The sequence below is a fragment of the Squalius cephalus genome (genome assembly GCF_949319135.1).
Source record: "Squalius cephalus genome assembly, chromosome: 9".
NCBI lineage: Eukaryota > Metazoa > Chordata > Actinopteri > Cypriniformes > Leuciscidae > Squalius > Squalius cephalus.
The window spans coordinates 24,241,435-24,456,951 of NC_137130.1; the positions used below are offsets into that span (position 1 = coordinate 24,241,435).

The 215,517-nt window shown below is 38.0% G+C and overlaps 12 protein-coding genes and 1 long non-coding RNA gene across 23 annotated transcripts; 8 read left to right on the plus strand and 5 right to left on the minus strand.

The window, feature by feature from the left end:
* The first annotated feature begins 5,271 nt into the window (after window positions 1–5,271).
* Window positions 5,272–17,616, plus strand: LOC307164615 (uncharacterized protein). Of its 3 annotated transcripts, XM_079881623.1 has the most exons (7): window positions 5,298–5,976; window positions 7,841–8,284; window positions 13,294–13,341; window positions 13,444–13,658; window positions 13,739–13,898; window positions 14,163–14,280; window positions 15,625–17,561. In XM_079881623.1, the coding sequence occupies exons 1-6, from the start codon at window positions 5,466–5,468 to the stop codon at window positions 14,264–14,266; spliced, it is 1,482 nt and encodes a 493-aa protein (XP_079737749.1). In that variant the 5' UTR covers window positions 5,298–5,465; the 3' UTR covers window positions 14,267–14,280; window positions 15,625–17,561. The 3 variants fall into 3 exon arrangements, with proteins under 3 accessions (XP_079737748.1, XP_079737749.1, XP_079737750.1); XM_079881622.1 differs by lacking the exons at window positions 13,294–13,341; window positions 13,444–13,658; window positions 13,739–13,898; window positions 14,163–14,280 and having other exon boundaries at window positions 5,272–5,976; window positions 15,625–17,616; XM_079881624.1 differs by lacking the exons at window positions 13,294–13,341; window positions 13,444–13,658; window positions 13,739–13,898; window positions 14,163–14,280; window positions 15,625–17,561 and adding an exon at window positions 10,962–12,282.
* fer1l6 (fer-1 like family member 6) lies at window positions 17,268–36,070 on the minus strand. The gene is made up of 39 exons (XM_079881621.1): window positions 36,016–36,070; window positions 35,746–35,877; window positions 35,590–35,652; window positions 35,436–35,514; window positions 35,144–35,300; window positions 34,872–35,058; window positions 33,679–33,871; window positions 33,165–33,487; window positions 32,944–33,052; window positions 31,360–31,516; window positions 31,138–31,258; window positions 30,646–30,746; window positions 29,881–29,971; window positions 29,149–29,268; window positions 28,665–28,817; window positions 28,392–28,569; window positions 28,123–28,247; window positions 27,168–27,302; window positions 26,861–27,007; window positions 26,576–26,683; window positions 25,558–25,719; window positions 25,248–25,419; window positions 24,500–24,633; window positions 24,164–24,286; window positions 24,020–24,065; window positions 23,868–23,912; window positions 22,723–22,799; window positions 22,486–22,614; window positions 22,255–22,395; window positions 21,483–21,610; window positions 21,215–21,385; window positions 20,972–21,126; window positions 20,746–20,888; window positions 20,559–20,647; window positions 20,368–20,466; window positions 19,390–19,631; window positions 19,046–19,203; window positions 18,666–18,766; window positions 17,268–17,954 (listed from the first exon to the last, which is right to left on the minus strand). Exons 4-39 carry the CDS (start codon window positions 35,509–35,511, stop codon window positions 17,774–17,776), a joined length of 4,977 nt encoding a protein of 1,658 aa, XP_079737747.1. The 5' UTR covers window positions 35,512–35,514; window positions 35,590–35,652; window positions 35,746–35,877; window positions 36,016–36,070; the 3' UTR covers window positions 17,268–17,773.
* Window positions 35,704–37,773, minus strand: LOC307163946 (fer-1-like protein 6; the record flags this gene model as incomplete). The annotated part of the gene is made up of 5 exons (XM_079880293.1): window positions 37,665–37,773; window positions 36,476–36,555; window positions 36,161–36,278; window positions 36,016–36,070; window positions 35,704–35,877 (listed from the first exon to the last, which is right to left on the minus strand). The coding sequence occupies exons 1-5, from the start codon at window positions 37,697–37,699 to the stop codon at window positions 35,704–35,706; spliced, it is 462 nt and encodes a 153-aa protein (XP_079736419.1). The 5' UTR covers window positions 37,700–37,773.
* A 1,449-nt stretch (window positions 37,774–39,222) lies between these two features.
* On the minus strand, window positions 39,223–52,394 carry prkag3b (protein kinase, AMP-activated, gamma 3b non-catalytic subunit). Of its 4 annotated transcripts, none has more exons than XM_079880860.1 (13): window positions 52,197–52,332; window positions 51,339–51,381; window positions 50,011–50,151; window positions 49,792–49,873; window positions 48,348–48,406; window positions 47,625–47,670; window positions 47,478–47,532; window positions 47,271–47,397; window positions 46,065–46,230; window positions 45,932–45,969; window positions 45,663–45,809; window positions 42,474–42,647; window positions 39,223–40,364 (listed from the first exon to the last, which is right to left on the minus strand). In XM_079880860.1, exons 3-12 carry the CDS (start codon window positions 50,077–50,079, stop codon window positions 42,531–42,533), a joined length of 906 nt encoding a protein of 301 aa, XP_079736986.1. In that variant the 5' UTR covers window positions 50,080–50,151; window positions 51,339–51,381; window positions 52,197–52,332; the 3' UTR covers window positions 39,223–40,364; window positions 42,474–42,530. The 4 variants fall into 4 exon arrangements, with proteins under 4 accessions (XP_079736986.1, XP_079736985.1, XP_079736987.1 ...); XM_079880859.1 differs by having other exon boundaries at window positions 39,227–40,364; window positions 50,011–50,123; window positions 52,197–52,394; XM_079880861.1 differs by having other exon boundaries at window positions 39,227–40,364; window positions 50,011–50,478; window positions 52,197–52,302.
* A 4,068-nt stretch (window positions 52,395–56,462) lies between these two features.
* On the minus strand, window positions 56,463–69,457 carry ttll4 (tubulin tyrosine ligase-like family, member 4). Of its 2 annotated transcripts, XM_079881609.1 has the most exons (19): window positions 69,338–69,457; window positions 65,506–66,881; window positions 64,739–64,809; window positions 64,555–64,600; window positions 63,023–63,141; window positions 62,027–62,137; window positions 60,885–60,961; window positions 60,514–60,708; window positions 60,350–60,432; window positions 60,135–60,263; window positions 59,895–60,017; window positions 59,666–59,764; window positions 59,417–59,551; window positions 58,819–58,956; window positions 58,149–58,245; window positions 57,775–57,985; window positions 57,614–57,684; window positions 57,260–57,309; window positions 56,463–57,155 (listed from the first exon to the last, which is right to left on the minus strand). In XM_079881609.1, the coding sequence occupies exons 2-19, from the start codon at window positions 66,807–66,809 to the stop codon at window positions 56,978–56,980; spliced, it is 3,237 nt and encodes a 1,078-aa protein (XP_079737735.1). In that variant the 5' UTR covers window positions 66,810–66,881; window positions 69,338–69,457; the 3' UTR covers window positions 56,463–56,977. The 2 variants fall into 2 exon arrangements, with proteins under 2 accessions (XP_079737735.1, XP_079737736.1); XM_079881610.1 differs by lacking the exons at window positions 64,555–64,600; window positions 64,739–64,809; window positions 65,506–66,881; window positions 69,338–69,457 and adding an exon at window positions 63,638–63,663.
* A 2,437-nt stretch (window positions 69,458–71,894) lies between these two features.
* On the plus strand, window positions 71,895–87,677 carry LOC307164896 (uncharacterized protein). Its single transcript, XM_079882113.1, has 7 exons — window positions 71,895–72,553; window positions 76,117–76,338; window positions 80,589–80,759; window positions 80,914–81,045; window positions 81,128–81,297; window positions 83,800–84,036; window positions 84,711–87,677. Exons 1-7 carry the CDS (start codon window positions 72,088–72,090, stop codon window positions 84,894–84,896), a joined length of 1,584 nt encoding a protein of 527 aa, XP_079738239.1. The 5' UTR covers window positions 71,895–72,087; the 3' UTR covers window positions 84,897–87,677.
* Window positions 85,572–118,696, minus strand: abcb6b (ATP binding cassette subfamily B member 6 (LAN blood group) b). Of its 2 annotated transcripts, none has more exons than XM_079882111.1 (18): window positions 118,261–118,696; window positions 116,005–116,203; window positions 111,795–111,887; window positions 111,499–111,691; window positions 111,275–111,396; window positions 111,056–111,165; window positions 110,890–110,955; window positions 110,687–110,812; window positions 110,514–110,590; window positions 108,828–108,891; window positions 108,055–108,140; window positions 107,891–107,948; window positions 107,672–107,776; window positions 96,414–96,588; window positions 95,768–95,880; window positions 95,593–95,687; window positions 89,756–89,824; window positions 85,572–87,824 (listed from the first exon to the last, which is right to left on the minus strand). In XM_079882111.1, the coding sequence occupies exons 1-18, from the start codon at window positions 118,348–118,350 to the stop codon at window positions 87,716–87,718; spliced, it is 1,950 nt and encodes a 649-aa protein (XP_079738237.1). In that variant the 5' UTR covers window positions 118,351–118,696; the 3' UTR covers window positions 85,572–87,715. The 2 variants fall into 2 exon arrangements, with proteins under 2 accessions (XP_079738237.1, XP_079738238.1); XM_079882112.1 differs by lacking the exon at window positions 85,572–87,824 and adding an exon at window positions 88,808–88,915.
* A 4,777-nt stretch (window positions 118,697–123,473) lies between these two features.
* LOC307164897 (serine/threonine-protein kinase pim-2-like) lies at window positions 123,474–126,545 on the plus strand. 4 transcript variants are annotated; one of them, XM_079882117.1, is made up of 9 exons: window positions 123,474–123,753; window positions 123,873–123,940; window positions 124,694–124,786; window positions 124,862–124,956; window positions 125,106–125,156; window positions 125,247–125,625; window positions 125,801–125,977; window positions 126,221–126,309; window positions 126,437–126,545. In XM_079882117.1, the coding sequence occupies exons 4-9, from the start codon at window positions 124,885–124,887 to the stop codon at window positions 126,446–126,448; spliced, it is 780 nt and encodes a 259-aa protein (XP_079738243.1). In that variant the 5' UTR covers window positions 123,474–123,753; window positions 123,873–123,940; window positions 124,694–124,786; window positions 124,862–124,884; the 3' UTR covers window positions 126,449–126,545. The 4 variants fall into 4 exon arrangements, with proteins under 4 accessions (XP_079738243.1, XP_079738241.1, XP_079738240.1 ...); XM_079882115.1 differs by having other exon boundaries at window positions 123,858–123,940; window positions 124,694–124,956; XM_079882114.1 differs by having other exon boundaries at window positions 124,694–124,956.
* Window positions 126,546–136,572: 10,027 nt separating this feature from the next.
* On the plus strand, window positions 136,573–138,647 carry LOC307163947 (uncharacterized protein; the record flags this gene model as incomplete). The annotated part of the gene is made up of 6 exons (XM_079880294.1): window positions 136,573–136,753; window positions 136,873–136,940; window positions 137,100–137,280; window positions 137,689–137,951; window positions 138,102–138,152; window positions 138,243–138,647. 6 exons carry the CDS (start codon window positions 136,573–136,575, stop codon window positions 138,645–138,647), a joined length of 1,149 nt encoding a protein of 382 aa, XP_079736420.1.
* A 170-nt stretch (window positions 138,648–138,817) lies between these two features.
* Window positions 138,818–139,536, plus strand: LOC307164898. The gene is made up of 3 exons (XR_013822355.1): window positions 138,818–138,968; window positions 139,212–139,300; window positions 139,428–139,536. It is a non-coding gene; the product is annotated as an uncharacterized lncRNA (long non-coding RNA).
* An 8,910-nt stretch (window positions 139,537–148,446) lies between these two features.
* Window positions 148,447–151,412, plus strand: LOC307163948 (serine/threonine-protein kinase pim-2-like; the record flags this gene model as incomplete). The annotated part of the gene is made up of 9 exons (XM_079880295.1): window positions 148,447–148,627; window positions 148,747–148,814; window positions 148,974–149,154; window positions 149,562–149,824; window positions 149,972–150,022; window positions 150,113–150,491; window positions 150,667–150,843; window positions 151,087–151,175; window positions 151,303–151,412. The coding sequence occupies 9 exons, from the start codon at window positions 148,447–148,449 to the stop codon at window positions 151,312–151,314; spliced, it is 1,401 nt and encodes a 466-aa protein (XP_079736421.1). The 3' UTR covers window positions 151,315–151,412.
* A 5,532-nt stretch (window positions 151,413–156,944) lies between these two features.
* LOC307163949 (serine/threonine-protein kinase pim-1-like) lies at window positions 156,945–161,465 on the plus strand (the record flags this gene model as incomplete). The annotated part of the gene is made up of 8 exons (XM_079880296.1): window positions 156,945–156,981; window positions 159,008–159,157; window positions 159,277–159,344; window positions 159,504–159,684; window positions 160,101–160,363; window positions 160,514–160,564; window positions 160,655–161,033; window positions 161,209–161,465. 8 exons carry the CDS (start codon window positions 156,945–156,947, stop codon window positions 161,463–161,465), a joined length of 1,386 nt encoding a protein of 461 aa, XP_079736422.1.
* A 9,288-nt stretch (window positions 161,466–170,753) lies between these two features.
* On the plus strand, window positions 170,754–182,364 carry LOC307163951 (serine/threonine-protein kinase pim-2-like; the record flags this gene model as incomplete). Its single annotated transcript, XM_079880298.1, has 8 exons — window positions 170,754–170,761; window positions 170,837–170,931; window positions 171,080–171,130; window positions 171,221–171,599; window positions 171,775–171,951; window positions 172,609–172,697; window positions 174,121–174,630; window positions 182,164–182,364. Exons 2-8 carry the CDS (start codon window positions 170,860–170,862, stop codon window positions 182,362–182,364), a joined length of 1,479 nt encoding a protein of 492 aa, XP_079736424.1. The 5' UTR covers window positions 170,754–170,761; window positions 170,837–170,859.
* Window positions 182,365–215,517: the final 33,153 nt, after the last annotated feature.

Below are 215,517 nucleotides of genomic sequence, written 5' to 3' on the forward strand. Positions count from 1 at the left end.
TCAAGATTTTAAGTACAACATAATTCGAGATTTTATTCTGATTCAATGGGAATCAGAATGCCATCCTGACTGGATGAGAGGAAGAGCTGGGGATGGAGGAGGGTAATTAGCTCCTGAGAAACGCGATAGCGGCTGATAATACTGAAGGAGCTTATATATGTATACAGTGATAGGCGTCGTATTCCTATAGGTAGACGTGGATCAGCTGATGCGAGCTTGACTAACGTGACCTGCCAGAACTGACGCTACGCTTAATTTGTATTGTACTGGAAATAATTTGTGTTTACTCTTCAAATGACTAAATACAATTTGTTTCAAACTATAAATGGATAGTTCACCCAAAAATGAACATTTTGTCATCACTCACCCTCAAGTTGTTCCAAACCTGTATGAGTTTCTTTCTTCTGCAGAACACAAAAAATATATATTTTGAAGAATGTCGGTAATCAAACAGTTGATGACACCCATTGAAGTCAATGTCTACAGTCAACTGTCTGGTTACCAACAATATCTTCTTTTGTGTTCAACAGCAGAAAGAAACTCATACAGGTTTGGAACAACTTGAGGGTGAGTAAATGATGACAGCATTTTCCTTTTTGGGTGAACTATCCCTTTAAAAGACAGAAATGTCTCTTGAACTAACAACTACCCACAAATAGACACATGCAAAGTCATAATTTGAGCATGTCTAGTCATAACAGATAGCATGCCTCTGAAAAGAAAAACAGAAAGAAAAACAGATAGCATGCCTCTGAACATTCATGTTCCTCCTCATACACAACATGACTCTTCCATACATAAAATTTTTTATGTAACAACAGATAAAGTCTGTATTGACAATATTTCAAATTGAAGAATCTCGATGATGAACTAAATTTGGCAGTACCATCAAACATTTGACACTCTGGAACAAACCCGTTACCCGTAAAAAAAGACAACAACATGTATGACTACGCTTTCGCATCTCACTCTGCATAATTTCCACATCGTGCAGAAGCTATAACCTATAGACCAAGTAAGTTTGTTGACACAAATTAACAATTTCATTCAACCTCAAACCACATCCACTCTCTTCATGTAAACATGTATATCTTTCAATCTGCTCTTTCTATCCGTTTTTGAGGACTGAAGATGCATTAAATAAATAAGTAAAAATAAAAAAAATAAAAATAAAAAAAATAAAAAGTAAATCACCCACACACTGTAAAACAAATGTTTTAACACTTTTTAGTTGACTTAATTGTAAAAATATAGCATCTTCTTTTATTTTAGCCTTCAATAATTCTCTTCCCAGAGCAACAGTGTTACAAAGGGTTAAGAAATCACAACTATTTGTAAAGGAAGGGAAGTAATGTAAATGGTTTAAGTGATAACTTCAAAGTATATCAACTAATCCACATTTGAAATGGCTACGTCCAAGGTCACAGCACGAAAATACCAAACATAATTTCGGAAAAATACTTTGTATTAAAAATCTTTCTATTAACTGGCTTTCTATTAATGCAATACATTAAATGACAACTGTCTGTGGTCTCTCAGTGGCCACCATTATTGGCAGTTTAGTGTTAAGTGATTCATTTACACCAAAACAAAAGACAACATTCCTTCATCTCCGAAAACATTTTTTTTTTGCCTTACATTTCAAAATCAACTCAGACGAGCTCAGTGCCGACTTATTTTTGTCAGTACTTTTTCGCGAATTGGAAAGTGTGCAAAAGATTGTGGGTGGATAAACTTGATGAGCTGAATGAAGGAAGTGAAACAATATGGGCCTGTCTGAATACCCACACTTGCGGTCTTGACCACTTGAGAGCTTGTGCACGTAACAGGAAGTAAGTGCGCAAGATTGTCCCAGATCTTTAAAAAATGCCAACGCACATTTACAATAGTAATATTTTTGCTAGAAATGACTTCAGAAGTGGAAAACGTTGCTCAAAAACGTACATTTTCACACAAACTGACCACCAACGTTCAGATGGCATATTTTAAGCTCAACTGTCACAAAATGGAGCGCACAGGATTGTGGGATATCAAAGGCAGCGAAGGACACATATATGCTGCCTTCAAAAATAGATTAAAGGGTTAGTTCACCCAAAAATGAAAATTCTGTCAGTAATAATTCACCCTCATGTTGTTCCAACCCAGTAAGGCTTTCGTTTATCTTTGGAAAACAAATTAAGATCTTTTTGATGAAATCTGAGAGCTGGATCACTCCTCCATAGGCTTCTGTGGGATCGAAACTTGCCGGCCCAGAAAAGTTAGTAAAGACATTGTTAAAATAGTCCAAGTGACTCAAGTTTATCAAGCGACGAGAATACTTTTTGCGTGCAAAAATCAACAACTTTATTCAACTATTTATTTTCGTCTGTGTGGGCCTGGAATGAATTCACGTAGTGTAACAGCGCAGTGCGTCTGGGTTGTACGTCACCACGTAGGCTCGCTATTGGCCGACGCTGGTCATGTGTGTGATGCATGTGACGTACAACACAGAAGCGCTGCGCTGTTACACTACGTGAATTCATTCCAGGCCCACACAGACAAAAATAAATAGTTGAATAAAAGTTTTTTTGCCACCGTAGTCACTTGGACTATTTTAACAATGTCTTTACTATCTTTTCTGGGCGGCAAGTTTTGATCCCTTAGAAGCCTATGGAGTGACAGGCCGTGATCCAGCTCTCAGATTTCATCAAAAAGATCTTAATTTGTGTACCGAAGATGAACGAAAGTCTTACGGGGTTGGAACAACATGAGGGTGAGTAATTACTGACAGAATTTTCATTTTTGGGTGAACTAACCCTTTAAGGTATCTCAGGAGACAGAAAGTAAAGCTAACATCGGATTCGGACGTGTCTTCATGTCTTCCTACCTTGGAATGCATCTACGCAACCACCATTTCAGAGCGATATTCAAGGGGTATCCCATCATGCATCATGTTCAGGAACTCATGTACTGTAGGTGTCCTGAAATCATGAGATGTCAAGGAAAACATTCCACTGTAAGATAAATTAGATTTAACATAAAATGTTGCATATTTTATTGCAAATGCAAAGATGAGAATGTATTTACATTTACAACTGCTTTTTAGAATTAAAAGCACCACAACTAATTGTGTCGTCTGTTACAGGGACGTCACTGAACTAACATCTACAAGTTTATTTTAAAATGCAAAGTATTCAAAATCTAAATAAAGCTCTGTAAACACTTGCATTTTTGCAACATAAGTGTGAATTATCAGGTAATCAAAAGTTCTACTCGCACTTGCGGTCTTCTGAATACAGGAAATACATTATGTAATTAAGTGGTCAAGTGCAAGACCGCTAGTGTGGGTATTTACTAGGGCTGTGAATCTTTGGGTAGACAGCGAATTGACTCGATTCATGTTTCATAGGTTTTTCGATTCGATTCAAGAGCAATTTTTGCAAATTCAGAATGATTCCATTCGAGACGATTCACTTTAAAATTCGATGCGATTAATTCAATTCGATTCTGCATTTTTTATATGCATTCATATAGGATTATTTAAATGCTTCCCCAAATGTGTCTTTACACAGCGGCCTTCAGGGGGTCAGAGGGTGGGGGCAAAAAAAAAATTACTTTTGTCCTTTAATGTTAGTTCATGATAGTTCTTAATGTAGCTATTATTATTAACGTTTTTTTAATAGGCTATAAAAATTGGCATTTGTAGAAATTTACATAGGCTTAAAAAGTATTGTTAGTTCATGCTAAATATTGTGTGGGATAGTGTTTATGGACCTGTTCCAGGCAAGCCTACATTAAACACACAATGCTTCCTTGGAGAGACTATAATCCACTTTTCCTTTGATTACTGTCTGAAATCAACGATTCATGATTAATGTTTCAATCAAGATCGATGCATCGTCAGGATTTGTAATCGCTGCATCCAAAAAAAAAAGAAAAAAAAAAAAGGGAATCGTTACACCGGAGCTAGTTGTACCACTCGATTCATTTCGTCATTGATAGTGTTGCCAGAAAAATGCATAGTCTGGGGTTGCCATAAACGGACCAAAAGCAATGATTGGACAAAATGTTTTTGGTCCTGTGACTTCCACAGATGATGTACATGTTTTAATATTTTAGACCACTTCTATTATTGATTGCTATCATCAGAATGTCATGAGAAGAGAATTTCAACCAGTGTAACAAAAAGTGTTAATGAAAATGCCTAACTTTAAGTTAGTCCTGACTCCTGTCCAACATAAAAGAATGACCCCATTATTTTAATAGCCTGACTTTTAATAGTGTAACTCCGAAAAAAAATTTTCAATGGGCCTTGTTTATTTACTTTTCGCCCCTTAGTACTTGCAAACTAACTTTTCACTGTGCATTTTGTGATGGTATTTCTGCCATCTTACCCTGGTGATGTAGTCTACATGCATGTAAAAATGCCATCTCCATAAAGCATGACTGTTATGTACGCTTTTATTCAGCCAGCATCACTATTAGGTGCGTTCCATTCGACCGTAAGTGGACTGCGAAGTGGACTTCACAGGGTATTTCGCCATCTTAAGTGAGATTCCAATCCGAAGGGAGCGAACATGTTCAGTTCGAAGGGCACTGCAAACGGCAATAGGGAATAAGGGAACATCGATACATCACTTCAAGAATTGAATAGCGAAAATCACCCAACTGTCATTGTGCACCGCGTCACCAGTCTGAACTAACCATAGAGCAGAGCCGTTGGAAGAGATTTTAATTATTTTAAATTATTTAAGCGGCTCTGAGTTTATGCATTTGAGAATTCATAAATATTGTTATTATTATACAAACTAGTGTATTTATGAATGGTTAGGGTGATGAATGTTACATTTCCATAGTCTATTGTATGAATATCTAAATAAATGAAGTTTTGAGAATCAGCTGCTGTCATTTTTTTATTTTACTTTATTTACCTCAGGAATGTTTGCTATGCAGCTGCGCGTGGGAAAGAAAGCGCACGAGATGAGACCTCTACAGAACTTACTAAGACCATATTAAGAGCACATTTATATATAACCAAATCAAAATGTATTTTCATATTCAGTGACAGTTACAGTTATTTGTGTTGTATCATAATCCGCACGACCCCTTGGTTGCCTTTCTTTGAGGACGTTGCAGGGCATTCCAAATGAGCGATTATTGTCAGCGAAGTCCACTTCAACTGATATAACGGTATCCTGTTCAGGGAGTAGTGCACACTGCGTAGGGACCCTGTCGAATGGAACGCACCTTATATGCTTCCTACATACATAGGGTTCATGTAACGTTACTCCTGCTGAACCGGATGTGATTCCTGCTCCGTCTCAGTGTTGTCGTTGCGTGGCCAATCAATGGCGGACGGAGTCTGTGCGTTTGTCTGGTAAACGTAGACTACGTTTTGCACAAAATACAGGCCTACTCGTATACAAATCAGGCATTAAAATATTTTTGTCGCGTTTTCGACCCAGCTCAGATCTGCGCCCGTCAACATGGATGTGAATTTGACCATCTCTCTGATGCGGGGCCAAATGGGCGCTGTCATAGAGAAAGCCGTGAACGTCGCGGTGGAGACCGTGTTAGGAGAGATGATCCGGGTGGTCGGGCTCAAATTTGAGGAGATCAAACGGGAGATGACCGCAAAAGAGAAAGAGAACGAGAACATCCGGAGAATGTTGGAGACGTCTCGCTGTCAGATGAAAACAATGCGCAAGTACATTAGCGTCCTGGCTGCTAAAGACGCCAACCATAGACTGTATCATGGAGATGGAGACATGGCAACATCCACAGGGATGCACTGCAGAAGAGTCCCGACGAGCACTGTGTCACTGTGTGCCAAAGCCCCAAACCCCTGTCCCAGACCGAGAGTCAATGAACCTGCCCCTGTAGCTGGACCCTCATGGGTGAGACATCAGATGCACATGTCCAAAGAAACCTTAAGAAATGAGAATCACATTGCTGATTTCCACATTGAAGAGATCCATGGACCATCAGTTAATAAAGGTATGAAACATCAGCTGATAAACATGTATGGGTGATGGAGTACCTTTTCATATTCCAATCATATATTACATTAAAATAACAAAGATGAGATAGAAATCATGTTTGTTAGTTTTCTTTAATCAACAGTATCACAACATAAGGCTTAAATTGTTAGTTCACCCAAAAATGAAAAATATCCCATAATTTATTCACCTTAAGCCATCTAGTATATGACTTTATTCTTTCAGCCAAACACATTCAGAGTTATATATAAAAAAATACCCAGGCTCTTCCAACCTTTATAATGGGAGTGAATATTACCTTCAATTTTGAAGCCCAAAAAAGTAGGTCATCCAGGTACTTTTTTCCTACTCTTTTATGAATATTGTTGATTCGGACATACCACTTTTGTCACAATACAGTTTTTCACCTACTAGCCTTTAAAGTAGGGAAGTATGCGATTTCGGATTTTTTTCTCTAATTGAAATGTTTTCTTGGGAATATCACTTTTAATTTGTACATTTCCTTTTACTTTCCATCCCGCAATCATTCTGCAAGAAGTGACACAATTTTTGCTGGAGACATTTCTAGCTAGGTATTAGAATACTTTTGTGATGTTTTGTTGAATTATTTGGTTTTCCTTGCACTTTAAACATTCTATTATGTTTAAATAAATTACAGAAATGGGTGTGATTGTCCAAATTTCAGCTGTCAATCCCTCTCTGAGCAACTCTAGCTCTTTATTTCCATCCTGCAGGGTTTCATCTAGTTAATTTTTTTGCCATTGTGTAAATAATTTCTTAAACTACACTTTCATACACTACAAGTTTTATAGCAATACTTACTCAAATTATAACACAAGCATACTGTACTCATTTTAAAGAAGTTAAAGAGCTGCGTAACAGGAATGATCAATACTATTCCACAACAAACAAATGTCCACATGAATATGCAAGAAAAGCACTAAGGGACTGTTTACATGAAGGAAACACTTTCATAAACTACACTGTTATAGTAATACCTCCATAAAATATAGGCTAACCCAAACAGAATCCTTTTTAAGAAGTTACAGAGATCAAAAGGTGCTGCACAACAGGAATGAACAATACTATTCCATTATCCATATATATATCTCGATCGCAGCAATTGGTGGATACATGCAACGGTATCTTGTTGAAAATTGATGGATTGCAGCAGGACACTGTAAAGTACACTACTACTTCACAATAAATACAGTGCACTATATATATATATATAAGTATAATGCACTGTGTATTTTAATTGTATCATTTACTCAGAACTAGTGGTAGGCTTTTTTTTTTTTTAAAGGCCGATTTTGATATTTCGAACAGGGTGGTAGACTACATATACTATTCAACGATGGCACATATCATGACTATTTTTCTATAATCATTTATTTTATACAATATTTATTTACTATATAGCCACTGCAAGTGTGCTTACATAGTCAACTTGAGAATCATTTCAAGAATCATTAATGTAATATTAGCAAACGACGCTGCATAGTTTCAAAGTGGGACAAACTGACTATTACTAGAGTTAATCAAATCTTTTGCTAATACTTATTGAAGTTTGTTCTACACCCAAAATGATGCCACTTCTTCAATTGTAACAAAAGAAAACTAACAAATATTATGTCAATCCCCATAAATGTTAGTTTAATGTTTTATTAAATATATAAGGACAGTTATGATGGGGACATGAATTTCATTACTTAAATGACCCACTATCACTACTCAAAAGTTCAAGGAAAACAGTTTAGGAATTTTGTAATATGACTTATTTTCAATCAGGCATTGTGTATTATACTTTCCTAATGTTTTCTCTCAACTCAACAGAAAGTGATTTTTTGTTGTTTCCATAGTTGATAACTCAAGCCCTCACCTGGTGGACAGTCAGGCGCTTCTGTCTGAGACCAGTGATCCAATATGGGGTCAAACCCCTCTGGCCTCTGCAGAGACTGGGCACACAGACATGCCCGACAGCAGCGTCCTCTCGGCACCCATGATGGCAGATCCAAGCATGTCATCCCAGACCACAAGCACAACTACAGTGACCTTTGGAGCACCATCGCTGAAGATCAAACAGGAGGAGGCCGAGGTTGAAATTGTCTGTGTGAAGGATGAACCCGCTGAAGCTGGCAGCATGTCTAGGCTTGAATATTCCAACCCTGAACTTCATCATCAAGTGGGGGAACCAGAGCTTGGGCTCTCACTAGATCTACCTGCATCCTTCCAAGCTCTTCAGAGTCCAGGCACTTCAGCAGACCTTGCAATCCCAGCATTCATCAACATGGACCCAACTACCTGTAAGTATAAAATTAACATTTTTACACTGGTTTATTTGGGGTATTATGAACATGTAGATAGAAGAGCCTTTTCTCAGGCTTTTAAATCCCAGATATCACACATATGTCGCCAAGACATGTTTAAATATGGTTGACAAAATTTGTATTGTGTAAAAGCTTCAAAGTATAATTCAATTAAAAAAAGCTTTTTATTTTATATACTGGACAAGGGAATAATAATGACAGTATTAAGTTTTTATAAAGCTGATTTTAACAATCCTGTTTGATAAAGGGGCTATATGTAAGAATTTTAATATATGAATTGCTTTTTATATTGCCAATGTCTGAACAACTTGTAACGAAATGTAAAAAACGAGAAATTCCCAGACTTTAGGTATTCCATGAAAGCCTGATTTTTGTGTGAAGGACTCTGTTTCGCTGGGAAAATCCAAAGGATGTGACATTTACGCGCACTCCCAAGATCCTCTCTTCTGTTCAATGACACATGAAATGAATGCAAATACACTATTCAGGATCATGCTGAAAGAGCTATTGTGTACCGTGTCATTCAAAGAAAAGGGATTAATTCAAACTATTGTCTCACATAGCCTGATCTATAGTCTCAAATATACTTTAAAATTACACTGTTATGATAGTTTGATTATAATTACCTCATCTGTCAACATGATGCCGGTGAATCGCAGAGCTGGGATTGTCGGTCTCAGGAGCATGGATGATTCTAGATGATTGTTAACAGTATATTGCTGCAAAGGTATTTCCAACTTTTTACTTCTAAGTGAAGAACGAAAAAGAACTTCGCCATGAGTATTTCAGGGCTTTGAATCACGTTCGGTCTCCTGTATGTTACTTGTGCTCGAGTGACGAGCAATAAGTTGCTGGCTGCAGTTCACTTAACGGCCACCGGTGTTGCTAATAACAAGGGTTTCTGAATTCTACATATAGCCCCTTTAATACAGCAAGATAAATGCTAACCATCAGAGTATATTGTAGCAGTGTTTTTTTAATAAGGAATACAACGGTTTAGTTCACCCAGAAATGAGGATTCTGTCATTAATCACTCACTCTCATGCTGTTCCAAACCCATAAGATTTTTGTTCATCTTTAAAACACAAATGTAGATATTTTTTATAAAATCAGAGAAAATAAATCCATATGAATTGAGCAATTTAATCGCAAGTCATTTGAAGACGCAATTTATACGATGAACAGATCTAATTTAGGTTTTTTATATATACATAAACAGTGAACATACAAATAGAGCTCTGAAACATGGTAAACGGAAGCTCAACCGTACGTGCTTGACATTAAATTGCATCTATTCATTACATAAAGCGATTGTGACTCTTCAGAAGACTTTGGTTAACCCGCTTGATACATATGGATTTCTTTTATGATCCATTTATGAACGTTTTAAAGCGTCAGAGTTTTGGGTGAATAGTCTTTCAATGGAGGGACAGAAGTCAATCAGATTTAATTGAAAAAAAATCTTCATTTGTGTTCTGAAGATGAATGGAGGTCTTAAGGGTTTGGAATGGCATGCGGTTGAGTAAATGATGACAGAATTTTTAACAAGCCTTTTAAACTTGTTTTTCAAAATTCTAATTAAATTGCAAGAAATTTAAAGTACTGATCTGTGGTCAAACTGATTTTGCTGAAGTGGAAGTGCACCAAATTTTTTTTTGAAAATGACAGTGCTTCACTTTAAGGCAATCAAGACAAAGCTTTTATAATTACGTAAAAACTAGTGTAACCATGTAGAATTAACCAATAAAACCAATAAAATCCAAAAATTGACTTACTCTCATTTCATTTAAAAACTGTATGACTTTGTGACTGTATGACACAAATATCCTAAAACAACATCTAAGGGATATTCAACAATTTTTTCAGAGAAAATATTTCTGAGAAATTATCTGTCGTGTGGTTAGTGGTATATTTTTGTTTTGACTCTTGGTTTTGATTGTGTGGTCCAAACCCGTCGGCCACAGACCTCTTTTCGCATTGTTTGACTCTGAACTGAGGTCCGTGAGCACTAGCAGCAACCGCTGTTTACCATTGTATTAAGAAGAAAACTTAAAGGCACTAAAAATGGAAATCATGGTTATCTTCACCAGTACCAATGGTTTGTCACTTTGGTTTTACAATCAAAACTTACTAACACCTGCCATGGATATGTTGCGAAAGAGATGCAAAGAGTGAAAGTTGCTTTCTGAAGGCAATTTCTACAGAAGAGCAGCAGTGAGAAATTCATGAGCTGTTCATAATCACAACTTAGGCTGTATTGCTTTAATACCAGTTGCAAAAGTGTACTGCGATCCACATGAACTGTACCTTACCTGTTTTTTAATAGGTTCGGTCTGAGGAATTTGGTGTATGGCAGTGACGCCGATGCTGTTATAAGCCATTTTTAGTCTTACACTGAACTTAAACCCTGTAACACAGAATTAAGGTTTGAAAATTACAAGGTTGAAATGGTCATTTTTCAACCTATATGACCATCTCATAATGGTCATATACATTTTCTTTGAATAACAGAATCAATATTGACAGTACTCTCAAAAGGCTCATTGTACATATGATGAATTCATACATATCAAGTCATGCTGAGTTTAAAGAATCTATTCATTTGGAATAAGGAGAAGCTGAGCAAGTCTTCACATTGGATTCCTTTTTTCAGACTCTGTAATGGCAAAAACAGCTGCTGAAAAACAGAGAGCATACAGGGCGAGAAGGGATGCTGATCCTGACCGCAGGGAAAGGTACCTCCGAACTGAGCGAGAGAGGTGGAGAAGAGATGTTGAGACAGGGAAAAAGAAGAGAATTGGTGACTTGTGTGAGAAGGCTCAGAGATGGAGGCGCAAGCAGTGGAGAGAAGCCAAAGAACGACAGAAGAGGAAACCATTTTTCAAAATAATTGCCTCCCCTCCAGACAGCCCCGAACCTAGTCTGATGGTGTTACTGCAACCCCGAAGAGGACCGCAGACAGACTGACAAGTCAGGGTCAGGACGTCCCAGGTGCAACTCTTCATGGCCTTACCTAAACCAGCATAGCCTTAAAAGTGAGGTGATCATAAAAGCACTTGAGTCCATCAACATTGAGGCTCCATCGGGTGGTCATTCGGGCACCCAGTAAAATGACTTGTGACCAAGTCAATGAGCTGCACAATATTTCAGATGTAACTGAAAGAGAGAGAGGATGACTGAGATTCTGGGTAATCCATTGTTTATGATGGATCTTAACCTCCACTGACTGAACCTTGTGACATCTTGACATTTAAATTCACAAAGATGGGCCATGCTAAATTAATATGTTACTCTTTGTATTACATGTGTTCTGCTATGAGGTACTTTGTAATGAGTGGTCAAAATTTAAATAAATGAATTAATTAATGTATGATTGAATCGATTAATGTATATTTCATTAACAGTAGACACTTCAACCCTGTTATCATTTTCAACTCTGTTGAATTGGATTCAGCCCTGTTACGTTTTTCCCCCCATCATTGTGTTTTTGTAATATTCTGCATATTTAGAGAGTATCTGAAGTAACCAGTAAATTACAATATTTCATGCTTTGCAATAGCATTAATGAATATCTTTAGAATACTGAATCATGTGTTAAACTGTAACAGGAATATATATATATATATTCTTCTTTTTTTTTTTCAATGAACAAATAACTTGGTAATTTGGGCCTGAGGTGGAAAATATTTCTTCTTGAGACCAGCAATAATATTTTCATGCAATAATGATTGTTGATTATTTCATGAAAACGGCATTTAAATGTTTTATTTGAAAAGGCCAAGTACACAGGGCATCCATTTCTGAGAGTTTTTGTTTACTGTAAAACCTTGAAAGTTACATCATTAAATTTTTCATAGCACAGGCCAGATCATGGAATACTGTTCAAAACATTTTTTAAAGGAGCTTTCAGTGAATGAGACTGATTATCCTTTTCTAATGAATATTTATGTTAAAATTGTCAGAATTAAAAAATGTAAAAAAATTCGAGCTGCTCATGTTTTAATACACATCGCAAGTCATTCAGTGAAGGGGAATCACAAGAGAAATGCATCAACATGAACAGGTGAGTCTAACTGCTTTACTTGAACTTTAAAACTTTAAAGGTCACCGTGTTTATCATATATTGAGACTTCTAATTACTGAACCGACATTCAAGGTTTTAAGACCATTTGTTTTATTTCAGTCCATTTTTAAACATTTCAGAATAGTGTTTTTAAATTTATACCATTTCAAGGTACGTTAATATAGGTTTGGATAAGATAAATTATTGTAAAGGTAACAGGGCTGATGGTAACAGAGTTCAGCTAGACAAGGAAAGGTCATGGCACTATATGCTTATTGAGAGAATTGAATGTGAAAACTTTACAATCATTTTCAATAATCAGACCAGCGTTTACTGTACAAAATGGTAACAGGGTTGAAAGAAGGATAAAAAGGAAACATGTCCTTGCAGAGTTGATGTTGCCATATAGACCAAATCCTATAATCTATGACACAATCTAAATAAGACTTAGGAGAGCGTTATGATGGCAACAGGGTTGACATGTAACCTGAGGACACAACTTCAACCTAAATTGACAAATATATTAAGAATAAAGGCTTAATTCTAGCTTTTACTTGTTTATATTTGTATTAAATCTAATGTGTGTGTTCGCTAAGCAAAAAGAAGTTGAAAAGAAAGCTGGGGACCGACAGACAGACAAAGAAAATTCAAACTATTGTCTGTTCTTCTTTTACAAAAATACCTGTAATTATGCATAGTGAAAGTATTCCTCGTTAAAAATCATTTCTTAAAAACAAATAGGTAAATATTGGACCCAATTCATTTTGAAGAAGTTTGGGTCAGTTTTATTTTTTCTTTGATTAAATCGTTTAATTTCAGCTGCTTTTCAACATGAATCTAACAACAATTCAATTTCTTTGTTTTTCTGAAATGAATTAGTTAGAAAATTTGAAGTTTTAATGTTTGTAAATTTGTTTTACAGCCATGTCAGATGCGAGCCCAGAGAGTTTTGAAAATAATAAATGTACAGGTAAGTTTAATCCCTTCATTTACAATGTCGAGTTAAGCTCATACATTTATAAAGGTTTACTGTTCAGTGTCAGTCCCAGCTAAATCACCTGTGGTATTGCAGCTGACGAGAGGGCCATTCTTGAGTGGCAGGGAGAAATGGACTGGAAAATCAACCACCTGACTGCATTGGTTCAGTGTCTTGTGGGGAACAGGCACTTTGAACCCCCACTGCAGATGGAGGATGAAGACAAGGATTGTGTCTTGCCTCTGATGTCAATGGAGGATCTTGACCGGTTGGAGCAAACACTTCTAGACAAAGGGAAAATGCAAAAATTGGTAAGATTCTTTGGAATTATCTAAATAAAAGAGTTTGTGGTGAATTTCTGTCTACATGCTATATTCAATCTCTGTTTTAGGTGAACAGATTGTCTGTTAGTGGAGGTCAAACTATGAAAAAGACCGTGGGGAGAATTTGCAACAAGGTCTTTGCCTCAAACGTGGCCAAACAGCTCAATTGGTGCGGACGTGGAGACAAGCGAGGCTTGAGAAAAACAAATATTGGAGTACTAATAATAGGTATGTCCAAGTACTTTTAAGAATAAAAGTATTGTAGTGATATCATAGTTACAAATCTCAGTCAATTCACATATGAATACATTTTAATTTTAACATTTGCAATGAATTGCTCTCTAGAACTTGTTCCACTTTTGCTGACTAAAATTTTACAATTGCATACATAAACAGTCAGACTTGTCTGTTCAGGTAAAGTTCAGTAATAAATTAAATAAAAATGTTGTTTTGTTTCTTTGTAAACTAATAACCTATCTATTTAACATACAGCTGCAGCTATGAGGAACAGCGCTCTCCTGACTCCCACAGAAGCAGAGGCAGAGAAATGCATCAAAGACTACCTGCGTTTGGCCCCAGGAAGGACATCCTCCTAATCTATTGTAAAAATGTCAGTTTTGATTTATACATTGCTTGTACAAAGAATTACTGTATTGCAAACTGTTAAATAAATATTTTAATAACTACTTGATCTATTGTTTAGAAGTAGTAAATTAGGGTTATTAAAGTGTCCAGAGTCGGTGTTCATTTTTTTAAATCATTTTTAAAACATCAGGATTTTAGACGAGACTTAAGCCTAAAATGCATGTTTAAGCTGTTTTTACAGAAACAGACTTGCACTGGCATATCTTAAAATATGTCAGTGCCATTGTTTTGTCTCAAGACGCACACATTTATAAAAGCTTCTCACAGTTTAGTGGCAAATTAAAAGTGATTTTATATATATATATATATATATAAACATTTAAAAGTATATGGGGGGGGGGGTCATTTTGAACACAAATATTTAGTTGGATTTTTCTTTTCATTTCTTATCAACTCAACATTCTCAGAATCACACATACAAATATGTATTAGAAAACATCAATAATAGTTTACTGATGCCTCTGTTAAATTGATTTCATACAATTTTGTTCTTGGCAGCAAAATGTCTTGCAGGTCAAGGGGGTTTAATTATTTTGATTGCAACTGTAAATGTCCTAATTGAACTAAGGCCTAGTCCTGGCTCAATCTAAGCCTTGTCTGTGAAACCGGCCTAAGAAGTTTAAACTTTTCCCATGGTGTGAAAATTACAAATATTCCATGTAATCTTTCAAGTAATATCATATAAATAAAAAAAACCCTTTAAAACTAGGTCAGGCTATATTGTAAAACCAAATACATTCTAAAAACATAGATATCTTGGCTTTTGTGAATCTGAAACTTGCTCAGCAAACATTGATAAGAAGATACTTGAGGTTACAGTTATCAGGAAACTGACAGGATGTGATGTTGCAATAAGCAGCCAAAGCAGTTTTCAGGAGAGGAAAAAGCTGACGTGTAACCGCACATGTAGAAGCTGCGTATGCACGGAATCACAACAGATCTGCCGGTTCGTGAGTTTCATATGAATTGTGATTCATTTAAGTGATTATTTTGTGCCACCCTGTGACTCTAAACATGTGGAATTGTCTTAAAGTGAACACTGCCTGCTTAATAATGTGTTATAAGCTTCCAAAGGCTTCTGTATTATTTCACTGTGCATCTCTTTAGGTATCTATATTTTACCGTTTAGTTCTTACTCGATCATATAGTAGTTTTGAGATGGGCTTCAGTTGGCATAGGTCAATATGAGCGTTAATGTAAATTATATCAACATCATATAAAATAATAACATGCTGCCATTGTTTGAAATAGCGGCTCAAGAGGTTCAAATATTTGTATTAATATCTCTCACCTCTCTGCCCATATTTAGATGACGACTCTCAGCTGTGTGTGGCAGGGGTCCAAAAGCAGGTGCGTCCGAGACGTAAGGACCTGAACCTGTATGAAGAGTACAAACGCAGCAGAACTCTGAGTCTAAGAGGCCGGAACACAAACCGAGGGCTTGGTACAAACCGACGGCGTGAGCTGGATCAGACTCTACCACAGGCTCTACTTGCAGACCTGGTAAGGGAACGAAGAGAAAAGACTCGCCTTCGAGTGGCCCGCTGGCGTGCCAAACGCAAACTACAAGCCTGTTTGATGGCCTCGCAGGCTGCGCAGTTTAACGGCGCTCCAGTGCAGAGTTCACCTGCCCAGCGGGGCGGCCTGATCTCCTCCCGCAGGCGAGGCGGGTTGACTGCGCAGCGAGGTGGGCTTGGATTGAGAAGGGGATTGTCCGAGGCTGGGACATATAACCTGCTGCTGCAGTTCGGGCCCAGTCCTACCCAATCAGCACCAACACACGGCATCAATGAGGGTATGATGCCCTCAGCGCTATCACAGAACAGACCAACTTACCAATGATGCAGTGTTTACTTGCTGGCAGAAACTCGCACTAAGTAATGGTGGAACTTGGAAAAAAATGGTTAATAATGTTCCTAAAACTACAACTTGCAAACCGAAACCCCATACTGATTTGTGAAAACTTAAATTAAATTAATTCAACTTTTGGCTTTACAGACTCAACCAACAATTCTACCTAATTAGATTACATTAAGCATTTAACAACCGTGACTGTATAATAAAATACTTTCTACAATAAACTGTGCTGAATAAAATGTAAATGGGAAAAGTACAAAAGTCCAAGGATATTGTGATCATCAGTGAAGAAATTTCACTCTGCAATCATGTTAACATGAATGTTGGCCCACGTAGCTTGTTGAAATGTTTTTGACCGCAGTGTTCAGAGTGTTTTTAAATAATAATTTGGTCTATTCGTTAAAATATATCCATGTTCATCATTGTGGCCTAAATTTTTCTAGCAAATGACATTGTTGGCTATAACTATGACAGTTATTGATTAGATCATTTTGTATGACAGTGTTTTCTTAACGAGCACACAGTGCAAATTTGCTGTATAAGCAGATTAGTGGGTTTGATTTTGAGCAGACAAACGTGGTTTAACAGACACTTGTGTAAAAAGTGGTGAGTGCTGTTTATAGTGTCGGGAAATGAGTCTCTGTTTTGGTGGCTGATGTAATGGTATGTTTTGGTATGAAAAGGTTTTACTGATAAAATGCTCACACATATAGTTATCTAGGTAATGGGGAAAACTGTAAACCAAGAACTGGATCAGTTTTGGTATCGATTCATTTACAATGATCTTTACAGCGATCAGCGAAGTTTTTTTTTTTTTTTAACCACAGTGTCTTAATAGAAAACGTGCAATAAGGCATTGTGACAGTTGCTTCCATAATTCAGCAGCTCAGGACCAAAAGCCACAATACTACATTAACATTTCACACTTAGTCTTGTCTTTGAACGAGAACTTTATAAAGCTTGTTTTTTTTGTTAGTTTTTTTTTTATTGGAAAAGATTACATTTAATTCATAGTATTCTGAGAAGCGACTTTGAAATTCAGTCAGCTGAGAGAAAACACACTGATATCAATATAAGGCAATACACAATGTGTTTCACAAAGACTACAAAGAAATTTTATTGTAACCCTCACAACTTTACATGGACTCGTTGGGGCTATCCTCGCTTGTTTTATGTAATTGTATTTACACAAATGTTCATTTTTGAGTTATTAGTCATTTTTAATGTCACTACATAATCATTTCTCAAGTTTTGAAGCTCTACAGTAGGATAGTTCAACCGTTTACACTAGGATGTGATTAAAGATTAATAAACATGTTTTCTACAGTTTTCATGTGCTATGTTCAGTGTTATGCTGTTTAAAGATTATTAAATGTTTAATGTTGTGTATGTTACATTTGTTGGTGCATAATTAAATAAAATATAAGACCTTAAAATAATATAAGATTGTTCCTAAAATCAACCAAGTTATGCTCCTGAGTAATCATCTACCTGCAGAGCAAATGTTTAAATGTGTGCTTCAAGAGTTCAATGCATTAAATCAACAAGAAGTTACATTTGTGCTGCTCCATTGTGTCCAATGACTTTATATGGGTGTTTAATTACCCATTGACTATCTTACTACTGATCGCCCCTGGTAGGGTGTAAAAGATGAGAACCAGGAACAAGGTCACGATCAACAGCACCAGTCCAGCAATGATGTATTTCTTGTAGTTCCCCCAGATCAGGTGAAAGAAGCACTTGAAAGGATTCATAAACCAGGAGAAGGATGTGTCTGGGCGACTAGAGAAAAGAGAGATATTAAATAATTACAAATAATTTACATTTACAATAATTTACATATATACAGTACAACTACCCACACAACCCAAAAACAAACAATTTATTTTTTTATTATATAGGCCTATATATTGGCTACTGCCTATATACTAACTGATTAGTAACCCTAGTAATAATGGGAGTGAACCCTAGGTGTTAGAGGGATAGTTCACCCAGAAATGTAATTTCTGTCAATAATTACTTGCCCTCATGTCGTTCCAAACCCTTAAGACTTTTGTTCATCTTCGGAACACAAATGAAGATCTTTTTGATGAAATCTGAGATATTTCTGTTATTACTGAGATATTTCATAAAGAGATCGTAAAACTAATCCATATGAATTGAGTGGTTTAGTCAAAATTGTCTGAAGAGACTCGATCGCTTTATATGATGAACAGATTGAATTTAGGCTTTTATTCAGATTTAAACATTGATCAGCGAACATAGAAGCTCAACTGAACCAGCTTGACGCTTGAGAACAAACCTCTAGCAGAAGCGTTGCATAGCGGTCTATGAAGGGACAGAAAACTCTCACGTTTCATCAAAAAGATCATCATTTGTGTTCCTAAGATGAACGAAAGACTTACGGGTTTGGAACGATATGAGGGTGAGTAATTAATGACAGAAATTAAATTTTTGGGTGAACTATCCCTTTAAGTGTATTAGTCACATTACTTTGGTTTCTCTAAAGGCTCTGGCTCTTTGCGTGCACGGCCCACTGGATTTTTCTCTGCCTCTTCAGCTGTCACCAGGTGGAACTCCGCTTCTACCTTCCCCTATGGAGATAAAACAGTTTAAATACTATAACAGTTTTACTAGGTTACATCATATTTGTGTAAATGCACAGTACTACACATACTATTGTTTTGTACAGAACAAACGTAAATGGACAATTAAACATGCCTCAATTTATCTAATGTAATTGCATTAAAAATACATTAGTCAAAGTTTTGATTGTCCGTATGCTTGCAAACATGGAGCTATTTTTGAATTATAAAGTTTGGAGCTGTAAAGTTTAATTCACATTTTTCACTGAAATAATTCAATTCACACACTGTGACGTCGCCAGCTTTAATGAAGGGCCACCAGCCTTTGGAGCGTTTCTGCTGAAAGATAGAGATGTTCTCTGTGGTTTCTGTCAGCATTTCCATCTTACAAGCTTTAGCTGATTTGGCTCCACGTGGAAACCCATGCAGGTCCAACTCCACTGAGCCTGAGAAAAAGCCACACAAAAATGACCTTCATCAAGTATTATTAATATCAAATATTTTGAGCCAAGGTTTCTGCTATTGTAAGCTAGCAGTGCTCCTACAGCACATCAGGAATGACTACAGAGCACTTCTAGAGAGGATGCGATGCAATGCATATAAACAGATGTTAAGCGAGAGAGATTTCTTACCCAGGAAGTCATCAGAAGAAAGCCTCTCAAAGTCCCACACCTGCATTACAAGGACTGCAGGGATCTTCTGTTCAGTTTTGTCCAGAGAGTAGATGCTTTCTCGCTTTTGTACCACCACCACTTTCTCAGCTGGCAGGTAGTTAAAGGGGAACACAAAGCGCCAGTTGAAGTTGCCTTCTCCAGTCAAAGAATTGTAATGGACATCAGTTTCCTGGCCGTCATCTTCAAGACCCTTTAACCACCTGAAGAAAAACATGAAATTCCCCAGAATTTTGATGTTGAAGGAAAAATATTCTTTAATCATAATGTTATGTATAAGAAATATTAGAAAGCATTAATTTAAAAAAATTTTTTTTTTACAATTAATATAAATTTTAAAACATATAGTTAACCTGCAACAGTTCAGATTCTACACTAGAGTTGCACAAAAAATTGTGGTTGATAAATGTTTTAAAGTTTTGAAGTCTTTTATGCTCACCATGGCTGTGTTTATTTGATAAGAGATACAGTAAAACAGTAATATTGTGAAATACTATTACAATTTAAAAAATAAATCTAATTTTTAAAATGTAATTTATTCCTGTGATGTGATTACTCTGGTCTTCAGTGTCAAATGATCCTTCAATCATTCTAAAATGCTGATTTGCTGCACAAGAAACAGTTCTTCTTATACATATTGAAAGCAGTTGTGATGCTTAATATTTTTATGGCAATCCTGATATTTTTTAGGATTCTTTGATGAATAGAAAGTTCAAAAGAACGTTTATTTAAAATCTTTTGTAAATGTTGTAAATGGATTATAAATGTATTCACTGTCACTTTAGATCAATTTAATGAGTCACTGCTGAATAAAAGTATTAATTTCTTTAAAAAAAATCTTACTGACCCCACACTTTTGAACAGTAGTGTATATTGAGAGACTTTTTCAATAAATAAAAAACTAAACATTTTCTGTTTATTGTGATCTACTTATGTTACCCTTTGACGTATATGTCACTTGACTGCTGTCCTGTTATGAAGTTGGTGTCCTCTAGTATTACATCTTCAGTGTTCCAGATAATGATTCTCAGTTCATACCTTTATGAAAAAACAAAAACAAATGATTGGACAAACCACTACTAACTTTACTACACAACCCAGTGAGATGGTTTTGTGGATCTTCAGCTTACCCTTTGGGTTTGCGAGGGGAAATGTCCACAGGAGGGCCAGGATGAGGCATATCCATTGGAAAAATGTCCACCCACATCTGCAGATGGCCCTGAGGAATATGAAATGGACAACTATTACAATCACTTTCACCTTATGCATTCTATATAGTGCATTAAGGTTACATAAAGCTCTAACAACACACATTACCTGGTCTATTCCTGGTTTGTCTTTGAGGTAGAGTGCGCGAGTTTCAATATGCTCTGGGACAAGTTTACAGGCCCCACTGGTCATCTCAGACCACCTGTGCAGCACCTTTAGAGCCAAGTGCTCATACGACTCCACCATCTGATCTGTGAAGCAGCAGCGAACCCATTGCTCCTTTGGCTATTAATCAACAATCAACATCATGATGTAAACCAAAAGAGTGACATACCTTCATCAGCAAATACCGTTTTCCCTGTGAAGACTTTGTTTCCTATGGTAATGTGTCCTGGAGAAAACTGAGGGTTGTCCAGTCTGTTTTCTTTGCAAAGCTTCATCAACAGTTCCGTTGGCTTGATGCAGTCCCTCCATGCATTATAACCCTCACTAGGTGACATGAGATCATCAATTGACGCAGAGTGGGCATCAAACTAACTTGATGAGAAGAACTGGATGTTACAATATAAATACTCACATGGCATATTCAGAAGGCAGACCGCAGGTAGCTCGATGCCTGCTGTAAAAACGGTTCTCCAAATCGATCTGTGTTTCTCCAATTAAATCATCCCCACCGACAGTGTCATAGTCATAGATGAGAATATTTAGCAGGGATTCCTTGGGGAAAGTGGCTTGAAATTCAAAGGATCTGAGCAGGAGAGGTAGATCGAGAGATAATGAACCTCAATGAAATGAGCAGTTAAAAGAATTTCAAAGTGAATTTCTTAATCATTGTGCTTGTTCACCTTCCAAACACGGGGTTGAGCTGCTTTGGGATGTAATTGACTCTGTCTTTGATCTCAGTTTTCCCAAGTTTCAGCACTATGTAAGGGTCTGCTTTGCCATCTGGATCCGCAGGGTGCAGGTTGAAGGCCTTAACATGCAGAAGAATGACAATTGACTGTATAATCTGGTGGTCACCCCTGTTGAACACCCCAAAGACCAGCAAAGCTGCTCACAAATCAAACACAAATCAACAATTTGAACTAAAAGAACAAAACTAACTCTCTTGTGCTTGCAAAGGCTGCATTTATTTGATTAAAAATACAGTAAAAAGATTTTGAAATTCTGATGCATTCCTGTGATGGTAAAGTGGAATTTTCAGCAGTCAATACTCCAGTCTTTAGTGTCACACGATCATTCAGAAAAATCGTTCTAATATGCTGATTTGCTGCTCTAGAAGCATTTCTTATTATTATCAATGAATGAAAATTCAAACAAATAATAATATAAATATTTTGTAACATTATAAATGTCTTTAGTGTCACTTTTGGTCAATTTAATGCATCCTTCCAAAGTAAAAAAAATGGAATTACTTTCTCTGTTCTTGTTCTGGTCAACTAGCCAAACCAGAAACAGAACAGAAATAACTAATTTCCATGCTGTTACTGACACTAGATCCATTGAAATGCATAAACAAAACAGTAACAAATGAACAAAAGTAACAATTACCAAAAATCCACCAACAAGTATTGCAGTTTGCATAAATATTCCTGTATAATAAAAAAAGGCACTTACTGCAACTATGTACACGCGGATCAGGACCTCTACTGCGGTGTTTGGAGGAATACCCTGGTTTATTTTAAACTGCCCAGAATCCAAATATCCATCCTCCTCCTCGTCATCCATTTCTGGCAGTTTGCACAGACAAAACCTGCCCTAATGGTGCAAACAATAATGGGAATTCTGTGACCTGGATCTTAAAAAGCCTCCATGTATGTTATAGTCCTACATGCGAAACCAGTTTACCTTGAACTTCCCGACAAATCTCTCATAAGCAGAGCCGTCCTCCTCATTGGCCTTTCCTCGATAGAGTTCAAAGGTTTTTACCCAGTCGTCAAAAGGCCCAAACTCCGCCTCTAGCTCTTTGTCATACACCTGGAGTGATTAAAAAAGTGAGACTGCACGTCTGTTTGATGAATAAATACAAATGTAACGTATAGGCAGTATTTGCATGAAACCAAGCATTGTGTTGACACATTTTACCTGTAATGATGCAAGCCTGGGCTGTTCTATCACACTCTTGTAATTCACCTCCTTTTTTTTTTCCTTAAGACCTGATGCTAAAGATACCATAGAAAATAACATATCAAAATTACTTGCACACAGTCTGTTAATGGAAACAGTTTTTAAGAGATTAAAAGTAGATTAAAGCAGCAAATAAATATGCTATTATCACTTCCACCAAAGAGCAATTTAAGTGTCTAGCACAACCAAAACAAACCAACCGACTAACAACTTCCCAATGTACTGTCAAAACCATGAAACATTGATTTTTTTATATATATTATAACCCTCACCAGGCACAACACATTTAACACATTTACACTGCAAAATTATTAAGCTGTTATACACTACCGTTCAAACGATTGGGTTCAGCAAGATTTTTTTTTAAAAGATGAGAAATTAATACTTTTATTCAGCAAGGAAGCACTGAATTGATCAAAAGTGACAGTAAAGACATTTATAATGTTACAAAAAATATTCCTCAAATAAATGCTGTTCTTTTGAACTTTCTATTCATCAAAGAATCCTTAATTAAATGCATCATGGTTTCCACAAAATATTAAGCAGCGCAACTGTTTTTAACATTGATAATAATAATACAAAATCGGCATATGAGAATGATTTCTGAAGGATCATGTGACACTGAAGACTGGAGTAATGATGCTGAAAATTCTTTCTTTGCCATCATAGGAATAAATTACATTTTAAAATGTATTAAAATAGAAAACTGTTATTTTAAATGATAATATTTAACAATATTTACTGTGTTTGTTGCCTTGCGAGCAGAAGAGACTTCTTTCATATTCTTAAAAAAAAAAAAAAAAATAATAATAATAATAATAATAATTCGCAACGACCCGACCCCAAACTTTTGAATGGTAGTATATGTGCACAAAACCGCTTAAATAGAGGTGCAGATCTGGGCACACTGGGATTGCAAAATGTTGTGTGATCTCCTGTAAGCAGCATTTACTGAAATTTTAAATGACTATGTGGACTATTTAATTCCATTCACATTTTTATGCTTATGCACAGTTTGCATGGGGAACAAAACACTCTGCAATCCTGTTGACCGCAGCAAAGGAAGAGGGCCAAGCAATGGACATCCTCCCAATCATTCTTACCCAGATTGATCAATCCTTCGGAAATAATGTTCTCCAGAGGAGTTACTGAAATACATCATAATGTGGGCATGTTTGACTAAAGCTGGAACATGATGTGTCTACATGATCCAGAAGACAAGACTGATTCTGGAATAAACTCAGATTTCACTTACTATTTTCAAAGAGCAGTGGAAATGGGTTGTTTTCTTTTTGCTTTGCCTAAGAAAGAAGTTGCGGTACAAATCAACTAGTTAGCAAAAAACTAAAGCAAGACAAATAAAACCATCTGCTGCTTACAAACATGTTTAGAAGCTTACCTGTTGGATCTTCTGCATTGATGCATAGTATTTCGACCACCAATCAATGACGTTATCAGCAGACTCATCAGCCGTGGTGCGTTTCTTCCTTTTAGTGGATCTTCGTTTGCTCTTCTTCGACATCTGGCATTGACAAAATGTTTTATAGTACATTAGTGGTGTGTGCATGTGCTTATATGCTTCTACTTGGCACATATGTATTTTCAGAAATTAGGGGCATAGATTAAACTGGAGGGAAAAGCTGGACGTTTGAGTTACATATTTGACAATATAGGTGGTAATAATCATAATCTGAGGTTCTCTCAAAATGTTTAGTTTATCCAACTAAAAACAAACCTCCTTGTCCTTGAATTCCTGGATGTCTGGCTCAGTTTTGGTGGGAGGGCGGATTATCTCCTCCTGCTCTATTTCTATTGCGATCTCCACGTTTGGCGGTGGCACAACACTTTGCTGCAGAGACAGCTGAGCCACTACAGGCGAAAAACAAACCATACTTTTAATTAGATTTAGGCAATCGCTATTATTAAATGCTCAGATTCACTGAGGAATTTTCTCTTCAAGGTTTAGGGATTTAATAAAACTACATATACTACATACTAATATATGTTTGAGCAGAGATGGAACAAAATTCTGCGGGATTGAGCATCCCTGCCCGAGACCAATATATTATATTATCGCCCGGTTTCACAGACAAGGCTTAAGCCTAGTCCCAGACTAAAATGCATGTTTGAGCTGTTTTAACTGAAAGAAACTTGCACTGACACATCTTAAAATATGCCAGTGCCATTGTTTTGTCTCAAGATGCACACCAGTAATGTTGTTTTCTAAGGCATGTTTATAAAAGCTACTTAAATGTCCTAAGGCCTAACCCTGGGTTAATCTAAGCCCTGTCTGTGAAAACAGGCCTGTATGTTATTGTGGGCTCTGAATCATAATATTTTCCCAAGACCTTTGGTTGTTCTAGTTGTATTGGTTAGACAGTTAGATTTGTTTTTGTTGAAGAAATTTGATGTTCAGAAATTAATGTAGAGTAGTGGTCTCTTTCATTTATTAGGGCTGTTATTGTGACTGTAGCGCACATTACCTGCTATGTTTCTGGCCTCCTGTTGGGGCTGTTGGATCGGTAAAGGGATGTGTTTGAAAAAAGCCAAGTTGTTGATCATATGACTACCCACAAGTGTGCTCCGTCCAAAGGCCCTCCAGTCCACCACTGTGATGGTAAGAGGAGGGAGGAGGTGTTCGTCTTCAGGCAGCTCCTACAGACAGACAACAGCGGCCAGACATGCTGATATCAGCAGAAGATCAAGCGATGGATCACATGAGCAAAGCGATGGGGACGACACCATACGAGTCAACATTAAACACAGAATCTGTTGTTGTAGCAGTTGACTAACCACATCAAAGGCATCCACGAGTATGGTGAAGTTCGGGTTTTTCTTGTAACTCTGTATCACTGAGGAGTTGACGCCTGCTCCTGCACACTTGATAAAAACTTGGGGCCGATCAACAGATAAGAGCTGAACCTTTTTCAGTTCTCTGAGGCCCCAGAACAAAACCTGCAGTGCACATAAATACAAACTCAACAACATTTGTATTCAAAGTACTAATAGTGTACACTAAAAAAGCTACATTGATTTACTTGAAACGGTAGATCTATGTTACACTTGACAAAATACACACTACAAATTAAAATTTTAAAAACTAGTGTGACACCTAATAAGTAAGACCTGGTATAAAGAAAACAAGACTATTTCCAACTATTACAATGCAGTTTTGCCTATGGGTGAAAACACTGTTCAGATGAGAGGCTTTTAAAAGATGCCTATAAAGCTAAAACGAATTCACATCACTTTTGGGAAATGGTAGTTGAGTCGAGATATAGTGGTTTGACACCAGCAGAAAAAGCTCTGACTAAAAAAAAGTTTCAGAAGTAGATGTCACACATTGACGCATGAAAGATGATTAGACTTATACAGTGCAGTGTACTGGTGGAGTTCAAATTATTTCGGAATTATTTATAAATTATTTCAATCTTTCCGTAATTAAACTGTAATTTTCCGTTACAGTTAAAATAAATAAATATATACAATCAATAGTTTATTAATGATTTTTAAGAATAATGATGGGCTTAGAATTCAAATGACTAACAACCACCAATCTCTCTACAAAATAAATAAATATATAAAGCATTTATGATCAATGTATGAAATAAAATGGCTCCAAAAAAATACAAATCTCACTCTATGAAAAGATAAGTAATATGTTTAAAGTAATTCACTGCTTGAAATCTATGCATTTTTACAGCTGTCAGCTAAACTAAAGAACAATGCAATGTGCTTTCAGAAGAATGGTCATGAAGTGTTTTGCTTTTTTTGTACTTTACATATAGACTATAAGATATAGATTGTGCACCTCAATTCTGTATTTGCAGAGAACAGGCCGGATGTATGAAGGTACAGGGATGACCCCTCCATCTGGCTCATCTAAATCAGGGAGAGTGTGTTCTCCTGACTTTGAGATCTACAGCATCATGGGTAAGACAAATAGCAGACACCATATAAGTTTCTGCATTAGTAGAACACACATAACTCATTATTCATATTAGTAGCAGTAGTAGTAATAATTGTAATAAATAACTGATTCAACCACATCTGTAAATGCACATTACTGTCATGTATTGGGGTTTTAAGACTGGACCTGAATGAGTTCAAAGGCTCCCAGTATGTCTCCTCCTGACAGGCCGCCACAGAACAATGGACTGTACTGCAGCTGAGGAGGGACGTATCGCTCCTCTGACAGTTTGACTACAGGAACAGCCACTGTCGACCCCAGGTACTCTATACCCTGGAGAGAGCAAACCATTGTGCTTCAGGTCACAGCATTTAATAAGGATTGAGAAATAATGCAAAAAAAAAGCTGCATATCAAGCTTAATTCAATTACAGAACCATTAGAGAAGTGCTATATTTGTGGTCTGTATACTTAGGTGAATGTGCTTTCCTTACCACTGCATCATCATCATACACTTCAATCACAACTAGCGGTGGCTCCTGGACTATTTCGGGAAGACCTCCATACAGAGACACGTTATTTATCAGGATCAGCTGATTCCATGTGGGAGTCAATGTTTGCTTGATGATCTGAAAAATTACAATTTAAACAATAATGAATAACCTTTTCACATTATAAGGTTATTTTCTTTGTGGCAATTTTATCTTTTGTGACAAATTATCCAGAATCAAAAGGAGTATTTGTAAAATAGGTGCTCTCATGTTTCTATACATTTTCTAAAATGTACTCTGACAACCGATTCACAAACTTAACTGATCTTTACTTTCTGTACCTCAAAACCTTGCACTTTTTTATAGAACCAAAGTAATATTCTACTCATATATATGAAAAGTTTTATTTAAGTTCAGTAATTTCACTTAAATGCCAGTGAAAATTACCTATTAATTGTCATTTAAGTGAAATTACTGAACTTAAATATACGAGCTTGATAAAAATGATCATTCTAGAAGAAAATTTCAGATGGCACTTAGAGGCTATGTATATACATATACATGCATACACACACACACACACACACACACACACACACACACACACACAACTGGTCAAAAGCTTTTGAAACACTACTATTTTTAATGTTTTTGAAAGAAGTCTCTTATGCTCATCAAGCCTGCATTTGTTTGATCAAAAATACAGAAAAAAACTGTAATATTGTGAAATATTATTACATTTTAAAATAATGGTTTTCTATTTTACTATACTTTAAAATATAATTATTTTTTGTGACGTAAAGCTGAATTTTCATCAGCCATTACTGCAGTCTTCAGTGTCACATGATCCTTCAGAAATCATTCTAATATGCTGAATTGATACTATATTAGTGGTGCAGTCAACAGGTTCATCTATCAATTTTTTGCCAAGAATGTCATCACATAAACTCATGCTTACACCAGTGCTTTGACTATTGGACAGAAAAGACACCCAGGCGAAGGGGTCTGAGAGGCCAGTGTTGTCTGCTGCGATGAGACCACGAGCCTGGTACATATGAGCCCTCAGCTGGAACATGTGCTTCTCTGTATACCAACAACAAACAGGGCCAAACAGCAAGACAACATGTCAATCAGTGTCTTACAGAGAAAAAGAAACAGGGACAAAAAGAAACAGGGACAAAGAAAAATAACTCTTTGTAGCAACATTAGAGTTCTGAGCAATCTTGCCTGTGTACAATAAATGCTCAGGAGGAGGGCCAGTCCTCTCTTCAGAAGAGATGCCTTCCAGCTCAAAGCCTGATGGGAGATCCTTCAACATGTGGGATGAATCTCTGCACGGTCCCAGCCATAAGTACACATCAAGTTTAGCCTGGACGGTCCACCCCGGTCCACGCTTCCCCGGAGGCTGAACAACACATTTTTATGAATATGTAATGAATGTTTCCTTTTAAAAGTTAGAAGTTAAAGCCATAGCTTATCATATGATATCAGAGTTCAGACCTTGAGGAACAGGGTCTTGATCTTCCCACAGTCTCTGCCTCTCTGATCCGGGCTTTCAGAGAAGAGCAGGTGACGAGCAGGGATTCTGGCATACGCCAGACGCTTGTTATTACTGACCAGACACACAAACACGTCTGGTAAAGTGTGTTGAGGCTGAGACAGGCGTGAGATGAAGAGGAATATTAGTAATACAGTAGATGCAGACTTGCATTAGGTAACAATTTTAAGGTGACGAAGTTACATGTTTCTACATGTACTTACTATAGTAATAACAGTAAATTATGGATAATTACAAGTAATTAACTCAAAACCACACCCTAACTGTAACTCTACAGTAAGTAGTACATGAAGTTAATTAATATTACTCAGTGCTTATTTAAGAAAGTATAATGTAACTATGTCACCTTAAAATTAAGTGTAACCTTACATTATACATATGAGTGTTCAAGGATTTGTAAATAACATAATGAAACAAAATAACAACCTCTTCCACCAGAAATCTCAGTTTCTTTTTAATTTTCTGGACTTCAAGCAGCATCTCTTTTACAGTCAAAGATCTCCTCTTGGGCTCAAGGAGTCCTCCTGCTACTTCAGTCATACTCTCCTGAAGAGCAGCAAATAAAACCAAAGATTAGTCAAATATACATACACTACCAGTCAAACATTTCAATACACTTGATAGAATTTATGTTCTAATGATTTAAAAAAAATCTTTTTAATTTAAAGTAGGGCTGTGAAATATTAATCGTGATTAATCGCATCCAAAATAAAAGTTTGTGTTTACATAATATATGTGTGTACTGTGTATAATTATTTTGTATATATAAATACACACACTTGCATGTATATATTTCAGAAAAATGTGTTATTTATATATAAAACATTTAAATTTATATATAATATAAATTATATATAAATATATACAGTATATACATGCACATATTTCTTAAATAAATACATGCATGTGTGTGTATTTATATATACAAAATAATTATACACAGTACACACACATATATTATGTAAACACAAACTTTATTTTGGATGCGATTAATCGCGATTAATCTTTTCACAGCCCTAATTTAAAGGCATCTACCTAAATGCTTGATATTGGTTTTGTAGACGAATATAAATTGCAATGAATTCCATTACATTTTTTATAACATTTTGGTGTTGAAATAAATGAGTTATGAGGACTAAATGCCATAAAGAGACCCACCAGCTCCTGTTTGCACAGAGTGAGCCTCTTTTTGTCCAGTAAGGTCAAGTTGCTTCCCTTCACCTTCTTTTCAGCAAATGCAATAAACTCCCTGCAATAAATAAACTGTTACATCCAGAATAAACATACTTGGGATACAGCTCTAGAATTTCATTAATGAAGCGTTTATAAAGGGTTAGTTCACCCAAAAATTAATCTACTTAACCTCTGGTTTTTCAATCTGAATGACTTTCTTTCTTCTGTGGACCACAAAAGAAGAATGTTTCCAACTGTTTTTGTCCATGCAATTAATGTCAATGTGGTTTAATGTTGTTTTAGACCCCATTGACTTTCTTTTTCATTGTATTGACCAAAAAAAAAACAAAAAAAAAACTGGACCACAGACGAAAGTAAGTTATACAGGTTTGGAATGACATGAGGGTGAGTAAATGATAATGACAGAATTTACATTTTTGGGTGAACTATTATTTTAAAGGTCTCAAAAATTCTTTTTATTATCTTGTAAAATAAACCCTTTTGTTGTACTATGAAAACAGTGCAATTTTCTGAACGCAGAACTTCCTAAATTGATACAACAGTGACACCTATTGGGTGTTCAGAAACTTAGTTCACCCAGTCACGTTGTAAGGTACAAAACTAGAACAAAAAAACTTTAATAGGCCTATTTTAAGGGGATCTCATGGGAAAATATTTATAATAATAGCCTACTAAATTTAAACCTACTAATTGTAAAAAGTGGAATATGGGTTTTATCTTCAGACCTACCTGGCATCTCTTCTGAATTCCCGAAGAACATGGTGCATGAGAGTCCACGCCTCTGGAGACAACATTTTATCCAATTCTGTCACCTTAGCGATTCCTTCCTCCTAGGGGAAGGGATAGTTAACCCAAAAAATTACATTTTGTCATACTTACTCACCATCAAGTTGTTCTAAACCTGTAATAGTTTCCTTCTTCTGTTGAATGCGAAAGGAAAATACTTAAAGAATGTTGGTAATCAAACAGTTGACGGTAGCCAATGACTTCCATAGTAGGGGAAACAATACTATGGAAGACTATAGCTAACTGTCTGGTTACCAACATTCTTTAAAATATCTTCTTTCGTGTCCAACAGAGGAAAGAAATTCATAGGTTTGGAGAACATGAGGGTGAGTAAATGATGTCAATTTTTTATTTATCGCTGAACTATCCCTTTAATTGAAGATAGCCACATGAACTACAAACTAATAACACGGCAATGTAATAAGGCTCACATACAAACATCAGGGCAATAGTGTCCAGCATGTTGGCGTGATGGAGTCGGTAAGCTCGATCCTCCCAGCTGCTATAAACATGCACACAGGGCTTTTGCGCTGTGATGGGCAAGTGCATGTAGTGCCTGTACAAAACAAGATTATGTGTCCAGTTTGGCTCATAAATAAAGTACTTCCCATTATTTAATTAAGGTATAAATGTGTTAGTGTTGTTTGATCTGAGCACCTCTGTGCATCTCCGAATATAGGTCTCTCTGGTGTTGTAGTGGATTTGCACGTCATTGTTGCTGCGGTGTCCAGAAGAGGAGTGGTAACCGACACATCTTCAAGCCTTTTCTTTGAAGGAGGAGGTGCAGTGCCGTCAATGAAGTTCCCAAAGTTACCTGAATAAACAAGTACACATAAAGGGGTCATATTATACCACCATATTGTTGTTAGTTCTTCGGGTGTTATGTAATAATGACATCTATCATGCATTCTTAAAATATTAAATGTTTTGGTTGCACTTTATTTTACAGTATGTGTACTTACATGTACTTATCTAAGGAAATACTGGTAATATAAGGTAACTACACAGGTTAAGGTTAGGTTTAAGTGTAGGTTCAAGGTTAGTATCTAGTTATTCATACCCCACTCCTAAAATCATATAACATTATCATAATTCTGACAATCTATTCAAATGACAGTTAGTACATTCAGTGTTGGGTGTAATGTATTACTAAGTAAATAATTGCTGTAATTTAATTACTTTTCCCTTGAAAATTAAAGTAAGGGATTACTTTGAACTTTTCTGCAATTTAATGAGTTACTTCTAATGCAATTGCATGAAATATTGTATAGACTATTCTATATAAAGCAATTTTTAATTTTTGTATTTAACAACACAATTTAACATCTAATGTTAAAATGTGTTTTTAATAGGGCTGTCAAGCGATTAATCGCATCCAAAATAAAAGTTTGTTTTTACATAATATATGTGTGTGACTGTGTGTACGGTGTATAATTATTTTCTATATATAAATACACACACATGCATGTATATATTTAAGAAATATTTGCATGTATATACTGTGTATATATATATTTATATTATATAATTTATATTATATATAAATATTTTATATATAAATAACACATTTTTCTTAAATATATATGCATGTGTGTGTATTTATATATAGAAAATAATTATACTCCATACACACACATATATTATGTAAACACAAACTTTTATTTTGGATGCGATTAATCGCGATTAATCGCGATTAATGGTTTGACAGCCCTAGTTTTTAATGTAACCTTCTCCCTTTAAAAAGTTTGGTCAGTTCAAGAATTTTTTTTTGCAATTTAATATAATCTTTTTGAATGTCTATCATTGTATTGTTCAACTGGTCGAGGTTGATATGTGATTTAGAAAGTAATTAGTAATAAATAATGCAATACTTTTTAGAGAGAGTAATTAGTACAGTAATCTAATTACACAGTTGAGGTTGTAATTACTAGCTAGTAATTAATTACTTTTTTAGAGTAACTTTATTTTATTTATCTATCCAACATGTTGTGTGCAACTATGTTACCACATGATTTACAAATGACACTCAAAAAGAGATGTATCCAACAAGCTCAACTGTGTAACCCTGTTACCAAAGTTATTTAATGAAAAACTGAATGAATGAAAAAAAATCTGAAGATTAAGCAAACTACCATGACCAGAAAAAAATTTAACAGTTAAAGAGTTTCAGACCCTATTTTGAACCGATTTGTTGGAAGGTGCCATTTATGATGTTGAATGTATAAATCCTGTTATGTTTACCAATGCTGAACTCAAGGGTGATGGGTCTATCACCGATTCTTCTGTCAATCATGGAAGCCTCGAACACACAGCCAAAGAGCAGGAAGGTTTCCATGTCTTCATCATTTATCTAAATGCAAGTTAAACAATGTCTTGGGTAGCTTCAATATAATGGAAATATATGTACAAAGGGTGGAAAAAAACTGGCAGATTAAAGAATGGAGAGTGACTACTGCAAACACCTTCTCTATGGGCTCCACTGGCATCACTTCAGGTCCTATATTTTTGGACTTTTCCTCGTCACCTCCAGGTCCTGTCCCAGTTTTGGGATCTTTCGCCGCTGCCTTCCCTCCCTTGGTATCTTTCGGACTGATCTTTGAAAACAGGGATTTAGATTCAGCACCTCCAGACAGGATCTCCACACCGAGTTCTATGTAAACCCTGCCTCTGTAGGACACCCCCTCTCCAACACCCTCGTTCAGCTCCTGGCTGTCGTCCACCAGAGTGGAATTACGAAGTGAGCCGTAAAGGTTGATCCATGCCGGTCCGAATGTGGGCAGGAAACCTTGAGAAGAGCAATGAATGATGAAAGAATATGGTATTGGTAACTACCATCATTTGGGTTTGATATTTTGTATATTGTTTTTCTAATACAATAATATTCAGACATTTTTAAATATGACCACAGTGTCCAAATATTTCAATTCAAAATAATTTGAAACTACTACTTTTTAACAATGTAATGAAATGGCGAACCATTGTCTCCATCATTGTCGTTTGAGATGGTGTGCAGATCAATGTAATGCGTCCCAATAGCCACATCGTTCATGCTTCCCTCATCCAGAACCCGAAATTTCAGTCTTTGACACAGTGGAGGAAACATCTCCTTAAACACCACTTGCTCGTTCCATACTGGTTCTGCTGTGCTCTTCTGGGTAGACGTCCTGCCCTTTCAATCATGAAAGAAAAAAAAGTGTCAGAAAGACATCTGTATATGTCTGTATATGTAACTTTGCATATTTATGGCATTGCTGTCGAAGAGTAATTAGCTGATGAAGTGGATTAACTTATTGCAGAGTTAAAGAAAGGTATCATGAGATATTTGAAGCGGATATGTCATAAAAATGTCAGTAGACCGGGAATATTTTAAAACGAGCAGTTCATTCATTAATCCATAAGATTTTACCTTCATGTTGTGGAAGTACAAACCGGAAGACAGAACACAACAAGCGCCACGCTGAAAATTCGCGAGCGGCCATAGGTCTATAACCACACATAGTACTCAAGGGAAGTAATATTGAAAAAATAACCAACCAAAAAAAAAAAAAAAAAAAAAACGCCAAAAGCACAGGTCGTTCACACAGGGTCGCATGTATTCATAAGTGCGAAACGTTGCGAATCAAAGGGGAAAGAACGCAATAACGTTCGAGACGCGTGACTTTTTTTTTTTTTTACTTGACAGCGTTTGATGCCGATGAAAGAATCAGACTTTATCTTGACAACCCCTGCTCAAAACAACATGTTGTTGTTGTTGTTGTATGGAAGGAAATATACTATTCATGGTCTTCGATCTATGGGGAAAAAATAGGCCTGTAATTTAAATAGCGCAGTGTAATTAATTATTGTTAGCTAAAACTATTTTAAATGGTTTTCGATTATAAGGAAATAAAGCTGAAATAAAACTAAAATCCTATAAATATTAATGAAAAACTTAATAAAAAAAAAACTTAAACAAGAGTTAGAAATTTTGTCTTGGCAACTAACTAATTTAAACATGTTTAAATCGAAGGACTAAAATAAAATAAAGCTACATAGAAATATTTAAAAATGAATAAAACTAATAAAAATGACAACACCACATAACATCACTAAAATCATAAAAACTTCAAATCAAAATGAAAACATTTAAGTGTGTGTGTATTGTAGTAAGCACTGGATTGTGAGCTTACAACTTGACCGAAGAATGACACCTCTACGTAAGGATCTATGAGGGCTGTCGTGTCTCCAACAAAGGCTTTGGTCACGTTGGCCATAATGCTGGAGTTTATTCTGGGAAGACCTTCTGCTCGGTACACTATCACGTAAAACCGAGCCCATGGCCGTTCAGGGCTTAAGCCTTCAGGAATCAGGAGGTGCCTGGGAGAAAACAAACAATTTCAACATCATGAGATACATTCAACATCCAGTCTTTATTATGCCATAAAGAAAGCTGAGATCTTACTTGTCTATCTGTTCCTCTGCATCACTGAACTTCTGGGACGGTAGTGCAACATCTCCCTTTCCTGACACGCTGATATCACACTTCAAGTGCCCTTTCACCCCTGTGCGGATATCAGCAGGGTCTGTGAGCATGGCCCACTTATTGATGAACTGATGGCCTGGCAGAGCAAGGAGAAGATTTATAGTTTTACAAGCAGAATAACCAATATTCCAAATCTGAGACCAGATTCACAATCTACTTCACTATCTCTAGTTAAAGAAAAGGTGCGACAGACTGCAAACCAAGCATTTACCAGGTTGGGAGTAAACCGTCCCGACATCAATCTTGAAAATTCCCACACAGTAGCTCTTCATGATCTTTGAGTGCATAACCTTTGGGAGAAGTACATTAATGTGAGCTCTGCCAGGTCATGTCAAGAAAGCCATTTTCTTCACATGCGTACTTACTGATAGTTTGATGACTTTGTCAAAAAAGATGTTTTGATTGCAAAAGAAGTCAAACACAAAATACTGTTGGGCATGAGATGAACATTGTTGTTAAAATTCTTGCCATTAATACCATTAATTCAGAGAGTGTCCAGCAGTTGAAGACAGTATGATCACCTCATTGTAAAAGGGAGCATTGGTTCCTTCTTTCACAGACGTTTGCTTTTTCTCATCTCCAATTTCAATCACGACACTAGGATCTATATTATCCCCGACCAGCTGCCTAGCCTCTGTTATATTGATGGAGATCTTAGGAAGAACACAACAGCATTTTGACAGTCTGCCAATCTTTCAATACTAAGAGTAACAGTTTTAGCATCTCAAAACAAATCAAGAAAGGTTGTGTTCAAAAAAGGCAACTTTAACTCAAGTTATATTGAACTCTACCTGGAAATTTTGTGGTTTGCTTTCAGCTTCCAAGATCCTGGCCACAGGTTTACACCTTTTACGTACAAAAAACAAGTGAAATGATGAAGATGTGGTACAGAAACTACAAGAAAGAACACATTACGCTGAGGAAAACAAGTATTGCCTCTTAGTATTAGCAATCTGTCTGAAGGAAGCGTGTGTCGAGGTGGACGCTTCAGCGAGTTCAGGCTGTGGTACGTCTATCACGTCTGGATCGCCAGGAATGGTTTCAGGCTCTGCCTCTAAAATATAAAGATTAAACCAGCTCAGTCAGAATTGGTTTACAAGCATTTTAAACCTTCTGTAGCGCTCATGATCAGCTGTCATATGTCTGAATTAATGGATTTAAATTCTGTGTCAACAAAACCATGCAGTTAATCCTCGTGAAATGTTCTACATCTTTACTCGTGTAAAGTCGTGTTTGCTTTCATGGTCTTACCTAGAGCATTTTTGTTTGCAATTACAACACCCTTGTGTCCTTTCCTGTGTTTCTTCTTCCCTTTTCCTCCAAACATTTTGCTGCAAAAACACATAGGAATATCAGATCGTTGTAAATAACTCCTCCCAGTCTATTCATACTGTATATCCCTTTTTTGCCTATATTTTGCCTCTCTTCCACACATTTTCCTTAATAATGAGCCCTAATAGTTAAGAATTGGGACTAGGAATAGAAAGTTTGTAGTTGAAACTGGAACTGTCACCATTGGCCCTAATTCTAAACTTGTAAGTATTTTATATGTTGTTTTGGATAGAAGTACTAAATTATTAGACATCAAGGTTTTTTTTTCATATGCAGCAATATTACGGATTTAACTGCACTCACACTAATGGATGAGAATAAAACCTCAACCAAATTGAGCTGAATAATGACACTATTGTCTTTTGCTTAATATAGATGAATCCTTTTTTTTTTGCCATTCTTTAGTTTAGGGTCCAGTTTTCACTATATTAACTAACTATTAACTATGACTTTTGCCTCAATAAACACATACTTACTGCTTATTAATAGTTAATAAGGTAGTTGTTCAGTTTAGGTATTGGGTAGGATTAAGGGATTTAGAATATAGTCATGCAGAATAAGGCATTGATGTGCTTTATAAGTATTAATAAACACCCAATATCCTAGTAATATGCATGATAATAAGCAACTAGTTAATAGTGAGAATTGGACCCTAAAGTGTTACCCATTTCCCCCCCCAAAACTGATAAATTTTTCAACATTGACACTATTATTGAACTAATCTGAATCAACATTGAACTGACACAAGCTGAATAACAGCACTTTTGTCTTCAGTAGAGCTGTATTATATTTATTTCATAATGAATGAACTTGTTATTGAACTTAATGGAATCATCACTGAACCAAATTGAGCTGAATAATTACACAATTATCTTGCTATTTTACAGCAGAATTTGGATTTGTCTCATATTTGATGAAGTTTGCATCATTAATTCTATTACTGTCCTGTTTATTATTGTGAAGCTACTTTGAAAATTTCTATGAAATAAAAATAAAGGTGACTTGACATTAAACTACTTTTTCATTTGTAATGCAATCTATGCTATTCAGAGAACCAATAAACAAGTGAAACACCTTTTTGAAGAAAAGTGCTCCCAGGAGAGCTTACCCATGAGGCGTAGCGCTGTCTTTATCTCGGTCCATTCTTTCAGCTGGAATTAATTCATTCAAAGAAAAATATCCAGCTCAGAAACTGTGACTGTAACCCACTCCATCCAGTGAGACAGTGAGTGCACTTCCTCCTCAAACGTCTGTTTGACTTTCTGTTGCTGAACTACTGCATTACAAACAAGGGTGGAAGACTGTGGCATGTGTGTTTTTACGAAACTCAATAGAGGCCATATACAGCATTTTATATTTTAGAATTAAATGACTGTCAATACACCAAACACTTCGCAAATAAAGATAGAACTGTTGTGTTGCAGTGTTTTACATTTTAATTCTATAGTATTACAGTAAAAAAAAAAACATTGCACACAAACATTCTCCCTTATCAGAATGAAAATATCACTGAAGCCATAAAACAACATTTGGCACACGGCAGTCGAGCTTCTGCTTCTGTACTTTGGTGGTGCCATTTTACAGTAAGCTTCTATGCATCAGTTAATGCATATCATGAGCTAATGGAATTCATACAATTTTACAGCATGTATCAATCTTTGGTTAGTGTTAAATATATTAACATAAAATTGTGCATTGTTAGTACTTGAAAAGGATAGTTCATCCAAAAATCTGTCATCATTTACTCACCCTCAAGTTGCTCCAAACATGTATGAGTTTCTTTCTTCTGCTGAAGAATAAATATTTTGAAGAATGTCGGTAACCAGACAGTTGACTTCCATTACATACACACACACACACACACACACACACACATATATGTACACACATATATATACACACACACACACACACACACACACACACACACACACACACACACACACACACATATATATATATATACATACACACACACATATACATACATACATATATATACACACATATATATATACACACACACACACACACACACACACACACACACACATATATATATATATACATACACATACATACATATTATATATATATATATATATATATATATATATATATATATATATACACACACACACACACACACACACACACACACATAAATATAGATATTTTGTGTTCAGCAGAAGAAATAAACTCATACAGGTTTGAACAACTTCAGGGTTAGGGTTAGGAAATGATGACAGAATTTTCATTTTTTTGGGTGATCCTAATGTTATACATGTATAACTAACAAGTAGAAATTAATAAAGATGGAGTGAGCCTACATTGTTACTGTCAGTTAATGTTAAATATTTATTTAGTTAAATTTTGTTTGAAGAGCATTCACTTTAAGTGGCAATGCCTTAAGTCAGTTTCATTGGAGTATTCAATAGTTCAAATAATTCAAGTGATTAAAAATATTAGTAGCAATTAAAATATTTAATTTCAAGGGTGTTAGCTATATACTGAAATAAATGTAAGTATTCAACCTGAAACACAATTGATGCAAATTAGGTTGAAGTGGTAAGTGAGTCATAAGTGCGTGACACTGTTTGCTGACAGTGAAAAGCAGGATGTACAAGGATCCACCTCTGGTAAATATATGGACCAACAACTCAAACATTTGTCATCACAAGGTCGAATTATTTATTTTCATGTATCAAAATATTACGAAAATAAAATATTACAAATGGCATTTTAAAAATATATAAATTATGCAGCTTATATGTATATATTATAAGCCTTTGATCAGAACCACTGTTGTAGTATAAAGAATATCATTTTTAAATAGGCTAGTTATATTCTGTAAGTCTGACTTGTTTCCATGCTGTAGAGCAGTGGTTTTCTAAAAGCGTGAAGCCTGAACTTGCCTCAAGTTAAAATGTGTTCTTATTGATTAGTGGGTCACACTTTATAGTAAGTGTCTTTATGTGCTAAGATTTAAATGAATAATTTCATACAATGCCCTTATTGTGTACATGCATGTTTTACACTGTACTTGAATTTTAAAAATACATGTATAAAATTACAGCTGTACTTAATTTTTGTAATTACATCTATAATTATACTGTTTACCTTTCCTTTACACCTTAACCCATCCTTAAACCTAATCATACCACCAAAAACCTTACCCATATCCCATCTCAATAGCTGGAATATTATTACATATTATTAAACTTTAAATATATTATCACAAAAATATCTATATTCAGAGGATTAAAGATCTTTAGCCATCTTGGTGCATCTGGAATCATAGATTCAAAGCAGTCAAAAGCCATTTTGAGGAAATCTTTTACCAGGACAACTTTGCCTTTTTGACAAAATAATATCACAGTATAATCACTGCATTAAACAGTGGATTTACAGTGTTATTTTGCACAATTGCACAAGTAAGTCTGCACAAACACCACAGTGAAATTTATGACTAAATTACATAATCTGTTTATTTACAAAGTGAGGATCAGGGGTCAAGAAGTTTTATAACAAAAATGTTATAAAAATAGATTTTTGCCAGAAGGTTCTCATTATTACATGCTTAATGTCTGTAGTTTTATCTGACATAGAACTAGCACAAATCAGATGAGTGTGTGATTCTAATTCTTTAATAAATTATACAAATATAAAAGTAAAATTGCAAAATAAGATTAGACATGTTTAAAAGTGAAACATCAAATCCCAAAGTGCTCGCAACATTAAAAATATTTACACTTTCTGTCTTCGAGCATTCATCTTCAAGGCTCATGGTTTGCTTTGTGACAAAATTCTGGAAAACAAAATCATGTAAGAACAAGCATTATTCCTTATTCTTCATTAACAAATGTTCCTGCAATCACAGTAACACGTGATCTATGCTAATGTCCATGCATTTTTGGTCACAGTAATAGGAATATTCTTTCTCTTTGGAAACAAATACTTGCAGGTTATATGAAAGATGTCTCCAAAGAGCTATATAGTCCATGCACTTCAGAGCAAACATAAATAACACAACAGATACACTCTCAGAAAAATATGGCACTTTATTGGCATCTATACCTTTCCATTGCACAAAAGGTTATAATGGAAAAAGTTTCTTCAGATTATTAAAATGTTCTTTACACTAGGCTTTGGAGCACAGACTTTAGTCTCATTTTAAAGAAGACCCTTGGCAGATTATTGTTAAATTGAAAATTAACTTGAAAAAAATTGAAAGTTGAAAAAATTAAGTTGAAAATGATTTTTTTTTCTATTTTTTTTTTAATATGAAATGAGTATTTTTTAAAACATGTTGAACTCATAAACTGCTAGCTGCTAGAACTAAAATTACACACTCAACATACAAATTACTCTCAAATATTACAAGCACACGCACACACAAACACATACAAACCACATTCTGACATCCCACACAAATATTGCAAAGTATTTGCTTTATAGGCCAAACCTGAGAAAATGGAACCATCTGGTAGAAAATAGTAAGAAATGTGAAGCCTTGCCAACAGAATGAAAGCCTATTAATAAAGACTGCATCATTATATAGTTAAATGACCCTGGGATTAAAAATGGCCATTTTAATGGGTTTTAATGGGGGACATTTTTGTCCTTAAGGACCTTAGTGTAACTAGCCTGGGAAAACCCAGACAACTTCCGGCAAATTTAGATTTGCTCTGCAAGTAGTCTGGCAAAGAGCTCATTCAAGCCCATTTCCATGCCATCGAAATCGCGGCACCAATCAGAAACGTTGAGGCAGGCTTTACACGATGACGATCGCTCTGATTGGTTTTAGGTCTAGCCTATCCAATCGCGCCCAGAGGCATTTGAGCGACGTCCACTCCGTTGGTGAAGCACCAACTTTTAAATGCATTATTATATTCAAATTGCAAACACATGAGGACAGTCTCCATGAAAGACCCACTGGCAGATGAACGTGATACTACATTTCTCTCCGAAACGGTAGGAAATTAAATTCGATTTAATAGAGGATTTTAACTGTGACAAGATGATTGACAGGGCAGTTTACGTGACAGAATGCACGTGACGCGACAGATCCGTCCGATAAAGATGACGTAGTAGTATGTCCCAAAGCTTGCCTACTTTTTTGCTACACATTCAAAAGTAAATACATTTTCTTCACAAAAATAGTACATACTTTTTAGGCGCAGCATACGTCTTTACACGATGCCGATCGCTCTGATTGGTTTTAGGAGTTTTAGGTCTATCCAATTGCGTCCAGAGGCATTTGAGCGACGTCTGTTGGTGACGCCCCTTTGGAAATGAGTTATTAAAGAAGCTTTGCCTGACAATAACTAAATAAAGTTACTACTGAGAATGGTCTGGTTTTAACCAGGCTATAGTGTAACCATTTTGTGTACCTAAATAGATTTATAAAATCTATTTAAAATTCCAATTAAAATAATGTCCAAAATGTATGCAGTTGGCATTAACACAGGCAAAATGATAAGCAAAAAAAAAAAAAAGAAAATGAAAAAAAAAAAAAAAAGTCCTTAAGGACACACAAGGTCTGAAGAATAGTTGACTGAAAGGTTCTTTGGGGAACCAAAAAATAGTTATTGTACGGCATCACTGAGAAAAAAACCCTTTTGGAAACTTTTTTAAAAATTTTAAGAGTGTAATATATGCCATTTAGGATGTAAAATGTACACTTTAACGATATGTTCCTTTAAGTTACTAAAATGCACCCTTTAGGTAGAAATATATGGTTGAAATGTGTACCTTTAGACCCAGTGACAGTTTTTGTACCATTTATCTGAGAGTGTACATACTGAGATGTTTGCAGAAATGGAGGGATGTTCTTCTGAGAGATGAAGACAGAGAGAAATAAAGCAACTCTGCTGATAGCAGTCAGCAAAAAGGAAAGAAGACAGAGTCTGCCTACCTGGTAAGAGAGGATAGGAAGTGAGGATGATGGTGGCGAGGAAGCCCTCCACTGGTGTTAACAGAGAAGTGCTTCAACGCCTGCTGGAGTCAAAACCAGTGCCTGAAGCAAATCAGAGAGTGAGACGATTCCCTTCACCACATCCTCTGTGTCCACCAGCACTAGACGGTGAACCTGAAAGAGCATATGGACCATAGTCAGTGTACAGTAGAAGCCATGTTTCACTTGATGCGATTAAAAACAAGCCATCAGTTCTTGAATACTATAGACCAGTGGTTCACAAACAGGGGTACGTGTACCCAGTGGGGTACGTGAGGTGACAGAAGGGGGTATGCAAACAAAATGCTGAGTTTTAATTCTAATTCTCCACCTTAAAATAACATTAAAACTGAGCATGTATCTATCAGGTAAAATGTCGTAAATACATGACATCCGATCAAATTACCTCATCTTTTGCGGTCAAAGCTGACTGCATTCACACAAACGACGTGTATATGATAGGTTGCGTGCAGATTATGCTGCCTTGGCAAATCGTGCTATACTGCTGTTCTTGACAATGTACCTTTGTAAAAGTGGGGATTTAGCACATACTAGCACGAAGAACTATGGCAAGCCGTTTTAACATTTAATCCTTATAACCTACAAGTATATATTTTCATGCTACTAGTACTTGTTTTTTGATACTAGTGTCTATTTCATTAAGTATTAGTACTTATTCATTAGCTACTAGTGCTTATTCTTTAGGTAGTAGTACCTTTTTAAATATACTAGTACTTATTCCAATAGTGTCTAGTATTTAATTATACCTAACTTGTTAAGAAAAAAATAGAACTAGAACTTATTTTTTAGTTACTAGTAACATTTTAGATCAAATATATCCTTACCTTACCTACTATTTAAATAATCAGTATGCAAATAATATGTTGAATATTATTGAACCAACAACATATCAAAGAGAGATGACAGGAAACGGAAGGAGAAGAGAGGATAAAAAAAAGAAAATCTCTCTCAACTGATGTTTTAATTGAACCTGCTGCTGCAGGCTACATTATTATTAAAGGCTAGCAACAACTGAATTATAATAACTATAATAGGCTTTATAATAGCCTACCTTTTTAATGGTATTAGAGTAAAAAAAAAAAAATGAACAGGTATATGTTTTATAGTGCATAATATACTCTTATTTTGACACGACTCGCATTCTCAGACGCAGATTAATATTTAGAATTTTTGATTGTAAGGAATTATGAATGCTCTCCAAAAGTCCCAATCTCTAGGTATTGTGGTTATTTGGCTGGTGGCTGTGAACTGGTTTTTGGATCTACTTAACTGTTGTTTGGATTTTTTTTTATTGGCAGTTAAGTTTTTATTATAGCCAACTGTACATTCAAAACAATAAATGTCATATTAAACATGTATCTCTCCTTGCGTTCATGCTAACCAATTAGCTAATAAAGCAACAAAGCCAGTTACTTACGAAAAATCAGTCTTCTATAGCCTTAGTTTAGCCTGCATTACCATATGAACTCTGATTGGGTGGTTGAGAGTATATGTTTATGTAATGATCAATTTGAAAGAAGATATATCTTAATATTTTCTTACTACGGTAGTTCCTTATGAGGTTAAAGATATCTGCAAATTAATAGAAACTAGCTATTGTTTTGAAATCATCTATTAATTTATGACTAGTAATTATTCCAATATTGACTAGTTTCTTTTTAAATATTACTAATAAGTATTCATTACATGCTAGTACTTATTTATTGTATACAATGACTTTTAATTCGATGTTAGTACCTATATTAGACACTAAAATATTTTTTAATTGTAACTACTAACATTTCTCATCTTATTAGTCACAACTGCTTTTTACTTGTCTAATGTTATGACTAGTCAGAATGGCCACTGTAGAGTTCAAATAAAAATCTTACTAGTAAAATAAAAATATCTTACTAGTAACATTTGGAATAAATACTAGTATCTAATAAATAGGTTCTAGTATCTATTGAATAAGTACTAGTAGCTAATTAATCGTACTAGTATCTATTTAATAGGTACTAGTATCTAATGAATAAGTACGAGTATCTAATAAATGAGTTCCAGTATCTAAAAAAAATAAGAACTAGTATCTCATGAATAACTACTAGTATCTTTTAAAAAGGTACTAGTACTTAAAGAATAAGCACTAGTATCTAATAAATAAGTACTAGTACTTAATGGAATAGACACTAGTATCTAAAAAATAAGTACTTGTAGCATGAAAATAGATACTAGTAGGCTTTAAGGATTAAATGTTAAAACGGCTTGCCATAGGCTACAAGAACAAATATATAGACAGACTGTGCATAGAGATTCAATTTAAAATTCAAACTCTCTTCGATACAAAAACATACCCTGTGTGAGTTCCTGTGTTTAATGTTGATAAGAATATCCACACGATTGCAAACGTGACATTGATTTTATACAACAGTTCAACAAACGAAAGGTATTAATATTAAGTGATGTTCATTTTAAACAGTATTGTCAGTATTTTTTGCAACAAAAGAATCGGTCCAACGAATGCCACAGCAGAACAGCAGCACACAGCAGTGTTCGTGAAGAAATCTGCGGCTTTGATCAAATCGTGAGAGTCAATGATTCATTCATAATTACAGCCACTTGCTTTATTACTGAGTGAATGAATGACTCGATGACTATAGTATGCTCGCATAAATCGAAAAATTGATTTAAGGGGGCAAATATTGTCGCTTACTGAAAAAGGTGTGACTGCAGAGAGAGGGTAGGCAGAAGGATGTTAAAAGCCTCAGGGGGTACATAACTCTAAAACGTTTGAGAGCCACTGCTATAGACCTTATGTAGCCCCACCCCTTTTCAGCGTCACGCTCATTGTGTTCTGTCTTCCGGCTTGTATTCCACAGTTAAGATCTTACGGATTTATGAATGAACCACTCGTTTTAAAATCTTCCAAGTATACTGACATTTGTTATGACATCCGCTTCAAACCTTACAATTCTCATGATAACTTTTGTTAACTCTACAATAAGTAAAACCACTTCACCAGCTAATTACTCTTCGACAGTGATGCCATTTAACTTCCATTTTTGTGGTAGCTCTGTATATTTCTAAGACAAAATTCCAAAGATGGCTGTGCTCAATGTCATGTAACATGGCAACTATTTGTTCTAATACCTCTGCCTCAGCGATGCGATCGATGATGGTTTCGAGGGTCTCGTGAGGGTAACACTTCAGCACCCCCTCAATGCAGCACCAGCGGCCCTGAATGGCCTCCTGCATCGTCATGTTCAGGTTGTTGTAGCTTTGCTGTGCAGCCAAATTCTGTTGAAGAATCAGGAAAACATGTATGCTCATAATACCAACTTTAAGCTTTGTTTAGTACATCTGAAAGTCATCTGTAACACAATCATTAAAATAAGAGGTGTGGATTTGAGTCTACGTACAATGACATCAAATCTGGAGTAAAGAGCCACCACTTTTCCTGAAGAAAAAGAAAAATATCAGAAACCACTTAAAAGTAAAAGACACATGAAATATACTTTCGGTTGAAGAGAAACAAACAGCTGTACTCAATACCTTGCTCGTTGATGACGGGCAGGGCTGAAACCCGTCGCTCTACAAATATTGATAAAGCGTCATAAACTGTTTCTGTCTCCTTGATAGTCGCGATGCTCTTGAATGTTCCGATTTCCACTTCCTCAATCCGCTTCTGTAGGAATCGTGGCTTGGGGATCATAGAGCCCTGAGATTCATAAAGCAAATATTCAACATTCAGTACAGAGCTATGGTCACTGTCAACATAATGTAACACCAACACACTCTCATGGCAATTCATAACTATTTTGCGTTTTGGCGAATTGGTGGTTATTTCGGATGAATTCTTTCAATCTCATTTGTAAGATCTGCTTACGCCTCACTTAAAACGACTTGCGACTTTTTACCTCAATTTTCTTCCTCACAATTGACAGTTTACATCTTGTGACATTTTTCTAATAACTGTGAATAAACTCGCAATTGCAAAGAATATAGTCAGAAGTGCAATATATAAATGAGTTTCTCGCACATTCTGACTTTATAACTCGCAATTGCAAGAGCTTATATCACAATTCTCTTTTTTTTCACAATTTCTCGCAATTGCGAGTTATAAAGTTAATTCTGAGGAAAAAAGAAAACAATTCTGACTTCATAACATGTAATTGCTAGAGTTTATACGAGATGTAAAATTTGGGTGGACTGTCACATTTTCCCCCCCTAAAAAGTTCATGTTTCAGTATAATTAACATTATGCAAATTCATTCGAAATTGCCACCTTGTAATACAGTTACATTGTTTCATGAGATTGGGTTGAATGTGGATTGGGTTATGTTTTGATAGCAAATATTTACTTTTGATAGCAAACCTAGTGGTGAGTAGGAGGCATTCACACACAAATTGCAGTCAGCCATGATTAACTTGTTTAATAACAGTGCTGGTTATTGAGGTGAACTCAAACCTGTTGAGAAATCTGCAAAGGGAAAGCTTTTGTCCTTTAGCGAAATTCTCTGTTTTGTGGATTCCTATTAAAATGACTGTATTTCTCCCATAAAATTCACAGAAAAACATGGCAACGCTTATATTGCGCTTCTCATATGACTGAAGACGCCATCTCACATGTTTGGAAATTATTTTAAATAGTATTACTCTTTATTCATTTATAAATAAAACACTTTTTAATGAGGTAAAAATGACTGAGTGCACATTTAATGCAAGGTTATATAAAGAGAACAACATAAAATCTCTTACAAAGATGTGTAAGAACTTGAGGATACGTTTATGGGTGAGTATGTGGAGGACGTTCCCTGATTCTGGATCTATGACGGGTAGCCGGTGAATCTTGTTCTTCAGTAAAGAATAAATGGCTTTGAAGAGGCTGGCAACAGAAAATACAACTCTCCGTCACTAGAAAGAAAAAGAAAAAGCAACCAAAGTGCAGTAAAAGTCCTGGTTTACCTGGATCCAGGTGTGATGCTGATCAGGGAGTTGAGAGAATACTGTAGATAGATCTCTGAAAGAGGGAAAACAGAGTTTAAAATTTAAAAAATTACAATAATACATATACACACACACATATTTATCCTTAAAAATATACACAATCACCTCTCCATGTTTCAATCTTGTGTTCCTCCAGCTCATAAATCTGAACCTAAAACAGAAAAAAAACATGATCTTATCTTTTATCAATGTTTATCAGTTGTGCTGCTTGATTTTTGTGGAAACCTAAGTTCAAAAGAACAGCATTTATTTGAAATAGAAAGCTTTTTTCACATTATAAAATGTCAGCGCTCAAAAAGGTCAATGTACGCTTGTTATATCTTATGTTTTTTATGCAATAATGGTTGAAATGTTTTTGGAGCCATGAGAACACAGATACCATGAGGATTATTCAGCAACAATTTTCACAACTAGCCCCACTTTCCCCTATATTTATCTAAAGAAAATGAAGCGTTTATATGTCTATGTGGTGTTTTTAATATGCTTTAAGACAAACAATGTGCAAATTCATAAGTCAGCATCACTGCTGAGTATTTTCTTCTTAAAACTGCAGTGAACCAAAGACAGTCTCAAAAACTCGGTTTGAAATCACTGGTGTTTCTGACGCCACAAACTACCTTGTAACCGATCAGGTCAACGTGTTCGTCAATGAGTGGATCTCTGAACTGGTGTGAGTGAGCGGAGGCGGGGCTAATTTGCATATTCATATTAAGACATTAAGTAATTTTTGTTCAAGGAAAAAATGCCTAAATATGTCATTTTGGTGATCAAAGACTACAGGGGGACTTTAAATTTGGGGGAAAAAAAGAGGTGTTAGATAGTGGTTACCAAGGGTGATTTGTAGTAACGATGGAGAATGTTGATAAAGTCTGTAATGGTGAGCATCCCTGCAAAGACAGAAATAGCAAAAGGACAACATAAACAGGAGTACTCAGATTTAAATACAACAGTTAAATACAAGCTGACCAGACAATACTGAACTTAAGTTCTTAAGCAAATTACAGCTTGAAATTAAAGTACCAAGAGGCTAACATTACCATAAACATACTAACTCTCACTATGCACTGAAAGTGGAACACGTTCCTGCGCCCAAGTTTCCTTTCAGTAGGAGGATATGCTTTCTCATTAGCATGGCTATTATTACTCCCAGAGAAGGTTCAGGGGATTAGAGCTCTACCCTGCCATTTCTCACCAGATACCATCACCCAGGAGCCACACTAAACTTAGACGCAGGCATGGACGCAGAGGACGGGGTGTTGAGTATGATCAATCAAAGCTGTGTCAGCACACATACGTACAGTATGTATACATGATGAATCTTCGCTTGTACACTGCCATTTCAAAAGTTTGAGGTTTTTGAAAGAAGCCTTATGCTCACCAAGGTTTCATTTCTTTGATCAAAAATACAGTAAAAACCAGTAAAATTTTGACATTTTATTACAATTTTAAATAGCTGTTTTTTAATATAATATAAATTTCATTTTTTGTTTGTAAAAACAAACTTTTACGCAAGTTTAATTTATTCTTGAGATGGTAAAGCTGAATTTTCTGCATCATTACTTCAGTCTTTGGTGTCACATGATCCCTAATATGCTGATTTGCTGCTCAAGAAACATTTATTATTATTATCATCATTGTTGAAAACAGTTATGCTGCTTAATATTTTTATGGAAATGGAAATACATTATTTCAGGATTCTCTGATGAATAGAAAGTTCAAAAGAACAGCATTTATGTGAAAGAATTTTTTGTAATATTTAAATGTCTTCATGATGCCTTTTGATACATTTAATGATGTATTGATCGATTACTGCAGAGCAATACACTAATATCAGGAGTTTTATATCGCGTCAGTTAGGGATCCATCCGTGTTAGATATAGATCTGGGTCGTAAAAGACCAGAATATGTAATAATAATTAGAGAAACATACATTCATTTAAGGGTTACTGCTCTGGTTTAATCAAAAGTTAAATACAAGCTGGGCGATATGTGTGATTATTGTGAGCAACTGTTTGCGAAACCACTGCATTCCAGAAAATTCCTGAAGGAGCAGAAATGTCATCCACTATCTAAGATATCTATCTATGGTAGAGCTGGGACATAGCCGTTTAATGGGATTGCTGAGTGTTTTAGCATATGTGAAACATGTTCGCTTTCCTTAACATGGGTTAGGATGTTGCAGTGACATTATAAGATTTCAGTAATCTGATGCAGGCTCACAGCTGACCAACCACACTTTGACAGGCTCAGCAGAACCCTAACTTTTGCTTACCTACGAAACACTGCAGCTTGTTGTCCCATAAAGGTGCCGCTCTGACCCCGTTTGCAACCATTGCAAAGAATGCTTTCTTCACCTGTACACATCACTCACATATTTCACTGTTTATGCTCTCTGAACATTTCAATCTGGAATATATATACATGAATATTCTTGATGTAAATCAATCTAAAACACTGTAGTGAGGGATGTGACTTCAGCACATAAGCACACCTGCAGTGTTGTGTCAAAGATGACCAGTTTGGAGCTTGTTGGAATGGCATCGTAGCAGCAGTGACTCATGAAGAACTTGGCGTACACGTCTGAGTCAGGGTCTTGGAGAGGCTCTTTAGAGGGAGACAGAGAGGGAGACCCCTGCTGCAGGTCGGTCAGTCTGCAGCTGGGACAGTCCTGCTACACTCATACATCCTATTCAAAAACTAACATATTTGTAGTTTCATTTAGAAATCAATCACACTTATCAAGGCATAAAATCTCCCCAGTAAGGATTTTTTCTCTTTACTGAAGATTCATTGGGTGACACTATTTTTTTTAAAATTGTGATAGGACAGTAGAGAGTTGACAGGAAGCGAGGTGGGAGAGAGATGGAGGACGGGATCGGGAAAGGTCCACGAGCCGGGACTCGAACTCGGGCCGCCCGAGCGCAACGGTGCTACAGGTCGGTGCCGACTTGGAGTAACACTATTTGTCAGAAAAGATATAGAGAAAGAAATTTGTTTTTGGTTAAACAATATAAGACAGCTAGAGTGGTCTTTTACTTCACATTTGGGACCAAAGGTAGCTATAGTGATGTTGTGTAGATTTGTGGTAGCAGTGACTGACACTAGGTGCACTCACGCCATGTCGGAAATACCGTTATTACGAGATTTCGACTTGTAAAAAGTGTTCACGTCCTTGTAGAACTATTGATTACAACTTGTAAACTCAGAATTTTCAGGGAGCTCCGACTTGTACCACGGGACCGCTGTACCACCTGACCGCTGCAGATTATTAATGGCATTGATAGTGTTGCCAGATAGAGAGAGAAACCCATAATTCCAAACCCAAGGATATGAACAGCTCCGAGAAGAATTTCATGTGTTGTCATCTCGTAATTACGACAAGGCGTGAAAGCAGCGCCTTCTCACATTTCTGTGGTCGTCATAGTTGGGGACACTAAAACATAATAATAATCACATTGGTCATAGAGAAAGAAGTGAAATTAGCCATTTTTGCTTAGTTTTTGGATTTAGTCTTAAACCCCCTTGAAGGCGACAAGTTGATAAACTTTTTAGGCTTACCATTTCTGGAAAAAAGAAAACGATTTTATAATCACTTTTGGTAATTAGTTCAAAACTGAAAATTAGAAGCAAAATATGTGATATTCGAGATATTCGCATTAGCTACACCTCTACATTTTAAAAACTAAATTACTAAGTGAATAAGTAACTCAATAAAATAAGTCACTGGATAGAATGACAGAATTTCAGAGACTAGCTAAGAAATGGTTAAATGTTAATGTTAAGAAACGCACAGGGTGTACAAAAGATACCGATAGATACCTGTCCTCTTCATGGTGAGCCCCTCATCCTCCACAAAGGGGAACTAAAACAGAGAAGACATGGACTTTCACTATAAGGAAATATGCTCAAAAAAGCAGTCAAGAGAAGTGAAGAGGACATAGCATCACCTTATGTAACCTATTAAATAAAAAACATCACAAGAAAATGTCAGCATCAATAATGTTGTTGATCTGTATATTAGCTGTGGCCTTGTGCCTACAGCCGAATCCCATAATGGATTGTTACTGTGATATAGCTTAACCGCAAAAAAAAAACTGTAATCCTGCAACAGAACCACACAGAGAAGGGTCCATTATCTCGACTAGAAAGATAAATCAGGTTGCATAGAACATTTTCATGATATATTATATTTCTGACAATTAATTCAAACCTACCCAATCTCATGCAGCAAAGTCTAAACTTTACTCAAATGTTAACACTATTATTTTGCTGCCGTGCAATCAGTGTTCTTTTTTTTTTCTTTCTTTCTTTCAGGAAAAGCGCATGTAGTTAATTATTATCAGAAATAATGATGTTTTCATGCAACATATTTCTACCTCACCCTGAACTTGATCTACACAGAGGCCTTGTCTCCATGCACTGTTCAGATCTCCAAAAATAACCTCAAACATAAACACAATGTGCAAAGCAACCAGAAAGACTAGTTATGCATGTTATCTGTTGAATCCACTCATTTTGAATCGGGGGGGGGGTAGTCAGTTTGTTGATTGAATTTAGTTCGTTCTTCAGCAAACATCAAGATAAACGTTGATATTATAATGTTTTCAAGTTTAAGCTGTCACAACAGTTCCTGGAATAAGATTCACCTCATCAGAAACATTGCTCTGTGGGTCTTACCTCTGTCAGGGGGTCCATGTTCTGGTGTCCCACCGTGTCCCAAACGTTTTCAGTGCTTGAGCTGGCCTGACCGGAGCATACTTCAGCTGTACTCCCGTCCGAGTGCAGAGCACAATCTAAATCAGGAGAGAAAGCCGGCCCAGGCACGCAGAGGGCTGAACGTGAGACAGGGGGAGGAGAGTCACAGTTGTTGCGACTGTGAGTGGCTGTGTATTCACAACACCCCTGCATTAGACCTGGTCCTGGACAGCATAATCAGGACCTTAGTCAAAACATGTATAAGATGACTTAAATTCCCATGACATTTTGTAATGGGTCAGGTTAAGACATTTATGACTTGCTAATTTATTAATTCATGTTTAATGGAAGATCAATCAGCTGAAAAGCATAATGTGTACAATAAGGGCCACTGCTACAATGATCTCAGTATGTGACTTTGGACCTTGTGTTCATCATTTTGTTCTCCGAGACTACATTAGGCCACCGAGTGGCTTTCAGTGTCACTGGATACATGTGTAGACAGTATTTATGAAGGCCAGTTTTCTTAACTCATACAGTACAGTGTCTCTATTTATGGGCAATAATGAAAGTTGAGATAAAACTTTCATCCGAAGGCCAGTTTTTGATCCGTTTTACGTGCGATTCTTAGTGCTTTATCACCATTATAATTCGTTTGGTCCTAACCAAATATTTTATCTACGATTGACTTCTCCGGGCTGATGTTCTCACTGTTTTAGCTCCTGCAGTACTAACCGAGGACATGTTATTCATGGCCCGTGCCTCTCTTATCTTCAGCTTTCCTCAGAGTTCTAAATTGTGCCCAAATATGCTTCTATCCGATGATGGACACGGTCGCTGCCCATAGTGTTTATGGATTCAATTTCTAAAATATACTTTGACTGATCTGTGTGTGCACCGTAGTATGCTACTAATTTTAGAGAGACAACTTCACCTTGCTGAATTAGAGTCGTCTGTTAGCCTAGCTCAACAAGGTTTAGCCCCACTGCAAGTTCAAAAGTATTATGCATCAGCAAAGACTGGCACACCACCAACAAAGAGAAAAACACATGAACATTTACAGTCAAAGACTTTTGCTTCCCTCTCTTCAGAAATGGCAGAGATGAAATGCCTTCTTTAATCTTTACAACCCCCAGTATCAGCCATACCTACACCAGTGGATCAGAGTGGCTTTCAACTTCTGCGTACTATGGAATTGGATGTCCTTTCTATGAGTGCATCCAATTTGCATTTCTATAGTGAAGAATTGGTGGAACCTGCCATACAATCATGTGTGAACTTCATGACAGAATTCTCCAGTGCACTTGCAGGTTCCAATGTGCCAAGAAGGAGGTCAAAGACAGCCTGTACTCTAGCTTCAATGACCGAGGCTGATTCCATCATGGGAATCGGGCACCCGAGATCAAACAGCCAGTGGCAGCATTGGTGATATTGTATGATGAAGCAATAAGAACTAGACATACTGACACATTATTGAAGGCATATGAGTCAGTAGCTTATGTAACTTGAGCAGAGAATACTATCTGGCAGCTGCTTCTTGCCTGTAATTCCACATTAGGGCCGTCGAATGTGGACCCTTCTGTGCCTCAGTTCCAATAGACAGCTCTATTGACTGAGTCATGTGACTCATGAGTTTGGGACACTCTCAGCGATGGCATCACTACACTGCTTCTCAACTTCAGACGCCACTATGACAGAAGAGGGTCATAGAGGGACTGAAGAGCATGCTGAAATTGAGGGCAATGTACCTAGTGCTACAACACTTCTTTTCAGCTTTGATAGGCCGTCCATCATATGCTTGTCCGGTCAGACAACGCATTGAGTGTCTTTCATTTGAATCATCAGGGTGGCACCAGGTCTCTTGCATCTTTACAGCCAACTTGCAAGATCGTCAGATGGTCTCTGTACCGACTGGCTTCGATAAGCGCGGTTCATTTCCAAGACACATACAATCAAATCACAGATGCTCTCTCCAAGGATCTGGTACTTCCAGGGGAATGGGGCGATATGGCAAGCCAGAAGTGGACCTGTTTGCATCAGAACTGACCACTCATTGCAACGGGTGGTTTGTGAGGTCTGAGAAGTCCAGCCCACTGGGACAGGATGCATTAGCCCATGAGTGGCCATGTTGCCTGCTGTATGCGTTCCCTCCATTTTCACTTTTATGGGAGACATTATACTGAACATACCTGTTAAAACACGGAGTACTTTTAGTTGCACCTCAATGGCCAGCCAAACCATGGTTTCCTCTTCTTCTAATCTAAATCATTTGCAGGGCCAACCATGACAACTCCCCATCAGAAAGAATCTCAGAGGGAACTTCTCTCCACCGAACGGGTGTATTTGCCATCCAGATTTGGCTCGTCTTCAGCTTTGGGTCTGGCCAATGGGTCCAGTTCACTGTAATTGTGGTTGTGAATCAGCAGTAATCAACACCATTGGTAATGCCAGGGCTACTTCAACACGCTTCATGCTGCTGGCTCGAGGATTTTTTCTTCTTGGTGTGAGGATCAAGGAATTGTAATTCACTGTAATGCGCTAAAAGTAAAGAGTTTCTTACAACATCTATTAGAAGACAATAAAGCAACTTAAAAGTGTGTGTTGCCGCCATATCTGCTTATGCTCCAGTTGATGGTCCTTCTTTGGGATCTCATAACCTTGTTAGTAATTTTCTAACAAAGGTATTTAAAGGCGGTTTGTTTTATGCCTTTACGTGTGTGGGACTGCTCGTACTCAAATTCCTTTGTGCACCACCATTTGAACCATTGGGTGTCGTGGCCAGTTATTTCTCATAACTGTGTTGGTACTGTATGTGTCATCCATTAGTGCTTAGCACCGCCTCTAGTGGTCAGGAGGAATGAAACAGAATGCTAGTTACGTATGTACTGTACCTGTGGTTCTGTGAATTCCAGATGACTGCCAGAGGCGGTGCTAAGCACTAATGGATGACATTCAGTTCATTGTGATTTGGAATGCGCGAGAAAGCATTCCGAGGCTGGGCACCGGGCAACTGCGGATTATACCCTTGAGACTCGGCCTACATCATGACGGGACTTTGCTGTTATATTTTCATAACCTATCTGGCTGGCGCTACGATAATACACTGGTGATTAGCACCACCTCTGACGGTCATTCGGAATTCACAGAACCAGTTACATACATAACTAACATTGTGTTTGTTTTTACAAAAGTTGATTCCCCGGAGGTTTTTTGTTTTGCGTGGTCCATGGTCAATCTTCACGCTACTCCCACACCTTCCATGTTCCAAAGCCATGTTTGTTTACGAATATGATGTGACACGTACGGGCAAATGACGCATGTCCTGTCCCGACGACTCTAAAAAATAAATAATTTATAATAGGGTTAAGAGCATCTGGATAAAGTGAAGGTATGGTTTGGAAAATGCATTCTTTTTGTACTCTCTTATTACAAACAATTAAGTTATTTTTTATGAGTTTTTCTAGCATCTCTAGTTTTTCAGGTCTAGAAATAACACCTAAATTTAAGCTTCCTCATTTATCCAGGTTTTCCCAAGACCATGGGAACCGTGCCTCTTAAAAGAAAGAAAAATTTAACTAAAATAAGAAATATAATTTTTAGGGTCCCTTAGAAGTTTTTTTGGGGCTCCCAGACCCCTAGATGAGAACAACTGTTGCACACCGTTTGCTCAATTCGCTAAGAGCAATAGTAATTGTACCACTTATTATAAAAGTAAACACATAGTAAGTGTTCAATAGTAACTAAACACATACTAAAGGCAATCTGCCCCTATTAGACACTATTCCTGTAACCTACCCATGCAGAAATACCGGTCAGTAGGGGTGTAACGATAGTTATATTGAGATTTCGCAATATAAAAATTTGTATAGTTGATGTATCGATATGATTTCTGATATAGAATTAGTTTTATCCAAGACTCAGCTTACTGTATTTATAAGGAATAATTCACACAAAAATGTAAATTCTGTCATCATGTACTCACCCTCATGTCGTTTCAAACCTATAAGATTTTCGTTCAACTTTCAAAAACAAATGAAGAAATTTTTTTTTAAACCTGAGACTTCTGTCCCTCCATTTTGAATCCAAATTCAAGTCTTCTGAAGTGACACAATGGCTTTATACGATGGACACATTTACAACGACGCGCATACTGTAGTAAACACGCACATTCAAATGCTCAGATCACTCTTAATATTTCAACACTTTTGAAGACCTAATTAAAATGGTTATGAAAGAATTAAACAGTCATATTTCAAATAGCAATTTTAATTTAAAAACCCTAACCTGAGCATGTTGTCTCCCTTCTTCCAGGCATGCAAATTTCTTTAGAAGATAAGACAGCGAATGTTTTTATTTTTACAATAGTATATATTTTCCAAACTTCATATTTCATCCCACACATTTAAAATAATCTGCCCAAAAGAGGCCTGTACTATACATAGACCTTTGATGTAAACAAAGCCGAATTATTTATAGGCTCATATGGAAATGCAATCAAACCCCCAAACAAAAGAGCTCTTTCTTCCTGCCACCCACATGCACTGTGTATATATACGTGTATTGTGTGTTCCAGCATCAAAATACTGCTTTTAACACTCATCCATTTGGCCAGTTATTTTATTTAGTCTGCTTTCCAGTCTTATTTCCCTCCAAATGCAGAACTGCACAACTCTAAGAGCTCTACTAGGAGCTTTAGCTGAGATGTTAAGTATACACACAGTTTAGAAGCTCTGAATGTCCAGTTTGAATTGTGGGGGTCGAGTTCAAAGGTCGTCGTGAGAAGGCAGGCTGTCACTGACCAGGCTGGAGCTGGAGGTGGGACTGGGACTCAGGCTAACAGTACTCAGCAAACTCATGTCTGGAAGACTCATGGTGACTGACTGAACCTCCCGATCAGACAAGTCTTCGTCTTCAGCATCAGATCTCTGACTGACCATCACACTGAGAAACAGAGAGAGCGACATGACATAAGAATGAGAGTAAGGTCATGAGAATAAGGTTAGATGTAAGTTGTCAGTGAGGGATGGTTGTAGGTGTGTACATACCTAGATCTAGACAGCTGAGATCTATGTCCATGATACGACTTGGAAGACCACTATGAAAACAAGCACATATATAACGTAAATATAGTAAATCTTCAACAGAGTTCACACAAGCAATGACCAATGAATTTCCACTACCTTACTAGTAGTTTTAGGTAAACATGATTTTAAAATCAATATAATCAATATATATAATAAATCACAGAGATTGCTGGGGATGATTTCCATTTGTATGTCAGGTACCAATCTACTGTATAGAAATTTGTCACATTACAGGACTTTTATAAAGCCCTTTCTTTAGGTATTGTATCCAAAACCTCAAATTCCAATAGTGTACTGTGGTGCGGCTGCACTTACGTGATGAACAGAATCTGCCAGGTTCCCCAGGTGCACTCTCTTCTCACACAAATCCCTCAGTAGATTGATACCTAAATGAAGTATGGAAAGAGTCAAAATGGATAGCTACACAAACCGAGCCAGAGGTACAGATCAAAGCACGGTGTAATGCAAACACACACCTTTGCTCCTGCTGAGCCAGTATTTCTGTTCCCATTGGTTGAGGAGGATGTTGAGGTAGCGCGGTTGCTCAAAGAAGCGGAGGTACCGGGAGGAAGCATGAGAGGGAAAAACTCGCTCAAAATCTCCTGTACGACTTAACTCGTCCTCACTCTCTGCCAGGACACGCACATCATCAGGCGTCAGCACATCCAGGATTGTGGCACAGAATTCCTACACAGACAAAAACATATTTCATTCAAATGTGTGAGGAATTGAGGTAATGCAGTCATTAGTATTATCAGTAACTTTCAGCTTGGATGATTGAACAGGGCTTTCTGTGTAGCTTAAGTGACCAGTGATACATGTATGATAAAGACAGGGTGTGTTCGAGTACCTGGTCTCCAAAGCGCTGGCTCAGATAAAAAGCTCTCTTTACTTTCTCATCAGTCGATATGTCTGATCGCCATCTCTCTCGCACCACTCCACATAAACTGAACAATATACAGTAAAACTTCAATAAGAGTCAAAAATAAATCATTTAATAACAACAACAAGAAATAAATGAATAATATATATTTACACTACCATTCAAAAGTTATGGGTTGATAAGATTTTTCAAAAGTTTTTGGAAAAAAATAAAAAATAAATCTCATGCACACAAAGGCTGCATTTATTGGATCAAAAATACAGAAAAAATTTCAAAAAACAATTTCAAATAACTGTTCTAGTTTGATATATTTTAAAATGTAATTTATTCCTGTGGTGGTAAAGCTGAGTTTTCAGCATCATTACTCCAGTCTTCAGTGTCACATGATCCTTCAGAAATCATTCTAATATGATGATTTGATGCTCAAGAAACATTTCTTATTATTATCAGTTGAAAACAGCTTCTTTGATGAATAAAAAGTTTAAACAAACAGCATTTATTTGAAATAGAAATATTTTATAAATAAATAAACGTACTGACCCCAAACTTTTGAGTGGTAATGTATAAAAATACCAATTAATATACAAAAATACAAGTCAATATACAAATTTTGGAACAATGTAAAACCCAAACTGACCTGCTGGTGGAGCTGCTGGCACTGGAAGTGGAAGGCTCATTGTCTTCTCTCAATGGCAAGACAAAGCCAGCAAGATTCAGCAGGTCCCGTATCATCTGACCCTTGATGCTGACGTCCAGCGGTGTGTTCGAATGCAGACTATAGAGAGAAAAGGAAACATTATGATAACAATATTTAATACAGTTTGCAGGATTATGTGGAACACAACAACTTGGAAAAATAAAAATTATGAAACTAAATGAACATGTTTTATGGGAAAAATCCTCTGGTTCAGTGCATTTATAAAGGGCCAAATCTTAATCTTACAGGAACTGATAATGTTGGGGACTAACTATAAGCAGTACCAGTGACACTACTAGAAAACTTACTGTTTAGTGTAAATTTGTTAGTGAGTTACCCTCCTTTGTGTGCCAAACAAACACTGGGATTCACACACTCAGATTATTCCAATAATTAATATAACCAAGTAAAATAACATTGCTCCTAAAATCAGTGTAACTGATGGTTATTGACTTAGTAACTAATGGCTTGACCTAAAGTTGCCTGCCAACTGTAAATTCTGAACAGCTTCAGCTGTAGGATTTCCTGTATGCTGTACCTGGGTGAGATGTTCACCTCCAGCACCCATGGCTTCAGATTCTCATCCAACATGATGTCAAAGCCAAACAGCTCATGACAACTATAGGCAGAACGTAAATGCATCTTCACCAGTGAGTTCACATAGGGGTCAGACCTGCCATGGGAAGAGAGACAATACACTGAAGTTCAGTTTAGATGAACATAGTGTGCACATATACAAGGACATTCTGCAAATACAAAACTAGACAAGAAATTACAGGACACTTACGCAATGATGGTTTTGATGACCATATCTTTGATCTTCTCCCAGATGAGAGTGGTGTTTATACCCTGAGAGCCCAAGTATTGCCACAGTGCCTTTAAAGCCCTGCATTAAATAATATATTATGATTCTGAGACCAGTTCTAAAATTTTACTTATAATGGTTATCTTGAGGCCATGAGCTGGCTGCTGATTAATGCACCCTGAATACCTGTGTAATAACTCTTTATTCTTACCATTTATGGCCCTGACAGGCCTTGTCATCGCTGTTACTCTGATACTCAGAGTTCTTCTTATTTACACTGTAGTTTGTAAGGTGCATAAACTTGTTGTTGAGGGTCTTCATAGAAGGAGAGTATCTGTGTTGAGAAAACAAACAAACAAACAAACAAACAAACAAAAAACAATCAGTTTAAATGAGCAAACCCACCACATCAGCATATTTTTAAAGGCTTTGTTGAATGACATATACTCACTTGCAGCTTGCAAAACGTACTAGTCCATCGTTAAAGATGTAAACACGGAGTGGGTCATAAGAAGTCACATACACGTAGATGCGTAGATCAAACTTATTCCCACTGATGAGGTAGGGCTTGTGAAGATACCTGCAGAAACACAGACCACATTGTTTAAAAGATCAGAAACCTCTCGCAACGAGGAATTAAATATGTTTTGAGGTCATCCAACTTACTTCTGCACGAGGAGCGGTCTCTTGCGTGGCATTTGGCTCCACTTGTGAATGACCTGAATGCCAATTCCACGAGCAGATGCAGGCTAAATGCGAGAAACGGCAGCACGTCAATGACAAGAATCTCAGAAAGTAATTTCACAACAACTCTAGTGATGTAATGTTACCGGTTTGACAATCCATTTCTGCTTGCTGCCTCCATCCTCCCAGGCCTTCCTCAGCAGCTTGATATCCTGTGGGAGAATGAAGGAGCGTGGGAAGAAGCCAAACTCTCTTTTGCCAAAGCGTGCCTGCATCTTGGACAGGTTCCTCCAAAGTCGGTCCTTCCGGCCGATCTGAAAGGAGCCTGGAAAGTGGTTCAGCTGCCAAACAGAAATGCATGCTTGTTAATACTCAGCTGACAGGAAGTATAAGGCAATTACGAAATGTGTCAAAATAACACCAGCAACTTGACAGAGCATTTCCCGGTCATTTAATATGAGAAACAACCTTGATGGATTTCTATTACACAATGGTAATACACATATGATAATCTTACCTTCTGAAACTCTCTAATAGCCTTGAACCCTGGTGACTTCATGTGGTGACCCCAGCAGCCCAGCCAATCATGACTCTCTAGAATTAAGAACAGCACATGACACAACAGACTGCAGACTATAGGCTGGAATTCATGACATAACTTTTGCAGTCTGGATGAGTAAGCACTGGTTGCTGGAAATCAGAGCCAGTCTGCAGATTTTCGGCAGTCAGAGTTGGCGGATTTCAAAGAAAATGCACACTGTATGATGGGCACAGACTATGAATCCATCCAGTCAGATGATATTAAACATGTTTGACATTGAGTGATTTCAGAACACATATTGATTTAATTTGTCATACATTTCCCTGCATTTCTTCTCTTCTCTAGGTTGCTTCATAATCTAGTTGTCAAATAAACATGGCACTGTATATTAGTATGGATGAAAATGGCATTTTGGTTTCTGGCCAAAATAGAAAAACAGCCGAAAATATATGCCGGAGTGACGCTGCGCTCAATATTCCGCACTATGCACATGTGCTCCACTAAGTTGCTCACGGGCCATGCAAACGCTCCACTCATGTACTGCTCATGCTCATCGGAAAAGCAAGGTCAGCTCAAATAACGTGCCCACATGAAATTTAGTAATTGCATTAAATGATTGAAATTCATTAAAAAGTCTAATATTAATCAAATTATTTAAAAAAAGCTATGTTACAAATGATTTTTAAAAAGCATTTTCGGTTTTCAGCAAAGTGCATCCAGAATTTTCGGCCCAGAATTTTCATTTTGGTACATCCCTATAGATTAGTAATATTGATGAATTTCTTTGTTCCTCTCTTGTAAAGTTGCTTTGGATAAAAGTTTCTCCTAAATACAAAAATGTAAACGTAATGTCCTGGTAACAAAGTACATGTTTATGAATTTGTTGTGTTTGAAAGGACTTGGTAGTGTGTGATCCGGAGTCATTTAGTGTGTGATGCCCAGTTTTTCCTCTGTAACTATTTACAAGTGTATGATGCCTAGCATTTTAAAATCTGTTTGTATATAAAAAAATCATATAGTGTATTCCAGCCTTAATGCAAGCAGAAAACTACTTAGCAAACAGTTTTAATTTTGAACATTGCTAAAAACAACATTGCAAAACAGAAGCAATGACTCACTCTTGGTAGCTTTGAAGTGCGATCTGGAGATGGTGTTTTTCACCACATTGGGAGTGACTGTAGTTATCTTCCATTTGAGTAGCTTCCTCTGTTCAGCAGGCAACAGCTCCACTGTGAAGTGTGGAGAAAATGTTACAAAATAATGTTTAAAACACAAAAGCTGTTTTTTAAAAGAGAAAAATGTGTATTTAAAAATCTGTTCATATACTGCCAAATATGTGTCTGACAAAGGTAATAACGAATCCTAGTGTCATTTATATGAAAGATGCTTCAAAGGGATAGTTCACCCAAAAATGAAAATTAGTCCATGATTTACTCACCCTGAAGTCATCCTAGGTGTATATGACATTCTTCTTTCAGACAAATACAATCGAAGTTAAATAAAAAAATGTCCTTCCAGGCTTTATAATGGGAGTAAATCGGTGTATGTCTTTGGAAGTCCAACAAAGCGCATCCATTCATGATTAAAGTGCTCCACGTGTCTCCGGGGGTTAATAAAGGCCTTCTGAAGTGAAGCGATGTGTTCGTGTAAGAAAAATATCCATATTTAAAACTTTATCGACTAAAATAACTAGCTTCCGGCAGACGGCCGTACGCATCGATTTATGCCAAAAGAGTAACAAGTAACAAGTCGACTTGCGTAGGCCGTCTGCCGGAAGCTAGTTATTTTAGTCGATAAAGTTTTAAATATGGATATTTTTCTTAGACAAACGCATCGCTTCACTTCAGAAGGCCTTCATTAACCCCCAGAGACACGTGGAGCACTTTAATCATGAATGGATGCGCTTTGATGGACTTCCAAAGACATACACCCATTCACTCCCATTATAAAGCTTGGAAGAGCCAGGACATTATTTAATATAACTCTGATTGTATTCGTCTGAAAGAAGAATGTCATATACACCTAGGATGAATTCAGGGTGAGTAAATCATGGACTAACTTTCATTTTTGGGTGAACTATCCCTTTAAAGTCAGAGCTTTTTGTGTGTGCCAACCTCTTTCATTGGCAGTGCTGAAGTACAGTGTGGGGGACATATGAGGGAAGAGACTGGAAACAAGTGCGGGTCTCTCCACCAGATCACCCTCCACATCAGGACTAATAGGCTCCTCCACACTAAAGAAAAAACACAAAAAAAACATACATATTTATATTAGCAGGCCAACAACAGAATCTACACACTCAGAATGTATTCAGAACCCCTAATTAGAAAAATCTACACATTTCCCGACACTTAATTTAATAAACATTTGAAGATGCTTTCAGCTGGCAATAATAGTGTAATACTCTCAGCTCTGTTGAAATTAGCACAAAAAACAGCAACTCCGACAGACATACCCATTTTGTGATCATATTACAATTGCGATAAGAATCACAAACCAGTTTTGAATTCTTGAACCAAAATACTCATATTCAAAGATTCTTGTACTATTTGCTTTAAGGACCGGTCAACAGCCAGCTTCCTCATATAAAAATAAACCACTTCAGAAAGAGATTCCAATAAAAAAACGTAGCAAATGATATTTAAATCGAACACCCAGACAAACATACAATATAATAAGTCAACTTAATAAATCAGTGGAAAACGGATACAGAAAGCAACATAACTCACGTGACAGTCATGTAGAACCGCTGAGGTTGATTCAAAATGGCCTTACACTCAACATGGGCATTTACTTTGAGTGGGAAAAGCAAAACCAGAAAACACCTACTACAAACAAACCCATCAGCTGGACGTCACTTCATGACAATGGCTCCACGGGCCTGACAATTCACTAGAGACTCATTTTCCTGTTATAGAGGGATAGTTCTACTTCTATCATACAAGAACAATTGTGGGACCTTTCTACAGGCCTCTGGGTTTAAAGCTTTTCTCTGACAGCAACCACTAGAACAAACAACAAAATTGTAAGGTCCTCCTCTGTGTGTTGGTCATCACCATGGTGATGTCAGGTGACTAGAAGAGAAACATGTAAAGTCATAAGAAAATGTATATAAGAGATGTAATCTAGCTTACATAGTCAGCCTTACTTTGCATTCAAAATCTCTGTCAAAAGTAAGCCTTTGGCAGATCACCAGCAACAAGCACAAAGCCAGGATTAGCTAACAGAAAGAGATCTTTGAATCAGCAAAAAGATAAAAAAGGGTATTTGCAAAATACTGTAGCTGAACTAAATTTCTGATGAAAAAACTCTGGACCTCAGTGTGTACAGGGAATATTTTGTGGAAAATGTATCACTCGTATATGCGTTTTGTGGCAAAATTCAGCAGCTTGGATTTTATATAGACTATCATGTTGAAAGAGTCTTTATTCATGATAAATGAATATGCATGACGGTACTAATCATTAATATTAATCTACCAGGGCTTGTGATTAAAACCTTGCTTAAGTTTTACCATTGAGTGGCCTGACTTCACTTTACAGGTGGTGGATTTCCACTACAATTTCTAGAGAGTTAAGAAACACGATGTAAAGCAGTGCAATTCATCCTTATATGCTGAATGTTTTAAAGATAAAAGCCTAATTACTTGGACGAGGCTGCCAAGGACGTTGTTGAGGAGACATCACAATCATCTGAGGAGCAAAAAGTAACATTGTTTTTTATTAAAACAGTCAGACAATGACAAAATATAACATCATTCAAAAACAATTTGCTAAAAGAGTTATGACAACACAGGTTCATGAATGCTGAGAAAGAAGCAGTTCTGTTACCATCATCACTGAAGTCATTCTCCAGCTGATCTGGAAGCTCCTCCTCATCAACATCTAGTAGCATTGCCTGTCTGAAAAGTGAATTACGATACAGAAAAAACCCTGATCATTTGACATGTGACTTTTATATGAGGTGCACATATGGGTGCTTTAAGTTAGGTCCAAAATGCAAACGACTTGTTCATTCAAGTTTTAATGATTCAGTCAAACCAATTATTTGATCTACCATCCAAAAGTTTGGGGTCAGTAAGATTTTTATAAAGAAATTAATACTTTCATTCGGCAAGGATGAATTAAACTGACCAAAAGTGACAGTGAAGACATTTATAGGGTTACAAAAGATTTATTTTGTTCTTCTTTCTATTCTTTAATGAATTCTGAAAAAGTGTATGGTTTCCACAACAATATTAAGCAACACAACTGGTTTTCACATTCATTATAATAAAAAATTTTTCTTTAGCAGCAAATCAACATATTAGAATGATTTCTGAAGGATCATGTGACTATGAAGACTGGAGTTTTGCTGAAAATTCCCACCACAGGAATAAATTACATTTTAAAATATTTTGAAACATAAAACTTATTTTAAACTTTAGTACTTTCACAATATTACTCTTAACTTTTTATTCAAATAAATGCAGCCTTGGTGATCAGAAGAGACTTTTTCATGAACATTAAAAAAAAGAAAATCTTACAGACCTCCAAAATTTTAATAGTACTGTGTCTAATATATATAGCCTATATATAAATCAATTAAAAGCACACACCTCTGAATCTCTGGATTATCTTCCTCCTCTCCATTAAGTGTCAAGGGGCTTGTGTCCATCTGAGAGGCCTGACAACTTTCCTCTTTCGTGAGATGAATGGCAGATATCTGGTTTGTGACGGTGTAAACAGATGGCGAATGAGGAGAGGCCGTATTGTGGCCAGTCACCTCTGGAATGGCACAATCACCTCCATGCATCTTACCATCACAAAGAACAGCAGAGGGGCACTTCTCATCCATTATATCAAAACTGAGGGCACTGTTGGTTTCCATGGGTGCAAAACAAGACTCCTTATCTTCATTAATAAGGCAGATGGGCACAGAACTATCTGTGAGATGTGTTATGTTGCTCAGAATGTTGAGTGTCCTGTGTCTTGCATGTACATTGAGTTTTTGAACAGTGGTGAACTCTGCCTCAGAGCTGATTTTTGTCACTCTCTGAGAAGCTTCACTGGCACCATGTCCTACGCAGCAATCCAGCTCATTTGCTCTAGTGTCTTCCACTATGACCTTCTCAAACTGCCTCAAATCCTTGGCCGCCTTGTTCAAAAGCACATCCGTGCATACGTTTTTTAAAGGCACGCTCGGTTGGGGAGGCTTCATTGCATCTGCTTTGAGGCCTCGTGTATATGTCCCATTGCAGCCGGTTATGATATTGGCAGGACTGTGCAGGTCATTGGTCTCTTGTTTGGAGTACGAGGGCATTTTGGCATTTGGGGGCCGCATAACTCCATTGCTGTTATCCCTGAGCTTGTTGCTCGTCCAAGGCAAAGACTGATTAGTAGGCATGATCTTCTCAATTACAAACCTCTGAGAAGAAGACTTGGGTGGGGAGGGACAGGCAGGACAAACGGACAGCTGAGGCGAAAAGGCCCTTTTACCCAACAGCCCTGACTTTAACCTAAATGATTCAAGGCTCCAATGGGGCTGACTGTGGCTATGGCATGCAGCAGGAGCAGCGTTAATATGAGGCAAGCTCTTCGATCTAACACCGTGTGTCCTTAAACCATTACTAGCACCATTCAAAGAACTCGTGCTTGTGCTCTGAACGCGGCTGACTCTAATGGTAGGCACGTGTGGATAGGCACGTTGTGTGGAGATCCCTGAGACACAGTAGGGCTGATCATACAGCACTCTCACATTCGGCTGAGGCAGCGAATCACCCGCGCCGCCCTGAAATCTCTTTCTTTCAGCGTTGAAGGAGCCTCGTGCAGTGGGTGAATGGACTACAGCGGACTTGGCTTGGACAACGAGGGCAGGCCGGGATGCCCCATTCCTTGCGTCTTCAGCTCCACTGGAGGCCATTAATTGCCATCTCACACCCCCCTGGCATGGGTTCAGGCACACGCATAAGTGAAGAAGCGAAGGGTAGAGGGGCTACAATTGTAAAACAGAGAGAAATAACACCAGTTATTGATGAAATGCTCCATGTGGAACGTTAATACCATTTTGAGCCTTTCAGCAGGGCCATAACCACCATAGACATTTTATAATAATCAGATATGACTTTCAGATCTTAGGCTGGTCTGCCTCAGCAGTCTAAATGTCAAAATGATTGAAGGCATATTCAATCAAAGGCGACGGGCCTTACTGTTCACAGAAGACAAATATGATACAGACTGAAATGTTAACCAACCAACTACTCTACTCTAACTTTGTCAAATTTCAGTTTTCGAAAATATTTTTCAAATATATCTACGAGATTCATGAGCCGTTTTCAGCATATTAGGCATATAATTAAGAGTGAAAAAAAAAATTTATAATAATAATAAAAAAAAAAAAAATAAAAATAAAAATAAAAAAAAATTATATATATATATATATAAAATTTGCAAATGACAACACTTCCAGATCTTTAACTGTTTATACAAAAAATCCTAAATTAATTGTAACGTGAAAATGGGTGATGAAAATGGATGAAAGATCTTTTCATTTTTAGTGGCCATCTAGAAAATCCTGAAATGGAAAATCTACAAATATCACGGAATTTTAAAACCGGTCATATCCAGACCTAGAAAATTCTGGATTTGCTCAACTCTAAAATATTTAATAGCGTATGTCGCTTTTTTTTTTGTGTAGAGTAAAACATGCTTGCAGGCCAGTGTGAAATCACTCTCTGCATTTAGGGATTTATTGGAGACTTATTATATAGATAATAATTTATATTTAATCTTTCAAAAGGTTGGTATCTGACATGCAGATGTCAGTCTGGCTAGAAATCACTGTAAAAAAAAATTCTAAGAGACAAGGCCGTAACCACCATGTCTTGAACAATGGGGAGAACAAACCATTTTGGCAGGAGGTGGTGTAGTTATGGTCCTTCTTACTTGAAAAAAGAAAAGTGATGTTGCTGTTTGAGCATAAACAACATCTGCAAAGTTACATTGCTCAAAATTCAAAGAAAAGGGAGATATGTGCTTTTAAAGAAACTGCTTTTTAAGGACTACAACAAACGGCTGGTAGGGACTTTAAAAAAAAAAATGTTTTTATTAATGCTTAAAACAATACACAAGTAATAACAGAAACGGTTGGTAGGGACTTACATGACATTCCTCCCGGGTTAGTGACATCACTAACCCTAACATTTACATAAACCCCGCCCCCGGAACATGATTTATAGATTATCAAGACAGAATATGCTAATCAATGACTAGAAGATAACTACACATAAGCTACATACATTCTTCAACTAACCATTCAGAAATGTTGTCTACATGTTGTCACTTCTTCTTGAGTCTCTCCATCATTGTCTGACTCCGGTTTGAACATAAAAGGCTAAAAGGTTTTGAAATTTTCAGTGCATGTCTGTGTGAGGTAAAAGGACACAAGCTGTTGAAGCTCCGCCCTCTGTGCCGGGAGCAGCAGCTCATTTGCATTTAAAGGGACAGACAGAAAACCTGCGTTTTTGCTTACCCTCAAAAAGTGACAACTATAACATGCTATATAAAAATATCTGTGGAGTATTTTGAGTGAAAACTTCACATACACACTCTGGAGAAATCAAATACTTATTTTACATCTTGTGAAAATAGCATTATACCACCCCTTTAAATGAATTCAATAATTCAAGGATTTAAAGTAATAAAGATAAAAATAGCACTGGATTTATAGACACCAATTAACGTTACACATGAACGGTCCATATAACGTTACCAAAGGACCATACTAACACCATGTTTTTGAACATGTACCATAGTATTCTTGAATGTAATGTGGAGCAATATTAAAGTACTTATCTGATACTGTGTTTAGTCTGATAATGAACTTGGGATGATGGGCACATATAAAGCCCAAAATGTTTTCTGTATAGGCAGCTCACAAGGTTTTGAAATATCCACACAGTGTTAAGTCTGAATCCTATGAAACTAGCTAAGACCAACACCTTCCCTTCGCTTCGCTTCAGACATTAAACCCAACTTGTTATAATGAATAATCAATATTTTGGGCTTTCAGTGTCTTTCAGATTCAGTCTTAGACATGTATCTACATACATGAACTGTGCTATATTGTTCTGAATGGAGTCTAAGCAGACATAAGGCCTCTGTCATCAAATCCTAGTGATCTGCCTAACTAGAAAGCGATTTTAGGTATCATAGCCGTAATAAATGGGGTCTACGTAGACAGCGTACTAGATTTTGGGACACAGCCAAAGCGAGGGTAACTGTTAGCCTGTTAGCTCAGCACACAACAGTCGCCTCACACTGGGCTAACAATACTTTCTCATGACATACATCACCAGCGTCCTCGTGCACTATACGAACCCGTTTTGTTTAACACTAACGTTTATTGCTACACACAGACTTTTTCAGTAAGTGATGAAAAAACCGTCTTACCGGCTCGGGCTGACAGGGTAATTTATAGTTTTGCCTCAGAGTCTCCCGCGCGCTCGCGAAGCCCGCCTGCCGCCTCGTGCTGTTTCCCTCCTCGTGCTGCCTGCGCTGCTGCCTGCCTGTCTGTCTGACAGCAACACACACACACACACACACACACTCATATACAGGCTGCAATTGAAAGAGAATAGGCCTATAAAATGTAAATATAAATGTCATATAAAAAACGTAAAACAGAAATGATAAATGTTGTATTGGCACCTAACGTTAACTGAAATCACAAGTTTAAGTAGGGCTACTAAAATTAAAAAATAATAATAATGAAACTTACGCCAAAAATGTAAATGAAAACTGAAGATAAAAATGAAAGATAATTAAAAAAATAGGCATTATAATACAATAGCAATTATAATACAATAGTAAATAATTCTAAAATAACACTGGTCTGAACCATAATAAACATTTCTAGTAAAAGTTAGATGAGGTAGCCTAAATAACTTTTTCCCAACAATTCATAATGTATAGCCTATATATATATAGCCTACTCACTATAATAAGTGTGACAATAATCGGCAAAACGCATAAACAGATAGATAGATAGATAGATAGACATACACAAGTACATTTAAATAGAGATAGATAAAACAATTTTACCCCAGATAGATATGAAAAAAGCTTCGATTGACGTTTTCTGTGGTAAAGCCTGAGCGTAGATGACTAAACTCATCCAATATCCTTTCCAGTTATTGAAAACTCCTTTACAGAATGAAGTAACCAAGTATCACCATCTCACATGCACTTAAAATTAAATATGCATAGTGACAAACAACCTGCAATTCAAACTCTCAGCAGGTCACCATGATGTTGGGCCCTTAGACACACACACACACACACACACACACTGTGACACAAACTTAGTGAACAAAGCAAACAGTTGCTATAGCTATAGAATACACATTCTGTTAAACGTACCCTGGTGGCTATACATTAAGCTCTGCAATAGGCCTACCTTTCAGGCTGAATCAAAGATAAGCTTGTAGCCTACCCTTTCAGCGATCACAATGCTGTGCTATCATGTAAGATTCTTAGGTGAGAGAGAGCTTGATCAGATCTTTTCTTCAGTAAATAGACTGACATGACACTGGATAGGGTTACATTACCATGGAAAGAGTCAAGACAATTCACATCTACTAACTAGGCCATGGTACAGTCCTCAGGGCGAACATATCTGAGTAAATAATATAAATAAATAATAAAATGGTAAATAATAAAATAAATAACATAAAGGAATGCCTGGAATATTATAATTTAGGTTGTGTTGTGTATACTTAAAAGGGTCTTGAAATGAGAAATAAAACTTTTAACATATAAGAGAGGTCACTTACTATAAGAATATCCTGTAAGTTTCAGAACGTAAAACCAGTGTTGGTGGTAACTCATTACAAACTCGAGTAACGTAATCAGATTACTTTTTTCAAGTAACTAGTAAAGTAACGCATTACTTTTAAATTTACAGCAAAATATCTGTAATATCTTATATAGACTAACTGTGTTAAGATCTCTTTATAATTAATCTGCTTAGAATATCAGACAGAATGTGGCAAAATAATACTAGATAAATCAATTATGGTTTAATGTGCAGGAGAGCCGAGGTCTGTTAATCAGAGGCCTTACCATGGTCAGACAGCAATTTTTTTGTTTTGTTTTTTTTGGTCAGACAGCTTGTAGTCAAGTTGAATGACTGAGTGGACTGTGGAGGCGCACTAATTCACAATAAATGAGAAAACAGCGCTACTCTCTGGTGAAATGCAGTAGCCATGTGGTTTCTACAATCTCTCTCTCTCTCTCTCTCTCTCTCTCTCTCTCTCTCTCTCTAAAATTAACATTTTTAATTAAAATTTTCATTATATTGCTAAATATCAGCTTCATCTATTAGTCAACTAATATATTTATTAATATATAGGCCTACCAAATAAATTCATAAAAAATCTTTCTGCCAATAAATATTGACCAACACTTTTTCCACAGCATTGTAATATCATATATGAAAATTAAAGCATTTTGTCTCCATCTCCCCTCATGCGGCAACACTGTTACCATCATACTCTCCTATTGAGTAAAGTGTCCCATAAAAAAGTTGCCTTAGTGTCATCATCTTTTTAGTAAGTTTTTTTTTAAAACCACTCTATATTATATAGCCATATACAGTCTTAAATAATTTGCAACTGATAGCCTAACTGAAAAGTGGATTTAAAAAAATATATATTTCTAAGAAGCACCTTTAAGTTTCATAAGTTTGCAATTTCAAATTAACTTAAAACGTGTCTGATGTTTAAAATGTCTTCTTGATAATGGGAATTACCTGACAGTCATCACAGTCATCTCCATCCACCCCCCCCCCCCCTCTCTCTCTCTCTCTCTCTCTCTCTCTCTCTCTCTCTCTCTCTCTCTCTCTCTCTCTCTCTCTCTCTCTCTCTCTCTCTCTCTCTCTCTCTCTCTCTCTCCCTCCCTCCCTCCCTCCCTCCCTCCCTCCTCAGTTTAACAGCATGTCAGAGCCTGTGGGATGGAGTTCCAGCACATTACTTTGCATCTGGATGCTGCTCTGAGCACCTTTAATGAAGAGAGCTGCATCTCTCCAAACTTCACTAGACCCCGGAGTGTCCAACAAACACCTCCAAAGCTCTTTTAAAAGTAACTTTGCCTAAAAGTAACACAACCGAGGACATCAAGAGATATCTTTACACAGCCAAAGCATGAAGCTCCAGTGCGTTTCTCTTCTTCTCTGCGCTTTACTCATTGGCGAGTGCTGCGGGTCTCGTCTGGACCGCTGGGTCAGAACTGGGCTCCAGTACCTGAAGCTCAACCTGTGCCGGAGGGTTTCCTTACCGGAGAGCGAGTGCAAGAAGATGTCCCACCTGCACCTGAGCGGGGTGGTCGTGTACGTGTCCGAGTCCGGCTCGGGGAAAGTGCTGGCGATCCTACCGGATTCCTACTCGAGCGGTGCGCTGCAGTCCAAGCACAGCGGCTTCTCGGCGGACGCGAGCGCGGATGATGTGAGCAGGACGAATGAAGAGTTGTACCCCGGCGCGAGCGCGCATGACGCCGTGCTGCTACTGGACCCCAGTCCCGGAGAGAGTTTCGGACACCCGGTCGTTCTGTTCTATGTGGACTTCAACATAACCAAGAAGAAATGTGCTCATATGGACGGTATTTATCTGGGTGAGTGCACCGAATCTGATCTGTCAAACCTGAGAATTAAAATTATAAGTGCATAGAAATTTTGCTTTAGTGAATGAATATAAAATTATGTACAAAAATGACCATGCTACAAGTGTTGCTTTATAGTTCTTAATACTGAACCCAATAAATGAACCCATTTATTCCCTATTTTCCAATGAGCACATATATACTCTCAGATAGCCCAATGTAAGAAGTTTCAAAACAGTTGCAAGAGAGCAAAATAAATCAGATATCAGTAAGACCCAAATTATTTTGACTCTGATATTGTCAGTGAAAAGAGATTATCAAATAATAAATGCATAGTTCTTTTTTGTTTAGTTTGTTTAGTTTAAATGTAACGATACTTTGAAATCGAATCGAACAATTGAATAAATGTGAATGGTCTGGCCATCAATGTGACTACTGACATGTTCACGTGCACAATGATTTATATGAGACATAATACATTAATAATAGACCCAAATATGTTTTACTGAACTCTGATACAGATATGGTATCATAAAGGGGCAAACTAGAATTAAACAGTTCTGTTCAAGACTTTTTACACCATCCAATATGGATAATGATAACTGTGTAAAATAGGCTACACCAACAAGTTCAAACCAAAAGTATATTTTATTTTAAGTTCCTATTTTGAGAGTTCCAAATTATTATTTCTGTTTTAGTGCACATTAGCTTCTATCAGGACAACTTACTAATTATAATGACATTAAATGTCATTATAATCAATTACTATAATACCATAATAATATGTTTTTACAGCAGCTAAAATGGCACAAAATAATTACACATAAGTGGCATAAATTACACTGTACAAATACTATAATGCATAATATTTATTTACATTTTATCCATTGAAATAAAACTCTTAAGGGATGGGCACTGAGGAACAGGAAAAACATCCTGCAGAAGTGAACAACAGTGAAGCATCACAGAAGCGTGCAGACACGCAAAGGTCTGGATCAGACTGCAAGTTGGGTAAAAGTCTTCCTCAGTGATTTCAAAAGTGAATTATAAAAAGCCAGTTTAGATGTTTTTGCAACACTTCAGGGCATAAACAAAGGTGACATGAAGCTGTGTGAATTGAAGCTGTGTCTGCACGAGGATCCGCTCTTAGGAAGTCGGGCCACAGACCCCCTGCAGGGAAAGTGGAGGGCAGACGCACGACTGAGCCGAGAGAGTCATGCATTCACAATAAGAGTGGTCAATAATTCATTCCTGACTGAGAGTTCAGTTCTTAACACTGGGTTCAGAGCCCAGCTGTGCCCCCGGTTCACTATAGTGAGGGGCACAAGTCAACCCATCACTAAACTTGAACATTTGCGCCATCACTGCTGAAAGAGACAAGAAAAGTTGTTGAGATAAAAGCTTATTCTAATACATTTTGTTTTCTACGCTCTTAAATAAAGGTTATTTATGGACATCAGTGGTTCCATGAAGAACATTTAACATTGAACCTTTTATCCATTGAACCTTTCCTTTACACTAAAAGGTTCTTTATAGTGGGAAAAGGTTTATTCAAATGTTCTTCACACTTAAAAAAAAGAGTCTATTTTAAGAACTGTTCACTGAAAGGTTATTTGGGGAACTAAATTTGGTTCTTCTATGGCATCGCTGTGAAACCCTCCTGTTTTTTAACTGACTGTTTTAAAGTAATCAGATTGTCTTAAAGTCTCACATTGGCAGCTGATCTGCTAATAAAATCCAGAACAAAGTCATTTAATTTCAATATGATTTCATATGGGCTGCATCTGAAGCTGAAACATTATGCTTGAAGGAAGGAATCAAGAGATATCCATATCCAATACTAAGATCCTGGCTACTTAGATGTCATCATCTGGTAAATGTCTGAAGGCAACATAGATGTGTCCCTCACTGACTATGATATCCCATAATCCTTTGGTTAGGCTGTTTGTAGAAAAATAAAAATTGCAAATCAGTGTTGAATAAACTACATTTATTTACAAACGATATTTTTACTCCTCCTACACTACTGTACAAAAGTTGATCTTTTCGTTTCTTTAATCTAAAATACAGCAAAACAGTAATATTGTAAACATGATCCTTCAGAAATCATTCTAATATGCTAAATTGGTGCTCAAGACACATTTCTTATTATTATCAATGTTGAAAACAGATGTGCTGCTTAACCGTTTTGTGGAAACCATGATATATTGTGTTTTTTTCAGGATTCTCAGATGAATCTGCCCTAAGCTTTGGACATAGCCATGGCAATTATGTAAATATATTTAAATAAACTCTCATTTAAAGACAATTCGTGAAGACTAAGCACACATGTTGTCCTCGAGCCTTCCTCAAATGAAATAGTTTCAAGAAATATATTTGGTAACTGAAGACTAAATGAAGCTCAGGAAGGGCTATAATGAGCGAACACATTAGAAATGACAAACAAAGAATGCTCTGGTTTACATATGAGCTCAAGGCAGCAAGGCTTGTGTGACTCAGTTCAAATCTGGAATCGTTTTCAAGTCTCGTTGTGTCCAAGCTTGACCATCTCATCTGAGGTTTTGGTGATAATCAGAGACTGGAATGAAAAGCTGGGTTTAGTTCTGGCCACATTTAAAATCATCCCGAGTCTTTTTGTAATGGGCCTCCGGATGCAACTGACCACAGAGAGAGACTCATTAGAGCTACTGATGCTCTCACATTCCCAAATCACGGCCAGCCAAGGAAACCTTTCATTATGAGAGGCAATTTTAGTTGTTAAGTGAAATGGATTTATAATGGCTTGTGATTACACCTCCTGCGCTGCTGTCCAATTCAGGATTCCTCAGCGTGAAACTGATAAAAATTGCTTGGCGTCAATAGCCAAAGTGCGGCATGTGTTTGAATGGATAGTTTGGAGTTATGGCAGATTACTGAAGGAATGCAAGCTGCTCTGCCCAGACTGATGCTATGCCTGTTTAAAAGTCATTATTATTGCTTTTTCTGAAAGGACAGTTTCTCTTTGTCACTTTCTCAGGGTAGAAATTAGCATTGCAGGCTTTCTTATTAAAGCCAGGTGGACGATCACATGACAGCGGCGGAGCAATAAACCCTGGACAAATGACGCTGAATGTTCTCATCTATCCAGGTCATGGGGTTTTCACACAAATATCACGCAAATTTTGACACTGGCATGTTCTTGAATGATCACCAGGCAATAAAACAAAAAACATCCCTTATTATCAGGGATTGTTGCTTGGATAAATGTTTCAATAAACAACTATAACTATCTAGGGCCAGGTTTTTTTTTTAACTTTTAGATGCTACGGACCCTCAAATATGATCATCCTTATCCTAAAATTTAAAAGGCGTATATACCGGTATCTTTTATAAACACCTAACTTATACACTGGAAAATCTAATGACTTTTTACATTTTTTTCTAGTCTAATTTTATTTTATACTTTTTTAAATAGTATTTCTCTAGGCTTTTCCACGGACACCCCGTCGCTCCCTTGCGGCCCCTGGTTGAAAACCCCAGCTGATCCAGCTGATTGTATATGTACATTAACTGTTTCATGCAATATATCTATACAGGGGAGGAGTGCTTGACGATGGCTGTGAAAACACGCTGCCAGAACCAGCTGAAGCGGAGGAGGAGTCGCAGCGATCGCATGGCGAGCCGAGCGAGGGCCCGCAGGAGTACGGTGGCCAGACCCAACCGTGTGGAGCACAACAGCGGACTCTGTGAGATTCACTTTCTCCCTCTGGTTGTGGGAGTGAAAGACAGCAACCGAACACAACGCCTGCACTGTGTAGGTGAGTCAGCAAATTGTGAAGTTGAACAGGTTTAATTATCTTTGGACTCTAAGGAGCAAGCAATGGAAGCATTTAGTTGCACTATATTTCAAGGTGACGTAGTTATATACTCACTCAAATAAGTACTGAGAAATATTAATTAACTACATGTACTGACTATAGAGTTACGGTTAGGGTTTGGTTTAGAGTTAATTGGTTTACAATTACTTGTAATTATTCATAATTTACTGTTATTACTTTAGTAAGTACATGTAGTAGCATGTAACTGTGTCACCTTAAAATAAAGTGTTACCAAAAAATGTTTTTGTTGTTGTTGCTGTCACAGAGACAAGTGTGATTTCCTAGAACACCTATTTAAGTAAAGTATGCACTACAAAATCAATGTCAGTACTTTTAAAGTCATTTTGGAATAAAAGTTGGAAGTTATTTCGCAATATTTCTGTTTAATAATTCCAGTTATTAATTCCTAATAACTGACCATTGTTAATATCTTAATGCAAAAATAATCTGAAAAATATAGCTGCAAGCAGCAAATATGGGGTTCAAGCATTTTAAGACCTTCATGCCAACTATGCGGTTAAGGTCTAGGCCAACCCAAAATGTGGGCTGACAGCCTGACACCATAAAATATCCATGATGGAGAATGCTAAAACACATTCACAAAAGAATGAAAGGCTTAAACAATGATACTTAATATAGACTAAGCATGCTTACACACACACATGCACACATTTTGTTTTAGATACAGATATTTGAAAAATATTATGGGTAACAAAATGTTTATTGCAAATGTCCTCTGTAAAACACCATTTTCAGGTTTCAATAGATATGAAGTGATGGATGTTGTCCCATTTAAAATATAATTTTCAGGTGTCATTGCAATCATAATGTGATATTGCAAAATATGATGCATAAAATTAACAATTGAACAGGTAAATTTTGACGAAGTCATTTGTAATGTTATTTTAATGATTTTATAAAGTTTAAATATGATTTCAAACGCAAAACCCTAGAAAGTCAATGAGTGCTATCCTCTGTTATTGTGTGGTGGTTTTGTGTTTCAGATATAGATATATTTAATCCCTTTATAGGCAAAGATTGCAGATGGCCCCAGATTATTGTTGTTAAACATTCACTGCATTTTAAAACATCACACTTACTTGATCTGGACAAACTTGAGTATCATTAGAAAGATTAAAGACTCCAGCTTTGATATTTGACCTCTGTTTATGATAAAACTGGTTGCAGTGACATTAATTTCTTAATTTATGTAAGGATTGCAAAATAATCAATCTGTAATGTATGATTTTTGAAATAGAATATCAACACTCATATGAATTTCCTCATGTCTACTGCGGTTTATTTGTGTTCACATACATGCAGACAGCGTCCGTTAGGGCACTTAGTTCAAAAGTGTGCATATTTGCAGAAATATAGATTTATTACCACGTTTGCAAAATATTTTGTCATATAGAATACCCTTTCTATTTATTTCACACTGAATTATGCAATCTGAAGAGCTGAAAGAGCGTTCAGAGCGAGCTCTGTCTCTCCTCTTCCTAATTTGCATCAGTTTATGACTCGTTGCACGTTCATTTGATACAGCTGTCAATCATTGTACGCTAGTCAACATAATCATAATCCTTGCCCTTTGCATGATGCTGTCCTGTACATTTCCGCCCTGTGCTCTGTGAAGAACGAACCAAAGAAACATTTCTACACTTGAAATAAGAAGCTAATAAACACACAAATAAGACGATTGATGGTTTGTGTGTGATTTTCATATTTCAGTATTTTCATATGAATAAAGAATGTTTACATTATACATTCTAAACAGGTGTAGCGATTAGCCGCACACTGTAAAACCCAACAAGTTCAGCTAACTCAAAACATTTGAGGACACCGATTACTTCAATTCAATTAATTTGATAAAAAACAATAGTTATGAGTACTCTGAACTTATTTTAATTGAGTCCACTAAAACAAGGATATTTCTTAATACACAATTAAACTTCACTGCATTCAAATATTTTATATAACTGAAACTTCACTATATTGAGTAAAACGCGTCTACAGAAGTTGTTATTGAGAATTAACAGACGTTTATATGTTGATGATTTATTGTTTCATTAAAGTTACCATGATAGAGATCAGCGTTTGCTTTAGTTAGGATCTTGACCTTTGAATTTATAATATCAGTTTTTCTCTGGCTGCTGTAACTGTGTGGTTATAAAACACACTTGTCGTGGCACAAAAGCCAAAAGAAAATATAATCAGGTGTTGATGGTTGTGTTTTGATGATAAAACGCACAATTTAGTGACTTGATTCACTGACCTTATCCAGAGCCTAATCTCTGTTTAAACAGGTGATCTATAATTAGTTTTGTATTATTAATTATAGTAGAAATGTGATACTGTAAGATCCATTGTTGAGACAATCAGATTTAAAAACCTCTGTGGTATTATGCTGACTCACACAGAGATTAAGAATCAGCATATGAATCTCAACGATGGTGACATTAAATGTTTCATATCGCAGTGCATGCTGGGTAGCTGAGTTTCTCATTGAGTTTCGTTCTGATAAGCCTCCGGTAACCTTGTCTAATAGCTACTCAAATTTCATTGGCGGCCATGTTTTTTGAGATACGCCAATGTCCTCATAGATTATCGTGGCACCTCGTACAAAGACAGCGCATGCCAATTTTCAACTCATTTGGGCTAATGGTTGGGCGGTTATAAACATTTTTATATATTTTTTTAACATTTTGGCACCCCCTAGGGACCGTGCAGCGGAATTTAGAATTTTCTTGATAATTATTGACAAGACTCCAGAGAATCTTGCTGCACTGGTTTGGTTCCTGGAGGTTTTTCACAAAATCTAAAATTACTCAAAATTGTCTTGTCCGTCTTGAGCCAAGGATTCCAAAGATATAAAGACACTTGAGCCTACGCCTAACGATTTATGAGTTAAGAGACATTTCGTAATTTTGACCAGTGTAGCGCCCCCGTAAGACTGATCGGAGCGGGCCTTGGTGACGTTATAGGCAGTGTGAGTACTACCAGCCCTCAAAGTTTCAAGTCTCTATGACTTACGGTTTGGTCTGCCCGATCACTTTTAGGGGAGAATGCTGATCCTTGGAAAAATGTATAACAATAGGGTTTCAGCGCTGCACGCTTGAACCCCTAATAAATGAAAGACGTACAATATAGTTTATAGATTAACTTTCTAATGGCCAGCTAAATAAACTATATGCTTATTAATAAGGCATTTGCATAACAAATCTTGTTATATTGTGGTTTCGTATACTGATCGTTTAAATTACACCGATTCATTTTTACGTTGATATGCATAATTCCGATTCCGAGTAGAAATATTTCATAATATTTCAATTTAATAATTCCTATAACTGACTGTTGTTAATGTCTAAATAATGCTATAGTTTAATGTACGCTGTAAAAAATTATATGATCAATAAGTTATGACAACATGTTTTTACATCGCTTTAACTCATCGAAATAAGTTAAGCAAATTTCAACTTTTTTTAAAAGATTAAAATCATTTTTAAAAGTCAGTGTAATGTTATTTAAGTTGAAATGACAAACAATCAAGGTTTTTTTGTTTGTTTGTTTGTTTTTTACAGTGTAGCTATAGCAGAGTTAAATATCTTTTTAACAATGTTCAAGCATTTCCATAACAACTGTTACTTGTTATATTGTGGTTTCGTCTATTGATCACTTAGGCATTAATAGTGTTGCCATAAAAATACTTAATTCCGAGTCTGAGTGCACAAACCGCTCAGAATAGAACGTCTGAGTTATCTAGTAATTACAGTAATTCAGCAGCATAAAGGAGTGGTCACATTAGTGATATTTTTATGAAATTTCATGGGCAAAAATGTCCATAGTCAATAGTGTCTATAGTCACTTTCAAATCAAGCACACTTTGTCAGACAGAAACAAAGTGGTGAATTTGTGTAATACTGATGAGAAATCTGCTCGTGGAAATCTTTCGCCCTCACTCAAAATTCCCAATTGCACAGATTCCTAAGGGAATAACTCAACCGCAAAAATGTGCTGAATGGTACATGTGACCGCACCTTAAATGACAGTACAATATTTAGTGTTAACCATGTCATGTTTGGGTTTGAAAGTTTGAAAAATGGTTTGAAGTCATACTGAAATTCTTCTCTCCTACTTTTTGATCCTGCACACTTGAAACCTAAAGCTAAGTGATGTGGTTGTTGCTGTAGATCACCCAGACTTTGCCAGATGCCCACAGCCTTTGCCACTGACCAGCCCCAGCGCGCCCATCTCCAGCTGCGAGCTCAATAAAAACACCCGACGGTGCCATCAGCAACGCCTGGCCACACACCTGTCCTGCCGCCTCTACCAGACCTGTGATCATGCAGTTCTCTTGTCAGGTACAAAAACACAGACTCAAAGAACTCGTTTGTATGATCTGACCCTAGATCCGCTTATTGATGTTTGAAATGCTGCATGGACGAATACTTGGACTTATCAGCTGTCTCAGGAATGCAGCTCTTTTTACGTAACCTTTGACCTGTGCACGTGCAGGTGGCTGGCAGGAGCAGATAACATACCAGCGGCATGCGCAGAACCTGCAGCTCTTCTACCAGATGCTGAGGAACAACGGCTTCCACAAGGACCACATAAAGACGTTCTTTGCTGGGAACGGACAGGTAGCAGGTCAGAGGACATTTCAAGTCATTTCATATTTTATCGAGGTATGCTTTACATTCAGGTTCAAGAATTGCCTTTATTTCCACAGCTAAAGAGACAGAGGGGATGTATCCAGCCACAGAGAAAGAGGTGATCAGGAACCACATTTCCTACATCTGCCGAAAGCAGCACTGCGTGGATTCTCTGGTTCTGTACTTGAACAGCCCCACACGCAACGACGGCACCATGCTGCTTTGGGACCGCAATAACAACGGCATTGTGAGTGTGTGTGCATCTGATCACACATTCCGATGGTCATGTACTGTAGTATAACTAGTGCTGCATTGGGACTGGATACACTTAAGTTAATGTTCAAACTTCTAGTGTCACAAGAAAACGTGAACAATCACTACAGAACACAACAATATCTGCCCAATTTTAACAGTGGCATCGGTTCCCAAAGTATTTTTCTCTTTCTTTTTGTCAAAGATTACAATTTTTATTAGAAATGACAATTAGAAGAGTTATATAAAAATTAGAAAGAAGACTAAATGTACAAGAATTGTGTATGAGGCAACAAACTACTCATCCCATGAAGCATTTTGAATGATGTAATCAAGTCAAAAGCAATGATATAATTAAAAAAAAAAACTATCAAAAAACCTTTAGAATTATACCAATACACAGATATATACAATACAGTCCAGTTCAGTTTTTTTTTGACAGAAATAAATACTTTTATTTGGCAAGGATGCACTAAATTGATCAAAAGTGACAGTTTTTTCGTTTATATTGTTACAAAATATCTCTATTTCAAATAAATGCTGTTCTTAAGATTTCTGAAAGATCATGTGACACTGAAGACTGGAGTAATGATGCTGAAAGTTCAGCTTTGCCATCACAGAAATAATGTAATAATAAGGAATAAAATAAATGAAAAAATAAAATAAAATTAGATTGAAGAGTTAAAATCAGGTTGTGTCATTTGATAAAGTGCTTGGAAGCAAGAGAACTTTTGGCACAAATTCCATGTCTGCAGGAACAGCAGCTTCTCTGAACACAGGATTTCTTTCTTTATGACCACGATTAGTGTAGTCCTTCACTCAGAATGAAGCCATTTAACACAACTGTTTAAAAAGGAAATTGAAATCACACTGATTTACGGCTTTCTACAGAAGCATACATTGTAGCTTAATCTCGGACATCACGGTATGTCTGTTTTTAATGGTCTAGTTTATTTATTTTTAACTTTCAGAACCTCACTGTTGAGCTCTGAAGTGGTTTAAACCCTGTTTTTTAAAAAAAAAAAAAGAAATTCTTAGCTCGGTGGATTTCTTGTAACAGGATTGTATTTTCACAGTCAGGCCTACTATGTTTTTCTGAAGGTGCTGCTGAGGTAGATTTGTTTTAAATGTGGGGTTCCTGGAAGCACAGAGAGGACAGATGAATAAGAAGAGTTTAGGAATCTCTTATCTTCCCGTAAATGAATCCAACGTGTTTCCCCAAGCCCACCACTTCAAAGCGCCCACTAACCAAAGGATAAAAGTATTACGCTAATGGTAGATGACTTCTGGTTGACTCTCATCTGTTCATTTGGTTTCATTTCTTGGAAGGGATGAATATGTAGACACTCTGCACTTTGGCGGTTCTTGTGTTACGAGTATTTTTAGTGCTCACTGCTAATGAGAACGCCACCTGTGCAGCAAACATCCAAGAAGGGGATGCTTTATCAAAACCTTATTCCCTTAACGCACACGGACAACCCAGAGCAGACTCCTCGCTTAACAAGAAAGATGAGAGAGATTAGATCGAATTTCATAGAGAAATATGGCACAATCTTAAGTCCCCAATCTTATTACTAAACACAGACAGGTCCTTTTATCAACTCACAATAGATCAGCCATCCACCTCATGCCTCTTTCATCTATCATTAATACAATCATTCCAGAAACTGTGCGCACATTTAATTATATTGCTTTAATAAAGTACTCTCATGTTGCCTCACCAAAATCCCACAATCCTTTGCAAAAAGGTGGTCAGTAATCCCGGCCATATGTTTAGAGCAGGGCAAACAGAAGGGAGCAGACTGCACAGTAAAGCCCACCCTTCCATGACAATAGGGACAGACTCTCTAGGGACAAAGGCAACAACCTGATCCCCAGACAGGGATGTAGTGACAAAGGGGGGCTTGAGAGACAAGGACCACACAGGATCAGGGCCACCAGACGCTCGGCTTCCCACAGGAAAGCTGCTCATTTCTTCTTAAAGTAGAAAGAGTTCGACAAACTGTTCATTTCAACAACTGCCATTAGCATGAATGTCCGGACAAATGAATGTCAGCTTGAAGATCCTTACAGTCATTTTAGTGAAAAAACTGAACAACTAATTAAGAGAAAAATAAAGATAAGTGGAAAATATAAAATTAATGTAATATTATTCTCTCATAATTGATTACTTCATTATTAATAGAATTTTTTTTATGAATAGTAATATACACTGTTAGGGTTAGTAATCTATATTTTAAGGAATTGTAAGAAATGAATACTTTTATACAACAAGGAAAGGATCCATTAAATTGATCAAAAGTGATGGAAGACAATATATGATGTTTAATGTATAATGTTACAAAAGATTGCTATTTCAAATAAATACGCTTCTTTTGAAATGTGCATTCATAAAAATTAAGCAGCTTTAAAGGGAAAATTCTGTCATTCTGTCAATAAAACATATCATAATGTATGACAGGAAAGCTCTATATGATATGTTTTATTTTTTCTCCAGGCAGATCTGAAGGAGCGTTACTCCGTGGGGGAACTATTGGCAGATCTAGCCGGATGCAAGGCCAGTCGGGTGCTGCTCTTTGTGGAGCAGAGCTACAGTGGAGCCCTCAGCAAGAGACTGATGGGATCTCTCAAACACGTCAATGTCGTGCTGCTCAACGGGCTGCCCTGGGTGCAAACGGCTGAGTTCTGGTCCTCTCTGCACCCATCTGACTGCCTCATAGACCACCTCAGTAAGGTGAGACTTTAGAAGCCTTTACACAGCCATACTTTATGAATCTGGGCTGTTCGGATCACTCCGTTATAAACTTTTTACAGCGGGTGCGACCATTTGTAACTTGGATGCGTCTTGCTTCCGGGATCATCCGCATCCAGTTATTTTAGCTGTACAAAAACAGTCCGTTATGCTTCTTGATATAGTATTTACTGTTAATGAAAGAGCTAACATGATCAAACAATGAACATATCTATGTTTATTAACTAACGATAAAGATTAATATTAAATGAACGGCTCACTGTTGAATTAACATTAAATGATGGGAACTTATTGTAACGCATTACTGAAATTCCTACAGCTGCTCTTTTCTTTGTGAAAAGTGAAAGGGGATAGAGACTGTCAAACTCCAAAATGAGAAAGTAGTTCTACGTTTATAACCTACATCCTACGACTCGTGTACTTTACTCTGCTAAGTCTTATTACACATGTTCTGTGGAACAGACCCAAATCCAAAAAGCCATTTCTAACTGAAATATGGTCACAAGACAAATGGTTTGGCGTCGATGTGTTATTCTTGTAGTCGATACAACTTTTAGATTTCAGTTCTTCTGTGGAATAACAACTCATATTTCTGTCTGTTTTCCACACAAAGCTATCTTATGAATTGGTTCTCTCTTCCCTTAATCCATCACTAGAGTTCTGTGACGTCCCGACTGGGTGATGCTGCTCTGGGTCTGGTGAACGTGACTTTGGCCGGTGCTCCGTGTAACTCCACCCCACCCCTCACCGAGGCCGAGATGAGGAAGGAGTACATGGGCTGCCAGAACCTGCCTACGGCTCTGTGGTACCAAAAACGGCCCAAGAACGACAACAGCAACTGACCGCTTCCAGGACGCTTCCTGACAACTCTACTGTTTCCAATACGTAATTCGGACACTCCAGTGGAGTACTTCCATGGAAAACAAGTACCAACGAGTAGTCCTAGAAGTCTGATTTTGTATAATGCACAAACTTCAAATCCATGACCAGCCCTTTCCTCTCACAAACACACACACAAGATCTACCTGTGTGTGCGCACTTAATTCACCTCTATGATGCACATAGACCCTGACAAGCTGTTGAGGAACAGAGACTACATAATGTGTGCTTAAGAAGAGACGGTTATGCAGGACAGAGAGAGAGAAAGCGTCTGACATGTCCTCACTGTGAACCCCAGTTCCGCCGCTTGCCGCTCCGTAGAAGGCGTCCCGTGGGGAGCGTCCCATGCAAACTTCTCCTCTCTCCGCCTGCCGCGGGGGTTCAGCGCAGGGGCATCCGCGCTCCTTTACCAGAGTGCTCTTCCGTGGGTCATCGCACAGGGCGCGCCTGGAACTGAACAATGGTGACAAGGCCACTCTGAAACACACCTCGCACTCACTTGAACATTTCAGGACAAATCTCCTTGTCCCTCTTTCAGCTCAATTAGGGACAGGGCGGTCCAGCATGATTTAGTAATGAGAAATGTTCCCTCACCACGTCTGGACCCTAGCAGACACTGGGCTCTGCAAGCATGTATTTAAGTCAGACCTCTTATTCCACGCTGAACTAACCACTCTGTCCACAGTATTACCTTATCGCCGCAAACATTTAAACGCCAACCACTGATAATGTTGACAGTGATGAGAAGGTATTTCAGGCTCCACGCCAGCTCCTGTGGGAATTCATACACATTCTTCAGAAATTACATACAGTAGGATGACATTTTTCCGCAGTGCATCTACACTCTTCAGAAACATACACTAACATTCAAAAGTTTGGGGTCGGTAAGATGTTTTTAAAATGTTTTTGAAAGAAGTCTCTTATGCTCAACAAGGCTGCATTTATTTGATCAGATATACAGTATAAATGGTTAAATTGTTAAATATTACAATTTAAAAACAAATCTCTTAATTTATTTTCATCCTTCAGAAATCCTTCTAATATGCTGATTTGGTGCTCAACAAACATTTATTATTAATGTTGAGAACAGTTTAAATAGAACAGCATTCATTTGAAGTCACATTATAAATGCCTCTACTCTAACTTTTGATCAATATATGTATCCTTACTGAATAAAATTAGTACTTTCTTTAAAAAAAAAAAAAAAACGTACTAACGCCAAACTTTTCAACCAACTTCCACATGGACTCCAATTCCTTCTTGCTTTCCCCATTATATTGATGTGAGCAGGTCAAACCCCCATGAAACCTCAGTGCATTGTAGTCAATCATTAGCTCTATGTCCAAGCCTAAATCATTACAGATAAATATCTGTTTTTGTATAGTTCAGAAATGTGTTATCCTGTAAATATTTCTGTCATGTTCTACTTAATGAATGAATTATAATGTCAGTTGTCTTAAAGGAATATACATGTACTTGTTTGTGTTAAACCGTAGCTGGAGTGAAAAGATGTAAATACTCTAAATAAATTAACTTTTGTACATAGTCAGGGTTGTATTTATTTACAAACTATTGTTTTAAAATGAAGTACTTGACCAACTTGTGCACATTCCACGTGAAAAAAGAAAAGAAAAAGAAAAACACATTACAAAATTCAGCTAATGTTTTCATGAAATGCAGCAGCCAAAATCATTAGAGGGTATCGTCAGGCTACAGAGTCAGACTATTCTTTGTGTTCCTGAATGTTTCCATGGTTCATGTAAGCCCCTTAAATATCTTTCACCTTTAGAAAAGCAATTTAAAAATAGTTATATCAAATTCAATACTTTCAAAAAAAGAAAGTTTTCCAAATAATTTGGAAAGAAAAGTTTACTGTATGTCAAACATATCCCTTTATTTTCAGCATGTCATTAATATTAAAATACTGGTTTAATGTACAGTAGATGAGTATTTTCCATAAAAAAATTGAATATATAAAAAAATTATCTCAAACTATAAATGTGAACAACAGAGATATGATAGATCTTTGGACTTTATCAAGTGTAAAGAGGAATACATTGTTTATTTGGTTTGGTAAAGCATCTTGTTTTTGACCATGAGCATGTTACCTATAGTTCCCATATTTAGAAATTCCCATATTTATGAAAATAGAGATACTTCCATTCCTCCTCAGTCTACTGTGATGAATAAGAGTGTAAACAAAGGAAGTGATATAAAAACACAATGTAACAGAAATGACTGAATATAGTCACCACATGACCGTATTTTTATACTACTGCTGTTTCCTAAACATTAAAGGGATACTACACCAAAAAAAAAAAAAAAATTCTGTTATCATTTACCTTTCTTCTGTGGGAAATAAAAGGAGATCTTTTGAGAACTGTCTCAGTGTTTGTTTGTTTTTCTCCGTACAATGAAAGTCAATAAGGACCAAACAATCTAGTTACCATCATTCTTCAAAATATCGTCTTCATTTTCCACAGAAGAAATAAAGTCATTCAGATTGGAATGACATGAGGGTGGGTAAATGACGACAGACATTTCTTTTAGGGTGAACTAACCCTTTAACATATCTAGAGGTACTCAATGATTGGTTGATCTTTAAGCAGACCTGTGTAATTGTTCCCTGAGAAACACTCTTGTTAGTTCATTACTTCAGTGCAGTCTGGTGCCCCTCTGTCTGAGATGAAGTTTGGAGCTCAGTGGGTTCTTTTACCATTTTCCTGATTGATTTCACCCATCATCATTCATCATCGCTGCTCCATCAGCTTCAGCCGCTCTGCTATTGCTCCTGCGGTTGTTCTTCTGTGGAGACCTCTGACTCTGGGGTTTGCTGCTGTTTTAACCACATAGCTGCGTACAGTCCCCCCATGGCCAGCAGCTCCTCATGCCTACAGACAGAGAGCAGTCAGAGACATTAGCAGACAGACCACAAGAGAAATTGCAACATTAAATATGGTGGCTGTAGAGTCCAAAACACACTGCACCGACAGACGTCGACCAGCGACAACAGACATTTCATTGGGTTTCATTGTTGGTTTTCGCCAATTGAACATGTTGAATCTGCATTTGTCAGGTCGTGGAATTTCTAAAAAGTGACGTACTCTAATCTGGTGATGGTCCTTGTTGGTTAGTCGGTGGAATGTGAATTGGCCTTACATGTTGGAAGCTACACCTTTCAGTGTTTATTTAAAAAAAATGGGAGTTAAACTTCAGCACAGCCAACAGTTTTTGATATTTCTGACATTCCCAATTAAAATAGGGGATTTGCTTGACTGTAAACTAGACAGAAAACAGCAGCACATGGCATTGCAAAGATGGCTGCCAAAGCGGATTGGCTCACCTAAAAAGGACTTTAGAGCAATTTAACTTCACAGGGGGCCGGGGAAGCCAAATTAAAGCTTTCCTCTGGCTCCAGAAATCACTTAAAGGCAAGGAAACTCTCAGGACCATTACCATTCTCTTTCTTTTCTCAGATTGCTAAAACAGAGAGTTAGGAGGGTGGGTCTAGGGTCAAGTTTGTTGAGGCATCAATTACTTGGAAGTATGACATCAAAAGTGAAGCAGACACAGTATGGGGCACTGAACTCTGAGAATGAGAGTGTGGAAAATGTTCTCATCACAATGGAAGGTCACACCAGAAGTTTTAAACCGATACCAGAAAGCCTTCTGTAACATTATCCTTCAGGATCCCCACACCTTTTGGTCCAAAAAATATTGCACTTAAAACATAATATATTGAATATATTATTATAGTGATATTATAATATAATAAATGTCTGAAAATTTCTTCGCTGAGCAAAACTAGAATTACAGTCATTAAAATAATTACATGACATTTCAAGGGCTGAAAACAAAAATCCCTTAAAAAAATTCCCTGATACTTCCAGCTTTTCAATGACCATGTGAACCCAGCATCCACCATCATTGTCAAACCTTTTCCCAGAGATTTCCCAGACCACAAACAGTTTCAGGAAGCAGCCTGTTAAGGGGCAGCACAAGGTGTATCTATTAATTTCTCTATTCTAAAAGCATTAACCCTTCACCTCCCTGAATGGACATTCCCACCTCGCTCTGTTCCTGTGAACCTGGGTATTCTGATACGCTGTTCCTTTGGGTTAAAAGCCTGTGTGGGTCATGTTTACATCGCAGTGTCAGTCAGGGCTGAATGTGCGAGGTGTGGAGTTACATCCCTGACGGCTGTGTGTGTCTTGAGGCCGGTCTGTTGGCTGTAGCTCATATATCAAAGGGCAGAAGTGAAGGACAGTGAGCACAGGGTTAACATCGGGGCTGAACGGCCAGGATGAATGGAGAAGTCCATTAGTGGGATGCTCTGTGTGTGTGCGTCAGGTTTAAAGGAAGAACTCTCTATGTGTGCGTGTACCACCTGAGGGCCTGCAGCGAGACAGGACACAGCGATCGGCCAGGGCGTGGACCGCTCGGACACTGAGAGACTATATCCTGTCTCTGGGAAGATGAGGACGCACTCAGACGGCCCTCAGGTTAAGACTACAGATTGACTGATAACAAGAACAGCGCCTCTGGGACACTCACACACAGATCTTAGGTTTCCCAAGGATGAAGAAGACCCTGTCTGTCCCAACACGTCTTCTATGGTTCACTCTCCACCGAGCCAAAGGAATTTCACTCAATCAGGACAGAGAGGGTGTCACATTTCCTCTTTTATACCGCCCGGGATCTGGCCGTTCGTATTGGGAAAAGGCCAAGCAGAGTCTGTTGTTTGAATCTTTACAGTAGGTTTGTCTCTCAGGAGGACAAATGCACACATACTGGAGGACACACACACACACACACTACTGACCTTCCTCGTTCTGCAATCTGCCCGTCTTGAAGAACGAGGATCTGATCGGAGCTGATGATGGTGGATAACCTGAAAATGCAAATTAATGTTACTGCATTAAATAAAGAATACTAAATCAATCTAACACTCAAAGCTAATCTTAAAAACACTAATCTAATAACAGTTAAGTGTAATCTTTCGCAAACCTCCATACTTTTCCATACTGTACATCATAATGTTGTGATGTCTAAATTCACTGTTATCAATTAAAACATTTATTTTTATTTTTAATATATTTACACAAAATAGTATAGAAATGTAATACTGGCAGATTATTGGTTATTAGCCTATATCTGAAAATAAATGCGAGCTTATTGGTATCGAACAGAATGTTAATATTAGTACATTCCTAATTAATTTGTCATGTTGCAAACAACATATTGAGCTGAGAGTTGACAGTGAGGAGTCAAATGTTGAACTAGCATCACCAAAAGGAATAGCACAAATAGTTTTCAATCAGGTTTCCTGAAAACGGTCTTCAGGCCATGACACACCAAGCCAACAGAAGGCCATCGTTGTCAGACTAGTTCTGCGGTGTGTTCTGTACCAGTGACACTGACACATGCATGAATTGGTCAGTGAGAGTTCACTCTGATAGGCTGTTCAGCTTAAATACGAACTAGTGCACGAGAAGAAGAACGGAAGTGACGAAAGCAAATGGTGAGCAAGATTGGTGTGAAAAAGGGCCTGTCCCAATACCCACACTTTCAGCACTTTGACCACTTATCTACTTACAGGGATTGGACAATGAAACTGAAACACCACAATAGACCACAATAATTTATCAGTATAATGTAGAGCCTACGTTTGTGGCCAATACAGCATCAATTCATCTTGGGAATGACAGATACAAGTCCATCACAGTAGCCAGAGGGAATCTGAGCCATAGAACAGTGGCCAGGTCCCTGGCCAGATGCTGGTGGAGGAAAACAATTTCTGCCTCGCTCCTCCAAAATACCCCGAAGTGGCTAAAAATATTTAGATCTGGTGACTGTGGAGGCCATGGGAGATGTTAAACTTCACTTTCATGTTCATCAAAAAGACTTGCTGTGTGGTGGATTGGTGCATTATCATGCTGATACATGGCACCCCTTCAGGGTCCAATGTTTGAACCATTAGGTGCACATGGTCCTCCAGAATGGTTTGGTAGTCCTTGGCAGTGACGCACCCATCAAGCACAGAAGGGAATGCCATGATATCGCAGCCCAAACCATCACTGATCCACCCCCATGCTTCACTCTGGGCAGCAACAGTCCATGTGTTAAGCCTCTTTGGGGCTTCTCCACACCATAACTTGCAATACACCATAACTTGCAATATTTTATGTACAACTGTGTTATTGCTCTGCTAATTCAACCTTCACACTCTGCTCTTACTGACAGAATGTAAAATCAGTGAAGATTGGCCACCAGGCTGCACATACTGTATATAGGCGTGAAACCTCCAACACTATATTGGCCAGTGTTTCAGTTTCATTGTCCAATCTCTGTACATAAAATATTTTTGGTCTTTGGCCCTAGTTTTTAAGTGGGTGTGAAGCCCGCAAGTGTGTAAAACTTTTGATTACCCGATGCGCCACACTTATAGTGTTGTAATAATGCAAAAAAAAAGCAGTTGCAATCATTTTGCAACATACACATATCTGTACCAATAAAATGTGCAACACCAAATTATATGTAATATCTAATTATATTTAACGCACACTGGAAAGTTTTACAATTACAGGGCACACGAGTTCCTGAACATGATTGATAATGAGATATACCTAGCTTCAAACACTGCTTTAATGCGGCATTAAATACGTGGATTTAGAGTGCATTAAGGGCACTGAGCTTTAGCATTTATCAGACAGGAGATAGTTTTGCATAATTACATGCTAATTTCCTGACACGTTTTTTTTTTTCAACTGCCACCTGCTGGTATGGAGAGTTACGTCCTCTCATGCTGGCACAGAACGTATGTGTTAGTTGGCCACTGACTGTAGTCTTGGTGGTGTGTTCAAGAGCAACTTTTTGGCCTAGATGCAGATGACTGCTTGATTTTGATGTTGATTTGGTGGCTTTGCCTTTTCATTTGTTGGAACAAATGGACAATCCCACCTTAAACTCACGTCATTGGTTGAGTCAGTGATGCTGTGTCATTCTGGTCGGAATGCTCAAAGAAAACTGAGCCACAATATTGAGCTCAGCCACAATATTTACAATCTAAAAATATCTTACTAGTAGCTGTCTGCATATAAAGTTAGAAAGGAGAAAGTATTTTAAGAATTTTGGTAAGACAGGAAGAAGTATTTAACGTAAAAAACGTTAGACCTCAACTTTAAAGGGCACAGACAGGAAGCAGATAACTTACTCTGCCATTAAAGCCTGCTTTTATTCCTGCATCACATCAAAACTTAATCCTTGTTTGCATCCTGTTCACAAAGCAAAGCGATTCAGCCGCCGTTGTACTGTAAACGCATTCCCTAATTTAAAGCAGCAGCGGCAGCGTCTTTAAGCACTAGATCCCCCTTAATCTAATCCACACACGCGGCTTCTTTAATTCACACCCGAAACCTTCTGCAGGTCATCCTCTCAGCTGCCCTTCATCTTCAAACAAAGGAGCGGAGACTTCTTTATTGATCGCTAACCCCAGAACCACCACCCCAAAACAGATCAAAGTGACACCACTGTCTCAGAGGCTGGACAGGATCAAAGCTCGCAGACTCTGATCCTGATGTGTTTACAATTTTCTAAAGAGGAGAGCAATGAGAGACAGAGGGAAAAACATTAGAGAGAAGGAAACAGAGACGCCGGATGGGCAGAGACACTTTCCGAAAGTGACGGCAGTAGTATGAGAGTGGTGGAATGTGACACAGAAAGACAAGGAAAAAAGGTGACCAGCAGAGAGGAAGCGAGTGGGGTGTTTGAATCAATGTCAAACGCGTTCGCTCTTCTCATAAAACACCTATACAAAATAATTCCACACTAAGAACTATCAGGCGCACATATGTTTTCTGTTGCGGACATAGCAGACACTATCTGACAGTTATTAAACACCATCCTGTGGACTAGAGGTGAAACAATTCCTGAAAAAAAAAAATAGTTTGGTACATATTTGTACTGTAGTGCATTTCATGACTAACAACACCTCTAAAAAAAAAAGCATAAATGTATTAAATGTGGATAAATTGCAAGGTGTCCAATTGAAGTTTGAGTAATTAGCACTGAATCACTGTAGAATTGAGTGAATTAGACAACAAACAAAAATGCAAAAACAGAGTATACCCAGATTGTGCACGCATTAACACAGATAGCACAAAATATGACAGCTTTAGTGCTCTCAAATATAATGAATTATATTAAATGAATAATAAATGTATATTTCTATAAATACATGTGGATGCAATACATACATCAGTATATTAAATGAACATATGCTAATTTATATTACATTGGGTCTGTAAGGTTTTTTTAAATGTTTTTTAAAGAAGTCTTGTATGCTCAAGGCTGTCTTTATTTGATCAAAGTAAAAATACAGTAAAAAGAATAATATTGTGAAACATTACAATTGAAAATACAAGTTTTTCGATTGAATATTATTTAAAATGTAATTTATTCCTGTGATGGCAAAGCTACACTTTCAGCATCATTACTCCAGTCTTCAGTCAGTGTCACATGATCCTTCAGAAATAATTCTAATATGCTGAGTTGCTGCTGAAGAAATATTTTTTTTCTATTATTTTCAATGTTGAAAACAGGTGTGCTGCTTAATGTTTTTTTTTTCTTTCAGAATTCTTTGTAAAATTATACATGTCTTTGCTGTCACTTTTGATCAATTTAATATGTTCTTGCTAAATAAAAGTAGTAATTTCTTCTTTCTTTTTTTTAATCTTACTGACCCCAACCGTTTGAATGGTAATGTATTTGAAGGCGTACATTATGTCATAACTCCTTAATATCCATTAATATAAAAGTGTTGCAGGACATTCCAAATAAACACATTGCCAAGTGAAGTGAACTCCCTAACATACATCTTGATGGATGACAGCACTAAATAAAAGAGTAAAGAGATTTTGTGGTCAGATCACTGAAACCACATCCGAAGGTGGTCATACACATGTAATATCACATCTGTAGTGCAAACACTAATTGACTGCGAATGACCGCCTGCTCACCTGTTAACCATTCACTGCTCTGAACAGATGTTTTAAATGTTGCCGGCTAAGTGCGGCTTTATAGGACAACCAGCTGAGTGAAAAATTGGATAAGCGTATACATTTGCATTGACAAGACTAAGCAGAACTTCTTCAGTATGTCTAAAATCAACATGCAGTCTGATGTACAACACAGGTGAAGTTTATCTAATAAACTTCACTATTTTTCAATTAAGCGGCTTTCATTTAATAAAAAAAGTTAATGTGCGCAAACTATTTTGGGTTTCAAAGTCGTGGCAAAAAACTGAGAACTGCTGTAGAGTAACGGTACTGTTAAATGTTTCATAAAATCAAGGAAAAAAATGCAATATACCCTCTCTTTTAAGCTTGCAGATATTAAAAACACATTTCATTGACCACACCACAAACACATAGGTGTGAACTATGAGCTCAGCTTGTATGTCATGAACAGCTTTATCTCATTTGGGAAACAGCTGCTTGCTATTGTTTGGATTATCCTTCATACACCTTTCATTTCTTTGGGCTAGGGTGTTATTCTGAAGACACTGGGTTTAAGGACAAATAGATCAATTTAATTAATGCTAGAGATGTGGCCCAGATGGCCCAACAAAAGCTTTTATCAATACATGATGTTATCTGAGGGATAAAGCCTTGAATTCAGAGCAGTAGACAATATATTTCAGGGCCTGGACATAGTGGAGCATCAGGACAGATATAAAGGTGTGGTCACATTAGTGAAATGTCTACAAATTTTCCATTGTCAATAGTGTAGCGATGCATGTAGCAAAGCACTTTCAAACCAAGCAGCTCTTCTGTTGGTCAACGTGTCCGTGTGACCATCTTGAACCTTTTCCGAAACTTTTTCGTCCTCATCACGTAGATTCTTATTGAAATTAAATAAAAATTCACTGAACAACAGTAAATGTGACCGCACCTTATTCTTATTTCTGATAGAAACATGACTTCCATCGGTAGCGCTGGGAGTAAAGATGAACAAATAACTATAAATCAAACCAAACATAAACCAATAAAATAACTAACAATAACTATTTTAGCATCCACATCAGCGGACGATATTTTTTCTTTATTCTAAGCACGCACAGCAGTTTTGTCGTCTGCCTCTTTAAATGCTTGAGCTCTTAAAGCAGGATGGATTCTGATTGGCTGCCAATGTTTTTAATCAGTTATCAGCAGGAAAAAAAAATCGTTGTAAAAGTGATTTCAATTAGATAGTTTCTGTGCCGCTATCGTTATAGTTGTGGTGTGGACTCTGCTATTCTTTTATATTCAGAATGATTTTTACTATTCTTTTATATTCAGAATGATTTTTAGAACTATATATTTATTATTATCATTATAGTTATCATCCATGGTGTGAACAGGCCTTAACCAACCAAAACTAACAAAGTAACTTAACTGCGTTGACAAGAATGTAACAAGTCCCTAGAAGTTGCCCCTGTGGTATTTTACACCTTTAGTTGTAAAAATATTATATTAAAGAAATGAAACAGTTTAATGGTTTTAACAGTAATTTAATAACTTTAGGTTATAAGAGGCGTGTAGATTGTGAAGCTACAGTTTTAAAGTAATTTCTCCAATACTGACCATCAGTTTGAGTTGCATTAGAAAGAATTAGACCTACCTGTGTGCCACAACGAGAGTGGTGTGGTTGGCACACACCTTAGCAAGAGAAGCCTGAATGTTACGCTCCGTTTGACTGTCTAAAGCAGATGTGGCCTGAAAGTAAAATATGCGAAGCAGAATTGAGCACATACCAACATCATAAATTGTCAATCTTCAAGAGAGCCTTTACTCACTTCATCGAGCAAAATGATGCGAGGGGATTTCAGGATTGTGCGAGCGATGGCCACTCTCTGTTTCTCTCCACCACTCAACTTCAGACCCCTTTCACCCACTTCAGTATTATATCCTATCAATAATAACCAAAGGATTGTTCAGGGAAAAATGAACATTTTGTAATCATTTACACACCCTTGTGTTATTACAATACTATATGATTTAATCTTCCAAAACTGCAATCATTTATGTACACTACCGTTCAAATGTTTGGAGTCAGAAAGATGAATACTTTTATTCAGCAAGGATAAAATAGATCAAAAGTGACAGTAAAGACATTCATAGTGTTATAAAAGAATTCAAATAAATTATGTTCTTGCTGTGCTGAACATAAATTCTTTTAGGAATCCTGGATAAAAAATGTAAAAAATCTATAACAGTTTCCAAAAAAAATATTCAGCTGGTTTTCAACATTGATAATAACAAGAAATGTTTCTTGAGCACCAAATTATCAAAAACATTAAAAAGTCTTACTGACCCCAAACGGATGTACCTATGCTTTGGCTGCATCATAAAACTTGAGCAATTTCCAATGTAATGCTGCTATTCTGTGAACAGGCAAAATAAATGACTAAATCTAGCTATGAAAATGTAGCAGTCCTCTACCGTCTGGAAGGGATAATATCTTATGGTGGATATCAGCAGCCACTGCAGCCTCTTCCACTTCCTGGTCACTTGCAGAGATGCGTCCGTAGCGAATGTTTTCACGGATGTTGTCATTGAAAAGGACGGTGTCCTGAGGAACTACACCAATGTAGGATCGGAGGGAGTTCTGTCTCACCTGCATGTATGAAGATGAACATGCCAAGAAAGGTATAAGTCATTCAAATAAAGTACTTGTTAATCAACTAGTAATTCTGAGTTGTTGTACAGCATATGCAAATGATTGAGGCATTTTGTATAGACATTTGCATGTAGTTTTCTAGTTTTTATCTTCACATAAAGACCATCTCTAGCTTTACGAAGCCCTACATTGTAACAACAGGTGAATCGTGGATAGGTGGGGCTCGAACTTTAAAGTATTTCACCACCTGAGGGTTTGGAGGTCTCCACTGCCTTTGAAAGTTAAGGAGCCAGGTGCTGATGGGCTATGAAGGGGTCCCAAGCTCTGAAGATCTGAAACCCCAATTATAAAGCAGGGTGACAATCTTCACATGCTGCCTGTTATTGGGAGGGGTGCGGCGATAGACCCCTGCCGAGATCCAAAGCCTGGCAAACTCTGTGAGGCAGTGCCAGCTGACATCAAGGGTTTCGAACAGAATAAAGAGGAGCAGAGACAAGACAAAGTAGGTCTGGAATGGGCACAAATTTTAAGGAAGCGCTAAGCTGACCCCCTTTCAGCAATATATCAAGAGTCCCGCTGCGGAGACGGTCTACGTCGTTTCCATCTGAATAACATTTTGATATGTTTCTGCTTTAGAGTAAGTAAAATATGTACTGGCAGCGGCACAAAAACAAGCCACTGTTTGACAGAATATTGACATTTTATATCCTAACAAATTTACAACCATAATTTGCACAATTGATTTAAAAGTAAGAAGCAACACAAAGCCAGATTAGAAATGATCTTCCTCTTGTATGGTTCTCAAACTTTTCACCACTTCATTAAGGGTGTGTTCACACTTGTAGTTCGGTTCGGACCCCAAAAAAAACAAAAAACATTTAGTCCTGGTCCGCTTAGCGTTCACATTGGAATTTTTAATTCCGAACCTAAAGGCATAACAATATGTTCAACAACCTGATTGGTCGCATGTTATTAAGTATATTTCGCGACGGAACTTACCGAACATTCAAAACAATGCTGTGTACCGGGCTAAATGTGCTTGTTGTATGTACATATAATTTTGTTTTGGCCAGCTGAAACCTCATGAAGAGCTTATAAAATGTGTGGAGGAGTCAAAACAGCAGCAGGAATCCCTCCGTCACACACACAAATGAAGATCTGCTGCGAGGAGAAGCGGTTTGGATGCCTGTACTCTGTGATGGGCAACATTGCAAATATGATGAGAAAAAACAGGTATGCATGAGCATTCTGTCATTTTTAGGGTTGCATCTTGTGACATCATGTCCTGTTTTCAGTTCATTTATATGTCTTTGGTCTGTGTTGTGTTCATTTATCATTCGAACCGCACCAGAGTTCGTTTGAAAGTGAACCGAGACCCATCTTTTCAGCGGTATCAGTCAGCTTGTTTGGTTCGCACCAGGGTTCAGATCGCAGCGTTCACACTAATTCAAATGAACCGCACTAACATAACAATCGCACCAGGGTTCAAACATGCTAAGAGTGAACACACACTAAATCAGATCATCCAAATAATGTGTCATACTTTGATTAATACCAATATATACAGTGGTATGCATAAGTTTAGACACCCATGCTAAAGTTGACTAAAAAGAGGAATAAAAAATCATCTTTTGGAATTTAAATTTAATGCCTTAATTAAAAAAATTAGGAAAAATCCAACCTTTAACCTCCTAATTTTTTTAATTAAGGCATTAAGTTCAATTTCCAAAAGCTGATTTTTTATTCTTCTTTTTAGTCGTCAACTTTAGCATGGGTGTCTAAACTTATGCATAGCACTGTATATTAAATCTCAGTCCAGAAATCATTATCGATACACTTTGCTAAATCTAGCATTTTCAGTCAAAAGCAGGCCAGTTTTAAAGCTTGTGTCGAGGGCAAATACACATCTATATTGTGACTGATCTGATCATACCTATCCACATTTTGCATGGCAGAAGAACGAATGCTGGTTATATGTTAAATCAGGGTTGTTCAATATAAGTTTCCAAAGGTCTAGTCTCTGTATCATCTATCCCAGCGGAGGTCCGGAGTCGGCTATAAAATTCCATGTGGACAGCAGCAGTACTTTGAAAAAGAAAAATCCGGAGTGTTCAAAATAGTCATCCAGGATGAGGATGTTGGTGCCAAATCGTTGGGGTGTCTGAGAATTTATCTCCAAAAATATTCAAATGCAAAAGCAAGAAAATGGGGCTTTGAAGCCATAACTATTAGAAGGAATGTCAAGGCATCTTATCTGAAGAATAAACAGAAATGTGCAGACATAAAGTCTCTACAAATCAATATTCAATTAAGGGAGATTATCCATACAGATTAGATCTTGTGGCAATGAGGTCATAGCACAGGTATCACCAAACCAATGATTGTCTCAGCTTGATAGTTATGAACTTGTGATAACATCTAATATGTTCTCTGTGTCCTAATGTCCCACAAGAGCCTTGGCTGTTATACTGCAATTAACTAAAGCTGTTGTCTGAACTTAGGTGCACGCACACCAATGAATCAAAGACGTTTCAGATGATTATTAAAATCATTTGGCAAATGTACTTTGATTCACCATAATACCATAACAATGTGAATGCATACAAGTGGAGGAGGGAGAGTTCAGACTTTTAGACAACAAGCAATTAAGTCTGAAAAAGACCACCCAACCCAACTCTAACACTAGTGTCTGTTGTAGTTTACCCTAAACTAAGCCAATTTTTGTAAGACCCAATGTGCATAAATCAGCCTTTGAATGGCTTTTTTATAGTATATATTTGTGTATGCATATTAAGCTGGGATAGGAAAATAATTTAACATTTTAAAATTACACACTTCAGCTTCAGATTTAGTCTGTGCAGCTTAGAGAAAAGTTTTTTTTCTTTTGAACTCAGCTCAGAAAAACTGACCCAAAAAACCTCAATAAATGTACAAACAGAATCGAACTAACTGCTGTAAGAAAAACTGACCGTAATCTTACCCACAACAGGGGAAACACAAAATTATTCTTAGATCACATTAAAGAAAAGCCCCCGTCTCAAAGCGCTGATAATAACACACAGAGAGAGAGAGAGAGAGAGAGAGAGAGAGAGAGAGAGAGAGAGAGAGAGAGAGAGAGAGAGAGAGAGAGAGAGAGAGAGAGAGAGAGAGAGAGAGAGAGAGAGAGAGAGAGAGAACGTGTGGTGCTCTGGCTGTTCAGTCGACCATTAATCCATGTGGCGAGTGGAACCAGCCTCAGTGTTTTCACTTCAAACGCCTGACGAATTAGATCTCCCTTTGAAGTTTGCTTTTTTGTTTTTTCTTTTGTTTATTTTTCGCTTGTTTTTTAGTGCGCTTAATTCGCCATCTTTCCATTCCTTCTTCCCATTCATTTGGCTCTTAAAAAAAGTCAATGTCCTTAATTTATGAACTAATTAACATCAGACTGGGCCGGGTGAGAGAGGGCTTACTGCAGCCATGTGAAACACAAATTGTTTCCCAGGTCTTTATGGGAGAGTAGCATCTGTCCCCTCACAATACAACTTTCATCCTAAGAGACGGCACTTTCGCTCTGGTTTCCGGTCCTATTTGCAACAGTATTCTCAATCATTTTGAGAAAAAAGAATTTAAAAAAGTGAAAGTAGTCAGCACGTTTATGCCATTGAAGTTAAAAGAAAATAAAAAGTCTAAGAAGAAGAAACATAACAAGAATGGCACAATTATACATTACAATATTTTGGAAAAACTGCACTTTTAGTGAAAGTCCATCCTCTCACACATGATTAAGACATTTATTTTCATTGTCATTTAGATATTGACTGTATTTGAGTATCTTTTCCTTCTTGTGATCATAAACGCCATTTATGATTCAGGTTAAAATCAGGTTGCTATCAGGGAGGAACACTGGACTCTCTCTTCAGTCAGACACATATACAGTAATATACAACAGTAGTGAGTGACTAGTCAAGTGATTCTACCACTAGCCTGAGTCAACTAGTCACAGATCACATACTGTAAATTCAGTTGCACTTGTTCTATATGCTGACAGGAGATGAGGTGTGCTGGTATATTTGTGTGTTCTGAGTGTAAAGGTCCAATATATTTTGAATTAAAAGAAGTGAAAATAAAGTAAAACTGGAGTGCTTTGCACTCCCTATATAGCATGTAAGCAAACTACACTTTTCAGTGGACTTTTAAAACATACAAGCCAAAACTGTTGCAAACTGCTCAGAGACCCTGAGGTCTCTAAATGCTTCCCAGAGGCTGGTAGAAAATAAAAGCGAGTAAGATAAGAGTAATTTGTTTTGTACCGTTTATGACAAAGCAAGCATCAATGGCAATACGCAAGTTTCCATTACACAGGACACACTCTTCTATAGTTGACCACCATGCTAAAGCTGCACAGTGTATCATTTATATAAGATAAAAAATATTTTTATTTGTCGACTAGAAAAAATGAGTATTCATGCAGGCCCTAATACACCAGGACCTGCATTTCAAGTCACTAAATGGTACTAATTCTTAAATAGCACATTGTTTAGATGTTGCCTTTTATTCAAGTTGTGCAAAATAAGAAAAATAAAGCACATATTACTGTTAACCACTGAATTTCATATGACTACTGTGCATGTCAAAAGCAGTTACAGTGCACCATTTCTTATTCCATGAATTTGTCGTTTATATAATAGTTCAACTACTTAATGACCTCTCAGTGTAGCTAGAAACATCATTTTCTAGTTTATTTGTGACATTAAGTAAACTGCTTATGTGTTTCACATGGCACAGCACGTCTAGACCCTCAGACGGGAATAACAGGCCATATCAGACGCTCAAATATGAGCGAAACCCAAGCAAAACTGTGATATGCAAAACATAAAACATGCTACAATTGAATCCACTTGCCGAGAAGCAGACACAAGTATTGTTCTGCATATCCGACCAGATGTGCGCACAAATCAGGGCTGCAACCGTTTACTTGAAAGGCACAAAAAAAAAGGCTGGGAGGGAACTACCCATGTGCTCCTAACCTGGACCAAATGTACGCAAAACATCTTGTTTACACGAACCTCCACATACTGCTCTGTTTAACACTTCACAGGATTGTTATAGACTCCAGTCTCTTCTCCTCTGCAATCCACTAAGTCAGACGCAACATCAATGAAGCACAGTGCCTCAGAAATACAGAGGTTCAGCGGGGGCAAGGGGTCGTTCTCTTTCAGTCTCCTTTTCAGCCTTTCAGTCTCCTTTCAGTCTTCTGTTTCTTACTACAGTTAAATGTTATAATGTTACGTGCAAAGAAGACAATGCCACAGACAGAAAAATGTACAGACTGCTGAAATTGGAAATGTCTCTGGCGACCTCTTGCCTTCAGTCATCAACTGCAACAGAATCAATAACCTACTTTTATGAAGTGTTCCATATAGTGAAGTATGACAGAAGGACAGCTGGATCCCAGCATGAAGAGTCATCAAAATTTTACTGCTCCAGCTGTAAAAATCGATGAATGGTTTTCAATCAATAAGGCTGGATTCTATTACTCTAAAACAAGCAGCTTGGTGATTTTAAAATTGTTTTTGCTAATTAAACTTTTACACTTTAAAGGTATAAATAGTACTTCTGAGGAATATGTTTACAATGATGTACACTCAACATGAGATGAAGAAAAGTAGTTTTATTCTAAACAGAGCGGGATGCTCCCACATGGGAGACGCCATGTTGAAATCACTTGACCAGTCGTGTTATTCAATTGACAGTTACTACTACTACTAATAACAATAATAATAATAATAATAATAATAATAATAATAATAATATATTCACTTAAGCACAAACCATATACATAAAAGTACAGCTTTGCATTATCGCTTCACTAGGTTTGCATGTTTTGCTAACCACAACGACTCGTAGCTCCTATGCCGCAGATCGAGAAAAGCAGCCAGACGCAAACCAGCATGACCAAAAAACCAAAACAATACATTTCAATTGAACCCAAAAATATCCATAATATGAATGTATATTGTATGAGATGGAAAGAACAAATGAAATGACAAAAAAAGATAGACAGCCGTTAGAAAACACACTTCATGCATATAGGCCAGAAGTGTCAGCAAAAGTTAGAATACATATTACCAAATTCTCTTACAACACTTTAAAAAATATTTATTTATACAAAAAAAAAAAAAAGTTTTTGAAAGAAGTCTCTTATGCTCAATTATTTATTTGCTCAAAAACACAGTAAAAGCTGTAATATTGTGAAATAATATTACAATTTAATATAACTTTTCTATTTGAATATATTTTAAAATGTAATTTATTCTTGTGATGGCAAAGCTGAATTTTCAGCATAATTACTCCAGTCTTCAGTGTCACATGATCCTTCAGAAATCATTCAAATATGCTGATTTGCTGCTCAAGAAACATTTCTTAATATTATCGATACTGAAGACAGGAAACTGATTTTTGTCAAGATTCTTTGATGATAAGAAGGTTCAAAAGAACAGCACTTATATAAAATGGAAATGTGTTTAACATAAATATCTTTACTATTAGTTTTGATAAATTGAATGCATCCTTGCTGAATAAAAGTAGTAATTTCTTTAAACAAAAATCTTACTGGCCTTTTGAATGGTAGTCTAACTCTAATAACCTATGCAAAACACCTAATGGATTAATATCAAAAGAACTAAAGGATGTCTTCTCACAAGGTGTTCTTATAAAGTGCTAGAACGTAACCTACGGCAATTAACCTTCTTCTTCAAGCACGCTGTTGGCATGACAGAAACAGGTTAATCACGAGCAGTGCTGTCTGTCAGGTGCATGACGTATGTGTGTGTGTGCGAGCGCAACAGAACATGTGGCCCGTCAGCTGTCAGTGTGGTGTCTGTGTTTCTCTGCTCCCATCACTTACAAGATCAATGAGCCCCAGCGGGCGCCCCCCTCTCCACCCTCCCTAAAACACGCTGGCAAACAACTTACATTTCCTACCATCAAAAGCCACTTCTAATTCCTTTGAAAAGAAACAGTTACGACCCTCAAAGATTCTTATTCGGAAAAGTTCCGCATGTTGACAAAGCTTTCATGTGAGTCGTTATTAGCGCACTACAATCTTTTCCGTTCCCCCTGCCTTACGCCCGACCACGTCATTTGTTCTCTCAATCTTGCTTGCGTTTGAGCCGTTTGTTTGCTTTACGAGTCAGGAAACTCAGAGAGAAGGAATGCACTTGTGCATTTATTTCAATGACAACATTCATAAAGCAACACTCATTCAGCTGTGAAGTCGATGAGGAATAGCTCTGATATTTCTGAGTCATATTTTCCCCTCGTCATCTTACAAGATGAATTCACGTCTCACATGCAGCTTTCACAGACACGAGTCAATGCTGCACGGAGAAGGTGGAATCAGTGACAAGCACCAGAATGAACAGCCTTGAGGAATCCACTCCATCAAAGGCCTTGGGATTCAAATGTTGATCTATTATTTCCATCAAAGTGCTTACCTGAGAAAATGTGCATGAAGAATGACCAACAGATGTTTCTTGCTAAGAGAGTATCCTGTGACTGATTTGTAGAATATAACAAGATTTGTTGCACAACTACTTGTATTCTCACTTCTAAAGTTACAGGGAATCTATGAAATACTACCTGATATAAAACAAGGACAAGTCTAAATTAATTGTTATATTTTATTCAATATATAACTTTTTGTCCCTGTCCACAAAAGCCTGTAGTCTACGTGGATATCACGAGCCAAGTCCTGTTAGATTTGTCTCGTTCATAGGCCATTTCATTAAATTCCCACACAAGCAACATTTTGTATGTTAGTGCCTTGTTGCATTTGTCACAGAAGGCTCAAGGAATGCTTTTTAAGTCACTGTCGCAAACAGCAAAACCATTTGGATGTTCTCAAAACATTGAGACCATCCAACTGTGTGCCTGTAAATTATTTGCTCTTTGTCGCACAATAGACGAATAACATTCTTTACCTTAAATTCTTTTGTAACTTTTCTTACATTTTTAGACAAATGTATATTTTGCTGGAGTCCCACAAGTCATTTATTTCTCCAAAAGAACTGTCTGATTCATCTAACCTTTAGTTAGTGAAATGTTATTTTTATTTAGCATTGTCTTTCGCTGACCAACAGGCCATTTTTAGGCATTTTCATCAAACTTTGGCTGTCATAGTAACAATGCAAACGTATGTAGGTTCACTATGCGAGAGTCTTCATCAATAAATGTTTTTCCCACTCTTCGTTTATTAGGTCTTCTTGTTTCGACACCTGACCTAACAACCCATCGCACAAAAAAAAAACGGACATCAAATATGATATAATCGTTCAGACTGAGACAAATTAAGAACATTTTCAAAGCACCTAAAAAAACGACATAGATTTTTGATGCCTGTCTGAACCAGTCCCAAGAGCCAAAGAGTGCATCTCAGTCAAAAAAACATATCTAATAGTTAGTTTCACGCAACATACTTCATATAGTACAGTACTTGGCGAAAGATCTATTCATTTGCCAGCTCATGCTTTAGGAGTCCAAATGCTAATGTTCCAGTGAGTTTAATGAGTTGGATCTGGCCAGTAGTGAGAGGGATGAGATGCTGAACTGATGACAGCTGCTCTATAAAAGTAAATCTCCCCTCATGCCTGTACTGTGAGAAAGCGCTCACTCCCTATGAGAGTACTGGCACGCTGATCTACCTCATGCTTCCTGCTGCGCTCCAAACACATTAACGCAGCAGGAATGTTTGGCCATCGTGCGCAAGTGTGAAGGCGGTTGTTTGAATGCTGGTTTGTGGTTCATGGATTTGACATGATACTGGAGAGGCTGTGAATGCGTGTGTAGGAGAGGACGAGAGAGATTTACTTGTCGGCAGTACTTCCTCCATGTAAATGCCAAACCACAGCTTCCATCTCCAAATGATTTCTGAAGACTGGAGTAATCGCTGCTGAAAATTCAGCTTTGCCATTACAGGAATAAATTACATTTAAAATTACATTCAAAAACATTTAAAAAAAATCAATCCCAAACTTTTGAATGGTAGTGTTCATTAAATAAATAAATAGATTGTTACAGAAAATTATCATCATGTAATGGCCAGTTACTAAAACATTTCTATAAATTCAAAATAAAGGGCCAAAATCAACTTTTTTAAATGCTAAAACTGAATTTTGGCCCATGAAAACTGATATTAATTTTCAGATTTGCTAAAGATTTCATTTAACAGTGTTATTAAACGACCAGTAAAGATTGATTATATGTGAGTGTTATGTGAATGTTAACAGATAACCTAAATATAAATTAAAAGAACACTAATATTTGGATGATCAGATTGGATTACCAGGTTGCATGTAAACAGTTTATGAATGCATCTCATTATAAACTACTCCTCGTTCCCGTTCCCCCTCCCTTCTATATTATAAATATTTGCTATATCATGTCATGCTGCATAGTCCTGTGAGTAAAGGCAACACAACCTTCTGTCCTGGTCTGGATCAGACCAGCAGTCCAGAAGTGAATCTAGCAGTTGTGAGCAGAGACCAGCTCTGTGCAAGAGGCCACCGTCTCCCTCAGGACACTGGAGTAAAAGCAGCTTACAGCTCCATATTCATTATTTACGTCTCTCTCACTATGATTAATTCACAGGGGGCAGGTTTACTTGGAAATAAGAGGGAACCGTAAATCATATCCCCAGAACATTGTCATGTGTACTGGAGGTTATATGATCTATGGTCGCATCTTACATCACTGGTGTCACTGCATTGTAGTTAACAGTGAGACAGCTTGTACGGTCTGGTATAACATCGCCTCAATCAGGCTCCTGTTACACACAGTTCTGCGTTGTACAATTCCCAGGGCTATTCAGATAGGGTAAACTGAACAGTCAGGTATGTGTAAGCAATGGAAATGTTCGAGAGTAGAGCACCAAAAGTCTCACAGATATAGATATAAAAAGATAAAAGTCTCACTCTGTGCTTGAAAAGACTTCACAGTTTATGTGTGAGACACTAGTAACAACATTATCAATGCTAGCACTGCACTACGAAGAACACTTTGACATTGAATTGTGACTAGAATAACTAAGGAACAATCTCTTCTCAAGCAGACAGTCTGAAGCAAGCTTGGTAGGAAATTAATTTTTCACATTTTAATGCAAGTTCTTTGTCCTCTTCAGTCAGTAAGACACTCTTCTCTTCTAACACCAGCCCTGTCACTATTCAAACCTTACATTAGAGGTCAGCAGAGATGCAGGCGGGGTCGAGGAAGATTTCTGGTATAATTTTAAAACGTTTTTTTATAGCTACAGTCTAGACATTTATATAAACTATGCGGCTTCTCTTGTGCATGAAATATGAAGAGAAATGTAAGGCGACCATGTGAGCTGGATGCGCAGGTGAACTTAAATTTACACCAGTCTGGTTTGCTATGAAGATTAATGAATACGCAGAAGGGTAGATTCATACTGATTACTTTTATGATGTTTTTATTATCCTTTTAAAGCTTGAAAATGTTGATTACATAGACTTTCAATCAATGGATGGGCAAAAATGATGAGAATATTAATAATTTCTTCACTTGTGCTTCGACAATAAGTCTTATTGGATTGGAATGACATGAGGTAAATGTAAATGTTGACAATTTTTATTTTTGGATGAAGTAACCCTTTAACCTTAAATCTAACCATTCTCTAAAATCTTACAGATCCTGATATGGTAATTGTACAAATCATTCTATCCACCTTATTTTGCAATGCAGAAGTAAGCTATTTTATGTGAATGTGCGAGACTTCCAATTCATTAGCCACTATAGGTAAATAACTAGACGAATAATGCAGTAAACTGTAAAACTATTTGTGCGACAAAACAGTGTGTTTATAATTACAACTATACATTAAAATAATACGGTAAGAAATACCAGTTTGCAATATCAAACAGCATAACAAGCTGTTTTACACAGCTACATTTTACAGGAAGTGGATGATACCGGAAGCCAGACACATTAAATTTACAAATGGCCGCACCCGCTCTTATGTGAAAAATAAGGTGGATAGAAGCTTTTTCACCTGACCATAAAAATGTCTGTTTTACTGTTTCCTGACCTTTGAGATGTCCTGACCATCGATGAGGATACAGCCTCCTTGCACGTCATAAAAACGGAAAAGCAGGCGGATGATGGTGCTTTTTCCTGATCCGGACGGACCAACCTGTTAAATAAGATATTAGCGGAGGTGAACATCTTGCACCTTTGCACACTTTCTTATTCTGTAAAAGTTTTAGTGCACTATATTCACAAATGTAGAATTCTGATAACATTTTACCAGTGCAACTGTCTGACCAGGCATCACTGTGAACGAGACTTCACTGAGAATCTCTTTTCTGTCAGGAAATAAAACAATTCAGATGTAAAAACATATGGATACTACAAGAAAAAAAAAAAAGCTCTACCAAAACATCTGCCTTTATCGATATTAGCATGACTCACCCAGCAGTGTAACTAAAACACACGTTCTGGAAATCAACCTTTCCTTCTGTGAACGACAGGTCTCCTGCATTCACATCATCCTTTACCTACAGCAGAGAGGAATCTGGAAGTTAGAAAAAGCAATCTGGGCATATATCACAGGAGACAAGGAGGGCACTGGGTTGGCAGTGAATTAAGCAAACCTGAAGAATGCATTAAAACTGATTTATTGGCAAAAACGTTGAAGCCTCTTTCTGGTCAAGTTCAAAAATTGCAGTCAAGTTTGCAAATTTGCTGCGACAGCTTTTGGGATATATAAAATAAGGGTTTTAGTCAGAGTATTTGCATGTGAATGGAATCTAAAGACACTGGGAGTGTTTGGAACGGCTGGCTGTTGGTTGCGTGACTTTGGGGAGAGGGTTCCCAAAGGATGGGGGTAACTTGAGTCAGTGCAAGAGGTCATGACAATAAATCAACACTCACTGGCCCACAAGACCAACACTGGCATGTACAGACGGGCCACAATGCGGCTTTTGGGAATCGATTAGATGGGTATTTGTGCTGTACAAACTATAGTAGTCAACATTTGATGTGGATCAAAACTTTTCATCAAAGTTATATACATGAATTTTGAACAATACACGGTCTTGTCTTATGACAACTTTGATTAACTTTTTTGATCCACTTCAGATGTTGACTACTGTAGTTGACTAGTAAAAATACTATTTGGAAGTGATTTACCTTTGACTTGACAACAAAATGACTCAAAACGTCCATCTTTAGTGACTGCTCACCTCTTTTTCCTCTGTTAGTAGATCAAACATGCTCTCCATGTCAACAAATGCACTTTGGATCATTCTGTGCAAACACAACAGCACAATGAAATAAGTCAAGGAAATGAAAAGTTTGGTAACTGCCTGAATTGTAAATATATAAGCAAGAAAATAAATAAATTAAATCTTAGGGTGTGTTCACTTGTAGTGCAGTTCTCTTGGTTCAGATCAAAAAAAGAAAATGAAACATTTAGTCCTGGTTCGAACCTAATGATAAAAAAACGTTTTGGAAAGTATGTGCGTAACCTACATATGATAGTATTTTAGCAGCTGTGAACTTCACAAAGAGCTTATAAAATGTGTAAAGGAGTCAAAACAGCACCAGGAATTCCTCCGTTACACACAAACAAAGATCTGCTGCAAGGAGCCTGTATTTCCAACACCTGTACTGAACAGTAATGGGCAACATTATGATGAGAAGAACCATGTATGCTTCAGCATTATGTCCTTTTTTGGTCGCATCTTGTGACACCTGTCCTGTTTTTTGTTCGTTTAGATGTCGTTGGTCCGTGTTGCATTCATATTTCAATTGAACCGCACCAGAGTTTGTTTGGAAGCAGACCGAGACCAGCAGTCTGGGTCCGCTTGTTTGGTGCACACCAGGGTTTCCAATGGCAGCATTCACACTTATTCAAATGAACCGCACCAGAGTTCATTTTAATCAAACCAAAACTGCCAAGTGTGAACACATCCTAAGATTCAAAGGGTCGGATTCACAAAACATTCATAAGGATAAAATTTGTTTTCATTTCTATTTTCATTTATTACTTAATAATAAAGTTAAGAATATTTTGTATTACCAAAACATTTCTTAAGATTGTTGGTTTAAAGACAAAACTTAAAAAGAATTTGAATTCCTGAAAAGAATGTTCTTAAAAATCATTGTAAATAATCTCTCAAAGTTATGATAACCTCCAATTTATGTAAAATCCCCAAAGATAATGTTTAATGAATTTGTTGGGTTGTTTCAAATATTAAGCATTAAAACATTACACTAGCAACATACAGTATATAATACATATTACTAGGGATGTGCATGAGCAATCTGAAGTGACACTAATGACTAACCACTAAAAACAACGATTTTTCATGAGTATGTGGGGCGTAACTTTTTGCTGAATTTAAAATTCAGTAACAAATCTACAAAAACAACTCATATCGTTAAAAAACTATTTTTGGCAGCATTCAGCAGATATATTCTTACACACAAGATTCTTTGGCAAGAACTGCCATACAACCAAACATCACCAAAGCCTGTAATTTTCTTCTTAAAGTTCCCATGTGGTGAAAACCAAGTTTTTAATGTTGTTTATATGTCTATGTGGTGTTTTCAATATGCTTTAAGACAAACCATGTGCAAATTCACAAGTCAACACCATTGCAGAGTATTTTTTTCTTAAAACTTCAGTGAAAAAAAGACAGTCTCAAAAACATGGTTTGAAACCGCTGGAGTTCCTTACGTCACAAACTACCTTGTAACCAATCACATTAACATGTGGACGGGCTTTAGCATATCATTACTATGCCGTGAAGCAAGGGAGTCTCAAGAAAAGCCAGGTTATCCCGGTATATGTTTCTGTTGGTGTGAAAAATTGTATACATTTAGCAATATAGCGAGCACCCCAGATCCTACTTTTCTAATCTTACCTATAATATGTACCAAACCAGTTGAGTGGAGTGTAGAGCTGGATAATATATGTTCCAAAGAGAACATAGTCACCAACCTATGAGAGCACCAACAGCGCATGAACAACAAAAGTTATGCTCAAGATCAATAAGAACTAGATTTCTAAATTTTATGAGTAGTGAGATTACTGTACTTGAAACTTGTCCACTGTAACATAGTATGCACAAAGCAGCGATCCGGCCAACAGCCCCAATCCAATAATCAGGTTCTGGGTTTGGTTCAGGAGGGCCAGGGAAGCATTGGTCGTCCATTCACATGCCTGAGCAGAAAGAGAATCCAACTCAGTGTCTCTCCAGTCAACTGCTTATGAAGTCAAAGTTTAAGTGATCGCATTACCTGATATTTCAGGATAGCATCCTCGAAGCGCCTCACTTCAAAACCTTCTGAATTATAGTACTTCACCTAAATGGTATGACACATTTTGTAAACTTTGCAAGCTTAACACTTAACAACACTCCATGGCCAACCTAGGGAAACTTTGTTATGGCATTTGGTCACTTACAGTTTCAAAGTTGAGAAGTGAGTCCACTGCTTTTGACTTGGCATTGTTGTCCTGTGTGTTCATTTCCCGCCTGTACTTGGTTCTCCATTCAGTGATGATGATGGTGAGAGCTGAAAACAAATGTCAAATTGAACTAGACATCAAAATGTGCCTGTTGAATGTCAGTTCTTATAATATGAAGTGTGGTGCTGACAGCACAAATATAAGTACTGCACTTACTGAGGTAGAGGAACATGCAAATGAAGACAATGAGGCCGAACCAGGCACTGAAGTACGTCACAAAATAGATGATGGCAATGACGATGTCAGCAATAGTGGGTACAATGCTAAACACAATATAGCTGTAACACAAATTAAGATAAAAAAATAAAAACAGAGTTTGAGCATTTTAATGGATAGCATGTCTAACTAACCAAGTTGTTTAAAAGAGCAAATCATCAGACCTTAACAAGTTGTTGACGGAGGAGGTCCCACGGTCAATGCTGCGCAGGACATCTCCGGTGCGGCGGCCCAGGTGCCAGCGCAGAGAGAGGCCATGCAGGTGACCGAAAAGACGGACCTGCACCACACGGCTGGTGTACTGCTGGACACGTGTCCACAGGAAGCTGCGCAAGTTACTGACAAACCCTGACGTTCCTGAGCGGAAAGAGACAGTTAATGCTTGCTTCAGAGTTGTATTGTTTAAAACCAGCGTCATATGCCTCTTCCTTACAACATCAATATGAATGTCAACCCTCACCTACCCCTCCGCCCTGCAAGAACTTAAGGAGGACGTAAACACAGACCGTGATGGCCAGGGGTCTCCAGCTCTCCAATGCTGACAGCTGGTTCACTGGAATATTAAAAAAGCAGAAACACAGAGGAGATGTGAGTGCATTAACACTTGTGCTGGCTCAACTGGTAAATGTTCTTGTTTTGAGTCAGGATTAGCTTAAAAAAAAAAAAAACACTTTTCATACACTGCCATTCAAAAGTTTGGGGTCTGTAATTGAAATATATATATATATATATATATATATAAATTCTTTTACACTCACCAAAGCTGCATTTATTTGATCGTAAAAATAGTAATATTATGAAATATTAACTAAGTAGTTTTCTACTTTAATATTTTAAAATGTCATTTATTACTGTGATGCATAGCTGAATTTTCAGCATCATTACTCCAGTCTTCAGTGTCACATGATCCTTCAGAAATCATTCTAATATGCTGATTTAATGCTCAAGAAACATTTCTTATTATTATCAATGTTGAAAACCATTGTGCTGCTTATTTTTAAAGAAACCTTGATACATTTTTTTCAGGAATCTTTGATGAACAGAAACAGCATTTGAAAAAGAAATACATACAAATGTTATAAATGTCTCCACTGTCACTTTTGATCGATTTAATGCATCCTTGCTGAATAAAAGTATTAATTTATTTATAAAAAAACCCTTACTGACCCCAAACTTTTGAACAGTAAGATTTTTGCAGAACTATCCCTTTAACTGCATGAATATCCCCAAGGCTCTCTATAGGAAGCACACACTGAGAACACATTTCACTGTGTTTTCCTATTAATAATGAGTGTGTGCAGAACATCTTCCCTTTAATCACACACGGACAATAAAACTTTAACATCCTGAGTCACGCATAACTACATGACTTCAGTTCAACACACCAAAATTTAACAACTGCCCAAAACCGCTAACTCACTGACTTTTACGTGAATCCACAACAAAACATCCAAAAGGATGCCGTCCTGAGCCAGGAGCCACAGCATAATGCATCTAAAGAGCGAACACATTGGCCTGTCCTGGGAGCTGAGAAAGATTCTCAATGCGATTAATTTACATTCATGGCCGTTTTGATCGTGCGCTCGGAACCAAATGAGGAAAGAAAAGGTGGAGGGTTGAAGAAAAAGAAAATCAAAACAATAAAAGAAAATGCCCAGGGCAAAAGCAAAAACTCTCTTCCTCTCTCTTGAGCTGGGGGAGTAGAACTGGATGGTGAGAGAGCTGATTTTTATCCTTGGCATAGGGGCAGAAAGAGCTGCGGACAAAAAGGCCCTTGTACCAGCGTGTTAACTCGGCTAAAAGCCCCTAATGCCCCCTAATCGTGACTGGCAGGGTTGGTGACCTCCCCTATTACCCCTCTCAATCTCTCTCTGCCACACAAAAGCTCACTTTTCTCCCAGCGTGGCTTTCATGTGCCTCCAAATGCAAAGCTGTTACTCGTCCCTGATAATGAAGCACATACACACCACCGACTTCAGGAAGAGATCAAATGAACAGCGTACACTTAAAGAGCGAGGATGATAAGAGAGAATGAATAAATGAATCGAGACAGGGAATTTCAAAAATGGGGGCGAAAGAAAGAAGAAAAAGAGACAGAATGAAGGGTGGAAACAAAGTCTTGAGCCACAGAAGAGTTTAGCATAGTTGGGTTTTGTCCCACGTTTCTTTTGTGGAAGTTCGATACTTCTCGGCTTATGTGAACCAAAGGCTTTGACTTCTCTGGGAGGTTTTGGGGGCTGCTCACCCATCCAGCTGGCCCACAACAACAAGGGGCTGAGAAAACTGGCAAAGGAGGGGCAATCTGACTTCACAAGCATGCTCCCGCATATACATTCTTGACTTGCTTCAAAGCTGCCTTTACATATAGTTCTTCATCAACCATTATCTCCGTTTTTAGCTATTTTATACATGTAACATTTTAATTATGTATCTGTTATACCCTTTTTCTAAACTAAAATGGCCTCAGCACAGTCGCATGCCTTTCCAATTATTTCTGCAAACAAGTTAAATCATTTATACATTAATGCACAAAAAACTACTGATCATCTGGGGGAAAAAATGCCCCATGTTGAGCAGCTCCCACTTTCCCAGGTAACAGGGCAAATGCTAAAAGATGCTGTCCTCTACTGGTCACGTGTGGTAATGCAACAAAAAGTGAAAGGGTCTTAAAGGAGAACTCCGGTCAATTTTAACATTGAGCTCATTTTTTTGTACATTTGGAGTGCTGTCAATACAGAGAACAACGACAAAAATCGGTGTTGCCTACACCGAGTTATTCTATTTTTAAAATTTGCACCCTGTTGACTTCAATGGGGCAAGTACTAAACCTGCTTTTAGCCTCTTAACATCCTTGATGTGTCATTACAAGTGCACAGAAAATGTGAGTGATTCCTTCTGAGTGAACACGAGTGAGTCTGACTGCAGTAGATGTGAAAGATATGAATAAAAATGATGTTATTTAAGCCAGCGCAAATACCTTTGTTTACATCCTGTTTTTCGGTTGAAGTCCAAAGTAGTCGATTGCCGAGTTCACGCGCGTGATCATAGGTATTAAACCTATGCGTGTGAACTCTGCAATCGACTACTTTGGACTTCGACCGAAAAACAGGATGTAAACAAAGGTATTTGCGCTGGCTTAAATAACATCATTTTTATACATTTCTTTCACATCTACTGCAGTCAGATTCACTCGTGTTCACTCTGAAGGAATCACTCACATTTTCTGTGCACTTGTAATGACACATCAAGGATGTTAAGAGGCTAAAAGCAGGTTTAGTACTTGCCCCATTGAAGTCAACAGGGTGCAAATTTTAAAAATAGAATAACTCGGTGTAGGCAACACCGATTTTTGTCGTTGTTCTCTGTATTGACAGCACTCCAAATGTACAAAAAAATGAGCTCAATGTTAAAATTGACCGGAGTTCTCCTTTAAGCGTTTTTTACAATTCCTAGGATCGATTTCTAGATTTCAGCTGTTGTTGTATTTTTGTTTACATTTGCTAGGACGCATTTCTCAAGACTTATATAAATTTTCAAAACTCTTCACACAGTGAGCACAACAACATGCTGAAATTTATTCGGAATTTAAAAAAAAAAACTTTGAAAAACTATTAAAACAATTAGATGTAGCTAAACACCAATAAGTTTTAATCATTCAATTTCATTTGGGGAAAACTTAGGAAAAATGTTGTACTTGAATGTAAACATTGACCATGTAACATACAGCAGTGAGTTATAAACAGCAGAGACGCAATTCTTGTTTTGTAAAGAAGTTTTACAAAAGAAAACCCTGTGTATTGCTACCTGATAGTGTTTTTAGGTTGTGTGTGTTAGGTAGTGACAGTTAGTGTTTTATGAGTGACAAAGCGCGTTTGCTGGATGACAACCTTTTAGTGTTAATGGAAGAATGGCTTGATTTCAGACATGAATAATGTGTTTTTGTAGTTTTAGTGCATTTTGGATGTGAAATGAACTGCCGTGCCGAGTTGTTTAGGGGAACTGTGTGAAGAGTTTTGAAAAAACAACAACAGTAATATCTGGGCAATGTCATAATTTTTTATTATTATTCATTATTAATATTTGCCCCATATAAATTATTTTCAAGAGTATTTTTTTATTATCTTTAGGTGGACTTTTTTTTCTTCAAGTATATAGTATTTCATCCATTTATGTCAATAGAACCAACTGGCTTTGTTGTTAAAACAATATACAAAATACAAATATAAAAGTAGCTGTAAATAACGCAAGACAGAACAACATTTTCAATAATTAGCCAGTAAGTGCTGTTCTTTTAAACTTTCTATTCATTAAAGAACACAATAGTATCACGGTTTTCCGACACTGAATTGTCACTGTGTGACACTGAAGACTGGAGTAATGATGCTGAAAATTCAGCTTTGCCATCACAGGAATAAAGTACATTTAAAATATATTTTAAACAGAAAACAGTTATTTTAAATTGCAAAATCATTTTACAGTATTATTGTTTTTACTGTATTTTAAACCCTTAACTAATATAGACAAAGAAGAGAATATCACGGGGGAAAAAATAGATGAATTCAAGGTCTGCTTTAAGGTGGTGCATTTTGGTCCCTGCTGTGGAATGACGGTTAAATTAATACAGACATTTGATTGAATTCTAAATGCATAGCTGAAGAGTCTAGTCTCACCGATGTTCCTGCTGTAAATGGGTACGAACACATTGATGACGCGCTCGAGACCAAGCAGCCCAACACACAGAATCACCAGAGCCTGCAGCCGCACACTTCCTCTGGGCCACATGAATGGCACCAGCAGACACACTTTCCTCCTGAAGTCCTGCCATGCTGAGCTAGAGATCACCTCCACAGGACCTTGTCTTTGAGGCTTCTGTTGAAGAGTAAAAGAATTTAAAACAAAAGAATAAAATAAAATTAGGGCTGTCAAACGATTAATCGCGATTAATCGCATCCAAAATAAAAGTTTGTGTTTACATAATATATGTGTGTGTAATATGGAGTATAATTATTTTCTATATATAAATACACACACATGCATATATATTTAAGAAAAATGTGTTATTTATATATAAAATATTTATATACAATATAAATTATATATAATATAAATATATATATATACAGTATATACATGCAAATATTTCTTAAATATATACATGCATGTGTGTGTATTTATATATAGAAAATAATTATACACCGTACACACACATATATTATGTAAAAACAAACTTTTATTTTGGATGTGATTGATCGCGATTAATCGTTTGACAGCCCTAAATAAAATACAATTAACCCTTGGGCATCCTTATGGACATTTTTGCCTGTGTTAATGTCAACTGCATAAATTTTGGCACAAGTGTGTATTTTTATTGGAATTTTACTATTTCACACCCATTTCTTTTAATAAATCTATTTTACACTAGGTACACAGAATAATTAGACTTTGAAAACCATTAAAACTGCAATTTTTAATCCCAGGGCCATTTAACTATAAAATGATACAGTCTTTGTTCATAGGCTTTCATTCTGTTGGCAACGCTTCAACAAAATTATTATTTGCCATTTTCTCAGGTTTGGCCTGTGTGGTAATTTTTCCCCTACGCACCTGACTTAGGTTGAACCGAGTGTCCTTGACACCTGAACATATTATACTTAGTTGAGTTGCCTCTGAATGCGCGGGTTGACGCCTAAGCGTAGCTATTCTTACCGCATAAATAAAATGCCCAAGAATTAGAGGTACCTGACCACAATATAACCCCGCCTATGAGTCTCACAAAGAGTCGAATGACGTCTCGCCCCCTATTGACACTATTATTCACTCGGGAATAAGGTCTTTAGTGTCTAACCTGTAACTTGTTCCACTATCTAACTTGCAATAACTAAACAGACTTCAGACAATGCCTTTGAATATACTTTAATCACAGCCGGAAGATCTCAGACAAATTTCAGAGAGAATCCCACCCGCAAAAGGAATTCAACAGTTTTTATAGAACAGGAGCATAGCAAAAGTGACATGATACATTATATAATGTCCCTACAATTTGATTGGTTCTTCATAGGCAAACCATTCTGGTACTAGGTAGAAGCATACTCTGTTTTCTTGATTACTTCATTGTTAATCACAAGTTTCAACCCTAGACATCTGTTTAATTTAATTTCCCATATTTGTTATTTTTACACTCACATGTGATAAAGTCACGAGTTTTCGGCCAAAAGGTTTGGAAACATTTAAGATTCAAAAGCATATAAATGTTGTTCCTGCAAGAAAAATAAATTTTAGTTATGATAAATTTAAAAAATCCATCACACCTGTAAAGCAAACTCCTGTTTTCTGCGTATAATAGAGCCAATTGGATAAATTATGCAGCTATAATTGTGTGGGTGTGTTGGTATGGATGTCAGAATGTGTTTTGTGTGCGTGTAATATTTAATAGAGAAAAACTCTACTGTACTGCAATTCACAAAACCAACCACTGTGTGTACCAGTGGAGCTTTGCTGGCATCCAATGGGGAAAATTGGAACTGCACACAAACAAAATCTTACTGAAAGCTATTTTTTTCGAGATATAAACCTCAAATTTGGAACACAACTTGTTTAGATTTATGGCTTGGATTTTCTAGCAGTTTTTGAGTTTCAACATGCTTTATTAAATCTATATTTTATATAAAAATGTTCATAAATAATTTTCATAAACTTAAACCTTTATAATATTTTATTTGTTTCACTTTACTTTTGTTTTTTACTTCAACAAAACTCAACCAAAGGGTCTTCCTTAAAAATTAGACCAAACAAGTATGTGCTCCAAAGCTTCAAAATATTATGACTGTTTTTTGACATGGACATTTTTGTCCTCGAAGTAACGTTACCTCAGAGTAACGTTTTTAAATTGATGCACAAGGGTTTAAAAAAAAGCGGCATATTCTTACCTCTACGGTCAGGGCAAATGATGCTTCTTGCTCTGTTTCATTTCCCAGTGCATTTTGTTTCGTTCGTCGTTTAGAGTACTTGTTTGCCATTGTTTGACTTCGTATAAACAATCAAGCTCTCACAAATACAGTCTGAATGCATTATTCCATCGAGTGTATTCAGTCAAAGGATTTGTGCTAACATTAGGATTTAAAGTGCATGTGTGCGCGTGTACTGTTTTCTATACTGACCGTGTGTAACGTTATTCAGCTGAACGGGAAACGCTCTGCGTATCATATGGGCCACTTTCACAACTCACATGACCGATAGACTTGTGGTCATGTGCCTCATGTGTTAAATGAAAACGCTGACGCTTTTAACCACCGAAAAGACTGTTCTCCTCTCTTAGGTGTTGTAAAAGAATAGTTTTCGTTTCGAGCAGCAAATGTTGCTTTGCTTGCGATTTCTAAAATAATGTTCCTCTAGAGGGCGCTATGCGGCTCATAAAGGCAGATTCTCAATCAAATCACACGGCTTTTTTGGTTTAATAAAGTTGTGTGTAATCTACAATGTATAATATTTTAAATTAATTCTAATTCCACGGATTGGTAACTGAAATGTAAAATGAAATGCACCATAGCAATTACTATAAAATGATATGTAAAAATGAGTTACCAATTAATTGGAAAGGACTGTGATTGGTCCATCCTTAACAGCGCCGAGAAACGTAACAAGTATCACACGAGAGAGCAGAGTCGCGTGCCTTGTAATACATTAGCTACGATTAGATATAGACTTTGATCATAATAAGTAATGCTATTATATTTAGTAAATTTTTTTACATTTATTTACTTAAAAAACATTTATTTATTTAAAAAATATTTACAAAAGTTACCTTTTAATGTAGTTAAAAAGTAGCCTACTGTATTAAAAGTAAAAGTAGCCTACTGATCGATGAATTATCGTTTAATTATTATTTTTTTCTAAATATGATCCATCCGACTCGTCAACATAGGCTACGTGGGGGTTTAGCCTAATCTAGACAGAATGTAAGGCGTAAAGAGGTTAAAAATCAGTCTGACATTATTAATTAATTTATTATGAGAATGTAAAAAAAAAAAAGTTAACAGACATAGCCTATGTATATATAGGATGTATCTTCTTTCACAAACAAGATTGTCTCGTTCAGACTAAAAAGTAGTATAGGCTACTATTCATTCAGTAGATTCACAAACAATGAAATGCTTCTTCATAAGCCACATGCACACTATGTTTTAGTCAGTCTGTGGAGGCAGGAAAAGGCACTAGAGTTGTGCACTTCAAAAATAAGAGACTTTAGTGAACAAACAATATGAGTCAATGATTCATTCACTAAAAGATTCATTTAACACACACAGATTCATTCATGAACCACTAATATAGAGCAGTTCCTGATGCTGGCCTTAACAAACACCTCTTCATACACACAAAGATGAAGAATATAGGCCTAACTGTGAATGAAGATAATGGTATAGAGGCATATGTAGGTCTACATGTAACATAGAGCTCATGCTGCTTGACCTACTGCTGATTTCAAGTGTTGTTTTTTAAATGATCGTCAACATTATATGTCAGTCCAGTAGATTGAGTTGATATTTGAAATCAACACAACTGTTTCTGAAGCCTTGATACGTTCACACATGCTACAAGCTCTTTACATCTCTACAGTTTGATAAGTTCATCAATTTGTCCAGTTTGGAAAGTGTTTTTCCAGTCAGCATCATGGAGCAGCGTCACCTGAGAAGAACCAGGGCTCTTCCCACACACCTGGGGGGATTCTTGGTGGAGGACGTCTCTTCCAGTCCGGACCCCAGTGAGCTTCCACAGCTGGCGACTGTAACGTTAGTCAGGTTAGATCACACTTACAGCTGCATCTCTGCCAAAGCTCGAAGACCCACAGGTTTGGAGGAGCGCTACTTGAAGAACGCTGCTGTCCTTCCTGACATCCGTCCAGCAGTCTCAGTCTCTTCAGTGGACGTGCGTCAGCAGGATGAGCCTGTCTCCATCCACGGCTACAGCGTACAGGCCTACCAGGACATCTACTGTGGTGGAGCCCATGATGAAGACACCCAGCGTCCATACAGTCTTAATATGTGCTTTATAAATAAATTGAACATTGAACATTGAACAAGAGTATCTTTCACTCTGTCCCCAGCATTTCAGCCAAGCAAAAGGTTCAAGACAACGAGTTCCTTTAAAGCTGAGAATTTGGGCTTGGCCAAACATTCACATCCAGTTACCCTTCTGCAAAAGAAATACCAGCATCTCAAAGGATTGCCTCTTCATGCCTTTTCCCAGGTTCAGCCATTGTTGCTTATAGTCTCTGATCATCACCACTTGATCATCCCCATGGAGCCAGTGTGCTTCGGCCCAATTGGCGGGCCAGCTGCTACAGGCTGGACACTGCAAGGGTCAGCTAATGTCCTCCAGCACCAAATCCCAGAGCAACAATGCTTTTTCACATCTGTGACTTCCACCTCGTGTTGTGGTTTCTCTCTTTTGTGAAATCACTTCTCAGAGATCTTTGATGCCAGAAATATTAGACTTCATTTTACAACAAAGCCGAGCACCTTCTGCAGAAGGTCGCTCCAGATTTTTGCTCAGCTCACACATATATACCATACATCCTTTTCCAGGTAACACACCCCATAGATATTTTTGGGTAAATGATTTGTACCATGTGACGAATAGAATAGAATTATCTGCTGCAAACAACATTCCAGGCCTTTCTTAAGGCTTCAGAAAGTCAAACCAAAGTCACACACAGAGGAAATAATAGTGTACAAATATATAGCTAAATAATAATAAAATCTTCCACATTCCCTCCTCTGGGGCTTATTTAAGCCCCACTTTCACTATCCTTTTCCAGAGTGTATAGTTTCAAAATCCAGCCCCCTCAGTTATGCTACCTAGTGACTAAACTGAGTCACCCATTCTCCTTTCCAATGACTAGATTATGCCACCAGACTCCGGAGGAGCATAAGAACCAAACATCTCTCTCCATACATTTTTCTTTCTTTCAGTTCTTTTTTCTTTTTCTTTCAATGGACAGAGTAAAAGATTTTTCACTCCCTAATCAAAAATGAAACATTGTTATACACTCACCTAAAGGATTATTAGGAACACCTGTTCAATTTCTCATTAATGCAATTATCTAATCAACCAATCACATGGCAGTTGCTTCAATGCATTTAGGGGTGTGGTCCTGGTCAAGACAATCTCCTGAACTCCTAACTGAATGTCAGAATGGGAAAGAAAGGTGATTTAACCAATTTTGAGCGTGGCATGGTTGTTATATAGAGTATGTCAAACATAAAAATCCATTATACTATTAAAAGTTTTTCTTGCGGTGTAGAGATCTTCTTTGACCCAGACACTTTGCACATCGTAGAGGGTCACCCTTGGGGAGGGGTTAGGCTAGCACACACACCCAGGGTTTGGCTCATCAATCATCTTCTTCGTCCTCATTAGAGGTACTTGAATCAACATCCAAAGTTTGTAAATATCAATTTAGTTTATAAGCCTAATCTTAATAATATAGGATTTGGCTGCCCTCTAAATTAGTTTTCCTCATCTTGAGATTTCAGCATTTCCATTTGTTTAACTGTGGTTTTGACAACTGATCTTAATATGGGAAGTACACAACAGAATAATAACCCCCTTTCAATATTGCAACTCCAAAAAACATTCCTAATTTAGCAAACCATACTCATAACTCTCCAAATTTTAAATCAAGTTTTCCTTAACTTCTGCTCTTAAGCTTTTTTGAATCAATTGTATTCGCAAAATGTTCCTCCCTGCGCAGTATTATTTGGTAAAAGTGCAACACTGATCTCCAAACATAAGTCATTCTACTTCAGATGAAGCATCACAATAAATCTCTGCTGATTATAGAAAATATAATTGATCCATTCTGCGTTTTTGTTTTGCGTGATCCATATGATTATTGATTCTCATTTTTATTCGCTTCTTATTTTTATGAAGGAATATCAATTCTTAAATTCAAAGAATCAAACTTTTAGTCAGTCATTTAGTTGATGAACGAGCAGAACATTGTAGTGCACCTTCTATCCAATAAATCGTAATTTGCTTTTGTGCTTTGTTATAAAGTTTCAGATTTCAAATTATGTCAATAATATTATCAAATTTAAACAAATAAATACCATTTTGACATTTTTAATGTTGCGTGTTGTAGTTAAGCTGTTATTGACTGAATTCCTTTTTTTCCTTTTTACTAATTTCTAAATAAACTATCATAAATAAACTAATCATGTCTCATGTAATCACTCAAACTAAGAAAGCTTGAGAGCAATGTTACATTTACCTCATAAAAGTCATTCAATAAACTCATTAGACAATTACATTAGACACTATATTACATATTCATTATTACATATATGTACATTTATTTTTCTGTATATCTGAATAAATCTAACAATCTAAAAGTTTTTATATCGACCATTTAAAACAAAGTTAGCATTATAACTTTATTATTAACTGTGATCTTAAAGGATTTGCTATCCTGTGGCTCCCTCTGGTGGACAACATTAGTATTCATCTCTGAATCGAATTGACATAAATGTCTGATAATTTTTTTTAACGATTACTACATTTTTTAATGATTATTTTATTACTGATAATATAGCCACATCAAACTCAAATTCACTGATTCATGGTACCTTATTTCATGCTTTAACGGTTGAATGTTAAACTTCCATTTTGTAGCTAAGCAGTAATTAATTATACATCATAATATCACTTGTTAAATGGTTATTTAATAATTACATTCAGTCCTGCATGAACAGATTCGGTTTGTTTTCAGATTCGATGTGCGCTCACGCGCTCTGCTCACGCACGCGACTTCGGGTGCGCGTGCGTGATGAGTGATTCAAATTTTATTTGTTATGGCGACGGGGACGCGTGTTATGAATTCTGACTGCAAATATCAACACTTTGATCGCTATCTGTTGGTTGAGAGACTAGACGAGGCTGATTCAGAGACTTTTGCTGAATATTTTCTGTGCTGATCTTGAGATTTTGAAGCTGTTCGGAGGATTTCAGAGAGGAGACTTTCATTCTACAAGGAGATCGGATAATATATCCCCTAACGTTACATCGTTGTATTTTTTAAAACTTCATATTATTTCTGAGGACTCTTTCATTTGATTGTTCTTTTCTTATTTTAGAGGGAGTTTGGAGTTTTACTTAATTTATTTTTTGGGAGGGGTATTTCTGAGGAGCATTGTATTGTATTTTGTATTGTATTTGTATTGTTTTTATTGCAGTTTGAAGGATGCCAGGCCCACATGTTTCTGTGCCCACAGGTCCGGCTCACAGGGAGCAGAGCCCAGATGATGGACGTCCGTCCACTTCCTCCAAACACTCTCGCAGAGGTCAGGCACTGAAGAGACAGGTGCACGACTCCCATCAGAGCGCTGAAAATGAGATGCCAATGAGAAAGAGGAGGAGGATGGGTAAGTCTGAGGGTAAAACAAATGACCATTGGAGAATATCACTGGAGTGTCATTAATTACCATATTTAACCACACCATATTATATCAAAATATAATTTTTGAAGTTCTTCCTCCTGCAGATCAGCAGGTTCAAACCCCTCCAGCTCCAGTCCACCACAGTCCAGCACTTTTCCGGAATTGGTTTGAGGTATTGGCCCTAATAAGCTACAAATGAATTTGAATATATATTAATATTTGGATGATTTTGACACCTTTTTGTGCATTTGTTTTAAATGTTCTTTGTTTATTGTGATATGGAAAGAAATCAGGGTCAAATCTCTTCTATGTGCTCTATGTATATCATCAGCCTGTTAGTAGTGAGGGAAGTGATAGTCAGGAGAGACAGAGGAAGAAGAGTAGGTCTGTAGATCTGATCACTCTTCACTGGAGTTCTGGAGAGCATCTCTCTCTTCACAGCAGTGGCTCAGCTCAGGGTCAGAAAGTGGAGGATCAGACCACTGCAACCATTAGTGAGAGACACGCTGAGGGTAAATCCAGTGACCAGATGACAATGTGTAAATGCTCTGTTTATTAGTGCTCTGGACATCATAAAGTCTACATCAGTTTCAGCGAGATATGAGTATCCATTAATGGAAACGTGTCATTCATGGGAACTTAATTAATTAAGCGAATTTTTCTGTTCCCTTGGATGAAGTGCCATTAATTACCATATGTTACAAATTCACACCTATATCAAAATCCCAAAGTTTGATCAAAGTTATGATTTTTTCCAGGACATGTCTTAAATATTTAAACAGAACTTTTTTTTTTTTTTTTTTTTAAGAATTCATGTAGTAACTGAAGGATCACCATAATATGACTATGCAGTGTTTAATATTTTTTGATTGCATTTAAACATGCTTTTGTTTGATATTCCTTGCTCTATCCGGTGGTCTTGAAGATCATCAGGTTCAAACCCCTCCAGCTCCAGTCCATCACAGTCCAGTCAGTCCAGCACCAGGTCACAACAACAGAGCGGACGAGACAACTGAGGGTGAGTTTACGGCCATGACCTCAAACATTAAACTCACTGCTGTCCATGCAACTAAATTGAATCATCTTTTTGCAGACAACATTCTGAGCCGGTATGAGATGGGCAGAATGCTTGGTGAGGGATCATTCGGCTCCGTTTATGAAGGGAAACGCTTGGAGGATGGCCTTGAGGTATCGTCATTTTCTTACAATATTTAGCCAGCAAATTATTTTGTCTCACTACATCCATTTCAAATCTTTTTGTGTAGATTTTTTCCACTACAGTATTTACTGCATTTGACCTGTTAGAAATGTAACAATGTTTTTTTTTGGTTGATCAGGTGGCAGTGAAAATTGCCAGAAAGCCGCAGAACCTGAAATACATCTACATTGTAAGTAGCCTACACTCACTATGTGGTTTTCAAATTAAAATATGTAAACATAATGACAACACCTTCATATAATAATGATCTTTCTTCCAGCCTGGTCATCCCGCACCCTTCCCATTAGAGGTCGGCCTATTAATCCTGGCTAATAGGGGCCCCAAAGTTTCAGAGATCATTGAGTTGCTGGACTGGCAGGACCAGCCTGACCAATATATCATGGTCTTGGAGCGTCCCTCACCCTGTGAAGATCTGTGGCATTTCTGTAATCGTCACGAAGGCGTCCTAGATGAGGACACAGCGCGGTTCATCATGGCGCAGGCAACACTGGCTGCTTATATGTGCTGTCGCCGTGGAGTGTTTCACCGGGATGTTAAGCTGGAGAACCTGCTGGTCAACACAGAAACGCTTGAGGTCAAACTGATCGACTTCGGGTGCGGGGATCTCCTGCAGGAATCTGGCTATGAAACATTCTGTGGTATGAATTATGAATCAAACCTGTAGTTTGGGACTTAAGTTCTAGTGACTAGTTCAACTGGTATCATATAAACCATATCTCACATTTGAGGCAGCATTTTTTAAAATTAAAAACACCAGATGTTTTTACCACATGTTATGGTATTTCACCCATCAGACAAATCTTTTTTCTGCAGGCACTCTACGCTACCGCCCACCTGAGTCCTGCGCAGAGGGCAAGTACCACGGGAAACCAGCTACCGTGTGGTCTCTGGGAGTGCTCTTATTCCTGTTGGTGTGTGGACGCTTTCCAGAACCACGAGACAAGCAAATGATTGATGAAGACATCTGGTCTGATCCTGGCATGTCAAACGGTAAGATGGCATTCATCACAACAAAGAAGACCAACTTTAAATCATACAAAACAAAGAAAGTACGAAAAAGTAACACCTGAGCCAAGTGGCTGTATAGAAGATAGATATTGGATAATACAAGCACTTTTTCCTGATTTTCTGACCGTATTTTATAGAATAGTGGAATCTTACAGCTTAATACAAAGACAGCAGGTGTAAAGTTGAAGGTAATATAATCTGACTCACTTCTATCGTTCTGCACAGAATGCTGCCTCCTGATTCGATCCCTCCTGAAGGAAAGCCCAAGACAACGGATTTATTTGAGGAAAATCCTTCGACATGAATGGTTTAAGGTAATGAGCCTAAGATCAGCTGCAAATGATTTTGAAGATTATATTCACTTTTCATTGTAAAGATTTTAAAAATGTTTTCTTCTAATTGTAATCTATGACTGTAACCTTTTTTGTTTGTTTGTTTCAGGTCACAGAATAAGACGTGAAGAGCAATGTCAGGATTCCTCTCTTAGCCGCCCCAGAAGTTCCTGTGAAAGCTGCTTCTGCCACGGCCCTCTCCGAAGGATCTCCAGAGAACACCATCTTTGTATATTTGTGAATAATACAATCTTTGTATTCTTGAATAATGGCTGTTATTGTTCATTAACTATTATTGTATATACATTTTATATTAATTTTATTGTAATAAAATAAATCATATTTTATATAAACAATATTGGCGTACCTGATTTTGAGAAATGGTATGTGTGTTAGACCACTTAACATTGTGATTGCTATCAGGATATGAGGAGACTTTCAAATAGCATAACACAATTATTGTTTTTGTAGACAATCACCTATTGCACCTCAGCATTTTCCAAACACTTTTATCTTTATATGGAAACAATTCTGTATTCTTCAGGAGGGGCAGGTCCTCTAACCACCTTATTTTGTATTTTTTAATGCCAAGGTATCAAAAATACAAGTACATAGCAAAAATGTAAAGGTTACATACAATTAAATGATAATAAAATCCATAATTTATACATACATGGGCCTATACATACAGGTTTCATATAGCCTATACATATAAAAACAAGAAAAACAGAACAGAAAACTTTAATGAAGTAAATTAAAAAGTTGAAACAAGGTTATTGTCTTAAGAGCTTTAAGATTCTTAGATGATGAAATATTTTGGATGTACTGTTGGACCTCTCTCTTAAAAACAAGGAATGTAGGATTTTGAAGTGAGAATTAACAGCGGTGAGTGTGAAATTCTGCAAGGAGCAATAATAGATTATTAATAATAAAGTATTCGTTAGTTTTAGCTTTTTGTATGTTAAAGAAGTAAAACATGAAATCCTTAAAAAACAAAGAGAAACCCGGAAGCACATTGCAGTTAATAAAATGAGAAAATTCGTCCCAAAATAGTTGTATGAGGACAATCCCAGAAGATATGAGGAGCAGTTTCATCAGGGGCGCCACAGAAAGAACAACTTGTGTCTATATCTGACTTAAACCTTTTCAAAAAAGCTTTAGCAGGGTAAAATTTGTGTAATAATTTTAATGAAATTTCTCTAGCCTTGTTAGTTATGTATTTCAAAGGCAGAGTATATACTTTTTTCCAATCAATATCAACCAAATTCTGCAATATGACGCCACATATGGAATTGTTAAAAGCTCCTTTTGAAAGAGAGATCTAATTCTATAATTACGTGATGAAGGATGTGACAAAAAGCAGTTTTCCTACTGGGAGTTTACGTAAAAATTCTTCATAATTTAAAGTAAGACCTTCTGAATCTAATAACTGAGAAACAGTCAAAATATGTTTCTCAAACCAATTACTAAAAAACAAAGACTTATACTTATATACAATATGCCGGTTGTTCCAAATAAAGTACGGTGAGGGGAAAAGTTGTGCTCAAAAATGAAAGACCACGCAAATAATGCTTGCTTATGGAACTTAGATAAGTTGTAAGGGATTCTAGCAATATTGTAATTGCAGATCCATAGGAAAGGGAGACCACATAATTTGGAAAAGAAGTAATTAGGGATACAATTCCAAATTGAATTTGGATTACACAAAAACTGTCTAATCCAATTAATTTTGAAAGTGCTGTTCAGAGATGAGAAATCAAGAAAATTCAACCCACCATCCTTTTATGTAATATTCATTATTACAGACTTCTTAAGATATTTTGTTTTTCCCAATAAAATTTGATCGGGTTTTATCGACAGTGCTCTGCCTCTCAAGGTCTCTCTGCAACCATGCATTAAATCTTCTTTGGGCTTTTATTATCAAGTTCAAGGTACTTCTTTTATCTTGATTTTTAGTGCATGATGCCTAAACATGCAACTTCAGATCTAACTGGAATATTATAAAAAGAGGGTGCGGTGCACCCAAAGTAGAAATAAATAGTGAGAAATGGGACACCCTTGTCTGACTCCTCTAGATAAACTAAACCTTGGGGAAGTGCCATTCTTTAATTTAATCGAACATGTAGCACTTGTCTGGATTATTACTAGCAGTAATTTAGTAGATTCTTTTTATTTTTATAATACAGATAAGATTTGAATTCCGTCAGAAGAATTAGGGATCGCTAAGGAGACGGCGGGTTATCATGAGAAGTAACAGACAGACATAAGGTTTAATTAGAAATAGAAATATAATTGGTTTCACTTGGGGAAAAAAATAGAAAGTTAATAACATAAAAAAAAAGTCTTGTAAAAATGACAAGATCACATGAACAATAGACAATAAAACTGACTATGAAAATTTCCCCCACGAGTGCACTCTTGACTTTTTTTTCAAACATATATATACATAGTTCAATATTCAGAGAGAAAATAACCAAATAGGAAATAACAAAAGAGAGTATAATCTCTCTATCAAAAGAACTTCAAGTATTTCTCATAAAAGTTTCAATGCCTCTCAAATCTGGGTTGTGGTTGACCATACACCCTCAAAAAAAAAAAAAGAAAAGAAAAAGTTCTTTAGATCAAATTTGTCGTGCTCCAAGTTCAACGAGTAACACTGGAAACTCAAGGAAAGGATATCGGCCTCCTCTCCACGACCACATGTCTTCTCCCTTTCTACGAACTTGGCTCGCCATCAAACACGAAGTCTACAGGATGTCACAGAAGGTCGTGCAGTCATCATGTCTCCAAGAAATCAAGAAGAAAGAAAATAAAATAAAACGGAAAGACAAAGAAGGAAGAAAAAAACAAACAAAACAAAACCCTGGCCTGATCAGACCAGAACATTCATTTAGTAAGTTACATTTCAAAATAAGTTCCACATCAAAGATCCAGAATAACATCTAATACACAGTTACAATTACCATTTCTTCATGTGGCCAACAAGTGGCCAACAATGGCGACGGTAAACTCTTTGACAAAGAGTCTTTGTGATCGATTTTTTTCTTTTGCTCTCACACAGGCACTTCAACTAACGTTACAGGCGTGCGTGATCAGAAAATGGCGTCGGTGAACAAGTAGAATGTATTCCTCTATTCAGTCGGCTTCTTATTCAGAATGCATCAAATTAATTAGATCTCAAACTTTCTCATACTTTTTCAAAGATTTTCAATATAAGATTTCTATAATATATCACGACGTTCAGATTGCTCTTCTGTCATCGCGCCTGCTCGTCGACACCCATGGCGCGAATGACAAAGAGCTCTCATTGGTTGATCACTGAGCTTTTTTATCTAGAATGAATTCGCATATATTATTTTTATTCTTAATTTTTTCATCTCTTATCGACTTCTATTAAGGGAATATGATATCACTAAATGGTGTATAAATTAAATAATTACCTTTATTTAACCTGTGTTACAAACAGCTTCTTGTAAAGGGTTTTAATTACTTTGCAAAACATATCTCCAAAACCAAATCTATGTGGTAATGACTTAATAATAAATTGGTGCTCTTAAGCCGGGGTTTTCAAAGTGGGGGCGCCGCAGAAAGTTGGGAAAAAAATATCGAGAAAAAAAAAAGTTAAAAAACGTAAAAATATTTGTGTTTTAACAAGAACTGGAGTAGGCAATGTCAGAAAAGAAAATGAAGACTCAAAAATATTTATAGAAAATTTACCCATTAAAACTTGTTTTTATTAATCAGTTTGGGTTAAAGTGGTGTTTTATAAAAAAACATATATATACACCATACCATCAGGGGTGTAGGAGCAATTTTGAACCTGGGGGGGACAGTAAATGCTAGGGGGGTTCGGGGGAAATTCCCCGAATTTTTTTTATTTTATTTTTTTATATATAAAGCACTTAAATGCTCATTTCTAATGACTTTTGGGAACAGACTGTACTTAGTTTGGTTGTAAGAGGGTATATGCAGTGACCGACTGGGTAGATTCTAAAAACAGAGAGAAGCAATCTAATATAACTACAACCAGGGGTTCAATTGGGATTTATTATATGGGGGGGCTCTCTCTAGGGTGGTCCGGGGGTATGCCCCCCCGGGAATTAAAAAAAAAAAAAAACCATTAAATGGCATTTTCTGGAGAGTTTTGTGCAAAGAAATGGAGAAATTGAGTCTTACAAGATATGTGAAAAACTGCAAGGTTAAGAGCATAACCTATTCTTTGCATTGTTGTATCAACAGGTATTAGGACATTTAGCATTTACATTACTGTTAATCAGCAGTGGTGGAATGTAACTAAGTACAAATAGCCTACTTCGTTACTTTACCTTTCTGTAGGTTACTTTAATTAAGTAGAATCAATAGTGTGCATAGGCCTACTTTTGACTTTTACTTCGTTACATTTTGCAGCAATTATTATACTTTCTACTCCACTACATTTCTACAACGTTTCGTTACATTTTCGAATCAGTTTTTCCCCTGCCAAAACAGGGATTGAAAAAAATCTCCTAAGGGTGGCACTGCCAATAAAGCACCTAAAAGCTGTCACAAAGAACCGGCAAAAGTAATGATTATGAATATGTAAAATATAGCAAGGAGACATTTTAATTGTTTATTAATAAACAAGTGTTTTCTGTGTCAGTGCCCTGCATAGATGAAGTTGACGATGCTGACTCGCGATCTTCGCAGTAGTGAACGCGCCAGAGGGAAATGCACATTTCATAGGGATTACACAAGCAGCGGTCTGTTTTCTCTCGTTTTGAATTGGTCTGTTTAAAATAAGACATTTCAAGCTTTCTATAGATATTTCTCAGTTCTGTCAGGCAAGTAGGCTCCCTTATACGCTGAGTTTCGGTTCATTTATGAGACGTGCTCCAGTTCACGCGCCGGCGCCTATTGTCTGCTATATTTACTTCTTAGTTATTAAATCCTAGCAAGTGGTTGATGAAACATTGATTCAAATTAAGATATCATTAATACAAAACGAAATTCATTTTAAAGAAAGGCTTTGTGCTTTCTGTTTGAGGTCTCTGTGAAACAGTCTTTTAGTGCCGCTTTCAGAGCGCTCAGTCCGCAACATTGTTTTTTCCTCATAAATGCGAACGTGAAAAATAAAATAAAATGAATATGTTCTGTTCTGTGGAGAGCCGACCCTTCTTCATCCGTTGGGTAGTACTTTGGTTTGCACAGTGTAATTCACAGAATTACAAAAAATATATTTTGCCACGTAAAAGTTAAAGATTTGTTGTGTCATGTCCATGGCATGTGTAGCCTATCCCTCATATTAAATATAAAACGCATGTGTAGACTGATATTTCTTTATTAAGGGAGTATGGATATATAAACAGTTTCGATATATTGCTAGGCATATTAAATGCATTTTCTGAGAATTTATATTTCAAGTTTTTACTGCAAATGTCACGTCCATAACGCTGGAATTGACATCACTTGATTACACATTGTATTACCTTGTTATGATATAGTGACCCATACAATGTGCCAAACATATTTTCCTTACCTTGTAATTCAAGGCCAGGACACTTTTTGTACAACCAACGTTGTGCTGAACTTGACAAAATTGATCTGCAGCGGCGGCCAGCAGCTCGTGGGGTGTTTTTTTTTTTTTTTTTTCAAGGCAGTAGAAGGTTCTGGAACTTTTGCGCGCTTCCACATCCCGCGCAACTACGGATCTCCCAGGAACATTCATTATATATTGCTGCGTACATTTATCCGTGTCGGAGTTCTGAGTAGTAGCCTAGATGCGCATGCATGGCATGCGCGAGCGGTGCGCGATCATGGTCGACTGGACAACGAGATTAAGCAGCTGAACAAGAATAAGGCGGCCTCCTGTATTTTTGCTAGTCGATTTTATTTCATCTAGTGACATGATGGGTTTTATCTTCATTCAGGAGATTTGGGGTAATTGCACAACTGACAGATGACTTTGAGCGCACCGCCAACGGTGTGTGTGCGTGTGTGTGTGTGTGTGTGTAGTGTAACCATAGCGACAAAACGACCAACTTTCGGACAATGCACTTAAGCCTATAATTTCGCTTTAAAAAAATTATGTAGCCTATTTAAAAGTTGCAGAATGGCTTCATTTGGAGACTCCGAAATCGGCAGAGATAGGCAGGCAATGCAAAACAAAATCTTACATTGGGAAATAGTGGGGGGGACAAAACTTAGATTTTGAAATGTGGGAGGGACATGTCCCCCCCTCGTATAATGGCTCCTACGCCCCTGCATACCATACCATACCATCTTCTTCCGCTTTTCCGGGCCGGGTCGCGGGGGCAGCAGTCTAAGCAGAGATGCCCAGACTTCCCTCTCCCTAGACACTTCCTCTTCCGCTCTTCCGGGGGGACACCGAGGCGTTCCCAGGCCAGCCAGGAGACATAGTCCCTCCAGCGTGTCCTAGGTCTTCCCCGGGGTCTCCTCCCAGTGGGACGCACCCGGAACACCTTCCCGGGAAGGCGTCCAGGAGGCATCCGGAACAGATGCCCGAGCCACCTCAGCTGACCCCTCTCGATGTGGAGGAGCAGCGGCTCTACTCTGAGCTCCTCCCGAGTGACCGAGCTTCTCACCCTATCTCTAACCCTATTTAAGGGATCGCCCAGCCACCCTGCGGAGAAAGCTCATTTCGGCCGCCTGTATCCGGGATCTTGTCCTTTCGGTCATGACCCACAGCTCATGACCATAGGTGAGAGTAGGAACATAGATTGACCGGTAAATCGAGAGCTTCGCCTTGCGGCTCAGCTCTTTCTTTACCACGACAGACCGGTACATCGACCGCATTACTGCAGAAGCTGCACCGATCCGTCTGTCAATCTCCCGTTCCATCCTTCCCTCATTCGTGAACAAAACCCCAAGATACTTAAACTCCTCCACTTGAGGCAGGAACTCTCCACCATCCTGAAGTGGGCAAACCACCCTTTCCCGACTGAGGACCATGGCCTCGGATTTGGAGGTGCTGATTCTCATCCCAGCCGCTTCACACTCGGCTGCAAACCGTCCCAGTGCATGCTGAAGGTCCTGGCTTGAAGGGGCCAACACGACAACATCATCTGCAAAGAGCAGAGACGAAATCGTGTTGTCCCCAAACCTGACACCCTCCGGCCCCTGGCTGCGCCTAGAAATTCTGTCCATAAAAATTATGAACAGAACCGGCGACAAAGGACAGCCCTGCCGGAGTCCAACATGCACCGGGAAGAAGTCTGACTTACTGCCGGCACTGCGAACCAAGCTCCTGCTTCGGTCGTACAGGGACCGGACAGGCCGCCGCACCCTCCACAGGCCGCCGCAAGGGACACAGTCGAATGCCTTCTCCAAATCCACAAAGCACATGTGGATTGGTTGGGCCAACTCCCATGAGCCCTCCAGCACCCTGTAGAGGGTATAGAGCTGGTCCAGTGTTCCACGGCCCGGACGAAAACCACACTGTTCCTCCTGAATCCGAGGTTCTACTACAGTATCGGCCGTGTTCTCCTCTCCAGTACCCTGGCATAGACTTTCCCAGGGAGGCTGAGAAGTGTGATCCCCCTGTTGGAACACACCCCCCGGTCCCCCTTCTTAAAAAGAGGGACCACCACCCCGGTCTGCCATCCCAGAGGCACTGTCCCCAACAGCCACGCGATGCTGCAGAGGCGTGTCAGCCAAGACAGCCCCACAACATCCAGAGACTTGAGGTACTCAGGGCGGATCTCATCCACCCCCGGTGCCTTGCCACCGAGGAGTTTCTTGACTACCTCGGTGACTTCAGCCCGGGTGATGGACGAGTCCACCTCTGAGCCCTCAGCCTCTGCTTCCTCAATGAAAGACATGACGGCGGGATTGAGGAGATCCTCGAACAAAATTTTAAGTTCTATAATTGAGTTATTAACTTCTAATAAAGTAATTTCACTATAGCAGAGGTTTCTATCATTAACCCGAAATAGTCTTGCAATGTTTAACAGATTCAAGAAAAGTAGTTGCCTCTTCAGAATAATGTTGATGGTTAAAGATTACAGTAAAAATCAGCACAGAAATTTGCAATTTCTTGAGGGTTATTAGTCACTGTCCCATCAATATGTAGTTTCAATATGTAGTTTCAATTTGCTTCTTATTTTTATGAAGGAATATCAATTCTTAAAGTCAGTCATTTTTAGTTGATGAACGAGCAGAACATTGTAGTGGAGAGAGGGGCACAACGTAACACGGGGCTAGTTGTAACACACTTGTTTTAAATACTTCCACACATGCTAGCATGACGAAACTTGGTGTATTTACTAGTTGCCATATCAACACTTTATAGAGAAATAATTGCGCCAAAATTCGTTTGTTTTGTTTTGTTTTTTTTGGAAGATATCGATAGACATTTATTAAACCATAGCAAAAGTAAATTTCTTTAAGTTATTTTTCATCTCTATTTTTTAACATGTTATTTAACGGTTGATATAGTTCTTTAATGCTTCGCTAACTATCAGAAGACACTAGCAGGGTTTAAATCCCAGTTGTGCAGGCGGGGCATGTTGTCACACTGCGTTACAATGTGCCCCTATTAGAAATATGCTATTCTATTCTATACTTTTTTGAATTCTATTGAGAAAACATGAGAAAAAGGTGAATAAAGACTGAGATTCAATGTTCAGAAATGACTAATTATTAATATGTTTTGAACTATGTTGTATAGCTGTGTTTTCCTGTGTTCGTAGTCAAAACTCAAAAATGGGATTATTTTATATGAAAAAGTTAATAATTGTATTTTATTGAGGAAATATTTTAGTTTGTCTTGTATGTTTGTTTGATTAGATCAGATAGCATTTTAAGCTGTCATATGGTCATGTTACTATGAACCCCTCACATGTACCCCACCTATGAGGCATGTTGTCACATGTCACTTCCATTCTTTCGGATATATCAAGAAAAAGTGTATACTGTATTAAAAAAACAAAGACACATAATTGTACTAGACATGTGTGAAATTAATGAGGGAAAAAATAAATACTCTGAACCCTAAGTAGATTTACACAAACTAAGAAAGTCAAAAAGCGTTACTTTGTGCCCTGCTCTCCCCTAGTGCACCTTCTAATCGCAATTTGCTTTTGTGCTTTATTATAAAGTTTCAGATTTCATATTATGTCAATATTATTATCAAATTTAAACAAATAGCTCCTTCAACCTCATTGTAGCTCCTCAGTTCAAGCGGTTATTGACTGAATACCTTTTTTTCCTTTTTACTAATTTCTAAATAAACTATCATGAATAAACTAATCATGTCTCATGTAACCACTCAAACTAAGAAAGCTTGAGAGCAATGTTACATTTACCTCATAAAAGTCATTCAATAAACTCATTAGACAATTACATTAGACACTATATTACATATCATTATATGTACATTTCTTTTTCTGTATATCTGAATAAATCTAACAATCTAAAAGTTTTTATATCAACCATTTAAAACAAAGTTAGCATTATAACTTTATCATTAACTGTGATCTTAAAGGATTTGCTATCCTGTGGCTCCCTCTGGTGGACAACATTAGTATTCATCTCTGAATCGAATTGACATTTTTTTAACGATTACATTTTTTAATGATTATTTTATTACTGATAATATAGCCACATCAAACTCAAATTCACTGATTCATGGTACCTTATTTCATGCTTTAACGGTTGAATGTTAAACTTCCATTTTGTAGCTAAGCAGTAATTAATTATACATCATAATATCACTTGTTAAATGGTTATTTAATAATTACATTCAGTCCTGCATGAACAGATTCAGTTTGTTTGCAGATTCGATGTGCGCTCACGCGCTCTGCTCACGCACGCGACTTCGGGTGCGCGTGCGTGATGAGTGATTCAAATTTTATTTGTTATGGGGACGGGGACGCGTGTTATGAATTCTGACTGCAAATATCAACACTTTGATCGCTATCTGTTGGTTGAGAGACTAGACGAGGCTGATTCAGAGACTTTTGCTGAATATTTTCTGTGCTAATCTTGAGATTTTGAAGCTGTTCGGAGGATTTCAGAGAGGAGACTTTCATTCTACAATGAGATCGGATAATATATCCCCTAACGTTACATCGTTGTATTTTTTAAAACTTCATATTATTTCTGAGGACTCTTTCATTTGATTGTTCTTTTCTTATTTTAGAGGGAGTTTGGAGTTTTACTTAATTTATTTTTTGGGAGGGGTATTTCTGAGGAGCATTGTATTGTATTTTGTATTGTATTTGTATTGTTTTTATTGCAGTTTGAAGGATGCCAGGCCCACATGTTTCTGTGCCCACAGGTCCGGCTCACAGGGAGCAGAGCCCAGATGATGGACGTCCGTCCACTTCCTCCAAACACTCTCGCAGAGGTCAGGCACTGAAGAGACAGGTGTACGACTCCCATCAGAGCGCTGAAAATGAGATGCCAATGAGAAAGAGGAGGAGGATGGGTAAGTATGAGGGTAAAACAAATGACCATTGGAGAATATCACTGGAGTGTCATTAATTACCATATTTAACCACACCATATTATATCAAAATATAATTTTTGAAGTTCTTCCTCCTGCAGATCGGCAGGTTCAAACCCCTCCAGCTCCAGGCCACCACAGTCCAGCACTTTTCCGGAATTGGTTTGAGGTATTGGCCCTAATAAGCTACAAATGAATTTGAATATATATTAATATTTGGATGATTTTGACACCTTTTTGTGCATTTGTTTTAAATGTTCTTTGTTTATTGTGATATGGAAAGAAATCAGGGTCAAATCTCTTCTATGTGCTCTATGTATATCATCAGCCTGTTAGTAGTGAGGGAAGTGATAGTCAGGAGAGACAGAGGAAGAAGAGTAGGTCTGTAGATCTGATCACTCTTCACTGGAGTTCTGGAGAGCATCTCTCTCTTCACAGCAGTGGCTCAGCTCAGGGTCAGAAAGTGGAGGATCAGACCACTGCAACCATTAGTGAGAGACACGCTGAGGGTAAATCCAGTGACCAGTTGACAATGTGTAAATGCTCTGTTTATTAGTGCTCTGGACATCATAAAGTCTACATCAGTTTCAGCGAGATATGAGTATCCATTAATGGAAACGTGTCATCCATGGGAACTTAATTAATTAAGCGAATTTTTCTGTTCCCTTGGATGAAGTGCCATTAATTAACATAAGTTACAAATTCACACCTATATCAAAATCCCAAAGTTTGATCAAAGTTATGATTTTTTCCAGGACATGTCTTAAATATTTAAACAGAACTTTTTGTTTTATTTTAAGAATTAATGTAGTAACTGAAGAATCACCATAATATGACTATGCAGTGTTTAATATTTTTTGATTGCATTTAAACATGCTTTTGTTTGATATTCCTTGCTCTATCCGGTGGTCTTGAAGATCATCAGGTTCAAACCCCTCCAGCTCCAGTCCATCACAGTCCAGTCAGTCCAGCACCAGGTCACAACAACAGAGCGGACGAGACAACTGAGGGTGAGTTTACGGCCATGACCTCAAACATTAAACTCACTGCTGTCCATGCAACTAAATTGAATCATCTTTTTGCAGACAACATTCTGAGCCGGTATGAGATGGGCAGAATGCTTGGTGAGGGATCATTCGGCTCCGTTTATGAAGGGAAACGCTTGGAGGATGGCCTTGAGGTATCGTCATTTTCTTACAATATTTAGCCAGCAAATTATTTTGTCTCACTACATCCATTTCAAATCTTTTTGTGTAGATTTTTTCCACTACAGTATTTACTGCATTTGACATGTTAGAAATGTAACAATGTTTTTTTTTTGGTTGATCAGGTGGCAGTGAAAATTGCCAGAAAGCCGCAGAACCTGAAATACATCTACATTGTAAGTAGCCTACACTCACTATGTGGTTTTCAAATTAAAATATGTAAACATAATGACAACACCTTCATATAATAATGATCTTTCTTCCAGCCTGGTCATCCCGCACCCTTCCCATTAGAGGTCGGCCTATTAATCCTGGCTAATAGGGGCCCCAAAGTTTCAGAGATCATTGAGTTGCTGGACTGGCAGGACCAGCCTGACCAATATATCATGGTCTTGGAGCGTCCCTCACCCTGTGAAGATCTGTGGCATTTCTGTAATCGTCACGAAGGCGTCCTAGATGAGGACACAGCGCGGTTCATCATGGCGCAGGCAACACTGGCTGCTCATATGTGCTGTCGCCGTGGAGTGTTTCACCGGGATGTTAAGCTGGAGAACCTGCTGGTCAACACAGAAACGCTTGAGGTCAAACTGATCGACTTCGGGTGCGGGGATCTCCTGCAGGAATCTGGCTATGAAACATTCTGTGGTATGAATTATGAATCAAACCTGTAGTTTGGGACTTAAGTTCTAGTGACTAGTTCAGTTGGTATCATATAAACCATATCTCACATTTGAGGCAGCATTTTTTAAAATTAAAAACACCAGATGTTTTTACCACATGTTATGGTATTTCACCCATCAGACAAATCTTTTTTCTGCAGGCACTCTACGGTCCACCTGAGTCCTGCGCAGAGGGCAAGTACCACGGGAAACCAGCTACCGTGTGGTCTCTGGGAGTGCTCTTATTCCTGTTGGTGTGTGGACGCTTTCCAGAACCAAGAGACAGGCAAATGATTGATGAAGACATCTGGTCTGAGCCTGGCTTGTCAAACGGTAAGATGGCATTCATCACAACAAAGAAGACCAACTTTAAATCATACAAAACAAAGAAAGTACGAAAAAGTAACACCTGAGCCAAGTGGCTGTATAGAAGATAGATATTGGATAATACAAGCACTTTTTCCTGATTTTCTGACCGTACTTTATAGAATAGTGGAATCTTACAGCTTAATACAAAGACAGCAGGTGTAAAGTTGAAGGTAATATAATCTGACTCACTTCTATCGTTCTGCACAGAATGCTGCCTCCTGATTCGATCCCTCCTGAAGGAAAGCCCAAGACAACGGATTTATTTGAGGAAAATCCTTCGACATGAATGGTTTAAGGTAATGAGCCTAAGATCAGCTGCAAATGATTTTGAAGATTATATTCACTTTTCATTGTAAAGATTTTAAAAATGTTTTCTTCTAATTGTAATCTATGACTGTAACCTTTTTTGTTTGTTTGTTTCAGGTCACAGAATAAGACGTGAAGAGCAATGTCAGGATTCCTCTCTTAGCCGCCCCAGAAGTTCCTGTGAAAGCTGCTTCTGCCACGGCCCTCTCCGAAGGATCTCCAGAGAACACCATCTTTGTATATTTGTGAATAATACAATCTTTGTATTCTTGAATAATGGCTGTTATTGTTCATTAACTATTATTGTATATACATTTTATATTAATTTTATTGTAATAAAATAAATCATATTTTATATAAACAATATTGGCGTACCTGATTTTGAGAAATGGTATGTGTGTTAGACCACTTAACATTGTGATTGCTATCAGGATATGAGGAGACTTTCAAATAGCATAACACAATTATTGTTTTTGTAGACAATCACCTATTGCACCTCAGCATTTTCCAAACACTTTTATCTTTATATGGAAACAATTCTGTATTCTTCAGGAGGGGCAGGTCCTCTAACCACCTTATTTTGTATTTTTTTAATGCCAAGGTATCAAAAATACAAGTACATAGCAAAAATGTAAAAGTTACATACAATTAAATGATAATAAAATCCATAATTTATACATATATACATGGGCCTATACATACAGGTTTCATATAGCCTATATATACATATAAAAACAAGAAAAACAGAACAGAAAACTTTAATGACGTAAATTAAAAAGTTGAAAGAAGATTATTGTCTTAAGAGCTTTAAGATTCTTAGATGATGAAATATTTTGGATGTACTGTTGGACCTCTCTCCTAAAAACAAGGAATGTAGGATTTTGAAGTGAGAATTAACAGCGGTGAGTGTGAAATTCTGCAAGGAGCAATAATAGATTATTATTAATAAAGTATTCGTTAGTTTTAGCTTTTTGTATGTTAAAGAAGTAAAACATGAAATCCTTAAAAAACAAAGAGAAACCCGGAAGCACATTGCAGTTAATAAAAAGAGAAAATTCGTCCCAAAATAGTTGTATGAGGACAATCCCAGAAGATATGAGGAGCAGATTCATCAGGGGCGCCACAGAAAGAACAACTTGTGTCTATATCTGACTTAAACCTTTTCAAAAAGCTTTAGCAGGGTAAAATTTGTGTAATCATTTTAATGAAATTTCTCTAGCCTTGTTAGTTATTATGTATTTCAAAGGCAGAGTATATACTTTTTCCCAATCAATATCAACCAAATCCTGCAATATGACACCACATATGGAATTGTTAAAAGCTCCTTTTGAAAGAGAGATCTAATTCTATAATTACGTGATGAAGGATGTGACAAAAAGCAGTTTTCCTACTGGGAGTTTACGTAAAAATTCTTCATAATTTAAAGTAAGACCTTCTGAATCTAATAACTGAGAAACAGTCAAAATATGTTTCTCAAACCAATTACTAAAAAACAAAGACTTATACTTATATACAATATGCCGGTTGTTCCAAATAAAGTACGGTGAGGGGAAAAGTTGTGCTCAAAAATGAAAGACCACTCAAGTAATGCTTGCTTATGGAACTTAGATAAGTTGTAAGGGATTCTAGCAATATTATAATTGCAGATCCATAGGAAAGGGAGACCACCTAATTTGGAAAAGAAGTAATTAGGGATAAAATTTCAAATTGAATTTGGATTACACAAAAACTGTTTAATCCAATTAATTTTGAAAGTGTTGTTCAGAGATGAGAAATCAAGAAAATTCAACCCACCATCCTTTTATGTAATATTCATTATTACAGACTTCTTAAGATATTTTGTTTTTCCCAATAAAATTTGATCGGGTTTTATCGACAGTGCTCTGCCTCTCAAGGTCTCTCTGCAACCATGCATTAAATCTTCTTTGGGCTTTTATTATCAAGTTCAAGGTACTTCTTTTATCTTGATTTTTAGTGCACGATGCCTAAACATGTAACTTCAGATCTAACTGGAATATTATAAAAAGAGGGTGCGGTGCAATCTTTAATAGACATTAACTCAGTTTTATATAATCAATTACTATAGGGATTTGGGAAGCATCTCTTAAAAATAAGGTAGTGTCATCTGCTAATTGGCTAATAACAACTTCTCGATCTGCTATACGGATACCCTAAATACCGCTTTCACAGATAAACGTTGAGAGTAGCTGCACACAAAGTAGAAATAAATAGGGAGAAATGGGACACCCTTGTCTGACTCCTCTAGATAAACTAAACCTTGGGGAAGTGCCATTCTTTAATTTAATCGAACATGTAGCACTTGTCTGGATTATTACTAGCAGTAATTTAGTAGATTCTTTTTATTTTTATAATACAGATAAGATTTGAATTCCGTCAGAAGAATTAGGGATCGCTAAGGAGACGGCGGGTTATCATGAGAAGTAACAGACAGACATAAGGTTTAATTAGAAATAGAAATATAATTGGTTTCACTTGGGGAAAAAAATAGAAAGTTAATAACATTAAAAAAAAGTCTTGTAAAAATTACAAAATCACATGAACAATAGACAATAAAACTGACTATGAAAAGTGCACTCTTGACTTTTTTTTCAAACATATATATACATAGTTCAATATTCAGAGAGAAAATAAACAAATAGGAAATAACAAAAGAGAGTATAATCTCTCTCTGAAAAGAACTTCAAATATTTCTCGTAAAAGTTTCAATGTCTCTCAAATCTGGGTTGTGGTTGACCATACACCCTCAAAAAAGAAAAGAAAAAGTTCTTTAGATCAAATTTGTCGTGCTCCAAGTTCAACGAGTAACACTGGAAACTCAAGGGAAGGATATCGGCCTCCTCTCCACGACCACATGTCTTCTCCCTTTCTACGAACTTGGCTCGCCATCAAACACGAAGTCTACAGGATGTCACAGAAGGTCGTGCAGTCATCATGTCTCCAAGAAATCAAGAAGAAAGAAAATAAAATAAAATAAAACGGTAAGACAAAGAAGAAGAAAAAAAAAAAAAAAAAAAAAAAAAAAAAAACCTGGCCTGATCACAGACCAGAACATTCATTTAGTACATTTCAAAATAAGTTCCACATCAAAGATCCAGAATAACATCTAATACACAGTTACAATTACCATTTCTTCATGAACTAATATAATCACATTCGTTTACCTCTGAATCAATAGCTTTCTTTCTTATACAGACAAGTGGCCAACAATGGCGACGGTAAACTAGTGATCGATTTTTTTCTTTTGCTCTCACACAGGCACTTCAACTACAGGCGTGCGTGATCAGAAAATGGCGTCGGTGAACAAGTAGAATGTATTCCTCTATTCAGTCGGCTTCTTATTCAGAATGCATCAAATTAATTAGATCTCAAACTTTTTCAAAGATTTTCAATCTAAGATTTATATAATGGATCACGACGTTCAGATTGCGTCTGCTCCTCTCAATCAAAGCTCGTCTCTTCTGTCATCGCGCCTGCTCGTCGACACCCATGGCGCGAATGACAAAGAGCTCTCATTGGTTGATGATCACTGAGCTTTTTTATCTAGAATGAATTCGCATATATTATTTTTATTGCTTAATTTTTTCATCTCTTATCGACTTTTATTAAGGGAATATGATATCACTAAATGGTGTATAAATTAAATAATTACCTTTATTTAACCTGTGTTACAAACAGCTTCTTGTAAAGGGTTTTAATTACTTTGCAAAACATATCTCCAAAACCAAATCTATGTAATGACTTAATAATAAATTGGTGCTCTAAAGCCGGGGTTTTCAAAGTGGGGGCGCCGCAGAAAGTTGGGGAAAAAATAGCGAGAAAAAAAAAAGTAAAAAAACGTAAAAATATTTGTGTTTTAACAAGAACTGGAGTAGGCAATGTCAGAAAAGAAAATGAAGACTCAAAAATATTTATAGAAAATTTACCCATTTAAACTTGTTTTTATTAATCAGTTTGGGTTAAAGTGGTGTTTTATAAAAAAACATATATATAGACCAACGCTACTTTTGCGTCATCGAAGGGTAACGCCCCTTTTTGGGGGAAAACAAACGGATTCCCCTAAGAACAGAACTCGCCTGCTCTAGACCTGCAAAGTTTCTTGATAGCAAAAATCGCACAAACATACACTCTCTTTGGACTATTCAGACATCTATCACTATCTCGTGGAATCACCAAGTAAGTAGCCTATTTTTTTTTTTTTTTTTGTCATTAACACACTCACAGTATGACAAACTAGACGATGAGGCCATGTCAAGAGGAGTCGGTGGTTTACTTGGATCATATTTCACTTGATTTAAGCTATTGACATAGTTTTGTTGTCGACTAGCTATAACTTACTAGTTAGAAAGACGAAGCTGCTAGCAGCTACGTGATTAACGTTAGCTCTCACTAGGCACGCTACCTTGGCTGTTAACTGATTTTACTGTTGAAATAGTGGCAGGCTAGGACTAAAGTGGACTTGGCTGGTTTCTGCTAAGTGTCTAGAAAGTGCAAGGACTTTAAAAGTTGTAAAAAGGTTTACAGTGTACGGCAAAATATGTATGGGACCTATGTATGGGGCATGTTTTTCATTGTCTCTACCCCACTTAAGGTACGGACTATTTATGTTTTTAGCATCTGACATGATTGTTCTGTACAGTGTTTGAGGGTTTCTTACTAGTATAGCTAGTCGACAACAAAACTGTCAATAGCTTAAATCAAGTGAAATATGATCCAAGTAAACCACCGACTCCTCTTGACATGGCCTCAATCGTCTAGTTTGTCATACTGTGAGTGTGTTAATGACAAAAAAAAAAAATAGGCTAACGTTACTTACTTGGTGATTCCACGAGATAGTGGTAGATGTCTGAATAATAGTCCATATTTGGCCACTGCGTGGGGTCATTAATCCAGTTTTCGACCATTTCAAAGGGACACCTCTGTAACTCCCTATCCAGTAGCTTCTTTAAATATCGCTCACGGTCCTCGGCCGGCAAAGAGAGTGTATGTTTGTGCGATTTTTGCTATCAAGAAACTTTGCAGGTCTAGAGCGAGCGAGTTCTGTTCTTAGGGGAATCCGTTTGTTTTCCCCAAAAAAGGGGCGTTACCCTTCGATGACGCAAAAGTAGCGTTGGTCTATACCATACCATACCATCTTCTTCCGCTTTTCCGGGGCCGGGTCGCGGGGGCAGCAGTCTAAGCAGAGATGCCCAGACTTCCCTCTCCCTAGACACTTCCTCCAGCTCTTCCGGGGGGACACCGAGGCGTTCCCAGGCCAGCCAGGAGACATAGTCCCTCCAGCGTGTCCTAGGTCTTCCCCGGGGTCTCCACCCAGTGGGAAGCGCCCGGAACACCTTCCCGGGAAGGCGTCCAGGAGGCATCCGGAACAGATGCCCGAGCCACCTCAGCTGACCCCTCTCGATGTGGAGGAGCAGCGGCTCTACTCTGAGCTCCTCCCGAGTGACCGAGCTTCTCACCCTATCTCTCACCCTATCTCTAAGGGATCGCCCAGCCACCCTGCGGAGAAAGCTCATTTCGGCCGCCTGTATCCGGGATCTTGTCCTTTCGGTCATGACCCACAGCTCATGACCATAGGTGAGAGTAGGAACATAGATTGACCGGTAAATCGAGAGCTTCGCCTTGCGGCTCAGCTCTTTCTTTACCACGACAGACCGGTACATCGACCGCATTACTGCAGAAGCTGCACCGATCCGTCTGTCAATCTCCCGTTCCATCCTTCCCTCATTCGTGAACAAAACCCCAAGATACTTAAACTCCTCCACTTGAGGCAGGAACTCTCCACCAACCTGAAGTGGGCAAACCACCCTTTCCTGACTGAGGACCATGGCCTCGGATTTGGAGGTGCTGATTCTCATCCCAGCCGCTTCACACTCGGCTGCAAACCGTCCCAGTGCATGCTGAAGGTCCTGGCTTGAAGGGGCCAACACGACAACATCATCTGCAAAGAGCAGAGACGAAATCGTGTTGTCCCCAAACCTGACACCCTCCGGCCCCTGGCTGCACCTAGAAATTATGTCCATAAAAATTATGAACAGAACCGGCGACAAAGGGCAGCCCTGCCGGAGTCCAACATGCACCGGGAAGAAGTCTGACTTACTGCCGGCACTGCGAACCAAGCTCCTGCTTCGGTCATACAGGGACCGGACAGGCCGCCGCACCCTCCACAGGCCGCCGCAAGGGACACAGTCGAATGCCTTCTCCAAATCCACAAAGCACATGTGGATTGGTTGGGCCAACTCCCATGAGCCCTCCAGCACCCTGTAGAGGGTATAGAGCTGGTCCAGTGTTCCACGGCCCGGACGAAAACCACACTGTTCCTCCTGAATCCGAGGTTCTACTACAGTATCGGCCGTGTTCTCCTCTCCAGTACCCTGGCATAGACTTTCCCAGGGAGGCTGAGAAGTGTGATCCCCCTGTAGTTGGAACACACCCCCCGGTCCCCCTTCTTAAAAAGAGGGACCACCACCCCGGTCTGCCATCCCAGAGGCACTGTCCCCAACAGCCACGCGATGCTGCAGAGGCGTGTCAGCCAAGACAGCCCCACAACATCCAGAGACTTGAGGTACTCAGGGCGGATCTCATCCACCCCCGGTGCCTTGCCACCGAGGAGTTTCTTGACTACCTCGGTGACTTCAGCCCGGGTGATGGACGAGTCCACCTCTGAGCCCTCAGCCTCTGCTTCCTCAATGAAAGACATGACGGCGGGATTGAGGAGATCCTCGAACAAAATTTTAAGTTCTATAATTGAGTTATTAACTTCTAATAAAGTAATTTCACTATAGCAGAGGTTTCTATCATTACCCGAAATAGTCTTGCAATGTTTAACAGATTCAAGAAAAGTAGCTGCCTCTTCAGAATAATGTTGATGGTTAAAGATTACAGTAAAAATCAGCACAGAAATTTGCAGTTTCTTGAGGGTTATTATTAGTCACTGTCCCATCAATATGTAGAGTTTCAATTTGCTTCTTATTTTTATGAAGGAATATCAATTCTTAAAGTCAGTCATTTTTAGTTGATGAATGAGCAGAACATTGTAGTGTAGAGAGGGGCACAACGTAACACGGGGCTAGTTGTAACACACTTGTTTTAAATACTTCCACACATGCTAGCATGACGAAACTTGGTGTATTTACTAGTTGCCATATCAACACTTTATAGATAAATAATTGCGCCAAAATTCGTTTGTTTTGTTTTGTTTTTTTTGGAAGATATCGATAGACATTTATTAAACCATAGCAAAAGTAAATTTCTTTAAGTTATTTTGCGTCTCTTTTTTTTAACATGTTATTTAATGGTTGATATAGTTCTTTAATGCTTCGCTAACTATCAGAAGACACTAGCAGGGTTTAAATCCCAGTTGTGCAGGCGGGGCATGTTGTCACACTGCGTTACAATGTGCCCCTATTAGAAATATGCTATTCTATTCTATACTTTTTTGAATTCTATTGAGAAAACATGAGAAAAAGGTGAATAAAGACTGAGATTCAATGTTCAGAAATGACTAATTATTAATATGTTTTGAACTATGTTGTATAGCTGTGTTTTCCTGTTCGTAGTCAAAACTCAAAAATGGCATTATTTTATATGAAAAAGTTAATAATTGTATTTTATTGAGGAAATATTTTAGTTTGTCTTGTATTGTTTGATTAGATCAGATAGCATTTTAAGCTGTCATATGGTCATGTTACTATGAACCCCTCACATGTTACAATGTACCCCACCTATGGGGCATGTTGTCACATGTCACTTCCATTCTTTCGGATATATCAAGAAAAAAGTGTATACTGTATTAATAAAACAAAGACACATAATTGTACTAGACATGATGTGTGAAATTAATGAGGGAAAAAAATAAATACTCTGAACCCTAAGTAGATTTACACAAACTAAGAAAGTCAAAAAGCGTTACTTTGTGCCCTGCTCTCCCCTAGTGCACCTTCTAATCGCAATTTGCTTTTGTGCTTTATAATAAAGTTTCAGATTTCAAATTATGTCAATATTATTATCAAATTTAAACAAATAGCTCCTTCAACCTCATTGTAGCTCCTCAGTTCAAGCGGTTATTGACTGAATACCTTTTTTTCCTTTTTACTAATTTCTAAATAAACTATCATGAATAAACTAATCATGTCTCATGTAATCACTCAAACTAAGAAAGCTTGAGAGCAATGTTACATTTACCTCATAAAAGTCATTCAATAAACTCATTAGACAATTACATTAGACACTATATTACATATCATTATATGTACATTTCTTTTTCTGTATATCTGAATAAATCTAACAATCTAAAAGTTTTTATATCAACCATTTAAAACAAAGTTAGCATTATAACTTTATTATTAACTGTGATCTTAAAGGATTTGCTATCCTGTGGCTCCCTCTGGTGGACAACATTAGTATTCATCTCTGAATCGAATTGACATTTTTTTAACGATTACATTTTTTAATGATTATTTTATTACTGATAATATAGCCACATCAAACTCAAATTCACTGATTCATGGTATCTTATTTCATGCTTTAACGGTTGAATGTTAAACTTCCATTTTGTAGCTAAGCAGTAATTAATTATACATCATAATATCACTTGTTAAATGGTTATTTAATAATTACATTCAGTCCTGCATGAACAGATTCAGTTTGTTTGCAGATTCGATGTGCGCTCACGCGCTCGCTCACGCACGCGACTTCGGGTGCGCGTGCGTGATGAGTGATTCAAATTTTATTTGTTATGGCGACGGGGACGCGTGTTATGAATTCTGACTGCAAATATCAACACTTTGATCGCTATCTGTTGGTTGAGAGACTAGACGAGGCTGATTCAGAGACTTTTGCTGAATATTTTCTGATCTTGAGATTTTGAAGCTGTTCGGAGGATTTCAGAGAGGAGACTTTCATTCTACAAGGAGATCGGATAATATATCCCCTAACGTTACATCGTTGTATTTTTTAAAACTTCATATTATTTCTGAGGATTCTTTCATTTGATTGTTCTTTTCTTATTTTAGAGGGAGTTTGGAGTTTTACTTAATTTATTTTTTGGGAGGGGTATTTCTGAGGAGCATTGTATTGTATTTTGTATTGTATTTGTATTGTTTTTATTGCAGTTTGAAGGATGCCAGGCCCACATGTTTCTGTGCCCACAGGTCCGGCTCACAGGGAGCAGAGCCCAGATGATGGACGTCCGTCCACTTCCTCCAAACACTCTCGCAGAGGTCAGGCACTGAAGAGACAGGTGCACGACTCCCATCAGAGCGCTGAAAATGAGATGCCAATGAGAAAGAGGAGGAGGATGGGTAAGTCTGAGGGTAAAACAAATGACCATTGGAGAATATCACTGGAGTGTCGTTAATTACCATATTTAACCACACCATATTATATCAAAATATAATTTTTGAAGTTCTTCCTCCTGCAGATCAGCAGGTTCAAACCCCTCCAGCTCCAGGCCACCACAGTCCAGCACTTTTCCGGAATTGGTTTGAGGTATTGGCCCTAATAAGCTACAAATGAATTTGAATATATATTAATATTTGGATGATTTTGACACCTTTTTGTGCATTTGTTTTAAATGTTCTTTGTTTATTGTGATATGGAAAGAAATCAGGGTCAAATCTCTTCTATGTGCTCTATGTATATCATCAGCCTGTTAGTAGTGAGGGAAGTGATAGTCAGGAGAGACAGAGGAAGAAGAGTAGGTCTGTAGATCTGATCACTCTTCACTGGAGTTCTGGAGAGCATCTCTCTCTTCACAGCAGTGGCTCAGCTCAGGGTCAGAAAGTGGAGGATCAGACCACTGCAACCATTAGTGAGAGACACGCTGAGGGTAAATCCAGTGACCAGTTGACAATGTGTAAATGCTCTGTTTATTAGTGCTCTGTACATCATAAAGTCTACATCATTTTCAGCGAGATATGAGTATCCATTAATGGAAACGTGTCATCCATGGGAACTTAAATTAATTAAGGGAATTTTTCTGTTCCCTTGGATGAAGTGCCATTAATTACCATGTGTTACAAATTCACACCTATATCAAAATCCCAAAGTTTGATCAAAGTTATGATTTTTTCCAGGACATGTCTTAAATATTTAAACAGAACTTTTTTTTTTTTTAAGAATTCATGTAGTAACTGAAGAATCACCATAATATGACTATGCAGTGTTTAATATTTTTTGATTGCATTTAAACATGCTTTTGTTTGATATTCCTTGCTCTATCCGGTGGTCTTGAAGATCATCAGGTTCAAACCCCTCCAGCTCCAGTCCATCACAGTCCAGTCAGTCCAGCACCAGGTCACAACAACAGAGCGGACGAGACAACTGAGGGTGAGTTTACGGCCATGACCTCAAACATTAAACTCACTGCTGTCCATGCAACTAAATTGAATCATCTTTTTGCAGACAACATTCTGAGCCGGTATGAGATGGGCAGAATGCTTGGTGAGGGATCATTCGGCTCCGTTTATGAAGGGAAACGCTTGGAGGATGGCCTTGAGGTATCGTCATTCTCTTACAATATTTAGCCAGCAAATTATTTTGTCTCACTATATCCATTTCAAGTCTTTTTGTGTAGATTTTTCCACTACAGTATTTACTGCATTTGACATGTTAGAAATGTAACGTTTTTTTTTTTGGTTGATCAGGTGGCAGTGAAAATTGCCAGAAAGCCGCAGAACCTGAAATACATCTACATTGTAAGTAGCCTACACTCACTATGTGGTTTTCAAATTAAAATATGTAAACATAATGACAACACCTTCATATAATAATGATCTTTCTTCCAGCCTGGTCATCCCGCACCCTTCCCATTAGAGGTCGGCCTATTAATCCTGGCTAATAGGGGCCCCAAAGTTTCAGAGATCATTGAGTTGCTGGACTGGCAGGACCAGCCTGACCAATATATCATGGTCTTGGAGCGTCCCTCACCCTGTGAAGATCTGTGGCATTTCTGTAATCGTCACGAAGGCGTCCTAGATGAGGACACAGCGCGGTTCATCATGGCGCAGGCAACACTGGCTGCTCATATGTGCTGTCGCCGTGGAGTGTTTCACCGGGATGTTAAGCTGGAGAACCTGCTGGTCAACACAGAAACGCTTGAGGTCAAACTGATCGACTTCGGGTGCGGGGATCTCCTGCAGGAATCTGGCTATGAAACATTCTGTGGTATGAATTATGAATCAAACCTGTAGTTTGGGACTTAAGTTCTAGTGACTAGTTCAATTGGTATCATATAAACCATATCTCACATTTGAGGCAGCATTTTTTAAAATTAAAAACACCAGATGTTTTTACCACATGTTATGGTATTTCACCCATCAAACAAATCTTTTTTCTGCAGGCACTCTACGCTACCGCCCACCTGAGTCCTGCACAGAGGGCAAGTACCACGGGAAACCAGCGACTGTGTGGTCTCTGGGAGTGCTCTTATTCCTGTTGCTGTGTGGACGCTTTCCAGAACCAAGAGACAGGCAAATGATTGATGAAGACATCTGGTCTGATCCTGGCATGTCAAACGGTAAGATGGCATTCATCACAACAAAGAAGACCAACTTTAAATCATACAAAACAAAGAAAGTACGAAAAAGTAACACCTGAGCCAAGTGGCTGTATAGAAGATAGATATTGGATAATACAAGCACTTTTTCCTGATTTTCTGACCGTACTTTATAGAATAGTGGAATCTTACAGCTTAATACAAAGACAGCAGGTGTAAAGTTGAAGGTAATATAATCTGACTCGCTTCTATCGTTCTGCACAGAATGCTGCCTCCTGATTCGATCCCTCCTGAAGGAAAGCCCAAGACAACGGATTTATTTGAGGAAAATCCTTCGACATGAATGGTTTAAGGTAATGAGCCTAAGATCAGCTGCAAATGATTTTGAAGATTATATTCACTTTTCATTGTAAAGATTTTTTAAATGTTTTCTTCTAATTGTAATCTATGACTGTAACCTTTTTTGTTTGTTTGTTTCAGGTCACAGAATAAGACGTGAAGAGCAATGTCAGGATTCCTCTCTTAGCCGCCCCAGAAGTTCCTGTGAAAGCTGCTTCTGCCACGGCCCTCTCCGAAGGATCTCCAGAGAACACCATCTTTGTATATTTGTGAATAATACAATCTTTGTATTCTTGAATAATGGCTGTTATTGTTCATTAACTATTACTGTATATACATTTTATATACATTTTATTGTAATAAAATAAATCATATTTTATATAAACAATATTGGCGTACCTGATTTTGAGAAATGGTATGTGTGTTAGACCGCTTAACATTGTGATTGCTATCAGGATATGAGGAGACTTTCAACTAGCATAACACAATTATTGTTTTTGTAGACAATCACCTATTGCACCTCAGCATTTTCCAAACACTTTTATCTTTATATGGAAACAATTCTGTATTCTTCAGGAGGGGCAGGTCCTCTAACCACCTTATTTTGTATTTTTTATTTTTTAATGCCAAGGTATCAAAAATACAAGTACATAGCAAAAATGTAAAGGTTACATAGAATTAAATGATAATAAAATCCATAATTTATACATGGGTCTATACATACAGGTTTCATATAGCCTATACTGTATATACATATAAAAACAGAAGAAAAACAGAACAGAAAACTTTAATGAAATAAATTAAAAAGTTGAAAGAAGATTATTGTCTTAAGAGCTTTAAGATTCTTAGATGATGAAATATTTTGGATGTACTGTTGGACCTCTCTCCTAAAACAAGGAATGTAGGATTCTGAAGTGAGAATTAACAGCGGTGAGTGTGAAATTCTGCAAGGAGCAATAATAGATTAATAATAATAAAGTATTCGTTAGTTTTAGCTTTTTGTATGTTAAAGAAGTAAAACATGAAATCCTTAAAAAACAAAGAGAAACCCGGAAGCACATTGCAGTTAATAAAATGAGAAAATTCGTCCCAAAATAGTTGCATGAGGACAATCCCAGAAGATATGAGGAGCAGATTCATCAGGGGCGCCACAGAAAGAACAACTTGTGTCTATATCTGACTTAAACCTTTTAAAAAAGCTTTAGCAGGGTAAAATTTGTGTAATAATTTTAATGAAATTTCTCTAGCCTTGTTAGTTATTATGTATTTCAAAGGCAGAGTATATACTTTTTTCCAATCAATATCAACCAAATTCTGCAATATGACGCCACATATGGAATTGTTAAAAGCTCCTTTTGAAAGAGAGATCTAATTCTATAATTACGTGATGAAGGATGTGACAAAAAGCAGTTTTCCTACTGGGAGTTTACGTAAAAATTCTTCATAATTTAAAGTAAGACCTTCTGAATCTAATAACTGAGAAACAGTCAAAATATGTTTCTCAAACCAATTACTAAAAAACAAAGACTTATTCTTACCGGTATATACAATATGCCGGTTGTTCCAAATAAAGTACGGTGAGGGGAAAAGTTGTGCTCAAAAATGAAAGACCACGCAAGTAATGCTTGCTTATGGAACTTAGATAAGTTGTAAGGGATTCTAGCAATATTGTAATTGCAGATCCATAGGAAAGGGAAGACCACCTAATTTGGAAAAGAAGTAATTAGGGATACAATTCCAAATTGAATTTGGATTACACAAAAACTGTCTAATCCAATTAATTTTGAAAGTGTTGTTCAGAGATGAGAAATCAAGAAAATTCAACCCACCATCCTTTTATCTATTCATTATTACAGACTTCTTAAGATATTTTGTTTTTCCCAATAAAATTTGATCGGGTTTTATCGACAGTGCTCTGCCTCTCAAGGTCAAGTCTCTCTGCAACCATGCATTAAATCTTCTTTGGGCTTTTATTATCAAGTTCAAGGTACTTCTTTTATCTTGATTTTTAGTGCACAATGCCTAAACATGTAACTTCTAACTGAGATCTAACTGGAATATTATAAAAAGAGGTTTTTGGTGCACCCAAAGTAGAAATAAATAGTGAGAAATGGGACACCCTTGTCTGACTCCTCTAGATAAACTAAACCTTGGGGAAGTGCCATTCTTTAATTTAATCGAACATGTAGCACTTGTCTGGATTATTAGCAGTAATTTAGTAGATTCTTTTTATTTTTATAATACAGATAAGATTTGAATTCCATCAGAAGAATTAGGGATCGCTAAGGAGACGGCGGGTTATCATGAGAAGTAACAGACAGACATAAGGTTTAATTAGAAATAGAAATATAATTGGTTTCACTTGGGGAAAAAAATAGAAAGTTAATAACATAAAATAAAAAAAAGTCTTGTAAAAATGACAAGATCACATGAACAATAGACAATAAAACTGACTATGAAAATTTCCCCCACGAGTGCACTCTTGACTTTTTTTTCAAATATGTATACACATAGTCAGTTCAATATTCAGAGAGAAAATAAACAAATAGGAAATAACAAAAGAGAGTATAATCTCTCTATCAAAAGAACTTCAAGTATTTCTCATAAAAGTTTCAATGCCTCTCAAATCTGGGTTGTGGTTGACCATACACCCTCAAAAAAAAAAAAGAAAAGAAAAAGTTCTTTAGATCAAATTTGTCGTGCTCCAAGTTCAACGAGTAACACTGGAAACTCAAGGAAAGGATATCGGCCTCCTTTCCACGACCACATGTCTTCTCCCTTTCTACGAACTTGGCTCGCCATCAAACACGAAGTCTACAGGATGTCACAGAGGGTCGTGCAGTCATCATGTCTCCAAGAAAACAAGAAAGAAAATAAAATAAAACGGAAAGACAAAGAAGGAAAAAAATAAAAATAAAATAAAAAAACCCCTGGCCTGATCACAGACCAGAACATTCATTTAGTACATTTCAAAATAAGTTCCACATCAAAGATCCAGAATAACATCTAATACAGTTACAATTACCATTTCTTCATGAACTAATATAATCACATTCGTTTACCTCTGAATCAATAGCTTTCTTTCTTATACAGACAAGTGGCCAACAATGGCAACTCTTTGTGATCGATTTTTTTCTTTTGCTCTCACACAGGCACTTCAACTACAGGCGTGCATGATCAGAAAATGGCGTCGGTGAACAAGTAGAATGTATTCCTCTATTCAGTCGGCTTCTTACTCAGAATGCATCAAATTAATTAGATCTCAAACTTTCTCATACTTTTTCAAAGATTTTCCATCTAAGATTTATATAATGGATCACGACGTTCAGATTGCGTCTGCTCCTCTCAATCAAGCTCGTCTCTTCTGTCATCGCGCGTGCTCGTCGACACCCATGGCGCGAATGACAAAGAGCTCTCATTGGTTGATCACTGAGCTTTTTTATCTAGAATGAATTCGCATAATTATTTGTATTCTTAATTTTTTCATCTCTTATCGACTTTTATTAAGGGAATATGATATCACTAAATGGTGTATAAATTAAATAATTACCTTTATTTAACCTGTGTTACAAACAGCTTCTTGTAAAGGGTTTTAATTACTTTGCAAAACATATCTCCAAAACCAAATCTATGTAATGACTTAATAATAAATTGGTGCTCTAAAGCCGGGGTTTTCAAAGTGGGGGCGCCGCAGAAAGTTGGGAAAAAAATAGCGAGAAAAAAAAAAGTTAAAAAACGTAAATATTTGTGTTTTAACAAGAACTGGAGTAGGCAATGTCAGAAAAGAAAATGAAGACTCAAAAATATTTATAGAAAATTTACCCATTTAAACTTGTTTTTATTAATCAGTTTGGGTTAAAGTGGTGTTTTATAAAAAAACATATATATACCAAACCATATACCATACCATCTTCTTCCACTTTTCCGGGGCCGGGTCGCGGGGGCAGCAGTCTAAGCAGAGATGCCCAGACTTCCCTCTCCCTAGACACTTCCTCCAGCTCTTCCGGGGGGACACCGAGGCGTTCCCAGGCAAGCCAGGAGACATAGTCCCTCCAGCGTGTCCTAGGTCTTCCCCGGGGTCTCCACCCAGTGGGAAGCGCCCGGAACACCTTCCCGGGAAGGCGTCCAGGAGGCATCCGGAACAGATGCCCGAGCCACCTCAGCTGACCCCTCTCGATGTGGAGGAGCAGCGGCTCTACTCTGAGCTCCTCCCGAGTGACCGAGCTTCTCACCCTATCTCTCACCCTATCGGGATCGCCCAGCCACCCTGCGGAGAAAGCTCATTTCGGCCGCCTGTATCCGGGATCTTGTCCTTTCGGTCATGACCCACAGCTCATGACCATAGGTGAGAGTAGGAACATAGATTGACCGGTAAATCGAGAGATTCGCCTTGCGGCTCAGCTCTTTCTTTACCACGACAGACCGGTACATCGACCGCATTACTGCAGAAGCTGCACCGATCCGTCTGTCAATCTCCCGTTCCATCCCTTCCTCATTCGTGAACAAAACCCCAAGATACTTAAACTCCTTCACTTGAGGCAGGAACTCTCCACCAACCTGAAGTGGGCAAACCACCCTTTCCCGACTGAGGACCATGGCCTCGGATTTGGAGGTGCTGATTCTCATCCCAGCCGCTTCACACTCGGCTGCAAACCGTCCCAGTGCATGCTGAAGGTCCTGGCTTGAAGGGGCCAACACGACAACATCATCCCCAAAGAGCAGAGACGAAATCGTGTTGTCCCCAAACCTGACACCCTCCGGCCCCTGGCTGCGCCTAGAAATTCTGTCCATAAAAATTATGAACAGAACCGGCGACAAAGGGCAGCCCTGCCGGAGTCCAACATGCACCGGGAACAAGTCTGACTTACTGTCGGCACTGCGAACCAAGCTCCTGCTTCGGTCGTACAGGGACCGGACAGGCCGCCGCACGCTCCACAGGCCGCCGCAAGGGACACAGTCGAATGCCTTCTCCAAATCCACAAAGCACATGTGGATTGGTTGGGCCAACTCCCATGAGCCCTCCAGCACCCTGTAGAGGGTATAGAGCTGGTCCAGTGTTCCACGGCCCGGACGAAAACCACACTGTTCCTCCTGAATCCGAGGTTCTACTACAGTATCGGCCGTGTTCTCCTCTCCAGTACCCTGGCATAGACTTTCCCTGGGAGGCTGAGAAGTGTGATCCCCCTGTAGTTGGAACACACCCCCCGGTCCCCCTTCTTAAAAAGAGGGACCACCACCCCGGTCTGCCATCCCAGAGGCACTGTCCCCAACAGCCACGCGATGCTGCAGAGGCGTGTCAGCCAAGACAGCCCCACAACATCCAGAGACTTGAGGTACTCAGGGCGGATCTCATCCACCCCCGGTGCCTTGCCACCGAGGAGTTTCTTGACTACCTCGGTGACTTCAGCCCGGGTGATGGACGAGTCCACCTCTGAGCCCTCAGCCTCTGCTTCCTCAATGAAAGACATGACGGCGGGATTGAGGAGATCCTCGAACAAAATTTTAAGTTCTATAATTGAGTTATTAACTTCTAATAAAGTAATTTCACTATAGCAGAGGTTTCTATCATTACCCGAAATAGTCTTGCAATGTTTAACAGATTCAAGAAAAGTAGTTGCCTCTTCAGAATAATGTTGATGGTTAAAGATTACAGTAAAAATCAGCACAGAAATTTGCAATTTCTTGAGGGTTATTAGTCACTGTCCCATCAATATGTAGAGTTTCAATTTGCTTCTTATTTTTATGAAGGAATATCAATTCTTAAAGTCAGTCATTTTTAGTTGATGAACGAGCAGAACATAGTGGAGAGAGGGGCACAACGTAACACGGGGCTAGTTGTAACACACTTGTTTTAAATACTTCCACACATGCTAGCATGACGAAACTTGGTGTATTCACTAGTTGCCATATCAACACTTTATAGAGAAATAATTGCGCCAAAATTCGTTTGTTTTTTTTTTGTTTTTTTTGGAAGATATCGATAGACATTTATTAAACCATAGCAAAAGTACATTTCTTTAAGTTATTTTTCATCTCTATTTTTTAACATGTTATTTAACGGTTGATATAGTTCTTTAATGCTTCGCTAACTATCAGAAGACACTAGCAGGGTTTAAATCCCAGTTGTGCAGGCGGGGCATGTTGTCACACTGCGTTACAATGTGCCCCTATTAGAAATATGCTATTCTATTCTATACTTTTTTGAATTCTATTGAGAAAACATGAGAAAAAGGTGAATAAAGACTGAGATTCAATGTTCAGAAATGACTAATTATTAATATGTTTTGAACTATGTTGTATAGCTGTGTTTTCCTCTGTTCGTCAAAACTCAAAAATGGCATTATTTTATATGAAAAAGTTAATAATTGTATTTTATTGAGGAAATATTTTAGTTTGTCTTGTATGTTTGTTTGATTAGATCAGATAGCATTTTAAGCTGTCATATGGTCATGTTACTATGAACCCCTCACATGTTACAATGTAGCCCACCTATGAGGCATGTTGTCACATGTCACTTCCATTCTTTCGGATATATCAAGAAAAAAGTGTATACTGTATTAAAAAAACAAAGACACATAATTGTACTAGACGTGTGAAATTAATGAGGGAAAAATAAATAAATAAATAAATACTATAAATACTTAGATTTACACAAACTAAGAAAGTCAAAAAGCGTTACTTTGTGCCCTGCTCTCCCCTAGTGCACCTTCTAATCGCAATTTGCTTTTGTGCTTTATTATAAAGTTTCAGATTTCAAATTATGTCAATATTATTATCAAATTTAAACAAATAGCTCCTTCAACCTCATTGTAGCTCCTCAGTTCAAGCGGTTATTGACTGAATACCTTTTTTTCCTTTTTACTAATTTCTAAATAAACTATCATGAATAAACTAATCATGTCTCATGTAATCACTCAAACTAAGAAAGCTTGAGAGCAATGTTACATTTACCTCATAAAAGTCATTCAATAAACTCATTAGACAATTACATTAGACACTATATTACATATCATTATATGTACATTTCTTTTTCTGTATATCTGAATAAATCTAACAATCTAAAAGTTTTTATATCAACCATTTAAAACAAAGTTAGCATTAGGCTATAACTTTATTATTAACTGTGATCTTAAAGGATTTGCTATTCTGTGGCTCTCTCTGGTGGACAACATTAGTATTCATCTCTGAATCGAATTGATATTTTTTTAACGATTACATTTTTTAATGATTATTTTATTACTGATAATATAGCCACATCAAACTCAAATTCACTGATTCATGGTACCTTATTTCATGCTTTAACGGTTGAATGTTAAACTTCCATTTTGTAGCTAAGCAGTAATTAATTATACATCATAATATCACTTGTTAAATGGTTATTTAATAATTACATTCAGTCCTGCATGAACAGATTCAGTTTGTTTGCAGATTCGATGTGCGCTCACGCGCTCTGCTCACGCACGCGACTTCGGGTGCGCGTGCGTGATGAGTGATTCAAATTTTATTTGTTATGGGGACGGGGACGCGTGTTATGAATTCTGACTGCAAATATCAACACTTTGATCGCTATCTGTTGGTTGAGAGACTAGACGAGGCTGATTCAGAGACTTTTGCTGAATATTTTCTGTGCTGATCTTGAGATTTTGAAGCTGTTCGGAGGATTTCAGAGAGGAGACTTTCATTCTACAAGGAGATCGGATAATATATCCCCTAACGTTACATCGTTGTATTTTTTAAAACTTCATATTATTTTTGAGGACTCTTTCATTTGATTGTTCTTTTCTTATTTTAGAGGGAGTTTGGAGTTTTATTTAATTGCCAGGCCCACATGTTTCTGTGCCCACAGGTCCGGCTCACAGGGAGCAGAGCCCAGATGATGGACGTCCGTCCACTTCCTCCAAACACTCTCGCAGAGGTCAGGCACTGAAGAGACAGGTGTACGACTCCCATCAGAGCGCTGAAAATGAGATGCCAATGAGAAAGAGGAGGAGGATGGGTAAGTCTGAGGGTAAAACAAATGACCATTGGAGAATATCACTGGAGTGTCATTAATTACCATATTTAACCACACCATATTATATCAAAATATAATTTTTGAAGTTCTTCCTCCTGCAGATCAGCAGGTTCAAACCCCTCCAGCTCCAGTCCACCACAGTCCAGCACTTTTCCGGAATTGGTTTGAGGTATTGGCCCTAATAAGCTACAAATGAATTTGAATATATATTAATATTTGGATGATTTTGACACCTTTTTGTGCATTTGTTTTAAATGTTCTTTGTTTATTGTGATATGGAAAGAAATCAGGGTCAAATCTCTTCTATGTGCTCTATGTATATCATCAGCCTGTTAGTAGTGAGGGAAGTGATAGTCAGGAGAGACAGAGGAAGAAGAGTAGGTCTGTAGATCTGATCACTCTTCACTGGAGTTCTGGAGAGCATCTCTCTCTTCACAGCAGTGGCTCAGCTCAGGGTCAGAAAGTGGAGGATCAGACCACTGCAACCATTAGTGAGAGACACGCTGAGGGTAAATCCAGTGACCAGTTGACAATGTGTAAATGCTCTGTTTATTAGTGCTCTGTACATCATAAAGTCTACATCAGTTTCAGCGAGATATGAGTATCCATTAATGGAAACGTGTCATCCATGGGAACTTAATTAATTAAGGGAATTTTTTTCTGTTCCCTTGGATGAAGTGCCATTAATTACCATATGTTACAAATTCACACCTATATCAAAATCCCAAAGTTTGATCAAAGTTATGTTTTTTTCCAGGACATGTCTTAAATATTTAAACAGAACTTTTTTTTTTTTTTTTTTTTTAAGAATTCATGTAGTAACTGAAGAATCACCATAATATGACTATGCAGTGTTTAATATTTTTTGATTGCATTTAAACATGCTTTTGTTTGATATTCCTTGCTCTATCCGGTGGTCTTGAAGATCATCAGGTTCAAACCCCTCCAGCTCCAGTCCATCACAGTCCAGTCAGTCCAGCACCAGGTCACAACAACAGAGCGGACGAGACAACTGAGGGTGAGTTTACGGCCATGACCTCAAACATTAAACTCACTGCTGTCCATGCAACTAAATTGAATCATCTTTTTGCAGACAACATTCTGAGCCGGTATGAGATGGGCAGAATGCTTGGTGAGGGATCATTCGGCTCCGTTTATGAAGGGAAACGCTTGGAGGATGGCCTTGAGGTATCGTCATTTTCTTACAATATTTAGCCAGCAAATAATTTTGTCTCACTACATCCATTTCAAGTCTTTTTGTGTAGATTTTTTCCACTACAGTATTTACTGCATTTGACATGTTAGAAATGTAACAAATTTTTTTTTTTGGTTGATCAGGTGGCAGTGAAAATTGCCAGAAAGCCGCAGAACCTGAAATACATCTACATTGTAAGTAGCCTACACTCACTATGTTGTTTTCAAATTAAAATATGTAAACATAATGACAACACCTTCATATAATAATGATCTTTCTTCCAGCCTGGTCATCCCGCACCCTTCCCATTAGAGGTCGGCCTATTAATCCTGGCTAATAGGGGCCCCAAAGTTTCAGAGATCATTGAGTTGCTGGACTGGCAGGACCAGCCTGACCAATATATCATGGTCTTGGAGCGTCCCTCACCCTGTGAAGATCTGTGGCATTTCTGTAATCGTCACGAAGGCGTCCTAGATGAGGACACAGCGCGGTTCATCATGGCGCAGGCAACACTGGCTGCTCATATGTGCTGTCGCCGTGGAGTGTTTCACCGGGATGTTAAGCTGGAGAACCTGCTGGTCAACACAGAAACGCTTGAGGTCAAACTGATCGACTTCGGGTGCGGGGATCTCCTGCAGGAATCTGGCTATGAAACATTCTGTGGTATGAATTATGAATCAAACCTGTAGTTTGGGACTTAAGTTCTAGTGACTAGTTCAATTGGTATCATATAAACCATATCTCACATTTGAGGCAGCATTTTTTTAATTTAAAAACACCAGATGTTTTTACCACATGTTATGGTATTTCACCCATCAAACAAATCTTTTTTCTGCAGGCACTCTACGCTACCGCCCACCTGAGTCCTGCACAGAGGGCAAGTACCACGGGAAACCAGTGACTGTGTGGTCTCTGGGAGTGCTCTTATTCCTGTTGCTGTGTGGACGCTTTCCAGAACCAAGAGACAGGCAAATGATTGATGAAGACATCTGGTCTGATCCTGGCATGTCAAACGGTAAGATGGCATTCATCACAACAAAGAAGACCAACTTTAAATCATACAAAACAAAGAAAGTACGAAAAAGTAACACCTGAGCCAAGTGGCTGTATAGAAGATAGATATTGGATAATACAAGCACTTTTTCCTGATTTTCTGACCGTACTTTATAGAATAGTCGAATCTTACAGCTTAATACAAAGACAGCAGGTGTAAAGTTGAAGGTAATAATCTGACTTGCTTCTATCGTTCTGCACAGAATGCTGCCTCCTGATTCGATCCCTCCTGAAGGAAAGCCCAAGACAACGGATTTATTTGAGGAAAATCCTTCGACATGAATGGTTTAAGGTAATGAGCCTAAGATCAGCTGCAAATGATTTTGAAGATTATATTCACTTTTCATTGTAAAGATTTTAAAAATGTTTTCTTCTAATTGTAATCTATGACTGTAACCTTTTTTGTTTGTTTGTTTCAGGTCACAGAATAAGACGTAAAGAGCAATGTCAGGATTCCTCTCTTAGCCGCCCCAGAAGTTCCTGTGAAAGCTGCTTCTGCCACGGCCCTCTCCGAAGGATCTCCAGAGAACACCATCTTTGTATATTTGTGAATAATACAATCTTTGTATTCTTGAATAATGGCTGTTATTGTTCATTAACTATTATTGTATATACATTTTATATAAATTTTATTGTAATAAAATAAATAATATTTTATATAAACAATTTTGGCGTACCTGATTTTGAGAAATGGTATGTGTGTTAGACCGCTTAACATTGTGATTGCTATCAGGATATGAGGAGACTTTCAACTAGCATAACACAATTATTGTTTTTGTAGACAATCACCTATTGCACCTCAGCATTTTCCAAACACTTTTATCTTTATATGGAAACAATTCTGTATTCTTCAGGAGGGGCAGGTCCTCTAACCACCTTATTTTGTATTTTGTATTTTTTTAATGCCAAGGTATCAAAAATACAAGTACATAGCAAAAATGTAAAAGTTACATACAATTAAATGATAATAAAATCCATAATTTATACATATATTATATACATGGGCCTATACATACAGGTTTCATATAGCCTACATATACATAGAAAAACAGAAGAGAAAACTTTAATGAAGTAAATTAAAAAGTTGAAAGAAGATTATTGTCTTAAGAGCTTTAAGATTCTTAGATGATGAAATATTTTGGATGTACTGTTGGACCTCTCTCCTAAAACAAGGAATGTAGGATTCTGAAGTGAGAATTAACAGCGGTGAGTGTAAAATTCTGCAAGGAGCAATAATAGATTATTAATAATAAAGTATTCGTTAGTTTTAGCTTTTTGTATGTTAAAGAAGTAAAACATGAAATCCTTAAAAAACAAAGAGAAACCCGGAAGCACATTGCAGTTAATAAAATGAGAAAATTCGTCCCAAAATAGTTGCATGAGGACAATCCCAGAAGATATGAGGAGCAGTTTCATCAGGGGCGCCACAGAAAGAACAACTTGTGTCTATATCTGACTTAAACCTTTTAAAAAAGCTTTAGCAGGGTAAAATTTGTGTAATCATTTTAATGAAATTTCTCTAGCCTTGTTAGTTATTATGTATTTCAAAGGCAGAGTATATACTTTTTTCCAATCAATATCAACCAAATTCTGCAATATGATGCCACATATGGAATTGTTAAAAGCTCCTTTTGAAAGAGAGATCTAATTCTATAATTACGTGATGAAGGATGTGACAAAAAGCAGTTTTCCTACTGGGAGTTTACGTAAAAATTCTTCATAATTTAAAGTAAGACCTTCTGAATCTAATAACTGAGAAACAGTCAAAATATGTTTCTCAAACCAATTACTAAAAAACAAAGACTTATTCTTATATACAATATCCCGGTTGTTCCAAATAAAGTACGGTGAGGGGAAAAGTTGTGCTCAAAAATGAAAGACCACGCAAGTAATGCTTGCTTATGGAACTTAGATAAGTTGTAAGGGATTCTAGCAATATTGTAATTGCAGATCCATAGGAAAGGGAGACCACCTAATTTGGAAAAGAAGTAATTAGGGATACAATTCCAAATTGAATTTGGATTACACAAAAACTGTCTAATCCAATTAATTTTGAAAGTGTTGTTCAGAGATGAGAAATCAAGAAAATTCAACCCACCATCCTTTTATCTATTCATTATTACAGACTTCTTAAGATATTTTGTTTTTCCCAATAAAATTTGATCGGGTTTTATCGACAGTGCTCTGCCTCTCAAGGTCAAGTCTCTCTGCAACCATGCGTTAAATCTTCTTTGGGCTTTTATTATCAAGTTCAAGGTACTTCTTTTATCTTGATTTTTAGTGCACGATGCCTAAACATGTAACTTCTAACTGAGATCTAACTGGAATATTATAAAAAGAGGGTGCGGTGCACCCAAAGTAGAAATAAATAGTGAGAAATGGGACACCCTTGTCTGACTCCTCTAGATAAACTAAACCTTGGGGAAGTGCCATTCTTTAATTTAATCTAACATGTAGCACTTGTCTGGATTATTAGCAGTAATTTAGTAGATTCTTTTTATTTTTATAATACAGATAAGATTTGAATTCCGTCAGAAGAATTAGGGATCGCTAAGGAGACGGCGGGGTTATCATGAGAAGTAACAGACAGACATAAGGTTTAATTAGAAATATAATTGGTTTCACTTGGGGAAAAAAAATAGAAAGTTAATAACATAAAAAAAAAAGTCTTGTTAAAATGACAAGATCACATGAACAATAGACAATAAAACTGACTATGAAAATTTCCCCCACGAGTGTACTCTTGACTTTTTTTTCAAACATATATACACATAGTCAGTTCAATATTCAGAGAGAAAATAAACAAATAGGAAATAACAAAAGAGAGTATAATCTCTCTATCAAAAGAACTTCAAGTATTTCTCATAAAAGTTTCAATGCCTCTCAAATCTGGGTTGTGGTTGACCATACACCCTCAAAAAAAAAAAAGAAAAGAAAAAGTTCTTTAGATCAAATTTGTCGTGCTCCAAGTTCAACGAGTAACACTGGAAACTCAAGGAAAGGATATCGGCCTCCTCTCCACGACCACATGTCTTCTCCCTTTCTACGAACTTGGCTCGCCATCAAACACGAAGTCTACAGGATGTCACAGAGGGTCGTGCAGTCATCATGTCTCCAAGAAAACAAGAAGAAATAAAATAAAATAAAACGGAAAGACAAAGAAGGAAAAAAAAACAAAAACAAAAACAAAAAAACCCCTGGCCTGATCACAGACCAGAACATTCATTTAGTACATTTCAAAATAAGTTCCACATCAAAGATCCAGAATAACATCTAATACACAGTTACAATTACCATTTCTTCATGAACTAATATAATCACATTCGTTTACCTCTGAATCAATAGCTTTCTTTCTTATACAGACAAGTGGCCAACAATGGCGACGGTAAACTCTTTGTGATCGATTTTTTTCTTTTGCTCTCACACAGGCACTTCAACTACAGGCGTGCGTGATCAGAAAATGGCGTCGGTGAACAAGTAGAATGTATTCCTCTATTCAGTCGGCTTCTTATTCAGAATGCATCAAATTAATTAGATCTCAAACTTTTTCAAAGATTTTCAATCTAAGATTTATATAATGGATCACGACGTTCAGATTGCGTCTGCTCCTCTCAATCAAGCTCGTCTCTTCTGTCATCGCGCGTGCTCGTCGACACCCATGGCGCGAATGACAAAGAGCTCTCATTGGTTGATGATCACTGAGCTTTTTTATCTAGAATGAATTCGCATATATTATTTTTATTCTTAATTTTTTCATCTCTTATCGACTTTTATTAAGGGAATATGATATCACTAAATGGTGTATAAATTAAATAATTACATTTATTTAACCTGTGTTACAAACAGCTTCTTGTAAAGGGTTTTAATTACTTTGCAAAACATATCTCCAAAACCAAATCTATGTAATGACTTAATAATAAATTGGTGCTCTAAAGCCGGGGTTTTCAAAGTGGGGGTGCCGCAGAAATTTGGGAAAAAAATTGCGAGAAAAAAAAAAGTAAAAAAACGTAAAAATATTTGTGTTTTAACAAGAACTGGAGTAGGCAATGTCAGAAAAGAAAATGAAGACTCAAAAATATTTATAGAAAATTTACCCATTTAAACTTGTTTTTATTAATCAGTTTGGGTTAAAGTGGTGTTTTATAAAAAAACATATACCATACCATACCATCTTTTTCCGCTTTTCCAGGGCCGGGTCGCGGGGGCAGCAGTCTAAGCAGAGATGCCCAGACTTCCCTCTCCCTAGACACTTCCTCCAGCTCTTCCGGGGGGACACCGAGGCGTTCCCAGGCCAGCCAGGAGACATAGTCCCTCCAGCGTGTCCTAGGTCTTCCCCGGGGTCTCCTCCCAGTGGGACGCGCCCGGAACACCTTCCCGGGAAGGCGTCCAGGAGGCATCCGGAACAGATGCCCGAGCCACCTCAGCTGACCCCTCTCGATGTGGAGGAGCAGTGGCTTTATTCTGAGCTCCTCCCGAGTGACCGAGCTTCTCACCCTATCTCTCACCCTATCTAAGGGATCGCCCAGCCACCCTGCGGAGAAAGCTCATTTCGGCCGCCTGTATCCGGGATCTTGTCCTTTCGGTCATGACCCACAGCTCATGACCATAGGTGAGAGTAGGAACATAGATTGACCGGTAAATCGAGAGCTTCGCCTTGCGGCTCAGCTCTTTCTTTACCACGACAGACCGGTACATCGACCGCATTACTGCAGAAGCTGCACCGATCCGTCTGTCAATCTCCCATTCCATCCGTCCCTCATTCGTGAACAAAACCCCAAGATACTTAAACTCATCCACTTGAGGCAGGAACTCTCCACCAACCTGAAGTGGGCAAACCACCCTTTCCCGACTGAGGACCATGGCCTCGGATTTGGAGGTGCTGATTCTCATCCCAGCCGCTTCACACTCGGCTGCAAACCGTCCCAGTGCATGCTGAAGGTCCTGGCTTGAAGGGGCCAACACAACAACATCATCTGCAAAGAGCAGAGACGAAATCGTGTTGTCCCCAAACCTGACACCCTCCGGCCCCTGGCTGCGCCTAGAAATTCTGTCCATAAAAATTATGAACAGAACCGGCGACAAAGGGCAGCCCTGCCGGAGTCCAACATGCACCGGGAACAAGTCTGACTTACTGTCGGCACTGCGAACCAAGCTCCTGCTTCGGTCCCTCCACAGGCCGCCGCAAGGGACACAGTCGAATGCCTTCTCCAAATCCACAAAGCACATGTGGATTGGTTGGGCCAACTCCCATGAGCCCTCCAGCACCCTGTAGAGGGTATAGAGCTGGTCCAGTGTTCCACGGCCCGGACGAAAACCACACTGTTCCTCCTGAATCCGAGGTTCTACTACAGTATCGGCCGTGTTCTCCTCTCCAGTACCCTGGCATAGACTTTCCCAGGGAGGCTGAGAAGTGTGATCCCCCTGTAGTTGGAACACACCCCCCGGTCCCCCTTCTTAAAAAGAGGGACCACCACCCCGGTCTGCCATCCCAGAGGCACTGTCCCCAACAGCCACGCGATGCTGCAGAGGCGTGTCAGCCAAGACAGCCCCACAACATCCAGAGACTTGAGGTACTCAGGGCGGATCTCATCCACCCCCGGTGCCTTGCCACCGAGGAGTTTCTTGACTACCTCGGTGACTTCAGCCCGGGTGATGGACGAGTCCACCTCTGAGCCCTCAGCCTCTGCTTCCTCAATGAAAGACATGACGGCGGGATTGAGGAGATCCTCGAACAAAATTTTAAGTTCTATAATTGAGTTATTAACTTCTAATAAAGTAATTTCACTATAGCAGAGGTTTCTATCATTAACCCGAAATAGTCTTGCAATGTTTAACAGATTCAAGAAAAGTAGTTGCCTCTTCAGAATAATGTTGATGGTTAAAGATTACAGTAAAAATCAGCACAGAAATTTGCAATTTCTTGAGGGTTATTAGTCACTGTCCCATCAATATGTAGAGTTTCAATTTGCTTCTTATTTTTATGAAGGAATATCAATTCTTAAAGTCAGTCATTTTTAGTTGATGAACGAGCAGAACATTGTGGAGAGAGGGGCACAACGTAACACGGGGCTAGTTGTAACACACTTGTTTTAAATACTTCCACACATGCTAGCATGACGAAACTTGGTGTATTCACTAGTTGCCATATCAACACTTTATAGAGATATAATTGCGCCAAAATTCGTTTGTTTTGTTTTGTTTTTTTTGGAAGATATCGATAGACATTTATTAAACCATAGCAAAAGTAAATTTCTTTAAGTTATTTTTCATCTCTATTTTTTAACATGTTATTTAACGGTTGATATAGTTCTTTAATGCTTTGCTAACTAGCAGAAGACACTAGCAGGGTTTAAATCCCAGTTGTGCAGGCGGGGCATGTTGTCACACTGCGTTACAATGTGCCCCTATTAGAAATATGCTATTCTATTCTATACTTTTTTTAATTCTATTGAGAAAACATGAGAAAAAGGTGAATAAAGACTGAGATTCAATGTTCAGAAATGACTAATTATTAATATGTTTTGAACTATGTTGTATAGCTGTGTTTTCCTGTGTTCGTAGTCAAAACTCAAAAATGGCATTATTTTATATGAAAAAGTTAATAATTGTATTTTATTGAGGAAATATTTTAGTTTGTCTTGTATGTTTGTTTGATTAGATCAGATAGCATTTTAAGCTGTCATATGGTCATGTTACTATGAACCCCTCACATGTTACAATGTACCCCACCTATGAGGCATGTTGTCACATGTCACTTCCATTCTTTCGGGATATATCAAGAAAAAAGTGTATACTATATTAAAAAACAAAGACACATAATTGTACTAGACATGTGTGAAATTAATGAGGGAAAAAATAAATACTCTGAACCCTAAGTAGATTTACACAAACTAAGAAAGTCAAAAAGCGTTACTTTGTGCCCTGCTCTCCCCTAGTGCACCTTCTAATCGCTATTTGCTTTTGTGCTTTATTATAAAGTTTCAGATTTCAAATTATGTCAATATTATTATCAAATTTAAACAAATAGCTCCTTCAACCTCATTGTAGCTCCTCAGTTCAAGCGGTTATTGACTGAATACCCTTTTTCCCTTTTTACTAATTTCTAAAAAACTATCATGAATAAACTAATCATGTCTCATGTAATCACTCAAACTAAGAAAGCTTGAGAGCAATGTTACATTTACCTCATAAAAGTCATTCAATAAACTCATTAGACAATTACATTAGACACTATATTACATATCATTATATGTACATTTCTTTTTCTGTATATCTGAATAAATCTAACAATCTAAAAGTGTTTATATCAACCATTTAAAACAAAGTTAGCATTATAACTTTATTATTAACTGTGATCTTAAAGGATTTGCTATCCTGTGGCTCCCTCTGGTGGACAACATTAGTATTCATCTCTGAATCGAATTGACATTTTTTTAACGATTACATTTTTTAATGATTATTTTATTACTGATAATATAGCCACATCAAACTCAAATTCACTGATTCATGGTACCTTATTTCATGCTTTAACGGTTGAATGTTAAACTTCCATTTTGTAGCTAAGCAGTAATTAATTATACATCATAATATCACTTGTTAAATGGTTATTTAATAATTACATTCAGTCCTGCATGAACAGATTCAGTTTGTTTGCAGATTCGATGTGCGCTCACGCGCTCGCTCACGCACGCGACTTCGGGTGCGCGTGCGTGATGAGTGATTCAAATTTTATTTGTTATGGCGACGGGGACGCGTGTTATGAATTCTGACTGCAAATATCAACACTTTGATCGCTATCTGTTGGTTGAGAGACTAGACGAGGCTGATTCAGAGACTTTTGCTGAATATTTTCTGTGTTGATCTTGAGATTTTGAAGCTGTTCGGAGGATTTCAGAGAGGAGACTTTCATTCTACAAGGAGATCGGATAATATATCCCCTAACGTTACATTGTTGTATTTTTTAAAACTTCATATTATTTTTGAGGAGTCTTTCATTTGATTGTTCTTTTCTTATTTTAGAGGGAGTTTAGAGTTTTATTTAATTAATTAATTATTTTTTTGGGAGGGGTATTTCTGAGGAGCATTGTAGGCTATTGTATTTTGTATTGTATTTGTATTGTTTTTATTGCAGTTTGAAGGATGCCAGGCCCACATGTTTCTGTGCCCACAGGTCCGGCTCACAGGGAGCAGAGCCCAGATGATGGACGTCCGTCCACTTCCTCCAAACACTCTCGCAGAGGTCAGGCACTGAAGAGACAGGTGTACGACTCCCATCAGAGCGCTGAAAATGAGATGCCAATGAGAAAGAGGAGGAGGATGGGTAAGTCTGAGGGTAAAACAAATGACCATTGGAGAATATCACTGTAGTGTCATTAATTACCATATTTGAACACACCATATTATATCAAAATATAATTTTTGAAGTTCTTCCTCCTGCAGATCAGCAGGTTCAAACCCCTCCAGCTCCAGGCCACCACAGTCCAGCACTTTTCCGGAGTTGGTTTGAGGTATTGGCCCTAATAAGCTACAAATGAATTTGAATATATATTAATATTTGGATGATTTTGACACCTTTTTGTGCATTTGTTTTAAATGTTCTTTGTTTATTGTGATATGGAAAGAAATCAGGGTCAAATCTCTTCTATGTGCTCTATGTATATCATCAGCCTGTTAGTAGTGAGGGAAGTGATAGTCAGGAGAGACAGAGGAAGAAGAGTAGGTCTGTAGATCTGATCACTCTTCACTGGAGTTCTGGAGAGCATCTCTCTCTTCACAGCAGTGGCTCAGCTCAGGGTCAGAAAGTGGAGGATCAGACCACTGCAACCATTAGTGAGAGACACGCTGAGGGTAAATCCAGTGACCAGTTGACAATGTGTAAATGCTCTGTTTATTAGTGCTCTGGACATCATAAAGTCTACATCAGTTTCAGCGAGATATGAGTATCCATTAATGGAAATGTGTCATCCATGGGAACTTAATTAATTAAGGGAATTTTTCTGTTCCCTTGGATGAAGTGCCATTAATTACCATATGTTACAAATTCACACCTATATCAAAATCCCAAAGTTTGATCAAAGTTATGATTTTTTCCAGGACATGTCTTAAATATTTAAACAGAACTTTTTTAGAATTCATGTAGTAACTGAAGAATCACCATAATATGACTATGCAGTGTTTAATATTTTTTGATTGCATTTAAACATGCTTTTGTTTGATATTCCTTGCTCTATCCGGTGGTCTTGAAGATCATCAGGTTCAAACCCCTCCAGCTCCAGTCCATCACAGTCCAGTCAGTCCAGCACCAGGTCACAACAACAGAGCGGGCGAGACAACTGAGGGTGAGTTTACGGCCATGACCTCAAACATTAAACTCACTGCTGTCCATGCAACTAAATTGAATCATCTTTTTGCAGACAACATTCTGAGCCGGTATGAGATGGGCAGAATGCTTGGTGAGGGATCATTCGGCTCCGTTTATGAAGGGAAACGCTTGGAGGATGGCCTTGAGGTATCGTCATTTTCTTACAATATTTAGCCAGCAAATTATTTTGTCTCACTACATCCATTTCAAGTCTTTTTGTGTAGATTTTTCCACTACAGTATTTACTGCATTTGACATGTTAGAAATGTAACAATGTTTTTTTTTGGTTGATCAGGTGGCAGTGAAAATTGCCAGAAAGCCGCAGAACCTGAAATACATCTACATTGTAAGTAGCCTACACTCACTATGTGGTTTTCAAATTAAAATATGTAAACATAATGACAACACCTTCATATAATAATGATCTTTCTTCCAGCCTGGTCATCCCGCACCCTTCCCTTTAGAGGTCGGCCTATCAATCCTGGCTAATAGGGGCCCCAAAGTTTCAGAGATCATTGAGTTGCTGGACTGGCAGGACCAGCCTGACCAATATATCATGGTCTTGGAGCGTCCCTCACCCTGTGAAGATCTGTGGCATTTCTGTAATCGTCACGAAGGCGTCCTAGATGAGGACACAGCGCGGTTCATCATGGCGCAGGCAACACTGGCTGCTCATATGTGCTGTCGCCGTGGAGTGTTTCACCGGGATGTTAAGCTGGAGAACCTGCTGGTCAACACAGAAACGCTTGAGGTCAAACTGATCGACTTCGGGTGCGGGGATCTCCTGCAGGAATCTGGCTATGAAACATTCTGTGGTATGAATTATGAATCAAACCTGTAGTTTGGGACTTAAGTTCTAGTGACTAGTTCAATTGGTATCATATAAACCATATCTCACATTTGAGGCAGCATTTTTTTAAATTAAAAACACCAGATGTTTTTACCACATGTTATGGTATTTCACCCATCAGACAAATCTTTTTTCTGCAGGCACTCTACGCTACCGCCCACCTGAGTCCTGCGCAGAGGGCAAGTACCACGGGAAACCAGCTACCGTGTGGTCTCTGGGAGTGCTCTTATTCCTGTTGGTGTGTGGACGCTTTCCAGAACCACGAGACAAGCAAATGATTGATGAAGACATCTGGTCTGAGCCTGGCTTGTCAAACGGTAAGATGGCATTCATCACAACAAAGAAGACCAACTTTAAATCATACAAAACAAAGAAAGTATGAAAAAGTAACACCTGAGCCAAGTGGCTGTATAGGGCTTGGCGACGTGACGTCACGGCTCTAGCGCCGCGGTGGCTGATGGGAAAAGTCGCCATTTTGTGAGGCCACTCGCGCGACGAGGCGCCGAGGAAGTTTTAGTTGTTTTTGGATGTAATGTTCGTTCACAGTCACACGATCGACGGGGCATAAAATTAGACAGCGGGCTTTTTTATTGTTTCCCGGCCTGAAAACAGAATGAATGAGTCATGTGTCCGATGTGACCAAGCGGAGATGGATGGCCTGGATATCCGCCATAAGACGCACGGACATACATTCGCAAACATCCCAAGATCATTGAAAGTGTGTTCCAGGCATTTTCATTGGCATTCATCACAACAAAGAAGACCAACTTTAAATCATACAAAACAAAGAAAGTACGAAAAAGTAACACCTGAGCCAAGTGGCTGTATAGAAGATAGATATTGGATAATACAAGCACTTTTTCCTGATTTTCTGACCGTACTTTATAGAATAGTGGAATCTTACAGCTTAATACAAAGACAGCAGGTGTAAAGTTGAAGGTAATAATCTGACTCGCTTCTATCGTTCTGCACAGAATGCTGCCTCCTGATTCGATCCCTCCTGAAGGAAAGCCCAAGACAACGGATTTATTTGAGGAAAATCCTTCGACATGAATGGTTTAAGGTAATGAGCCTAATAGTGTTGTCAAAAATATCGATATTTCGATAAATATCGATACTGAAATATCTGAACGGTACCAATACTAATTTCCCGAAGTATCGATACTAGCCGCGCTTTCACTTTCACTTCTCTCCAAAGGCGCGTTGAAAAACACCACACGCGCACGCGCACTCGCACTCGTCTCATTCGCTCTGGTTAGCAAAAGTGAAGTGAATGGAAAGATGGCGAGTGCAGCGCCCGCGCGACCGGCTTTGGTTGATAAGGAACACAGCAGGAGTGCTATCTGGAAATATTTAGCATATGAGGCAAATGAACACGGAAAGCCGAAGGACACAAGCAAGCCAATATGCAAGAGATGCTACAGAACAGTGCTAACAAAAGGCGCTAACACCACTAATATAGCAAAGCACCTGAGAGACCGACACCCGGATAGATCTGTATAAAGAATTTCTCGAGGTTGGTATTATTATTATACATTACTGACACTCTATCCTCCAATTTGATACTGTTAAGAGCTTTGACACAATCTGTATTGTTAAAAGCACTATATAAATAAAGGTGACTTGACGACTTCATGTCGATCCAGTGAGCACTGTTTTCGCGTGTGATGCACGCACGTTTGCGTTTAAATCTGTTCATCAAATAACGTTAATGTATTAACCAGCTTTTATGACCGATGAGCAATGCATTTGTTACAGTATATTTTAATCTTTGATAACAGTAGGTATTAGGTAATAAAAATATAACGGATCATGTTAGCTCTGGTCCAATGAAAAAATATTAACAAATAGAACTTTGGATTTTAATTAGTACATGTATTAGTGAATGTTAGTTTAAATAAACTTTTAACTTTGATTAACAAATGTTTTGTAAGTATTTTTCATTGCTTATTTATGTTAACAAATATCTATTACCATTAACCTAAGTTCTTAGATTAGTTCATTCAGTTAATTTTAAAAGTGTGGTCTAAAAAAAAAAAAAATGTTTATTAAAGTTTGGCATTCTCTTGTAGCACCAGAAAGAAGATGAGACTCGACCTGCAACAAAAACAACACAATCACAACCTACACTACCAGCTGTATTTGAACAGCAAAGAAAGTATGAAGCAAACTCAAATGAAGCCAAGAAGTTGAACAGGGCTGTAGCAGTGTACATATGCATGGATCAGGTTCCTGTGTATACTGTTGAGAAACCTGGCTTCAAACAACTTCTTGAACATTTGAACAACAGGTATGCCCTTCCTTCACGCAACTTTTTCATGCACACTGAAATCCCAGCCCTATATAACGAAACAAAAGAAATAGTCATGAACCATCTTGGAAGGAAAACCTTTTTTTCATGCACCACTGATCTGTGGACAAGCAGGGCCACTTCCACGTTCATGGCAGTAACTCTGCAATTTGTCACTGAAACCTGGGACATGCAGAGCTGGTGTTTGGGCTGTGTTGGGCTCAACACTGAGCACACAGCAGAATGCTTGAGGGAAGCATTGGAAGAGATGATACAAGAAGCATGGAAGCTGGACATGTCATACATGGCTGGTATCACCACTGATAATGCTTCAGCAAACAAGAAAGCATTTCAGCAAGACTTCACATGGGTCCCCTGCTTTGGGCATAACTTGCACCTTGCCATTAACAAGGGCCTGGATATAGACCGTGTGTCTGGATCACTGTCGAGGTTGAGAAAGACAGTGTCTGCCTTCAGCAGGTCACCAAAGATGTTGCGACAGCTGAAGAAAAAACAAAAAGATTTGCAACTGCCTGAACACAGAATGATCCATGATGAGCCCACACGCTGGGACTCAGCTTATGAGATGGTGGAGAGATTTCTAGAACAGCAGCAAGCTGTCTGTTCAGTTCTAGCTGATGATCGGAAGAAATGGCACCTCATGCCAAAAGATTCAGATATTACAGTTCTTGAGACTGTAAAAGAGGTATTGAAAAACACACCACTCTCTCTGCAGTCCTGCCTCTGAGTTGGAAGATCTTCTCTACTTTGACAGTTGAGGAAGGTGACAGCAACCTAAAACGTCAACTTAAAGACAACATCAGAGAAGATCTCAGACAGAGATATGAGAACACACATCTGCAGCTGATATTAAACACTGCCACATTTCTTGACCCAAGGTTCAAGGACAGTTTTGTAACCTTAAGAGAGGAGGTTAAACAGAATCTTATGGTCAGTGTCAATTTGCTAAAAGCAGGGGGCCAAAGTCAGCAAACATCATCTCCAGATGACAAGCAGCAACCAGCAAAAAAAACTAAATCAGATCTGAAGAGTCTGTTAGCAAACATACAGGGGGGAAAAAAGAGTGAACATGGAGAGGGTTCATCATCCAGAGAAGAAGGTGAGGGTGCAGAAACAGAACTCAAAAATGAGTTTTCAGTATATGAAAAGATGCCTGAAATCAGTGCAGGAGAGGACCCACTCACATGGTGGAGGACACATGAGACAACTTTACCTCACCTTGCCCAGTTTGCTAAAAAGTATCTGTGTATCTCTGCTTCAAGTTCAGCTTCAGAGCGTGTATTTAGTACATCAGGGCTCATTTGCAGTGCAAGAAGGGCACGACTTACAGAGGAGCACATTGACATGCTGGTGTTCCTAGCTCAAAATCTGAAAGTTGCAAAACAACTGTAGGATACAGTAATGGGTGTCAATCTCACTCACCTCTGTAGAGAAAATCTGCATAAAACTGCAGCAACAGATTCCATTTAATTATTTTGTTTGCTAATTTGATACTTGATGCATAAGATTGCACTGATTTTGTTTTTGCTTGAAGTTTAAGTATCTTTTGTTGACATTGTGATTGGATTTGATTTTACTTGGAAATACAAAAGATTGCACTTTTTTTTTTTTACTTGCACTTTATTGGTTTTTGAATGTAATGCAATCTGAGAGGCTTTTGAACAAGTGCACTACCTCAGGACATTTTTGTTAATGTAAAATATATGTTCTAGACTTGTTATATTTAGCTTTAAATAAAAAAAATAACCCCTTAATATTGTGGCAGTTTTTTTCTCCGTGGTATCGAAAATCGATATTTTTCAAGGTATCGTATCGAAGTTAGAAATTCTAGTATCGTGACAACACTAGAGCCTAAGATCAGCTGCAAATGATTTTGAAGATTATATTCACTTTTCATTGTAAAGATTTTAAAAATGTTTTCTTCTAATTGTAATCTATGACTGTAACCTTTTTTGTTTGTTTGTTTCAGGTCACAGAATAAGACGTAAAGAGCAATGTCAGGATTCCTCTCTTAGCCGCCCCAGAAGTTCCTGTGAAAGCTGCTTCTGCCACGGCCCTCTCCGAAGGATCTCCAGAGAACACCATCTTTGTATATTTGTGAATAATACATAAATGATCTTTGTATTCTTGAATAATGGCTGTTATTGTTCATTAACTATTATTGTATATACATTTTATATAAATTTTATTGTAATAAAATAAATAATATTTTATATAAACAATTTTGGCGTACCTGATTTTGAGAAATGGTATGTGTGTTAGACCGCTTAACATTGTGATTGCTATCAGGATATGAGGAGACTTTCAACTAGCATAACACAATTATTGTTTTTGTAGACAATCACCTATTGCACCTCAGCATTTTCCAAACACTTTTATCTTTATATGGAAACAATTCTGTATTCTTCAGGAGGGGCAGGTCCTCTAACCACCTTATTTTGTATTTTTTAATGCCAAGGTATCAAAAATACAAGTACATAGCAAAAATGTAAAGGTTACATACAATTAAATTATAATAAAATCCATAATTTATACATACATTATATACATGGGCCTATACATACAGGTTTCATATAGCCTATATATACATATAAAAACAGAAGAAAAACAGAACAGAAAACTTTAATGAAATAAATTAAAAAGTTGAAACAAGGTTATTGTCTTAAGAGCTTTAAGATTCTTAGATGATGAAATATTTTAGATGTACTGTTGGATCTCTCTCCTAAAAACAAGGAATGTAGGATTTTGAAGAGAGAATTAACAGCGGTGAGTGTGAAATTTTGCAAGGAGCAATAATAGATTAATAATAATAAAGTATTCGTTAGTTTTAGCTTTTTGTATGTTAAAGAAGTAAAACATGAAATCCTTAAAAAACAAAGAGAAACCCGGAAGCACATTGCAGTTAATAAAATGAGAAAATTCGTCCCAAAATAGTTGCATGAGGACAATCCCAGAAGATATGAGGAGCAGTTTCATCAGGGGCGCCACAGAAAGAACAACTTGTGTCTATATCTGACTTAAACCTTTTCAAAAAGCTTTAGCAGGGTAAAATTTGTGTAATAATTTGAATGAAATTTCTCTAGCCTTGTTAGTTATTATGTATTTCAAAGGCAGAGTATATACTTTTTTCCAATCAATATCAACCAAATTCTGCAATATGACGCCACATATGGAATTGTTAAAAGCTCCTTTTGAAAGAGAGATCTAATTCTATAATTACATGATGAAGGATGTGACAAAAAGCAGTTTTCCTACTGGGAGTTTACGTAAAAATTCTTCATAATTTAAAGTAAGACCTTCTGAATCTAATAACTGAGAAACAGTCAAAATATGTTTCTCAAACCAATTACTAAAAAAACAAAGACTTATTCTTATATACAATATCCCGGTTGTTCCAAATAAAGTACGGTGAGGGGAAAAGTTGTGCTCAAAAATGAAACACCACCACGCAAGTAATGCTTGCTTATGGAACTTAGATACGTTGTAAGGGATTCTAGCAATATTGTAATTGCAGATCCATAGGAAAGGGAGACCACCTAATTTGGAAAAGAAGTAATTAGGGATACAATTCCAAATTGAATTTGGATTACACAAAAACTGTCTAATCCAATTAATTTTTAAAGTGTTGTTCAGAGATGAGAAATCAAGAAAATTCAACCCACCATCCTTTTATCTATTCATTATTACAGACTTCTTAAGATATTTTGTTTTTCCCAATAAAATTTTATCGGGTTATATCGACAGTGCTCTGCCTCTCAAGGTCAAGTCTCTCTGCAACCATGCGTTAAATCTTCTTTGGGCTTTTATTATCAAGTTCAAGGTACTTCTTTTATCTTGATTTTTAGTGCACAATGCCTAAATATGTAACTTCAGATCTAACTGGAATATTATAAAAAGAGGGTGCGGTGCAATCTTTAATAGACATTAACTCAGTTTTATATAATCAATTACTATAGGGATTTGGGAAGCATCTCTTAAAAATAAGGTAGTGTCATCTGCTAATTGGCTAATAACAACTTCTCGATCTGCTATACGGATACCCTAAATACCGCTTTCACAGATAAACATTGAGAGTAGCTGCACACAAAGTAGAAATAAATAGTGAGAAATGGGACACCCTTGTCTGACTCCTCTAGATAAACTAAACCTTGGGGAAGTGCCATTCTTTAATTTAATCGAACATGTAGCACTTGTCTGGATTATTAGCAGTAATTTAGTAGATTATTTTTATTTTTATAATACAGATAAGATTTGAATTCCGTCAGAAGAATTATCTCCAGTCATCATGTCTCCAAGAAAACAAGAAGAAAGAAAAAACAAAAAAAACGGAAAGACAAAGAAGGAAAAAAAAAAAAAAAAAAAAACCCTGGCCTGATCACAGACCAGAACATTCATTCAGTACATTTCAAAATAAGTTCCACATCAAAGATCCAGAATAACATCTAATAACTTACACAGTTACAATTACCATTTCTTCATGAACTAATATAATCACATTCGTTTACCTCTGAATCAATAGCTTTCTTTCTTATACAGACAAGTGGCCAACAATGGCGACGGTAAACTCTTTGTGATCGATTTTTTTCTTTTGCTCTCACACAGGCACTTCAACTACAGGCGTGCGTGATCAGAAAATGGCGTCGGTGAACAAGTAGAATGTATTCCTCTATTCAGTCGGCTTCTTATTCAGAATGCATCAAATTAATTAGATCTCAGACTCAAACTTTATCATACTTTTCAAAGATTTTCAATCTAAGATTTATATAATGGATCACGACGATCAGATTGCGTCTGCTCCTCTCGTCGACACCCATGGCGCGAATGACAAAGAGCTCTCATTGGTTGATCACTGAGCTTTTTTATCTAGAATGAATTCGCATATATTATTTTTATTCTTAATTTTTTCATCTCTTATCGACTTTTATTAAGGGAATATGATATCACTAAATGGTGTATAAATTAAATAATTACCTTTATTTAACCTGTGTTACAAACAGCTTCTATTATTGTAAAGGGTTTTAATTACTTTGCAAAACATATTTCCAAAACCAAATCTATGTAATGACTTAATAATAAATTGGTGCTCTGCTGGGGTTTTCAAAGTGGGGGCGCTGCAGAAATGTGGGAAAAAAATAGCCTAAAAAAACGTACAAATATTTGTTAATATGAGTGTTGTTATGAAATAGCATTATACTAATTTGTTGCATAGCCTATCTGAACATTATACTTTTAATGCTAATCTTTTAGAGATGAACTGATTGATCGGCTGGTGACCGGAATTAGCCGATTTTCACGTGACTTTAAGTCTGGCATATGCCGATTTTATGCACTCGGGCGCCGCATGATTAACATCGCGCAACATCAGCATCACACACAGAGCCGTCGCATAGACTGTGCAACCGCACAGGGCCTTGCGCCACTAGGGGGCCTCGCAATCCTGCTGTTTTTTTTTTTTTTTTACAAATTTTTTTTTTGTCCCCACCACTTTTTAAAACATCTCAAAAAATATAACAATTCTACAAATAAAACATCTCCAGTTAACTGGCAGAGCATTCATTTCGTTTGTTTTTTAAAATAAGAGACGATCTAGCGCTGACATGTTTTTTAAATCAAGTGATCAAAGTGCTCGTTGCCGCTGCGATCAGTGGCGCGGATACAGTGTTTTCTCGTGTGGCTCGCGCACACACCGCACTAACTTCACTCGGACGCGCGCTTCAATCCGTTGCGGATACTCTATTCGTTCTGGTGAAATCACCAAACATAATGCACACAAATGTGTCCCTGCTTGATATACAACCACTGATGAACATAATCGGTTTTGATGAGGAAAAAACAATACGATTAAAAAAAAAAACTACACGAGCGCGGACTAGAACCGAGAACCTCTGACACGATAGGCGACAGTTCTACCACTGGACCATAAAGATACACGTTACTAAGATAGGCGGATGCACATTTGATTTTTTTCCCCTCTGAAATAAATAGCAAAAAGTCATAGCTGACTCTGAGATGTGCATGATTATGCTGTATTATTCTACTTGATAAAAACGTATTGCAGCGAGAATTAGTCGAGAATTAGCGTGCAATAGACCTAGAACAGCTACGTCCGTCCGTAACTGTTATTCATGCGCAATTGAGCATCCACATCAAAGAGCAGGGCCTCGCATTTCAAGTTCGCACAGGGCCTCGCACCCCACCTGCGACGGCACTGAGATTCACACACGGAACGCACATGTAGGAAACCTTGTGAATTACGGCCGTTTCAGACCGCAAGCGCGAGCGGCGCGTGAGCAGCGCAAATTTTTTCCGGCGTGCATGTGCAATGAGTGCATTCACACCGCGAGCAGGAGCAGCGCGTGAGCGTCAAGCAGGAGCGTCGCGTGAGCAGCAATGAAGAGGAGGGTTTCGGCGCCGAGTGAGTGAAAGCACACTTTTGATGGACAAAAATAAATGATAAACGTGATAAAATGATTTCACACAAAACGTAGCCTACCTAAAATTCACATAATTTGCATGTATAGTGTGTTTTAACAAAAACTGGAGTAGGCATTGTCAGAAAAGAAAATGAAGACTCAAAAATATTTATAGAAAATTTACCCATTTAAACTTGTTTTTATTAATCAGTTTGGGTTAAAGTGGTGTTTTATAAAAAAACATATATATACCATACCATACCATACCATACCATACCATACCATCTTCTTCCGCTTTTCCGGGGCCGGGTCGCGGGGGCAGCAGTCTAAGCAGAGATGCCCAGACTTCCCTCTCCCTAGACACTTCCTCCAGCTCTTCCGGGGGGACACCGAGGCGTTCCCATACAGGCCAGCCAGGAGACATAGTCCCTCCAGCGTGTCCTAGGTCTTCCCCGGGGTCTCCTCCCAGTGGGACGCGCCCGGAACACCTTCCCGGGAAGGCGTCCAGGAGGCATCCGGAACAGATGCCCGAGCCACCTCAGCTGACCCCTCTCGATGTGGAGGAGCAGCGGCTCTACTCTGAGCTCCTCCCGAGTGACCGAGCTTCTCACCCTGTCTCTAAGGGATCGCCCAGCCACCCTGAGAAAGCTCATTTCGGTCGCCTGTATCCGGGATCTTGTCCTTTCGGTCATGACCCACAGCTCATGACTATAGGTGAGAGTATAGGAACATAGATTGACCGGTAAATCGAGAGCTTCGCCTTGCGGCTCAGCTCCTTCTTCACCACGACAGACCGGTACATCGACCGCATTACTGCAGAAGCTGCACCGATCCGTCTGTCAATCTCCCGTTCCATCCTTCCCTCATTCGTGAACAAAACCCCAAGATACTTAAACTCCTCCACTTGAGGCAGGAACTCTCCACCAACCTGAAGTGGGCAAACCACCCTTTCCTGACTGAGGACCATGGCCTCGGATTTGGAGGTGCTGATTCTCATCCTAGCCGCTTCACACTCGGCTGCAAACCGTCCCAGTGCATGTTGAAGGTCCTGGCTTTAAGGGTCCACACAAACGACCGATAACGGTCTTTTTATTCTAAGCACGCGCGCGCCCGGATGATCCAGATCCATTTTAAATGCGCGAGACCTTTAAATTAGAATGGATTCTGATTGGCTGTCAGTGTTTTATCGTTCGACAGCTGGAAAAAAATCGTTCTGAAAGCGATCCCAACGATATCGTTCCTCATATCTTTATCGTTATAGTTGTGGTGTGAACTCTGTTATTCTTTAATATGGAGAACGATTTTTAGAATTATATCTTTATCGTTATCTTTATAGTTATCGTCCTTGGTGTGAACGGGCCTTAAGTCTGTCCACCTGGTCCTCCATTGTGTCCACTGTCAAGAAGAACAACGCCAAACAAATATGCTTCGAGTTTGTTGCATTTATAATTTAAATTTTAATTTGATTTGATTTGATTTGAATTTCAAATTTAATTTAAATTTGCATGAAATCCCTTTTCTTGTAAATAATTATTGTTAAGTTTTACATGGAGTTTCTATATTACTTTCTGCAAAGCATGTAAAGTAACTTCACCTGATGTCAGTGGTGAGGGCTGTGGAACGAAGAGAGAAAGAAACAAAATTTTACAGCTAAGTACTAAGTGCAAACACAAAATGAGATGCTTAGTATAATGTTTTTTATATGTTAGTGTTATTATTATTTATTTTTTTCAGAAAGGATACATTAAAATGATCAAAAGTGTCAGTAAGGACATTTATAATGTTGACGCGTTTGCCGACCCCAGAGGGTTAAACTAGGACTGAAGATCAAGCAGCGACTGTGGGAGGCACTCAACCGCCCTTCACTGGAGGAGATTCCTGATGGATGCGTCCGGATCACTGAGAGCTTCTCCACAACCAGCAGAAGCTTCGCTCCTCGAATCCACGTGGACATCAGTGAAGAGCCCCTGCCTGAGGAACCCCGAAGAAAGAAGCCCAGACACTGAGTCATCACTGTGTCACATGGAGCCCGGAGTATCACACAGTGGGACCTAAATAGAGTTAATTGATAGTTTTATGAGTAAGTTTTATTTTCTAGAGTAAGTTTAGAGTTTTATGAGTAAGTTTTATTTTTGTAGAGTAAGTTTTTTGCACAATTGTTGTGAGGTTGTTAGAAAGTTTTTGGTAATTGCCAATGCGTTATTGATATGCGGTTAGGTTGTTCTAAATGGTTTTTAGCGCTTTGCTACACGGTTGTTGGGATGTTTTGGATGGTTTCCTGTGTGTTGGTATGCGTTTGCCACATAGACAGTATAAGAAATAGACACAGCGACCCCATAGATTTCAACGGAGAAAAGTGAAGTCGATTAGAAGCACTCACTTACTGTGTACAACGCAGACTTAAACTGAGCTTGACGACGTAGATGTGACGTGAGCAACCTGTCTGACAGTTGTAAGTCTTCTAGTAGCTGTGCCAAGAGAAATCTGAATCATTCCCTTCCGAATCTTGCAGAGATCGAGAGCGTGAGGAGCTGTCCATGAGCTAGGAGCAGTAGCAACTTTATGATTCTCTATGGGCTTCTCCCTTGACTTTATCGGACTTTATGCCTCCACGTCCCCCTGATTGCCTGAGAGCTTCTCCTCCTGTCCATACGGTAATTTCTCTAGCCAATCGTTAGCCTATTTTTACAAAAACTGCTTCTACGGGGCAATAACGTAAGATACAAGGTAATGGAGCCTTTTATACATTGTCGTGTTTCTTTAGAAATAAACAATGGATAAATTGTGTCTTTAAATGCCTCAGATGTAAAGTTATTCGCTGTCAAAGTGACGCCAAAATGAATGGGAGTTAATGGAACGCTAACAGCAGGTGATGGCTTGTGGCAATGGCGGCAGAAGATCACTGTCTTGTTACAACGACAACAACATCAGAGTTACCTGAATGGAAGAAAATTCAAACTGATTATGGGTGGAAGCAAATTCCCTTTATTCTATAGTCTTTGGAAGAAGTCACTGATGGATCGATGGAAGCAACCGAACGAACAGAACAAGGTAAAACAGTTTAATATTAGCAAAGGCTGCATTCTTTCTTCAGCATTTTTGTAACTAATTTTGTTATATTATAATTTCTTAAATGCTCGATATATGTGATAAATATGAAATAAATCACATCTAAACTCAGACACAATCACAGAAATACAGAAAAAAACAATAATAATAATATTTAATAATTTATTATAATAAAAAAATATAATTTTAATATATGGTTATACAGCGAGACAAAAGGCAAGATATTATTCTGTTTGCTCTGTGAGTGAAGGTGAGTTTAAAGAGTGGTCTGACTTTGAATCACATACACTGGATTCAACACACAGTTTTGAACATTATATCAACCTGCATCACATTTTTTGACTTGACAACCAAAAAATGAATAGGTTGTCAAAGAATTTAGAAGAGGAAACTTGTCCATCTGTGTATAAATCATCAGTGAGGAAAACATCTAACAGTGTAGAGCATCACTTACCTGTCATTACCGATGTCAACGGCTGCTACTGAGTGACAGAAGAGCCATCTAGAAGGACAGAGAAATACACTTTGGAAAACACTAGACTGGAGCTTTAGACTCAACACTGTTTTTTAAAACAGACAAAAGCAGTATAAATTCATAACACTGTCCTACATGACAGTTTTTTCCCATAATATTCAAATCAACCATTTCGGTCCAAAAGCTCTATTTGAGAGCAACAATAATGTGAGATCATGTCATTTCCTGTAAATTATTCCAATCATAATCTCTTCAGTGGTTTCTTTTAAACTTTTTTCGATCTTAGAGAACACATATTTCACATCAAATTTAATTCTGCCCTTATTCTGTTTCTTTTAGACGCTGATGATGTGCTTATTTCATAGTTTGTAGTACCTCCTTGTGGATACTAGTCATTAATGCAGCTAAATCTTCTGCCATCCTGGGTCCTCACTTTTTTTTAGTTGGACATATTATATGTTGAATTTGTGTAGTTATAATAGAATGACTAGGTATGCAAACAGCTGGGAGTAATAATATCAGTAATCAGAAAGTAATTAAATAGTCCAATTAAAAACAGCCGAAAAGCAATGCACAGTATTCTGATGTTGTTTATATGAGGAATCAGATGGAATTGGTGGAGGTGAACATGTGAGCTGTACCTTATAATGTTCTGTGCCTTCCACCTGGTCTGCTGTTCATGTTATGAGACTATAGGCTTCGTCCACTCCAGGATTTTCAGAGAGGGGGACTAGCAAACACAAGAAAACACAGAATACTCTCAGCATAAGAGCTTTATAACGTGTCCAAGATGAGTTTTAAGGCCAATTCACACTTCACCGACAGACGCAGACCTATGTCGACAATCACCAGATTACGGCACGTCACTCCACAGACTTTCAAATTCCAGTTCAGTATGTTCAATCTGTGAAAATAAGGTTCGGCAGATGCCAACAGACTCCGACAGGGGTATAACACACTGATTCAACAAAACCTGACGAAGTGCCTGTTGCCGCCTGACTGTCGGATGACAGACTGACTGATGGCGGTGCGGTGGGAATTGGCTTTTATACAAAATGAAAAAGTTCAGCTCAGGAAATATTTTCATTGGTGAATGATAATGGTATTGGTAATGGTATTTTGTTCCTCAACCTCCACCTCCTCCTTGCCATAAACGATCATGGATTCTGCATTTGATTATAGCCACAAAAGTTAAGTGAAAATTATGCATAAAATTTAGCATAGTTAAAGTTAACTGTTTTGCATACAAAGAAAAGCAATGTGCCATACCGAATCGGCTGAAAAAGTCACTGGAGTCAAAACTTTAACATGTCACCTGTCTTCATTCAGACCTGAAAGGAGAATGCAGCAAGTAGACGCTTTGTGGACAGAGTATCTGGCTACATATCTTGCAATGGAGATATCTTTAAGGTTGAATTCAATTCCTCTGCTGCCATAAAGTAGCCTATTGATGCAGACACATTTCAGGCCGATGTGGGTGAAGAGTGGAAGCCGGTTAATGAGCCAGTGGGTGACTAATCGAATGTTGGTCAGTCCAAGGGTTTGACAGTGGAAGTCTGAAGGCATATGCGGTTGAACCTTTCCAAGACGGCAGACATAGACCGCCTGTCGTTCTTGGACAATTATGTGTGTCCAGATGGGCTTTTTATTCTCTGTATAGAGTCTTTTTGGAATACTCAATTCAGTACTCAAAGATGCCAACAGCATTCTGACAACCACATTAATGTGGAGAAATGACACTGTTGGTATGTTTTAATGTTAGTGTGACAGTGAGTGAGCACAAACGAGGATGAAACAAGAAAAAATGTTGAAAGGTGGGAGATGCTCAATAATTCTTCAATTATACTGTAATCTTAACGAATAATGAATGAACAGACATGCTTTCGGCTTTGTCTCTTTTTACAAAAGCAGTTTAAGGCCCATCTCTGTTGTGCGCTATTTCAATCTTCGCTCTTTCTTTTCCCACATGGGAGGAAGGAAAAAAGAAAAGCAGCTGCCTCTCCCAAGTCACACAAAAGAGGGGTGAATAACAAAAAAAACTGTGGGTGTTGAGGGTGAAGATGAGTGGAGAGTAGTGGGAGAAGAAATCTTATCATTTCCAGCCCACAATGTGCTGGTTTCTATGACAGGACAGTTACAGATCTGTTTTATCTTATTGTGGCTTTGTGTGTGTGGTAATGGCCGTCTGCCTGTCAACTGGTCATTATGAAGCCTTTTGTCCCATTGAGCGAGCATGTGCTGTCCATCACGCAGCTCATTTCACTTCTCTCTTTGTTGTGCGCTCCAGTTCTTATTGCGGGGCCTAGTGGGAAAGCGTGGATCCTGTCTCTCTCCAGTGGTGATTTTCCTCTTTGTAATCCATCTGAACCAGCAAATTGCAATTTTAAGGAGAAGGGAGGGAGAAAAAAAGGAGGTAAAAATCAATTTAATCCAAGGGAGTCCGGCGGGGAGAATGACTCGTGCCACCCAGAGAAATGATTGATATTTTCGATTCTGTGCAGGACACAAAAGGGGACCAGGTTTATTTGATCTCAATCACTCCATCTATTCCGAAAACAATTTTTTCTTTCTTTCCTTCACATCTGTACTGCATATATTATCTCAAATTCTTACCTCATCCACAGTCATTGGTACAACAGAGTCTTTCATGGACTGTTTTTATTCTGGGAACTTATTCTGGGAACATGTTCAGCTGTCTAACAGCCACCTGTTGGCCTGCACCCAACCACGGCACATACAGGCGTGCCTCAACAGAGAAGAGAAGCCATTGATTTAATATATGGTTATATGATTAATGTGTTAACACAGTAATTTACAATATCAAAATTCTGGCTCATACTGATAAGCAAATAATTATTTTCACATTATGGCTACTAATTGATAAATGGCCAGCTCCAAGTCTCCTGTTTCTCCGCTGGTCACACCCAGCTCAAAGTCTTCTGTGACTCCAGAGCTCCCACCCAGCCTTCCTCTCCCGCCTCTTCCTAAATCATCCGGTTCCTCGGCCCCACCTCCGCTGTTTCCCTTCAGCCCCTCGGCTCCTCCTCGGACACCACTCCATTGTGTGGATTTGCTTTGGGTTTTCTGGTCTCCAGCTCCGCCTTGGCTCCTCCCTCCCTCGGCTCCACCAGAGACCATCGTCCTTACGACTTCACCGGGCTCTCTTGTCCCTCCGGCTCGCTCTGCCTGCGCCACGGACTTCCGAGCCGTCCTCCATCTCTCCACCCCTTCAGCTCCGTCTGGCTCTGCCTTCCCTTAGGCTACACCTCGGTCCTCAGTCCCACCGGCTCCAACTCCATCCTCTGGCACCAGCTCCAACGCTCATCACTGTGGCTCCATCTTCGCCTAGGGCTCCACCTCCCACGACTCTATCTTCATCCATCGTCCCCCTGGTTTCATCAGACAAGCCTATTCCATGGTTCCTCCCTCCCTCGACTCCACCGTAGGCCATCATTCTGGCTGCACTCTGGATCCCCGCCTGGCTACTCCTGCTCCTGGCTCTTCCCACCGTCATCGCCACCCTGGTTTCTCCCGCTACCATCTCCTCTTATTTCCTGCCCTTTGCCTGCCGCTCGTCCTCCTCCAGAGCCCCTGCCCTCCCTCCTCAGTTGGACTGTTATGGCGCGAGGCTCCTGGCCTTCCCGGAGGGGGGCGTACTGTAACGTGTATGTTCCATTTTCCTTGTTCCCACTTGCCTGTGTTCCCTGCATGTACATGTTGATCTAGTTTCCTCGTGTGTGCCAATTAATCACTAAGTTCACCTGTTGTTTATTTAGTTCCCTCGTTCACTTCTGTGTAGACCTCAGTTTCCTTTGTTCAGTTGTCTGTTCTCTGTTGTAGTTTATGTGGTTGTTCTAGACTCCTGCGATTAGATCCTATTTATTTTACAACCGAAACGTGAACCATACAGATAAACGTGGTACATGTTCATACCATGTTAGAATTACCATAATTACTAGATGAAAACCAAACGTTCTACTCAAAGCTGTTCACATCCTCAGATTCAGAATTTTGTGTTTCTAAGGCAACACAAATAGTGCAAAAAATAAATCAGTGTAATTAAGTAATCAATAGACAAAACCTAAATAAAATAAGTCATGCAAATGCCTTATTTATAAACAATTTTATAAATAAAATTTACTTAAACTTAGAATGTATTTTATTTAGTCGGATTTAAGTTATTCTACTCTGTGCTATACATTACACTGCATTGTATGTCTTTATTTTCAGATTAATCTCACATTATTAACAATAGTCAATTTTAGGAAATATTAAGCAGAAACATTACGAGATAACTACAAGAACGAGAACGTAATTATGGTAATTCCAACATGGTGTGAACGCACCTATGCTCCTTTGAGAAGATGGACATCTAATAGAAAGGTCTGTGGTCTTATAACAGCAGGATGGAAGAATGTGTGTACAGCCTTGATCCAGACAGAGCTTGGCACTGGGGAGTCCAGCAGGAGCATTTGTGGTTTGTAGAAGCAGAAAGCCCAACTTTGCCCCCTCTCAGAAAGGCTGCTCTCTAAACAGCCTAAGATGTTGAGCTCTGCATGATGTCCAATGATCAATAAACCCAGCCAGAAAAAGTGAAAGCATCCCTGTCTGCCCTGGTTCCCTGTCTTATTATCTTTTATCCTCTGTGGTCTAACCGAAAAAGACATGAACATGTAGTCTGCCAAGATCAAATCCATATCCCCTCGCATAAAGACAACAGTCAGCTCAGATGTTTGTTCACCGCTTCTGTTATTACACATACACCTTACCTCACATCCTCATCCTGTAGAAACAGTAGTCTGTCACAGATAACACAGAACACACTCCTGACACCCATTCAGAGTTCACCAGCGCTGAACACAGAACTGGATACGATCTCATCACATCTTGTGGTGTGGCCAAACACAATGGGCCTTCCTGTCAGGAGTCCGCGAACCGTCTTACACGTCTGTGCGCAATACAAGCAGATAAGATCTCTTCTTATTAACACATTCAATTTAAACTGCCTCCGAATGGAGAAAGGAAATGCATCTATCTGTCAAATGGCCATTCGCTGAGATTGCAATCGTAGATCTGCAGTGCAATTGTCATTGTATAAAACAGAAAATGGCAGCACAGATGTCCAATCTCAGATCACATTAGGTGATAAAAAGTAAACCACCTTTACAAGAGTTGTTAAAAAGGTCATTCCATGGACCAAGAGCATTTTCTCTGGAAAGGGTTGAATGTTGGCCATGCTGAAGGGGTCTTTATTACCATCATCTATGTTTTACAATATTTTTTTAAGTGTAATGAATTTCTCTGATGGCAGCCATTACTCCAGTCTTCAGTCTCATATGATGCTTCAGAAATCTGATTTGGTGCTCAAGAAACATTTCTTATTATCATCAATGTTGCTTAATATTTTTGTGGAAAATGTGATAGGCTAGATATTTTCAAGATTCTTTGATGAATAGAAAGTTAAAAGGTACAGCATTTATTTGAAAAACAAACAAATATTGATTTTTACAAAATACAGTTGATCAATTTAATGTATCCTTGCTAAATAAAAGTGTTAATTAATTTAATAACTTTTGAACAGTAATGCGCATAGAGTTTAACAAATGTAATCAGGAGGCTGTATACTAAGTTGTTTCTGACACTGCCAAGAGCAGATGTTCATTCATTAGAATAGAAGTGCATGTGTGAGTCACTGGGGGGCAGTCTAAGTCTGTGGATGACACTGTTTGCAAGACTGTATGACTTTGAAGTTCAGCAGAAATCACAAAGAGCTCATGGTAAGCTCGGGAAAATGTTAAGCACTCTCTTGGAACATATTCATTCATGAATTATACTTGCTTCAGGATTGCTTTAATGACAAAGGAAAAACTCTGTCTGCTGATATTAACCATAGCATCTTAAAACAATGAGTGTTTTTAGAGGGAAAATTGCTGATTACAGCCATAATGACTGTTTGTGAATCAAATGCTTCTCTGAGGAGCTGGAGACAGAGAAATGCTTGGAGGTAATTAATGGAAAGAAAGCATTCAAATGAACTCTATACTCATTCATCATGAGTGTGTCCTTGATCTCAAGTGAGCCATTTGACTCTCTTCAGACCTCTGCATAAGTTAAGGCCGGAGAATTTTGTAGCAAAGGCAAAGAACAACCGCCTGGAGATGGTGGAGGAGAACTGTGATGTGTTTGTTTATTTGTAAGGGACTTTCAGTTCAATTAATGAGTTATTCTGCCCAGCAGACAGCAGCTCAGATTGGGAGCTGTTTCAGTCAGCTGTGGGCAGAGCACTTCTCTCAGAGAAACTCAGATGCATATTATACCGGCTCCTTTCTCATCACTTCTGGAAGAGCAGATAGTTTTCATAAGCGTTCAACAATGAAGAGAAGAGAAGGAAAACAAAGGTGCAGTAACATTTACTGTTGCTCAGCAACTTTCGCTGGAGAAATCCAGTCATTTCAGGGATCCATGCAATAAGGAGTTTCGGGTGAAAAAGTTCCCTACAAAGATTTTGCAGTGGGTTCAAGTTGGTTACATGTTGATCAGCACTTGGCTTGAAAGGGACTGTGTGAACTGTGCTTCATACATCGCTACACAACTGAAAATGGACAACAGGTCTTGTTTCGCTCACAAAAGTGTAACTGAATTTCGCTAACTTTAATGGTACTACACCTTGACAATTCAGCAGTTAGGGTGGTCACTAGACTTTGAAAATGTTAAATTTCTTTAGACACACTGTGCTGTCTTTTTTAAAACCTAAATTCAACAAATAAATTATAATAAACCCATAAAAATAAAAATTGTGATTGCCTTTTCTTCCCTATTGTGACGTATATCCAAGTGAAATGGATTCTCGAACAAGAAAAAATGTAGGACGGGACTTTATTTTGCGCATCGTGAATTGACCACTGGATGGTTGTGGTTTGCTACTGCTGTGATCTCATGTGAGTGACAGGTCAATCACGCCAGTGAACACGTCATCAGAGATGAGATGTCAAAGAAGGACGGAAATAGCCTAGAAATCTAGACGCACCCTAGCGGCAGCAAAATGTATTTTGCAGCCAGGGTAGTCTAGCAACTCTACATTGACTTTCGAGCTGCAAAAACCTAAATTGGGTCAGGCCAATCACATCGTGTATAGAGTAGGCGGGGCGGGCTTAACATAACAGAGTTGCGACGGTTCACTACTATTGAAAACAAAGAATGTCTGCTGCTGGAGAACAGTCTTTCGAATCGGCTTTGGCCGCGACTCTGGAGGACTTGGAGTTAAGTTTTTCTTTGAGAAAAGAGCAAAGAACGGCACTTAAGTCATTCTTAAAAAAAGGAAGATGTGTTCGTAGTTTTGCCGGCCAGATTCAAAAGTTGAATCTATCAACTAACGTTAGCTCCGCTGTTGGGAAAACGCTCTGGTTGGTTGAAGCGCTGTCCTATTGCGTGCAGAGGGAATTTGAAAGACAGACGTTTATCCCGCCTCTCGGATTGAGCCGTGTCTATGGTGAGTTGCCAGACCTAACATCTTGATGTAGGTCTGGCTTGCCAGGCTAGGAGGGAAAGTTATTTTGGTTAAAGATTTTGATTGCACATGAATTAAAAAATTATAATAATGATCTGAATAATGTGCACAGATAAATCACTTATAATAAATACTGCAATATTCCATTAAAAAAACAAAAACAAGAATTGTCCATTTTGATTTCATGGTGACTTTAACATTTGTGTTTTTTTTAACTCAGCTAAGAGGTCATGCCATGACATATAAATTTCACATTTTCGTATAAATTCGTAGGTCAGAGTTCACCAAACCTGAAATTTGGAACGCAGGGAAATTTGCATGAGCTTGTGTTTCCTGTCTCCCACATTTGCATTATGTATAAATGAAAGTGACCATGGATAAAGTTCACAAAAAATGCAATAGTAGGCCTACTATGTGTTTTGAACATGGTATGATGCTAACACTCATAGTTGTATACCATCGCTGGTGGAAAATCTAGTAGCTGTGTTTTGAAACATGGTTGCTGGCTACAGCTAGTTATTAGCTGACTGATCATCCACCATATTCCAAAAACAAGCTTGGCCATTTTAAGCTGGTATGACTAACTTTGTTCCTGATTCAAGATAGTCTACCGACTTAGACAGACTAGGTCAATCACCAGTTTAGACCAGTCATCAAACTACTAATTTGGATTTTCCAACAGGGATGGCATTCTTCTACATAGTGTAGTAGGCTATAAGAACAGTAGGCTACCATGTAAATTCCATGGCACATGAATATGCTAATCATTTAGCATGGCATTCTAGAAGAAAAAAAAATGCACTGGAGTGGAAATAATGTGTTTGAGGTCAGACGCTCCTGTCAGTAAATGAGTGTACTATTTACCAGTTTGAAATAAGGCAGACATTCATCCCTCTTGTAATTGAGCACGCCACTTTGAGAGGGTTTTTTTTTTTTTTTTCGCTCTCAAGATTAACCGGTCACATTATTTACAGTGCAGGTAACACGACGCGCTGAAAAGAAGCTCAATGCTTTGCTTCCACACGAACTGGCAGCGCTCTCCCACAGGACAGACTCTAGAAGCCGCTTCATTCATATGTCACCGGTAGGCTACGTCAGGTTTGGCCACCACCAGCGTGGACTCTGAGGAGCAGACACTCCTTTCAAACGCCATCGCGAGCCTCCAGCTGCCACCACCGCAACTCGGCGCAGCTCCCTGTCAGTCTGCGTGAGTGACAGCCGATCCCCACGCGCGACGCTGATTGGCAGTGCCCGCATGGCTGATGGTGATAAAACTGGCGTGCTGCTGTTTGCTGCCGGTGCGCGCGCCCTTCCCGCTCTTCTGTGCTGTCACTCCGCCCGCCATGATGACGATGCTATTGAATCCCGCCCGTAACATAACAATGCAATACACAGTGGGCCAACTCATCCGCATTTCCCCATCTTGTTGATTTGTTTATTTATTCGTGGATATCTTTCAGTTGACTGTCCAAGTCCAAGGTGACATCCGAGGAGCACATTTCAATATGTCAATAGCCATAACTTCGCCATGACAATCCTGAGACAGATTGGCCCTTTGAGCTTCATGTCAGTCTTCATTACTGTCTCTGTTCTGAATTTTCTCGCATAGGGACAGCGCTTTTATGTGCAGCTTTTCTCTGGGCCTAATTATGGTGGAAAACCTGTGGAATGGGTTTAAACATAATAAAACGTAAATGTAAAGCACTACACTCTACTGATCACAAATTTGTACACAAATTTGTAGCTACCATTAAAAAGTATATAATTGTATTCAGCCACGACACATAAATTGATAAAAAATGACAGACTTACACACTGTTACAAAAGGTTTTGTGTTTCAAATAAATGCTTTTCTTTTGAAGGTTCTATTCATCAAAGAATCCTGAAAAAATTATTATGATTTCCAAAAACCTGTTAAGCCGTTAAGGCTCAAAATGTGCATCGACACTTTCATGTTTTATTGTAGGCTACAACATAAAATACATCAGTATTACCCCAATCGTGTTTTTTAAAGCGGTTAGCCTACGTGTCTTGAAAAAGGTAGTTGCTAAAAAGTGGCTAAATGGGACTACAGAGGCAGTCTGGGGACATTAAACGTCATCACGCCGAACAGGTAAACCCAGTCCGCTTTTACACCCTCGTTATGCTTATAATTGTGCTCTTATAAACTATTAAAAGTTGTGCCCCACTGTGAAAATTATCTTGATGGATAAAACGTGTAAGTACTTACAAACTTTTGTTGATCACAGAGCTTGTTTTATGCAATAATCCAAAAGATGGAAAAATCCTGCTAACTGCGTGCTCATTGGCCTACAAAGTGACGTCATACCACTCTATTATGATAAGCGTGGCAGCCCAGCTCTACAGCGCCCCACAGTTTTCCAATGTAAAATTGTGGTGAAAAATGGAACTACAGCGTGCTCTGGGCAAATTTCAGACTGCCCGCTTATTTTCACGTTACTTTACCTAAACTTCGCACCAGACCAAGATGATATCAATCCGCCTCAGCTGTGTGTATATTAGTCTGCATCAGGTCTGTCTGTTCTTATGTGGAGCGTATCAAATTAATGAAAATATAAATCCTTTAGTTTAAATGTGCTCTTGTGAATAGCCTTAATAAAGTTGTGATTGTTTTACGTTTGTTCTGAGAATAGACACTTACTTTTCCTCACTGGAAATCCTCAACATCCTTCTAACATTCTAAAATAACATTCCGAGGCAATAAATACTACATTAAGTCAATTTTAAGATAAAGTTATGCGTGTGTCATGTGTAGTTAAAGCCTGTCAATCAACATTAGCGTGTCACCTTTAGGTTGAATAATGCAAGGACACTAGAACTCTGCCAAATGTTCGTCTGCATTCAGCAATTAGAATATAAAGCTTACAAAATGTCATCGCTAAGACCCAGAATCCGCCCCACCTAAAATTACGGCCAATTGCTGTTAAGCGGGGACATTGTGATTTCTGAGGGATCATGTGACACTGAAGACTGGAGTAGCCTAATGGCTGCTGAAAATTCAGATTTGCCATCACAGGAATAAATTACATTTTAAAATATATTCAAACAGAAAACAGTTATTTTAAAAAAGGGATAATGTATAGCGAGGCGGTTGTTATAGCGGATAACAACCCTGACAGGCTGAACGGGAATCAGCCTGAAGGGGTTGTACGTAGCCCGCTTATTACATGGCTACCTACAAAATAAATAAATAATTTGACACAAATTATTGATTTAAAAAGGAGTTTATTGATTTAAAAACGATTGTATTGCTTCCGCTAAAGAAAATAGTCCGTTCCGCGTCCATAGCAACGCTCTGTTTTTCATGGCAACGGTGTGTTATAGTTCGCAGCGGTCTGTTATCAAGAAATAACAGACCGCATTCTACATTGGAATTCAGCCAAGCCATGTAATAAAATGTAATAATGTCACAATACTGTTTTTAAAACTGCTTTCAAAAACATTAAAAACTCTTATCTTAATTATTCCTTTCTGACTCATTCATGTAATACACAAAACAAAAGGAAGTTATTCACCTAAAGATTTTTTTTCTCAATTAGTACAGGCATGCCTATCTTTAGATCAGAGAGCCAGAAGAGAGGATATTCCTACAGCGCTCGAATGATGTCCGTGTCTCTCAGCACCATACTGTAAGCCTACAGCTGCGTTTGAGCCACAAAAACAGACAAACTTTGCATGAGACAGACAGGATTTCATTCAGACTTAACTGCCGTTCTAACCGCCCATGAGGTGCTAACAGCAGGACAGTGGCTGTGCTGACGTTTCTATTGTGTTAAAGATAGTTCCCAGCATGCTGCTGCTTTGGAGACAAGCGTTCACCATTCTTCTTATTTGTGTTTGGCTCGCTCACATCCTCCTTCAGCATATTTCTAACAAATTTGATGTGACACGATTTCTTAAGATTTTTCAATTTGCCATAAAAAGTGTTTTGGCTCCAAGCAGAGGGTTCTTGCATTACACAGATCCAGGATGAGCTCCCCACATATACATTCAAATCCGATCCGTATGAGGAAAAACATCAAAAAGTGCTCTCAGATCAATGTACAACAAAAGGACAGCTTCTACCCACACCATGCTTTTTCCTGGTATACTCTTCATCTGTGACAAAGTGGTTACCGGCTTCTGTTTCCATAACAACCGTTACTGAGTGTCGATTACCTAAAAGACACAGAGATGAGAGGAGCTGCAGCCTTTTTGCAGGACAATTCAACAGTTTAGAGTAGGTGACACAGCAAAGAACACCTCAAAAGACTCGATCATGCATCTGAGGATGTTCATCATGATGCAACACCAACTTTCCCATAATATGACCCATAAGCTTAAAGGGATACTCCACTTTTTTTACTACACTTTTTTTGGAAATAGGCTCATTTTACAACTCCCCCAGAGTTAAACAGTTGAGTTTTACCGTTTTCGAATCCATTCAGCTGATCTCCGGGTCTGGCGGTACCACTTTTAGCATAGCTTAGCATAATGAATTGAACAAGACAAGACCATTAGCATCTCTCTCAAAAAAATGAACAAAGAGTTTTGATATTTTTCCTATTTAAAACTTGACCCTTCTGTAGTTACATCGTGTACTAAGACCGACGGAAAATGAAAAGTTGCGATTTTCTAGGCTGATAGAGCTAGGAACTATACTCTCATTTCTGCATAATAATCAAGAAACTTTGCTGCCGTACCATGAATCCAGCAGGCGTAATGATATGACGCAGCGCCTGATAATAGTCCCCAGCTCAGTAGCCTATTTTCAGGCGCTGCGTCATATCATTACGCCTGCTGGACTCATGGTACGGCAGCAAAGTTTCTTGATTATTACGCAGGAATGAGAGTATAGTTCTTAGCCATATCAGCCTAGAAAATCGCAACTTTTCATTTTCCGTCGGTCTTAGTACACGATGTAACTACAGAATAGTCAAGTTTTAAATAGGAAAAATATCGAAACTCTTTTTGAGAGAGATGCTAATGGTCTTGTCCGGTTCAATTCATTATGCTAAGCTATGCTAAAAGTGGGATCCCCAGACCCGGAGATCGGCTGAATGGATTCGAAAACGGTAAAACTCAACTGTTTAACTCTGGGGGAGTTGTAAAATGAGCCTATTTCCAAAAAAAGTGGAGTATCCCTTTAAACAATCTGAATCTTTGCTGGAATTTTACAGAAGCCCTATTTGTGGTGCTTTTTGGTGGCTACACAGTATTTCATCCCCCCAGAGATATTAGTGTAATACAACTGAATAAAAGAGAAAACTCTTCGTCTTGAGACCGTCAAAATAAGTTTTGTGGGTGATATTATGGTCGGTGTCACCCGCGGCCAGGGTTATACTTATAAAAAAGCTGAGACCATGCGCGGCCACAAATGAGATTTAAGTGCACTAAAAATGAAAAAAGGTTGAGAGAAATATGACAGACTGAGAAAAATCCCTTCTGTCTGCTTGCCTTTCCTCAGGCAAGGATTAACCGGCTTTAACAATATCCATATTCCATAATAAAGCCACCTGACTGCAGTGAGGAAGGCAGATCTCTAACCTCTGTATCTCTAATGTCATTTTTCCTCAGGTGCACAGCATGTAGTCAAAAACTATGATTAATTTTAAATTAGATAAGCCCCCCATGGACACGCTTATTGACCTGTCTCACTTGTAAGCAGTCTTTCGGTGAACTTTCCCTGAATTGATCGTGAAATGAAAAGCAGGATTTTTGCTAAGAGAGACATTTTTAGTGCAAAATGTCATGTAAGGGTTACATACAAATAAAGAGTGCAAGCAGGCTGTACACTTTCCCAAGACACAATTCTTCACAATTCTATAGAACATGATTATGTGCTTCTGTGCAGGAAGTGCATGAGGAAAAATAAATCTATTTGTTTAGCTGTTTGTGGGTTAATGACATATGAGTGAGACAGAAAAGATAAAGAAATCATCTTCCAAGATAAAGAAAAAGAAACTTCTAGATTAAAATGCATGTTGTAAATTCAATCTTTGCATCATGTTGGTTTCATATGGTTTTGTAAACTTTATACTACTAGAAACGTTTTAATTGAATTAAAATGCAGAGTATTTTCCTTACAGAGTTTTTATATCGTAACCATTCATATGTTTTTTTAAAATAATTTTTTTTTATATGTTTAAAGTACTTTTTGTTACAAATATCATTCATTATTTATTCATTAGTATCGCAAAGTTTTTTCAGGTCTATGCCACATGACATTTTGGAACCTGAACTACCCTTTCATGTCATAAAAAGGTCCTATTATATGATATTTTAAATGACTATAACATTGACAGTCTTTTTTATAAGTAAAAATAAAACATTAAATGTAATGCTTTTAATGTTTTCTTTTTTTATTATGCTATCAAAACCCCCAGATATTTTTACTTTATGCCTCTAAAAAAATAAAAATAAATTTGAATTCAGAAACATGATCATCATACAGGTAGAAGAGTTGTATTTGACTGTCTGTCACAATGCAACAATGAATCTGATTGCCTGTCACAATCACTCATGTCATTCACCCTACACTGTAAAAACTTGTGAGGAAACCTATTTCCTTAAAAAGTAAATAAACTAATTGAAAAAATTAAGTTTTGTAAACTTGACAATTCCACATAACTTTTTTTTTTCAGTTATACATTAAGTTTATTTACTTAAAGGGATAGTTCACTTTGAAATAAAATTTTGGTATGTTTTAGCTTACCTGAAGGGCATCCAAGATGTAGGTGTTTTTTTTTCCGCAGTAGTTTCAATTTTGATATTTTTAGGTCAAACTGTTCTTGTCTGACAGTCATATCATGCAGGTCTATGGTCACGGTCTCAAAGAGCATGCACAGAGAAGTCCAAATTAAAACAATTCCCCATCGTAAGTACACATTGATGGCCTAAGACACGAAACGAGCGGTTTGTGTGAGAAAACGAACAGTATTTATATAGTTTTTACCTCTTACAACACAACCACGTCCAAGTGATCTGAGGGCGCGAGCGCATCCTGCTGTGTGTCGTGTGTGCAGACTGGTACATAGATATATATACACTAGATGTCGCCTTGGCTACGGCAGTTCATTGGAACGAATGTCTTTAATGCGACATCTAGTGTATATATATCTATGCACCAGTCTGCGTACACGTCACACAGCAGGAAGTGCCCGCGCCCTCAGATCACTTGGACGTTGTTGTGTTGTAAGAGGTAAAAACGATATAAATACTGTTCGTTTTCTCACACAAACCGCTCGTTTCGTGTCTTAGGCCATCAATGTGTACTTACGATGGGGAATTGTTTAATTTGGACGATGGGGAATTGTTTTAATTTGGACTCTGTGCATGCTCTTTGAGACCGTGACCATAGACCTGCATTATCTGACTGTCAGACAAGAACGGTTTGACCTAAAAATATCAAAATTGAAACTACTGCGGAAAAAAAGACACCTACATCTTGGATGCCCTTCTGGTAAGCTAAAACATACCAAAATTTAATTTCAAAGTGAACTATCCCTTTAATAATTTTAAGGCAATGGGTTTCCTCACTTTTAAAAAAAAGTTAAATCAACTGATCACTTTTTACAGTGTACTACCATAAAACTAGCTCAAGCATAATAGGCTTTATTAATAATCCAAAGAGCTGCCAATTTTTAAGCACAACATGTATTATTCTGATACACAAACTTTTTTTTTAAATGTAGAAAATTACTAGCAGATTTTGTTGCGTTTGCATTCTGGTGTCGCAGTGTTGTGCTGAATGCAGTTGTTGGAGGAAGTATGGGAGTGTGCTTATTTTCATTGGTGGTTTCTGTGGAGCTTGACTGCAGAGTCCCAGTTGAGTGTTTTGCAGAGCTGCCAGACGTGGCAAGAAGTTGAGTTTCACACATGAACACCATCCAAACAATTAGTCAAGTCCCTCGAGGGTGACATGTTTGTGTTGCATATTGTATGATAAACAGGATGTCATGTGGTCAGAACTATCATGGGGGTGTTTGTAGTGATCAGAAAAAAATGTCTTTAGGATAAATCACACATTCCTCGACAATAGTTTTATACTCCAGTGAGAAACAATTCTCTTAAATCCCTCTATGCAGTGTTAGAAAATTCAATATGATCCCAACACATGAGCCAAATCCCTTCTCATTTTCCAGGAGTGTGGATGCTCCAATCCTAGATTCACCTCTGGGGTCTGTCCCTAATCTCACCCTGACCATCTGCGAGCAAGTGAAACACCTCCATTAGATCCAGTCTGACCAGGAGAAAAGCAGGCCCCCCTGTGCGGGTCCTAATCTTGGGTATTATGCCCAGTCTGGCACATCCTAGTACGGTGAACAAAGGGCCGAAATGTTGGAGGAATTTTCTTGAACATCATTCTTTTGAAAAAGTATGTCCAATGGCCTCAGCGATTTTCCATGGGAAACAAATTACCTCAAAATCACAAACATGTCTTCTGGCAGCACGAGTCCTGTCAAGTCAGTTGGTCAAATCACTGTTCAAAGACAGGCACATGGAAAGACCACAAAGCATTCTGTCGGAACCGTGCTTTTAATGTAAGGCAGGACCCTTTTTTGATCAGGCCAGCTGCAAAGAATGGTGGTTAGCGGATGGTATGAAAAGGGCAGGTGCGTTGGCAGGCTGGGAAGGACAAGAAGGAGAGGAAAGGAGAGAGAGAGAGAGAGCAGCTGGGGCTTTCTGTCTGGCCTTATGTGCAGGGTGTGTCTTTGGGAACTGTGAACTAGGCCGCACTAAACAAAACACATGAAAAAGTCCCTCTGTTGGCTTCCTCAAAAGTCTTGAAAATCTGTTTTATGAAGAGGAGGTGATCCTTTATCTTTTGTTCCAGGCATCCATAGCAGCGCTTCCATGAACATGAAAATTCCTTTGAGAGAGCACACCATGTAAGGAGTGAGGAGAAAGGGGGGTGGAGACGCTGGAAGCGACAGAGCTGAAGAACTGACATGCCGGAACGGTGAATTATTCCCGCCATCCTGACCGGCCTGAGAAAAGTCTGCTGTCTCCTCTCTCTCTGCCCTTTTATTTACCACAGTCATGTACCAGCCCTCTTTGGCTTGCACATATAAATATTTAAAAAGCAACTGCTCTGTTTCATCAATCTGCGAGTCAGTTGCCATTACAGCGGGCTACATGCGGATTTGCCCTCACTAATGGACAACTAAACAGGGATGCCGCTTCAGGGTCTCGTTCTCTGCTTTCCACACATACAATGCCACATTCGTGTTCTCAGGCGTGCACGCTGGGTGAACATAAAGATAGTCCGCCCTCAAATTAAGACCTGTAGCTCCATTGCTGTTAATCCTTCCTCCCCCTCAGTGGCATGCGGTGCCAGCGCGCTGCGTAGACCTTAATAAATGTGCCGACGGTGAGCTGCAGTGAAATGTAGAGCTCATAAGAAACCAAAGAGGCTAATAAGTCAGACGCCATGTGGATTTAGTGTACAGCACACGGCGCGATGGGAGAGAGCAGCCACATATTAGAAATGCCAAAGAAATTGTTCAAATCCATCAGAGAAAGCGAGAGGAAGTCTGTGAGAATGGAGGAAGAAACAATACATTGGGAATGAGAATCTTAATTTTATTTGATGTAATAAAAATAAAATATCACATGCCTACGCATACACAGAAAGTCATTATGTTCCCAGTCTAAATTTAAAACCGAGTCATGCAGATTGATATTAGATCATTGTATTATAATGATATTAATGAGATGAGGTGTGAATGAGGTGGCTATTACAGAGAGAGTGAAAGAACGAATCGTAAGGAGAAGCCCTCACACGGCTTGAAGTTCGACGAGGAGCACAGCCATAAACTTGAGCTTGTTGTGCTTGGCAGAAGGGCTGAAGGGAACTAATATTTATATCCATAACGAGTCTCATTGCACAGGACTGACAATACAACTAGAAATATATGCTTTCACAGCCATGTGAGCACCTACAGGCATCAATGCCATCATGGAGGAGTTGTACATTTTTTATGCAATACTCTTATTTCTGCAGCACTTCAGCAGTACATCACATCAACATCACTAGCACCATCATCACAGTGTTGTCATAATTGTCTTCATCATCCCTATTATAATTGCTAATCATCTTCATCCTTTTCTTTATCATTACGTCACCATCATTATTAACAGCATCAGCATCATCATTTACATTATCACCATCCTCATCATTACCACCACTATCATTGTCATATCATCATCACCATCCTCACATCATCTTAATTACCATCGTCTTTATAACATCACCATCATTGTTACCATTATCATCATTAGGTAACACTTTACAATAAGGTTCATTAGTTAACATTAGTTAACTACCTTAGTTAACATGAACTAAGAATGAACAATATTTCTACAGCATTAATTAATCTTAGTTAAAGGAGCTGTATGTAAGAAATGTATTTCAATTAATCATAAAATGGCCCTGATATGTCACTAGACATTAAGAAATCATGTTCATTTCAAATACTTATATCACTGACAACAGTAGTACGGCCAGGATATTGTCATTTAAAAAGTGAACTTGCAGCCCTCAACTGATGTTGATGTTGTCATCTTGTGTTTTGGCCTGAAGCGCCGCCCTCCATCTATCTACCAATCATGAAGTCAGAAGTGTTTCTGCAACCAGGTTGCCAGCTCTGCTCTAGTTACCACAGCTGCAGCTACAAACTGCAGCCTACGTTCCTGCTGGATCCTGCAGCCTATCTGGCAACCTCGAGTCAGGGGGGAGGGGGAGGGGATACACCGCTCTATACAGTAATTTGAAAGTGATTGCAGTACCAGTTTTGGCCACAATCTTACATACAGCTCCTTTAATATTAATTTTAACATTTACTAATACGTTATTAAAATCAAAGGTTGTATTTGTTAACATTAGTTAATGCATGTGAACTAACATGAACAAACAATGAACAGCTGTATTTTTATCAACTTACATTAACAAAGATTAATAAATACTGTAACTAATGTATTGCTCATTGTTAGTTCATGTTAGTTAATACATTAACTAATGTTAACTAATGAAACCTTATTGTAAAGTGTTACCCATCATTAACATCATCCTCATCATAACAAACTATTTTTCATTATCATAATTATCATAATCTTCACCATTAGTGCTACATCATCATTGTTAAAATTGTCATCATTACATCACTATATTTTTTTTACCATCTCACCATCATCTTCATCATTACATCATCATCATCATTAATAGCATTAGCATTTAGCATCATCATCATCTTAATTACCATCATCTACAGCTTCATAACATCACAATCATTATTACATCATCATCGTCATCATTACAAACTATTTTCGTCATCTCATTATCATAATTATCATCATCTTCATCATTACATCACTATCATTGCTACATCATCATCGTTATTATTGTCATCAATACATCGCATCATTGTTAATAGTGTTAGCATTTAGCATCATCCTCATCATTACCATCATCTTCATCATTACATCAACATCACTGCTTCATAATCATTGTCATCATTACCATCACTTTTATTGTTTTCATCTCACCATCTTCATCATTACATCATCATCTTCATCATCCTCATAATTACCATCACTTTCACTATAATCTCACCATCATCTTCATCCTTACATCATCATCATTAATAGCATTAGCATTTAGAATCATCCTCATCATTACCATCATCATATCACATTCCATTCATCATAATTACCAACATCTTCATCATTACATCACCATCACTGCTACCAGCATCATAATCATTGTCATCATTACTTCACTATCATTAATGTCAATTCACCATCTTCATCATTACATAATTATCATTTTCATCATTACATCATCATCATCATCGTTATCATCACTATCATTATTGTCATCTCACCATCATCACATCATTATATTTACTGTCATCATTACCATCACCATCATTGTCATCTCACCATCATCACTATTATTATCATGTAATCACTACCAACAGAGCAGTAAGTACAGTTAAATGTCCATTCACACTCTGTACCTGTATCTCACCCAGTCATTGGATTGGTCAGACACCACCGCCCTCATCTATCAGTCAATTCAGGCTGGATTAAGGATGTATGAAAGAAGGTGAGAGAACACTTTATCGTTCATATCCAGCTGTATGCCCAAACTTTCGTCCTGTGCTGGTATTTTCGTGTCTATGTGTTTGGGGGTTGTAAAGAGTGTTAGTTCTTAAGACCTGTCCTCCCGCAATGCTACATTTTCACCTGTAAAAAAATCCTCACAGGGATGCTATTGTACGAAAACCTTCCTATTTTGCTTGACATATATTTCACACAACACAGACCTGAATGACATTCTGACTCAAAATGTTGGTTATGGCACAAAACAGGACCGTCAAAAGAAAAATCAATTCGAAAGGTTTTTAACAGGGACACACTCCTCCACTTTCCCAGACATACCTTGTGCTGTAGAATGTGAATGAGATGTCACGTGGTCACCATCTGGTCAACAGGGAGGTTTACCACCTTGATTTATTTAGTTATTTATTTTGCAGTAAAACAATTATGTTTTCCTTTTATTTTCACACCTATTGTCAAAGATGTTCCTCTCACCTCCAGCAGACATTTCAGAGGGGGCAGTTGCTGTCAGCAACGAACAGGCCTAAAATCACAATCAGAAGCCCCTCTCTCTAATCCAGCATTTTCAGCATTCTCACTGCTAATGATACATTTTGGGGGTTATTTTTGTGGCAAAAGTCCTCTTAGTACTGACCCTCTCTGATCTATGATGACAGGGGCCTAAGAGCAGTGTGAATAGTTTTTAAATTCTCCTTAAAGATAAAGCACATGGGGCACATCCAAAAAACAATTTGCATGGTGCAATTCATAATTTTGCAGGCCAAGAAAATGGTGAAGGTGGTACAATTCTTTTATCCATTATTTGATGAACTAACAATGCCATGATTGCTAAAAAATTTACCCAAACATCTAAACCACCTGCTTTCTGAGTCATAGGCTTTTGAAATACCACATGAAAAGGCCCACCCCACAGAGTGTTAAATGGAGTGCCTACAGTACAATTAGGACAAATAAGATGCAAACACACAAACATGCACAGTTGCATGCATACATACTGTACTGTTATCATATCAATATAGCTTTCTATTCATTTAATTGAACTGATTTAGAGCATCCTTCACTGGGCACACAGTGAGAGAATGTGTAATCTCTGGCTATAGATGCTCACTGAGGTGCCACTGTTTATTAGATGTGTTGTCATTATTGTTGAGACAGTTTAATGGAGCCACCTGTGGGCAGCCCTTACTCATCTCAGTGGAGAGCTAACAAGCCACTATTAGCCATGTTATTCTTCCAATGTTATACTGCCCTGCACAGCCTATTAGACCCAGTCCTTTACTAAAATGCAGAATTGATAGTTTCTATTAAAATACCTTATAATAGCCTATACTGTATTTTATAAATTATACAGTGATGAGCCAAAACATTATGACCAGTCACAGGTGAAGTGAATATCGTTGACCATCTCCTAACAAGGCCACATATTAAGGTCTGGGTAGATTAGAAGGTAAGCAAACAATCAGTTCTCATAATCAGAGTGTTGGATGCAGGAGAAATGGGCAGGAATAAAGGTCTAAGCGACTTTGACAAGGGCCAAATTGTTATGGCAAGGCGCCTGGGTTAGAGCATCTCTGAAACGGCTTGTGGGTTGCTCCCGTCCAGTACTTGTCAGAATTTACCGATAGTGGTCCGGGGAGGGACAAATCACAAACTAGCGACAGGGTGTTGGGTGCCCAAGGCTCATCGATGCATGAGAGCAACAAAGCTATTCCCAATATCTCAGTCCAATTGAGCATTTCTGGGATGTGCTGTACCAACAAGTTCGATCCATAGAGGCACTAACTCGCAACCTACAGGACTTGAATTATCTGCTGCTAACATATTGGTGCCAGACGCCATAGGACAACTTCAGAGGTCTTGTAGAGTCCATGCCTTGGTGGGATGGTGTTGTTTCGGCAGCACGCGGAGGACCAACAGTATACAAAGTGGTCAGAGCCGTCACTAGCAGGGCGAGAGGTGGTGATAATTTAGGGGCCTCCGGAATTTAGTGGGGCCCCTGTGATTTCAGCTGAGGGGAACCCAACCCTATCCCACCTCTCACCCCATTTATGCAGTGATTAAGTTTTGTTCCATCATGACTAAATTAACTCTAAGTTGTAAAACAAAGATAATACTCTAAGATAATACTTTAATTCTACCGAACTACCTGCAAGTGCTGAATTACTACTCATACAGGTCAGTTTTGAAGAATTAAAATTGTGAGGTAACGCAGCGCTGTTTCATTTGGTCTACACTATCATACTAAACTGCATTTGAGTGTGTTGAAAGTTATAATGTTATTCTATGTGTTAGTTTGTTGGCTGTATGAGACTAGCAGTAAGCTAGATCAATATTAGAATATCATATGATACTGATCATATTCTAACATTTCATCATGTTGAGCTATATAACATTGATTCGTTTTATGTACATTTGCTCACCAGTCTAATAAAGCACATGCAAGAGCGGCGTTGTTTGCCGCGAAGCTCTCAGCATCTCGAAAACTCCACGCAGATACTGATTCTCGTTTTATTTCTTATTTTGTCCCAAAGTTTGCTTGCCACGGTCCATAACGCTTGAACGAAACAACATCAGTGTGCCGCGAGACGTTACACAGTTGTCCACGTCTGTTGCCATCGTTACTATGGCAACAAGCGGAAACCAGGAATAACCCAGATATTTCGTCATTGACAGGCAGCAAGTGACAAGGGACGGGCACTATTTAAAATCGTTAATTTGTCTGAATTTACAAATTCTTGGAAACATTTTGGATAATGTAAGTACTAATTGAAAGAAATGTATAAGACTGTGCAAGTGTTTTTTGGATATTTTAATACAAAAATCTTACATATTGTACCTTTAAATGTATAACAAAAATAAGATAACAGTCTCAGAATGCCTTTACATTCCACTCAATTTGTTTTGCACATGGATTATTTTGTTTGTTTACTATATTCTATTCTATATTCATAAGCAATATAAATATTTACCAATTTACTTATTAATTTAATGTTTTAACAGAGACTGACCTCTGCCTGTAATGACGGTTTGCTGTTTGACAGCTGCTGTTTTGATTTTAATCTCTTGTTACTCATAATGACCAGCCAGATTGTGAGGTTTGATCCTCTTGTCTGGCTGTCTGGGTCAAAAGAGCGGTTTGATTTAGAAGATAAAATCCATTTCTATGGTCTGTCTGCCACTGTTGCCAGGCAGGATGGAGCCATTCTGAAGTTACTCAAGGAAGCGAGACTTGAGTGTTTACAGTCAAAAGGTCACAAGTTACCTCACACATCAACAGCCAAGCAAGCACTGCTCTGTCTCGTGGCTTTTGCCGTGGTGCTGAGGGTAATGATTGAGAAGCAGTTTGACCAGTGTTTGCGTTACGTACATGACAGACCGACCAATGCGAGAAGGCGGGACCTAAAGCAATGCAAAAACGCACACAATGAATGGTGACTGTAGAAAGCAAAAGCCAAATCCCGGACATTTTGGGCAATCTAGAAATCCCGGCCAGATGCATTTTTTTAGGTCCAAAAAGAGGACATGTCCGGGAAAAAGAGGACGTATGGTCACCCTATATTATCTGAAGAAAATGTGAGTGGTGCATGCCCATGCAAAACTCATTGCCATGATTCTAGGGCAGGGGTTGGCAAGTTCGGTCCTAGAGAGCGGCTGTCCTGCAGAATCTTGCTCCAACCCTGAAAAAAACTCACATGCCCACAGCCTTAGTAATCCTGAAGACATTGAATAGCTTGTTCAGGTGTGTTTGATTAGGGTTGGAGCTAAATTCTGCAGGAGAGTGGCTGTATAGGACCGAACTTGCCTACCCCTGTTCTAGGGGGTTGTGGATGGTTGCTTTCTTCTCCCTTCTTCTTCTCGTCTTTATTAAGAATCCCCAACAAAGTGACATGATCTCATTGATTTTAAATGGAGAGCTGGTAACTTTTAGTCACACAAGCGGCAGCGACCCTTGGCAATAGGGTGAAGCCATGTCCAGTGACACGGCAATGTTGAGAAATTAACTTCAAACAAAGGATGATTTTTGGGAGTGTCAACCAATAGGAGTGAACACGGTCAGTGAAGGTCACACATCACCAGTCTCGAGTGCAGGCAAGACAGGACATAGAATTGAGTGATTTTTGTTTTTTGGACTTCACACATTTTGTGGTACTCTAAGCCGATCAGCAGTATTTGTGGTAATGGCTGATGTTATTTTCCAGTGGTTCCAAAGTGATCAGTCACATGGCATTTATAGCTCAGGCTCACAAAATGAGCGGTCACAAAGTAAAGATGGCAGCATCCAGGTTGCGTACGTCTGGTCTTGCATATGCTAAGTCAAGCAACTGCCATTGAGATGAATGGGCTTGTTAACGGAAGACAAATCAGTTGGTAATGGCCTGTTACCAGCAAGACGTCAGCTAGAAACTCTAGCAACCATGTTTCAGCCCTGGTGCTACAGGAAATGCTAAACGAAATCTAAAAATTCCAGCAGTCCAAGATATCCACATTTCCACATGTTCGTACTGTACTATAGTTTTTAATGGAAAATCACATCTGTGCGCAATGTGTACGATAAATCACCTTTATTTCTATCGGAGCCACTGAAGATGGCTTTCACAGACCGGTTGCTGGCATCTGCTCTTACCTTACTGAATGCCCAGGAGTTTAATTAGCAGTGGAGCCACCTGGATCTCTCTATGGAGTGAACATCTGAAACAAAAACAAATTCAGGTAGAAAAACAACCTGTTACTGCCTGCTGCTTTAACACACCGGAAAACACGAGAGGGAAGGAGGGAGATCGAGGTGCACATCTGCTAGAGTTTAATAATACCTTTGTTTTACAGGTCTGTTTCAGCTAACATACATGGCTATAGTGTTCTGTAACACACATGCAGACACATCTTCCTCCTACACAGCATGTAAATTAATGGTTACGGTAACAGCAGGTCTGTATAGGTGGAGATGTCTGAGAAAGTTTGTATGCCGTAGAGGGGAGCATCAATTTGTGTGTTCACCCCGAGGCTGTGTGTGCTGTCAGCATACACTCTTTAAAACAACTCAGAGGAAATTAATGGAGGAGGAAATGAATTATGTCTCGAAACAATCGGCCAGACTTCACAGCCATGTTACCGAAGACTGAGAGAGTCAGCTCATCCCATGGTGAAAAAAAGCCCTCTAAAACACACACGTACATACAGACTGACAGATAGTGTAAGAACAGGAGAGAAGAAATGAGACGGTTCATGGCCTGTAGTTAAAAAGCTGAGGAGATTTTATATGCCACACTGAGCTCTTTTTATCTCACTTTCTGACAGTGCACAAATTGGATAGGTGTTATAGCACGTTTGTGAAAACACCTTTCTCTGTCTGTCTCTCCCTTTGCTGATAAGTGTTTGGTGTGTGAATTCACCTGTGGTAAGGCGATGACGGTGTATTCGGCGAATAAACAGGAATGTACACTTGTTGAGTGCAAGATGTGTCAAATTTAATTGTGTAGGTAATGAAGCCACTGGAGAATATGCAGTGGACACAAAAAAGTATTTGAACACCTATGCCCTTTCAAAAAGAATGCACAAAATTTTGTGGCTTTAGCTAAAACTAGTATCAGGACTCTCTGAGGATTCGCAAGGGGGTTCTGCAGAAAATGTAACAGAAAAAAAAAAAAAAAACTTTACAAATGGTCTTTTCTGGGGTTGTTAAATTCGCAATGTATTCACTGTAGTAAAAGTATTTGGCCACTTGTTAGTGGATCATGTTGTCATGTGATGTAAAACTACACTTACTTTTAACTTAAGGAGAACTGACTTCATATATCCACAAAAGCAAACATTGCCAAAAAAAAAAAAAAAAAAAAAATGCTTTAGCTTTTTTATGCTATAGCTTTTTATACAATATTACAATACAATGACATTTATAGATTTTGATTGTGGCATAAGTGTCAGAATAGTTTTTGGGGGTCACTGCAATTCATGTACTGTAAATGCGTGATGGTAAACACTATCAAAGGTTCATGGGTTAGTGTTTATGGTGCATACCTCTGTCTGCATATGTGTGTGTGGGCTGTAGTCTGAGCAGCTGGGGCCGTCAGTAATTCCTCCTCCTGAGGGGGTTGTTATTCTGCAGTTTATAGGACCATGCAGCGCTCTATTCCCTGGCTGAGACACCACCACAGAGACGGAGGCAGAGATGGAAAGACCACAGAGCTCATATGCCATTCCAGAGCAATCACACACACACACCAACGTCTTTACTTTGCTCACTGGAACTCATGCAACACACACCACCTGCATACACACATTCACAGGGGCTAAATGAAGGGCTTTGATAGGCTGTGATTGATTAAACATGTCTAGCAGTGCTTACTCACTGAATGAACCTGAGAGGGAAAGTAATGATACCCCTCGATACCCACTGGAGCTGGCTAAGCTGCCCTCTGGGTAATGGTAATGTTTTCCTCTTGTGTTCCCATGGCCTTGCTGTAGCAGTGGAATGTTAAAAATAAGCCCATTAAAAGGTGGGGAAAGTGCTGGGTGAGGGATGGGTTTGTGTGTGTGTGTGCGTGCACTGTGAGGGACAATAAGTAGATATTCAAACTCTGTTGAACCTTTTGCAGCTGTTTTTATACACACACAGGGCCAAAAATCTGCCATTCTGGTGGCTTTATAACACTGTAAAACACTGGATTTTAAAAATTCTCTAAACAACCCTGTGAACAGAGATGTGTGTCATTAGCAGAACTAAAGAACTGACAGCACTGTACAACAATACATTTAAAAGCACTTATATAAGTGTATATGTACACTTCGCGTCGGGGTCCTCATCATCCTGTCGGGGGTTATTTTGAGAGAACCACTGGCTGGATGTACATTATCCCTTAAACTTCACCGTTTTTAGATGCAGACCTTGTTACAACCTGACATATTATGACAATGTGTTGTAAAGAAAAAAAAAATTACATTTGGAACATTTTCTAGATGTTACCAATCATCACCCAACACTCAGTTTTGGTATATCATTGAGGACATCTCAGAATTCCATTGTTTCTATTCCAACTACGAAATAGCAAAGTCTGTTTGTCGATATAGCAAAGTCTCTCGCTTGGTTACAATACACTTCACACAAAAACACACTGCCTTCACTGCTTTAGAGGATCTTTTCTCTCTATGTGTCATCTGTCAAAAGTTTGCATTTCAAATGACAATTTCTCTGTTGCTTCTATTTAGGAAATAATTGGCAATCTCACTTTGCTGAGTTGAATATCTGTCTCCTTCTTTCCAGCCATTCTGTATTCACTCTACTATATTCCTTTCGTCCTCCGCTGGTCTACCCAGACTTTGATGTCTAATCCAACTATCTCAAGGTAACACTAACAAAACAAAACATCACATTATTGATGCTGCATTTACAAAACTGTAGCAGCCCTTTCCTCTGTCTTTCACTCTCTTATTCACACACTCACATATTTACACTCACACAAACCATATCATTTCTCCCAGTGAGACGTGAATTTGATTATCATCTGAATAGATAATAAGCACCAAAGATGATTTATAACGTCATTATCGATGAAAGCATTTTTACAGCATCAATATAATCATATTTCATGAAGTCCATTCCCTCACGACAACTGAGCGTCCAACTTTCACCAACAATATTAAACGATCAAAACATCCCGAATAATTATTTTCAAAACAATCACTGTGTGGAAAGCGAGAGAGAAAGCCTTTTTACAGAAATGTAATTTGATTTTGCTGGAGGCAGATGAGTCAGTGGCTTTCGGAGTGCGGCAGGAGAAAGACTGACTGCGAACAGCCAGCAAAAGACATCTCTAATTTTCTGACAGTCGTATGACTGGCCATTTTTAACCTGCATTCACCCCCTCCCACATCTCCTCATTTGCATATAGGGGAATAATAACCCAGAGATGTGAAACTACAGAAAAAATATGACGGGTGGTGTTGATTTCACCTTGGCTATCTGAAACATAATTGCGGTATGAAGGGAAACGTGAGACATACAAAGGCCCGTCTGATCTCAGCAGCAGTTTCCACGCTGTTGCCAAATACCTCAACGGCGGCAGACAGCACATCCAGACGAGGCTAACACCAGCTTTCACCAACCCAAACATGCCACTTATGGTGTTTAAACAACCTTAATGGAAAATAGCATAGGTCCTTCTCCACATGCCCATTTGAAGGGAGCGGTTGGTGGGCACTTCGCATTGACAATCTCCCTAAAAGGGGAGGGGGGTGCAGTAGGAGGGTAAAAAATGACAGGTTGTTGCTTCGTTTTGTTCAACATGGCGGTAAATCTGTTGTTAGGTAGATATTTACATGAGTTGAAGCTAAACAGTTCTTCAGGGTAGAATAATAACAGCCGCTCTCAGCTGGTAATAAACAAGCACATGCTCACAAAATGAACTCAAAGACACCCTCCCTCAAGAAGTTTCTGGAACTTTTTGGTCTTGGAACATGATAAAATAGAAGATCTGAAAGCAGGTGTGGAATCTCTTCACAAAAATATGATACGGTCCATGTTCTCTGCCATCACATTTTCCATTCCAAATGAATTCAGTGTGGAGACAGACAATAGAGAGTCAGACTTATTTCCTTATAAAACCACAAAAAATAAAGAGGAAAGTTCTTTTTTTTCTTACTTATTTTGATTCTCAGTAAGACAATTTAAACTCTGTGTGACTGTGTTGTGTCACAGTCAGGCTCAAAACTGCTGTTTTTTTGTCAGAGATGTTTACCTACAAGATGTGGAAAATTATCATTTCATTTTATCATTATCAATTATCAAGTTTGACTGACCAACATATGAAAGGATTCCCAAGAGATCCCATTTCATTAGCTGTATATCCTCTCACATCTATGATGGAAGATGAGGTGAAGTACCTCACCAAAAAGGAAATATCTGCAGCATATACAAGTAAACATGAAAGCCCTGATGCTGACATTAAAGCCAGCAGATTAAGGATTGTATTCAGATCCCCCTTGTAACTGCTTGTAGGCAATAAAAAATGAAGTTTGTGATGAATGAAGTGCTCCAAACAGATGTGTACTCAGAAAGTGTTTGAATGGCTGTTGACGAAGTACACGTCATTTAATCTGTGTTTATTAGTTTAGTTTTAGAACATTCTGAGAACTTTACGGGTATCTTCAACTCATTTCTTAAGAGTTTTTAATGCAGATTGTTGCTCCATTATTTGCTTTCAATTTTATGCCGATCCTGAATGAATGATTTATGATTACATGCAGGTTATTGCAACAATGTTTTCCTACCCTTAAACACGACTTTGAACAAAACAATCTGTTATATTAGTCACTTCACATGCCAGTTAGTTGGCCTGTTCCTACAGTACCTTAGTAGATGGTCCCCTCAGTCATGACAACTCTTAGAGTGTTTGGCATGGTAATGGATATGACAATGTTGATATATCTGGTCTAGGTGGAATAGATCTTCCAAGCTGCTGCTGTTGTTATTGCTTCTGCTGGTAAATAAAGCAGAAGCAATGGTACAATAAAGCTTATATGAATTACCCATAGCAGATCTATACAGGTGGAGCTGGGGAAGGTGGAGGGTTTCTGAGAGCGCGCTGCAACTGCTACAGAAAATACTGACCAGTATTTGAAGGTTGAGCACGCGAGCTCATTGGCTACTGATACAGCAAAAACCAATCAGCTGTACCGTTTAGAGAATGATACGTTTGCAAGCAGATTGAGTTAAGGACCCATAACTCTGTGCCACAACTTATGCCACAACAGTCTAACAACTTATATAAACTAAAATTAGGCAGGTAATTAGCTATGTAAGATGACACTACAGTACTTTGCTAGCTTTTGCTGTCCTGCCAAAACCCATTTTCATGGTTACAGATGCTTCTCTAATTGGTGGATGTCACTTGTAGGATTATGGGTAATACTTTATTGGAAATAAATTCAGCAGTTAAACATTTTTGTTTTATTTTAAGTTGAAATGAAACTGATTTATTTAGTTTACAAAAGTATATACAGTATATAAAGAAATAATATACATTCACCAATCAGTATCACAAAATAAACCCCAACATAAAGCGTAGCTTGCATTGATTTTGCATTAATGACTGGCTAACTGCTCTCTATTTTACTCTGATGTGGTTTACCAATTATTTGACTTGCAAATAAATTCAAAATGGACATTAAATAGCCTACTGATTTGATTTTAAAAATTTATGTTGGGTGAAAGAGACTGTGGAGTAAAATGAGAGACATGACAATTATACAGTTTTGGTGATGGACCCCGTCATTTTCACATGCTGTACACACAGAGCATCTGTCCCCTTTGCAGGTCTCTTGTCACTGGCGGCTCAGGCCGTCTCCAGCCATCTGCCACTGGGAAGATGTTTGAATCTGATTCAAACGCTCATGACAGGTCTCTACACATCCCAGTCGGTCTACTGTATAGTAAAACATTCAGCAGCTTCTCAGACTCATGAGAGCTTTTCTCTGGAACTTTACTTTTAGCAAAAAGGCAGTGCAATGATTGGACCTATTATGAAAAGGATAAACATCTCTTATGACAGCAAAGATGTTTAAGTCTTGTTGAGAGTATATTGATCTTTGAAGGGTACCTTTTACGCCCCATTTTTACAAGATGCAACACAAGTCTCTGGTGTCCCCAGAATGTGTCTGTGAAGTTTCAGCTTAAAATACCCCACATATAATTTATAATAGCATGGCCAATTTGACCCTATTTGGGTGTGAGCTTTCATGTGTGTATACCTTTAAATGCAAATTAGCTGCTGTTCTCTGCCCTCCTTCCAGAAGTGGGCGGAGCCTTTACATCTCATGCTTTGGATACTCAACAAAACTGGAGAATCTCACACAGCCAAAATGTCAGAAGCGGTGTTCAGCTTCTATATTTGAACTTGAGTCGGACACAGATTGAGAGATTTAGGAAGAAGTTACAACTTTTAGAATGCAACAAGACGTTTCTGAATGGTTAGTTGCTGAATAAATGTAGTTGTTGTGGAGTTAACTTTATTCAAGTTATCGATTAGCATACTGTCATGATCACCTATAAATTGTGGTCATGTGAGAACTGTAGTAGGATGCCTAAGAGCCAGAAAATATATGCTGCATGGAGATAGGTATTTTGTTTAATTATGGTTATAATTTATATAATCATCTTTAGCCACATTAGCCGTACAGCATGCTAACATGCACATTCAGAAACGCAATTTGGAAACATTCACAAATTTGGATACTTGCTCTGGATATGAAGTTTAAGCAGTTGGTATCAACCCATCTTTCAGAATCAAATTTTGTGCAAATCCAGCGTTGAACTGACTTGCGAAGCAGTCCGAAAAATTATTTGCTCAAACATAAGGCTGTACCAATTTTTTTTAGGCACATTTCCTTCATAAATGAAATTAATCCACACTGTCCTCAGTGGCTCAGATGCCGGGAGTCTATGGAGACTCTTATGTTCATTGGTACATCAAAAACAGAATATTTGTAACATTTATGTGGAGCAGACATTATATCAATAGGTGCTGTGCGGCTAATAGTGCAGGTCATGGGTGGGGCTTGTCCCTACTGTGACGTCACAGTAGGGGAAAATCTTGAACAGCATATTTTCAGACACTGCTTCTGATTTATGGGGATTATAAAAAAGAAGTGGGTTGATTTTTACCATTATAGGCTGGTTGTTTACACACACCATGTAAAAGTGAATTTTGCATAATAGGTCCCCTTTAACATTACATGCTGGGCCAGGAACAAGATCAAGTTAAAGGAGAACTTGGTAACTTTTTTAACTTAATAAAACTGTCTAGAATTCATTTGGATGGTTAAACAACCTGTTCTGGTGATATTGGTGACTTTTCCCGCTCCCCCCAGCGTTCCCAGGCGGAAAACCAACCTTGCAACTTGGGGACTACCGTCCCGGCAAGATAGAAATTGGAAGTCTCGTGAGAAGCGAGAACGAGAGCGAGAACGAGCGCGAAACACGAATTGCTTTAC

Coding starts and splice junctions, on each gene's coding strand:
- fer1l6 (XM_079881621.1), bottom strand. CDS start 35,511: ATGCACTCAAAGATCATGAAGAGCTACTGTGTGGGAATTTTCAAGATT. Junction 33,488..33,678: donor CGACAATGATGGAGACAATG/GTTCGCCATTTC, acceptor GCTCTTCTCAAG/GTTTCCTGCCCACATTCGGA. Junction 21,611..22,254: donor TCCGCGTGTACATAGTTGCA/GTAAGTGCCTTT, acceptor CTGCATGTTAAG/GCCTTCAACCTGCACCCTGC.
- ttll4 (XM_079881609.1), bottom strand. CDS start 66,809: ATGGCCTCCAGTGGAGCTGAAGACGCAAGGAATGGGGCATCCCGGCCT. Junction 64,810..65,505: donor GATAATCCAGAGATTCAGAG/GTGTGTGCTTTT, acceptor TTCACTTTTCAG/ACAGGCAATGCTACTAGATG. Junction 59,765..59,894: donor GCCTGTCAGGGCCATAAATG/GTAAGAATAAAG, acceptor TATTTAATGCAG/GGCTTTAAAGGCACTGTGGC.
- prkag3b (XM_079880859.1), bottom strand. Junction 49,874..50,010: donor TCTTTGACACAACACTGCAG/GTGTGCTTATGT, acceptor TGATGTGTACAG/GTGAAGAAAGCATTCTTTGC. Junction 46,231..47,270: donor TCAAGTTCTTACACATCTTT/GTAAGAGATTTT, acceptor TATGAATCTCAG/GGCTCTATGATCCCCAAGCC.
- LOC307164897 (XM_079882115.1), top strand. CDS start 124,801: ATGACCTCAAACATTAAACTCACTGCTGTCCATGCAACTAAATTGAAT. Junction 124,957..125,105: donor GCTTGGAGGATGGCCTTGAG/GTATCGTCATTT, acceptor TTGGTTGATCAG/GTGGCAGTGAAAATTGCCAG. Junction 125,978..126,220: donor TGATCCTGGCATGTCAAACG/GTAAGATGGCAT, acceptor CGTTCTGCACAG/AATGCTGCCTCCTGATTCGA.
- abcb6b (XM_079882111.1), bottom strand. CDS start 118,350: ATGGCAAACAAGTACTCTAAACGACGAACGAAACAAAATGCACTGGGA. Junction 116,204..118,260: donor CATTTGCCCTGACCGTAGAG/GTAAGAATATGC, acceptor ACTCTTCAACAG/AAGCCTCAAAGACAAGGTCC. Junction 89,825..95,592: donor ACTCTCGTTGTGGCACACAG/GTAGGTCTAATT, acceptor TTGCATTTTCAG/GTTATCCACCATCATCAGCT.
- LOC307164896 (XM_079882113.1), top strand. CDS start 72,088: ATGAAGCTCCAGTGCGTTTCTCTTCTTCTCTGCGCTTTACTCATTGGC. Junction 81,046..81,127: donor TGGGAACGGACAGGTAGCAG/GTCAGAGGACAT, acceptor TTATTTCCACAG/CTAAAGAGACAGAGGGGATG. Junction 84,037..84,710: donor TCATAGACCACCTCAGTAAG/GTGAGACTTTAG, acceptor ATCCATCACTAG/AGTTCTGTGACGTCCCGACT.
- LOC307164615 (XM_079881622.1), top strand. CDS start 5,466: ATGGATGTGAATTTGACCATCTCTCTGATGCGGGGCCAAATGGGCGCT. Junction 5,977..7,840: donor TGGACCATCAGTTAATAAAG/GTATGAAACATC, acceptor TTGTTTCCATAG/TTGATAACTCAAGCCCTCAC. Junction 8,285..15,624: donor CAACATGGACCCAACTACCT/GTAAGTATAAAA, acceptor GCCCATATTTAG/ATGACGACTCTCAGCTGTGT.